The sequence below is a fragment of the Taurulus bubalis genome (genome assembly GCF_910589615.1).
Source record: "Taurulus bubalis genome assembly, chromosome: 15".
Taxonomy (NCBI): Eukaryota; Metazoa; Chordata; class Actinopteri; order Perciformes; family Cottidae; genus Taurulus; species Taurulus bubalis.
Genome location: NC_136603.1, coordinates 22,523,231 through 22,811,588, shown reverse-complemented (window position 1 = coordinate 22,811,588; position 288,358 = coordinate 22,523,231). Strand labels below are relative to the sequence as shown.

At 42.1% G+C, this 288,358-nt stretch overlaps 27 protein-coding genes across 27 annotated transcripts in view; 3 read left to right on the top strand and 24 right to left on the bottom strand.

The window, feature by feature from the left end:
- LOC306747468 (inactive dipeptidyl peptidase 10-like) overlaps window positions 1–15,525 on the bottom strand; it is a gene marked incomplete at both ends in the record, with an annotated part of 118,397 nt that extends 102,872 nt beyond the window's left edge. The window contains one exon of the mRNA XM_079230525.1: window positions 15,469–15,525. Within this exon, the coding sequence (XP_079086651.1) occupies window positions 15,469–15,525 (57 nt within the window). The remainder of the gene's footprint in view (window positions 1–15,468) is intronic.
- Window positions 15,526–51,609: 36,084 nt separating this feature from the next.
- On the top strand, window positions 51,610–60,339 carry cops8 (COP9 signalosome subunit 8). Its single transcript, XM_079230713.1, has 7 exons — window positions 51,610–51,718; window positions 52,359–52,429; window positions 53,478–53,526; window positions 53,748–53,880; window positions 58,460–58,567; window positions 58,661–58,723; window positions 59,807–60,339. The coding sequence occupies exons 1-7, from the start codon at window positions 51,626–51,628 to the stop codon at window positions 59,884–59,886; spliced, it is 597 nt and encodes a 198-aa protein (XP_079086839.1). The 5' UTR covers window positions 51,610–51,625; the 3' UTR covers window positions 59,887–60,339.
- On the top strand, window positions 55,108–56,694 carry trim63b (tripartite motif containing 63b). The gene has a single exon (XM_079230883.1). The coding sequence runs from the start codon at window positions 55,241–55,243 to the stop codon at window positions 56,282–56,284; it is 1,044 nt and encodes a 347-aa protein (XP_079087009.1). The 5' UTR covers window positions 55,108–55,240; the 3' UTR covers window positions 56,285–56,694.
- Window positions 60,340–80,545: 20,206 nt separating the features above from the next.
- LOC306747679 (collagen alpha-3(VI) chain-like) lies at window positions 80,546–223,641 on the bottom strand. The gene is given in 50 exon segments (XM_079230761.1): window positions 80,546–81,520; window positions 82,697–82,882; window positions 84,221–84,280; window positions 85,367–85,537; window positions 86,799–86,885; window positions 87,237–87,497; window positions 87,714–87,769; window positions 87,862–87,964; window positions 88,077–88,778; window positions 89,350–89,452; window positions 89,590–90,080; window positions 90,169–90,180; window positions 90,299–90,335; window positions 90,455–90,487; window positions 90,956–91,018; window positions 91,259–91,321; window positions 91,439–91,474; window positions 93,585–93,635; window positions 93,848–93,910; window positions 94,086–94,148; window positions 94,420–94,482; window positions 94,741–94,803; window positions 94,908–94,943; window positions 95,039–95,092; window positions 95,220–95,285; window positions 95,722–95,784; window positions 95,898–95,951; window positions 96,133–96,177; window positions 96,267–96,293; window positions 96,411–96,482; window positions 96,583–96,636; window positions 96,746–96,838; window positions 96,927–97,072; window positions 97,182–97,260; window positions 97,914–98,248; window positions 98,391–99,002; window positions 99,157–99,753; window positions 99,986–100,609; window positions 100,805–101,416; window positions 208,116–208,706; window positions 208,801–209,424; window positions 211,364–211,957; window positions 212,512–213,108; window positions 214,972–215,012; window positions 215,014–215,122; window positions 215,125–215,374; window positions 215,376–215,521; window positions 215,524–215,565; window positions 216,029–216,143; window positions 223,546–223,641. Coding segments are annotated over 49 exon segments (9,456 nt in total). The 5' UTR covers window positions 216,114–216,143; window positions 223,546–223,641; the 3' UTR covers window positions 80,546–81,479.
- LOC306747394 (collagen alpha-3(VI) chain-like) lies at window positions 101,528–105,583 on the bottom strand (the record flags this gene model as incomplete). Its single annotated transcript, XM_079230454.1, has 5 exons — window positions 101,528–101,535; window positions 102,537–102,927; window positions 103,757–103,962; window positions 104,211–104,400; window positions 105,527–105,583. The coding sequence occupies 5 exons, from the start codon at window positions 105,581–105,583 to the stop codon at window positions 101,528–101,530; spliced, it is 852 nt and encodes a 283-aa protein (XP_079086580.1).
- LOC306747392 (collagen alpha-3(VI) chain-like) lies at window positions 116,760–122,727 on the bottom strand (the record flags this gene model as incomplete). The annotated part of the gene is made up of 12 exons (XM_079230452.1): window positions 116,760–116,837; window positions 116,984–117,357; window positions 117,618–117,681; window positions 117,853–118,217; window positions 118,451–118,524; window positions 118,684–119,044; window positions 119,283–119,346; window positions 119,518–119,856; window positions 120,334–120,707; window positions 120,946–121,519; window positions 121,997–122,370; window positions 122,604–122,727. The coding sequence occupies 12 exons, from the start codon at window positions 122,725–122,727 to the stop codon at window positions 116,760–116,762; spliced, it is 3,165 nt and encodes a 1,054-aa protein (XP_079086578.1).
- Window positions 124,262–134,366, bottom strand: LOC306747391 (collagen alpha-3(VI) chain-like; the record flags this gene model as incomplete). Its single annotated transcript, XM_079230451.1, has 6 exons — window positions 124,262–124,843; window positions 125,940–126,506; window positions 127,603–128,195; window positions 128,427–128,500; window positions 133,416–133,489; window positions 134,247–134,366. The coding sequence occupies 6 exons, from the start codon at window positions 134,364–134,366 to the stop codon at window positions 124,262–124,264; spliced, it is 2,010 nt and encodes a 669-aa protein (XP_079086577.1).
- On the bottom strand, window positions 140,889–145,070 carry LOC306747390 (collagen alpha-3(VI) chain-like; the record flags this gene model as incomplete). The annotated part of the gene is made up of 4 exons (XM_079230450.1): window positions 140,889–141,496; window positions 142,559–143,132; window positions 144,228–144,820; window positions 145,052–145,070. The coding sequence occupies 4 exons, from the start codon at window positions 145,068–145,070 to the stop codon at window positions 140,889–140,891; spliced, it is 1,794 nt and encodes a 597-aa protein (XP_079086576.1).
- On the bottom strand, window positions 145,876–149,329 carry LOC306747389 (collagen alpha-3(VI) chain-like; the record flags this gene model as incomplete). Its single annotated transcript, XM_079230449.1, has 4 exons — window positions 145,876–146,483; window positions 146,715–146,788; window positions 148,378–148,451; window positions 149,210–149,329. 4 exons carry the CDS (start codon window positions 149,327–149,329, stop codon window positions 145,876–145,878), a joined length of 876 nt encoding a protein of 291 aa, XP_079086575.1.
- LOC306747388 (collagen alpha-3(VI) chain-like) lies at window positions 150,865–151,722 on the bottom strand (the record flags this gene model as incomplete). The annotated part of the gene is made up of 2 exons (XM_079230448.1): window positions 150,865–151,472; window positions 151,704–151,722. The coding sequence occupies 2 exons, from the start codon at window positions 151,720–151,722 to the stop codon at window positions 150,865–150,867; spliced, it is 627 nt and encodes a 208-aa protein (XP_079086574.1).
- LOC306747386 (collagen alpha-3(VI) chain-like) lies at window positions 155,854–156,711 on the bottom strand (the record flags this gene model as incomplete). Its single annotated transcript, XM_079230442.1, has 2 exons — window positions 155,854–156,461; window positions 156,693–156,711. 2 exons carry the CDS (start codon window positions 156,709–156,711, stop codon window positions 155,854–155,856), a joined length of 627 nt encoding a protein of 208 aa, XP_079086568.1.
- On the bottom strand, window positions 162,506–163,363 carry LOC306747384 (collagen alpha-3(VI) chain-like; the record flags this gene model as incomplete). Its single annotated transcript, XM_079230440.1, has 2 exons — window positions 162,506–163,113; window positions 163,345–163,363. The coding sequence occupies 2 exons, from the start codon at window positions 163,361–163,363 to the stop codon at window positions 162,506–162,508; spliced, it is 627 nt and encodes a 208-aa protein (XP_079086566.1).
- On the bottom strand, window positions 167,495–168,352 carry LOC306747383 (collagen alpha-3(VI) chain-like; the record flags this gene model as incomplete). Its single annotated transcript, XM_079230439.1, has 2 exons — window positions 167,495–168,102; window positions 168,334–168,352. The coding sequence occupies 2 exons, from the start codon at window positions 168,350–168,352 to the stop codon at window positions 167,495–167,497; spliced, it is 627 nt and encodes a 208-aa protein (XP_079086565.1).
- LOC306747382 (collagen alpha-3(VI) chain-like) lies at window positions 169,158–170,015 on the bottom strand (the record flags this gene model as incomplete). The annotated part of the gene is made up of 2 exons (XM_079230438.1): window positions 169,158–169,765; window positions 169,997–170,015. 2 exons carry the CDS (start codon window positions 170,013–170,015, stop codon window positions 169,158–169,160), a joined length of 627 nt encoding a protein of 208 aa, XP_079086564.1.
- LOC306747381 (collagen alpha-3(VI) chain-like) lies at window positions 170,045–177,388 on the bottom strand (the record flags this gene model as incomplete). The annotated part of the gene is made up of 7 exons (XM_079230437.1): window positions 170,045–170,070; window positions 173,317–173,910; window positions 174,172–174,771; window positions 175,004–175,597; window positions 175,861–176,460; window positions 176,694–177,287; window positions 177,382–177,388. 7 exons carry the CDS (start codon window positions 177,386–177,388, stop codon window positions 170,045–170,047), a joined length of 3,015 nt encoding a protein of 1,004 aa, XP_079086563.1.
- LOC306747380 (collagen alpha-3(VI) chain-like) lies at window positions 177,515–179,077 on the bottom strand (the record flags this gene model as incomplete). Its single annotated transcript, XM_079230436.1, has 3 exons — window positions 177,515–178,149; window positions 178,383–178,976; window positions 179,071–179,077. 3 exons carry the CDS (start codon window positions 179,075–179,077, stop codon window positions 177,515–177,517), a joined length of 1,236 nt encoding a protein of 411 aa, XP_079086562.1.
- Window positions 179,204–180,090, bottom strand: LOC306747379 (collagen alpha-3(VI) chain-like; the record flags this gene model as incomplete). The annotated part of the gene is made up of 2 exons (XM_079230435.1): window positions 179,204–179,838; window positions 180,072–180,090. The coding sequence occupies 2 exons, from the start codon at window positions 180,088–180,090 to the stop codon at window positions 179,204–179,206; spliced, it is 654 nt and encodes a 217-aa protein (XP_079086561.1).
- LOC306747378 (collagen alpha-3(VI) chain-like) lies at window positions 180,893–181,779 on the bottom strand (the record flags this gene model as incomplete). Its single annotated transcript, XM_079230434.1, has 2 exons — window positions 180,893–181,527; window positions 181,761–181,779. 2 exons carry the CDS (start codon window positions 181,777–181,779, stop codon window positions 180,893–180,895), a joined length of 654 nt encoding a protein of 217 aa, XP_079086560.1.
- Window positions 182,582–184,143, bottom strand: LOC306747377 (collagen alpha-3(VI) chain-like; the record flags this gene model as incomplete). Its single annotated transcript, XM_079230433.1, has 3 exons — window positions 182,582–183,216; window positions 183,449–184,042; window positions 184,137–184,143. 3 exons carry the CDS (start codon window positions 184,141–184,143, stop codon window positions 182,582–182,584), a joined length of 1,236 nt encoding a protein of 411 aa, XP_079086559.1.
- On the bottom strand, window positions 184,270–186,843 carry LOC306747376 (collagen alpha-3(VI) chain-like; the record flags this gene model as incomplete). The annotated part of the gene is made up of 3 exons (XM_079230432.1): window positions 184,270–184,904; window positions 185,137–185,730; window positions 186,825–186,843. The coding sequence occupies 3 exons, from the start codon at window positions 186,841–186,843 to the stop codon at window positions 184,270–184,272; spliced, it is 1,248 nt and encodes a 415-aa protein (XP_079086558.1).
- LOC306747375 (collagen alpha-3(VI) chain-like) lies at window positions 191,022–191,907 on the bottom strand (the record flags this gene model as incomplete). The annotated part of the gene is made up of 2 exons (XM_079230431.1): window positions 191,022–191,656; window positions 191,889–191,907. The coding sequence occupies 2 exons, from the start codon at window positions 191,905–191,907 to the stop codon at window positions 191,022–191,024; spliced, it is 654 nt and encodes a 217-aa protein (XP_079086557.1).
- Window positions 192,710–193,595, bottom strand: LOC306747373 (collagen alpha-3(VI) chain-like; the record flags this gene model as incomplete). The annotated part of the gene is made up of 2 exons (XM_079230429.1): window positions 192,710–193,344; window positions 193,577–193,595. The coding sequence occupies 2 exons, from the start codon at window positions 193,593–193,595 to the stop codon at window positions 192,710–192,712; spliced, it is 654 nt and encodes a 217-aa protein (XP_079086555.1).
- On the bottom strand, window positions 197,763–198,660 carry LOC306747371 (collagen alpha-3(VI) chain-like; the record flags this gene model as incomplete). Its single annotated transcript, XM_079230427.1, has 2 exons — window positions 197,763–198,409; window positions 198,642–198,660. The coding sequence occupies 2 exons, from the start codon at window positions 198,658–198,660 to the stop codon at window positions 197,763–197,765; spliced, it is 666 nt and encodes a 221-aa protein (XP_079086553.1).
- LOC306747370 (collagen alpha-3(VI) chain-like) lies at window positions 199,462–205,000 on the bottom strand (the record flags this gene model as incomplete). Its single annotated transcript, XM_079230426.1, has 2 exons — window positions 199,462–200,096; window positions 204,784–205,000. The coding sequence occupies 2 exons, from the start codon at window positions 204,998–205,000 to the stop codon at window positions 199,462–199,464; spliced, it is 852 nt and encodes a 283-aa protein (XP_079086552.1).
- LOC306747369 (collagen alpha-3(VI) chain-like) lies at window positions 205,089–206,852 on the bottom strand (the record flags this gene model as incomplete). Its single annotated transcript, XM_079230425.1, has 3 exons — window positions 205,089–205,098; window positions 205,276–205,783; window positions 206,795–206,852. 3 exons carry the CDS (start codon window positions 206,850–206,852, stop codon window positions 205,089–205,091), a joined length of 576 nt encoding a protein of 191 aa, XP_079086551.1.
- Window positions 223,642–249,706: 26,065 nt separating the features above from the next.
- mlphb (melanophilin b) lies at window positions 249,707–279,597 on the top strand (the record flags this gene model as incomplete). The annotated part of the gene is made up of 15 exons (XM_079230980.1): window positions 249,707–249,834; window positions 257,376–257,597; window positions 258,744–258,883; window positions 260,945–260,986; window positions 263,522–263,574; window positions 266,157–266,249; window positions 267,806–267,917; window positions 268,405–268,637; window positions 272,832–272,915; window positions 274,214–274,507; window positions 275,732–275,881; window positions 275,983–276,051; window positions 276,815–276,863; window positions 277,360–277,454; window positions 279,571–279,597. 15 exons carry the CDS (start codon window positions 249,707–249,709, stop codon window positions 279,595–279,597), a joined length of 1,791 nt encoding a protein of 596 aa, XP_079087106.1.
- A 6,140-nt stretch (window positions 279,598–285,737) lies between these two features.
- Window positions 285,738–288,108, bottom strand: LOC306747879 (ras-related protein Rab-17-like; the record flags this gene model as incomplete). The annotated part of the gene is made up of 5 exons (XM_079230979.1): window positions 285,738–285,868; window positions 286,120–286,213; window positions 286,353–286,478; window positions 286,567–286,718; window positions 287,937–288,108. 5 exons carry the CDS (start codon window positions 288,106–288,108, stop codon window positions 285,738–285,740), a joined length of 675 nt encoding a protein of 224 aa, XP_079087105.1.
- Window positions 288,109–288,358: the final 250 nt, after the last annotated feature.

Sequence of the window (288,358 nt, the reverse complement as noted above, 5' to 3'; positions counted from 1 at the left end):
CAGAGGTAACATAGGACAGAGGTAACAGAGGACAGAGGTAACATAGGACAGAGGTAACATATGACAGAGGTAACAGAGGACAGAGGTAGCATAGGATAGAGGTAACATATGACAGAGGTAGCATAGGACAGAGGTAACATATGACAGAGGTAACAGAGGACAGCAGTAAGATAGGACAGAGGTAACAGAGGACAGAGGTAACAGAGGACAGAGGTAACAGGACAGAGCTAACATATGACAGAGGTAGCATAGGATAGAGGTAACATAGGACAGAGGTAACAGAGGACAGCAGTAAGATAGGACAGAGGTAACAGAGGACAGAGGTAACAGAGGACAGAGGTAACAGAGGACAACAGTAAGATAGGACAGAGGTAACATATGACAGAGGTAACAGAGGACAGAGGTAACAGGACAGAGGTAACATATGACAGAGGTAACATATGACAGGTAACAGAGGTAACATAGGACAGAGGTAACATAGGACAGAGGTAACAGAGGACAGAGGTAACATAGGACAGGTAACAGAGGTAACATAGGACAGAGGTAACATAGGACAGAGGTAACAGAGGACAGAGGTAACATATGACAGGTAACAGAGGTAACATAGGACAGAGGTAACATAGGACAGAGGTAGCATAGGACAGAGGTAACAGAGGACAGAGGTAACATAGGACAGAGGTAGCATAGGACAGAGGTAACAGAGGACAGAGGTAACATAGGACAGAGGTAGCATAGGACAGAGGTAACATAGGACAGCGGTAACAGGACAACAGTAAGATAGGACAGAGGTAACAGAGGACAGAGGTAACAGAGGACAGAGGTAACATAGGACAGAGGTAACAGAGGACAGAGGTAACATAGGACAGAGGTAGCATAGGACAGATATAACAGAGGACAGAGGTAACATAGGACAGAGGTAGCATAGGACAGAGGTAACAGAGGACAGAGGTAACATAGGACAGAGGTAACAGAGGACAGAGGGAACATAGGACAGAGGTAACATAGGACAGAGGTAACATAGGACAGAGGTAACATAGGACAGAGGTAACAGAGGACAGAGGTAACATAGGACAGAGGTACCATAGGACAGAGGTAACAGAGGACAGAGGGAACATAGGACAGAGGTAACAGAGAACAGAGGTAACAGATGACAGAGGGAACATAGGACAGAGGGAACAGAGGACAGAGGTAACATAGGACAGAAGTAACAGAGGACAGAGGGAACATAGGACAGAGGTAACATATGACAGAGGTAGCATAGGACAGATGTAGCATAGGACAGAGGTCACAGAGGACAGAGGTAGCATAGGACAGAGGTAACAGAGGACAGAGGTAACAGAGGACAGAGGTAGCATATGACAGAGGTAGCATAGGACAGAGGTAACATATGACAGAGGTAACATAGGACAGAGGTAACATAGGACAGATGTAGCATAGGACAGAGGTAACATATGACAGAGGTAACATAGGACAGAGGTAACATAGGACAGAGGTAGCATAGGACAGAGGTAACATAGGACAGAGGTAACAGAGGTAGCATAGGACAGAGGTAACATAGGACAGAGGTAACAGAGGTAACAGAGGTAGCATAGGACAGAGGTAACAGAGGACAGAGGTAACAGAGGACAGAGGTAACATAGGACAGATGTAGCATAGGACAGAGGTAACATATGACAGAGGTAACATAGGACAGAGGTAACATAGGACAGCGGTAGCATAGGACAGAGGTAACATAGGACAGAGGTAACAGAGGTAGCATAGGACAGAGGTAACATAGGACAGAGGTAGCATAGGACAGAGGTAACACAGTACAGAGGTAACAGAGGTAACAGAGGTAGCATAGGACAGAGGTAACATAGGACAGAGGTAGCATAGGACAGAGCTAACAGAGGACAGAGGTAACATAGGACAGAGGTAACATAGGACAGAGGTAACAGAGGACAGAGGTAACAGAGGACAGAGGTAACATAGGACAGAGGTAGCATAGGACAGAGGTAACAGAGGACAGAGGTAACATAGGACAGAGGTAGCATAGGACAGAGGTAACAGAGGACAGAGGTAACATAGGACAGAGGTAGCATAGGACAGAGGTAACATAGGACAGCGGTAACAGGACAACAGTAAGATAGGACAGAGGTAACATAGGACAGAGGTAACAGAGGACAGAGGTAACATAGGACAGAGGTAACAGAGGACAGAGGGAACATAGGACAGAGGTAACATAGGACAGAGGTAACAGAGGACAGAGGTAACATAGGACAGAGGTACCATAGGACAGAGGTAACAGAGGACAGAGGTAACATACGACAGAGGTAACAGAGGACAGAGGTAACATAGGACAGAGGTAACAGAGGACAGAGGTAACATAGGACAGAGGTAGCATAGGACAGAGGTAACAGAGGACAGAGGTAACAGAGGACAGAGGTAACAGAGGACAGAGGTAACAGAGGACAGAGGTAACATAGGACAGAGGTAGCATAGGACAGAGGTAACAGAGGACAGAGGTAACAGAGGACAGAGGTAACACAGGACAGAGGTAACAGAGGACAGAGGTAGCATAGGACAGAGGTAACAGAGGACAGAGGTAACAGAGGACAGAGGTAACAGAGGACAGAGGTAACAGAGGACAGAGGTAACAGAGGACAGAGGTAACAGAGGACAGAGAACAGAGGAGACATATTATTGGTCTGCTTAGTAACAATGTGGTTCAATGGAAAGAAGGACCTAAAAGCATCGGTTCTTCTTGTTTGAAGCTAAAATTCCAGTTGAAAAGTTATTTAGATTTGCTTCCGATCCATCATTCAGACACCATGTGGTTCTTCTACATTACCTGCTGTGTTTATTCTCCTGGATGGTTTTGAGGCAACAGAGCTCATGTCACAGTATTTACAGTTTGCAAATAGTCTGCAACTCGTGGATATTCCACAACTGACAATTAAAGAATTACTGCTGTTTACACAAAACTTACTATACTGCTATACCTGTCATCACAATATAGAGTTGTGAAATACACAGATATCTACTACATTACATAATGAAATACAGTAAACACAAAAGTATTTATAATTCTCGTTTTATTATTTTTGGAGTCCAACTTTCACTTTCTAATGTAAAGTTCTGTCCTCAATAATTCAGACTACAAACTGTATTGTTTATTGTGAATTTCAAAACATATATTTACTGTTCCAAATTCATTTCTAGGAGACAGGGCTAAACATAATGTAACATTGTGTGTTAACATGACATGATAACACATAACACATTTCCAAAATGCTTGAACTTAATATGTTTTCTTCATGCTGGATGAAGAAACCAAAGCACGTGTTTTCTTTGGAATTCACAATGTTGAACACGTGTTTTTCCCGCCACTGTTCCCGGGCTTTCCAGTGTGCTAGGAAGTGACGGCAAGGAATCTGACAAAGCGTCAGAGAGCTGGATGAGATGGCGTTGGTATTTCCTGATCCAGATTAATGGAGGTGCAAGGTGTTTGTCAGCTCATTACACATCCGCACTCCTTCCCCAACAAATCATTCTGCTGCTGCCACCACTCTTCCAGACCCACATTCACACCCATTAATAGGTGATTTTTCTGGCAGCTAAGAACTCCACAGCTAACAGTCTGTCCTTTCAGAGCAAGGGAAGAGCCTCTACTCTAGGATTGAGATACATGGCTCTGGAGCTCAGCTCCCCAGATTCTGATCCCATCCCCCGGGTAAACTCTGGAGTCGGCCCACTCTCTGCCTCCGGGAGCCTCTGGAGCTCCGTTCCCTCCTCGCTAACGCTCCGAGTGTGGATGAAATTGACTGCTTGCAGAAGCAGCTTTGTTCTATTTTGATGCTTTCCATTTCTCCATTTAAAAAGTTCCCTTTTAATGTGTCTCTATTTTTTTCTCTCCTTTTCATCACCCTTTGCTCTAAAAGCTCAATACTTTTTTTCTCCTTTTTTAAATATGATCTTTGTCCTTCTGCTTCACAAGCTCGTTAGTAGCAACTATTTATGGAATGGGAGAAGTAAAAAAACTAAAAACGATAAATTCACCCTTGGCATTCCTCACACGTCACAAAACCTTTCAACTGTATTTTCTATGTAGAGTAACTGGCATTGATGCACCGTTATCCAGTACACACAAGGTGTAAATACAGTCAGAGCTGCCAGTGTGTTATTCAGGATTAGTCTCACTCACATAAACTCAATCAGGAGTTATACAGCATTTCTTTAGAAATGCAAATGTATTGTTGTATTGAGCCCACGACTTGTATAAATACCTGACATTATCATAATTGCGTTTTGAATCTGCAGAGCACAACATTTAATGACAGCAGAGAATAATTAATGTGTTGGGGAAACTGTTGGAGTGACCCAGTTTTAAAGTTGGCTGCTGGTTTCTCAAGAATGTTGTTTATGCGAACAGTGCACTCCTGAAGAATGTTTTCCGAGAGGCTTTCAATTAACGCATGTGCTTCCCAGAGTGCATCAGTTTTTACCAATTTGAACGGGAAGTGAGAAAGGTCAATTACTTGCTCATAAATATAAACCCAAGAGATCTCATCCTTTTCACTCCGGCAAATGTAAGAGTCTGTATTAGCAAGGATGTGCTCTTGTCCCTCATGCTGCTTGTGTTTTGAAGTTCCTCAACTTGGAAAAGCTTTGTGCTTAAGTCTTGAAAGAATGCTTCATACGTTTAAAAAGAAAAACATTATTGTACTGGTTATTGTAATGTCTACTTAATCTCAAGAGAAGGATGTTGGCCTTGACCATTTTCAAATAAAAGATTCTTTTGTGGAGAAGGTCTGCAATGAAGATAGAACGAACAGGGGAGTCATATTCTCAGGCTGGACCTGAGGCCCTTGAGAGTGGTCGCTTCTCCAGCAAATCAAAATCAAAATGATTAAAAAAGTGATTGCTTTAAAATGTTAATTTTGTTTGAAAACTGTGAGTGTAAAGAAATGCACGATTTAAAAAAAGGTTTAGTACAGTGTGATGTAAGAATATATCACATCATGCATTTTGAGTCAGGTAGCTGGTCAACGTATCTTTATACGTTTGTATAGTTTGTAGAGTATCTGACGAAAACTTAATTCCTCATCTTCCGTGCGTTCTCTTATGAGTCTCCAATGTTCGCTCTTTGCATACAACAAAACTGCTGTTACATGGTTTGGGTTAAAAAAACTATGGAAGTTATGTTACAAATACATGTAAGTAGACATCTGGTTCACATCAATATCCTTGTCTGGGGATGTTGGACCCCGATTTCCTCCCTACTTGGAGTTTGCCACTCATTATACATCCTGGGTCACCATTACGGGGATTACATACAAATTGTTTGTGTCTTGTTATAACTAGAAGGTGAATGGGAACAGCCTGAGCTAATATACATTCTACCTGACACTAACACTACTTTCTGATCTGAAAGTCAAATGGAAACTGAAACAGCAAATAAGCCTCTTTCATGCAGCTTGTAATTTTTGAATATCAGTGGATAGATTACTTGAGGTTTTTCATTTTGTGTCTTTGATTGTCATTGACATTATGAGAAACTGGTAGAGAGATCCTGTGGCAATGATGTGGTGTATCTTGTGATAACTGGGCTACCAGGACATTCCTATGGCATAGATTCTGAACCGTACTCAAGGGATGAACATCATTCTTCCTAAAGATATTCCCTTGATTGGTGTTTTAATGGTGGTCTGGCCCGTGGCTCCAGAATCTCCTGTTGGTGCGCCCACAAGAGACCTTCTAGATTGTTCTGTGCAGCTTAACTTATCCTAAACTGGTCCCTCCATACGCTTTTTAGGGCGCTTGCCCATGCAAAGATTTAGTCTGTTTAAATCTCTAGTGCTTTTTCTTTTTGGGAATGTAGAACACAGCAATCATACTCTGGTGTGGCCCAAAACCAGCAGTCCGAGATCCCGTCCTGCAAGCAGTCTAGGAGAACGTTATCTGACCCGACTGCAAGAAGTGACCCAAAACGCAGAGGATTATGGGCAGCATGCGTGGTCATTTGTTGAGATGGACACAGGTAGCTGAAAGGTTAACATGAGTGGGGACTGACTTGAACTTCTGCTGACAGAAAATGAAGTTGACGCTTTGTCACGTCAGTCGCTCGTCTCGTGACTCGTTTTTCAGCCGTTAGTCAGTCAGAAGCACAGCGATGTGTTCGTCAGTCAACTAAACGTCAACCACGCTCTTTTCCAAAATCTAACTGGTTTTGTTGCCTAAACATAACTTGTTGAGGCAAGTGTATTTGAAAAAGAAACTATGCAGGTATCCAGTCAACGTATCATCATACAACGGTTCTTATGATATCTTACAAAAAGTTACTTATTTTTTCATGCGTTTTCCTACGGAAACTAGCAAAACGTGGTCATTTCTGCTCGTCTCATACAGTCTTTTCAAAATTAGCGTCTGATTTCACAGGGAAACAACTTAGTTATGTTTAACAGGTTGAGGAAAGGATGATGATAACGTTCAAATTAGGAAACAAAACTACTTAATTAGGTTTAGGAAAAACATTGTCGTTGAGTTCAAATAATTAGTCCCGTTAGTGATGTACGGAAGTTACGTGGCAAGTGGACTTCTAGTTTCACATGAGGATGATTACACGGATGAGATACAAAATCATTTTGTCGGATATATCTACAAACTACAGCACACTATTTTTCGTCGATATAATGCTGGATGACACCATCCACCACCAGGCTTTGGGCCACTGACCAAGCGTCAGTGTGATGAGGTTGTGTTCCCTGTTCCTGTGCTTTGCAGTTACCCCAACGGACACCATGTGACTGAGCAACTGAGCATTATCTTAAAACTCATAAAACCATTCCATGAACCCCAGTGCCCTACGTATATGGAAACATATATTTGTAATGTTTCTCCAAATTTGCATTGGGTTGTTTTTGCTGCTGAATGGAAACTTGGAAATTGAAAAACATATATCCCAAGCTGCCACAGACAGATGTGAGAGGTTAAACAAGTCCATTTCAATTCAATATCCCAAGACCAGATCGCTCATTGCATCCTGTGATGCATGTATGTCACAGCCTGCCAGCAACCCCGACTAACATGAAAGTGTTCCTCGTCAGTGTGGGTTTACCACATTGTAACACCATCTCACACCTGCAGAAGGCCTGGGGGGGTGTGTCCCATGCCAGTGGATATGCCATGCTAAAGGCAGACATATAAATAATAACAAAAGCAGGTTTAGAGTCTTGATTAATATCCAAAATACGTTGGAAAAATAATCTGGTGTTGGTCATGAACTCTTTACATCTAAATCAGACTTAATTTCTATTTACATCTTCACCTACTCTTGTCCCCCAGAGTTCCCATTCCATTTGAACATAATCTCCTCCATCAGGGAATCTTCCTCCACTGCGTCTCCGTAGCATAAAGAGAAGCACACCCTGTGATTGACAGGAAGAGGTGCTGTCCTTTGTTGAATGCTTGCATGATTGCTGAGTTTGGCTCGCAGGATTTTCCGAGAGGGCAACTGCAATGCGCTCAATTATTTTTGCACGCCTCACTGGCTGCTTTAAAGGAGCAGAAGAAAATACTGATGGATATGATGGATTGGCAGCTTTAAGCTTTTCTTTATTTAATTAAATCACCTTTGAGAAGAAGAACACCCGAGTGGAACTGCACACATGTACACTGCTGCTGGAAGTAGAGATCTTTGTGTTAAACACAGTCGCCCCACCGACTCAGGAAGGTGATCTGTGTGAATGTGGAAGTCTTGAATAAGTTATGATCTGGTTTTGGGAAAACCTAACAGTATGTACCGCTTCTGTCTGAGCCTGGATGTCAAACTGCTGTGTGGAGTAACTCGGACATTTTATTTAGTAAGAGAATTGTTCGGTCAGGAAATATGGTGCGAAGCGAGCAATAGATATTGGGATGGATCAGCAAATAACTCGGCTTTCACTGATCCTTTGATGTCTTTTGTTGGAAATGCAGTCAAAACATGATGATTTAATCATAATGGAGATTTCATGAAGCAAGGGCTTGTGACTTTTACTTTTTTCCAAAGTCCAAATGGTATCGTTGGAGCAGCAATTTCATTAAAAGAAGATATTTCCCTCAGGGTTAGTGAGACCAAAAACAGAGCGAAAAAAGTAATTATTGGACTCAAATTCATCAGGCTCCTTAATTAAAGCTAGGGTTGGTCATCTTGAGAAACTAACAATAAACTAACAAGACTGTGATTGAAAAGTTAAAAAAAAAGTATACAACGTTAAAAACCCAGCCAAGATTCGCCAACTATCCAAAGAAAATATCTAGCAGCACAAGCTCCAAAAGTCAGCAACACTGACCACAAAAGTATTATGAACATAATGAAGAAACATGGATTTTGTTAGTTCTCACAACTATCGAGCTTCAGCTTGTGAGACTGGTGACTCACTGGTGACTCATGGCAGACTGCAATCAGGTAGACCGGCCAATCATTACAATCAGTCCCTGATGACATGATTGGCCGGGCGTATTACAGTCCTGAACGGATACCGGATGTTTTCTTTTCTTTTTTGTGTCAGAGCATTTTATTCACTGATTGCTGTTGCTGTCTAAAGAGAATTTCAACTTATAACCATATTCTTTATATGAGAAGTGGACGTAGTCGTCGTGATGTCACCCATTGGTTTGCGGACTGGCGTTCATAAAGCTTTGAATTCTACAATTCCGCCGTCACCATCTTGGATTACAGCTGTCGCCATGTTGTGTGTGTGTGTGTTTTTCTCCCAAACAATGAACAGAAGTTACCATAGTTGGAATGCGGAGGAGTGATGTAGAGACGTATTGTCCCAATCACAGAAAGCCCGTCCGAAAGCATCCTCCTCTTTATGGTCTGTTTGACTCTAAATGGAGCATACTTTACTAAATGAACATCATGCTGTATTGAAGAAGACTTGAAACTAGAGATTGAGACATAAACTCATGTTTACAATGTTTACTGAGGGAATAAATCAAGAGAGAAGTAGAATCATATTCTACTTCGACTTCGATACAACCAGACTTCTTTTTGCAACCAGAGATCACCGCCTGCTTCTAACGAAGACATTGATGAAGAACATTACCAGCCCTAGCTTTACCTGCTGGATTTGTAAACAGCCATGCATTTACATCCTGTGGACAACATGCAATGATGAGAATACTCCACACCTGCACTCTTGACAATAATAAAATCTATCAGCAATACATGTCTGCCTTTAACCTGCCTTCTTAGCGTTGCGCTCCATACGGAGCCAAGCAGGGGGAGGTGCTGGGAAACTGCCATCACAATCATCTCCTTTCAGATCCAGATTGGCTCTCCAGCTGCTTCACCCTCGTTTCTCTTTCATAGGGCACCGACACCAAAAGACCCGAGCAATAGTAAAACGAACGCTGTTATAATTTGCTCTGACACTTCCCTCAAAAGCGCTTCATGAACGTCATCAGAGTAGAAATCTTGAAAAGGTTTTTTTTTATAATTAGTCCCCCGTTTCTTTGGAGACGGCAAAGGCAAAACATTATGGAAATGTGAGTTATTCACTGTGTTCAGATTCATCTGACGACAAGCACTGTACTTGCAGTTGCTGGTTGTTTCGTCCAATTACAATGGCTCCATGAAATCTAAGAAGCTTATATACAACAAACCAATGGTACAGCTGGCAGGGGTTAAGTCAGAGTCGAACCAATTTAAAGGATTTTTCTCATGACTTCATCGTGTAGAGGAGAGCCAACGTCATGAAAAAAATTTCGACAGCTGGATTCGTCCTGCTGTCTGTAAGCAGTAGTCTTACAGTGGTAATTTCAATCCCACTGTGGACTTTCTGGCATCTGTCTAAAACCACACATATATATAGAATGAAGAAGCACCACCACTCGTCAAACACTGTAGAGCGCTTGCAAAATTATAGACCTTTCCTGTCTCTAAAGGTGAAAAGCACTTCTGTTTCACATTCTTTCTTTTCAGATATATGCAAAGAGCCATAAAGTTCCCAGTCAGCTTCGGATGTATTGCCACAGCCATAATCTAACTGTTCAACATGTTGCAGGAGCTATTTAACAAGATTAACTCATTTCCAGAACACCTTCCAGAATGATCTCTTGCTTGGTTCATGCTTGGTAGATACATCTGTGGGTTTCTGCAGGCTTGTCAAGCAACATTATTAATGAATAGAGTTTTCACAGTCAATTGAGTGTCTGAGAGACCCCTCGAGCACTTGATACGTTGTCAGAGATTTCTTTCCATGTTGGTTTTGGAGAAAGGTTCTTGTTTAGTTTCATTCCTCTGCAAGACTCTGCAGGGAGTTTGGCAACAAGAGGCCCGCCTGCTCTCCCATCTGTCCCATAGTGGGAGCTCCCGGTGGTGCCTGGGTCTCTCTGGTGAGCACTTATGTGCCGAGGGAATTTCCCTCTCTGTGTGCTCTGTCGCTCCTGATGTTCCATTTGTACAGCAAAAAAAAAGAAATGTTCCAGGATACGTTCTCCTGTCCCAGTGCCATTTGCATGATTTGGCATTACCTTGCAAAGAAACTTTGAATCTCCCAATCACACGGGACAACGTGAGAATTGCACGAAGTGGCAAGTCTCAATTGATGCGTTTCTTTTAGGCAAGCTGAGGTATGGACCAGTCAGCGTCCCGTAGGTGTGGCTTGGATTTAGAAGCTGCGATCAGTTCTATTAGAACTAGAGAGTGTTTTTTGTTTGAAAGAATAGCAAAGAACGGCTGAAGGCTTTTATTGATATAAAAATAACTTCCGCTCTTCTGCCGACAGATGCTTCGTCTAATCACCTGCCAAGGATTCTTTTGTATAAAGTGCCTCCCCTTCTCCAAACAGTTTCCAATGACAATTCCTGTGTCAATGTAACAAAGCATCTGGTGGGTCTGGTTAGTTTTGGCATGCAATCTCTGAATAAACACCTATATTGAGGTGGTTAGGCCATCTGTGTGTCTGCTGTTATCTTACCATGAGCACAGGCAAAGCCCAGTACCAAGGGTTGGCAACCTGCTACTCCAAAATTGGCTAACTTTAAGGATTCCAGGTTTGGGTAGAACAGGTCTGTGTTTTGGTGGATCTGTCTTAATTGACCAAACCACTCCATGCAAGCTGGTTTGCTGTGGATGTAAGACGCCTCATTGATATTCGGGTTGCAATACATGACCTTTGCTTTTCTTTCGCCCTTGAGTGGATGTTAAATCAGCACATGATGCTGTATTTGTGGCTGCTTGTTGCTTCAGGTCGCGGTGAGACATGGAATACAATCCAGGAAGTCCAGTTTGAGGTCCAGAAACTGAATTTATCAGTTTAGTTCAACAAATACCAGGTTTACTAGCTCGCTGACAAACATCCATAAGCTGATGGATGGATCTCCACTGGCCCCTCCCTCTCTTATGCAGAGCATTCACTGATTGAACTAATCAGAGGTCTGAAAAATGCTGCAAGACCTTGGTGCAGCTTCTGCATGATACGATGTGTTGAGTTCCTGGAGCCGTTTTGATGTCGCTTTAATCAGACAGGGAGAACAACGGCTGATTTCAGTCTAACTTTAGCTGCCATAAGTGGTTTAAACAATCAGATTTCAGATTTTCTTAAATGCTTTTTGGCATCGTGTAACTGTCTTTAGGTGTTTTAGAGAGGATGATCCTTCATTGTCTAACCTGGACAGTGCAGAGCAATTGGACAGGCAAAGAGGAGGCGACAAAACATCACAAAAGCACCAAGCCAACCTGCTGTGAGCACAAAGCAAACACCCACTGTGGTAAAACCACACGTGTCCTTTCATCTGAACTGCTCCCCACAAGATGCATTCCAGCCCCAAAGCACGTATATATATATATATATATATATATATATATATATATATATATATATATATATATATATATATATATATATATGTATATATCCTGGTGACATATTGCTTTTGATAACAACATTCCTGCTGGGGAAACTGAGCGAAGTGGGATAAAGGCAATCTAACCAATCAGTAAAAACAGTGTGACCATAAGGTGAGCAGAGACACATGTTTAAGATTCTCTTTCTTAGCGGTCTCGAGCACCTGGATAGTCCACTGGGAGGACAGCGCTCTCTAAACCAACGGCCCACTGAATTACACCAGTCTGTTCTTGAGTAACTAAATCATTTCAGTTTCAGCTTCTTTGTAGAGATAAACAATATCAAGACTGGTAAACAAAACTAATCAGTTTGGTTTGATACACAATTAAAAATTCACTTCTCCTTTGAATATTAGAAACACACTGAATGTATTCTAGTCGACTACAGCACTAATTGGAACTGAATGAAAGTACCAATTGAACTTTTTTTTTGTAATTAGTAAAAATGACATGTGTGACGTGTGTGTGTGTGTGTGTGTGTGTGTGTGTGTGTGTGTGTGTGTGTGTGTGTGCGTGTGTGTGTGTGTGTGTGTGTGTGTGTGTGTGCATGTGTGTGTGCATGTGTGTGTGCATGTGTGTGTGTGCAGCAATCTATCATGTCAGTTATTTCTAATAAGTTATCTAGAAACTATGACAATTGTAAAATAAAGGTTCACCAAAATATGTGTAGTTTGACTCTATTTAAGGGTAGAATGAAAGGAGTGGGTTGGGTCAATGTTAAAAGGAGTAATAAAGTTTGCCGTTTTGGTTTAGACTACGGAGCTCGCTGTGGTTTGTTTCATTTAAAAAACGGAAGGCACAACTCAACCCGTTCTGCTCAACCTGATTGGCTGATGCCTTCATTAGCGTTGCAAAAGCACAGGGAAAATGGCCTCCCCTCAAAAAAGTATGCTGCTTTTAAGCATTACAAACACAACAGTTTGTATTACAAATAATGCATTGACGTGCGAAATCTTAAATCTAATTATCTTAAAACATTGAGAGAACAAAAATCCAGTTTTAGGAAGATACCTCTTGCAGGGTAATCCTGTAACAAAAGGAGCGCTTCAGACAGATGGCAATGAGGAAGTGAGACACTCATAAACTATGTTTATAGTATTCAGATTGTTCAGAATGTGTCGTTAGAAAAACTGTTCTGTCTAAAAAGAAATATTGTACCGTTCACAATCTCAGTTTAATGGATAAACTGGAGGAGGCATGAAACTGAACAACTGTCGCCCCCAGCAGCATACACATGTATTTCTCTCTCAAAGCCCACGGGGGCAATGCCACAACTGTCCTCATTTTCTGCAGCTGGTTTTAATGGCTACACAAGGCTGGATGTGATGAGACACACGCATAAAGCCAAAATGACTGAAATAAATGATGTTCCTTCGAAAGATCGTGTCATTTGACACGATCTCTCTGAGGAACATCTAGAAACTAGAAAATAGAAATGTCAGTCGGTTGGTCCGATGTTGATCACTGACTCATCGTCTACTGACACAAACACACCGACTCCGCCTCTTGTTCAGCATCATGTGAGGAACCAGACTCCAGGAAGCCTCAGCTGTACTTTGACTTGAACGTTATGTAACATGTTGACATGTTGCAACAGTTGCATGAGCTAAACATGGTAATGCCAACATGCTAATTCACAGTAGTTGGTAATACCCATGCTAATTGTGTTTACTACTAGCCTACTATACTGTTATCCTCACATCAGCAATGTGTAGTGCAGACACTCTTTAAAGTAGTAAGTAAATACATGTTGCCAGTTTAAACCCTGTGTCCCTGTGTTAATGGTTCATTTATGTGTGGTCATTTACCAAATATTTGTCACAAAATCAGTACCAGACTGTGTTTTACATTGAATCCCTGTCATTTATTTCTGTTACAAATGTTTGATGACTCATCCTGCACTCAAAAAACTCATCCAATCAAATGAGACTTTGAGCGAGACACAAAGCTCTTCACTGTTTGTAGATTGTAGAAGCTAAAAGAGCAATATGGAGAAAGACACTGTATGGATATCAGTAAGGATAAAACATTGGCTGTGGTTTCATTGAAAGGGAACTTTGCAGATGGGTGTCACTGCGGCTCGGGTAGAACATGCAAAGTTTGGCAAAGTTGTACTCGTCCTGATCCAAACAGGGGATGGAGGTGTTTGTGTGGAGTCAGCAGTCCTTTGTTACCGTATGACTGCCCACTTTGGAGTGGTCCAATCAAATGCAAAAGATTTGATTTAAATCCCTCCTGTAACTGAACACCACTAAAGATGTTTCACTGGGACTTTAAAATATTTTATCCAGTTATACTTTCATACTACCAGGTATTCTTTATGCTCGTAGTTCAAGAAAGTTAAACATCAGTTGAATTAAGATTTTGGATTGAAAAGCTGTGACTGGATGGTCAAAGAGTCAAAACTCATTTAGCAGCATTTATGTTCAATGCACTATGTGTCATGTGTCCATGTGTCCATGTGTCCATGTGTCATGTGTCCATGTGTCATGTGTCCATATTTCCATGTGTCCATGTGTCATGTGTCATGTGTCCATGTGTCTATGTGTCATGTGTCCATATTTCCATGTATCCATGTCATGGATACATGATGTCATGTGTCCATGTGTCATGTGTCCATATTTCCATGCATCCATGTCATGGATACATGATGTCATGTGTCCATGTGTCATGTGTCCATGTGTCCATGTGTCATGTGTCCATATTTCCATGTGTCCCTGTGTCATGTGTCCATGTATCCATGTGTCCATCTGTCATGTGTCCAAGGATCATGTGTCCCTGTGTCATGTGTCCCTGTGTCCATGTGTCCAGTGTCCATGTGTCAGGAGCTACCATGCAAGATGCCTCCTGCCCATCAGAACATCTCATCATGCATTCAGCACTTTGGGGTTAAGTGTCTTTGCACAAGGACACGTCAGCATGGACTAGCAGAGCCGGGGATCGAACCGCTGATCCTCTGATTGAAGGGTGACCCTGCTCTCCCACTGAGCCTGAAAGTTAAGTCCGACTAAGAAATGCTGACTTTCAGAAGACTATTAAAACCTTGTGAACAAAGTAGCGCCACCCACAGGCCAAACGTCCATGATGTCCTTCTCTCTCATCCAACCAGTGAGTTCCTGGTGGTGAAGCACAACCTTTACTTTGAGCCTCACTCAAACACATTTAGCCAAGCAACAAAGTCACTGAAATAAATACATGTTATATTGATATTATATTAAATGTACATATTTGCCTATACATCATTACATAAAGAAGATGCGCTCCAGAGAGAGAGAGAGAGAGAGAGAGAGAGAGAGAGAGAGAGAGACCCTTCTTCCTTCCTGCCTGTTCATCATGACTCTAACATCGTGCCTTCTGCACCAACAGATCACATGTTCTCACTCATTCCACAACTTCCTCCGCGAGGTTTAGTTTCTCTTCCGTCGCAACTTCTCCGAGCTGCTGCCAACTTTATTCCCCCCTGAGAGTTTTGAGTCAGAAACAAAGACGAGACTCCTGGAAGTTAAAGTCACACGAAACATCTCCACTCACGCGCCTCGTTCTCTGTCAGCTCCGTGGTGACGGATGCATGCGGGTGACCGCGCCGCTCTTACCTTTTCCTCGCTGGAGTACCGGCGGCTGTGCTGCGCCGCTCCCGCGCTTTGGTTCATGTTTCAACACCGCGGACAGCTCCGGTCGGGAAGGAGAACAAGCTGCCGCGGAGAGCGGGGTCACCGGGAGCAGAGCGGCTCGATACGGAGCAGCTTACTGGTTCGTCCTGTTCTCGGTGACACGCACGCGGTTCTCAGCCAATGATGCCCGCGCGCGTAAAGGAGACTGGTGCTGCGCCAGCTGTGAGTTCATTCATCTGACGGTAACGCTCAAGCCAAGTCCTCCATCACAGAGGCAGCATCACAGGCTGTGGGCACTGCGGCAATGGAAAGAAAACTGAAAAGGTTTATGATCCATCCAAAGAATATGTCCAAAGATAAACCCTAAAATCATCAGTGGACACGTGGACAGCTGCTGGCGCAGGAATGAAGCTTGTTTTCCTTCGTACTGAAGAAAAAGTGATTGCATAACATGATACAAGCGAGAGAAACAGCTCGCTGCATGTTTACAGAGATACACTCTGCTGTCATCCCCTTGTTTCCATTTGTTTATCACCATTCACTTATTTCCCCCTCACTACAAAAGGAATGTGTGTGCTTGTATTAGACAAAAAGCAATTGTATTGTCTTCAAGGCACAGCAACGATATATATATATATATATATATATATATATATATATATATATATATATATATATATATATATATATATATATATATATATATATATATATATATATATATGTAGGTGTGTATATATTAAGTAAGTGAAGAATGTAGCATTGTTAAATGACCTCAGGAAAAGCAATGGCATGAAACTGAAAGCCTCTTCTGTATGTTTCGTTCGGACCCTGCACTGGGCAAGCTTTTATGGGTCAGTGGTTATGTTTTGAAATCAATAATTTGATGCATAGGGAGCCAGGAAAAAGGGCTTTGAGAACCGGGGTCATGTGGTCCACTTTCTTGGTTCCAGCGAGGACCGGGGCAGCAGCGTTCTGAAGAAACTGCAGTTGTCTGATTGACTTTTCTATGGAGACCTGTTACAACAATCAAGTCTACTAAAAAGGGATGAAGGTGTTTTTCTAAGTCCTGCAGAGAAACGAGTCTCATGCCTCTAGCAACATTACTGTTAAAGTGGAAGTCAGCTGATTGATGTAGATATTTTAGTCCAGAACTAAGTCAATATTGTTGACGTGGTCATTTTGGTTGACTTAACCTTCATTCTCCATTATGAACTTCTAAGAAATCCTAACAGAGGGACATTTAATTAATAGGACATGCAAACATATACAGCTGTTTTTCTTTCTTTCTTTTTTTTAATCTTTCCTTTTCATTTAAACTGTGAATCTATCAAGTAGCCATGTGTCCGGTGGTAGCCAGAAGACAGGTCTTGCTGATTAGACTCAATGTAAACTGTCTTCATTAAATATACGCCCACGGACATGGGAGACGGGATCCCTGTGGAGCCCGTTTCTGCTGGTGGAGGTAAGCCAGCAGAGGGGCGATGGAGTTTCTCAGGTCAACATCTCAAAACCTCATGTGGTGATGTCGTTTCAGTGGCTGAATTTGAGCAGAAAATAACCATTTGGCTCAGGAAATGTGGGCACAAAGATGATTATTGATTTATATGATGCTGGTCAGATATGATGACGTAAGATTTGGTGTTTCAAGGAAAATCAGAAGCAATAAAGAGGATAAGAGTAGGGGGGAAATATTGTCTTTCCAATAAAGGAGTAAGGAAGAAGAAAAATACACAAATACATGGACAAATACAGCTTGTTCTTCTTCTTCTTACTGAAGAAAACGTGATTGCAAAACATGATGCAAGTGATAGAAACAGCTCGCTGCATGTTTATTACAGAGACAAGACCAGTCGATTGGTATTAAAGGTACAGCACTAAGCTGGTTTAAGTCGTATTTATCAGATGGATCTCAGTTTGTATTTGTAAACGATGAGGCCTCGGTTACCACTGCCGTTCGCCATGGAGTTCCACAGGGTTCTGTGCTTGGACCAATTTTATTCACATTATTTATGCTTCATTTAGGCAATATTATCAGAAAACACTCCATAAACTTTCACTGTTATGGCGATGATACTCAACTATATCTGTCGATCAAGCCAGATGAAAACCACCAGGTCACTAAACTTCAAGCGTGTCTTAAAGACATCAAAACCTGGATGACCTGCAACTTCCTGCTGCTGAACTCGGACAAGACTGAAGTTATTTTACTCGGACCAGAACACCTCAGAAATCAAATATCTGATGATATGGTTTCTCTGGATGGCATCGCTCTGGCATCCACCACCACCGTAAGGAATCTCTGAGTTATGTTTGACCAGGACCTGTCCTTTGGCTCCCACGTGAAACAGATCTCAAGGACCGCCTTTTTTCACCTACGGAACATCTCAAAGATCCGGCAAAGATCCTGTCTCAAAGTCTTTTATTTGGGGAGTTTTTCCTGATCCGATGTGAGGTCCCGGGACAGGGATGTTATGTGTACAGATTGTAAAGCTTGTAATTTGTGATTTTGGGCTATATAAAATAGCCCAACATCACAGCTGTTGGGCCTTGTATTGCACTTAAATCTCCCATTTGTAGTTAATAATAATTTAATTGAATTAATCTATGAGTTCAACCCAAGGGGCAACCTCCGGGTCTGAAGAGTGAACCCCCTAAACGTGTATCTGTCTACTAGCCAGCAGGGGGCGACTCCTCTGCCATAAGAGGTCCGGCAGTAGTAGTCCCACTTCTCACTTGATTTATTGCCTCAGTAAAGTGCATTTATCAGTAAAGTACCGTGTGTTTGAAAGATCACTACTACGATGTTGCTACAGGACGCTGTTCAGAGTTCAGTTGTACTTTCTTTTGGTAAGTACTTTTTTGTTTTACTTTTTAAGCCCCAAGGGACCTATATAGGTTGAATTTTAGATATGATACTTAAACTGTGTAAAACATTACAATAATCATGAACAAATATATTAAATATATGTAAGAGAACCTGGGCTACAATAATTAGCCATTTCAACACAACTCAAACACCAACTAAAGTAATTATTAAAATATCATAATCATAATTTTGTCATGAGTCAACCCACTCGGCATGTTTCCGGAACTAGCAACCCGTAGTAACCAAATCCCTCTGCTACAAAGCATCACCGAGATATGAACCAAAGAACACAGCAAATGCTGCTTACCTTTGTTTATTAGAAGAAGAAAATGCATTTACCCAGTAAATCCACACTGATGTAAGTGTATTGAACACCATAAGTAATATACAAGTGAAATATAAGGTTTGGTACATGAACAAATTAAAATATCACAGATGCGCGCAAATATGCGCAAATGCAAATTTTGGAGACCTCTCCTGTATTCTCTCTGTACTTTAACTCTCTGACTTTGTTCTGCTTCACTTTTTCTTCACTTTGCAACTTTTAAATGTTCACATATTGTGCGATGATGGGAGAGCTTTAGACCTTAGTGAAGCATCATTTCCAAGAGATAATCATCCTGAAAGTGCTTTTTTTATAGGCGGACCTGAAACTTATATTTTGCTGTGTTTGAATTTTTTTTTACTCTTAACCAGTAACATATATACTAATAGTTACACATCTGAACAAAAGCTCACATGGGTTGCCTTTATTATAACACCAAAATCATTCAAATAGCCCGTGTGGTTGCAGAGATACACCCTTTTTAGTTTGGGTATGCTATTTCGCTTAAGCCTTGGGGCTTGAGCGGTTTTCTGTGAGCCAAAATTTGCATCCGAGCTAATGCCACACTTAACGTGAATTATGCATGTACTTGCTAACCAAGCTAGCTAGCTAGCACTAGCGTTAACTTGTAACTTAGCATTTGCTTTGCTGACAGTACCGGCTCCACCCTCTTGCCCAAATATGGTCACTTCTGGCTCAAAAAAGAAAATAGCAAGTGCCATCATGCCAAACTCAGGATGCAAGGCGAGACGGTAGTCAAACAAACCATAGTGTGACTTCCTGGATGTCTACACGTCAGTCTCTGGTTCCCATGTGAATGATGAACAACGCAGCTCCATCACTGTCTGACACATGAGTGATGCAAAAAGACCACAGGTTCACATTTCATGGTATCATTTCATGTTCTGGAAGTCATTTTGCTAGTTTTCTCTTTCTAAGATCCACAGTCGGTGTGTCGGTGTGCATTTATCCTCTGAACCTGTAGAGGTTAAGATCAAATCAAATAATCCTTTATTAGTCCCACACAGCGTGGAGATTTACAGGATTTACAGCAGCATAGTGGAAAGTACAAACAAGAGACATAGTAAAAAAAAATAAGATCAAAACAAGTATTATACATAAGCAAATAAGCAATAAAAAAACAGCAGTAATTAAAAACAGTAAATAATCCACGATAACTGAAATAATATATACAGACAGAATAACTCAGAATAACAGTGTTATTATTTTATAATCGAAAGAAAACGTCAGCCACATGTAATACCGTGCACATGTATAGCAATTGCAGTGTACAGTTTAATAAAAATAAAAAATGAACAAACACTGTATTCAGTGGACAGATGTGTCCCTTTCAGAAGGACTACTTCCCTGCAGCGCTCCAGCCAGGTCACAGGCAATGTCCTGGGTGTTTGTTCTGCTCGGATGAGAAGTCTCTGTTCTTGGCATTTATAGAAAAGGTCTTGGTACTGTACTCCCCTATTACTCAAGGCAGTCTGGTGGTGTTATTATATGAGAAAAGAAAACCTCCAAACGCTTTCTCATGACAGGTCGAGCTGTCAGTCATCAATGTGGGTGTTACATGCAGGAAGCCGGCTCCAACTGGATATCACCTCCAAGCTGCGTTGGACCGCAGGTACATTTTAGGACGATCAGCTTGGGACGAGCCTGTCAGATATCCTGCGCTGGTGTAGTTTTTAGGAGAAGTGTCATGCCAGCTGTACTTGTGTCTCGCTGTGAGGCAGTGATGGTGTCCGCTGTAAACAATCCAACAGCTTGCAGCCGGGGTGCGTCCACGCTGCCCCGCGAACCTCTACATCAATAAGTAAAAGCCTGCTGTCGGCTTACCACGCAGCACTTTGAAGGCCACCGCTCGCCTTCACTTGAAAGCGTGTGTCCAGTTTTAGAGAGCGGGAGACGCAACCTTTTGATGCATGAAAGGTGTTTGGCGAGTGTGTCACTGTCTGTTCAGCAACAACTGTGCATTTCTGACGCTGTGCGTTTAGCTACAGGATAACAACAGTGTACACACTTAAGCTGCTTAATTGTTTTATGGTGCACACCGAATGGGCAATGAAGAAGAAGACTGCAAGCTATAAGCAAAGATGCCAACAAGGCCGGTTTCAAACTGCAATCTATGTTTTGTGAAGAGGAAAAATGCCTTAAAGACATGGAAGACATGCACAATGTGTTTGAGTTAGTAACAGTGTATGTAGACATGACTTTTTTCTTATTTTTGTGTCTCCCATACCACTAAAGTGCATATTCAATTACCTTCAAACACGCACTTCACATTTTCTGTGGCTGCAGTTGTAAACTGAAGCGATCCTTCAGCCAGGGGGCCGCTGTTCCTTCCATATAAACGAGAAGTCAACGTCGATTTTTTTCCCACCGTGGCTTGCTTACTTCAGTAACGGCACTTCTGTAGTTCTTTCAACCAAAACAACAGAACTTTTCCTGAACTTAACTTAAGTTCTTTCCTTCTGGAGACAGACATTTATTTTGAAAAGACTGTAAGTAACGAACGTAAATTGACACGTGTTGCTATCGTAGGAGTACGTTTTGGGAAGCTGTCATGTGAACCGTTGAGGATTCGTTGCACACACACACACACACACACACACACACTACATGAGTGTCTGTGTGACGCGCTGACGCTCACCAACCTGCGTTGTTTGCCACGTTGAGAGTGGAAATGTGTTGGATGTCCGACCCGTCCTCCAAGCTGACCTCCTTCGTACGCAGACTTCTCACAGACTCATTTGAAACTCATGTGTGATACTGTACATCTAAACTAAACTAAACCTCGAAACCTAATTCATAATGCAGTTCTGTTGAATGGGGATGTCATGTTTAGGAGACTAGAGAGAGAGAAAGGACATTGAGGTGGAACATAGTATTGTTACTCGGTACACCACTGAGTGAGTGAGACAAGTGATCATATACTCGACATTGATTGATTTTTTTATTATGTAACATACTAATGTTATCCATACTGTTACAAAGTTAACTTAATCACACACTAAACTCAAGTTCTGTAACATACATACTTGTTTCAACCAAAACCATGATCTTCTTCCTCAACCTAACCAAGTGTTTTTTTGCTTAACCTCATGAAGTAAATTAGTAATGTGATTAGTTTACATCATGTATGTACAACGTTAGGTTAACTTTGTGTTGCACGTTGAAAAATAGCGCTATACGGTACCAAGTGTGTTAAAAAGTGACGCCAAGAGGCCACGGATCAAGTGTTCATATGTGACGAGGTGGGAGGAGAACTGACTGACTAACTAACTAACTGACTAACTGTAAACTAATGTAAGTTTGCATCCACACAATGAAAATGTTAGTTGTACAGTGCTTTGAAGAAACAACCTCAAACCTCAAACGAGTGAACTGATCCGTTACCGCCGTCAAGTTTGCTCTATTTGGTTCAGTAGTTCGATACGTTTAAGATTTCTTTGACTGGTCTTTGTCACATGAAACTCGTTTTTTAATTAGTTTTGCGAAAGTGTACCCAAGAAGATTTAAAAGTAAATGAACCTGAAGCAAAGACCAGCTCTCATAGAAGCAGAAGTTGGACGAGCAAACTCCCAACGTGTGTGTTGTGTTGGGACTCAGCAGACGTCCTCATAGAGGCACCATCAGGGCAGAGGGAAGCTGCTCACCTGACCAGCTCGCTGTATGTGAGCTCTTATTACACAGCTCCTCACTCAAGAAATCAATCATCTGACACAAAATAATGCTTTTCAAATCATTGTATAGATGTTGTGTATATAGAGCGGCCTGTTATAAAGGAATAACAGAACTAATTGAACAATCTGAATCATGTTCAACAAAGTGTAATCCAGTTATTTAACTACCAACCTCCTCATTGAACAGGTTTGGTTCCATGCATGTGTAAATGCTCATAGCTAGCGTGTAACAGCGCATCATAACCCGCACACTGCTCACGCTGTTCGCTCGGTTTCATGCAGATGTTGAATGTGAAGCTTCACTCCAGGCAGGCAGACTTATAGGAATCAGCCTTTCCTTGTGTCCACCCACATGCCGTGTTTTTCTTGAGTGTTCTTCCCTCTGAGGAACATTTGAACGTGCCTTCCTCGGCACACTATCACACTGAATATGTTAAAACAAAGCAGATAATAAGATGATTCTGTGTGTTCAGCCCTGTCACACTGCCCTAACCCAAATGAGTGCCAAGTGCAGATTATAATAGAGTCAGAGGGATTCTCTGATTCTTTTATAATCTGCGGGTAAAGCAGCTGATGTTACGTAACAATGATTTCTTATTTGTAGTCACTCTATTTTTGCTTCTTTTGACTAAAGTATATTAATACACCTGTTTTTTTATTAACTTGTATTTGATCATTTTTAGACATTGAGTAAAGTCTAAATTTGTATTGAAAAAGCAAAACATGAATGCAATAAATTACTGCCCTGATGATGCGCATGATGTTCCACTACACAGTGCTACTCAGAAATTCCTTTAAATCTGTCTCATCTCTTTCCCTGTGCTATTCTGCTCTTGTTCATACCCTGCGTGTGTATTTTTTATTCTATTTTTTTTGCGGGTTATGATGATGGATTCCTCTTTGATCCGCATGACTGAATCATTGATGCAGCCAGTAGGAGGAGGAGGAGGAGGGGGAGGGGGAGGGGCCTCGGTCGGAGATCAGTGCTGCGTCAGTAAAAACCTGACCTCCTGAAGTCACAATCTGTCCATCAGTGACCAGAGTGATGTGTTGTCTCTGCTTTGCTTCAACCAGGAAAAAGAAGGCGGGTGTGCATTTCTCCTTCAAGCCTTCCTCCCCTCAACAACTCATCTTTCCATTCCCAGAGAGCCTGGTTTATTTGTACGTAACAACTTTCACAGTTTCTTCTTTTCTCTCTCGGCAATTCAGTCCCCAGCTGAGGAAATACTGTTTACACAAACACACACACACACACACACACACACACACACCACACACGCGCGTCTGATGTGTTACACTTGAGCCCGCCAGCTTGACAGCTGTACATAATCATTAAATAAATCTCCACCTCCACTCCCCGCGATGCCAGATGGCGCTATGTTTGTGTCCGGCGCTTTCATTAGCGGCGAACACATCGGCTGATGTGTTTTCTTGTTAGCTGCTTTCCAGAGGAGCACTATTAGCGTGAGGCGGATGCAACTATTCCCTCAGACGGATGAGACCAACGCAGTGCTCGTCTCCTGGCTTTGATGGACTCCCACAATGGTCAGTGCTCCTGGAGCTTAGCTGGTGGAGGTGCTTGTATTTGTTGTAATAGAATATTATGTCATTCCCATGAACAGAAACGTCCTTTATTATTATTGATGTGGTTTTCTTCTTCAAACTTGAACCCCTTCACAATGTTTTCAGGTCATGATCGTCAATCGTGACCTTTTTGGTGGCCAGAAAACGTCTAATTGAGAGTTTGGTTGTACTTAGCTCCGCCCTCTAATGCCACTTCCTGTTGCAAAGATGGCGACGGACAAAACCAAGATGGCGACGGCTAAAATGGTCAAGCTCAAGGCTTCAATACAAATCCACAAACCAATGTCCACAAACCAATGGGTAACGTCACCGATACGTCTGCACTGAGCCTACAGTGTGGATTCATGGCGAGCAAACAGTTATTAATACACGGGTCTATTTCAGACTTCTTTTATAATTACGGAGAGCACAGAGGGAGAGAGCCTAAACCCACGAAGGGGATCGCCCTCGCAGTCAGACGTCTGTGATGAATTGAGAACTGAGCCTGAGACACATGTTCTTCAGAGAAATGTTCTAATATTTGACCGAGTCTGGGCTTTAAACCCAATCCAGTTACGTACAGCTTCCATCGTGTAAATCTGTCTGTAAGGTAATGAAACCTCTCAATATGAATTTGTCTCGCCGGGGCCGAATGTGTTTAATAGTTTATCCATATGCCTTTCCTCATACATCTTTGTTAAGTGTGTGGAGGTCCATGGAAATAAGCTGCAGGGTTGATGTCTTCTTCCTCTAAAGGAGCAGGACAGACAGAAAGATGATTAACTCACGTAGCTTACTCTAAGGTCTCAAATCAGCTTGGGATGGGTGATACTTATGTTGCCTAACTCTAACTTCCTGTGAAGACAGAAGTGTATTTTGAAAAGACACTATGCATTCAACAAGCATATATTAACACGCCATGTGCTTCTTTGAATTTGCTGAACAAAAGGGACAGAACAGTTGACTTTCCTGAGACACATCTGCAGAGAGATACAGTGTGACAGCTGTATGTATTGGAATACAAGGTGCTCTTTAGGTGAATCCAGCGTGTGGTTTATAACCGAGGGATGCAAGTGTCTCAACATAACCATAACAAGAGTTGAATAATTGCAGATATTATATTGCAAAAAGCAAATAGTGTAGCAAAATTAGTATGGTTTGTATTACTTACTTGTAATGTTTTGTATGACTTATTTTTAATGTGCTGTACTGTAGCTTTGTATTGTGTGTATTGGGTGTTCTTCTCCCCACACATAATGTTGTATTGTGTCTTTTACCCTGTAATGTTTGCTCTTGTTTTATGTGTGTTATGATCTGTCAAGGGACCACAGATGCATATTAGCTGTAGCTACAATCTGGTACAGTGCATCAAATGGTGACATTTATGTTTTAACTATACATGGTTCCTTTAAAATAAAGATTTAAAACAATACAATGTCAGTGAACATTTTACCGAACTGTTCTGTATCAAGGTAGTTAATCTTTTCCCTTTCAAACACATTTGCTGCCGTCGCACATTTCGTAGTTTACAAACAGTTTGGCCAGTGAGGAAAATCTGCAACCGTCTCTGCTCTTAGCCAACGTGACAAACAGACATGAGCCCAGGAAAGATATTCTAGAAACGAGGCCATCCCTCCGTCCTCTCTGCACTCAAACGGCATAATGCAGCGCCCACTTGTGAGCGTTTACTTTGACGCAAGAGGACGTGAGGGACCACTCGCTCTCTGTTCACAGTGAACTATGTGGGTCGACCTGACGGCCTCCGTTGCGATTACCTTTCCAGCTTCTCTTCAAGATCTATTCAGAACCGAGCCCATGCAGCACCACACTCTAATTCTCTTTTTATACCTTTTTCACATTACCATTCTGTTTCAACCAGCCTGTTTTAAGACTGCTCTCCAGGGGTGCTTCCCCTCACCTTTTTATACGTGGCCCATTAATTATGAATGAGACAGAGGTCTCTGAAGAGAGTCAGAGACAGAGTGATGCTGCAGGGCCAAGAGGATTCACTGGGGATTGTGCTCCTTCTTGAAGAGGAAACGGAGAGGAGGTGGAGCAGCGCTCCGTATCCAAGTGTCTTCCTCACGAGCCGGAGATGGTTCCACCCGGCTATGTGATAAACCATTAACTGAGGAAGTCTCCAAGAAGCTGGTGGTAACGCAGCTATATCTCATGGTGGAGCTTAAACTACTACTTCAGTGTTTCTCAACCTTTTTTGAGCCGCGGCACATTTTCTATAATATTTTTTTTGAAAAAGTTACAAAATGTCACATAGTAGCATAACACAGCATATATGCTAGGTCATTATTGCGCTACCTACTGGCATGGAAGAGTATTTCATTACTAGGCCAGCCACTATATTGCAGCTCAGACGCTCAACAATGGACAATTATTTGTGGCAACTAAATAAGATTTTTTGTGACCGATTAAGTGAAATTGGACATTTTCCCACGGCACACCTGACGATCTCTCACGGCACTCTGGTGTGCTGTGGCACAGTGGTTGAAAATCACTGTGCTACTTAACTGCATTAAGTAATACATGCAATCACTCACTTCATGGACAGTGTGTGAGAGAAGCTACAGACTCAACCTTCAACTGAGACTTTTTTTGAGTACATTTACACATTTACACATTCCTGTGGATCCTCCGCTGCACTCGGAGCTGTACAGCGTGTCACGGCGTGGCCAAAAGAACATTATTAATGTGCAGGTCTATTATTTAAGACTTTTCTTGTAATTATGGAGAGAACAGGGGGAGAGAGCCTAAACCCACAAAGGGAATCGCCCTCGCAGTGAGACGTCTGTGATGAGTTGAGAACTGAGCCTGAGACACATCTGCAGAGAGATGTTCTCATATTTGACCCAGTCTTTGAGAAAGATCTGTATTGTAAGAGCAGCTATGGATAACCATAGTGATTATATGAAAGTGAAAGAATACCCCAGTGGGAGTCATTTTCATTTCATATTGGTAATACGTTATTTAACCACAATGTGTCCCATTGTTATGATTATGAAACGACTTTCAGAACTGTCAAGTTGTAGGAACTTTGGTTAAGGGATTCATAAATGTATTATTTCAATAAGACCTCCACTAATACTCCCCTTCATAATGTTCTCTTTCTGATGTGATATTCTGTAAAAACTGTATTGGTAACTACATCTATCAAAATGTGTGTTTCTCAGTGTTTAAAGTAACGTAACTCAGCGATGGACACAAAGCCAAAATGACAAAACAACAAGAGGTTTGGACAAAAGAGAAAAGAAGCACGTCGGAGCTGTTATTGCTTTAATTCATACACATCTGGTGTATATCACATGATATGATGATTGTTTTTTCTGCCATAATCGTTCTGTGTGTGTGTTTTGTGTACACAGTTGTAACCACAACATGTTTAATAGTTAAAGTACTTATTGGTCTGACCGTGCCCATTTTAAGGTCATCTTATTTACTCTATTTATGTATTTTCATACACAGATCCCTGTGTCTGTCCGTCCTCTTTTTATGAGCATGAGTTGCTTTAAGGTGAGCTGTATAATAGACACCTTCCAATAATGCATCTTGTAAACTCTTTCATCTTAAGTGCTATGACATTTATTATCATCACCATCATAATGAATCGCAGAAAAATCCCACCTGTATGAATTCAAACCTGGATCCATAATGTAACCGCTGATGCAGAATCAGAGGCTCCTTTTGGGGACGTAAGCAGTAGTTAGAGGATGAAGAGTGTGCTAGGAAATGACAATCAAAAATAGCTTGCTGCTGATAAAATGTCAGGTACGAAATTGAACGGATGCAATTAACGATAGGCAGTGTGGGTACCACTGCAGAAAAACAAAGGCACAGTTAGAATGATGGTAAATATTTATAAGGCACAACTTGCTTTATCATTAAAAACTGAAACGGGCAAGAATTATTCGAAAAGGCATATTACACCTTAATATCTTCTTAATGGAGCAATCATTTTGCACACATAAAAACAATATTATTATTATTTGAACAGGGACCGTACACATCAATCAACACAGGGGTAAATGTGTCAGTCTTAGCTAAGGCTAAATTTCAACCGTAGCCCCTGTGGCCAGATATAACAAGCCATCACTAAAGGAAAGAAATGGTTATAACAAAACATCATAAAAAGCAATAATCATACAGGTTACGATCAAATATATAAATAGGCCTCATCATAAAATCATAAAAACATCATAAAGATCAATAAACATACACACATTTTGTACACACAATCATTGAGGAGGGAGTCACGATTCATGCTCACACACCTGATTGCTAATAAGCCAGTTCTTCAGGCCGTTTAAAAGAGGGATATGTTCTGCTAGTGCGGATATGCAGGGGCTAAAGGGGATGATGCAGTCACCTCTCTCCACAGATCTAGTTTGTCTACCACTCTGCGTGTTTTGTTTGATAAATTCACCAAGTGGAGGAGGAGCCATATCATGAAGAACTTTAAAAACAAGACACATATAGGAGAATTTAGTGATGTTATCCCAGCTCAGGAGACTGTGTTTACTTAGAATTGCACAGTGGTGAAAGCTCCTGGGCTTTTTATCAAGTATTTTAAGAGCCTGCTTATGAAGGATTCAAATTGATTTTAGACTTGTGCTGGTGGCTTGAGCCCAGCTGGTTAGGCAATAGGTCAAATATGGAATGACACAGAGAGAACTTGTTTTTTTTTTTTTAAATTACGACCTGAACTCAAAGTCATCAAACGCAGTTAAAAATGAGCGAACACCTACAGGGAGGAGAAGCTGCGACGTCCTGCCGCTCACAAGTCTAAGTAAGGCATATAGTGTAAGTATAGCAAATGTTCCAGTTAGTTTACATTTGAAACACAAACTGCAAAGCTTCTCCGGTGTCACGTGACTAACAAGACTCATGACCAATTTAACATGTACCTTTACTTTGGCAGGGACACCAACACCAGTCTCCTGTGTTTCTTTGACCCGTCCTCCATCCTCAACTGGACTCTTACACCATTCAGACTACATTACGTGTTCTTACTAGACTAATGCTGCGGGATGGTTTACATTGGAGCCCACGCCAACGACTCCTCTGGTTGTTAAAGACATTTTGAAAAATGTCTTTGGGTTGTACTTTGGTCCACCTTTTCATGTCATTTTTAGTTGCAAAAAAGACAACTGGCGAGTGCTAAAATATCAAGATGGCGACGCCCAAAATGCAGAACTCAATGCTTCACAACATCAGTCCACAAACCAACGCGTGAACGTCACGGAGACTACGTCCACGTCTTGCATACAGTCTGAGCTCCAAACACAAGAGACATGTCACTCTACATTTGACACTGACAACAGAAAAGACCACAGTAGTAAGAAGGCATGTGTTGCATTGCACATTGTTCTATTGTACTAAGATTTGGCATAAAGGTTCAGCAGCGTGATGAGGGCTGAAACAAACGAAAGCTTCACGCATTTGGTTTTGCACTTTAACACAAAGTCATCTTCCTGATGGCAGAGAAGAGAAGACAGGATGTTAAAAGTCAGCAATCATTTTGTTCTTTCTTCCCTATTACCTTCGCTGTTTTGTGCATGCTGGCAAGCCTTTCAGTTGGAAAGAGAAAACCCAAGTCTGCCTTTGACAGCAGCCTGAATGCTGAATGCTGAATACAAAATCAGAAAATATTGTCATGTATTGTTTCATAAGGTCTATAACTTGCTTTCTTCCATACTGTACCATATGTATATGTAGTCTGCAGTTGCACATGAACAATATGTGTAACCGTGCTGTAGAATGGAGCACAGCTGATAACTGTCTGCTGTAGAAATGTGACGTTTCCTCCTTCAGGGGAGCCAACAATAAGCCTCTTTGTCTGTATTGTTTGGCTTTGTCTGCACAGCTGCTGTTGCTGTATGATTCACTCTTCTTGTGCTTGATGCCCGAACAGTTAGTGAAACTGCCCTGTGTTGATTTTGTATTACGTGTTTCATGAAGCATTAATAAACGTGTTTGACTCTCATGGCGGCTCTACCAGTCTCTCAGACCCGGGCTGGGAAACCATTGTAAAGTTTGACTTGTCCCTATCAGCCAATGCTCCTTCCCTGGTGTGACCGCTTGCTTAGCGGCAATATCCAGCTCTGGGAAATGAAGCAAGGGTGGAAGTACCACAACTGCAGTTCCTCATAGGCAATTTTAAAAGTGAGTCAATCCTCGTAGACCTCCATGTTAAAATGCCCAACTAAATAAGAAGAAATAAAAGCGTACGACCTGGTACAAAGAAGCCCAACTCTACGATAGGAGCTAGAAGGGTGCATGACCACCGCTGTATTGTGGGATTGAATACATACAGCCAGTGCTTTGAAGCAGCAGACTTCACTCAAACTCAAAAATAAGTATAATTTACGTACAATTGTGCCAAAACAGAGTAAGCTCACCAGGATGTTTGGTTGAGGCACAGCAGTGTTTGTCCTGGTGTTCTGTTAGCGGTTAGCCAAACACATGAGCCACATCACTTTAAATTTATTACATTTGTCTTATTACATACTTTACATACGTACATGAAATTAGATCTCTGCAGTTAAACCACCCTCAGCAGAGCAGTGGGCTGCTCAAGGACACTTCGATATGCGAATTATGCTGATTTTAAACATTTAATTATACGGCACGGTCACATTAAACACTTATATAAAAGCTGCAACAGTGAGCAGTGTGAAATGCATAAACAGAACAGCACCCCAACAGTGCCGTGTCAGCAGAATGCAGACAGACTTCAAAATAATCAATTGCCCATGCAGTCAAACACAATTACTTTGAATAAAAGCAAAGCAAATGGAAGTGGAGCCTTGCTTTATGTTCATCCAACACATTGACAATGTATTGTTCTATTTCGCTGGGTGACGAGCACATATATCAACGTATTGGCCAACAGCTCCATTCCCCCTCAGTACTGTACACAGACCCACTTCTGCTAATTGCTCAGCACACTGCCTGGTTGGACTCACTTCATTACTCAGGCGTTGTCCTACAGAACAATACGCTGAGTAGGAGCCGTTCACCGTGCGACTCGTGAACATAAACATAAAAAATGCATTAGAGGTAACTGACTGAGGTGCCATGTGATGTGTGGCTCGGTTTATAAAAAGAAGGAACTGTTTGTGAACCCTGGGACTGGAGCTGCAGTCCATCTGGTGCACAGGCCATATGCTTCTCCACCCTGTGGGGTTCACTGAGTGCTTTATGGGTGTGAAGCACAGTTTGGTGTTTAGCCCCAAAACTGCTGTCTTTCTGCGTAATTGTTCACTCTGAGGATATTCATGGACAAAAGCATGCATCCATGGATGCAAAAGAAGAGATATTCTGGTTATTTTTTTCACACACACTTGTTTACAACCAGTTCTAGTTGTAATATATAGCATGTTCACTTCCTTGTCCCTTTGTTGACACATTTGAAATGAATCAGGCTCAGCTTTCACAGCCTGTTAGAGGATATCTGCATCCTTTCTTACGGATCAAATTAATTCTCCAGCTTCAAATTCCCAACGTTCTCAATCTGCCCCGCAGCCACCGTTGTTGTTCTCACTTCTTGTCGCTATTTCTGTTTTCCACATGTTCCGTTCACTTCCACATCCCACAGGCGCGCCGTGTTTATCAATTCGCAATATGCACCTGCAGTGAGAAAATGTTTTTTCAGTGACTGAGTTGCTATTTTGGGCGAGATCATCTTCACTGTTAGTCAGACACTTAGTCTCCTCCTTTGAAGATAAAGTCGGCACTGTAAAAATAGGAAGTGTTTGTGAGATGTGACACACTTCAGGTTCAAAGGAGTTTCTTTAAGAGAGCCCAGAAATAACAATGACTATTATCATATTAGTTTATGTGTGTCAGTTTGAACAGTTCATTTGGGGACAATTCCACTCAAGGTCCAGTTTGAGCAATTTAGTCAAATTGTCACCCGAGACAAAAATCCATTTTGGTCGATTCCGGACAGGCAGAGCTGAACAAAAGACTGTTTCCAAACATAGACTGTATGTATATGTATGAGTGGCCTCAAGTGTGGCGGTTTCGCCGCCGCCATCTTGGCTTTATTTGCAACCAATGAACAAAAGTTACCAAATTTGGAATGCGGAGGTGTGACGTGGAGACACCGTATACGGCTCCGGCCCTAAAGCATACTCCTCTTTATGGTCTATTATATTTTAAAAGGCACCAGACTTTACTAAATGAGCATCATGCTGTATGGAAGAAGACTTGAAACTAGAGATTGAGACCATAACGTTTTTAGACATTAGCTTCACCCGTAAGAACCAGAGGTCATTGTCTGTTTTCAAAGCAGGTCTCATTGCTTATTTGAAGGGAATTCTGCAACAAACGCCTCTGATTTCCACTGAGCAGCGTCCTTTCAAAAAGAACATGAAAACTCAGGATGAATGGCCTTCTTTCCTTCTCCATTGTTGATGAGTGAATGCAACATGGGGATTGGATAAAGTGCAGCGGAGCCTTGAGACGGTCGCCGCCCACGGCATTCTCCGACCAGCTCCAGCGTGGCTGCTCTTGATGGGTTTGGACCACAGGACAGAAGGCAGGACTGTGATGGGAGAGAGGAGGTGGACTCTGTATTTACATCAATGATGCTGGTGCTCAGTCAAAGCACATGTTCCCTTTTTATATTACGATGCCAATCATGGTATCTGTTCAGTGGATTGTTTAGTTGCTTCTGTTAACATTCCTCCTGGTGTAATACAAAACTAAACACGACACTTCTGTTTCTGTTTTTTTGTTTTCATGTTTTTCTTGTTTAGTAAATGGACTTCGACTGCATTCCGTTGTGTAACCCTGCGTTGCAGAATGACAATAAACCTGTTTTCCCTTGAATACTTGAAATCCAATTAAATTTCTATTTTCACGATCAGAGTTGGATCCATTCGGTCCAGTAGCATTTGAAAAGTCTAGGAAATCTGATTATGAAATCATTATGTCAAACACTCTGTAGAAATAGTGTAATAATAGCAAGTTAGCAGGATTACAATGTACGCATCATTCACTACTGTAGAATACTGTAAGAAAATGAACAGTAATATACTGTTGAATTAATTTACAGTAGTGAGCGGTTGTGCAAATCTTGTCATTAAATCCATAGAACAGCCTGTTGGAAGCTAAAGTAATGCAGAAGTCCTCAGATTAAGGATGAACGTATAAACAGGAATATTACGGCAATTCAAGGACTTCAATTAATTGAAGGAGGAGGAGTGAATTCTAAACTGTTATTGGCAACAGCCTTGGGAAACAAACCTGTCAACTTTTATATCTTGTGAAGAATTGTTTATTCTGTCTGTGCTGCCAATAATTAAATGTCTGTCTGTGCAGTTAGGTACCTTAGAGATAATGCTTGATGCCCAATAGGGCCCTCACATCACTCTGTTTATCTCCAGACAGATCCAGAAGAGTGCAGATAAGACTTTGCATTATTGATGCACTCTGGGAGATTGTTATCAATGGCCATGGCCATCATCTGGACTGAAAGGGCAATTTCCTGTAATGTGCACAATTGATGCACAGAGACTTTGATTTCAATTGACACACGCTGAGCTGCAGTGTCCAGTGGCAGGCGGCCAAAGAGCTTGTGTCTGGAAAATGAAACAGCTGGAGCAGAAACTGTTATGACTCCCTGTAATCCACAAAGACGGTTATGCACGTCTGCGGCGATGCCCTCGCAGCGTCAGCACATCTCTTTGTGCATTTACACTTACAGTTTGGCTCGTAGAGAAAGCTATTTTAGCAAAGAAAAAAGTATCGCGTCGTGAACTTTGTTCAATGTTTTGTTGTAATGAAACATCTGCATTACAGCCACTTAGCTTGAAGGTCATTCTTGTATCTGCAGACACAAAAATCCTCGTTAGTGGTAAAATATGTTGGCAATAGCACATTGTCAAGTCATATATTTCAACGGCGGCAATTAAACAAGCTGGAAAGAAACAAACACACTGCCCAAAAACAGCCTGAATGAAATACGCTGTCCTTTAAATTAGCACCAGAGTTATCATATATAATAGATTATACTGTACGTCCTCATTTATTTATCTGGTAGGAGCCAAGATAAACTTCAGCATTCCAGGACTCCAGCAGCACTCATGCAAACTGGAGCAAAGCTGCTATTTACATTTCCAGCATGAGATAAAATTGGGGTCAGTTGCAAATCCTTCCTAAGTTAAGGATGATCTGTCGGCTTGTTGAGGATGGTGTTGTCCTAAAATCCAGTCAGAGCATCCAGCTGCCGCAGCCAGTCCCTTGGTCCCTACAATGTGTCCGCATGCACAGCGACGCCTCACGCCACAGGCTGCCGGGTCTGTCACAACTAACAGCAGCGCAGAATGAAAGAGGACGCTTCTTCTTTCTTTTTGGGGTCGGATCAGTTTCAATATTAATAATGGCACACAGAGGGATTCACAAATGTTTTTTGTGATTTATTTATAAATGACTCTCTCGACAAAAGTATTTTTCAATGCACACAATAGTTATCATAATATATGAAAATAATCCAGTCATATTAAAATTAGATTAATAAATATATTAATTGTATGTATAATAATTTCTGAATAATACGTGTTTTAAAGAAATGTAATGCAAATCCACCAAAAACATGTAAAAGTAGCTATTTTTGTGTGCATCAGAAATATATTTGTGAATTTCTGGACATGTATAAGTAATGAATACTATTTTTGTGTGCATTGAAAGTTGGTAAAACACGTCAAAATTAAACATTCATATACATTTTGACTCATCACTGAATATTTCAGGTTTTTGACGATCCATTTCACAGGAAATGTACCTCCTTAAATCATCATTTCTAAAAGAAAAAAGGACTCACTTTCCACACAAACCACACAGCTACACAAACTGTTTTTATTGTTTTTAACTGTGCAACTGAAAACCTTTTGGCTTCTAGATTAATGAGGTATAAAATATGATTTGGTGTGCACATTATTTCCTTTTACCAAAAGAAGGCAGAGCTGCTGCAAGATGCTCCATCCACGAATCTGCTGTCTGTTGTGTCTGATACAAAGTCTCGCACTTGCAATCAGTCACCTGTATTCACTTCATGCTCATTCTCATCCTCAAGTCTGTTCACGAGTTACCATGGAGACTTCCAATAATCTTGTGACCAGACAGGAGGTGTCCGCCGGCGTGCTGGACGTCCACTTTCAGTGGAGGTCTTCCTGTTGCTCCGGGCAGGGTCCAGTCATATCCTCAGAGGGGAGGGCTGCTTTTACGGCTGATGGGTCTCCTGGTGGGTTCTCACTGTTCTTCTAGCATCTCTTTTTGTTCGAGGATCCTTTCCAATTTGGTTTGTGACCAAACTGGAAACCAGGGGCCTGACGTTGGCTAGGTTTAATTGGTGGATTTGTCTGTTCATCTCCTCTGGACCCTGAAGGTGGAGTTGATTGAAGAAGTGAAGGGTTTGAGCTGATTGAAAAGACACCTTGGCCTCCCTCCAGTGGCACTCGCCTACAAAGCACATCTGTCACTCTTAATGGACCCATTACACACGCTCTGCAGGGTTGGGCAAATCCCAAGCTTTTTGGCCTTATTCTGCACCCAGACTAGTTCTCATTTTATAATACTGGAAGTTTGCCCCAAGATCATAAGCTGTTCTCTGTAGTTCTGAAGCCCTGGCCTGGTTCCTCTATCACAGTACATGATGCATCGCTAAACCTAGAAACATAACTATTCATTGATGCAAATGACTTTGAGTTGCCTACATTTACCAGAATAACAACAGGCAAGACAAGTTCTTGCATAAACAACCCCCTATCTTTAGTGAAAAAGGTTTCTATTAGGAACGCTGCTGAAAGGCCAACATTACACGAGGCAAAGTGTCCCAGTTTAACTGGTTAATGTCCACAAGAAGGTGATATGTAGTCATCTGTGCCCGAGTTAACTCATCTCTTCTTCCTATGGGCACTATAGAAGGTCGAGGCCTCCTGCACTACACACACTTTTGGGTCTGTAATTCCCTGAGAAATGGCTTAAAAAGCGCAATGCACCATGAGGGGCTGGAGACAGGACATGGTCAGACTACATGAGGAGTAAACAGCTGCTGACAGATCCAGCTGTTTGGCATTGAATAAGCACGGAAATGCATTTATACTTCATTTTCTCTGTGTCAGCAATACTGGTAGTCAATATGAATAGTACCTATGTATGTTTGCAAGACTAAAAGCCTCTTTAATAGGTATATAGTATATACGTCATGCATACCCTGGGTCCTTTGCAGTCTCCAAATGGCAAAACGCCTAGACATACCATTAGAAGAACATGTGTAAAATATTCATTTTCTGTGGTATTGTTATCTGCTTTTTACTTGGACTAGATAAGGCTTCATGCTATGGTCCCATTGTGTTTTCCAGTTCATAAGTCCCATCTATGCTCATCTGCAGGCATCTATTTGCAAAAAAGATGTGCAGGCGGAAATAAAAAAACGTTATACTTTAAACTTCAAACTGATATAACTCAGTTTCAGCAGCACTTAAAGTGATTCTGGGAAGCTTCAGAGTGTTATCTTTCAAAAGAGATCCTGACCATGCATTTACTCCAAATGGTTCAGGTACAACTTGCAATTTGCTCTGGGTATGCCTTGGATCTGTGTTTTAGGCAGATTTTAGGGGAACGCTAAAAGAAAGTAAAGCTCTGCATTTGCCGTGCGTTACAAGTGATGCTTCCAACCCTGTCGGGCTCTAGTGCCTTTAAAAACATACACACTCCTTACTGCATAATATGTCACATGACTGAAATAGCCATCAGTCAATATACATTACACATTTACGATATGCTATATTATTTATGTCCCCAATATAAATAATACAGCATGGAATGAAGATCCAGTGTGTTGGTATCTCACTGCATCTAAACACTTTGTAGCCGCTCCCTTGGAGCCACGAAGCTGACAGTACATCATCTTTATGTACCTTTTATTCATGCAATACACAGGTTGTTATTGTGATGGGTGTCCTAAGTGAGGTCGACTTTGGGCATTCAATATAATGTTTATGACATCAGTTCATGCACCTGACAAAGGGACGCTGCAGTAACTTTATGATCTTTGCTGTCTCTTCTACTTTATGACCGCATCAGAGCAAAACGTTGACCCGATCAGGACTGACACCAAAACCAGACTTTATCTGATAATGTAATCTCAAAATACCGCCTTTTACTCACAGTGATGCACAGAGGGAATGAGTCCCTCCAACACAATGTTATGTTTTCAGTAAATTCTATGATTTTAATCCCCGACATGAAGATCTAAATATTGCTTGAAAGCCACGTCTACACTACCAGGAATACTGAATCTCTTCTTTTTCTATGTTTCTTGGTCTTCAGGTCGTAACATGTCGGTTTTAATGAGTCAGTAAACAGACAGCATTGTTCATCGTTCTCGTTCTTTAGACTTAGAGTCAGACAGAAAGGAGGAACTCAGGCTGTAAAGAGTCTCAGCCCTCTCATATTTTTCAGTTGATTCAATGGACACAGATATTTATGTAATTGCGTGCATCTTATAGCCTCCCTAGGCCGTTATGTGGAGATGGTTTACAGGCAGCAGGATGGCTGGGTGTGTGTGTGTTGTTTATTCACACGGTCGGTACTGTTATCAGAAGTCACTTACAAATGGGGGTCACCTAAGAACGCATTCGCTTCGTTGTTCTGCTGATTCTGTAATAATTAGAAAGCAAAAGGAAATGCAAGAACACTAAATAAAGAAAAACCGAAGCAGGGCAGTTTGCAGAGGTGACTCTGTTCGGTGTGGCTGCTGCTGGCTGATGATGGAGCTGGATCGCTGTAACAGGAAGCACAGCAGGGTGCCGAGCCACAGGCTGAAGGCTGAAGTGCAGGTGCATTACCTCTCCACAGAGAGGGCGGGACGCCTTCAGCCTCATCGCCTTATCGCTGCTGCTGTGTCGGCCACAGGGAGCATGCGGCTAGCTTGACCACGCATTTAACTTTTAAGACTTCAAAGCCAATGTTCTGAGACCCCACGGACGTGATACTACTAACAGAGTTTTAGCAAAATCAAGACAGAAGAACACTATATACAGGATATTAAAACACATATATATATAGACATAAAACTGCTCTCACTTAAAGGGACAGTACACCCCAAAATCAAAAATGCCCATCATATTGGAAGGAGACATCTCTATGGGCGACATTTCCACCCCTCAACTCACACAAAGCATCATCCCCAACGTGTGTGTGTTGAGCATTGAGATAATTTAGCTGCGTAAAGTGTAAAGTATTGACTTGTTTAGATGTTGTGCATGTGTTTGTGTTGGTGTGTTGGTCTAAGTGCATCCATTAAACAGCTGGAGCAAATCAAGGGGCAGTTACATACTCATCACACATGCCTCATTGTGTCAGCCTGGCACATGGGATTCATCTCACACACAGAAAATCATAAATATTGCATATATCCATCCCTTATGGGAATCTCAGAAAGATCTTGACATGCGCCCGCCTACCATCTGAATTTCACCCCCGTAGAAAGAGCTAGAGTATTATGAACTATGCCGTCTTCTTGGCGAGAGAACATGACAAACTGGTGGATCAAAGGGGTTTGGGATTGTGCCAAGATGAAATATGATATGTGGTTGTGCTGAAGTGAGTCGTGAGTCATGTTGGATATAATTCATGGCAGGCAGGGAAACTGCAGTTATTGAGCAGTAAAATAATGAGAGGAAAAGAAAAACTTTTCCCCAGCTTAAAGCTAACTTTCAGGTTGGGAAAGCGTTGCTGCTCTAAAATCAACTATGTTAGAGCTCCAGTAAAGGTCATATGTTGTGTTATTGATTGTTTTTTAACTCACAAATCTAGTTGCAAATTTAAATTCTGAACTTATCAGCAAAACGTTCAATGACAATATTGTTCATTTGTTTCCTTACAAAGTTAGAACCTTCCCCAAAAGGTGGTTTGTTTCACACATCGGAAACTGGTCGAGTTATAACTTCCATCCAGAAACGCCTCCAGTTTCATTCTTTGCTCTTCTTCCAATGAATAAATAATCTCCAGTTTGGATATGCTTGATGCTGTTGCACATCTAATCCCTCTAGGAGCCGCTCTCGTTGTTTGGAAACGTTGTCCCACTCACACTTAAGCCACGCCCACAGCTGCCAGCCGCTCCTCACAGGAAGCTGATTGGTCCGGATACACAAACATTACTAGAAGTTCAACAAGATGGATTTTCCAGAGAGTCCAGCTGCCATACAAGGTTAACAATGTTCCCTCGTAGCAACACATTGAGCCTCTAACACGTCCAGACGTAATGATGAGGTATTCTGTCTGTATCCAGGTCACAGGTGCACCAGCGAGCCTGTACATAAAGAGCTCCGGCTGTTCTACAAAGCAATGCGCTTCGTTAATACTGGACTGAAAACACAGTATTTCCCCCGACCTTTAACTCAAGGTGCTTTTGTTGCCTAAACCCAACCACACCTGGAGGGCAGGATGCACATGAGATCTGATCCAATGCAGCCTCCTCCTGACAACCTCTGTGTGGTTCAACATGTACCGTTCCCATGAAGGTGAAAGCACAGTACAGCCTGCAATGTTTCTGGGTAACCACAACCAAGACCTGGAGAAATGGTGGAACAAACTGTCAACATCCTAAGAAATTGTCCAGTTTCACTTTTTTAAGCCACCAGTATTTTCTCCAGGGTTATCACAGTTTTGTAACATTGTTACATTGTAAATTAAAAAAAGGCAACGTGGACTTCTTAGATCTGTATTTGTGATATTAAAAAAAAACAAATGTATTCCAGTAGAAAATGTGTTTTCCAAAAAAGTAATTGACAATGCAGTTGCGTTGTATGGTGATATTATTTACAGGAGACCAGGCTGCTGAGAAATATAAACTTTATTTGGTTTGCCAATCGGCTAAAGCAGGTGAAAGAGAGAGAACGAGGGATATTCTTTCTTTTTTATCATTTAAAATTCATAAAAGCTCCCTTGCTCCTGTTTGTGTTGAAACTATAACTCTTAAGATGTAAATGAGATATTATTTAACTCATCTTTGCCTCAAGACTTGATATCACTGATGTGGAGTTGTGGTAATGATGGCGGTATTAATGCATGAAAACACAGAAAGAACAAAACCTTTCACATTATAATGAATAACAAAATGTATTTAAAAAAATATTTCCCATGATGTGAATATCTGTACTTCTGTGTACCCTCCCTCTTCTCTATTGATTCTCTTCTGTCCTTTCATTCTGCAAACCCACCAGATAATCATCTTCTGACGCTGCAGAGGGGAACAGATGGAGTGGAAACCTTAAGCCATCCACAGGGAGCAGCTACAGTATCGGCTCACACAAGGAGACGAGCAGGCGGACTGTTTGAACTGATTTTAAACCAACAAATGTCTGGCTTTGTTATGAAGCATGGAGCGGGGTACTTCTCTGCTGGGACCTTCAGGCAGGGGAATGATTTATACAGCTGTGGCAATTTTACAGTTGAATGAGTTAAAGGGAGCTGAAGTAATCCCAACTCAATTGGATGAATCAATACTATCTGTTGATACACTTTTCAAACCTAAGCGAGAGTGAAAATTAGGTTGTCCATTACTGGTTAGAGTGATGATAGATGGATTACATGGAAAAGTGTCCTTGTTGTGTTCTCTCTCAATCTGTCTTAAAGTAATTGACTCGTCAAGAGACGTCAGGGAGGCAACAACACACGCTGCTGTTCTTTATGTAACGGGTGGTACATCTACTCAGATGTAATATTACATTTAGGTTGAATGGTAATGGATAAAAAACTCACGGATCGGATCACAGATCGAAGCAGCTGCCGATACTAATTACCAATCATTGATGATCCATAATAGCAGACACAGATTCATTTGTTGTTTTGTTGTACGAGTTGGTCCACACGGCTCCACACTATTTTTGCCACCGTCCCAAAAATCATTTAAAATGCTCTGAAGTCTGAACTTTAAAGTTAAACCATCAAAAATGATTTAGTACAAGCTGTGATGGAACCAGGTCATAATTCATCTCTTTTCATATTATTGTGAAAAACTTCTTCAAAACTACTGGATGTATTCAAGTTTCTCACCAACACTACATTTTACGAGAATCAATGTGAACACATAATGAAACGTTATAGTTTACTTTTAATAATTTTCCCTGAAGAGCGCCTGAACGCATCACATTTGTTTGCAAACTTTGGCCATGAGGTGGCAGCATTGAATAATATTGTGTAATACTCCAACGTACATTATGGATATTCTTCCTGTTTACGTGCAAACAACTTTTGCATTGTGGGCGGTGCTGTGACCCCGTCGTGTGAAGAAGTGGGTAAATACTCACGTATCTTGTGAAATACCGCTGTGCAAATACTCAAAGGAAGTTATCTTTCTCCACATTTTAACGGAACGGTCTGATTTAGGCAACACTGGAGTTTCTTTACGCCAAAGGATATGATGAAGTTCCCAGTGTCACTGAAGTAATCGCTCACTTTGACAGACTGCTTTAATGTTCCATCTAGAAATGATCTGACTGACAGAGACTGACTGATTGAGACTGACTGAGTGACGGAGATACTGACTGACAGAGACAGTGACTGACTGAGACTGACTGACAGAGTCAGTGACTGACTGACGGTACTGACAGAGACAGTGACTGACTGACGGTACTGACAGAGACAGTGACTGACAGAGTCAGTTACTGACTGACGGTACTGACAGAGACAGTGACTGACTGAGACTGACTGACAGAGTCAGTGACTGACTGACGGTACTGACAGAGACAGTGACTGACTGAGACTGACTGACAGAGTCAGTGACTGACTGACGGTACTGACTGAGACTGACTGACAGAAACAGTGACTTTGTTTTTGTGTGAGCAACACTTCATCCTACTCACATATTCACGTTTACATTAATGATGTTACTGAATGACACATTGACTCACTTCACAGTTGTGTCAGTCACCGTCTTTTCTTTACTTGATTATAATAAACACTTTTAATTCACTATCTTCCACTGTGTCCTTTCCCATATTTGGCATGGCCTCGGAGCCAGCTTGTTACACTAATGAATGAATGAATGATCTAAATACCAAACAGCAAGGAAGGGGCCTCTTTGCACATGAACATGAACCTCTCAGCCAGCTGGAGGGTAACATTCTACCCCACCTGCAAACCCTGAAAGAAGCCCCACCATCAGCTGATCACCTCCAGAGATACTCATCCATGTTAGGGGCCCTGCATGGGGACTTTTTAAGGCCATTTCAAGATTTCCAAACACTTGCACTTGATCCCTGCCAGATTGCCGACCCTGCCGGCCTCTTTGTGTCCTTGGATTCTCTGCCTTCCCCTTTTTGACGGTTTTGACCCTGCATGAACACAAAGTAAATTGAACTATCCTTGCAACGCTGTCTCTGTGTGCTTTTGGGTTCCAGTGCCCAAGTACTAGTGTAAGTTATTATATTGAGTTACTTAAACAGCTCTCTAGGAAGCAGTGTTGTGGGTGTGAGTCTGGGGCTTTTATTGTGAAGGATAAAACGGAAGGAGGAGAAGAGATAAAATGTTCTAGGAGTGTGTGAAAATAAATAAAGTGGTTTTGTCTTGTGCAGACTACGGAGCTTTGTGTTATAGTTGTATTACTATTATGAGGTATCGGTGCACCATAACCCTCAGCTACACGAGTGAAATTGTGTGATGTAAACTTAATTACGTAAGCACAGCTAGCTAGCTAGCCACAGCGAGTGGAGGTGGTGGGAGAGGCAGGGCGAGCGCCAGCTAGCTAACCCACATTTTACGGTACATTATTTATTATTTAGTGCCCTGATGTCTTTTCTCATGAAAATCAACAGGGGACACCTTCTCTTCAATTCAATTCAGTTTATTTTGTATAGCCCAAAATCACAAATTCAGGGCTCTCAAGTGTCACGCATTGAGCGTGACTGTCACGCATTTCGGTCTTAAGAACTTTAGGCTATTTAATGTGCCGCAGCGCACAAACATGACCTGGTCGCGCTGCCCTCACCATGGAGGAATCAAGCACGTCTCCAGGGCTCTCAAGTTTTTAAGACAGGTAAGAGTGACATATCCTCCTCCTCCTCCTCCCCCACCCGGCCGCGCCTCCGCCCATGCCGTATTGCCCCCCATATTATTATTAGCTTTATTTTCATTGGTTGCTGGATTTCATTTCACCCAGATACAACAGATATGTTTTTCTGATTGGCTATTCGTGTAGCCCATTTCTTTTTTTTGATTGGCTGATTAGTGGGGATTCGGGGAGACGTGCTTGATTCCTCCATGGTGAGGGCAGCGCGACCAGGTCATGTTTGCGCGCTGCGGCACATTAAATAGCCTAGAGTTTTTTTTCAGCGTGAGAAATACGATGTGTGGCGGGAGGGCGTGACTTAAGACCGAAATGCGTGACAGTCACGCTCAATGCGTGACACTTGAGAGCCCTGCGTCTCTGTGGCCATAGGCATGGGCGGAGGCGCGGCGGGGGGGCAGGGGGGGAGGAGGAGGATGATATGTCACTCTTACCTGTCTTAAAAACTTGAGAGCCCTGCAAATTACAAATTTGCCTCGCAGGGCTTTACAGTCTGTACACATATGACATTCCTGTCCCAGGACCTCACATCGGATCAGGAACAACTCAAGAGAGCAACAGAGGATGATCCTCTATCAGGATGGACAGAAGCAATATATGTCATGTGACCAGAATGAATAACATAACAGAGTTACAGCACATTACATGAATATGACAGAAATTACTCATATAATGAGTAGTAGGTGGATCATGGTCCATGATCCAGATAGCCACGATCCATGAAGCAGAAGGAGGGAGAGATGTTAGGTGCCGCTCTCTTTAGACTGCTCTGGTTGCTTGTGAATGAACTATCCCTTCTCCCTCTCTGAAACACACAGAGATGTACACTCCTAGTGGGGAGGAGCATTCTGTGTAAAGAACTGGGAACACCCAGAGTCATTACGCATCCCATTGATCCGCACGCTGTGAGGATTATTCACCGAGCTCAACACATCTACATTTACAGCAGAGACACTGAGTAAATATAAGCCCTATATAAGAAATGTTGTTTGTTATTACTATTTACAAATGACTCTATTATGTCTTCTCTATCTCTACCTTGAGAGCAGCACTTAAACCACACACCCTTGAAGAACATCCAAAGAGGCCTCCCTGGAAAGGCCGTTTGTGTAATTGTGATGAGCCCCTCTATTGTTAACATACTTTCAGAGGCTGGCTGCAAAGACTAGTTTGCCATTTTCAAAACCCACTCTGCAGAGAGGGAAGATGTTTTTCCTCGTGGTAATGTTTGATTCATTCATGCGTCTATCGGGATTCTGTTCCAGGGTTTTTAAATTGTTACACCACCACTTTGCATTCCTCTGATCTCTTCCATTAGCGCGTCTCACAACAGGGACGTCGAGATGCTTGAATTATTGAGGATGTGATAAGAGCATCAAGGTGGCGTCTTGGATAACAATTGTCAGGTTTGTTTGTCGTACATGGACGTATAAGATGAAGAAAGTAAAAAAAATGGAAATTTTATCAGACCATATTGTAAAATGCAAATTGTGTTTTTGCACTTTTCAACAACAAGGCGGCTCAAAATGAGACCAAAAAAAGTAATTATGACAAGATATAAAACAAACAACATTTAATGCAGAATAACTTTTTTGTCACATTTGTTCTAAGCGTCGTCAAACAGTGTTACATAAGACAGGCTGGTTCCTCTTAGTGCTCCTATTTGGCATTTGCAAGATTCCATCTCTCCAGAAGAAAAACAATAAAAGAATAAGGATTTTAGAATGATACAATTGGAGATTGAAATAGAAATAGATTTCGTCCCAAAACATGCACCTTGATTGCTGCATATTATAAATCTAAAGAGCATCAATCAGAACTGCAGTGCCTTGTGAAAACCCACAAAACTGAGCAATGCTGCTAGCAAGTGGTAATTTGAGTCATTGCAGAATGATGTACTACTCCGTTCCCTTTTCTTTTACAATGGAATCCATCCTTCACCAGTGAGGAGTTATGATCGTGTGTGCATAAGGTGCCAGGGTTTATTCTAACATCGCACCTAAAAGGATTTATCACGCTACCCTTTTTTTTCAGCAATTTGCTAAATCTGGCAGCTTTAGGCTCCTTAAATCTAGATATTGTTGCTTTGCCGCAACAAAGCTTAAGCTTGTCTTTTTGTCGTAGAAATAGCCAGGAAGTAGCTGGCAGTAATTTGGGTTGAGAGCACTTGTGCATGGAATTTTTGGGTCCTGGTGGCGTTTCCTAGCCGAAGTAGAGACTGAACTCTGGGCTGACCAGCTGACCAGCAGGCCGGAAGCCACATGGAGGAGTCATGCTGGAGCTCTGATTCTTATACACTACAAAACACTCCAGCTGTTTGTATGATGTTACTGAGCCACTCTGCCTGAAACCATATTTGGAATTTTTCTGCAGTATTTTGGCTCATGAAAATGATGACCCTATAGATGGCAAAAGACACAACACATGTGTATCACTGAGTGTATAATACAGAAGTACAACGGATCTACAGTCTTCTACATCGACATGGATAGGGACACAATGTTCTCTGGGTGATATTTATGAGACCGAAAAAAGAGTGACCCTAACGCCTTCAACCATGGAACACTAACGCCTTTAACCCGAGAACACTAATGTCTTTGGTGAAACCATGACATCTATTGCTTCTGTCCATCCGGGGAGAGGGATCCTCCTCTGTTGCTCTTCCTCAGGTTTCTTCCCCTTTTTTTCCCTGTGAAAGGGTTTTTACTATCTTTATTGGGGGAGTTTTTCCTGATCCGATGTGAGGTCCCGGGATAGGGATGTCATGTGTACAGATTGTAAAGCCCTCCGAGGCAAACTTGTATTTGTGATGTTGGGCTATATAAAATAAACTGAATTGAACCCTAGAACACTAACGCCTTTAACCCTAGAACACTAATGCCTTTAACCCTAGAACACTAATGCCTTTAACCCTAGAACACTAATGTCTTTAACCCTAGAACACAAACGCCTTTAACCCTAGAACACTAATGTCTTTAACCCTAGAACACTAACGTCTTTAACACTAGAACACTAATGTCTTTAACCCTAGAACAGTAATGTCTTTAACCCTAGAACACTAATGTCTTTAACCCTAGAACACAAACGCCTTTAACCCTAGAACACTAATGTTTTTAACCCTAGAACACTAACGTCTTTAACACTAGAACACTAATGTCTTTAACCCTAGAACAGTAATGTCTTTAACCCTAGAACACTAATGTCTTTAACCCTAGAACACTAATGTCTTTAACCCTAGAACACTAATGTCTTTAACCCTAGAACACTAACGTCTTTATCCTTAGAACACTAACGTTTTTTAACCTAGAACACTAATGTCTTTAACCCTAGAACACTAACGTCTTCAACCCTAGAGCACTAACATCTTTATCCTTAGAACACTAACGTTTTTAACCCTAGAACACTAATGTCTTTAACCCTAGAACACTAACGTCTTCAACCCTAGGGCACTAACATCTTTAACCTTAGAACACTAACGTTTTTAACCCTAGAATACTAACGTCTTTAACCCTAGAACACTAATGTTTTTAACCCTAGAACACTAACACCTTTAACCCTAGAACACTAATGTCTTTAACCCTAGAACACTAGCGTCTTTAACCCTAGAACACTAGCGCCTTTTACCCTAGAACACTAATGCCTTTAACCCTAGAACACTAACGCCTTTAACCCTAGAACACTAATGTCTTTAACCCTAGAACACTAGCGCCTTTGACTCTAGAACACTAACGTCTTTAACCCTAGAACACTAACGTCTTTAACCCTAGAACACTAACGTCTTTAACCCTAGAACACTAACGCCTTTAACCCTAGAACACTAACGTCTTTAACCCTAGAACACTAACGTCTTTAACCCTAGAACACTAACGCCTTTAACCCTAGAACACTAACATCTTTAACCTTAGAACACTAACGTTTTTAACCCTAGAATACTAGCGTCTTTAACCCTAGAACACTAATGTTTTTAACCCTAGAACACTAACACCTTTAACCCTAGAACACTAATGTCTTTAACCCTAGAACACTAGCGTCTTTAACCCTAGAACACTAGCGCCTTTTACCCTAGAACACTAATGCCTTTAACCCTAGAACACTAACGCCTTTAACCCTAGAACACTAATGTCTTTAACCCTAGAACACTAACGCCTTTGACCCTAGAACACTAATGTCTTTAACCCTAGAACACTAACGTCTTTAACCCTAGAACACTAACTTCTTTAACCCTAGAACACTAACGCCTTTGACCCTAGAACACTAATGCCTTTAACCCTAGAACACTAACGCCTTTAACCCTAGAACACTAATGTCTTTAACCCTAGAACACTAACGCCTTTGACTCTAGAACACTAACGTCTTTAACCCTAGAACACTAACGTCTTTAACCCTAGAACACTAACGTCTTTAACCCTAGAACACTAACGCCTTTAACCCCAGAACACATACGTATTTAACCCTAGAACACTAATGTCTTTAACCCCAGAACACTAACGTATTTAACCCTAGAACACTAATGTCTTTAACCCTAGAACACAAACGTCTTTAACCCTAGAACACTAACGCCTTTAACCCCAGAACACTAACGTATTTAACCCTAGAACACTAACGTCTTTAACCCTAGAACACTAATGTCTTTAACCCTAGAACACTAACATCTTTAACCTTAGAACACTAACGTTTTTAACCCTAGAATACTAACGTCTTTAACCCTAGAACACTAATGTTTTTAACCCTAGAACACTAACACCTTTAACCCTAGAACACTAATGTCTTTAACCCTAGAACACTAGCGTCTTTAACCCTAGAACACTAGCGCCTTTTACCCTAGAACACTAATGCCTTTAACCCTAGAACACTAACGCCTTTAACCCTAGAACACTAATGTCTTTAACCCTAGAACACTAGCGCCTTTTACCCTAGAACACTAATGCCTTTAACCCTAGAACACTAACGCCTTTAACCCTAGAACACTAATGTCTTTAACCCTAGAACACTAACGCCTTTGACCCTAGAACACTAATGTCTTTAACCCTAGAACACTAACGTCTTTAACCCTAGAACACTAACTTCTTTAACCCTAGAACACTAACGCCTTTGACCCTAGAACACTAATGCCTTTAACCCTAGAACACTAACGCCTTTAACCCTAGAACACTAATGTCTTTAACCCTAGAACACTAACGCCTTTGACTCTAGAACACTAACGTCTTTAACCCTAGAACACTAACGTCTTTAACCCTAGAACACTAACGTCTTTAACCCTAGAACACTAACGCCTTTAACCCCAGAACACTTACGTATTTAACCCTAGAACACTAATGTCTTTATCCCCAGAACACTAACGTATTTAACCCTAGAACACTAATGTCTTTAACCCTAGAACACAAACGTCTTTAACCCTAGAACACTAACGCCTTTAACCCCAGAACACTAACGTATTTAACCCTAGAACACTAATGTCTTTAACCCTAGAACACTAATGTCTTTAACCCCAGAACACTAACGTATTTAACCCTAGAACACTAATGTCTTTAACCCTAGAACACTAACGTCTTTAACCCTAGAACACTAACTTCTTTAACCCTAGAACACTAACGCCTTTAACCCTAGAACACTAACGCCTTTAACCCTAGAACACTAATGTCTTTAACCCTAGAACACTAACTTCTTTAACCCTAGAACACTAACGCCTTTAACCCTAGAACACTAATGTCTTTAACCCTAGAACACTAACGTATTTAACCCTAGAACACTAATGTATTTAACCCTAGAACACTAACGTATTTAACCCTAGAACACTAACGTATTTAACCCTAGAACACTAACGTCTTTAACCCTAGAACACTAACGCCTTTAACCCTAGAACACTAACGTCTTTGACCCTAGAACACTAATGTCGGGTGATTTTCACCTGAGCGAATGTGGTTACGTCATTTTCATTGTGTTGCTTTTGTCTGAGTTGCGTGTCCTTGTGTAGCTTCATGCTGCTCACAAGGTGAAGATAGGCGTGTCTTATTGAAGGTGGGCGTGTCTCTCTGCTCCAATCCATTTTTTCAACAGGCACATGTTCGACATTAGTGATAGAGGGTGAAAACATTTCAGATGGGTTTTACCATTGAAGGAGACTTTTCCTTCACAGGACAAAGCTCACATGTCCCAGGAACATGTGGACCAAAGAACGAGTTCATAGCTCCATTATTTATATTTTTAATCATGTTTTATTGACAAATTTTCCACCGATTTTGAGCCTTTTTTCAGGATCCCCCCATGATACCTGTTTTTCGTTTCATGAGAAGTTCTATAGGGTAAAATAAAAGAAGAGTACTTCAATGTGACTTGTATTGTTGTATTTTAATACGTTTTGATGAGAAGTATTTTTTATCAGGTACATTATATCGGGTGAAATATACCCAGGAACACTAAAATGATATTGTAAAATGACAAATCTATCATTCTATGACTATACTCTGCAACTGTATGGCTTTATGTTACTGAAGTGACGTTTTATCAATGCAGTTAAAAGAATTGACGATGGTGAGAAACCATTGAATTCTTCGACTGTATTATTTATTTTATCTTCATCCCAGGTATAATGCTAATAATGTATACATAAATCATTTAATAAGCGGTGCTTGTGAAAGGACTGATCCCAGAAAGAAAGTCAGACAGAACATTACTTTACTACGTGGCCATTTTGAAAGATTCAGTATTAAGTATTGGGTTTGTTATCCAATGTGATTTATTCATATTTCTGTACAATACAGAGCCATTTTATGCTATATGTATATTATATTATGTATACATTGTTATTCTACACATGAGCTGTTGAGACTGTATCTTGAAGGCAATTTGCAGTATGCTGCTGTCTGAGAGAGCGGACAGTTTTAGTCCTCACTTATCGACGTGTCTTCTCTCTTCTGAACATCAGCGCGTTAGCCGACGCTTTTCCTCACAGCATGCTGGAAAATTGACTGCAATTCTGAGTGAATGTGAACAACAATCGGCGTCCTTTTGAAATGTTCGTCATAGGTTGTTCCTATGGGACAAAAAGATGAGCTAATGGGGGTCACGTCAGTTTGAGCATCTCCAGCACCATGCAGGCTGTGAGGAGAGCCCACAAACCATTCTGCTGGTGACAGACTGTGCATTACGATAAAGTCATGCAACATGAATTTAAAGGCATTTTAACTGAGATATTGCAAATCATTTGTATGTATTGCTTGAATTGAATTGACTGAATAAATCTACTATTTAACTTATTTAAGCACGTTTTCTAGTTTAATTCCCAGTAGAGAATAATTGTAACATCTTTTTTATTGTTGCCTTAAGGGATTAAATAAATTGTGAATACAAAAATGACTGACACACATGGCACATCAAAGACAAAAACAAACACACATTTTAGTTGTGGCCTGGGGGGAAACGGTGTGGCACAAGTCTTTGAATGGAAGCGTCGTAAAAGGGATGTGAATATCAAAGACGTCTCAAACAGCAGGTGTAACATCCTTTCTCTGTCACTGTTGTTGTATTTCTGAAAGTGTGTTTAATGTGCTGCTGCTGTTGTCTTGGCCAGGAGACTCTTCTAAAGGAGGCATTTCTTGCTTGAACACTGTTAAAATACAAAGAAAATAGAAATTTGGAAGAGACGTTTTAAAGGGAGTTTTGTGAAAATAAATCCCACATTTTCTTTCATTAAAATGGAAGAAATGTATAGAAAACCGAGCTCCTAAAGCAGTCTATACCCAAAGCTTGAGAATAGCGGGAAAGATGAATGCATTCTCCAACAACAACAACGACGGCAGAATGGTGGAAGCGCATTATAGGTCTGCCTGTGATCCCAAGCCATATTTTCCGAAGTGGAGGAAAAGATGTATGCAGTCAACAGCATCAAAGAAAATGGAGAGATCAAAAAGGATGGGAAAACAGAAATCTCTGGCAAAGAGGATCATTAGTGATTTAAGGAGAAAGGCAATCTGCCTCAGCACTGTGGAGTTCACTGAGACCGGATTGAATTCATCAAAAATGTTAATTTATTTAAATAAAACCATTAGCGAAAGGAACTTTTCTATTAATCTCTGGATAGAAATGAGAATTAAAGAATACATCTAAATGTACAACTTTCTCTGAGAGGGACTGGACCACGTTTAGTATGGAAATGCTTTGAGGACGTCCAGACAGATGTGGAGTTTGTGTTTTCTGCTCTCCTGGAATGTATTATCTGTACTAACTGTAAAAAGGTTCAACTTTGAGGGTTTGACCAATATAAGCACAATAAAAGGGGGGGGGGGAAAAGAAGAAAAACGCTCGTAAGGAGGCATTGTGTCATAAATGGATTTGATGAATGCAGACTTTATTTGTGCATCTTTTTTAAATAAGAAAACAACATATATATCCTCTCATCTACAATGATTGTCTGCTTGAATTCATTTAACTTATTTTGCACGGGATCGTCATTGCAATTGTGTTGCGTTGCATTGTGGTATATTGAGTCCTGGCTTGATGTGAAACGCTGTGGGTGTAGTTCGTGTTTCCTCCAGATGGGGGCAGCAACACCGCCGAGCTGCTGCTAACCTACGGCAGGTCTACAGCAGAAGAAGGTCCCGATGCAACAGCTAGGCATCAACATGCCGACTGCTGTGATTATGGAGGAGAATTATGATAAACTTTTGGAGCAGTGTGAAGCTCAAGAGCTCGAGGTAAGCGCCGACTCGCCGCAATGCATGATGGAGTCCTCCAGGCTGCTGGTAGAGGTGGTGGAGCCCACAGTTAGCCTTAGCTTTGGCTAACGAGCTGCTAGCTTGTTTTACCACTAACGTTACTCTGAAGCTGATTTTACTGTCAGGCACTGATACCATTACAACTTAAGCTACGAGTTAGCTCATAATAATACTAATAATAACAATAATAAACCCCTCATGTAACAGGAACTGGTAGACATAGCGCCACTCTGCTGTTAGCAGGTGCCGTTAGCTCGCTAGCTAGCCTGACAGGAGGCATCTTGTGTTGGTAAACTCGAGCTAATGCTTCATGTCGGTCCTCACAACGGAAATGACACTGCTCGTTTCACTGTGCGGTGTCGGGTCACTTGGCACCGACCGAAACATGTGATGCATACAGCTGTAAACATTGTGGGATGAGAGCCCAACGCTGTAACGTCAGCGGGAACTAAAAGGCATAAACACCACGTGACCCGGACGGTACCGGTGAGAGTTGACCGTCTGGAGCTGATGTCCGCGAGGGAGCGACCTGTGCAACATGTGTCCCGTTTGTGTTGAGTGTTGTGTCCTGATGTGTGTCTCCAGTCTCTAACCCCATGCCTGCACGTCTCGTCCACAGGCTCCAGGGGGCATCGCGACGCCGCACGTGTACGCGCAGCTGCTGTCTCTCTATCTGCTACACAATGACATGTAGGTCCACTCTGCCTTGTTTTATGCCCACAAGATACCGTACTGGAAACGACTCTAGTGAAGGTCACCTATTGGAATACTACTTGAGTAAAAGTCTTAAAGTATCTGATATTTACTGTACTTGAGTATCAAAAGTAATGTTCTGATATTAAATGACTTGCGTATTAAAAGTAAAAGTAAATGCTGTTAATAAAAAAGTAAAGGGTCAGCATTTTGAGAATTATGAACATAAAACAAAGGTTTTTGGATCTAGCTGGACTAGGGGATGTACTAATGCATAATATTGTGGTTCTCCAAACCTGCTTGGTGGAGTCTGTGTTCCACCACAGTCCCCGATGTTGGTCTCATGATTCTTTTTTCTAAAGATAGATTCGATTTTGTAGCGAGTAACGATGGTTTCAGGGGAAATGTATTGAAGTCAAAGTACCAGTTTTCTTTGCAAAATGTAGTAAAGTGAAAGTCAACAGAAATATAAATAGTAAAGTAAAGTACAGATATCCCAAAAAACTACTTAAGTACAGTAACGAAGTATTTCTACTTCGTTACTATACACCACTGATTTTAATTCACGTGTTTGGCCTATTTGTTGTTGTTGTTGTTGTTGTTGTTGTTGTTGTTGTTGTTGTTGTTTCTTCATATAAATACAAAGCATCCTTAATAAAAAAAATAACGTTAGCAAACAGTTGTGCTCTGACTTTGTGTCGCTCATGTCACGGTGCAGTCGGTTCTCAACCTTTTGTCAGTGACATACCTCTGTGAAATAGTTGTTCACCTCCTAACCAGCACACATGTTTTGGGTTGAACAAAAATATGTAATACACAGCGCTATCATGAGGGTCTGATTTAATATAGAATATATACAATTCAGTTTATGAATTTACACTTTTATGTCATTGAATATTTATTAAATTCCAATTTTTAAAGGATTTTTGAATGGATGCTAATTTATTTATTTTTTGCATGGATGGCTTTGCGAATACAACAATAAGAATATGTGCGTTGCAAACACCTGCAGCTTCATTCTGTGTCTAACTTGTGGCTCCAACAGGAATAACGGCCGGTATCTCTGGAAACGGATTCCCCAAGCGATCAAATCGGTGAGCATGACGCAACGTATACGGAGACATTCGCTGATCACAACTCCTTGGGCCTCGTCTTGCATAAGCACCATACGATTTGGGGCTTTTTAAAATGGCCAGCTTTTTATATAATGTAGCTACTGATTCACGACAGAAGTATTTGGGTGTGACTGCACTTAGCTGTAGCGTGACTCCCACTGCCCTGTCAAGTGAAATGCCTTTCCATGTGTTGCATGCAGGCAAACCCAGAACTACCATCTATTTGGGCTGTTGGCCAACGTATTTGGCAGCGGGACTTTCCAGGGATCTACACCACCATCGCCGCCTTCCAGTGGTCAGAGAACATCCTCCCGGTGATGGAGGCTCTTCGAGGTAACATCTCATTTAGCTTTTAAGATGATTGAAACACTTCTAAATTATATTAATATGCTTTACGCATTTGGCTCTGGGTAAACTGTGGCAGAATTCCCTGTAGTGTAATTGAAGAGAATATGCATGATTTTAGAATTAAAGTCAGTTGGGGGCACCGGCTTTTTAGAAACCTCCCCATGTGAAATAATTCCCCCCAAATGCTCCCAATTGTTTGGGCATTTGTATCATGTGACGGCTCCCTTGTGCAAGAGTTTAAGAATAGCTTGGCCCTCATGTTTACGGTACTTCTTGTTGATCCATGAATGCTGACCTGCGGTATGTCATAAGACACTTGGGTAACCATTGATAATAATGGCTTGCTGAAGAGAGTTTGTACACTTTTAGAGAGTTTTTCATATCACAGCAAATCCTTCGATGAAGAATTTATTTATATGATAAAGCAACTTGTATTACCTGAGAACACTTTCTGTTTATGATGTTTTCATAAAAATAACATTTTGCAGTATATCAAGAAACTGGTCTCGAGCGTATTGGCCAAAACGTTAGGCTTTAAAAATCTTAAATATCATCATTTTAAATAACTAGAGCTCAAATTATATCTTTTGATTTCTCAATTCGTCTGATAGACAGTGGAAAACCCCAACATACATACAAAATATTAATATGAACCAGCTAATGTTTTTTTCTTAAAAAAAGAGAAACTTTATGTAATCTAATTCAATAAAGACACAATTAATCATCTAAGCTGTCAATATTATTTTTATTAACACCGTTGGTTTATTTAAATATATATTTATTTAAAATTAGTAATGTAAAAAGTACATGCAAATTTGATAACGACAAACAAAAGCCTTTACATAAACAGCATGCTATGTCAACACATCAAAGGATGTTGAATCGGTCAAAACAACACCGGTCACAGGTTGTTGACGTGGACTTGTTTACCTATTGGACTCCTCTGAGCCGGTCACATGGAACCCGCTGGTCTCCGCTCAGTCCGCCGCTCCTATCGCGGTTACGAGGGACACGATGCCCACTGGGACGAGTGACGCATGCGGCTCTGAGGAGGAGGGGGCCTTTTCTGTGAAAAGCTCCCGAGACAGCAAGCAGGCAGGAATGTCGCCCCGGGTTGGTGGGAAGGGATCAGGTGTCACCAGCTGTGAGGGGCCGGTATAAAGGCCAGAGCTGCTGCTCCCGGTCAGAATAGATATCAGCCTTTCACACGTTGCAGCACTCGCCAAGGATACGTGCACAGAGTCTGCTCTTTATTCTGGTCACCTTTGAAAGCAACAGTTTGGTGTTCTCTTGTTAAAATAGGCCAAACTTTCTGGTGTAGGTGTAGTCGGATACTCTTCCCGTCATGGACGTTCAGAGGACAGGGTCTGTGGTCCGGCCCCCGAGCCCCATGGATAGCCTGGAGAAGCAGCTGAGCTGCCCCATCTGCCTGGACATGTTCACCAAACCCGTGGTCATCCTGCCCTGCCAGCACAACCTGTGCCGCAGCTGTGCCAGCGACCTCTACGACTCCCGCAACCCGTACCGCTACTCCGGTGGCGTCTTCCGCTGTCCCACCTGCCGCTTCGAGGTCGTGCTCGACCGCCACGGCGTGCACGGGCTCCAGCGCAACCTGCTGGTCGAAAACATTATCGACCTCTACAAGCAGCAGCAGGAAGGCAGCGGCGGCGGCGGCACAGAAACCACCTTGAAGCCCAAAGAATCCAAAGAGCCGATGTGCCAAGAGCACGAGGACGAGAAGATCAACATCTACTGCTCGACGTGTCAGGTGCCCACCTGCTCCATGTGCAAAGTGTTCGGCCAGCACAAGGACTGCGAGGTGTCGCCGCTGGCGAGTGTTTACCAGGCGCAGAAGGGCGAACTGAGCAACGCCATCGACACCCTGGTGGCCGGCAACGGCCGCCTGCAGGCCCTGCTCAACCAGATGGAAGACGCCTGCCGCGCCGTCCAGGACAACGCTCAGAGCGCCAAGCAGGGGCTGGCCGAGCGCTTCGACCTGCTGTACGCCGTCCTGGAGGAGCGCAAGACCGTCCTGCTGGAGCAGGTCGGCAAAGAGCAAGACGAGAAGGTGGCGGCGTTGCGGGCGCTGGCCCAGCGCTACGGCGAGCGGCTGCAGAGCAGCTCGGAGCTCACGGACACGGCTGTGAGGGCCCTGGAGCAGGGCTGCGCCGCTCAGTTCCTGTTGGCCTCCAAGGCCCTCATCACGCAGACCAAGGACGCGGCCAAAGGCTCGCTGGGGGAAGAGAGGCCGGAGCCGGGCTTCGAGAAGATGGACCACTTCACTTTGTCGACGGAGCACGTTGAGGCCGTCCTGGCAAAAATGGACTTTGGAGCGTGTGATGAGGATGATTTTGAGGACGCAGAAGAGGAGGAGGAGGAGGAGGAATAAAGAAAATGGAAGTGGCTATGGACTTGTAGGAAACAATGTAATGTTTATGGCAGGGACTGCGTTTGATGTTGAAAGAAACACAAAGTTACGGTAGATGTGAGCTTTAATGGCTCACCCATACTTTCAGTGCAATATTTAATATAAATGTCGTATTCATACTTTTTCTTAACTTCTTTTTATACTTTTGTACTTCTAAGCCAGTTCCATGGAGCAAATGACTTAGATAGACGTAACACTAGATCGCCTGAAGATTGATTACACGTCATTTTCCTCCTTTGTAGCTCAAGGAAATAGCCATTTGTGTTTTTCTCACTTTGTCCGAGTTTGTGTTGAGTTGGTGATCAGCTGATCTGCCTGTAATCGCCAAACCTGTCTCTGGTGGATTGTGGAATAAAGCTGCATGAAGTTAAGCTCCCATTTGCTTTATTGATGATCTAAAACATGGACCGCTTCCATCCAAAATGTTTCCCAGACTGCTGCTGCGCTTACTTGGCAGTAGGCTGTATTTAAAAATAAAAGCCCTTGCCACGTCCTGCCTGCTTTGCCTTTGCTGGTGAAAAGTGGGGGGCTATTTTTAAAAGGTGAGAGGCGATAGCGGCCCTGGAATAGACTCGGGGACGGACCGGACAGGTCCTGTTTCTCCTCCATAAAGTGCCCATCCTCCCACTCATGGATGTCTTGCTCAGCAGCGCGCAGTCAGAAGGGCACGCTATAGAAAGGCCGGTCCAGTTGCCGCGCGAGTCATCGCCCAGCGGTCAAGAGGCCGCGGTAAAAATACACGTCTGTGACCGGGTAACAAAAAGCCCCCAGAGATGACCCGCTCGGCCGAGTCCTCGTTTCCTTTTCTAATACGCAGCCAGACGGGAGCAAGAAAGTTGTTCCAACACCAGAAGCAGTTTTATGGCCTTTGGTATGTGGCTCACTTTTAACAGATGGGAGTTTAATTCTGGGTCAGTTTCCTCTGTCGTCGATCATCATGACAAAACATTAGTATTTCATCCATGGACCCGCACCATTTATATCGTCAGTTTTAATCACCTTAGTGTCTAAATACTGCAGATATCACTCTTCAACCATAACTCTGATTACTAACTTGACAAAAATCCAAAAGAAGTGCCATCGAACAGTCGATACATAGACACTGCCCTATTTCCCTTTGCTCCTCTTCTTGGATGAGCACATTAAAAGAACAGGAAGTCCCTTGGACAGCAGAATAGGGAAAGTACTCCGGCCTTCGAGTCCCAGCTGTCTTTTCTCATCCCGCTTGTTATTGTTACTGCTGCTAGCTGCTGCAACACACTGTTGGTACACACACACACACACACACACACACACACACACAGAGCGTTGCTAGGCTATAAAACACCAAAGGCCGCAACCCTGAGGCATTTACGTGCTCGCTGCAGGAGAAGAGAATACATGGTGCTGTGCTGCGCTGAGGCCCCGCCACTCAAAAGTTATCTCCTCAAACTACAGCACCACGCCAGGTCGGGGTAGATAAACGTGTCTGCTTTGACATCTGGGAAAGTCGAGCCGGAGCCTATTGATAAAGGCTTCAGCAGCAGTCAGGATTCATCTCAGGCGGGCCTCGTCAAACCAGATCCATTTTGAAGTAGACCTGATTACGGTCTAATCCAGTTTTCCGATGACTTTTAGCTCCCATGTTCATCATTTTCAAATCCACGGTTACATAACTATAGTAACTATATAACTTGGTATACCAATTCACCATTTGGCCTCAAAACAAACCCAGATGCTAGAAGGGATTCACGGTAGAAAAGCCAGAGGTTTTCTTTTTTTTTCTTTCTTTGCTCAGTATAGCTTAATTTTATTTCCATCCTGAACCCACCGGCTCCTGATGGATGTTAAACCGTGTGCTTGTTCGGGGTGAGCGGTGAGAGGAAGCCGCTTCATGAACGCACAGAAATACCAGAAGCAAGAACACAAAGTAGAAAGCTGCAGATCTCTAGCATTGATTGAGATCAGAACAAACGCTAATGATCACCGGCGAGGACGACGGCTCCAAGCCCCTTCACTCTCGACTGTAGTTCATGGTGTACAACGCGGTTGTTCACGAGAAGCACGACTCCTGAATGCCATGTTAACCTTACATCCCCACATATGTATACGCGGTGCTGTAAATGTGGTGCTGACGCCCCCGTGGTTCCTTCACAGAGAGCACGCGGCAGCGAGCCTACAGCCTGGTGGCCCAGGCCTACACGTCCATCGCGGCAGAAGACTTCGCCGCCTTCGTAGGCTACTCTGTGGAAGAGGCCGTGAAGGGTAGGATTCAGTTTACACAAGCCCCTCCCGGGAAATGTTCTGTCATCATCATCATCAGTATTCATATCGCTCCTTTCCCATCTTTGTCTTTAGGTGTGGTGACCCAGGGCTGGCAGGCCGACCCCGCCACCAGGATGGTGATGCCCAAAAAGCCCGGTAGGTGGCAGCATTGCTCTGTTAATCAGCCCACTATTCTGTTACCCAAGCTTCTTTTTCTTCTTTCTTCTTCATCCATTCCGCGCCCGCCTTCTTGCTCCTCGTCTCCTGTGTTTGATCAGACACTCGTGAATGCTGAGCAGGAATTTAAGAGACATTTTAATCTCGATGAAATACGGAGGCGTGACGTCTCTTCCTTTTTTCTGAGAATCTCTCGACAGGTTTGATTTGTTAAGTCTCCCCTCTCTCATGTCCAAAGGGCATCCACTCCCTTTCTTCTCTTCGCCTAACTTATTTCGTCAAGATTTTAAGTTTATTTTCCTCACATCATCGCCTGTCCTCAAGCTCAGACGGTCGAGGAGGAGGCTGATGCGCGTCCCGCTCTCTGTTCAGGGCTCTTACGGTCATGGAAAACCTTTTAAAATGGTTATTTCCAGGCCTGGAAAATTCCTTGAAAAAAATAAAGTCATGTAAATGTGTTTATATTCGTGTGTTCATGAAGTTCATTTACACTTAATGAATATGCTTTTAAAGAAAGACTCAAAATATAAGCAGGCATACATACAGGCATCTATATAAATGTTTATTCTTTTAATATTTTAAGTGTCATTTAAGGTTTACTGTATGCTTTGTATTCTCATTGTTAGTTTAAATACTACATGTATTCACTTTTGATGGACATTTTGTTAAGTCATGGAAATCCACTGGTCAGAATGTGTATGAACCCGGCTGTGATCATCTGCCGTGCACATGTCACGGCCTCACTCATTAATCCTCATGGCGGCTTCCCCCACACACACACACACACACACACACACACACACACTCCCTCCTTAGTGCCACTGGAACTTAATAGCGCTTGGTAATGTTAGTTAGGAAGTAGTTCTGGTCGGGGGAAGTAAAGACCTCCAGGCTGGTGGTGTTAAACTGTGGTTAACTCGAGGCCTCAGACCTGCTGAGTCAGCCGGAGTGAGAGCGCGTGGTGCTGGGGAGTCAACGCATGGGGGATGTGAGAAGATGGATGGCACTTGGCTCAGCAAGGAATCCCCTCTGACTCAACCTCTCCTCTCTCTCTCTCAACAGATCCTCCCCCCGTCTCGCTGGTTCCAAACGAGCAGCAGTTGGCCAGACTCACCGACTACGTGGCTTTTCTGGAGAACTGATAACCCACCACTCACCGCCCTGTTTTTTCTCTTCTCTCGCTCGGCCCCGGTACTTTTTGATGGACTCTTCTTCTGGTCCCACTGCCTAATAGAGACGTACCAAAAACCACACCATCATCTCCCTTGAATGCTGCACGCTGTGCTCCAAGACCGTTCTCTGTCTGACTCGTACGGCTCCCTGTTGGTTCATGCGCTCACAAAGTTGTATAATATCCTTTTTCTCTCGCTCTTTGCGACCCACTTGATGTACAGATCTGGGTCTTGATTTCAAAGGAGAAATATGTTCCTCAGTTTTGTTTTATTGCTCACAGACCCTTCCCACAAGCTCGTATGTTTCCGCACTCCGGAGTTTGCAAACCATCTTTGTCAGGAAGTCTCGGCACCACCGTGTGGGTTTAGTCCTCCGATCTCATATTTTGACGTTTATGTTTCGACTGGTGAATAAATATTTTTTGTGAATATATGTTTCTAATGCTTGTCCTTTTATTCACAATGTTGTCTCAGGTTGGTCTTCACAGAGCAGACTGGGCTCAATCAAGGACGTGGGACGTTTCATTAGGGGCTTGCATTCCATCTCACATCCTGTGGCCTGGCATCAACGTTTCACATTCAGGGAGACATTACTGCTGTGGTCACCGCCACGTCACACCAGTTCACTTCACACGCACACAGTCTGAATCAAAGCTACTTTGGTTGGTCCATGTGTGTTCCACAAATGGTTTGAATCAGACAAAGCGTCCACTCTTACTGGGACATGTAAAGCAACTTTACTGTCAGTAAAGAGACATTTTAAATCCTCACTAGTGTAAGTTAACATGGAGTGATGGTCGGTTTACTTTGTTAAAGGATCTCTGGCTGTCGTCTGTTCACCATCTGCCCCCAATACTCATGGACTTCATCCTTCATTAATCTACACACATGAAGAGACATTTTACTAACAACCCAGGCTTTAACTTCCTATTTCTTTTATATTTTATCATTGAACATTGCTTATCGGCACTCGGTGGTGAAGTTGTTGATGCTTCTCACTGGTTGAAACTGACCTCGTCTATATAAATATTTATATAAATGTTTGTGTATTTGCTGAGGAAACACATGTTCACTTGAACCCTGGTCCAGCATGTGATGATCCAGCGTGCCAGATGCCAGCACACGTCTGAGCGTGAGACGTGTCCGACCCTCATCGTCGTTCTGCGTCCGTCACGACGCCACACGCGTGTTGGACCGGACGACATGCTGAGCGCAGCTGTGTCGAGATGGATGAGCTCCATGTGTTAAACACCTGTCAGTAATGACTACGTGTTTTATTACTATGTCCTAACCTGCCAACAATCATTGTTAACATTCATCATTATGATCGATTATGGAACAAAGGCGGTTTACATAGAGCCGACGTGGCCGGTTAACTCAGAGCGCTATTAGCACCACGCTAAGGTCGTGGGTTCGATCCCCGTACTGGCCATTGTTATCTTATCGTTAAGGAGGACTTCAGTATTTCATAGTTGATTATCCAAAATGCATCTGGCTAATTACGACAAATTCACATTATTGCAATGAAAATTAGAATTGGGACCAGTAACAATATAATAAGTCTCCATAAACTTATTGTGGGCATTTGTTTAGAATATATCAAAATATATGAATATGTCAAAATGGTTCACATCAGTTATGAATAGTAATCTGAAATGGGAGTTATTAGTTCTTAATAATCATTCATGCATACATCAAACATGTTGTTTTTTACCAGGGAGAACTAAACAGTTATTTGATATATATATATATATATATATATATATATATATATATATATATATATATATATATATATTATAAAAGATAAGTGCTATCAAAGTTGTAGACATCTTGAGAATACAGTGTGTGTGTGTGTGTGTATTAGTAGTACTGTACTTTGGATGAAAGCATTCCTCAGCTCTTCAAATACACTTTAAATGTTGTGAATTGAACGTGTTGTTCAAACCTTTATTGACTCTGACAGGTTTCTACTCATAAAGCCGAAGAACACGGGACATCTTCTCGTTAATTAGAAAAACCTGAGTCCACGTCCTGCATGTGGATACTAAATCAGTCTTTACAGTTCAGTTTAGGATGCTCTTTAAAAACCTTTCAGACCACAAATACTGAGCAACTTGATGCGTACGGATAGATAGTGATACGGGTTCACATGATGCATAAAGTATGTCAAGGCGACCCGGCTTTGAAGTGAGCACACGGTCAGACTGCACGCACAGACTGGGCTCTCGGCTCAGTAACGTCATACTCTGATGGTTGAAGGAAGAAGGTCAGCGAGGTTGTGGATGACCCCTTCTGTTTGTCTCATCGTGCTCGTCCCTGCATGTCAGTAACGGGACCCCCACAGGCAAACAGCAGTAACTTCTTGCTTTGGTGGCGCTTAAAGGTCGTGACCTCTAGAAGCATTACAGAGCTTCTAGAGTGTTCTGTAATGACCTCCAGCCGTTACATAGATAGTTGTTGCTCTTAAAAACAGCCTGAGTTTCTCACAGTTTCACACGAGAGGCACATTTGAGTCTGAGATCTGAGATCCCTGTTTTGTATTTGTTCAATCATCCAACTTGTATTTTCAGTGAGCCTCCAGCCAGAAAGCAGATTTTTTTTTAAACAATTGACAACAATTAGTTTTGGGATATTATTTTTTGAGTATGTTTGCGTGTTAAAATAAAAAGAACACTGGAGGGATCTGAACTGAATCAGAGGCCTAGCATTGCTTTTACACAAAGAGCCGGGGCTTTAGTGAGGTCATTTTTTTCCAGGGGTCAAAGGTGACTTCTGTCTTGAATCATACAACATGCCACTGGCATGATGTTATACTTGTAGCTGCAAGGGTGCTGTGCAAACATGACGGGGTCAGAGCTCGACAACTTTGCAGGAAGTAAACTGTTGACATTGAGCCAGTCAGTGAGCTGTAGACATCTTGAGCCTTGATTATTTATTCAAGCTTCTTTTTTTTTACACTTTGGCAAAAGCAGTTCCTGTTTGCCATGTACCCATGGATGTACAGACAACCATCACTTGATTACCGGGATACTCTAGAACACTTCTCAGACAGCTTAACGCTCGGGATGGTAATTTACAAAGAAGAAATCTTCTTATTGAAATTCTCTTTACATCCAGCCGACAAACAATAAATCCAATGTGCTGACGAAAAAAGAAAAGATGTCACCTGATAAGCACTGAAATGATCGGCTGGGCTTCTTGCCTGTCTACCTGTCTACCTACCTGGAGGCTGGACATTGGAAATGTCCTTACATATTTCGATGGCTCAGCAGTTCTAGCAGAACTGATCAGATGGAGATGATCTGCTGGAGAGTCTTGGATGGAGGAAGAGGTCGTGCACGTTAGGAGATGAACCAGCAGGGGGCAGTCTCCACTTCCAGTTGCTGTGATGTCATCTGACATGCCACACAGGGCTGCTGTTATCAGATACTAAAATGCATCATGGACACGTTCACAAAGCCTTCATCAGAAGAAGCAATATTTGGACGAGAGTGTTAAAAAAAGCTTATTCCTTTGTTCCACATTTCCTTTTCCTCCAACTTGGAAGGGGTGGGGGCGTTGTGTACATTTTCATTGGCAGCAGTAAAAGCTCCCTCTACATCCACGGAGAAAATGTTTCCATGTGGGACGATGAGTCATGAGAATGAGGCCAAGAGAAGAGTCCAAGAGGATGTGGGAGGCTGAGCAGTGGACGGTGAGGAGAAAAACGAGGAGGAGGAGGAGGAGGAAGGATATGGTGCAAGGGGCCTGTATATGTGCCAAAGCGAGAGAAGTGGTGTGAGGAAGAGTGAAGAGAAGGAGAGCGAGGGAAACTATTCACAAGTGCACAAAGGTCTGCTGCAACGAGACAAAGATAGAGACTGGGAATGGAATATAGCTGGAGCAAAAGTGAATTTTCCAGCTTTACATTGTTGAGGTTGTGGGGTTGTAACAGAACAGCGTGGCCACATTAACATGACGTTCCGCATCGTGTAAACAAACCGTAAATGCATGGATGTGCGGCAGTGTTTCAACGACACGCCACGTCCACATTCTGCAACCTCGTGGATTCATAAATCACTTGTGTTTACCCTGGTCTCGCATTAAAATTGACATGTTTCCTCAAGAAGAAATGTGCTTACATTTGTTATATATGCAGACGACAAAGGCCTGGAAGACTCTCTGAATCCCTGCAGTAGTCAGACCAACAGGTCCTGCAGCCTCATGAGGACCAGAGGAACATGAACATCCATTCTCACGGACTCATGCAGCTTCTCCATGCAGCTGTTTTCCAAGCAATGTGACTGCAACGAGAGTTTCCAGATAATGGCCACAGGTCCTCACATCTCTCGTCCAGAGAATGTCCTAATCCACTCGTAAAAGTCAAGATATCCAGGAACTGACTTGGCTTAAACTGTCCCGCTGCCAGCCCAAACTGAATGGGTCTTTTTGTGAGTCCACCATGTGCCTTTCATTCATGCCCTGCTCCTGGGGACGCCACTGTTGGACTTTGTGTAATTGCAGAGGAAATTAAGAGAGGAAAATGAATACAGATCACTGGCAAAGGACACACAACGCTATGTTTTCATTTTATTTAGCTTTAAAGTCTGCTCTTATTTGAAAAAGAATCCAAGTTCAATATAATTCCCTCTTGATGCCAGAAACATTCTTTGTTTTTCTTCTATAACAAGGCTGCTTTAGTGTTATATGATACCTTTGGAACGCATTGGGCTGAGAGAACGGTGGCTAGGAGGACACAACAGACATGGCTCTTGCAGGATATACATGGAAGCCAGCTGGAATATACACATCGCTCTCCTCCAGCAGCTTCAATCATTTTGTTTTAGTTTGCTTTCAGAAACAATAAGAACCTTTTATTCTCATACATAATGTGTTCACTTATACTGGGAGAAAGGTGGTGACGTTGCAAAAAGTAAAAGTCTGGCAATGTCTTATTGTCAATAATTCCCATTAAAACCCTAAATCCACCATGGCAGCCCAGTATCATGGAAGGTCTTTACACAGTCACAACATGCAATCCATAGCTTTAGTGTGCATTGACAGGAATTGCTCGTTTAGTTGTTTCCCGTTTTGCTCAAGACTCAAACAATATCAATGGAAAGTCAATAGGATCCTTTTTGATCTGTTGGACTAACAAATGAAACGCATCCACGAGATGATGTCACGGTCAGACCACTGACCTACTATAACATATCGGTAGATTGGTCCAGCAAAAAACAGGACTTTAAAGAGTTGTTGTGGTTTTGTTGTTGAAACCAAACGTGTGTCTTTTGTTGCTTAAAACTTTCGTTTTGCAACGTGATGTCGTCCTGGAAAAAGTAGTTCCGAGCAACACGCGACAGCGACCTGTCATATAGCCTAAAGCATCCCCTGTATTATGGTCTGTTTGACTCTAAATGACCATCATTTACTAAATGAACATCATGCTGTATTGAAGAGATTGAGACATAAACTCATGTTCACAATGTTTACTGATGGAATAAATCAAGAGAGAAGTAGAGTCATTTATATACTCGAGTCATTTATATATACGACTTCTATACAACCAGAGGAGTCGCCCCCTGGTGGTCAGGAGAGAGAATGCAGGTTTTAACATACTTCTGTTTTAGCTTCACTCATCAGAACCGGAGGTTGCCATCTGGATATTCACTACCAAAATAATTTGGTAGTCTTGAAATACAGGCATAGATGACATCATCAGGGTTGGTCTCTAAGACTTTAACATCCCAGAGTCCCAGGTGTTCTACGAACTACGAGGAGCAAACTGAACTCTGTGTGCTGCCTTTTCCGTTTTTACAGTTAAAGAACACTTTCTCTGAACTTGCCCAGAAGCCAAAAACATGCTCTGATTTGAAGGGGCACGCAGATTAGGGTAATTGCACTGGAGTCCATTTCCTGCAGGAGGAAGTTGGATTTGTTCACCTCATGTTGGATTCTGTTGTGCAGCAAAAGCAGACAGAAAGCTCTTTAACCCTTAAGGAACTGCTCAACCCCCAAGCGTTTATGTTTTCCAACAAAGAGGAGAAGGGAGATGACCTTTGGGGAGCAAATGTTCTTACATCAAAGATACGTTCCTGTGTGACAACAAGGAAAAGTGTTCATTTGGTCGGTGTGTTGGGACATATATGACCTTCAAATATCCAGAGGATTCAGAGAAAGTGAAGTATAATACCATGGGACGCCTTTGGGAAGACAAGCTGTGCTTGGGAGTGACTTATATAGTGTTTAGACATTCTGTGTTATATGTATTGATGAGCCTATTTAAAGGTTACTCCGTATGACAGTGCAGTCAGGTTGCTGTTATTCTACACTAATGTTGGTTCTGTTGTGTCATGCTCACAATACAACGTAGCATTTGCTAATCAGCATCAGAGTGTGTCAAATTGTCAACAGTCTGCATTATGAGCCGCTGAATGAAGATGGCAGGAATCATGTACGTCTTAGAATGATTTGCCTGAGTTCCCATGTGTGAGTCCAAGAGGCACAGCTGCACACGATCCATGCGTGTGTAATAATGTTGTGAAACGATTACAGAATGTACTTTGGTGACAGTTTGTTTGATTCACATCTGCAAACATTCTGCTGGAACAGATTTTAGGAATATGTGACGGGATGAAAAAGATAAAGATAACTGGGAAACTTAAAGGTCCCCTTTAAGTTTCCCTTCAACTCACTCAGTAAAGTCAGTTCCAGACAAAGGAGAAACTCTCACTTAATAGAGGGGAGCATGAACTAAATAAATAAATACTAAGCTTACAAAACAAAGGGGAGTCTTGTGTTTAATGTGCTTGAGGGAATTCAGTTTCAACAAAGATCTGCACTGCAGGCCGATGCTTTTAGGAAACAATTTACCAAAACCACTTCAAGAGGATGTGTGAACATCTGACTTAATATTGACAACACAGGCGGATCTGCTCAAAAAGAAAGCTGTTATTGTTCTGTGTTCTTTCTGTGCCAACCAAGATTGTTTCAATTTGTGAATAATACAACAGAGGCTGAGGGAAGCAACCTGTCAGTGCAGACGAATATGAATGTGAGAGACTTCACAATTATAATTTGGAACTTAGAAATGCAAGACAGGCCTTCTTCTCTGACATCATAACCAAAAACAAAAACAATACACAGGCCTTATTTGCTGCCGTGGACAGGCTAACAAACCCTCCGGAGTCGGTAACGGCTACGCTCCAATCCACCTGGGCATGCAATCAATTTGCCTCCTATTTTGCTGATAAAATTCAGAGAATTAGACAAGCAGTCGGTGGCTCCACACCAACCACAGCATATGTGTTGTCCCCATCTTTAAATAGCATCCATTCAAATATCATGACACAATTTCACTCAATTAACCAAAGAAGCCTTGAAGACATTATACAACATCTGAACACATCCTCCTGCTGCTTGGATATTCTACCAACACACTTTTTCAAAAATATTTCACACTGCATGACCGCTGATCTTTTACAAATTGTAAACACATCCCTTCTCTCAGGTGTCTTCCCACAAGCCCTAAAAACTGCAGTTATTAAACCACTTCTAAAGAAGGCTAGTTTAGACCCCGAAATAATGAAAAACTATAGACCAATATCAAACCTCCCATTCTTAAGTAAAATAATGGAAAACGCGTTTTTTCAACAGCTGAACAACTTCTTGGCCGAAAATAACTGTTTCGATGTCTTCCAGTCCGGCTTTCGTCAGCACCACAGTACTGAAACTGCTCTTGTTAAGGTTTTCAACGACATCCACTTAAACACAGTGCTGCATTCGACACGGTTGATCATGACATACTACTAGACAGACTGAAAGTCTGGGTAGGACTCTCTGGCGCAGCACTTAACTGGTTTGAATCCTACTTGAAGGGCCGACAATACTTTGTGTCGGTAGGTATTTACACATCAGAGCTGACTAGGATGACATGTGGTGTTCCCCAAGGTTCAATACTGGGGCCTCTTCTATTCAACATCTACATGCTTCCACTGGCTCAGATTATGAAAAACAACAAAGTGTGTTATCATAATTATGCAGATGACACACAACTCTACATAACTATATCACCAGGGGACTAGAGTCCCATACAAGGGCTGGCTAAATGCATTGAATAAATCAATAACTGGATGTGCCAGAATTTTCTTCAATTAAATCAAGATAAAACAGAAGTAATTGTTTTTGGTCCGCTCAGCTTCAATCACTAATGTTAAAAACCTCAAACCAAGCCCGAAATCTAGGTGTAGTTATGGATTCAGACCTCAACCTGAACAGCCATATCAAGACAATTACAAAATCAGCCTACTACCACCTGAAGAATATATCAAGGGTTAGAGGACTTATGTCTCAACAGGATTTGGAGAAACTTGTCCATGCATTTATCTTCAGTAGACTTGACTACTGTAACGGTGTGTTCACAGGTCATTTATCTTCAGGAGACTTGACTACTGTAACGGTGTGTTCACAGGCCTCTGTAAAAAGTCAATCAGAAAGCTGCAGCTGATTCAGAACGCTGCAGCTCGAGTCCTCACTAAGACCAGGAAAGTGGATCACATCACTCCAGTTCTGAGGTCTTTGCACTGGCTCCCTGTCAAACAAAGAATTGACTTTAAAATCCTGCTGCTGGTTTATAAAGCACTGAATGGTTTAGGGCCTAAGTATGTTTGCAATCTACTGCTACCTTATGAACCATCCCGGCCACTCAGGTCGTCTGGGACGGGTCTACTTTCTGTTCCAAGAGTCAGAACTAAACATGGAGAAGCAGCGTTCAGCTTTTCTGCTCCACACATCTGGAACAAGGTCCTGAAAGCTGCAGGTCTGCTGAGACCCTCAGCTCCTTTAAGTCCACATTGAAGACTTTTCTGTTTGCTGCTGCCTTTAATTGAACCAGATTCAATTACTGCATCTCACTACTGCATTTTATTTCTTAAACTGCACTGCAACTTTTATTCAACTTTTATTTTTTATGTTGCTTTTTCTACTTTTATTTTGCTTTTTGACTGTTTTAATGTTTTCTTAACTGTTTTTAAATCTGCATTATGTTTTGATGCTTTTAATGGTTTTATGTGAAGCACTTTGAATCGCCTTGTTGTTGAAATGTGCTATACAAATAAACTTGCCTTGCCTTGCCTTGAAGGCTGAGGCACAAGCATCATAGCTGCAGGTGTGTCCACAGGCTTTGTTTAACAGAGAGACTGCAAGGAAAAGTACTTAGTATTGTTGATTTTTTATATGATCGAATGATGATAGAAATTAGAGCAAATTAAATTCTCCACAATATTCATTATTACATTTTTAAAATGTAACTTATTGCAGGAGATGCATTGGTGTACCTTGTTTGTTTATTTTGTTGGTAAAATCTCATCTAGTGTTAAGAAACCATAATGATGGTAATAATGTTTCCCAAAACTCACACAAATGCGATCCAAGTAGTAATACATTTAAATTATCCTTACAAATAACAGGAATAAAAAGTGTGGAAACACTTCAGAAATGCAAATTAAAAAAAGCTTTGAAGTATGTCCACAGATGTATGAGGTCACCTTCACAACCCCAGCACTGGATCACTCACACACACACACACATACACGCGCACACACACACTCTCCCCTAATAAGCAATAAAAAACTAAACTGGCAAACACTGCTGAGTCTCATAAACAGCACAATGCAGGGTTTTGTAGCGCTTCTTCATAAGCTCACATACAGTATGAATGATGTCGGAGGACAAACATCTGTCGGTCTCAAGAGAATCTGAAGAATGCGGACAGAAAAGACTCCTCTTATCCAAATGTGTTTTTAATCTGACCCTCTCCCTTTGGAGCTCCAACTGAATTCCTCCTTACCTTCTCTGGAGGTCAAGGGCCTCACGGAGTCCCACAGTCACTGAATGAGCTGGACCCATCTGTGCTGAGTGCTTTCCAGACCTGCGTGTGGGTTCAAAGCGGTTTTGGAATCGTGAATTGACACATTTTTGCTGTTAACATGACCATATGTTCAGGCCAATTGTGTGTTTATGGTTGTACTATACATATATGTGCTTGCTTTAAACCCACTCACTGAGAACAGAGCTGGGTAGACAGAACAGTGTGTAATCAGTGAGCTCTGCTCTGTGTTTAATGTTAGAAACCTCAATGGAAACTTAACTACATGCAGATCATTTAACCAAACTAATATGGACATAGAACTCTTTTGTGGAAAGAGAACTGGTACTTCTTAAAAGACTGTAACAGAACAGTTTTTAATGGAGCACATCATAAACCAACATAATTAACTGCAACCAATAACCAGAAACACTTTCATAATAAAAGAGAACGAATGTGGTAAAATGTGATGTTATTTGTCAAATAGTTTTCTTAATATTGGCTCGTGAACATTAATTAAGTCCAATCATAGCGTAGCATCGGTTAGCTCCCACCAGGGTCCGACAGCCACCCGGCTCTGCTCCATAGCTCTCATGCGTCTGCATTTTCTGTCAGGTTTAGTGGATTAGCAGCTCGTCCTGGTTAAACGTTGAGTGACAGTGATACTCGTTACGCAGAGAGGTTGGAAGGAGATCTACGTTTCTTGTGTTAGCACATCATTAACTAGCGTTAGCTATGCTAACTACTGATTGTATACTGAATGTAAACACATGCTGCTTTTGCTTTTTAGTGATTGTAACAATGAATGAAGACCGACCTGACTCTCGTTGTGGTTCACTTTGGATCTTTAGCTTCTAACTTTATCTTATCTAAAATATTTTTACTGCTGAACCCGTTTAACATCCTGGATATATCCTTCAAATGCATATTGTAAACCCTTCTCTCTGAAATTGCTTCTTTCTTTTTCCAAAAGTTGATTACTTCTTTAAGGAAGTGCAGTTAGTGACATTGTGGACAGTGAATGCTCTGACAGCTATAGTTGGTGGCCACGTTTTTATCAAATAATGTGCGGCCTTTGTGCTTTGCAAATGGTTCATCTTAGTGTGCTCTTCACATTACATTACATATGTTAATCACATTATATGAGGTGATTAACATAATGCAACAAACCCACAACACGGCAGCTCCATGAAGCCTGAAACTACTGTCTTTACTTTGTTAGAGGATGACCTTTCTTGACCTTGAGAACAAATATCTCTGGTGACTCATTCTAAACTCTAAGTTCAGGTGCCTGCCGCTGAAGAATGCTGTGGTATTTGGTCAAAAGCTCTAGAAATAGCTTGTGAGTCAAACTTGAGTTTAGAATGTTTTACATCTGTTGTACAAATCTGTATGCATGCACAGGTATATGCCTCCCTTCCCATCACTGATGAAGACACAGAGTTGTGTAGGCCTTTTTCACAGCAGACATTTTGACTTAACAAAGTCTCCATTCCATTCATGTGTCCCAGGAAGTCATGACAGGGTCACGGAGAGCCAGCTGAAATTGATCCAGCTAAATGGTATTCAGCCATCATTCATTGCAACATTTACACCTTTACTAAAAAAATAAATATCCAATTGTGATTGGGCTACTTTTTTTTTCATTAAATGAAAAGAGAACAGTGTTTGAAAATATCATATCAAGTTTCAAGCAGAGAATCCGAGGCAGAACGCAATGAAAGTTGTTAAAGGGGAAAAAAGAAAGAAAAGAAAACAGAGGAGAGTCGATGCTGGTTTGGAAGCATACCTCTGGTGAAAGGAGGCCAGAGAGCTGGAGGAGGAGAGAGGACCACATCTAGGCCGACCTGAGCAGCTCCTGCATTGAGAGGCTGCCCTCACAGAAGCAGGCCTTTGTCTAAACTAATGTTATGATATTGAATTAAGAAGAAAACAGTCAGGCCTGCTTCCCTCAACTAGCAGCAGGTACATGTTTTACACGTTTTACACATTTTACATGTTTTTACACACAGCCAAATGTGTACAGCCCTACTAAGAGATGACATTTCTGATAAATAATTAAGATGTTTGAATGAACAAATAGTCAACGCGTTACAATTAACTCAGCAGCCCATGGTGTCATGGGGTGGGTAGTCATTATCTATTGCCAAAATCAATCAATTGATCATAACAATATAAAAAGAGATTGGACACAAATCACACATAAGCCATGTCTCCCACGCGTCCTGGAAAACCTGGTAAAACACATTATATCAACAGTCTCACATTTTCCTTTCGCTGAGAACGAACTGAGATGTTTATCAGCGCTTCCCAAAACGGATATCACTGCCATGTGTAAGTTCTGCTCAGCTGCCAGCCCGTCATTAACAAGCTAATGGGCCTATAGGGTGTTGTGTAACAGCTGATGAGCAGATCTCTTGTTGCAGCACTACCATGCATTCAGAGGTTTGAGTTACTTCTGCTGCAGCTTGAAGAATCCGTCACAACTACGAGTCGATGTATGGGTGACGGTCGACCGAACGAGTTCAGTGGAGCGCTCCGAGAGCGGACATTGGTGTCAAGCTTTTTGAACATGAAAAATCATGTTCATCATCAATTGGGAGTCCGTATTTTTGTTTCATTTTTCCATTACCTCCCTGGTGTGTAAAGACCATTTGTATGAGTATCACTTTGTACCATTTCTTTTCTTATTCTTTGAAAAGAAACCGGTTAATACAGGTATCTGTCCTTATTTTAAAGAATACTAGAGATCTCTTAAAACGGGTCGTGAAAAATACTGGATAGTATGAAGTTTGACAATATGTATTTCCATATATGTGTATATGTACACACATGTATGAACAACATGTTTCTGACCATCCCCAAGGACAACCCTCTGTCCAATTTGGACTTTAAGCCGTGCTTGATTTAATCTTCTGACATTCCTGACAGTCTATACTTACCGATACAGTTTTTGTTTGTCTGGTTCACAAGAGAATGTTTAATTCCAACCGGCAGATATACACTTTAATTTTTTCTGTGGTTTATGGTTGGCTTTGTGATCTATGAGAACCATGCAGAACTTGTTGTCCCTGCTTTCACCACAAAATTAGAAAATATTTGAGAAAAAAAAAGATTTCAGAAACTTTTTCTCCTTCTGTTCTCTCAGACCTCTTTGCCCTTTTTGTTACAGACCTCAACATCCACCGGTTGGAGGTAATTTGCAGACTGTGTGCTCAGCATTCACCCTGACCATGAATGGGCAAGTAGCTGACCAGCGTATGTGGCACGCCACAGCAAAAGGAGGCGAGGCAGACAATGGGAGAGGGAAGAGACGCTGGCGATGTCTGCTGTGACTCAGGAGCTGCAGATAGCGGGAGAGCCTTTTACAGCTCAATGTGAAAGTCATTACAGGCCCCGGACTTTTATGGCTGTTGTGGAAAGATGCCGAGCCAGCAGTGTGAGTCACCGACGGCTGCATGTGTGCTGCTCCAGCAGTAAAAACCTCTTCTTGTTCTTTTGGCCACATGGAGCATAAACCCACCAGGGATGGAGCAGAGCTCCCACGCTCGTCCCTCAACCTTGCCAAGTTCATAATTTGGAAAGTAGTCCACCAAACCGCGGTTACATGATCTTTCACCGGGAGGATCACTTCAGCTCCAAGGCCCCATTCAATGATCTTTTCCGTGGGTTTCCTATCATCAAAACATAGTTGAGTCCACAATTATTATTTCACTGGTCATGCATAAGAAACTAATTCAGTTTGGTTTTTCTCCAAATTGTTCAGAAAAACCACACGCTTTTCAACGATTTCTTTGAAAGGTTTAAATCTGTGGCACAACTTTCCTCCAACAACGTCTGCTCTGGCAGACTCCCATCATGCATCATTATTCTTGAGGAAATGCACACGCAACCAGAGGTTTGGTAAAGGCACCATGTGGTGAAACCAAAGGCGCCTCTTCAGCGAACTGGAAGCGACGAGAGCCCCCGTTTCATCTGTCGGGCTCCTGGTAATGAAAGGCTGTGACAGGGGGAAGGAGAGGAGGAGGAGGAGGTCGCACGTGAATACATGACGTTGACATTGTTCCTGTTCGTGAGTTAGAGACAGAAGAAATTAAATGGCTGTCCAGTTGGATTAAGTTCTACAATCACGAAATTCGTCGAAATTGTGGAAAATAGAAACAGATTGATTCTGGATATTGAATGTTGACCAAAATGTGTGCGTATCATCAGTCTTTGTATACAATCACGGTTTAAAAGATCCACTGAGAAATCTACTGTGGAAACTCTGAGCGGAGTTCACATGAAATGAACATAATCACTGGACTTATTATATGAAACCATGCATCTATGGTCAGAATGTCTTAAAGGTTGATAGAGAAAGGCTTGAAACAGGGAAACTCACCAAGAGAGAAACAAAAAGGAAAACAAAGCAGTGAGCGGGCAGCGTCAATGTGTTGGCATGAAAGAGAGGAGAGAAGGACTGCCCGTATTTCACATGTTCTTTATGACCCACTCATCACCTTACGGAAAGCAAAATGAGGCTTTAATCTGTCCGACGGTGTTGAGGTTATTTGTTTTGCCTTGGCATTAATTCATGTGCTGCCGGGTGGTTGCACGTTGGAAGAGAGAGAGGCTGGTTTGGCATGTGCTGAATGCCTCGTGCACCACTGAGCTGCCGTTAGTCACTTTCTGCTCATTGTGGAAATTCTGACACAGAACTGCTGTGGCCTCCGATTTTTGTTGAACGTGGAGGACTGGCAGTTTTTTTAAAATGCTTTTATCATGGCCATGCATGCATGTGAGTGCATGTGAGTGAATGTTAGTGCATGTGAGTGCATGTGAGTGAATATCAGTGCATGTGAGTGTGTGTGATTGAATGTTAGTGCATGTGAGTGAATGTTAGTGCATGTGAGTGCATGTGAGTGTGTGTGAGTGAATGTTAGTGCATGTGAGTGCATGTGAGTGTGTGTGAGTGAATGTTAGTGTATGTGAGTGCATGCGAGTGAATGTTAGTGCATGTGAGTGCGTGTGAGTGAATGTTAGTGCATGTGAGTGCATGTGAGTGTGTGAGTGAATGTTAGTGTATGTGAGTGCATGCGAGTGAATGTTAGTGCATGTGAGTGCATGTGAGTGCATGTGAGTGAATGTTAGTGCATGTGAGTGAATGTTAGTGCATGTGAGTGCGTGTGAGTGAATGTTAGTGCATGTGAGTGAATGTTAGTGCATGTGAGTGCGTGTGAGTGAATGTTAGTGCATGTGAGTGCATGTGAGTGTGTGAGTGAATGTTAGTGTATGTGAGTGCATGCGAGTGAATGTTAGTGCATGTGAGTGCATGTGAGTGAATGTTAGTGCATGTGAGTGCATGTGAGTGAATGTTAGTGCATGTGAGTGCGTGTGAGTGAATGTTAGTGCATGTGAGTGCATGTGAGTGTGTGTGAGAGTGAATGTTAGTGCATGTGAGTGAATGTTAGTGCATGCAAGTGAATGTTTGTGCATGTGAGTGTGTGTGAGAGTGAATGTTAGTGCATGTGAGTGAATGTTAGTGCATGTGTGTGTGTGTGTGTGTGTGAGGGAATGTTAGTGCATGTGAGTGCATGTGAGTGAATGTTAGTGCATGTGAGTGAATGTGAGTGCATGTGAGTGAATGTTTGTGCATGTGAGTGTGTGAGTGAATGTTAGTGCATGTGAGTGCGTGTGAGTGAATATTAGTGCATGTGAGTGAATGTGAGTGCATGTGAGTGAATGTGAGTGCATGTGAGTGAATGTTAGTGCATGTGAGTGTGTGAGTGAATGTTAGTGCATGTGAGTGAATGTTAGTGCATGGAAGTGCATGTGAGTGTGTGAGTGAATGTTTGTGCATGTGAGTGAATGTTAGTGCATGGGAGTGCATGTGAGTGTGTGTGAGTATGTGTGAGTGAATGTTAGTGCATGTGAGTGTGTGTGAGTGTGTGTGTGACCCCCAGGTTTACACTGTTAGCTACAAATATAATGAAAGTAAATTCATCTGTTTTTGTTTTATTTATTATGGAGCATTACACATATGCTGTGTTTAAAAATATATCAGATAGTCACAGTAAGAGTAAATAAATCCTGTATAGAAAGGTGGTGATGCGTCGAGATGAATGGATAACCCTTTAATATTGCAGCCCTCTGAATCGTGAGGTGCCTACAGATTCACCTACAGGTACTTTAGTCCAGTGGTTCCCAATCTAGGGGTTGGGTCCCTCCAAAGGGTCACAAGAAAAGTCTGAGGGGTCAAGACATGATTAGTGGGAGAAGAAAGAAGAAATAAAGAGCGCTCTGCTCCACAAATGTGTCGTTTTTGTCCCTCTTTGCTTTTTATAAAAATAATAGATCATATTACCACTTTGGGCCACCTGAGCCATTCGGAGGGAACATGTTTCTTTGGTGGAACTGCTAACAACATCTCACACTGCTATTTTGTAAAGGGCTTTGTATTGTATTTCCTCATCTTATAACCTTTTTTTTTTAAAATTTAAAATCTTTATTTGGAAAGAGTCACTTTATTTGTCAGATGAATGTAGTGGAGTAAAAAGTACACTATTTCCCTGTGAAATGCGGTGGAGTGGAACCATAAAGTAGCAAAATGTACATAAGTACTCAAGTAAAGTATAAGTACCTTCACATTGTACCTTTATATGTATGCTGTACCCCATACAGAGAACAAAATCCTAAAGACATCTGTCCAAATGTACAACTTCCCGCCCACAGTGTAAGAGACAGCACATGCAGTCTCACCACTAATTGTGAGCAGTTGCTTTCAGTTAGGGTTTTATACTTGAATAATTGTTCTCTAGTGTGATTTTTTCTTTCCGATGTGGTACATGGAAAAAGTCCCACATTAACTAAGACTCAACAGCTAATGATGCAAAGCCCAAATACCCAAAACCGAGAGTCAGATTCTTTGCAACCACAAGCACTAATGCATACTGATTGGACATCTGTGTGTGTTGGTCAATAACATGTTTCATCCACATGTCACATTTGATAAAAAATACATTACATGGCCATAAGTATGTGAACATCTCATCGTCAGACGGTGGACAATGATACGCCTCAATAACAGCCTCCAATCTTCTGGTTTGGAAGCGGGCCAGCAAGGTCAACACTGAGAAGGCCAGTGGTCCAGCTTCCAAGCTGAAACCTCTCAGCTGTGGCTCAGGAGGGAGAGACGTTGTAATATAATATACATTTAAGGCATTGTGTAAAGTGTATGTTACATTCAGCTTTTTGCCCAAAACACGTTGGCGGCAAGGGCGTAGGTTTGGTCTCAGCATTGGTAGGGACCCCCCTTTTTCCGCACAAAAAATGTGTCTGGAGCCACAAGAGCTATTTGATATCACAGCTTATAAAGTTGTATATATAGTCACATTATATATACAAAAACTATAGTTTGTTGTATTTATGAAATCATAGAACAAGAATAAAGACAATTATTGACATTGTATTGCTATTTTACCTGTTATAGCTATCAAACTCTTATAAAGAGGAGAAAAAAAATACTGTCATGTGTTGACTATGAGACTAGACAAAACTATGCAGAGCCAAAGTCCTATCAATATTTGTGGCTAATCTGGTCGAGTGCTCGTCTTTGGACTGCAAGGTAGCAGGTTTGATCTCCACGTGAGGTTTATATTTTAAACACATATTCTTTGCTACGTTTACACTGAGCGTCCTCACTACGTCGGACTTTTAGAGCACCGCAAACGGAGGAGGACGGATCCGTTTTTACTAGCGGACGCCTCAGTGTCTCAGAGCTGCCACAGAACCAGCAGCGTGTGGAGTTTACGGCTCCGGAGCCGCGGGTTGCCGACCACGCTTCCTCAACCTGCATGTCAAGAATCACGTGGTGTTCCTGACTCGCCACTTCAGCCAATTAAATGACAGCATCTTGTCTCGAGGCTCGAAGGCGCATTGGAAAACGTGGAAATGTGTTTTTCTCTCTTCTGGGCGACGAACATAGTATAGTTAATAATACAAATATGTTTTCAAATATATTGTGCAAGATATTTGTTTCGTATTGGTGGGGACAAGTGTGTCTGTCCCAAACTTTGGTCGTGACTAGTCCCTATGGACCCTATGCAAACCTACGCCCTTGGTTGGCGGAGATAAGGTTTTTAAATCATGAATAACACACATTACTAACTTTAATAAATGGCTTCCAATGCAAAAGCTGTGTACAGTTTAAAGCCACCCCAATAAGTTTAAAGCAAAAACAGTTTGAACTCCTCCTTCCAGATGTCAGACTGTTCCATGTTTTTAAAAGGTGGTGGGCCGTGGAGTGATGAAATACTGAGGTGAAGTGGTGAGAACGAGAGGAAATCATGGGACTTTATTTAAACAATGAGCTATTTGACATCTGGACGTTGTGCTTTGGTTCATGAGAGAACACATCCCCAGGCCTTTTATATTCACTGACCAAATATGTAATCATCTCCTCTCCAGACGATGACAAAGCCTGCACTTCTCACTTCTTTACTTTGTTTGCTTATAAATGATTTACATCTCTCAATGGACGTCTATATCCTTGTGCAAGCAGTCCAAATCTTGGAGTGTACATAGTATTACATGGTAATTTTTTTGTCGGGTCTGAATACAGTGTATTGTCTTCAGCCTGAAAAAAGGGTGAGCGTATATGTTTAGAAATGTTCAGCTTGTCAGAATCACAAAGACCTCAACACAGTATATTTGTATTTTATCACATTTTCTTCCAGAGCATACAACATTTATGTTTGTTCATTTCTCGCTCGATTTGAAATATTTCAATGTTTCTTTGCATTGATTTTGTATTTAATCACGGTGTGCAAAGAGTTTGCTTTGTGTTTGGTGTGAACAAGCCATAAGACAAGTTTGATTGGAAATGTATTTAAACTGTTAAGCCATGATAGTGTAATTGCTTTATTTATTCCTTGCAGTTCCACAATGCAAGGAACATGTTTCTGGTGGAGAAACACCAAATGATTTACCTGAAGGTATTTCCATTCCTTTCATTTTATTTGAATCCAACTTTAATTGAAAGCAACTGATGCAAAACCCCACTTGAATGGATAAATGGAATCACAGTCACAGCTTGTGAAGTATCTCTTTCTATCACATGGAACGATGTTAGATGGAACATCTTTTGACCAATTGGCTCATACCCCGTGAGTGAAGAGATTTCGGATACCTTATATTTAGGGAATATTTCCACACAAGGGACACACACGTTACTATAATTAGGTTATTGTGATTGAAAGTAGCTCAGGTTTCAAATGTTGGTGAAACTTCTTATAGTCGTTTTAATGATGCAGGACCTTCTTTTGGAGTCAAACCCCTATTCCTTACTTCCAAAACCCCTATTTTATTTTCCTAAATCAAATCACATTATTAACTCTACTATTCTGGGTCAGTTAACTTCAGTGGTGGCCGTCAGGGCCTGCTAAGCCTTCTCTGCTGGCCTAAACAGAATTACAAAGTTATAGCTATTTTATAATTTCCGCTCCATGAAACGCATGTTAATGCTCAGTAGTACACATATATGTATTTGCATTGTAATAAAATGTGATCATTTTAAATGGGCATATATGCAGCTGAAACAGGTAGCCTAGTGCATCCCACATTTTTCAACATAACATTTTAAAACAATATAGTCAAACATTACATTTTAAAACATTATAGCCTTTATAAAAATGATTGTTTTGGGGGAGGTGGGGTAGTGCACTATAGGCCCCTGAGACGCGGCTTAAGAGTTTGTCCTTAATGGAAAAAAAACATTCCCCTTACATTACTTTTACTTTTATACTTTTAAGTAGTTTTTAAACCAGTACTTTTACACTTTTACTGAAGTAAAAAGCTTGAGTTGATACTTCAACTTTTACAGAAGTATTTTTAAACCCTAGTATCTATACTTCTACTTGAGTAATGAATGTGAATACTTTTGACACCTCTGATGGGGACGTTGTCCTGATTGTCATAAACTTCAACCAATCAGATCTTTAGTTTGACATGCTGGGTGTGTTCTTTAACATGCCAGGGCCAGTGAGGTGGCCTGGAAGGACGTCAGTACTAACATGCGCTGTGATTGGTCAGTGGGCCAGCGTGACCATTAATATTGTCCCTTCTATTCGCAGTTTGGTTTGATTGTTTTGTTCTAACTAAATGTGACTGCTTCTTGTGAATTTGTTTTTGTTGATGTGGACAACATGCATTGTCCATTAATGACGCAGCATCCCGTCATGCGCGTATTTATGTAAATGATAACAGGCCAAAGGAGAAAATGCACGGCCCGCTACTGGTTAACTTTCAAAAGTACTGATTTGAGGTTGTCAGTTCAACTAAATGTGTCCTTTACAGTATGAACCTTTATTTTGTTTATTTTGCCGTCTCCTACGGACAAAAGTGGTAGTGTTTCTATGAGCACCAGAGCCTTGTGTTCGTAAAGATCTACAGCAGCCAGGCTCCCTTTAGAAAACCTCTCATTGTGCTCCAGCAAGGTGTGACCGTCTACTATACGCAGTCCTGGTCCTTCCTGTGCCTCCTTGCACTCCAGGGGGCCCCGCACCTTGACCTGTTCATCCTAAATCAACTAGAAGACTAAAGGCAGTGAAATAATCCTATAAAATAATGAATGAAATTATCCTTTATTAATCCACTTGAGGAAATTGGTCTCTGCATTTAACCCATCCTTAGTAAATAAGGAGCAGTGTGCTGCGTGAGGCAACTGGGAGTTCAGTGGTTTACTCAAGGACACTTCGACATGCGGATAATGAATGAGAAAATAAATGAGAGATGACCTTCATAGAATGTTATTAGCTTCTGGTTTTATTCAAGCTTCAGCTCCTCTTTGACCCCCACCTTTTAACAGATGTCAAATTGTTTGTACCTCTGTGACTGTTTCTTGTGTACAGGTCTTCATTCAAAACAAGAAAGAAAAGAATGAGTTGCTCATGTATATTAGAAAGACTAAATTGTGTTTATTTCCCCCTCTACCCAGATAAAACACACATTTTAGTAAAACCAAATGAAAAGCCTGACAATTCCATTCCATCTCTCAACAGCTGGAACGTTGTGTGTTTGAGGCAGTGGATCCAGAAGTGCACTTAACATTACAATATTGTTTGGTCATTGTCATTATAAAATAATAAACTACCATACAAGACGTGTGTAAACATTGCTGTTGATTCTGTGACTGTAAAATAGTGAAGAAACGATTCCACAGGGATCAAGTGTGCTTTAAAACAATATAAATCAATAAAAAGCAATGTTGCTATGTGAATGTGGAATGTAAAATAAACAATATAAAAGAAAGATGACTGCTTTGAATAATGTCAGTCCTGCTTGTACTGATGTCTTGCAAATCTCTGTTCAAGACATTCATATATGCTTCTTGCTTAATTATAAAACTGCTTTTTCTTTTCAAAATATGAAGACTCATATGATGCCGCAGTTCCAGAAAATGTGACGTTACAAAACGGAATGCACATAACAACTACATTGGTAAAACAAACATTCTATGTAGCACCAGAGGGTTCAAACTAATCATGCAGCAAAATGTGTTGCCTTCCTTCTTGTTGTAAAAAAAGCACTACTTCAAGAATGTCGGGGATAAAGTCCATTTTTTGTGGAATCCAGTGCAGCCACCATTGCTTTGGTATCACATTCTTACAGTAGGGCCATTTTGGATGATTCTCCTCTGAACCCCCTAAACAGAGGGGGAAGCCGGCCATGTTGTGTTTTATGTTCTTATTGCAGCGATGACTCCTTGGTTGAGGGGTGCTGGTGATGAAAGGGACAGAAAAACGTGGTCAGCCATTTCACAAAGAGACTTCTTTACATGTTCACATTATAGCTCAACTACGTTTTCACTTCTGAGTGACTCAAACTATTTCCTTGATAGATATCAAGTCATCAAATACTGTACGCACGCGTTTAATGAGATATTTATAATGTATTGTTTTTTATTAGGCACTTTCTGCCATCTGATCTAGAAAGGTGCCATATACAGGAGATATACAGTTACTCACATACTTAGTACTATTTATCTTTATCATTCTGTATCTTGTAATTATTAGACATGGATTTCATTATTATTGGATCTATCTACTGTCGTCAACGTAGCCAAAGGAGCAGATTTAGGTTATTTTACTGACAACCACAAATCTTCAGTTGAAAGACTGCCCTTGATTTCAGAGCAATATTTTCTATTTTTGTAAGTTTTAACATCAGAGTACTTTGATGTTCAGTAGCGTGACAAATAAATAACTGTTGAGGCACAGCTACAGTAGCTAGATGTCTAACGTTAGCGTAGCATAGCCGCCCTGTTAGCTTGAGTTAGAAGCTTATTCAATTAGCGCTAAAAGCTGGAACAAAGATACTTGATTTACATGTTTGATTTTAAAACGTTTGATGTTGAGGCTGAAGACCAAGGTTAACTAAATGCTCTTTGTTATTTAATGGAGCCTTTGAATGTTTGCATGTAACCTTCATGTTAGCAGGTTGTCTTTTTGATTTGGCTTGTCTGTTCTCTTTTGTCCACAAGGTGGCATCAGAACAACCGTTATCACCATCATATTGTAGTCAGGTCCTCTAACATGAAATAAGCTTATTTATAAATGAACTGTTATTTAGTTGTGTTATCAATCTGAAAAGTAACTAAAGCTGTCAAATAAATGTGGAGGAAAACGCACAACATTCCTCTCTGTCGTGTAATGAAGTATATCGGAACAGAAAACAGAAATACTCAAGTAAAGTAAAAATACCTCAACTTTGAGTAACTGTACTCATTTCTTTTCCACCACAGTGAACCCATAAACCGACTAACGGGAGACTGTGTCACAACTTGATCTTCCAGTGAACTGATGGAACGTGTAGAACTATGAAACCCGGCAATAACTGAGATATTAAGTCATGTGAGTGATACTGAGATGTTATTACTATGAACAAAACATGTACCTGGTTTTCCGCAAGCCTTAACACACTGCTGATGCGTGTCAAAGCGATTCTGGTTCCCGCCGCAGCCTCCATACCAGAAGCGTGTGCAGGCCTTGCTGGGGGCATCGAAGTGCCACTTGAGGACAAATTTGGCACAAGTACCTTCCTCTTTGGGAAGCTGGCAAATGTCCACGGCTGGAGCGTCCGCTGTGAGAGAAGCGACAATAACAATCAATGAAAGTATGAGAAAACATGCAACTAAAAAAAGCACGCATCAAAGGCAGCATGCTTTAACCAATCGTTTACAAAATTTGACTTTAAAGGAATACTAAATGATCATTTGTATGTATATCGTTACTTTTAATTCTTGAAGAAAACTGTTTTACTCAGGCATCCACAGTGAACGAAGAATCCGAGAACAGAGCAAATCCTTGATGAATTGAAGTCAGTGCAGTCCAGGTTTAACAACAGCTGAAATATATAAAATAAATGTGCCTACAAACTCTCACACAACTCGTGCAGCGTAATCCAAGTCTCATTTATCCAATTTACGTTATCACCAAAACCGTACTATTTAAAACACTTCCGCCACTGCGCCTCATGTTGCGTAGGCGCAGCACGAGTCCGTGCAGGACTTGCTGTTGTTAAACCTGGACCCCATTTACTTTAATTCCTCCAGGATTTACTCTGTTTTCAGATTTCTCTTGAAGGCTTGCCAGAAAAACAATGTTTTCTTTGTGAACTCCAGGTGACACTGGCTGAGTGATTGATGCTCAAATGGTCATGTTGTGGAAGATGTATTCCTTTAAATATAAATAGTGTGTGGTGCAATGAGCGGCAAATATAGCATCACCATTAGAAATAATAACTAGTAATGGCAGCATTTTTCAAGTGTTTGTGTTGTGGAATATAATGTTTGTAACTTTTCATTGTTCTTCCATAATCACAACCAACAGTGTATTTGGTTTGGAGTCGACTTTGTACTACTGTCATTATCTTGTGCCAATTAACTAAACACAGCTCTGAATGATGACTGCTGTCAAGAAAAGAAAACAGCGAAGAAGGCTTTCAATTTATTTTCTGTGGCTCGCTCCTGTGACAAAAGCATAACCTTCTCATTTTCCAAGGCTTGGCTCTGCACTTGTTCCGTCAGTCACTGGACCCTCTGACGGTCAGTGGAGGAGGTTGGGGGGTTTCCAGTTGCACACAAAGGATTTAATGTTTAGCGAATTGAGCCCAGTTTGTGGAAATGTAATTATGTAACAGCGATGTGAGGTGCATAACTGTGGACTTGATATGCCCAACATGAGAGGTGGTCTGAAACGGTTTAATTCAGATCGTGTTTTGGGTGTGTGGATTTGCTTGTTTAAAATCAGACCAGGAAGAAAGAGCTTTTCCTTTCCCATTGGCTCGCATTTCATAAAATGCCCGTTTACCCAGATGAAAGTCAGTTATGTCTTCAAAACTGGGAAGTAACAGTTACGTAATACTCCAGGCCTAAAGAAACCTCGTCATGCTATTCAGTGAGTGCACATCAGATCTCACCAGGAGTCGGGAGGATCTCCAACTGTTCAACCTGCTGAACGTTCTGCTGAGGCTCTGGCACTGTGGAAACATAGACACAAAAATGAGCTTCAAGCTTAATAAAACAGACTTTTAACCAGCTGAAAAACTGCCAGCAGCACTTTGAACACTGCGGCAACACTGCAATATGGATTTAAATGATCAAAGACATTTAGACATTTTCAGATGTAATCTTCATCAGTAATTTGCTCTTTTTCCTACTTTAGCTTCCCAGCACACTTCTGATCATACTTACATACAAACATGCTTGCAAACTACATTTTCCCAGTACTTGATGTGATCAGTTAAGGCTTTTACAAACATTTTACTATATTTTACTATAAGTACAATTTGTATGAATTGTGTGTATCTAATTGACTGTTTGCTAAGTCTTGCTCCCTTAATTATTTAACATTGAAATTATGCAGCAATTTTTTAAACAATGGGTTTTGGATTTCGCACAAAAGCAAACGTAGGACGTGCCCCAAGTCTAGCCAACACCCATGGGTTTCGTCACCAACTGGTGAGCCGTGTGGAAGGCACGGAGACAAAGGAACAGCTTTGTTTGTGTACTGCCGAGTACAGCTCGTGCATGAAAACATATTGAAAACTTAAATTATTATTATGTTATTTTCTTCTGACATAACCGTTGGATGGATATACTATGGAGTATAGATGGATGGAGTATAGAAAACCATGCCTGAACAAGCAAGGTAGTGCCATGCTTTAATGCTTCACTTTTACAAGAGAAAAAGCTTCAAAGATGCAGAACAACTGATGAGTTTGGCAAATGTTACAGTTAATTCTTTACACTATTCCTATTTAGTTTTTCTTTTGGAGTTGTGGGAGAAAAAAAAAAGCAACCACCCTCCAAAGCCTCCCCGATGACAGCCCCCTGCACACAATCTAGCCGTGTGCAGAAACCCAGAGCGTGATGGGCCTGCCGTGCCTGGTTACAGTTGCCGAGCTGTGATTGGACAATCGCTGTTTATGGAGCGAGGTTTAGCGAACAGTCTTTGTCGGTTTTGAATCTGGCCTTGAGTTTCATTACATGCTGCGTTGTGTCACGGCATCGCACCAGGCGGCGGCACATTCCCCTCAGAGGGCCTGGCGCTGACGACCACTTACCTGACCTCATGCAGTGTTTCAAGCAGAGGGCCTCAGTGTCGAACCTATTGTCATTGCCTCCACAACCTCCGTACCAGAACTGGGTACAGATTTCGTTCTTTCTGTCAAAGAACCAGCTAGCCTGATAGTCTTTGCACGGCATTCCAGGGTCATAGTCAAGTGAGCATGGGTCTGCAAATTCATCGACTAGAACATGCGAAAAGAAAAAGAACAACAGCAGTGATGGACGACAGACAGAGAGAGAGAGAGAGAGAGAGAAGATGAGTTTGTGTTAAGATTAAATGAACAACTATATGAGGCATACAGCTGCTACTGTGTGCTCTGGAAGAGGATGCTCTCGTGGACACATTCACATCTGAAGGGGTGGTTAAACCGGTCTAATGGAGTCAAACAAGTCTCAGAGCTGAAATGGTTCATTCTCATAATGCAAAGGGAACAGCATTCAAAATGGCTCGACATTCTTCTGAGGGATTAGGCTAGGGGCATTATTAGAAGTTTGGACATTCGAAAATTAGGCAGTCAGTAGAAAGAAAGAGGTGTTGTAAGGTTTTCATTGGTGAATTAGAAAGTTAGTTATAACTACTGTTTTGTTAGTTAATTTCAGTCATAAGATCTACACGGCTGTGTTGTCCATGCATGTGAGCAATCCCAGAAATCGACCCAGAAATACGTCATCACAGCTATTTATGATTTTTTTTTTATTCACCAGCTGCACTGTCGGTTAATTCCTTTCTGGGACAGTATTGTGTGAACTGCAGGGTGCTAATAAAAACATCTCACACTAGGTTATCAAAGTAAAGCACTACCAGACTATACTTAAAACAAATGAAGACAACATTGCCACCCTTATGATCATAAATAAAATGATACTAGGAAAGGGGAAGAAGCTGGCCTCCTCAAAGACTCCTCAACGACAGTTATGCCTCAAGTGTCTTCTCAGAAGCAGCAGCTGTAAGGCTTCACTCCTAAAACACAGATGCACTCTGTACATCTTCTTCATTACTTCTATTTGCGAGGCATTTTTCTTCTAAGTGTGTCAAAGTGTTGCAACCTCAAACCTTTTGTTTGTCACAAAACTTTACGAAAAAAAAATGTAATCAAAGCAAGACTGTGAGTTTGCGCAGTACATTTCATACGTTCTCCTGAATGCCTCACAGTATATCTTGGCATGAAGCAGGAAGTTGATTAATAGGCCACTTATGTGAGTTGAAATATTGCTGCATTACAACATCTCACTTTATGTTCTTTGAGTTTAAACATCCAGGATTATTTATATGACTAACACTGCTTAGGAAACGCTGCCAAAAACAAACATACCATTAACATTAACATTAAAGTTCAAACACTGCACATTGTTGCTTCTAAATAGCAGAGAATACTAAAACATCATGCACACTCTAACACGCACGCATATGCATGTGCGATCACTCACCAGTTTCTGGTTTGTCCAGCGGTGTGGTATTTACAGTCCGGGGGCCTTGCCTGACTCGCTTATGCTCTGGCTTGTGAACTGCTGCTTCTGTCAAAGGGAAACCATCAGTCATTGGACAGTCTCACCAATATTTAGTTTAGCTCTTGTTTACTTATTTGCATCTAATACCCCACCCTCCACCACCCCAAAAAAACTACATACATTGTAAAGGAGTAAAAAAAGAACCATGTTGTTTTCAAACAGAGATAAACAAAAAAAGGAAGTTTCAATCTGATTACTGACCCTTTGCTAAACCTAAGCAAAGGGTCAATTGATGAAGTTACTGGCAACACATATGTTTAGGAATAAACATTAGAATTGCTGCTTTAAATAATATGTTATCTTGTGGGAGAAAAAAAAGGTAAAGTATGTCACTCGTCCATGTGTTTGGAGACTTACTGGTAGTCATGATGCCTTTGCGGGTGGAGACAATTTGACCCTCTGCAGTGTGGGCGGTGACCACGGCGTGGTATGTTTGGGCACTCTCCAAGTTGTCCACGGAAAGCTCGGTGCCCGACACGTTGGTGTTCAGCACCATTGCATGGTCGTGCAACCGCATCACCACGACCTCAAAGTAGACAAAGAGCTTGGGGTCTGGGCTGGTCCAACGCAATTTCAAACTGCTGGAGGTGACGTTGAAGACGTGCAACTCATCTGCATCTGGGGGAGGAGGGGTAGATAAAGCGGTGTCAAGGTAGGATGATGAATGTTACAATAACTTGTTGACAGAAGCTGTTTTGGATAAGTGCCAGTGTGATTTATGGCCAGCTAGTGTTAGCATTTAGCTATGCATGACCCACTGTAAAGTAAAACAATATTAACTTGTCCAAATCAAACAGCACTTTAAACTGTAACTTTAGTACATCCGCAACTTACCTTTGTGCTTTCTTTGATGAACTGCTTGGTGGTTTTCATGATGTTTATGGTGTTTCCTATGAATGTACCAATAAATAGATAATTAAACCAACAATGTTTCCGAAAATTCACAGAAACTAGCGACTTGGCTTAAAATGTTTTAACTTACTCTTGTTGTTGTGATGATGTAAAGGGGTTTTTAAATGGTTGGTCACTCTGGAACCACTTGCAATTTTTGGAGACTTCAGGGGACATGAAGAAAGCGTTTTCAACTGAAAAGAAAAATAACATAGAACACAGTATGTCAGGTTTAGCTGATGAAATAACTGGTATCAAGCCTAAACTGCAAAACGACAACCGATTGATTGACAGGCTTGGACTTACTGCTGATATACTTTGGCAAAAGCTGTCCAAAGTTCTGGAAGTGTTTGTCGTAAAAGTTCGAGATGCTGTCCAGTCGCTTGAAGAAGACATCTGACGGCTCACTGGCCATGCGTGACAACACACGGGCGTCTCCAGCACTCAACTTCTCACCCACACCCATGATGACCAGGAAGTAGCCTCTGCACTTGACCTCAGTGGCAATACGCACCAGATGCTCCTCTTCTCCCTCCACACTCCCAGTCACGAAGAGCAAAAGCACTTTCCTGTCACGGTGGAGAGGCGCCTTCTCAAACACCTGCTCCACGGTCGATTCGATAGCCGCTGCAAGGGCCCGGCCTCCTTCTAACTGCGGGGTCTTCTCCAGCAGAAATTTGACAACTTCCTGAGCCGAGTGGTGCTCGGTCAAACCAATATCCACTTGGATGGGGGAGCCAGTTTTGTTGGTGGTGAACTCGTAAGGTGCTTGCTGGATCACGGACACCCTGGCGTGATTAACGGATGATGTGGGATTTGACGACACTTGTAGCTGCTCCACTATGTGCGCGATGTAGCGCTTGATCTCGGTAAAGACTGTTGGGTAGGTAGACTCAGAGCTGTCTATGACGAATGCCATGTCAATGTCCACGTCTGTGGTGGAAGACCTCCGATCTCGGCTCACCACTGGGGGAACGTAGTCACACATTTGGTCCGGAGAGCAGATGTCTGTAAAAGGAAAACACGTAATGCAATGTTACTCTCTTTTTACAAGAAGGTAGTGCATTTCTAATTATAAACACAAAAATATTGGAATTCTGCTTAAGCCAGTAAACAATGAGGATGTCACACAAGGTTAAATATACTATGATTGGAGATAACCTTTCTTATTTTTTTCCAGATATAAATATAGCATTGTTTATGTGTTTAATGTGTGTACATTGGATACAATAATGCAAAACAAAATGAAAAAAAACAACTATTTGATCTGTGAAACAACACATCTTTTTCAAATCTGATCAACAAATCTTTAAAAATTTGTACTTTTCTGTGAAAATTTGAAAATAAAGTATACAATATAAGAAGAAGAATAACAAGAATAACAAGAAGAATACGAATATTAAAGAACTATAAGACATAACTGTGGTGTAAAAAGGAAACATAAGTATTCTAATTCTGTGTGTTAGGAGGACCCAGCAAAATAATTGTATAGAATAATTGTCTGTTATCTGTGCATATGACAGTAAAAACATCTTGAATCTTGAATCTTGAATCTAGTGCACCAACATAGAACTCTTACCTAGGCAGACATGGCAGTTCATCACCTTCTGGAGGACTGACTTGTACTGTGCACTTCCAGCGTTGGGAAGGACAATCACTTGGGCCAGTGCTGTGTTGTTGACCTGGTACACAAAAAGAGGCAAACATATTGAAATACAATACACGCTGTAATGTTCTTCTCTGGAAACTGACGCAGTGCATATGCCTAACACACATATACTGCAAAGTTCCCCTGTGAGACATGGGTCTCTGGTTTTACCTGCAGTGCTTTGGTGAGAGCTCTGTCCTCACGAGGGACCAGGAACAGAGTGGCGATTCCAGCGTCGTGGAGGCGAAGAGCTGCGTTGGTGACTGTTTGTGCCTGACTGACTGTTCCGCCGACAAGAAAGACGGCCACCTTCCTCATGAGGAAGCCGCTGCGCACTCTCTTGAAGGTGTTCTGGGCAACAAAGCTCATGGCCGTCTCCAAGTTGCGCTGCTTGCGGGTTTGCGGGTTCTGCAGTCCCTCGATGCGCTGCACCAGGGCACGTTTCTTCATCGCATCGGCGAACCGAACCTCGGTGGTCACTTCGTTGTTGTACAGGGTTAAAGCGACGCGGGCTCCTCTTGGACAGTTACTCTCAGAGATGGTGATGTCTTTGACGAGGTTCAGGACTGTGTCACGCATATTGTTGAAGGCATTGCCAACCCCTTCAGAGGCATCCAGGGCAAAGGCCAGCTCAGTGGGGTAGAGCGGGCATTCCTGCTTACCTAGTGGTGAACACATGGAGCATTACAGGAGTGTGTACAGTACCAAATCATCTGTTATAATCTGAATAATACAAAATGTTGCACTTACCATAACAGCAAGCTGGTAGAATAAAAGGGCGAAAAATCACGGTGAGACAATATCGTTGTACTGTACACAACACGTGCTTATTTCTGTTGATGTGGAATACAATTATTGACGCTTGTTGAATTATACTTACGACAGTTTTCTCTGATTTTCTTAACCAGGTCACATTGCTGAGGACAAGCAGACAATTGGAGAAAAATGTTGAAAGATTTTGATCACAGGCACTAGCTATGACTTTCGCTCTGATCATTCAATACAATATTAAACAGTTTGATACACAAGCACATACCACAACGCCTGGTCCTCTCGGCCCTTTCTGACCCTGTGGGGACAAAAGCAGTTGTGTTATAACACTTGGCTGAGAATACAAATCTCTTTATTTTTTATATTTGCTTCCATAACAGCATTCATTTTGTGCAATAATGTTAAGAAGTGAACAATATGACATTGTGTAGTATAAGACTGTCTGGGGGCATTTTGTACTTGATTGTGTGAAGAGAGACAGGAAATGTGGGGTGGGAGAGTAGGGGAATGACATGTGACGTATGATCTGGCCAGCTGAGAATTGAACTGGGTTCTTGCTGCACAATGCTGCGGCATTTCAATCTATGTTGTATGCACCCGAACCACTCGGCCATCGGACACCCATGAGTAATGATGTGTGAGAATCCATGAGAAGACTCATTCCAAAGCAGACCAGTCAAGATAGTATATATTGCAAATCAGAACTACAAATATTCTGCCCTGGTGTCGTGAGGCGTGCAGAATGTTAGAATGTTATGTTGCTTACATATGGCCCAGAATATCCAAACTCTCCCTTCTGTCCGGGTGCACCAATGTTCCCAGAGACACCCTGAAAGAAAAAAAGAGAAAAATAAATAACTTTTAAAAGGTATTCAACTGTCAATAGTTCAAAAAGGAGTTTGCAGTTCATATCTGAGATAAAGCTTCCAACCCAGTCCTCCAGCATATTACACAAAGCATATGTGTCCGGTGAGGCTTGGTGTTGGAGGGTTTAGTTATACAATACAGTATGTCACATTTAGAATGTATGCTCATTTTGGCCAAATCTAAGCATGGTCTGACAACGTACCCTCTGTCCAGGATTCCCTTTGCGTCCAGGTCCTCCTTTGGTGCCAGGGTCACCACTTGCTGCCTGAAATGATGGAAGGACAGAGAAATGGTGAAATGAATGTACTATGATTGTACTATATGTACTATAATTTGAGGCCTCTGATGACATTGCACTTCTGGTGTCATAATTTTCTATTACCTTTAGTCCTGGGAATCCTGGGAAGCCTTCATCACCCTGAAGAGGAAAACCCATACATACTATTATAATACATGGCATTCAACATACAGTATTTGTTGTGTCATTATTGTCCCAATGAATGAGTGTATAACTGCATTTATCTTAAGATTTGTAATAGTGGTTCACTGATAATGCATCTCCTTCCTCTTGTGTTCGGGTCGGCATCGACCTGTTTTAGGTTTTTAATGCATAAAAGAACCACAGAAATGTGTTTATTGCATCAAGGCTTTTTGACTTTGTCAGGAACCTTTATTTCAACAAAATAATACAAAAACTTTTTTTCTTCACTAAATTATTAAATGCTCTGGTTGAAATGATGACCTTTGTGTTGTTAGTGTCGACCCAGTTATGCAAATAAGATTGTATTGGTTGTTGTTTTTTTTACCTATATAATCTATATGTTGTGTTATGACTTGTTCTGCTTTTCATTTTGTGTTTGTATTAAAGTTCTATTGCTGGGAAAAACTTTTTTAACTACTTTTTAGCCTTTTTCTTAAATTAAATATACATGGGTCGAAATTGACCCATAACGCCATAGATGTTACTATAGTTAATAATATTAAAATGAAAAAATAAAAAATAATAACAAAATAAAACAAATGTATTTAAGAGATGTGTTCTAATACCCATCAGTGATAGTCAGGTAACACAACAACCTTCTATTTATTTATAGGATTCTCTTGAGGTTCATTTTACCATTTATTCAATTGAAATGGAGGTATCCAGACAAAGAAAAGACTCAGAGGCCCACACCAAAACTATCAAAACATACAACAATATGTTCATGGATAAGGAAGCCTAACAAGGTCACCAAGAGATGAGAAACACATTGGATGATAGATAATTGTTTTTAGTGTATTTTACAGCTGATTTAAGACATGGGTCAAAACCGACCCGTTAACACAAGAGATGCTAACAGAAAGCTAACACAAGAGGAAGGTTAAATGGGTCAGAGCCATGAATTGTGTTGTGCTATTCATCCCCACAGCAGGGATGTACTGTATGTGTGTACGGGAAAGGACTTCAGAAGTATTAAACGACAATGGTAACTGGACTTACAGTCATATAACTCCTTATTGTCTTTCTCTTTATTTCTGTTTGTGATTTTAACATTCTCTTAATCCCCTTTCTAAAATACCGAGGGTTATTTAAGGCTACATTTATAGTGACACAGTTTTAATTTCTCTCTTAAATAGTTTCAGTGACCCTGGACTGCACCAGCAGAGAGTAAATAAGGTGGTTGAATGGAGTGATAACAACGCTCTCATCATAAACACAAAAAAGACAGAAGAGATTGTTTTTGGTACACCACTGGAGATATGCAAATCTCCTATTACTATTCATAGTGAACAGATCGATCAGGTATGTTCATACACATACCTAGGAGTAGCAATAGACCATCTTCTTTCATGGAAAGATCAGATCGAATCAGTGTGTAAGAAAACAAAGCAAAGAATCTATTTCCTTCGCCGTTTAAGATCTTTTGGTGCCAGTAGAAGGATTCTTCTTTTGTTTTTCACTTCTGTCATTATGAGTGTTCTTCAGTACTGCAGTACCACCTGGTATGGATGTCTGTCTGTAGCCCTAAAGTCACAAATGTTACAACAACTAAACATTTGTTCAAAGATTGTTGGACAACCACTTCAGGAGCTGTATGCTTCCACGTATGACAACAGCATGCTGAGGTTGGCAAAAAACATCACCTCAAACACTAATCATGTTTTGTATAGTGAATACAGGTTATTGCCCTCAGGAAGGAGATATGAGGTACCACTTTTCAAGAAGGTTAGACTAAAAAAGTCTTTTGTCCATCAATCGACTTTGATGCTAAACCGGAGATAGGCGGAGTGGTGGACAATGTGCTCTCGACTATCTGTACCCATGTATGTAAATTTGTTGTGTTTCAATGTGTCATGTCAATGTGTGTAATTCATGTTTTCTGTTTAAACATGCAACGGCTGCTGGGTCGCAAGACAAATTTCAGCACCAGCTGACGAATAAAGTTCATATCATATCATATATCATATCATTTTAAACTTCAGTCAAACTGAAAACACATCTTCTGATTACCATGGTACCACGCTACGAGAGGTCAGAATTCACTTGCCTTTCTTCCTTTAGGCCCTGCGACACCAAACCCATCTCTGCCATCTTCACCCTAGAAAGCGAACAAAAACAACCAATTGGTTCTCTTTGTAAAGTGCACTGAATTCAGCTGCATACATGCCTGGTAGTTCAAATGAACCCCCTAACAGAGCAGTGTTGTTCAAGACAGAACTCAAACAATACAATCTTGGGAAGTTCTTATTTTGCTCTTTCCCCCAGTTGTACAATATGGTACATGCAAAGTAAATGCGGTTTCACTCTTACAGACTCTCCACGAGGACCAAGAGGTCCAATTACACCCTTAGGTCCTGGATCTCCCGGTTCACCCTGCAACAGAAATAACCAGATGCAGAGAATGAGACAGAGACAGACAGACAAATACAAAAAGAGTGTCTCATTTGTTTGCTCAAATAGACTACACATGTGTGTCCAAGATTGTGAGAGAGTGAGGCTAGTGTGTTTATAAATAAAACAAGTCTGTTGTGATTTTCCCACTCAATACCTTGCGACCAAGAGTTCCTCTTCTACCCTTATCTCCAGCGGGACCTGCGCTACCTCCGGGACCCTAGAAAACAAAACATTAAGACATGAGAAGACATTTTTCTCAAAATGAAGCAAATTGCACAGGATTTTCAGTCAGTTCAGCCAGTGTGCCGTTGCAGTTGCAAAGTGTGGTAGACACAAGTTGCTGCTTGTTTGTGAAATTAGTTTTGAATATGTCTGCCCTGTGCTACCATTTAAAGCTGACTCTGGTTGTAAATGTGAGCCATACATATATATGACTTGACATAGCAAACTATTCTCTTTCATAAATTGACCTTAACAGGTACACTCACTCTGGGTCCAGGGTTTCCATCTTCTCCTCTGGGTCCTGGTGCACCGTTTGGTCCTGATGGGCCCTTAAAAGAAAAGACAAACCAGACATCGATGACGCAGCAGTTTCTTGCATTTCAGAGCTGGACTCAATAGTAAAGGATGAACAAACATCTTTAGAAATTGACATCAGTCACAGTCCAGTCAAAACAATTAGTCACCTTGCTGATGCTGCCAATAAAAAGTATCAACGGTAATGACAACATCCATTACAAAACATGCTTTAGCAAGTGCATTCGGAGATTGAATAATCTGCCAATTGCCATAAAGAACAACAAACTTACTCTTGATCCTCCAATACCAGATTCTCCCTGAACACCATTAGCTCCTGGCACTCCAGGAATACCCTTAAATAACATGCGAGCAGCAAAATGTTACTACCATTACAAGAGTTACTGCAAAATAATGTATTGTATTGAACAATGTATGTTATCATTAAAAAGGTATTTACAGCCTTTCCAGGTTGGCCTCTTCTGCCACCAGCTCCCTAATGAAGTGGAAACAGAAATCAGTCTTGATTAATAAAAACAGTGGCAAGTGAGAAAGTAGCAAAGATAATGAAGACGTGACACAATTGTTTACCGCTCTTCCGAATTCACCGGGTCCACCTTTCTGTCCATCCTCACCAGGCTCTCCCTGTCATTTCAGAGCAGATATAACGAGAAGATAAAACACATACAAACGCAACCAACCATGTCATGTTGAAAATGCATTGGCACAATTGTTTTTCTATAACAACACAATGCGGGAAGGGGGACATTACCGCTGGTCCAGCATCACCGGAGTCTCCTTTAGATCCTGGGCTGTTGTTATCTTTTCCACTTACACCCTAGTAGACAAATTTCACTTATTCAATTTTCAGCTACATTCAAAGATCCTGAAACACGGACCAAGAACATGTTCAAGTCTACAAACTGCTTAGGCCAACAACTACATTCTGAAGGATCAGACACCACAATGTTCTACCGCTGGCCACAGATGGGAGCCCAGCTCAACGGCTTAAAACAGTGTCCCTTAGGGAATGGATGAATATAACTTCATGACTCAATCCAAGCTGGTCTGGGAATTCGTATATTTGAAGTTATTAGTATTTTTTACTCTATATTCATGTATGCATGTAAACACATTTACAAAAATTGTAATGGACATATCATTCCTCAATAATCTGCCTAAATCAGTTCAATAATGTTGTTGGTTTGTTTTTGTTGTTCAACACAATACATACAAATGTAAATTAGACTATATCCAGTTTCCATAACACTCACAGGGTCTCCTCTGGTTCCAACTTCTCCTCTGTCTCCTCCTTGTCCTTTGGTACCTTTGGGACCCTAAAAGTAATAAATATGCTTAGCGAGCATTTATCAGAACTAACCATTTGAGATTTTTAATAGCAAATGGGTAGAACAAGATTTTTAAGCTATAATTGCATCCAGTCACTCACTCTCTGGCCAGGGTTTCCGCCTTCTCCTGGGGGTCCTGCCACTCCGCTTTTACCCTGAAAACATACAGCAGACGTCAATTTAATCCCACAATCAAGCATAAACCAAAGCGCATGCACATTAACTCATTGGTGGCAAACACCTTAAGACGAGGAGCAACCGTACATGATTCTGTATGATATATTACTTATTAAAGCAACGGACTGAATGACAAAATATAATATAACAAATACTTACGTCTTCTCCATTAATGCCATCAAGTCCAATTTCTCCAAATTCTCCCTGCAACAGAGTAGCCATTGGTTATTCAGTAGCCTTTTTTTAAATATCTAATAAGGGAGACTTTGAACAAATAAATACAAAATAATCACCTTTTCTCCTGAGTACCCACGAGAACCCTGAACAAAAAAAAAGAAAAAAACAGTGTCACACTACTGTGTAAAATATAAAAAAATAAAAATTGACTCACAATTGAGTTGAAGTTGCATGTTCACAGTTAATTTCAACGTCTTTACCTTGACACCTCTTTGTCCAGGACATCCCTGGAAACCCTGAGTTCCATTCACACCGGGAGGACCTCTCTCTCCCTGTGATTACAGGACAATAAAAAGGACAATGAAATACTGTGAGTGTTGCGCAAGAATATTGAAAAGCTGCTACATCTGTAAGAAAGACATTGAAACTTACAGGTCCACCCTCATCTCCAGGATGTCCTTGGCTTCCTGGTGATCCCGGACCACCCTGAAAGACAAAACAACAAAGTATTAGCCTCTGATAAACATCTATTTCTAGTTTAATTAAAGGCAATATCTTAAAAAACAATATTTCATTTAATTTTGACATTGGCTACCTTAGTCCCTGAAGCTCCAACTGCTCCTCGGTCTCCTCTCGTGCCAATGCATTTGCAGGGCACTGCACAGCACTCCCTCTCTGCAATATGGTCCTGTGCAGCAAAATAAAACAAATATTGAGTGATTCAACAGGAAAACAAAAGGTCATGCAAGTCCTCCGTCTAACTGACTAGTACTCACCAGTTCTTCCATTAGCTCATAGTCCAAGTCCATGATATTGAGTCGTAAAGGTCTGGTGTACCTGAATCCCCGACCAAATTCGAGCAACAAAGCTTCCTCAAATTTAGGAACCCGCTCCAGCCCGACCAGGATGAAACTGTGCACTCCTGTTTTGCACATATTCAGACAAATTAATTACTTCGGATTATAATATTGCTATAATTTAACAAAGGTTTAAGGATAGATGACGAAAGGCCGTTTGTATCATCTTTTTACCTGATGAACGAAGCTCCTCAACTGGCTTTTTCAATTCACCAAATGGGGCATCAATACCATCAGTAAGATGAACGACAACCTTCAGGGGGAAAACACATTTCAGTTACAGTTTTACAGCAGTAAAAGTACTTAAATATTCGGTATGTGCGGATACGAATATGTATCTATCTGACACTTGGAAATAATAGCTGTGGATTTCTGAAGTTGGATCAACATGTTTTAATGAGCACATTTATCCAAATACTGAAGGTACTGGTTCAAAACTATTAAATTGATCATCTTACATTATTGATATGGTATGAATGAAGAATAGCTGGGGTAATACGACTGTAACTGAGATGACACAATTCTCTAGACAGGAGAAATATTATTTGGTTGTTGGAGCCAAAGACACACTCAGTCTGCTCTGATTGTACAGTGTTGTTACACTAAACTATCTTAGTACAGAACTAGTACAGACACAGCCTTACAGAGAACACTTTCAGCAGAGAATGGGCGAGTTTCCCTTTTGCCACTCATCATGTTACTCCCATAATAAATGTTAATTAGCAGCTGATATGATCAGCAATCAACAATAGCAACAGGCAGTGCTGGTTAAACATTAGAATCTGCTAATTAGATGTTTTGTACACTGCACTTTGTGAATGAGAAATAGAGTTACGGTTGGATATTTGAGGATCCAAGTGGTGTTTATGCAATGTTATTTTGGCTTTGAAGATTTCTGTAACCAACCTTGACAACGTCATCCTGTCTGGTTTTGAACCTATTGGTGTAAGCTGAGATGGTCTTGCCATTGAGGACAAAGGGGCCACGATTCCGTAGGGCTTTGAAGGCCTCAAAGAGATCACCAGCCTTGTCTGTAAAGTCCAGCAGGACAGGCTCAGAGGCTGAGTCTAGGGCCAGCATGCCCACTTGCACAGAGGGAATCTGCCCAGATGAGCAACTGATAGCTGCCATTTTGGAAATCCTTTTCAGAATGGCCTCAACCTTCACCTGGAGGTTGGGCTGAGCACTGAAGATGTTCTGGGCAGAAACATCAAAGCCCACCAACACCTCAATGCTGCAGGCTGTAAAACAAAGCATGGATTTTTTAGGGTGTTTTTTGTGAACCACATAAAAGATCAGGAAACTGAAATGTTTATTTACAAGTTGCAAATGAAATGTGAACAAAGTCCATTGGCAAATAACCAACAATACCATGTCTCTTACTTTTAGTAGTTTCCTGCACACCAACACACAGACTCCCTTTCACTTCATCATCCAAAGTCTCCAGGATTTGCTCATTGAGCTCTGAGAGTTCCAGAAAGGTGCTTGCTCTGGCCACAGTGGAAGATTCACTTGCTAAGTCTTCTAACTCATTCTCAATGTCGCCCACTCCTACAGCAAAGACTCTCACACCTCTTTTCTTCAGACCAAGAGCTGCTGTTTTGCCATCATCAGCTGAGCGTCCTCCAGTGAGAACCATAAGGATCTGAGGAGTACCTTCATCCATCCTGCTGCCTTTATCTTTCGTAAAGTGAACATCTTGAGCGTGGCGAATGGCTGCACCAGTGTTGATTATACGTCCACCTTTGTATTCTGCTCGGTCAATGGCACTTAAAATGTCCTGCCGGTTCTGGTATGTGTTGAGATAGAAGACATCAGTCACATCTGCGGCGTAATGTGCCAGGCCGATCCGCAGGTTGTCTCGCTCAGTGTAAAACAGATCAATTAGGTTGGCGATAAACAACATCACTGTCTTGAAGTTTTCCCTGCCTAAGTTAATGGAGCCATCGACCAAAAACACTATATCAGCTTTTTTGGCTGGAGGCAGGGTGGATGCTATGAGAAGGAAGATAAGATATTGATGAGGAAAGGTGAAAACAAAAGAAGAACTTGAGAAAAATGTACTTCATTTTAGCATTATTAGGCCATATTTAGATAAAATGTGTTATCTAAGTATTTGTTATATATGTACATGTATTTTACAACTTACTAGGATTCTCATAGTATGTGGGGGGTTCTTCTGGAATTGTCCCACTTAACCTGTCAATAACCCCCTGGCGGATTGCTGACAGACCATGGAAGTCAGGGACCTGGAGAACATCAGCTGAGGTGGTGGCTATTTGGGTTAGCTGTCTTGTGTCAGCATTAGCAGCTCCAACACCAATGCAGTTGACACGGCTGCCCTTAAGCAGAGGTCCATAGATGGAAACATCTTGGGGGGAACGTCCACCTGTGAGAACCACAAGATGCTGGGAGGCCTCTTGACGAATCCCTGCAGCAGGTTTTAACTCATTCCGTATGACATACTCAATCGCATCAGCCAGATCTGAAGACCGGCCACCCATCTGACGAAGTCTTTTGATAGCAGAGACCACAGCTGGCTTGTTGTTGTGAGAGTTAAGTGAGAACTCTGTTTTAACATTGTTTGCATACTGAACAACCCCGACGCGCACTTGATCAGGTTGCACGTCAAGTTGTCGGACAATGTTAAGTATGAAGTCACGGATATGCGCAATGCCAGCAGCACCTGTATTGTCTGAGCCATCAATAAGGAAAATAATGTCCTTTCTCCCAAGATTTAAATTGTCTGCAAAATAAGCACAAAAAAGAGAAAGCAAGGTATAGTTTAATTTAAACTGTATTAGAAAAGGAATCATGCATTTAAAAAAAAAATCTACGACTATAACATAACTTATTTGTAATGATATGAGCAATGTAAAACCATGATAAAAAAAGGCAAATGATGCATATTTCAGTTACTGTTTTGAGCAAGTTAACTTTAACTGAATACATGCAAAAGTATTGGCCAATGTACTTACCTATGTCCACTGTGGGAGGAACATAACTGTTGATGATGTCAGTGGTGGATATTGTTCTGACTGAATCAATGAGCTGCGACTCCACTCTTGGAAGCTGCTGGAAACTGTCAACTGTATATACCAGTTCAGGCTTCAGGGAAATCTGTCTCAGTTCATCAGGGTCTGCATTCCTTGATCCAATGGCAAGAGGTGCAACCTGGCTTCTCTTAAGTTGTTCAGCTGCAGCGGATACGTCATCTGTAGACTTGCCACCTGTAACTAGAATCAGGAACTGGGGCACACCTTCCTCAATGCGGCTTCCCGCTGACCTCAGGTAGATGTTTCTATAGACCCACTCAAGAGCACGACCTGTGTTTAGACGGTCTCCACCTTTGCTTCGAAGTTTCGTCACAGCCTGGCGTACCTCATCTTTGGTGGAGAATTCTTTCAGATTAAATTCCAGCTTCGGAACATCACTGTACTGTACCACTGAAATTCGAACCTTATCCAATCCTACATCCAGCTTCTCCACAACTCTTCTTATCATTTCACGAATGGAAGGAAACTCACTACGCACCGCTGTGGTGCCATCTATCAGAAATACAACATCCCTCTTTTCTCCTCCCGTGGGTGCTGATGTGATGACTGCTATAGTAAAAAAAGCAACGGTAAGCAACGTTAAGCACAGCAAAACGGTAGGATTAATAACTTCAGAGTTTCTATTATATTTATAGGATATGCAGTAAGACTAAAAGAGTCAAATATCATAAAGAACAACATATGCTGTACTAAAGCGGGTGTGTGCAAATGAATTTTAACAACTTAATTGAATAAAATTACCATCAATGGTTGGGAATACTGGTCTCATCCTGGTAATCTCATCATCTGACAGCTCAGTAAGAGTGGAGATTAGGTTTTCTTGGACCGTGTACAGGCCAGGAAGGTCATCAATGGTGAAGGCAAAGTTTGGCACATATGACACCACCCGAAGCTCTGTCGGGTTAACATCCCTGGTTCCGATGCTGAAGGGAAGAACTCTAGATCGTTTGAGGGAAGATGCTGCACTACTGATGTCATCTGTTGAAGACCCGCTGGAGACGACAATTAGAAACTGCGGGACACCCTCTTGTTTTCTACTACCACGTGTCGCTGTCAGAACATCCTGACTGACAAACTGCAAGGCCTGGCCCAGGTTACGTTGTCTTCCTCCACGTTGCCTCATTCCCCTGACGGCTTGCATAACACCTTCTTTAGTTGTGTGTGCATTCAGAAACATGTCAGCTTGGGCAGAGTCACCATACTGGACGACACCAATCCGGATCTTATTCTCGCCCACATTGAGAGTCTCTACAACCCTTCGGATAAACTCCTGGATGATAGGAAAGTCTCGTCCAACACCATCAGATCCATCAACAAGGAAAACAACATCCTTCCGGGGGCCCTGCGCCTCAGCTGTAAGACAGAAAAGGTAATATTAGTATGACCTAATTGAGAAATTATCAAAAATTTGGAAGAAAACGTGAATAGAAGAAAAAGTAAGATTGTTCTTTTCTCGATAGAAAATTATTTTACTGTGAGAGATTTAACACAGACTGACACAGATTGTGGATTTAAAAAATTACTGAAGACATATTTTAAAAGTTATAATGGCTGAAATGAACATACAATTTAATACAGTTCAATTTGCATACAACCATGATCTTAAAATGTAAATTCAGTCACATTCTCACCAGCTACTGTTGGTGTCATGGGTGTGGCCCTCACTAGAGCTGTGCTTATTAAAGCAAAGAGCTGTTCTTGGACACTGGGGAAGTCAGTGAACTCAGACATGGATAGAGTGTAATTAGGGTACTGTGTTATTTTCTGCAGCTCTCCACTGTCAGAGCTCCTTTTTCCAATGCCAATGACAACGATGCCCTGCTGTTTGAGAACAGAGGCTGGAGTATCTACATTGTCAAAAGACCTTCCACCATTTAGCAGGATCAATATCTGTGGAACACCTTGCAGGTGCCTACTCCCGGCGGAGTTTGTAAATACATTTTCCATGACGTATTGAAGGGCAGAGCCGGTGTTGAGGGGACTGCCTACTCTGGGTCTTAGCCTTCTGATCGAATCCACAATATCCTCTCTTGTTGTGTATGTTTTCAGATAGAAATGGACCTCTACATCTCTGCTGTATTGTACTACAGACACACGATCTTTGTTTTCTCCCACATTGAGTTTCTCCACCACTTTCTCAACAAAATCAAGCATGGCGGGGAAGCCTTTCCTTGTGCTATTAGAACCATCTAGAAGGAATACAATATCCTTTTCGGCAGTTTCAACTAAGTAAAGACAAGAAGACAAAAAATAAAGGCCGTTGCAAAAAATAAGTTTGAAGAGGTGAGCTATTTTTTGGAAAGCCTCTAGCACTGTCTACTTCGATGTTAAACAGTGTGAAAGAACAGCACTACATCTATTATAATCCACTCATGGAGCTAAACAGGTATTGCACTTGATGTATTCCCTGAGCGTAGGTGAAACAAGTCAAGTAGCCTTTCAAGCCAGCAAGAGGATGTGCTAATCAACATACCGAGTACAGTTGGTAATTCTGGGGTGGCGTCAATATCCATAGCCTCCAACGAGAACTGAAGTTGATGTTGGATACTGGAAAGGTCATGGAATTCAGACACAGATATAGTAGAATTGGCATTGTGGAACATTTTCTCCAGTTCTCTGCTATCAGAGCTCCTGGTTCCAATTGCAAAGACCAAGACACCCAGCTGTTTGAGAGCAGATGCTGCTGCATCAACACTGTCAGAAGACCGTCCACCACTTAGCAATATCAGGACTTGTGGAACTCCTTCCAGGTGCCTGCTTCCGCCAGAGGGAGTGAAAATATGATCCATCAAGTACTGGAGAGCTGCTCCAGTGTTGAGGGGTCTTCCACCTATGTGCCTCAAACCTCTGACAGTGTCAAGGATCTCACTTTTTTCTGTGTACCTGTTCAGATAGAACTGGACAGCTGGATCTCTGCTGTACTGAACCACTGAGACACGGTCTGTGTTGTCATCCACACTGAGTCTCTCTACTACTCTTTGGACAAAGTTTTGCATAGCTGAAAATCCAGTTCTAGTACCATCTGATCCATCCAACAAGAACACAACATCCCTTCCTTTTGGCTGTATCTCAGCTGAGGAACAAATCATTTGAGACTTATTCAGTTAATGTATCAAACATTGTCTGTGAAAAAAGTCTTATGATGACAGTTCACCTCAATTTTACAAGATTAGATAAATAACTGCTGGCACAACTGTTTTGGCAAAAAGAGACTGACTGAACTTAACTTTCTGAAATACACTTCAATACAGTTCAAAGTGCACAACATCATGATTTTGGAATGTAAAAAAATGTCACTTTCTCACCAGTTACTGTCGGAATCAAGGGCGTGGCCCTCACAAGCGCTGTACTTATCAGAGTGGAGAGCTGTTCAAGGACACTCTGGAGGTCAGTGAACTCAGACACTAAGAGAGTGCAATTAGGATCATATGATATTTTCTGCAGCTCTCCACTGTCAGAGCTATTTGTTCCAATGCCAATAACAAAGATGCCCTGCTGTTTAAGATCAGAGGCTGGGGTATCTATGTTGTCAAAAGACACTCCACCCTTGAGCAAGATTAACATCTGTTGAACTCCTTGCAGTCGCCTACTCCCGGAAGAGTTTGTAAATACATCATCCCTGACGTATTGAAGTGCAGAGCCGGTGTTGAGGGGACTCCCTCCTCTGTGTCTTATTCCTCTGATCGAATCCACAATATCCTCTCTTGTTGTGTATGTTTTCAGATAGAAATGGACCTCTGCATCTCTGCTGTATTGTACTACAGAGACACGGTCTTTGCTTTCTCCCACATTGAGTTTCTCCACCACTTTCTCAACAAAATCAAGCATGGCAGGGAAGCCATTCCTTGTGCTATTAGAACCATCCAGAAGGAATACAATATCTTTTTCGGCAGTTTCAACTAAGTAAAGACAAGAAAACAAAAAATAAAGGCCGTTGCAAAAAGTAAGTTTGAAGAGGTGAGCTATTTTTTGGAAAGCCTCTAGCACTGTCTACTTCGATGTTAAACAGTGGGAAAGAACAGCACTGCATCTATTATAATCCACTCATGGAGCTAAACAGGTATTGCACTTGATGTATTCCCTGAGCGTAGGTGAAACAAGTCAAGTAGCCTTTCAAGCCAGCAAGAGGAAGTGCTAATCAACATACCGAGTACAGTTGGTAATTCTGGGGTGGCGTCAATATCCATAGCCTCCAAGGAGAACTGAAGTTGATATTGGATACTGGAAAGGTCATGGAATTCAGACACAGATATAGTAGAATTGGCATTGTGGAACATTTTCTCCAGTTCTCTGCTATCAGAGCTCCTGGTTCCAATTGCAAAGACCAAGACACCCAGCTGTTTGAGAGCAGATGCTGCTGCATCAACACTGTCAGAAGACCGTCCACCACTTAGCAATATCAGGACTTGTGGAACTCCTTCCAGGTGCCTGCTTCCGCCAGAGGGAGTGAAAATATGATCCATCAAGTACTGGAGAGCTGCTCCAGTGTTGAGGGGTCTTCCACCTATGTGCCTCAAACCTCTGACAGTGTCAAGGATCTCACTTTTTTCTGTGTACCTGTTCAGATAGAACTGGACAGCTGGATCTCTGCTGTACTGAACGACTGAGACACGGTCTGTGTTGTCATCCACACTGAGTCTCTCTACTACTCTTTGGACAAAGTTTTGCATCGCTGAGAATCCAGTTCTAGTACCATCTGATCCATCCAACAAGAACACAACATCCCTTCCTTTTGGCTTTATCTCAGCTGGGGAACATATCATTTGAGACTTATTCAGTTAATGTATCAAACATTGTCTGTGAAAAAAGTCTTATGATGACAGTTCACCTCAATTTTACAAGATTAGATAAATAACTGCTGGCACAACTGTTTTGGCAAAAAGAGACTGACTGAACTTAACTTTCTGAAATACACTTCAATACAGTTCAAAGTGCACAACATCATGATTTTGGAATGTAAAAATATGTCACTTTCTCACCAGTTACTGTCGGAATCAAGGGCGTGGCCCTCACAAGCGCTGTACTTATCAGAGTGGAGAGCTGTTCAAGGACACTCTGGAGGTCAGTGAACTCAGACACTAAGAGAGTGCAATTAGGATCATATGATATTTTCTGCAGCTCTCCACTGTCAGAGCTATTTGTTCCAATGCCAATAACAAAGATGCCCTGCTGTTTAAGATCAGAGGCTGGGGTATCTATGTTGTCAAAAGACATTCCACCCTTGAGCAAGATTAACATCTGTTGAACTCCTTGCAGGCGCCTACTCCCGGAGGAGTTTGTAAATACATTATCCCTGACGTATTGAAGGGCAGAGCCGGTGTTAAGGGGACTCCCTCCTCTGTGTCTTATTCCTCTGATCGAATCCACAATATCCTCTCTTGTTGTGTATGTTTTCAGATAGAAATGGACCTCTGCATCTCTGCTGTATTGTACTACAGAGACACGGTCTTTGCTTTCTCCCACATTGAGTTTCTCCACCACTTTCTCAACAAAATCAAGCATGGCGGGGAAGCCATTCATTGTGCTATTAGAACCATCCAGAAGGAATACAATATCCTTTTCGGCAGTTTCAACTAAGTAAAGACAAGAAGACAAAAAATAAAGGCCGTTGCAAAAAGTAAGTTTGAAGAGGTGAGCTATTTTTTGGAAAGCCTCTAGCACTGTCTACTTCAATGGTAAACAGTGGGAAAGAACAGCACTGCATCTATTATAATCCACTCATGGAGCTAAACAGGTATTGCACTTGATGTATTCCCTGAGCGTAGGTGAAACAAGTCAAGTAGCCTTTCAAGCCAGCAAGAGGATGTGCTAATCAACATACCGAGTACAGTTGGTAATTCTGGGGTGGCGTCAATATCCATAGCCTCCAACGAGAACTGAAGTTGATGTTGGATACTGGAAAGGTCATGGAATTCAGACACAGATATAGTAGAATTGGCATTGTGGAACATTTTCTCCAGTTCTCTGCTATCAGAGCTCCTGGTTCCAATTGCAAAGACCAAGACACCCAGCTGTTTGAGAGCAGATGCTGCTGCATCAACACTGTCAGAAGACCGTCCACCACTTAGCAATATCAGGACTTGTGGAACTCCTTCCAGGTGCCTGCTTCCGCCAGAGGGAGTGAAAATATGATCCATCAAGTACTGGAGAGCTGCTCCAGTGTTGAGGGGTCTTCCACCTATGTGCCTCAAACCTCTGACAGTGTCAAGGATCTCACTTTTTTCTGTGTACCTGTTCAGATAGAACTGGACAGCTGGATCTCTGCTGTACTGAACCACTGAGACACGGTCTGTGTTGTCATCCACACTGAGTCTCTCTACTACTCTTTGGACAAAGTTTTGCATAGCTGAAAATCCAGTTCTAGTACCATCTGATCCATCCAACAAGAACACAACATCCCTTCCTTTTGGCTGTATCTCAGCTGAGGAACAAATCATTTGAGACTTATTCAGTTAATGTATCAAACATTGTCTGTGAAAAAAGTCTTATGATGACAGTTCACCTCAATTTTACAAGATTAGATAAATAACTGCTGGCACAACTGTTTTGGCAAAAAGAGACTGACTGAACTTAACTTTCTGAAATACACTTCAATACAGTTCAAAGTGCACAACATCATGATTTTGGAATGTAAAAATATGTCACTTTCTCACCAGTTACTGTCGGAATCAAGGGCGTGGCCCTCACAAGCGCTGTACTTATCAGAGTGGAGAGCTGTTCAAGGACACTCTGGAGGTCAGTGAACTCAGACACTAAGAGAGTGCAATTAGGATCATATGATATTTTCTGCAGCTCTCCACTGTCAGAGCTATTTGTTCCAATGCCAATAACAAAGATGCCCTGCTGTTTAAGATCAGAGGCTGGGGTATCTATGTTGTCAAAAGACATTCCACCCTTGAGCAAGATTAACATCTGTTGAACTCCTTGCAGGCGCCTACTCCCGGAGGAGTTTGTAAATACATTATCCCTGACGTATTGAAGGGCAGAGCCGGTGTTGAGGGGACTCCCTCCTCTGTGTCTTATTCCTCTGATCGAATCCACAATATCCTCTCTTGTTGTGTATGTTTTCAGATAGAAATGGACCTCTGCATCTCTGCTGTATTGTACTACAGAGACACGGTCTTTGCTTTCTCCCACATTGAGTTTCTCCACCACTTTCTCAACAAAATCAAGCATGGCGGGGAAGCCATTCATTGTGCTATTAGAACCATCCAGAAGGAATACAATATCCTTTTCGGCAGTTTCAACTAAGTAAAGACAAGAAGACAAAAAATAAAGGCCGTTGCAAAAAGTAAGTTTGAAGAGGTGAGCTATTTTTTGGAAAGCCTCTAGCACTGTCTACTTCAATGGTAAACAGTGGGAAAGAACAGCACTGCATCTATTATAATCCACTCATGGAGCTAAACAGGTATTGCACTTGATGTATTCCCTGAGCGTAGGTGAAACAAGTCAAGTAGCCTTTCAAGCCAGCAAGAGGATGTGCTAATCAACATACCGAGTACAGTTGGTAATTCTGGGGTGGCGTCAATATCCATAGCCTCCAACGAGAACTGAAGTTGATGTTGGATACTGGAAAGGTCATGGAATTCAGACACAGATATAGTAGAATTGGCATTGTGGAACATTTTCTCCAGTTCTCTGCTATCAGAGCTCCTGGTTCCAATTGCAAAGACCAAGACACCCAGCTGTTTGAGAGCAGATGCTGCTGCATCAACACTGTCAGAAGACCGTCCACCACTTAGCAATATCAGGACTTGTGGAACTCCTTCCAGGTGCCTGCTTCCGCCAGAGGGAGTGAAAATATGATCCATCAAGTACTGGAGAGCTGCTCCAGTGTTGAGGGGTCTTCCACCTATGTGCCTCAAACCTCTGACAGTGTCAAGGATCTCACTTTTTTCTGTGTACCTGTTCAGATAGAACTGGACAGCTGGATCTCTGCTGTACTGAACCACTGAGACACGGTCTGTGTTGTCATCCACACTGAGTCTCTCTACTACTCTTTGGACAAAGTTTTGCATAGCTGAAAATCCAGTTCTAGTACCATCTGATCCATCCAACAAGAACACAACATCCCTTCCTTTTGGCTGTATCTCAGCTGAGGAACAAATCATTTGAGACTTATTCAGTTAATGTATCAAACATTGTCTGTGAAAAAAGTCTTATGATGACAGTTCACCTCAATTTTACAAGATTAGATAAATAACTGCTGGCACAACTGTTTTGGCAAAAAGAGACTGACTGAACTTAACTTTCTGAAATACACTTCAATACAGTTCAAAGTGCACAACATCATGATTTTGGAATGTAAAAATATGTCACTTTCTCACCAGTTACTGTCGGAATCAAGGGCGTGGCCCTCACTAGCGCTGTACTTATCAGAGTGGAGAGCTGTTCAAGGATACTCTGGAGGTCAGTGAACTCAGACACTAAGAGAGTGCAATTAGGATCATATGATATTTTCTGCAGCTCTCCACTGTCAGAGCTATTTGTTCCAATGCCAATAACAAAGATGCCCTGCTGTTTAAGATCAGAGGCTGGGGTATCTATGTTGTCAAAAGACATTCCACCCTTGAGCAAGATTAACATCTGTTGAACTCCTTGCAGGCGCCTACTCCCGGAGGAGTTTGTAAATACATTATCCCTGACGTATTGAAGGGCAGAGCCGGTGTTAAGGGGACTCCCTCCTCTGTGTCTTATTCCTCTGATCGAATCCACAATATCCTCTCTTGTTGTGTATGTTTTCAGATAGAAATGGACCTCTGCATCTCTGCTGTATTGTACTACAGAGACACGGTCTTTGCTTTCTCCCACATTGAGTTTCTCCACCACTTTCTCAACAAAATCAAGCATGGCGGGGAAGCCATTCATTGTGCTATTAGAACCATCCAGAAGGAATACAATATCCTTTTCGGCAGTTTCAACTAAGTAAAGACAAGAAGACAAAAAATAAAGGCCGTTGCAAAAAGTAAGTTTGAAGAGGTGAGCTATTTTTTGGAAAGCCTCTAGCACTGTCTACTTCAATGGTAAACAGTGGGAAAGAACAGCACTGCATCTATTATAATCCACTCATGGAGCTAAACAGGTATTGCACTTGATGTATTCCCTGAGCGTAGGTGAAACAAGTCAAGTAGCCTTTCAAGCCAGCAAGAGGATGTGCTAATCAACATACCGAGTACAGTTGTTAATTCTGGGGTGGCGTCAATATCCATAGCCTCCAACGAGAACTGAAGTTGATGTTGGATACTGGAAAGGTCATGGAATTCAGACACAGATATAGTAGAATTGGCATTGTGGAACATTTTCTCCAGTTCTCTGCTATCAGAGCTCCTAGTTCCAATTGCAAAGACCAAGACACCCAGCTGTTTGAGAGCAGATGCTGCTGCATCAACACTGTCAGAAGACCGTCCACCACTTAGCAATATCAGGACTTGTGGAACTCCTTCCAGGTGCCTGCTTCCGCCAGAGGGAGTGAAAATATGATCCATCAAGTACTGGAGAGCTGCTCCAGTGTTGAGGGGTCTTCCACCTATGTGCCTCAAACCTCTGACAGTGTCAAGGATCTCACTTTTTTCTGTGTACCTGTTCAGATAGAACTGGACAGCTGGATCTCTGCTGTACTGAACCACTGAGACACGGTCTGTGTTGTCATCCACACTGAGTCTCTCTACTACTCTTTGGACAAAGTTTTGCATAGCTGAGAATCCAGTTCTAGTACCATCTGATCCATCCAACAAGAACACAACATCCCTTCCTTTTGGCTTTATCTCAGCTGGGGAACAAATCATTTGAGACTTATTCAGTTAATGTATCAAACATTGTCTGTGAAAAAAGTCTTATGATGACAGTTCATCTCAATTTTACAAGATTAGATAAATAACTGCTGGCACAACTGTTTTGGCAAAAAGAGACTGACTGAACTTACATTTCTGAAATACACTTCAATACAGTTCAAATTGCGTCACACCATGATTTTGGAATGTAAAAATGTGTAACTTTCTCACCAGTTACTGTCGGAGTCAAGGGCGGGGCCCTCACTCGCGCTGTACTTATCAGAGTGAAGAGCTGTTCAAGGATACTCTGGAGGTCAGTGAACTCAGACACTAAGAGAGCGCAATTAGGATCATATGATATTTTCTGCAGCTCTCCACTGTCAGAGCTATTTGTTCCAATGCCAATCACAAAGATGCCCTGCTGTTTGAGAACAGAGGCTGGGGTATCTATGTTGTCAAAAGACATTCCACCATTGAGCAAAATTAACATCTGTTGAACTCCTTGCAGGCGCCTACTCCCTGAGGAGTTTGTAAATACATTATCCCTGACATATTGAAGGGCAGAGCCGGTGTTAAGGGGACTTCCTCCTCTGTGTCCTAGCCCTCTGATTGAATCCACAATATCCTCTCTTGTTGTGTATGTTTTCAGATAGAAATGGACCTCTGCATCTATGCTGTATTGTACTACAGAGACACGGTCTTTGCTTTCTCCCACATTGAGTTTCTCCACCACTTTCTCAACAAAATCAAGCATGGCGGGGAAGCCATTCCTTGTGCTATTAGAACCATCCAGAAGGAATACAATATCCTTTTCGGCAGTTTCAACTAAGAAAAGACAAGAAGACAAAAAACAAAGACCGTTGCAAAAAGTAAGTTTGAAGAGGTGAGCTATTTTTTGGAAAGCCTCTAGCACTGTCTACTTCGATGTTAAACAGTGGGAAAGAACAGCACTGCATCTATTATAATCCACTCATGGAGCTAAACAGGTATTGCACTTGATGTATTCCCTGAGCGTAGGTGAAACAAGTCAAGTAGCCTTTCAAGCCAGCAAGAGGATGTGCTAATCAACATACCGAGTACAGTTGGTAATTCTGGGGTGGCGTCAATATCCATAGCCTCCAACGAGAACTGAAGTTGATGTTGGATACTGGAAAGGTCATGGAATTCAGACACAGATATAGTAGAATTGGCATTGTGGAACATTTTCTCCAGTTCTCTGCTATCAGAGCTCTTGGTTCCAATTGCAAAGACCAAGACACCCAGCTGTTTGAGAGCAGATGCTGCTGCATCAACACTGTCAGAAGACCGTCCACCACTTAGCAATATCAGGACTTGTGGAACTCCTTCCAGGTGCCTGCTTCCGCCAGAGGGAGTGAAAATATGATCCATCAAGTACTGGAGAGCTGCTCCAGTGTTGAGGGGTCTTCCACCTATGTGCCTCAAACCTCTGACAGTGTCAATGATCTCACTCTTTGTTGTGTACCTGTTCAGATAGAACTGGACAGCTGGATCTCTACTGTACTGAACCACTGAGACACGGTCTGTGTTGTTATCCACACTGAGTCTCTCTACTACTCTTTGGACAAAGTCTTGCATAGCTGAGAATCCAGTTCTAGTAACATCAGATCCATCCAACAAGAACACAACATCCCTTCCTTTTGGCTGTATCTCAGCTGGGGAACATATCATTTGAGACTTATTCAGTTAATTTATCAAACATTGTCTGTGAAAAAAGTCTTATGATGACAATTCACCTCAATTTTACAAGATTAGATAAATAACTGCTGGCACAACTGTTTTGGCAAAAAGAGATTGACTGAACTTAACTTTCTGAAATACACTTCAATACAGTTCAAATTGCACAACATCATGATTTTGGAATGTAAAAATATGTCACTTTCTCACCAGTTACTGTCGGAATCAAGGGCGTGGCCCTCACTAGCGCTGTACTTATCAGAGTGGAGAGCTGTTCAAGGATACTCTGGAGGTCAGTGAACTCAGACACTAAGAGAGTGCAATTAGGATCATATGATATTTTCTGCAGCTCTCCACTGTCAGAGCTATTTGTTCCAATGCCAATAACAAAGATGCCCTGCTGTGTAAGATCAGAGGCTGGGGTATCTATGTTGTCAAAAGACATTCCATCCTTGAGCAAGATTAACATCTGTTGAACTCCTTGCAGTCGCCTACTCCCGGAGGAGTTTGTAAATACATTATCCCTGACGTATTGAAGGGCAGAGCCGGTGTTGAGGGGACTTCCTCCTCTGTGTCTTAGTCCTCTGATCGAATCCACAATATCCTCTCTTGTTGTGTATGTTTTCAGATAGAAATGGACCTCTGCATCTCTGCTGTACTGGACTACAGAGACACGGTCTTTGTTTTCTCCCACATTGAGTTTCTCCACCACTTTCTCAACAAAATCAAGCATGGCAGGGAAGCCATTCCTTGTGCTATTAGAACCATCCAGAAGGAATACAATATCCTTTTCGGCAGTTTCAACTAAGTAAAGACAAGAAGACAAAAAATAAAGACCGTTGCAAAAAGTAAGTTTGAAGAGGTGAGCTATTTTTTGGAAAGCCTCTAGCACTGTCTACTTCGATGTTAAACAGTGGGAAAGAACAGCACTGCATCTATTATAATCCACTCATGGAGCTAAACAGGTATTGCACTTGATGTATTCCCTGAGCGTAGGTGAAACAAGTCAAGTAGCCTTTCAAGCCAGCAAGAGGAAGTGCTAATAAACATACCGAGTACAGTTGGTAATTCTGGGGTGGCGTCAATAACCACAGCCTCCAAGGAGAACTGAAGTTGATGTTGGATACTGGAAAGGTCATGGAATTCAGACACAGATATAGTAGAATTGGCATTGTGGAACATTTTCTCCAGTTCTCTGCTATCAGAGCTCTTGGTTCCAATTGCAAAGACCAAGACACCCAGCTGTTTGAGAGCAGATGCTGCTGCATCAACACTGTCAGAAGACCGTCCACCACTTAGCAATATCAGGACTTGTGGAACTCCTTCCAGGTGCCTGCTTCCGCCAGAGGGAGTGAAAATATGATCCATCAAGTACTGGAGAGCTGCTCCAGTGTTGAGGGGTCTTCCACCTTTGTGCCTTAAACCTCTGACAGTGTCAAGGATCTCACTCTTTGTTGTGTACCTGTTCAGATAGAACTGGACAGCTGGATCTCTACTGTACTGAACCACTGAGACACGGTCTGTGTTGTTATCCACACTGAGTCTCTCTACTACTCGTTGGACAAAGTCCTGCATTGCTGAGAATCCAGTTCTAGTACCATCAGATCCATCCAACAAGAACACAACATCCCTTCCTTTTGGCTGTATCTCAGCTAGAGAACATATAATGTGAGACATATTCAGTTAATTTATCAAACATTGTCTGTGAAAAAAGTCATATGGTGATAGTTAACCTCAAGTTTTTTGAAGATTAGATATATAACTGCTGGCACAACTGTTTTGGCAAAAAGAGGCTGACTGAACTTACATTTCTGAAATACACTTCAATACAGTTCAAATTGCGTCACACCATGATTTTGGAATGTAAAAATGTGTAACTTTCTCACCAGTTACTGTCGGAGTCAAGGGCGGGGCCCTCACTCGCGCTGTACTTATCAGAGTGAAGAGCTGTTCAAGGATACTCTGGAGGTCAGTGAACTCAGACACTAAGAGAGTGCAATTAGGATCATATGATATTTTCTGCAGCTCTCCACTGTCAGAGCTATTTGTTCCAATGCCAATCACAAAGATGCCCTGCTGTTTGAGAACAGAGGCTGGGGTATCTATGTTGTCAAAAGACACTCCACCCTTGAGCAAGATTAACATCTGTTGAACTCCTTGCAGGCGCCTACTCCCTGAGGAGTTTGTAAATACATTATCCCTGACGTATTGAAGTGCAGAGCCGGTGTTGACGGGACTCCCTCCTCTGTGTCTTATTCCTCTGATCGAATCCACAATATCCTCTCTTGTTGTGTATGTTTTCAGATAGAAATGGACCTCTGCATCTCTGCTGTATTGTACAACAGAGACACGGTCTTTGCTTTCTCCCAAATTGAGTTTCTCTACCACTTTCTCAACGAAATCAAGCATGGCAGGGAAGCCATTCCTTGTGCTATTAGAATCATCCAGAAGGAATACAATATCCTTTTCGGCAGTTTCAACTAAGTAAAGACAAGAAAACAAAAAATAAAGACCGTTGCAAAAAGTAAGTTTGAAGAGGTGAGCTATTTTTTGGAAAGCCTCTAGCACTGTCTACTTCGATGTCAAACAGTGGGAAAGAACAGCACTGCATCTATTATAATCCACTCATGGAGCTAAACAGGTATTGCACTTGATGTATTCCCTGAGCGTAGGTGAAACAAGTCAAGTAGCCTTTCAAGCCAGCAAGAGGATGTGCTAATCAACATACCGAGTACAGTTGGCAATTCTGGGGTGGCGTCAATATCCATAGCCTCCAAGGAGAACTGAAGTTGATATTGGATACTGGAAAGGTCATGGAATTCAGACACAGATATAGTAGAATTGGCATTGTGGAACATTTTCTCCAGTTCTCTGCTATCAGAGCTCTTGGTTCCAATTGCAAAGACCAAGACACCCAGCTGTTTGAGAGCAGATGCTGCTGCATCAACACTGTCAGTAGACCGTCCACCACTTAGCAATATCAGGACTTGTGGAACTCCTTCCAGGTGCCTGCTTCCGCCAGAGGGAGTGAAAATATGATCCATCAAGTACTGGAGAGCTGCTCCAGTGTTGAGGGGTCTTCCACCTATGTGCCTCAAACCTCTGACAGTGTCAAGGATCTCACTTTTTGTTGTGTACCTGTTCAGATAGAACTGGACAGCTGGATCTCTACTGTACTGAACGACTGAGACACGGTCTGTGTTGTTATCCACACTGAGTCTCTCTACTACTCTTTGGACAAAGTCTTGCATAGCTGAGAATCCAGTTCTAGTAACATCAGATCCATCCAACAAGAACACAACATCCCTTCCTTTTGGCTGTATCTCAGCTGGGGAACATATCATTTGAGACTTATTCAGTTAATTTATCAAACATTGTCTGTGAAAAAAGTCTTATGATGACAATTCACCTCAATTTTACAAGATTAGATAAATAACTGCTGGCACAACTGTTTTGGCAAAAAGAGGTTGACTGAACTTAACTTTCTGAAATACACTTCAATACAGTTCAAATTGCACAACATCATGATTTTGGAATGTAAAAATATGTCACTTTCTCACCAGTTACTGTCGGAATCAAGGGCGTGGCCCTCACTAGCGCTGTACTTATCAGAGTGGAGAGCTGTTCAAGGATACTCTGGAGGTCAGTGAACTCAGACACTAAGAGAGTGCAATTAGGATCATATGATATTTTCTGCAGCTCTCCACTGTCAGAGCTATTTGTTCCAATGCCAATAACAAAGATGCCCTGCTGTGTAAGATCAGAGGCTGGGGTATCTATGTTGTCAAAAGACATTCCATCCTTGAGCAAGATTAACATCTGTTGAACTCCTTGCAGTCGCCTACTCCCGGAGGAGTTTGTAAATACATTATCCCTGACGTATTGAAGGGCAGAGCCGGTGTTGAGGGGACTTCCTCCTCTGTGTCTTAGTCCTCTGATCGAATCCACAATATCCTCTCTTGTTGTGTATGTTTTCAGATAGAAATGGACCTCTGCATCTCTGCTGTACTGGACTACAGAGACACGGTCTTTGTTTTCTCCCACATTGAGTTTCTCCACCACTTTCTCAACAAAATCAAGCATGGCAGGGAAGCCATTCCTTGTGCTATTAGAACCATCCAGAAGGAATACAATATCCTTTTCGGCAGTTTCAACTAAGTAAAGACAAGAAGACAAAAAATAAAGACCGTTGCAAAAAGTAAGTTTGAAGAGGTGAGCTATTTTTTGGAAAGCCTCTAGCACTGTCTACTTCGATGTTAAACAGTGGGAAAGAACAGCACTGCATCTATTATAATCCACTCATGGAGCTAAACAGGTATTGCACTTGATGTATTCCCTGAGCGTAGGTGAAACAAGTCAAGTAGCCTTTCAAGCCAGCAAGAGGAAGTGCTAATAAACATACCGAGTACAGTTGGTAATTCTGGGGTGGCGTTAATAACCACAGCCTCCAAGGAGAACTGAAGTTGATGTTGGATACTGGAAAGGTCATGGAATTCAGACACAGATATAGTAGAATTGGCATTGTGGAACATTTTTTCCAGTTCTCTGCTATCAGAGCTCCTGGTTCCAATTGCAAAGACCAAGACACCCAGCTGTTTGAGAGCAGATGCTGCTGCATCAACACTGTCAGAAGACCGTCCACCACTTAGCAATATCAGGACCTGTGGAACTCCTTCCAGGAGCCTGCTTCCACCAGAGGGAGTGAAAATATGATCCATCAAGTACTGGAGAGCTGCTCCAGTGTTGAGGGGTTTTCCACCTATGTGCCTCAAACCTCTGATAGTGTCAAGGATCTCACTCTTTGTTGTGTACCTGTTCAGATAGAACTGGACAGCTGGATCTCTGCTGTACTGAACCACTGAAACACGGTCTGTGTTGTTATCCACACTGAGTCTCTCTACTACTCTTTGGACAAAGTCTTGCATCGCTGAGAATTCAGTTCTAGTACCATCTGATCCATCCAACAAGAACACAACATCCCTTCCTTTTGGCTGTATCTCAGCTGGGGAACATATAATGTGAGACAGATTCAGTTAATGTATCAAACATTGTCTGTGAAAAAAGTCTTATGGTGACAGTTTACCTCAAGTTTGAAAAGATTAGATATATAAATGCTCGCAAAACTGTTTTGGAAAATAGAGACTGGCTGAAATTAAATTCCTGAAATACACTTCATTAGAGTTCAAATTTCCCCACACCATGATTTCCGAGTGTAAAAATGTGTCACTTTCTCACCAGTTACTGACGGAGTCAAGGGCGTGGCCCTCAATAACGCTGTGTTCATCAGAGTGGAGAGCTGTTCTTGGACACTATGGAGGTCAGTAAACTCAGACACTAAGAGAGTGCAATTAGGGTCATATGATATTTTCTGCAGCTCTCCACTGTCAGAGCTATTTATGCCAATGCCAATGACAACGATGCCCTGCTGTTTAAGAGCAGAGGCTGGGGTATCTACGGTGTCAAAAGACCTTCCACCATTGAGCAAGATTAACATCTGTTGAACTCCTTGCAGGCGCCTACTCCCGGAGGAAACTGTAAATACATTATCCCTGACGTATTGAAGGGCAGAGCCGGTGTTGAGGGGACTTCCTCCTCTGTGTCCTAGCTCTCTGATAGATTCCACAATATCCTCTTTTGTTGTGAATGTTTTTAGATAGAAATGGACCTCTGCATCTCTGCTGTACTGGACTACAGAGACACTGTCTTTGTTTTCTCCCACATTGAGTTTCTCCACCACTTTCTCAACAAAAGCAAGCATGGCGGGGAAGCCATTCCTTGTGCTATTAGAACCATCCAGAAGGAATACAATATCCTTTTTGGGTGTGTCAACTGAGAATGACAGAAAGTCAACAAATATAAACCATTGCAAAAGCCACGCTTGTGTACTACAAATACAGTGCTAAACTGTTTCCTGAAAAGCACAAACACTACCTTCTCAAACTTGTTTTAAGTACAGAAACACTCCACAAGGCAATGTTCGTGCAAAACAACATTGAGCTAAACAGGTATTTGACAGGATTCATTTCCCTCACTTGTTGGGGAAACTAGTCAGCCATCATTTCAGGCTGGCAAGAGGCTGGTTTACATACCAGGTACAGTTGGTGCTTCTGGGGTGACGTCAATAACCACAGCCTCCAAGGAGGACTGAAGTTGCTGTTGGATACGTTGAAGGTCAGTGAAATCAGACACAGCGAAAGCAGAATTGCCATCGTGGGATATCTTCTGCAGTTCTCTGCTATCAGAACCCTTTGTTCCAATTGCAAAGGTCAAGACACCCAGCTGTTTGAGAGCAGCGGCTGATTCATCAACACTGTCAGAAGACCGGCCACCACTTAGCAATATCAGGACCTGTGGAACTCCTTCCAGCCGCCTACTTCCAGCAGAGGCTGTGAAGACATTATCCCTCAAGTACTGGAGAGCTGCTCCAGTGTTGAGGGGTCTTCCGCCTTTGTGCCTCAAACCTCTGACAATGTCAAGGATCTCGACTTTGGTCGCGTATGTGTTCAAATAGAACTGGACAGCTGGCTCTCTGCTGTACTGAATGACTGAGACACGGTCTTTGCTGTCATCCACACTGAGTCTCTCTACTACTCTTTGGACAAAGTCTTGCATAGCTGAGAATCCAGTTCTAGTACTATCTGATCCATCCAACAAGAACACAACATCTTTTCCTTTTGGCTGTGTCACCACTGGGGAACATATAATTGAAGACATATTTAGGTTCATGTGTCAAACATTTACCATACGAAAGTCAGATGATAAAAATTAATCCCATTTTTTTTTCAATTTACTTGAATAATCCAGGCTCAACTTTTTGGGGTTAAATTGCACTGGCTAACCTACATTTAGAGAAATACACTTTGATACAGTTCAATTTGCATACTACCATGATCTTAAAATGCAAATTCAGTCACATTCTTACCCGTCTTTGTTGGTGTCATGGGTGTGGTGCTCACTAGTGCTGTGCTCATTAGCGAGGAGAGCTGTTCTTGGACACTGGGGAGGTCAGTGAACTCAGACACGGATAGAGTGTAATTAGGATCCTGGGTTATTTTCCGCAGCTCTCCACTGTCAGAGCTCCTTGTTCCAATGCCAATGACAACGATGCCCTGCTGTTTGAGAACAGAGGCTGGAGTATCTACATTGTCAAAAGACCTTCCACCATTTAGCAGGATCAATATCTGTGGAACACCTTGCAGGTGCCTACTCCCGGCGGAGTTTGTAAAGACGTTGTCTCTGACGTATTGGAGGGCGGCCCCGGTGTTGAGGGGTCTTCCTCCTCTGTGTCTCAGCCCTCTTACCGAATCCACAATATCTTCTTTTGTGGTGTATGTATTCAAATAGAAATTGACCTCTGAATCTCTGCTGTATTGTACTACAGAGACGCGATCATTGCTTTCTCCCACATTGAGTTTCTCCACCACTTTCTCAACAAAATCACGCATAGCAGGGAAGCCATTCCTTGTACTATCAGAACCATCCAGAAGGAAAACAACATCCTTTTTGGGAGTATCAACTGAGAAAGACAGGAAGACAACAAATATAAACCATTGCGAAAGGCACAATTGTGTATTACCAATAAAGTCATAAACTGTTTTCTGAAAAACACAAACATTGCCTTCTCTAATTTTTTACAGTAAATAAAAACGCCACAACATTGAGCTAAACAGGTTTTTGACTTGATCAATTTCCCTCAATTGTAGGGGAAACTAGTCAGCTAGCATTTCAGGTCGTCAAGAGGCTGGTTTACATACCAGGTACAGTTGGTGCTTCTGGGGTGACGTCAATAACCACAGCCTCCAAGGAGGACTGAAGTTGCTGTTGGATACGTTGAAGGTCAGTGAAATCAGACACAGCGAAAGCAGAATTGCCATCGTGGGATATCTTCTGCAGTTCTCTGCTATCAGAACCCTTTGTTCCAATTGCAAAGGTCAAGACACCCAGCTGTTTGAGAGCAGCGGCTGATTCATCAACACTGTCAGAAGACCGGCCACCACTTAGCAATATCAGGACCTGTGGAACTCCTTCCAGCCGCCTGCTTCCAGCAGAGGCTGTGAAGACATTATCCCTCAAGTACTGGAGAGCTGCTCCAGTGTTGAGGGGTCTTCCGCCTTTGTGCCTCAAACCTCTGACAATGTCAAGGATCTCGACTTTGGTCGCGTATGTGTTCAAATAGAACTGGACAGCTGGATCTCTGCTGTACTGAACGACTGAGACACGGTCTTTGTTGTCATCCACACTGAGTCTCTCTACTACTCTTTGGACAAAGTCCTGCATAGCTGAGAATCCAGTTCTAGTACCATCTGATCCATCCAACAAGAACACAACATCTCTTCCTTTTGGCTGTGTCACCACTGGGGAACATATAATTCAAGACATATTTAGGTTCATGTGTCAAACATTTACCATACGAAAGTCAGATGATAAAAATTAATCCCATTTTTTTTTATTTACTTGATTAATCCAGGCTCAACTTTTTGGGGTTAAATTGCACTGGCTAACCTAAATTTAGAGAAATACACTTTGATACAGTTCAATTTGCATACTACCATGATCTTAAAATGCAAATTCAGTCACATTCTTACCCGTCTTTGTTGGTGTCATGGGTGTGGTGCTCACTAGTGCTGTGCTCATTAGCGAGGAGAGCTGTTCTTGGACACTGGGGAGGTCAGTAAACTCAGACACGGATAGAGTGTAATTAGGATCCTGGGTTATTTTCCGCAGCTCTCCACTGTCAGAGCTCCTTGTTCCAATGCCAATGACAACGATGCCCTGCTGTTTGAGAACAGAGGCTGGAGTATCTACATTGTCAAAAGACCTTCCACCATTTAGCAGGATCAATATCTGTGGAACACCTTGCAGGTGCCTACTCCCGGCGGAGTTTGTAAAGACGTTGTCTCTGACGTATTGGAGGGCGGCCCCGGTGTTGAGGGGTCTTCCTCCTCTGTGTCTCAGCCCTCTTACCGAATCCACAATATCTTCTTTTGTGGTGTATGTATTCAAATAGAAATTGACCTCTGAATCTCTGCTGTATTGTACTACAGAGACGCGATCATTGCTTTCTCCCACATTGAGTTTCTCCACCACTTTCTCAACAAAATCACGCATAGCAGGGAAGCCATTCCTTGTACTATCAGAACCATCCAGAAGGAAAACAACATCCTTTTTGGGAGTATCAACTGAGAAAGACAGGAAGACAACAAATATAAACCATTGCGAAAGGCACGATTGTGTATTACCAATAAAGTCATAAACTGTTTTCTGAAAAACACAAACATTGCCTTCTCTAATTTTTTACAGTAAATAAAAACGCCACAACATTGAGCTAAACAGGTTTTTGACTTGATCAATTTCCCTCAATTGTAGGGGAAACTAGTCAGCTAGCATTTCAGGTCGTCAAGAGGCTGGTTTACATACCAGGTACAGTTGGTGCTTCTGGGGTGACGTCAATAACCACAGCCTCCAAGGAGGACTGAAGTTGCTGTTGGATACGTTGAAGGTCAGTGAAATCAGACACAGCGAAAGCAGAATTGCCATCGTGGGATATCTTCTGCAGTTCTCTGCTATCAGAACCCTTTGTTCCAATTGCAAAGGTCAAGACACCCAGCTGTTTGAGAGCAGCGGCTGATTCATCAACACTGTCAGAAGACCGGCCACCACTTAGCAATATCAGGACCTGTGGAACTCCTTCCAGCCGCCTGCTTCCAGCAGAGGCTGTGAAGACATTATCCCTCAAGTACTGGAGAGCTGCTCCAGTGTTGAGGGGTCTTCCGCCTTTGTGCCTCAAACCTCTGACAATGTCAAGGATCTCGACTTTGGTCGCGTATGTGTTCAAATAGAACTGGACAGCTGGATCTCTGCTGTACTGAACGACTGAGACACGGTCTTTGTTGTCATCCACACTGAGTCTCTCTACTACTCTTTGGACAAAGTCCTGCATAGCTGAGAATCCAGTTCTAGTACCATCTGATCCATCCAACAAGAACACAACATCTCTTCCTTTTGGCTGTGTCACCACTGGGGAACATATAATTCAAGACATATTTAGGTTCATGTGTCAAACATTTACCATACGAAAGTCAGATGATAAAAATTAATCCCATTTTTTTTAATTTACTTGATTAATCCAGGCTCAACTTTTTGGGGTTAAATTGCACTGGCTAACCTAAATTTAGAGAAATACACTTTGATACAGTTCAATTTGCATACTACCATGATCTTAAAATGCAAATTCAGTCACATTCTTACCCGTCTTTGTTGGTGCCATGGGTGTGGTGCTCACTAGTGCTGTGCTCATTAGCGAGGAGAGCTGTTCTTGGACACTGGGGAGGTCAGTGAACTCAGACACGGATAGAGTGTAATTAGGATCCTGGGTTATTTTCCGCAGCTCTCCACTGTCAGAGCTCCTTGTTCCAATGCCAATGACAACGATGCCCTGCTGTTTGAGAACAGAGGCTGGAGTATCTACATTGTCAAAAGACCTTCCACCATTTAGCAGGATCAATATCTGTGGAACACCTTGCAGGTGCCTACTCCCGGCGGAGTTTGTAAAGACGTTGTCTCTGACGTATTGGAGGGCGGCCCCGGTGTTGAGGGGTCTTCCTCCTCTGTGTCTCAGCCCTCTTACCGAATCCACAATATCTTCTTTTGTGGTGTATGTATTCAAATAGAAATTGACCTCTGAATCTCTGCTGTATTGTACTACAGAGACACGATCATTGCTTTCTCCCACATTGAGTTTCTCCACCACTTTCTCAACAAAATCACGCATAGCAGGGAAGCCATTCCTTGTACTATCAGAACCATCCAGAAGGAAAACAATATCCTTTTTGGGAGTATCAACTGAGAAAGACAGGAAGACAACGAATATAAACCATTGCGAAAGGCACGATTTTGTATTACCAATAAAGTCATAAACTGTTTTCTGAAAAACACAAACATTGCCTTCTCTAATTTTTTACAGTAAATAAAAACGCCACAACATTGAGCTAAACAGGTTTTTGACTTGATCAATTCCCTCAATTGTAGGGGAAACTAGTCAGCTAGCATTTCAGGCCGTCAAGAGGCTGGTTTACATACCAGGTACAGTTGGTGCTTCTGGGGTGACGTCAATAACCACAGCCTCCAAGGAGGACTGAAGTTGCTGTTGGATACGTTGAAGGTCAGTGAAATCAGACACAGCGAAAGCAGAATTGCCATCGTGGGATATCTTCTGCAGTTCTCTGCTATCAGAACCCTTTGTTCCAATTGCAAAGGTCAAGACACCCAGCTGTTTGAGAGCAGCGGCTGATTCATCAACACTGTCAGAAGACCGGCCACCACTTAGCAATACCAGGACCTGTGGAACTCCTTCCAGCCGCCTGCTTCCAGCAGAGGCTGTGAAGACATTATCCCTCAAGTACTGGAGAGCTGCTCCAGTGTTGAGGGGTCTTCCGCCTTTGTGCCTCAAACCTCTGACAATGTCAAGGATCTCGACTTTGGTCGCGTATGTGTTCAAATAGAACTGGACAGCTGGATCTCTGCTGTACTGAACGACTGAGACACGGTCTTTGTTGTCATCCACACTGAGTCTCTCTACTACTCTTTGGACAAAGTCCTGCATAGCTGAGAATCCAGTTCTAGTACCATCTGATCCATCCAACAAGAACACAACATCTCTTCCTTTTGGCTGTGTCACCACTGGGGAACATATAATTCAAGACATATTTAGGTTCATGTGTCAAACATTTACCATACGAAAGTCAGATGATAAAAATTAATCCCATTTTTTTTAATTTACTTGATTAATCCAGGCTCAACTTTTTGGGGTTAAATTGCACTGGCTAACCTAAATTTAGAGAAATACACTTTGATACAGTTCAATTTGCATACTACCATGATCTTAAAATGCAAATTCAGTCACATTCTTACCCGTCTTTGTTGGTGCCAATGGTGTGGTGCTCACTAGTGCTGTGCTCATTAGCGAGGAGAGCTGTTCTTGGACACTGGGGAGGTCAGTGAACTCAGACACGGATAGAGTGTAATTAGGATCCTGGGTTATTTTCCGCAGCTCTCCACTGTCAGAGCTCCTTGTTCCAATGCCAATGACAACGATGCCCTGCTGTTTGAGAACAGAGGCTGGAGTATCTACATTGTCAAAAGACCTTCCACCATTTAGCAGGATCAATATCTGTGGGACACCTTGCAGGTGCCTACTCCTGGCGGAGTTTGTAAAGACGTTGTCTCTGACGTATTGGAGGGCGGCCCCGGTGTTGAGGGGTCTTCCTCCTCTGTGTCTCAGCCCTCTTACCGAATCCACAATATCTTCTTTTGTGGTGTATGTATTCAAATAGAAATTGACCTCTGAATCTCTGCTGTATTGTACTACAGAGACACGATCATTGCTTTCTCCCACATTGAGTTTCTCCACCACTTTCTCAACAAAATCACGCATAGCAGGGAAGCCATTCCTTGTACTATCAGAACCATCCAGAAGGAAAACAATATCCTTTTTGGGAGTATCAACTGAGAAAGACAGGAAGACAACGAATATAAACCATTGCGAAAGGCACGATTTTGTATTACCAATAAAGTCATAAACTGTTTTCTGAAAAACACAAACATTGCCTTCTCTAATTTTTTACAGTAAATAAAAACGCCACAACATTGAGCTAAACAGGTTTTTGACTTGATCAATTCCCTCAATTGTAGGGGAAACTAGTCAGCTAGCATTTCAGGCCGTCAAGAGGCTGGTTTACATACCAGGTACAGTTGGTGCTTCTGGGGTGACGTCAATAACCACAGCCTCCAAGGAGGACTGAAGTTGCTGTTGGATACGTTGAAGGTCAGTGAAATCAGACACAGCGAAAGCAGAATTGCCATCGTGGGATATCTTCTGCAGTTCTCTGCTATCAGAACCCTTTGTTCCAATTGCAAAGGTCAAGACACCCAGCTGTTTGAGAGCAGCGGCTGATTCATCAACACTGTCAGAAGACCGGCCACCACTTAGCAATATCAGGACCTGTGGAACTCCTTCCAGCCGCCTGCTTCCAGCAGAGGCTGTGAAGACATTATCCCTCAAGTACTGGAGAGCTGCTCCAGTGTTGAGGGGTCTTCCGCCTTTGTGCCTCAAACCTCTGACAATGTCAAGGATCTCGACTTTGGTCGCGTATGTGTTCAAATAGAACTGGACAGCTGGATCTCTGCTGTACTGAACGACTGAGACACGGTCTTTGTTGTCATCCACACTGAGTCTCTCTACTACTCTTTGGACAAAGTCCTGCATAGCTGAGAATCCAGTTCTAGTACCATCTGATCCATCCAACAAGAACACAACATCTCTTCCTTTTGGCTGTGTCACCACTGGGGAACATATAATTCAAGACATATTTAGGTTCATGTGTCAAACATTTACCATACGAAAGTCAGATGATAAAAATTAATCCCATTTTTTTTTATTTACTTGATTAATCCAGGCTCAACTTTTTGGGGTTAAATTGCACTGGCTAACCTAAATTTAGAGAAATACACTTTGATACAGTTCAATTTGCATACTACCATGATCTTAAAATGCAAATTCAGTCACATTCTTACCCGTCTTTGTTGGTGTCATGGGTGTGGTGCTCACTAGTGCTGTGCTCATTAGCGAGGAGAGCTGTTCTTGGACACTGGGGAGGTCAGTGAACTCAGACACAGATAGAGTGTAATTAGGATCCTGGGTTATTTTCCGCAGCTCTCCACTGTCAGAGCTCCTTGTTCCAATGCCAATGACAACGATGCCCTGCTGTTTGAGAACAGAGGCTGGAGTATCTACATTGTCAAAAGACCTTCCACCATTTAGCAGGATCAATATCTGTGGAACACCTTGCAGGTGCCTACTCCCGGCGGAGTTTGTAAAGACGTTGTCTCTGACGTATTGGAGGGCGGCCCCGGTGTTGAGGGGTCTTCCTCCTCTGTGTCTCAGCCCTCTTACCGAATCCACAATATCTTCTTTTGTGGTGTATGTATTCAAATAGAAATTGACCTCTGAATCTCTGCTGTATTGTACTACAGAGACGCGATCATTGCTTTCTCCCACATTGAGTTTCTCCACCACTTTCTCAACAAAATCACGCATAGCAGGGAAGCCATTCCTTGTACTATCAGAACCATCCAGAAGGAAAACAATATCCTTTTTGGGAGTATCAACTGAGAAAGACAGGAAGACAACGAATATAAACCATTGCGAAAGGCACGATTTTGTATTACCAATAAAGTCATAAACTGTTTTCTGAAAAACACAAACATTGCCTTCTCTAATTTTTTACAGTAAATAAAAACGCCACAACATTGACCTAAACAGGTTTTTGACTTGATCAATTTCCCTCAATTGTAGGGGAAACTAGTCAGCTAGCATTTCAGGCCGTCAAGAGGCTGGTTTACATACCAGGTACAGTTGGTGCTTCTGGGGTGACGTCAATAACCACAGCCTCCAAGGAGGACTGAAGTTGCTGTTGGATACGTTGAAGGTCAGTGAAATCAGACACAGCGAAAGCAGAATTGCCATCGTGGGATATCTTCTGCAGTTCTCTGCTATCAGAACCCTTCGTTCCAATTGCAAAGGTCAAGACACCCAGCTGTTTGAGAGCAGCGGCTGATTCATCAACACTGTCAGAAGACCGGCCACCACTTAGCAATATCAGGACCTGTGGAACTCCTTCCAGCCGCCTGCTTCCAGCAGAGGCTGTGAAGACATTATCCCTCAAGTACTGGAGAGCTGCTCCAGTGTTGAGGGGTCTTCCGCCTTTGTGCCTCAAACCTCTGACAATGTCAAGGATCTCGACTTTGGTCGCGTATGTGTTCAAATAGAACTGGACAGCTGGATCTCTGCTGTACTGAACGACTGAGACACGGTCTTTGTTGTCATCCACACTGAGTCTCTCTACTACTCTTTGGACAAAGTCCTGCATAGCTGAGAATCCAGTTCTAGTACCATCTGATCCATCCAACAAGAACACAACATCTCTTCCTTTTGGCTGTGTCACCACTGGGGAACATATAATTCAAGACATATTTAGGTTCATGTGTCAAACATTTACCATACGAAAGTCAGATGATAAAAATTAATCCCATTTTTTTTTATTTACTTGATTAATCCAGGCTCAACTTTTTGGGGTTAAATTGCACTGGCTAACCTAAATTTAGAGAAATACACTTTGATACAGTTCAATTTGCATACTACCATGATCTTAAAATGCAAATTCAGTCACATTCTTACCCGTCTTTGTTGGTGTCATGGGTGTGGTGCTCACTAGTGCTGTGCTCATTAGCGAGGAGAGCTGTTCTTGGACACTGGGGAGGTCAGTGAACTCAGACACGGATAGAGTGTAATTAGGATCCTGGGTTATTTTCCGCAGCTCTCCACTGTCAGAGCTCCTTGTTCCAATGCCAAAGACAACGATGCCCTGCTGTTTGAGAACAGAGGCTGGAGTATCTACATTGTCAAAAGACCTTCCACCATTTAGCAGGATCAATATCTGTGGAACACCTTGCAGGTGCCTACTCCCGGCGGAGTTTGTAAAGACGTTGTCTCTGACGTATTGGAGGGCGGCCCCGGTGTTGAGGGGTCTTCCTCCTCTGTGTCTCAGCCCTCTAACCGAATCCACAATATCTCCTTTTGTGGTGTATGTATTCAAATAGAAATTGACCTCTGAATCTCTGCTGTATTGTACTACAGAGACGCGATCATTGCTTTCTCCCACATTGAGTTTCTCCACCACTTTCTCAACAAAATCACGCATAGCAGGGAAGCCATTCCTTGTACTATCAGAACCATCCAGAAGGAAAACAACATCCTTTTTGGGAGTATCAACTGAGAAAGACAGGAAGACAACAAATATAAACCATTGTGAAAGGCACGATTGTGTATTACCAATAAAGTCATAAACTGTTTTCTGAAAAACACAAACATTTCCTTCTCTAATTTTTTACAGTAAATAAAAACGCCACAACATTGAGCTAAACAGGTTTTTGACTTGATCAATTTCCCTCAATTGTAGGGGAAACTAGTCAGCTAGCATTTCAGGCCGTCAAGAGGCTGGTTTACATACCAGGTACAGTTGGTGCTTCTGGGGTGACGTCAATAACCACAGCCTCCAAGGAGGACTGAAGTTGCTGTTGGATACGTTGAAGGTCAGTGAAATCAGACACAGCGAAAGCAGAATTGCCATCGTGGGATATCTTCTGCAGTTCTCTGCTATCAGAACCCTTTGTTCCAATTGCAAAGGTCAAGACACCCAGCTGTTTGAGAGCAGCGGCTGATTCATCAACACTGTCAGAAGACCGGCCACCACTTAGCAATATCAGGACCTGTGGAACTCCTTCCAGCCGCCTGCTTCCAGCAGAGGCTGTGAAGACATTATCCCTCAAGTACTGGAGAGCTGCTCCAGTGTTGAGGGGTCTTCCGCCTTTGTGCCTCAAACCTCTGACAATGTCAAGGATCTCGACTTTGGTCGCGTATGTGTTCAAATAGAACTGGACAGCTGGATCTCTGCTGTACTGAACGACTGAGACACGGTCTTTGTTGTCATCCACACTGAGTCTCTCTACTACTCTTTGGACAAAGTCCTGCATAGCTGAGAATCCAGTTCTAGTACCATCTGATCCATCCAACAAGAACACAACATCTCTTCCTTTTGGCTGTGTCACCACTGGGGAACATATAATTCAAGACATATTTAGGTTCATGTGTCAAACATTTACCATACGAAAGTCAGATGATAAAAATTAATCCCATTTTTTTTTATTTACTTGATTAATCCAGGCTCAACTTTTTGGGGTTAAATTGCACTGGCTAACCTAAATTTAGAGAAATACACTTTGATACAGTTCAATTTGCATACTACCATGATCTTAAAATGCAAATTCAGTCACATTCTTACCCGTCTTTGTTGGTGTCATGGGTGTGGTGCTCACTAGTGCTGTGCTCATTAGCGAGGAGAGCTGTTCTTGGACACTGGGGAGGTCAGTGAACTCAGACACAGATAGAGTGTAATTAGGATCCTGGGTTATTTTCCGCAGCTCTCCACTGTCAGAGCTCCTTGTTCCAATGCCAATGACAACGATGCCCTGCTGTTTGAGAACAGAGGCTGGAGTATCTACATTGTCAAAAGACCTTCCACCATTTAGCAGGATCAATATCTGTGGAACACCTTGCAGGTGCCTACTCCCGGCGGAGTTTGTAAAGACGTTGTCTCTGACGTATTGGAGGGCGGCCCCGGTGTTGAGGGGTCTTCCTCCTCTGTGTCTCAGCCCTCTTACCGAATCCACAATATCTTCTTTTGTGGTGTATGTATTCAAATAGAAATTGACCTCTGAATCTCTGCTGTATTGTACTATAGAGACGCGATCATTGCTTTCTCCCACATTGAGTTTCTCCACCACTTTCTCAACAAAATCACGCATAGCAGGGAAGCCATTCCTTGTACTATCAGAACCATCCAGAAGGAAAACAATATCCTTTTTGGGAGTATCAACTGAGAAAGACAGGAAGACAACGAATATAAACCATTGCGAAAGGCACGATTTTGTATTACCAATAAAGTCATAAACTGTTTTCTGAAAAACACAAACATTGCCTTCTCTAATTTTTTACAGTAAATAAAAACGCCACAACATTGACCTAAACAGGTTTTTGACTTGATCAATTTCCCTCAATTGTAGGGGAAACTAGTCAGCTAGCATTTCAGGCCGTCAAGAGGCTGGTTTACATACCAGGTACAGTTGGTGCTTCTGGGGTGACGTCAATAACCACAGCCTCCAAGGAGGACTGAAGTTGCTGTTGGATACGTTGAAGGTCAGTGAAATCAGACACAGCGAAAGCAGAATTGCCATCGTGGGATATCTTCTGCAGTTCTCTGCTATCAGAACCCTTCGTTCCAATTGCAAAGGTCAAGACACCCAGCTGTTTGAGAGCAGCGGCTGATTCATCAACACTGTCAGAAGACCGGCCACCACTTAGCAATATCAGGACCTGTGGAACTCCTTCCAGCCGCCTGCTTCCAGCAGAGGCTGTGAAGACATTATCCCTCAAGTACTGGAGAGCTGCTCCAGTGTTGAGGGGTCTTCCGCCTTTGTGCCTCAAACCTCTGACAATGTCAAGGATCTCGACTTTGGTCGCGTATGTGTTCAAATAGAACTGGACAGCTGGATCTCTGCTGTACTGAACGACTGAGACACGGTCTTTGTTGTCATCCACACTGAGTCTCTCTACTACTCTTTGGACAAAGTCCTGCATAGCTGAGAATCCAGTTCTAGTACCATCTGATCCATCCAACAAGAACACAACATCTCTTCCTTTTGGCTGTGTCACCACTGGGGAACATATAATTCAAGACATATTTAGGTTCATGTGTCAAACATTTACCATACGAAAGTCAGATGATAAAAATTAATCCCATTTTTTTTTATTTACTTGATTAATCCAGGCTCAACTTTTTGGGGTTAAATTGCACTGGCTAACCTAAATTTAGAGAAATACACTTTGATACAGTTCAATTTGCATACTACCATGATCTTAAAATGCAAATTCAGTCACATTCTTACCCGTCTTTGTTGGTGTCATGGGTGTGGTGCTCACTAGTGCTGTGCTCATTAGCAAGGAGAGCTGTTCTTGGACACTGGGGAGGTCAGTGAACTCAGACACGGATAGAGTGTAATTAGGATCCTGGGTTATTTTCCGCAGCTCTCCACTGTCAGAGCTCCTTGTTCCAATGCCAAAGACAACGATGCCCTGCTGTTTGAGAACAGAGGCTGGAGTATCTACATTGTCAAAAGACCTTCCACCATTTAGCAGGATCAATATCTGTGGAACACCTTGCAGGTGCCTACTCCCGGCGGAGTTTGTAAAGACGTTGTCTCTGACGTATTGGAGGGCGGCCCCGGTGTTGAGGGGTCTTCCTCCTCTGTGTCTCAGCCCTCTAACCGAATCCACAATATCTCCTTTTGTGGTGTATGTATTCAAATAGAAATTGACCTCTGAATCTCTGCTGTATTGTACTACAGAGACGCGATCATTGCTTTCTCCCACATTGAGTTTCTCCACCACTTTCTCAACAAAATCACGCATAGCAGGGAAGCCATTCCTTGTACTATCAGAACCATCCAGAAGGAAAACAACATCCTTTTTGGGAGTATCAACTGAGAAAGACAGGAAGACAACAAATATAAACCATTGCGAAAGGCACGATTGTGTATTACCAATAAAGTCATAAACTGTTTTCTGAAAAACACAAACATTGCCTTCTCTAATTTTTTACAGTAAATAAAAACGCCACAACATTGAGCTAAACAGGTTTTTGACTTGATCAATTTCCCTCAATTGTAGGGGAAACTAGTCAGCTAGCATTTCAGGCCGTCAAGAGGCTGGTTTACATACCAGGTACAGTTGGTGCTTCTGGGGTGACGTCAATAACCACAGCCTCCAAGGAGGACTGAAGTTGCTGTTGGATACGTTGAAGGTCAGTGAAATCAGACACAGCGAAAGCAGAATTGCCATCGTGGGATATCTTCTGCAGTTCTCTGCTATCAGAACCCTTTGTTCCAATTGCAAAGGTCAAGACACCCAGCTGTTTGAGAGCAGCGGCTGATTCATCAACACTGTCAGAAGACCGGCCACCACTTAGCAATATCAGGACCTGTGGAACTCCTTCCAGCCGCCTGCTTCCAGCAGAGGCTGTGAAGACATTATCCCTCAAGTACTGGAGAGCTGCTCCAGTGTTGAGGGGTCTTCCGCCTTTGTGCCTCAAACCTCTGACAATGTCAAGGATCTCGACTTTGGTCGCGTATGTGTTCAAATAGAACTGGACAGCTGGATCTCTGCTGTACTGAACGACTGAGACACGGTCTTTGTTGTCATCCACACTGAGTCTCTCTACTACTCTTTGGACAAAGTCCTGCATAGCTGAGAATCCAGTTCTAGTACCATCTGATCCATCCAACAAGAACACAACATCTCTTCCTTTTGGCTGTGTCACCGCTGGGGAACATATAATTCAAGACATATTTAGGTTTATGTGTCAAACATTTACCATACGAAAGTCAGATGATAAAAATTAATCCCATTTTTTTTTATTTACTTGATTAATCCAGGCTCAACTTTTTGGGGTTAAATTGCACTGGCTAACCTAAATTTAGAGAAATACACTTTGATACAGTTCAATTTGCATACTACCATGATCTTAAAATGCAAATTCAGTCACATTCTTACCCGTCTTTGTTGGTGTCATGGGTGTGGTGCTCACTAGTGCTGTGCTCATTAGCGAGGAGAGCTGTTCTTGGACACTGGGGAGGTCAGTGAACTCAGACACGGATAGAGTGTAATTAGGATCCTGGGTTATTTTCCGCAGCTCTCCACTGTCAGAGCTCCTTGTTCCAATGCCAAAGACAACGATGCCCTGCTGTTTGAGAACAGAGGCTGGAGTATCTACATTGTCAAAAGACCTTCCACCATTTAGCAGGATCAATATCTGTGGAACACCTTGCAGGTGCCTACTCCCGGCGGAGTTTGTAAAGACGTTGTCTCTGACGTATTGGAGGGCGGCCCCGGTGTTGAGGGGTCTTCCTCCTCTGTGTCTCAGCCCTCTAACCGAATCCACAATATCTCCTTTTGTGGTGTATGTATTCAAATAGAAATTGACCTCTGAATCTCTGCTGTATTGTACTACAGAGACGCGATCATTGCTTTCTCCCACATTGAGTTTCTCCACCACTTTCTCAACAAAATCACGCATAGCAGGGAAGCCATTCCTTGTACTATCAGAACCATCCAGAAGGAAAACAACATCCTTTTTGGGAGTATCAACTGAGAAAGACAGGAAGACAACAAATATAAACCATTGCGAAAGGCACGATTGTGTATTACCAATAAAGTCATAAACTGTTTTCTGAAAAACACAAACATTGCCTTCTCTAATTTTTTACAGTAAATAAAAACGCCACAACATTGAGCTAAACAGGTTTTTGACTTGATCAATTTCCCTCAATTGTAGGGGAAACTAGTCAGCTAGCATTTCAGGCCGTCAAGAGGCTGGTTTACATACCAGGTACAGTTGGTGCTTCTGGGGTGACGTCAATAACCACAGCCTCCAAGGAGGACTGAAGTTGCTGTTGGATACGTTGAAGGTCAGTGAAATCAAACACAGCGAAAGCAGAATTGCCATCGTGGGATATCTTCTGCAGTTCTCTGCTATCAGAACCCTTTGTTCCAATTGCAAAGGTCAAGACACCCAGCTGTTTGAGAGCAGCGGCTGATTCATCAACACTGTCAGAAGACCGGCCACCACTTAGCAATATCAGGACCTGTGGAACTCCTTCCAGCCGCCTGCTTCCAGCAGAGGCTGTGAAGACATTATCCCTCAAGTACTGGAGAGCTGCTCCAGTGTTGAGGGGTCTTCCGCCTTTGTGCCTCAAACCTCTGACAATGTCAAGGATCTCGACTTTGGTCGCGTATGTGTTCAAATAGAACTGGACAGCTGGATCTCTGCTGTACTGAACGACTGAGACACGGTCTTTGTTGTCATCCACACTGAGTCTCTCTACTACTCTTTGGACAAAGTCCTGCATAGCTGAGAATCCAGTTCTAGTACCATCTGATTCATCCAACAAGAACACAACATCTCTTCCTTTTGGCTGTGTCACCACTGGGGAACATATAATTCAAGACATATTTAGGTTCATGTGTCAAACATTTACCATACGAAAGTCAGATGATAAAAATGAATCCCATTTTTTGTAATTTACTTGATTAATCCAGGCTCAACTTTTTGGGGTTAAATTGCACTGGCTAACCTAAATTTAGAGAAATACACTTTGATACAGTTCAATTTGCATACTACCATGATCTTAAAATGCAAATTCAGTCACATTCTTACCCGTCTTTGTTGGTGCCATGGGTGTGGTGCTCACTAGTGCTGTGCTCATTAGCGAGGAGAGCTGTTCTTGGACACTGGGGAGGTCAGTGAACTCAGACACGGATAGAGTGTGATTAGGATCCTGGGTTATTTTCCGCAGCTCTCCACTGTCAGAGCTCCTTGTTCCAATGCCAAAGACAACGATGCCCTGCTGTTTGAGAACAGAGGCTGGAGTATCTACATTGTCAAAAGACCTTCCACCATTTAGCAGGATCAATATCTGTGGAACACCTTGCAGGTGCCTACTCCCGGCGGAGTTTGTAAAGACGTTGTCTCTGACGTATTGGAGGGCGGCCCCGGTGTTGAGGGGTCTTCCTCCTCTGTGTCTCAGCCCTCTAACCGAATCCACAATATCTCCTTTTGTGGTGTATGTATTCAAATAGAAATTGACCTCTGAATCTCTGCTGTATTGTACTACAGAGACGCGATCATTGCTTTCTCCCACATTGAGTTTCTCCACCACTTTCTCAACAAAATCACGCATAGCAGGGAAGCCATTCCTTGTACTATCAGAACCATCCAGAAGGAAAACAACATCCTTTTTGGGAGTATTAACTGAGAAAGACAGGAAGACAACAAATATAAACCATTGCGAAAGGCACGATTGTGTATTACCAATGAAGTCATAAACTGTTTTCTGAAAAACACAAACATTGCCTTCTCTAATTTTTTACAGTAAATAAAAACGCCACAACATTGAGCTAAACAGGTTTTTGACTTGATCAATTCCCTCAATTGTAGGGGAAACTAGTCAGCTAGCATTTCAGGCCGTCAAGAGGCTGGTTTACATACCAGGTACAGTTGGTGCTTCTGGGGTGACGTCAATAACCACAGCCTCCAAGGAGGACTGAAGTTGCTGTTGGATACGTTGAAGGTCAGTGAAATCAGACACAGCGAAAGCAGAATTGCCATCGTGGGATATCTTCTGCAGTTCTCTGCTATCAGAACCCTTTGTTCCAATTGCAAAGGTCAAGACACCCAGCTGTTTGAGAGCAGCGGCTGATTCATCAACACTGTCAGAAGACCGGCCACCACTTAGCAATATCAGGACCTGTGGAACTCCTTCCAGCCGCCTGCTTCCAGCAGAGGCTGTGAAGACATTATCCCTCAAGTACTGGAGAGCTGCTCCAGTGTTGAGGGGTCTTCCGCCTTTGTGCCTCAAACCTCTGACAATGTCAAGGATCTCGACTTTGGTCGCGTATGTGTTCAAATAGAACTGGACAGCTGGATCTCTGCTGTACTGAACGACTGAGACACGGTCTTTGTTGTCATCCACACTGAGTCTCTCTACTACTCTTTGGACAAAGTCCTGCATAGCTGAGAATCCAGTTCTAGTACCATCTGATCCATCCAACAAGAACACAACATCTCTTCCTTTTGGCTGTGTCACCACTGGGGAACATATAATTCAAGACATATTTAGGTTCATGTGTCAAACATTTACCATACGAAAGTCAGATGATAAACATTAATCCCATTTTTTGTAATTTACTTGATTAATCCAGGCTCAACTTTTTGGGGTTAAATTGCACTGGCTAACCTAAATTTAGAGAAATACACTTTGATACAGTTCAATGTGCATACTACCATGATCTTAAAATGCAAATTCAGTCACATTCTTACCCGTCTTTGTTGGTGTCATGGGTGTGGTGCTCACTAGTGCTGTGCTCATTAGCGAGGAGAGCTGTTCTTGGACACTGGGGAGGTCAGTGAACTCAGACACGGATAGAGTGTAATTAGGATCCTGGGTTATTTTCCGCAGCTCTCCACTGTCAGAGCTCCTTGTTCCAATGCCAATGACAACGATGCCCTGCTGTTTGAGAACAGAGGCTGGAGTATCTACATTGTCAAAAGACCTTCCACCATTTAGCAGGATCAATATCTGTGGAACACCTTGCAGGTGCCTACTCCCGGCGGAGTTTGTAAAGACGTTGTCTCTGACGTATTGGAGGGCGGCCCCGGTGTTGAGGGGTCTTCCTCCTCTGTGTCTCAGCCCTCTTACCGAATCCACAATATCTTCTTTTGTGGTGTATGTATTCAAATAGAAATTGACCTCTGAATCTCTGCTGTATTGTACTACAGAGACGCGATCATTGCTTTCTCCCACATTGAGTTTCTCCACCACTTTCTCAACAAAATCACGCATAGCAGGGAAGCCATTCCTTGTACTATCAGAACCATCCAGAAGGAAAACAATATCCTTTTTGGGAGTATCAACTGAGAAAGACAGGAAGACAACGAATATAAACCATTGCGAAAGGCACGATTTTGTATTACCAATAAAGTCATAAACTGTTTTCTGAAAAACACAAACATTGCCTTCTCTAATTTTTTACAGTAAATAAAAACGCCACAACATTGAGCTAAACAGGTTTTTGACTTGATCAATTCCCTCAATTGTAGGGGAAACTAGTCAGCTAGCATTTCAGGCCGTCAAGAGGCTGGTTTACATACCAGGTACAGTTGGTGCTTCTGGGGTGACGTCAATAACCACAGCCTCCAAGGAGGACTGAAGTTGCTGTTGGATACGTTGAAGGTCAGTGAAATCAGACACAGCGAAAGCAGAATTGCCATCGTGGGATATCTTCTGCAGTTCTCTGCTATCAGAACCCTTTGTTCCAATTGCAAAGGTCAAGACACCCAGCTGTTTGAGAGCAGCGGCTGATTCATCAACACTGTCAGAAGACCGGCCACCACTTAGCAATATCAGGACCTGTGGAACTCCTTCCAGCCGCCTGCTTCCAGCAGAGGCTGTGAAGACATTATCCCTCAAGTACTGGAGAGCTGCTCCAGTGTTGAGGGGTCTTCCGCCTTTGTGCCTCAAACCTCTGACAATGTCAAGGATCTCGACTTTGGTCGCGTATGTGTTCAAATAGAACTGGACAGCTGGATCTCTGCTGTACTGAACGACTGAGACACGGTCTTTGTTGTCATCCACACTGAGTCTCTCTACTACTCTTTGGACAAAGTCCTGCATAGCTGAGAATCCAGTTCTAGTACCATCTGATCCATCCAACAAGAACACAACATCTCTTCCTTTTGGCTGTGTCACCACTGGGGAACATATAATTCAAGACATATTTAGGTTCATGTGTCAAACATTTACCATACGAAAGTCAGATGATAAAAATTAATCCCATTTTTTGTAATTTACTTGATTAATCCAGGCTCAACTTTTTGGGGTTAAATTGCACTGGCTAACCTAAATTTAGAGAAATACACTTTGATACAGTTCAATGTGCATACTACCATGATCTTAAAATGCAAATTCAGTCACATTCTTACCCGTCTTTGTTGGTGTCATGGGTGTGGTGCTCACTAGTGCTGTGCTCATTAGCGAGGAGAGCTGTTCTTGGACACTGGGGAGGTCAGTGAACTCAGACACGGATAGAGTGTAATTAGGATCCTGGGTTATTTTCCGCAGCTCTCCACTGTCAGAGCTCCTTGTTCCAATGCCAATGACAACGATGCCCTGCTGTTTGAGAACAGAGGCTGGAGTATCTACATTGTCAAAAGACCTTCCACCATTTAGCAGGATCAATATCTGTGGAACACCTTGCAGGTGCCTACTCCCGGCGGAGTTTGTAAAGACGTTGTCTCTGACGTATTGGAGGGCGGCCCCGGTGTTGAGGGGTCTTCCTCCTCTGTGTCTCAGCCCTCTTACCGAATCCACAATATCTTCTTTTGTGGTGTATGTATTCAAATAGAAATTGACCTCTGAATCTCTGCTGTATTGTACTACAGAGACGCGATCATTGCTTTCTCCCACATTGAGTTTCTCCACCACTTTCTCAACAAAATCACGCATAGCAGGGAAGCCATTCCTTGTACTATCAGAACCATCCAGAAGGAAAACAATATCCTTTTTGGGAGTATCAACTGAGAAAGACAGGAAGACAACGAATATAAACCATTGCGAAAGGCACGATTTTGTATTACCAATAAAGTCATAAACTGTTTTCTGAAAAACACAAACATTGCCTTCTCTAATTTTTTACAGTAAATAAAAACGCCACAACATTGAGCTAAACAGGTTTTTGACTTGATCAATTCCCTCAATTGTAGGGGAAACTAGTCAGCTAGCATTTCAGGCCGTCAAGAGGCTGGTTTACATACCAGGTACAGTTGGTGCTTCTGGGGTGACGTCAATAACCACAGCCTCCAAGGAGGACTGAAGTTGCTGTTGGATACGTTGAAGGTCAGTGAAATCAGACACAGCGAAAGCAGAATTGCCATCGTGGGATATCTTCTGCAGTTCTCTGCTATCAGAACCCTTTGTTCCAATTGCAAAGGTCAAGACACCCAGCTGTTTGAGAGCAGCGGCTGATTCATCAACACTGTCAGAAGACCGGCCACCACTTAGCAATATCAGGACCTGTGGAACTCCTTCCAGCCGCCTGCTTCCAGCAGAGGCTGTGAAGACATTATCCCTCAAGTACTGGAGAGCTGCTCCAGTGTTGAGGGGTCTTCCGCCTTTGTGCCTCAAACCTCTGACAATGTCAAGGATCTCGACTTTGGTCGCGTATGTGTTCAAATAGAACTGGACAGCTGGATCTCTGCTGTACTGAACGACTGAGACACGGTCTTTGTTGTCATCCACACTGAGTCTCTCTACTACTCTTTGGACAAAGTCCTGCATAGCTGAGAATCCAGTTCTAGTACCATCTGATCCATCCAACAAGAACACAACATCTCTTCCTTTTGGCTGTGTCACCACTGGGGAACATATAATTCAAGACATATTTAGGTTCATGTGTCAAACATTTACCATACGAAAGTCAGATGATAAAAATTAATCCCATTTTTTGTAATTTACTTGATTAATCCAGGCTCAACTTTTTGGGGTTAAATTGCACTGGCTAACCTAAATTTAGAGAAATACACTTTGATACAGTTCAATGTGCATACTACCATGATCTTAAAATGCAAATTCAGTCACATTCTTACCCGTCTTTGTTGGTGTCATGGGTGTGGTGCTCACTAGTGCTGTGCTCATTAGCGAGGAGAGCTGTTCTTGGACACTGGGGAGGTCAGTGAACTCAGACACGGATAGAGTGTAATTAGGATCCTGGGTTATTTTCCGCAGCTCTCCACTGTCAGAGCTCCTTGTTCCAATGCCAATGACAACGATGCCCTGCTGTTTGAGAACAGAGGCTGGAGTATCTACATTGTCAAAAGACCTTCCACCATTTAGCAGGATCAATATCTGTGGAACACCTTGCAGGTGCCTACTCCCGGCGGAGTTTGTAAAGACGTTGTCTCTGACGTATTGGAGGGCGGCCCCGGTGTTGAGGGGTCTTCCTCCTCTGTGTCTCAGCCCTCTTACCGAATCCACAATATCTTCTTTTGTGGTGTATGTATTCAAATAGAAATTGACCTCTGAATCTCTGCTGTATTGTACTACAGAGACGCGATCATTGCTTTCTCCCACATTGAGTTTCTCCACCACTTTCTCAACAAAATCACGCATAGCAGGGAAGCCATTCCTTGTACTATCAGAACCATCCAGAAGGAAAACAACATCCTTTTTGGGAGTATCAACTGAGGAAGACAGGAAGACAACAAATATAAACCATTGCGAAAGGCACGATTGTGTGTTACCAATAAAGTCATAAACTGTTTTCTGAAAAACACAAACATTGCCTTCTCTAATTTTTTACAGTAAATAAAAACGCCACAACATTGAGCTAAACAGGTTTTTGACTTGATCAATTTCCCTCAATTGTAGGGGAAACTAGTCAGCTAGCATTTCAGGCCGTCAAGAGGCTGGTTTACATACCAGGTACAGTTGGTGCTTCTGGGGTGACGTCAATAACCACAGCCTCCAAGGAGGACTGAAGTTGCTGTTGGATACGTTGAAGGTCAGTGAAATCAGACACAGCGAAAGCAGAATTGCCATCGTGGGATATCTTCTGCAGTTCTCTGCTATCAGAACCCTTTGTTCCAATTGCAAAGGTCAAGACACCCAGCTGTTTGAGAGCAGCGGCTGATTCATCAACACTGTCAGAAGACCGGCCACCACTTAGCAATATCAGGACCTGTGGAACTCCTTCCAGCCGCCTGCTTCCAGCAGAGGCTGTGAAGACATTATCCCTCAAGTACTGGAGAGCTGCTCCAGTGTTGAGGGGTCTTCCGCCTTTGTGCCTCAAACCTCTGACAATGTCAAGGATCTCGACTTTGGTCGCGTATGTGTTCAAATAGAACTGGACAGCTGGATCTCTGCTGTACTGAACGACTGAGACACGGTCTTTGTTGTCATCCACACTGAGTCTCTCTACTACTCTTTGGACAAAGTCCTGCATAGCTGAGAATCCAGTTCTAGTACCATCTGATCCATCCAACAAGAACACAACATCTCTTCCTTTTGGCTGTGTCACCACTGGGGAACATATAATTCAAGACATATTTAGGTTCATGTGTCAAACATTTACCATACGAAAGTCAGATGATAAAAATGAATCCCATTTTTTGTAATTTACTTGATTAATCCAGGCTCAACTTTTTGGGGTTAAATTGCACTGGCTAACCTAAATTTAGAGAAATACACTTTGATACAGTTCAATTTGCATACTACCATGATCTTAAAATGCAAATTCAGTCACATTCTTACCCGTCTTTGTTGGTGCCATGGGTGTGGTGCTCACTAGTGCTGTGCTCATTAGCGAGGAGAGCTGTTCTTGGACACTGGGGAGGTCAGTGAACTCAGACACGGATAGAGTGTGATTAGGATCCTGGGTTATTTTCCGCAGCTCTCCACTGTCAGAGCTCCTTGTTCCAATGCCAAAGACAACGATGCCCTGCTGTTTGAGAACAGAGGCTGGAGTATCTACATTGTCAAAAGACCTTCCACCATTTAGCAGGATCAATATCTGTGGAACACCTTGCAGGTGCCTACTCCCGGCGGAGTTTGTAAAGACGTTGTCTCTGACGTATTGGAGGGCGGCCCCGGTGTTGAGGGGTCTTCCTCCTCTGTGTCTCAGCCCTCTAACCGAATCCACAATATCTCCTTTTGTGGTGTATGTATTCAAATAGAAATTGACCTCTGAATCTCTGCTGTATTGTACTACAGAGACGCGATCATTGCTTTCTCCCACATTGAGTTTCTCCACCACTTTCTCAACAAAATCACGCATAGCAGGGAAGCCATTCCTTGTACTATCAGAACCATCCAGAAGGAAAACAACATCCTTTTTGGGAGTATTAACTGAGAAAGACAGGAAGACAACAAATATAAACCATTGCGAAAGGCACGATTGTGTATTACCAATGAAGTCATAAACTGTTTTCTGAAAAACACAAACATTGCCTTCTCTAATTTTTTACAGTAAATAAAAACGCCACAACATTGAGCTAAACAGGTTTTTGACTTGATCAATTTCCCTCAATTGTAGGGGAAACTAGTCAGCTAGCATTTCAGGCCGTCAAGAGGCTGGTTTACATACCAGGTACAGTTGGTGCTTCTGGGGTGACGTCAATAACCACAGCCTCCAAGGAGGACTGAAGTTGCTGTTGGATACGTTGAAGGTCAGTGAAATCAGACACAGCGAAAGCAGAATTGCCATCGTGGGATATCTTCTGCAGTTCTCTGCTATCAGAACCCTTTGTTCCAATTGCAAAGGTCAAGACACCCAGCTGTTTGAGAGCAGCGGCTGATTCATCAACACTGTCAGAAGACCGGCCACCACTTAGCAATATCAGGACCTGTGGAACTCCTTCCAGCCGCCTGCTTCCAGCAGAGGCTGTGAAGACATTATCCCTCAAGTACTGGAGAGCTGCTCCAGTGTTGAGGGGTCTTCCGCCTTTGTGCCTCAAACCTCTGACAATGTCAAGGATCTCGACTTTGGTCGCGTATGTGTTCAAATAGAACTGGACAGCTGGATCTCTGCTGTACTGAACGACTGAGACACGGTCTTTGTTGTCATCCACACTGAGTCTCTCTACTACTCTTTGGACAAAGTCCTGCATAGCTGAGAATCCAGTTCTAGTACCATCTGATCCATCCAACAAGAACACAACATCTCTTCCTTTTGGCTGTGTCACCACTGGGGAACATATAATTCAAGACATATTTAGGTTCATGTGTCAAACATTTACCATACGAAAGTCAGATGATAAAAATGAATCCCATTTTTTGTAATTTACTTGATTAATCCAGGCTCAACTTTTTGGGGTTAAATTGCACTGGCTAACCTAAATTTAGAGAAATACACTTTGATACAGTTCAATTTGCATACTACCATGATCTTAAAATGCAAATTCAGTCACATTCTTACCCGTCTTTGTTGGTGTCATGGGTGTGGTGCTCACTAGTGCTGTGCTCATTAGCGAGGAGAGCTGTTCTTGGACACTGGGGAGGTCAGTGAACTCAGACACGGATAGAGTGTAATTAGGATCCTGGGTTATTTTCCGCAGCTCTCCACTGTCAGAGCTCCTTGTTCCAATGCCAATGACAACGATGCCCTGCTGTTTGAGAACAGAGGCTGGAGTATCTACATTGTCAAAAGACCTTCCACCATTTAGCAGGATCAATATCTGTGGAACACCTTGCAGGTGCCTACTCCCGGCGGAGTTTGTAAAGACGTTGTCTCTGACGTATTGGAGGGCGGCCCCGGTGTTGAGGGGTCTTCCTCCTCTGTGTCTCAGCCCTCTTACCGAATCCACAATATCTTCTTTTGTGGTGTATGTATTCAAATAGAAATTGACCTCTGAATCTCTGCTGTATTGTACTACAGAGACGCGATCATTGCTTTCTCCCACATTGAGTTTCTCCACCACTTTCTCAACAAAATCACGCATAGCAGGGAAGCCATTCCTTGTACTATCAGAACCATCCAGAAGGAAAACAATATCCTTTTTGGGAGTATCAACTGAGAAAGACAGGAAGACAACGAATATAAACCATTGCGAAAGGCACGATTTTGTATTACCAATAAAGTCATAAACTGTTTTCTGAAAAACACAAACATTGCCTTCTCTAATTTTTTACAGTAAATAAAAACGCCACAACATTGAGCTAAACAGGTTTTTGACTTGATCAATTCCCTCAATTGTAGGGGAAACTAGTCAGCTAGCATTTCAGGCCGTCAAGAGGCTGGTTTACATACCAGGTACAGTTGGTGCTTCTGGGGTGACGTCAATAACCACAGCCTCCAAGGAGGACTGAAGTTGCTGTTGGATACGTTGAAGATCAGTGAAATCAGACACAGCGAAAGCAGAATTGCCATCGTGGGATATCTTCTGCAGTTCTCTGCTATCAGAACCCTTTGTTCCAATTGCAAAGGTCAAGACACCCAGCTGTTTGAGAGCAGCGGCTGATTCATCAACACTGTCAGAAGACCGGCCACCACTTAGCAATATCAGGACCTGTGGAACTCCTTCCAGCCGCCTGCTTCCAGCAGAGGCTGTGAAGACATTATCCCTCAAGTACTGGAGAGCTGCTCCAGTGTTGAGGGGTCTTCCGCCTTTGTGCCTCAAACCTCTGACAATGTCAAGGATCTCGACTTTGGTCGCGTATGTGTTCAAATAGAACTGGACAGCTGGATCTCTGCTGTACTGAACGACTGAGACACGGTCTTTGTTGTCATCCACACTGAGTCTCTCTACTACTCTTTGGACAAAGTCCTGCATAGCTGAGAATCCAGTTCTAGTACCATCTGATCCATCCAACAAGAACACAACATCTCTTCCTTTTGGCTGTGTCACCACTGGGGAACATATAATTCAAGACATATTTAGGTTCATGTGTCAAACATTTACCATACGAAAGTCAGATGATAAAAATGAATCCCATTTTTTTTAATTTACTTGATTAATCCAGGCTCAACTTTTTGGGGTTAAATTGCACTGGCTAACCTAAATTTAGAGAAATACACTTTGATACAGTTCAATTTGCATACTACCATGATCTTAAAATGCAAATTCAGTCACATTCTTACCCGTCTTTGTTGGTGTCATGGGTGTGGTGCTCACTAGTGCTGTGCTCATTAGCGAGGAGAGCTGTTCTTGGACACTGGGGAGGTCAGTGAACTCAGACACGGATAGAGTGTAATTAGGATCCTGGGTTATTTTCCGCAGCTCTCCACTGTCAGAGCTCCTTGTTCCAATGCCAATGACAACGATGCCCTGCTGTTTGAGAACAGAGGCTGGAGTATCTACATTGTCAAAAGACCTTCCACCATTTAGCAGGATCAATATCTGTGGAACACCTTGCAGGTGCCTACTCCCGGCGGAGTTTGTAAAGACGTTGTCTCTGACGTATTGGAGGGCGGCCCCGGTGTTGAGGGGTCTTCCTCCTCTGTGTCTCAGCCCTCTTACCGAATCCACAATATCTTCTTTTGTGGTGTATGTATTCAAATAGAAATTGACCTCTGAATCTCTGCTGTATTGTACTACAGAGACGCGATCATTGCTTTCTCCCACATTGAGTTTCTCCACCACTTTCTCAACAAAATCACGCATAGCAGGGAAGCCATTCCTTGTACTATCAGAACCATCCAGAAGGAAAACAATATCCTTTTTGGGAGTATCAACTGAGAAAGACAGGAAGACAACGAATATAAACCATTGCGAAAGGCACGATTTTGTATTACCAATAAAGTCATAAACTGTTTTCTGAAAAACACAAACATTGCCTTCTCTAATTTTTTACAGTAAATAAAAACGCCACAACATTGAGCTAAACAGGTTTTTGACTTGATCAATTCCCTCAATTGTAGGGGAAACTAGTCAGCTAGCATTTCAGGCCGTCAAGAGGCTGGTTTACATACCAGGTACAGTTGGTGCTTCTGGGGTGACGTCAATAACCACAGCCTCCAAGGAGGACTGAAGTTGCTGTTGGATACGTTGAAGGTCAGTGAAATCAGACACAGCGAAAGCAGAATTGCTATCGTGGGATATCTTCTGCAGTTCTCTGCTATCAGAACCCTTTGTTCCAATTGCAAAGGTCAAGACACCCAGCTGTTTGAGAGCAGCGGCTGATTCATCAACACTGTCAGAAGACCGGCCACCACTTAGCAATATCAGGACCTGTGGAACTCCTTCCAGCCGCCTGCTTCCAGCAGAGGCTGTGAAGACATTATCCCTCAAGTACTGGAGAGCTGCTCCAGTGTTGAGGGGTCTTCCGCCTTTGTGCCTCAAACCTCTGACAATGTCAAGGATCTCGACTTTGGTCGCGTATGTGTTCAAATAGAACTGGACAGCTGGATCTCTGCTGTACTGAACGACTGAGACACGGTCTTTGTTGTCATCCACACTGAGTCTCTCTACTACTCTTTGGACAAAGTCCTGCATAGCTGAGAATCCAGTTCTAGTACCATCTGATCCATCCAACAAGAACACAACATCTCTTCCTTTTGGCTGTGTCACCACTGGGGAACATATAATTCAAGACATATTTAGGTTCATGTGTCAAACATTTACCATACGAAAGTCAGATGATAAAAATTAATCCCATTTTTTGTAATTTACTTGATTAATCCAGGCTCAACTTTTTGGGGTTAAATTGCACTGGCTAACCTAAATTTAGAGAAATACACTTTGATACAGTTCAATGTGCATACTACCATGATCTTAAAATGCAAATTCAGTCACATTCTTACCCGTCTTTGTTGGTGTCATGGGTGTGGTGCTCACTAGTGCTGTGCTCATTAGCGAGGAGAGCTGTTCTTGGACACTGGGGAGGTCAGTGAACTCAGACACGGATAGAGTGTAATTAGGATCCTGGGTTATTTTCCGCAGCTCTCCACTGTCAGAGCTCCTTGTTCCAATGCCAATGACAACGATGCCCTGCTGTTTGAGAACAGAGGCTGGAGTATCTACATTGTCAAAAGACCTTCCACCATTTAGCAGGATCAATATCTGTGGAACACCTTGCAGGTGCCTACTCCCGGCGGAGTTTGTAAAGACGTTGTCTCTGACGTATTGGAGGGCGGCCCCGGTGTTGAGGGGTCTTCCTCCTCTGTGTCTCAGCCCTCTTACCGAATCCACAATATCTTCTTTTGTGGTGTATGTATTCAAATAGAAATTGACCTCTGAATCTCTGCTGTATTGTACTACAGAGACGCGATCATTGCTTTCTCCCACATTGAGTTTCTCCACCACTTTCTCAACAAAATCACGCATAGCAGGGAAGCCATTCCTTGTACTATCAGAACCATCCAGAAGGAAAACAACATCCTTTTTGGGAGTATCAACTGAGGAAGACAGGAAGACAACAAATATAAACCATTGCGAAAGGCACGATTGTGTATTACCAATAAAGTCATAAACTGTTTTCTGAAAAACACAAACATTGCCTTCTCTAATTTTTTACAGTAAATAAAAACGCCACAACATTGAGCTAAACAGGTTTTTGACTTGATCAATTTCCCTCAATTGTAGGGGAAACTAGTCAGCTAGCATTTCAGGCCGTCAAGAGGCTGGTTTACATACCAGGTACAGTTGGTGCTTCTGGGGTGACGTCAATAACCACAGCCTCCAAGGAGGACTGAAGTTGCTGTTGGATACGTTGAAGGTCAGTGAAATCAGACACAGCGAAAGCAGAATTGCCATCGTGGGATATCTTCTGCAGTTCTCTGCTATCAGAACCCTTTGTTCCAATTGCAAAGGTCAAGACACCCAGCTGTTTGAGAGCAGCGGCTGATTCATCAACACTGTCAGAAGACCGGCCACCACTTAGCAATATCAGGACCTGTGGAACTCCTTCCAGCCGCCTGCTTCCAGCAGAGGCTGTGAAGACATTATCCCTCAAGTACTGGAGAGCTGCTCCAGTGTTGAGGGGTCTTCCGCCTTTGTGCCTCAAACCTCTGACAATGTCAAGGATCTCGACTTTGGTCGCGTATGTGTTCAAATAGAACTGGACAGCTGGATCTCTGCTGTACTGAACGACTGAGACACGGTCTTTGTTGTCATCCACACTGAGTCTCTCTACTACTCTTTGGACAAAGTCCTGCATAGCTGAGAATCCAGTTCTAGTACCATCTGATCCATCCAACAAGAACACAACATCTCTTCCTTTTGGCTGTGTCACCACTGGGGAACATATAATTCAAGACATATTTAGGTTCATGTGTCAAACATTTACCATACGAAAGTCAGATGATAAAAATGAATCCCATTTTTTGTAATTTACTTGATTAATCCAGGCTCAACTTTTTGGGGTTAAATTGCACTGGCTAACCTAAATTTAGAGAAATACACTTTGATACAGTTCAATTTGCATACTACCATGATCTTAAAATGCAAATTCAGTCACATTCTTACCCGTCTTTGTTGGTGTCATGGGTGTGGTGCTCACTAGTGCTGTGCTCATTAGCGAGGAGAGCTGTTCTTGGACACTGGGGAGGTCAGTGAACTCAGACACGGATAGAGTGTAATTAGGATCCTGGGTTATTTTCCGCAGCTCTCCACTGTCAGAGCTCCTTGTTCCAATGCCAATGACAACGATGCCCTGCTGTTTGAGAACAGAGGCTGGAGTATCTACATTGTCAAAAGACCTTCCACCATTTAGCAGGATCAATATCTGTGGAACACCTTGCAGGTGCCTACTCCCGGCGGAGTTTGTAAAGACGTTGTCTCTGACGTATTGGAGGGCGGCCCCGGTGTTGAGGGGTCTTCCTCCTCTGTGTCTCAGCCCTCTTACCGAATCCACAATATCTTCTTTTGTGGTGTATGTATTCAAATAGAAATTGACCTCTGAATCTCTGCTGTATTGTACTACAGAGACGCGATCATTGCTTTCTCCCACATTGAGTTTCTCCACCACTTTCTCAACAAAATCACGCATAGCAGGGAAGCCATTCCTTGTACTATCAGAACCATCCAGAAGGAAAACAACATCCTTTTTGGGAGTATCAACTGAGGAAGACAGGAAGACAACAAATATAAACCATTGCGAAAGGCACGATTGTGTATTACCAATAAAGTCATAAACTGTTTTCTGAAAAACACAAACATTGCCTTCTCTAATTTTTTACAGTAAATAAAAACGCCACAACATTGAGCTAAACAGGTTTTTGACTTGATCAATTTCCCTCAATTGTAGGGGAAACTAGTCAGCTAGCATTTCAGGCCGTCAAGAGGCTGGTTTACATACCAGGTACAGTTGGTGCTTCTGGGGTGACGTCAATAACCACAGCCTCCAAGGAGGACTGAAGTTGCTGTTGGATACGTTGAAGGTCAGTGAAATCAGACACAGCGAAAGCAGAATTGCCATCGTGGGATATCTTCTGCAGTTCTCTGCTATCAGAACCCTTTGTTCCAATTGCAAAGGTCAAGACACCCAGCTGTTTGAGAGCAGCGGCTGATTCATCAACACTGTCAGAAGACCGGCCACCACTTAGCAATATCAGGACCTGTGGAACTCCTTCCAGCCGCCTGCTTCCAGCAGAGGCTGTGAAGACATTATCCCTCAAGTACTGGAGAGCTGCTCCAGTGTTGAGGGGTCTTCCGCCTTTGTGCCTCAAACCTCTGACAATGTCAAGGATCTCGACTTTGGTCGCGTATGTGTTCAAATAGAACTGGACAGCTGGATCTCTGCTGTACTGAACGACTGAGACACGGTCTTTGTTGTCATCCACACTGAGTCTCTCTACTACTCTTTGGACAAAGTCCTGCATAGCTGAGAATCCAGTTCTAGTACCATCTGATCCATCCAACAAGAACACAACATCTCTTCCTTTTGGCTGTGTCACCACTGGGGAACATATAATTCAAGACATATTTAGGTTCATGTGTCAAACATTTACCATACGAAAGTCAGATGATAAAAATGAATCCCATTTTTTGTAATTTACTTGATTAATCCAGGCTCAACTTTTTGGGGTTAAATTGCACTGGCTAACCTAAATTTAGAGAAATACACTTTGATACAGTTCAATTTGCATACTACCATGATCTTAAAATGCAAATTCAGTCACATTCTTACCCGTCTTTGTTGGTGTCATGGGTGTGGTGCTCACTAGTGCTGTGCTCATTAGCGAGGAGAGCTGTTCTTGGACACTGGGGAGGTCAGTGAACTCAGACACGGATAGAGTGTAATTAGGATCCTGGGTTATTTTCCGCAGCTCTCCACTGTCAGAGCTCCTTGTTCCAATGCCAATGACAACGATGCCCTGCTGTTTGAGAACAGAGGCTGGAGTATCTACATTGTCAAAAGACCTTCCACCATTTAGCAGGATCAATATCTGTGGAACACCTTGCAGGTGCCTACTCCCGGCGGAGTTTGTAAAGACGTTGTCTCTGACGTATTGGAGGGCGGCCCCGGTGTTGAGGGGTCTTCCTCCTCTGTGTCTCAGCCCTCTTACCGAATCCACAATATCTTCTTTTGTGGTGTATGTATTCAAATAGAAATTGACCTCTGAATCTCTGCTGTATTGTACTACAGAGACGCGATCATTGCTTTCTCCCACATTGAGTTTCTCCACCACTTTCTCAACAAAATCACGCATAGCAGGGAAGCCATTCCTTGTACTATCAGAACCATCCAGAAGGAAAACAACATCCTTTTTGGGAGTATCAACTGAGGAAGACAGGAAGACAACAAATATAAACCATTGCGAAAGGCACGATTGTGTATTACCAATAAAGTCATAAACTGTTTTCTGAAAAACACAAACATTGCCTTCTCTAATTTTTTACAGTAAATAAAAACGCCACAACATTGAGCTAAACAGGTTTTTGACTTGATCAATTTCCCTCAATTGTAGGGGAAACTAGTCAGCTAGCATTTCAGGCCGTCAAGAGGCTGGTTTACATACCAGGTACAGTTGGTGCTTCTGGGGTGACGTCAATAACCACAGCCTCCAAGGAGGACTGAAGTTGCTGTTGGATACGTTGAAGGTCAGTGAAATCAGACACAGCGAAAGCAGAATTGCCATCGTGGGATATCTTCTGCAGTTCTCTGCTATCAGAACCCTTTGTTCCAATTGCAAAGGTCAAGACACCCAGCTGTTTGAGAGCAGCGGCTGATTCATCAACACTGTCAGAAGACCGGCCACCACTTAGCAATATCAGGACCTGTGGAACTCCTTCCAGCCGCCTGCTTCCAGCAGAGGCTGTGAAGACATTATCCCTCAAGTACTGGAGAGCTGCTCCAGTGTTGAGGGGTCTTCCGCCTTTGTGCCTCAAACCTCTGACAATGTCAAGGATCTCGACTTTGGTCGCGTATGTGTTCAAATAGAACTGGACAGCTGGATCTCTGCTGTACTGAACGACTGAGACACGGTCTTTGTTGTCATCCACACTGAGTCTCTCTACTACTCTTTGGACAAAGTCCTGCATAGCTGAGAATCCAGTTCTAGTACCATCTGATCCATCCAACAAGAACACAACATCTCTTCCTTTTGGCTGTGTCACCACTGGGGAACATATAATTCAAGACATATTTAGGTTCATGTGTCAAACATTTACCATACGAAAGTCAGATGATAAAAATTAATCCCATTTTTTGTAATTTACTTGATTAATCCAGGCTCAACTTTTTGGGGTTAAATTGCACTGGCTAACCTAAATTTAGAGAAATACACTTTGATACAGTTCAATTTGCATACTACCATGATCTTAAAATGCAAATTCAGTCACATTCTTACCCGTCTTTGTTGGTGTCATGGGTGTGGTGCTCACTAGTGCTGTGCTCATTAGCGAGGAGAGCTGTTCTTGGACACTGGGGAGGTCAGTGAACTCAGACACGGATAGAGTGTAATTAGGATCCTGGGTTATTTTCCGCAGCTCTCCACTGTCAGAGCTCCTTGTTCCAATGCCAATGACAACGATGCCCTGCTGTTTGAGAACAGAGGCTGGAGTATCTACATTGTCAAAAGACCTTCCACCATTTAGCAGGATCAATATCTGTGGAACACCTTGCAGGTGCCTACTCCCGGCGGAGTTTGTAAAGACGTTGTCCCTGACGTATTGGAGGGCGGCCCCGGTGTTGAGGGGTCTTCCTCCTCTGTGTTTTAGCCCTCTTACCGAATCCACAATATCTTCTTTTGTGGTGTATGTATTCAAATAGAAATTGACCTCTGAATCTCTGCTGTATTGTACTACAGAGACGCGATCATTGCTTTCTCCCACATTGAGTTTCTCCACCACTTTCTCAACAAAATCACGCATAGCAGGGAAGCCATTCCTTGTACTATCAGAACCATCCAGAAGGAAAACAACATCCTTTTTGGGAGTATCAACTGAGAAAGACAGGAAGACAACAAATATAAACCATTGCGAAAGGCACGATTGTGTATTACCAATAAAGTCATAAACTGTTTTCTGAAAAACACAAACATTGCCTTCTCTAATTTTTTACAGTAAATAAAAACGCCACAACATTGAGCTAAACAGGTTTTTGACTTGATCAATTTCCCTCAATTGTAGGGGAAACTAGTCAGCTAACATTTCAGGCCGTCAAGAGGCTGGTTTACATACCAGGTACAGTTGGTGCTTCTGGGGTGACGTCAATAACCACAGCCTCCAAGGAGGACTGAAGTTGCTGTTGGATACGTTGAAGGTCAGTGAAATCAGACACAGCGAAAGCAGAATTGCTATCGTGGGATATCTTCTGCAGTTCTCTGCTATCAGAACCCTTTGTTCCAATTGCAAAGGTCAAGACACCCAGCTGTTTGAGAGCAGCGGCTGATTCATCAACACTGTCAGAAGACCGGCCACCACTTAGCAATATCAGGACCTGTGGAACTCCTTCCAGCCGCCTGCTTCCAGCAGAGGCTGTGAAGACATTATCCCTCAAGTACTGGAGAGCTGCTCCAGTGTTGAGGGGTCTTCCGCCTTTGTGCCTCAAACCTCTGACAATGTCAAGGATCTCGACTTTGGTCGCGTATGTGTTCAAATAGAACTGGACAGCTGGATCTCTGCTGTACTGAACGACTGAGACACGGTCTTTGTTGTCATCCACACTGAGTCTCTCTACTACTCTTTGGACAAAGTCCTGCATAGCTGAGAATCCAGTTCTAGTACCATCTGATCCATCCAACAAGAACACAACATCTCTTCCTTTTGGCTGTGTCACCACTGGGGAACATATAATTCAAGACATATTTAGGTTCATGTGTCAAACATTTACCATACGAAAGTCAGATGATAAAAATTAATCCCATTTTTTGTAATTTACTTGATTAATCCAGGCTCAACTTTTTGGGGTTAAATTGCACTGGCTAACCTAAATTTAGAGAAATACACTTTGATACAGTTCAATTTGCATACTACCATGATCTTAAAATGCAAATTCAGTCACATTCTTACCCGTCTTTGTTGGTGTCATGGGTGTGGTGCTCACTAGTGCTGTGCTCATTAGCGAGGAGAGCTGTTCTTGGACACTGGGGAGGTCAGTGAACTCAGACACGGATAGAGTGTAATTAGGATCCTGGGTTATTTTCCGCAGCTCTCCACTGTCAGAGCTCCTTGTTCCAATGCCAATGACAACGATGCCCTGCTGTTTGAGAACAGAGGCTGGAGTATCTACATTGTCAAAAGACCTTCCACCATTTAGCAGGATCAATATCTGTGGAACACCTTGCAGGTGCCTACTCCCGGCGGAGTTTGTAAAGACGTTGTCCCTGACGTATTGGAGGGCGGCCCCGGTGTTGAGGGGTCTTCCTCCTCTGTGTTTTAGCCCTCTTACCGAATCCACAATATCTTCTTTTGTGGTGTATGTATTCAAATAGAAATTGACCTCTGAATCTCTGCTGTATTGTACTACAGAGACGCGATCATTGCTTTCTCCCACATTGAGTTTCTCCACCACTTTCTCAACAAAATCACGCATAGCAGGGAAGCCATTCCTTGTACTATCAGAACCATCCAGAAGGAAAACAACATCCTTTTTGGGAGTATCAACTGAGAAAGACAGGAAGACAACAAATATAAACCATTGCGAAAGGCACGATTGTGTATTACCAATAAAGTCATAAACTGTTTTCTGAAAAACACAAACATTGCCTTCTCTAATTTTTTACAGTAAATAAAAACGCCACAACATTGAGCTAAACAGGTTTTTGACTTGATCAATTTCCCTCAATTGTAGGGGAAACTAGTCAGCTAACATTTCAGGCCGTCAAGAGGCTGGTTTACATACCAGGTACAGTTGGTGCTTCTGGGGTGACGTCAATAACCACAGCCTCCAAGGAGGACTGAAGTTGCTGTTGGATACGTTGAAGGTCAGTGAAATCAGACACAGCGAAAGCAGAATTGCTATCGTGGGATATCTTCTGCAGTTCTCTGCTATCAGAACCCTTTGTTCCAATTGCAAAGGTCAAGACACCCAGCTGTTTGAGAGCAGCGGCTGATTCATCAACACTGTCAGAAGACCGGCCACCACTTAGCAATATCAGGACCTGTGGAACTCCTTCCAGCCGCCTGCTTCCAGCAGAGGCTGTGAAGACATTATCCCTCAAGTACTGGAGAGCTGCTCCAGTGTTGAGGGGTCTTCCGCCTTTGTGCCTCAAACCTCTGACAATGTCAAGGATCTCGACTTTGGTCGCGTATGTGTTCAAATAGAACTGGACAGCTGGATCTCTGCTGTACTGAACGACTGAGACACGGTCTTTGTTGTCATCCACACTGAGTCTCTCTACTACTCTTTGGACAAAGTCCTGCATAGCTGAGAATCCAGTTCTAGTACCATCTGATCCATCCAACAAGAACACAACATCTCTTCCTTTTGGCTGTGTCACCACTGGGGAACATATAATTCAAGACATATTTAGGTTCATGTGTCAAACATTTACCATACGAAAGTCAGATGATAAAAATTAATCCCATTTTTTGTAATTTACTTGATTAATCCAGGCTCAACTTTTTGGGGTTAAATTGCACTGGCTAACCTAAATTTAGAGAAATACACTTTGATACAGTTCAATTTGCATACTTCCATGATCTTAAAATGCAAATTCAGTCACATTCTTACCCGTCTTTGTTGGTGTCATGGGTGTGGTGCTCACTAGTGCTGTGCTCATTAGCGAGGAGAGCTGTTCTTGGACACTGGGGAGGTCAGTGAACTCAGACACGGATAGAGTGTAATTAGGATCCTGGGTTATTTTCCGCAGCTCTCCACTGTCAGAGCTCCTTGTTCCAATGCCAATGACAACGATGCCCTGCTGTTTGAGAACAGAGGCTGGAGTATCTACATTGTCAAAAGACCTTCCACCATTTAGCAGGATCAATATCTGTGGAACACCTTGCAGGTGCCTACTCCCGGCGGAGTTTGTAAAGACGTTGTCCCTGACGTATTGGAGGGCGGCCCCGGTGTTGAGGGGTCTTCCTCCTCTGTGTTTTAGCCCTCTTACCGAATCCACAATATCTTCTTTTGTGGTGTATGTATTCAAATAGAAATTGACCTCTGAATCTCTGCTGTATTGTACTACAGAGACGCGATCATTGCTTTCTCCCACATTGAGTTTCTCCACCACTTTCTCAACAAAATCACGCATAGCAGGGAAGCCATTCCTTGTACTATCAGAACCATCCAGAAGGAAAACAACATCCTTTTTGGGAGTATCAACTGAGAAAGACAGGAAGACAACAAATATAAACCATTGCGAAAGGCACGATTGTGTATTACCAATAAAGTCATAAACTGTTTTCTGAAAAACACAAACATTGCCTTCTCTAATTTTTTACAGTAAATAAAAACGCCACAACATTGAGCTAAACAGGTTTTTGACTTGATCAATTTCCCTCAATTGTAGGGGAAACTAGTCAGGTAACATTTCAGGCCGTCAAGAGGCTGGTTTACATACCAGGTACAGTTGGTGCTTCTGGGGTGACGTCAATAACCACAGCCTCCAAGGAGGACTGAAGTTGCTGTTGGATACGTTGAAGGTCAGTGAAATCAGACACAGCGAAAGCAGAATTGCTATCGTGGGATATCTTCTGCAGTTCTCTGCTATCAGAACCCTTTGTTCCAATTGCAAAGGTCAAGACACCCAGCTGTTTGAGAGCAGCGGCTGATTCATCAACACTGTCAGAAGACCGGCCACCACTTAGCAATATCAGGACCTGTGGAACTCCTTCCAGCCGCCTGCTTCCAGCAGAGGCTGTGAAGACATTATCCCTCAAGTACTGGAGAGCTGCTCCAGTGTTGAGGGGTCTTCCGCCTTTGTGCCTCAAACCTCTGACAATGTCAAGGATCTCGACTTTGGTCGCGTATGTGTTCAAATAGAACTGGACAGCTGGATCTCTGCTGTACTGAACGACTGAGACACGGTCTTTGTTGTCATCCACACTGAGTCTCTCTACTACTCTTTGGACAAAGTCCTGCATAGCTGAGAATCCAGTTCTAGTACCATCTGATCCATCCAACAAGAACACAACATCTCTTCCTTTTGGCTGTGTCACCACTGGGGAACATATAATTCAAGACATATTTAGGTTCATGTGTCAAACATTTACCATACGAAAGTCAGATGATAAAAATTAATCCCATTTTTTGTAATTTACTTGATTAATCCAGGCTCAACTTTTTGGGGTTAAATTGCACTGGCTAACCTACATTTAGAGAAATACACTTTGATACAGTTCAATTTGCATACTACCATGATCTTAAAATGCAAATTCAATCACATTCTTACCCGTCTTTGTTGGTGTCATGGGTGTGGTGCTCACTAGTGCTGTGCTCATTAGCGAGGAGAGCTGTTCTTGGACACTGGGGAGGTCAGTGAACTCAGACACGGATAGAGTGTAATTAGGATCCTGGGTTATTTTCCGCAGCTCTCCACTGTCAGAGCTCCTTGTTCCAATGCCAATGACAACGATGCCCTGCTGTTTGAGAACAGAGGCTGGAGTATCTACATTGTCAAAAGACCTTCCACCATTTAGCAGGATCAATATCTGTGGAACACCTTGCAGGTGCCTACTCCCGGCGGAGTTTGTAAAGACGTTGTCCCTGACGTATTGGAGGGCGGCCCCGGTGTTGAGGGGTCTTCCTCCTCTGTGTCTCAGCCCTCTTACCGAATCCACAATATCTTCTTTTGTGGTGTATGTATTCAAATAGAAATTGACCTCTGAATCTCTGCTGTATTGTACTACAGAGACGCGATCATTGCTTTCTCCCACATTGAGTTTCTCCACCACTTTCTCAACAAAATCACGCATAGCAGGGAAGCCATTCCTTGTACTATCAGAACCATCCAGAAGGAAAACAACATCCTTTTTGGGAGTATCAACTGAGAAAGACAGGAAGACAACAAATATAAACCATTGCGAAAGGCACGATTGTGTATTACCAATAAAGTCATAAACTGTTTTCTGAAAAACACAAACATTGCCTTCTCTAATTTTTTACAGTAAATAAAAACGCCACAACATTGAGCTAAACAGGTTTTTGACTTGATCAATTTCCCTCAATTGTAGGGGAAACTAGTCAGCTAGCATTTCAGGCCGTCAAGAGGCTGGTTTACATACCAGGTACAGTTGGTGCTTCTGGGGTGACGTCAATAACCACAGCCTCCAAGGAGGACTGAAGTTGCTGTTGGATACGTTGAAGGTCAGTGAAATCAGACACAGCGAAAGCAGAATTGCCATCGTGGGATATCTTCTGCAGTTCTCTGCTATCAGAACCCTTTGTTCCAATTGCAAAGGTCAAGACACCCAGCTGTTTGAGAGCAGCGGCTGATTCATCAACACTGTCAGAAGACCGGCCACCACTTAGCAATATCAGGACCTGTGGAACTCCTTCCAGCCGCCTGCTTCCAGCAGAGGCTGTGAAGACATTATCCCTCAAGTACTGGAGAGCTGCTCCAGTGTTGAGGGGTCTTCCGCCTTTGTGCCTCAAACCTCTGACAATGTCAAGGATCTCGACTTTGGTCGCGTATGTGTTCAAATAGAACTGGACAGCTGGATCTCTGCTGTACTGAACGACTGAGACACGGTCTTTGTTGTCATCCACACTGAGTCTCTCTACTACTCTTTGGACAAAGTCCTGCATAGCTGAGAATCCAGTTCTAGTACCATCTGATCCATCCAACAAGAACACAACATCTCTTCCTTTTGGCTGTGTCACCACTGGGGAACATATAATTCAAGACATATTTAGGTTCATGTGTCAAACATTTACCATACGAAAGTCAGATGATAAAAATTAATCCCATTTTTTTGTATTTACTTGATTAATCCAGGCTCAACTTTTTGGGGTTAAATTGCACTGGCTAACCTACATTTAGAGAAATACACTTTGATACAGTTCAATTTGCATACTACCATGATCTTAAAATGCAAATTCAATCACATTCTTACCCGTCTTTGTTGGTGTCATGGGTGTGGTGCTCACTAGTGCTGTGCTCATTAGCGAGGAGAGCTGTTCTTGGACACTGGGGAGGTCAGTGAACTCAGACACGGATAGAGTGTAATTAGGATCCTGGGTTATTTTCCGCAGCTCTCCACTGTCAGAGCTCCTTGTTCCAATGCCAATGACAACGATGCCCTGCTGTTTGAGAACAGAGGCTGGAGTATCTACATTGTCAAAAGACCTTCCACCATTTAGCAGGATCAATATCTGTGGAACACCTTGCAGGTGCCTACTCCCGGCGGAGTTTGTAAAGACGTTGTCCCTGACGTATTGGAGGGCGGCCCCGGTGTTGAGGGGTCTTCCTCCTCTGTGTCTGAGCCCTCTTACCGAATCCACAATATCTTCTTTTGTGGTGTATGTATTCAAATAGAAATTGACCTCTGAATCTCTGCTGTATTGTACTACAGAGACGCGATCATTGCTTTCTCCCACATTGAGTTTCTCCACCACTTTCTCAACAAAATCACGCATAGCAGGGAAGCCATTCCTTGTACTATCAGAACCATCCAGAAGGAAAACAACATCCTTTTTGGGAGTATCAACTGAGAAAGACAGGAAGACAACAAATATAAACCATTGCGAAAGGCACGATTGTGTATTACCAATAAAGTCATAAACTGTTTTCTGAAAAACACAAACATTGCCTTCTCTAATTTTTTACAGTAAATAAAAACGCCACAACATTGAGCTAAACAGGTTTTTGACTTGATCAATTTCCCTCAATTGTAGGGGAAACTAGTCAGCTAGCATTTCAGGCCGTCAAGAGGCTGGTTTACATACCAGGTACAGTTGGTGCTTCTGGGGTGACGTCAATAACCACAGCCTCCAAGGAGGACTGAAGTTGCTGTTGGATACGTTGAAGGTCAGTGAAATCAGACACAGCGAAAGCAGAATTGCCATCGTGGGATATCTTCTGCAGTTCTCTGCTATCAGAACCCTTTGTTCCAATTGCAAAGGTCAAGACACCCAGCTGTTTGAGAGCAGCGGCTGATTCATCAACACTGTCAGAAGACCGGCCACCACTTAGCAATATCAGGACCTGTGGAACTCCTTCCAGCCGCCTGCTTCCAGCAGAGGCTGTGAAGACATTATCCCTCAAGTACTGGAGAGCTGCTCCAGTGTTGAGGGGTCTTCCGCCTTTGTGCCTCAAACCTCTGACAATGTCAAGGATCTCGACTTTGGTCGCGTATGTGTTCAAATAGAACTGGACAGCTGGATCTCTGCTGTACTGAACGACTGAGACACGGTCTTTGTTGTCATCCACACTGAGTCTCTCTACTACTCTTTGGACAAAGTCCTGCATAGCTGAGAATCCAGTTCTAGTACCATCTGATCCATCCAACAAGAACACAACATCTCTTCCTTTTGGCTGTGTCACCACTGGGGAACATATAATTCAAGACATATTTAGGTTCATGTGTCAAACATTTACCATACGAAAGTCAGATGATAAAAATTAATCCCATTTTTTGTAATTTACTTGATTAATCCAGGCTCAACTTTTTGGGGTTAAATTGCACTGGCTAACCTAAATTTAGAGAAATACACTTTGATACAGTTCAATTTGCATACTTCCATGATCTTAAAATGCAAATTCAGTCACATTCTTACCCGTCTTTGTTGGTGTCATGGGTGTGGTGCTCACTAGTGCTGTGCTCATTAGCGAGGAGAGCTGTTCTTGGACACTGGGGAGGTCAGTGAACTCAGACACGGATAGAGTGTAATTAGGATCCTGGGTTATTTTCCGCAGCTCTCCACTGTCAGAGCTCCTTGTTCCAATGCCAATGACAACGATGCCCTGCTGTTTGAGAACAGAGGCTGGAGTATCTACATTGTCAAAAGACCTTCCACCATTTAGCAGGATCAATATCTGTGGAACACCTTGCAGGTGCCTACTCCCGGCGGAGTTTGTAAAGACGTTGTCCCTGACGTTTTGGAGGGCGGCCCCGGTGTTGAGGGGTCTTCCTCCTCTGTGTTTTAGCCCTCTTACCGAATCCACAATATCTTCTTTTGTGGTGTATGTATTCAAATAGAAATTGACCTCTGAATCTCTGCTGTATTGTACTACAGAGACGCGATCATTGCTTTCTCCCACATTGAGTTTCTCCACCACTTTCTCAACAAAATCACGCATAGCAGGGAAGCCATTCCTTGTACTATCAGAACCATCCAGAAGGAAAACAACATCCTTTTTGGGAGTATCAACTGAGAAAGACAGGAAGACAACAAATATAAACCATTGCGAAAGGCACGATTGTGTATTACCAATAAAGTCATAAACTGTTTTCTGAAAAACACAAACATTGCCTTCTCTAATTTTTTACAGTAAATAAAAACGCCACAACATTGAGCTAAACAGGTTTTTGACTTGATCAATTTCCCTCAATTGTAGGGGAAACTAGTCAGCTAACATTTCAGGCCGTCAAGAGGCTGGTTTACATACCAGGTACAGTTGGTGCTTCTGGGGTGACGTCAATAACCACAGCCTCCAAGGAGGACTGAAGTTGCTGTTGGATACGTTGAAGGTCAGTGAAATCAGACACAGCGAAAGCAGAATTGCTATCGTGGGATATCTTCTGCAGTTCTCTGCTATCAGAACCCTTTGTTCCAATTGCAAAGGTCAAGACACCCAGCTGTTTGAGAGCAGCGGCTGATTCATCAACACTGTCAGAAGACCGGCCACCACTTAGCAATATCAGGACCTGTGGAACTCCTTCCAGCCGCCTGCTTCCAGCAGAGGCTGTGAAGACATTATCCCTCAAGTACTGGAGAGCTGCTCCAGTGTTGAGGGGTCTTCCGCCTTTGTGCCTCAAACCTCTGACAATGTCAAGGATCTCGACTTTGGTCGCGTATGTGTTCAAATAGAACTGGACAGCTGGATCTCTGCTGTACTGAACGACTGAGACACGGTCTTTGTTGTCATCCACACTGAGTCTCTCTACTACTCTTTGGACAAAGTCCTGCATAGCTGAGAATCCAGTTCTAGTACCATCTGATCCATCCAACAAGAACACAACATCTCTTCCTTTTGGCTGTGTCACCACTGGGGAACATATAATTCAAGACATATTTAGGTTCATGTGTCAAACATTTACCATACGAAAGTCAGATGATAAAAATTAATCCCATTTTTTTTAATTTACTTGATTAATCCAGGCTCAACTTTTTGGGGTTAAATTGCACTGGCTAACCTACATTTAGAGAAATACACTTTGATACAGTTCAATTTGCATACTACCATGATCTTAAAATGCAAATTCAGTCACATTCTTACCCGTCTTTGTTGGTGTCATGGGTGTGGTGCTCACTAGTGCTGTGCTCATTAGCGAGGAGAGCTGTTCTTGGACACTGGGGAGGTCAGTGAACTCAGACACGGATAGAGTGTAATTAGGATCCTGGGTTATTTTCCGCAGCTCTCCACTGTCAGAGCTCCTTGTTCCAATGCCAATGACAACGATGCCCTGCTGTTTGAGAACAGAGGCTGGAGTATCTACATTGTCAAAAGACCTTCCACCATTTAGCAGGATCAATATCTGTGGAACACCTTGCAGGTGCCTACTCCCGGCGGAGTTTGTAAAGACGTTGTCCCTGACGTATTGGAGGGCGGCCCCGGTGTTGAGGGGTCTTCCTCCTCTGTGTCTCAGCCCTCTTACCGAATCCACAATATCTTCTTTTGTGGTGTATGTATTCAAATAGAAATTGACCTCTGAATCTCTGCTGTATTGTACTACAGAGACGCGATCATTGCTTTCTCCCACATTGAGTTTCTCCACCACTTTCTCAACAAAATCACGCATAGCAGGGAAGCCATTCCTTGTACTATCAGAACCATCCAGAAGGAAAACAACATCCTTTTTGGGAGTATCAACTGAGAAAGACAGGAAGACAACAAATATAAACCATTGCGAAAGGCACGATTGTGTATTACCAATAAAGTCATAAACTGTTTTCTGAAAAACACAAACATTGCCTTCTCTAATTTTTTACAGTAAATAAAAACGCCACAACATTGAGCTAAACAGGTTTTTGACTTGATCAATTTCCCTCAATTGTAGGGGAAACTAGTCAGCTAGCATTTCAGGCCGTCAAGAGGCTGGTTTACATACCAGGTACAGTTGGTGCTTCTGGGGTGACGTCAATAACCACAGCCTCCAAGGAGGACTGAAGTTGCTGTTGGATACGTTGAAGGTCAGTGAAATCAGACACAGCGAAAGCAGAATTGCCATCGTGGGATATCTTCTGCAGTTCTCTGCTATCAGAACCCTTTGTTCCAATTGCAAAGGTCAAGACACCCAGCTGTTTGAGAGCAGCGGCTGATTCATCAACACTGTCAGAAGACCGGCCACCACTTAGCAATATCAGGACCTGTGGAACTCCTTCCAGCCGCCTGCTTCCAGCAGAGGCTGTGAAGACATTATCCCTCAAGTACTGGAGAGCTGCTCCAGTGTTGAGGGGTCTTCCGCCTTTGTGCCTCAAACCTCTGACAATGTCAAGGATCTCGACTTTGGTCGCGTATGTGTTCAAATAGAACTGGACAGCTGGATCTCTGCTGTACTGAACGACTGAGACACGGTCTTTGTTGTCATCCACACTGAGTCTCTCTACTACTCTTTGGACAAAGTCCTGCATAGCTGAGAATCCAGTTCTAGTACCATCTGATCCATCCAACAAGAACACAACATCTCTTCCTTTTGGCTGTGTCACCACTGGGGAACATATAATTCAAGACATATTTAGGTTCATGTGTCAAACATTTACCATACGAAAGTCAGATGATAAAAATTAATCCCATTTTTTGTAATTTACTTGATTAATCCAGGCTCAACTTTTTGGGGTTAAATTGCACTGGCTAACCTAAATTTAGAGAAATACACTTTGATACAGTTCAATTTGCATACTACCATGATCTTAAAATGCAAATTCAGTCACATTCTTACCCGTCTTTGTTGGTGTCATGGGTGTGGTGCTCACTAGTGCTGTGCTCATTAGCGAGGAGAGCTGTTCTTGGACACTGGGGAGGTCAGTGAACTCAGACACGGATAGAGTGTAATTAGGATCCTGGGTTATTTTCCGCAGCTCTCCACTGTCAGAGCTCCTTGTTCCAATGCCAATGACAACGATGCCCTGCTGTTTGAGAACAGAGGCTGGAGTATCTACATTGTCAAAAGACCTTCCACCATTTAGCAGGATCAATATCTGTGGAACACCTTGCAGGTGCCTACTCCCGGCGGAGTTTGTAAAGACGTTGTCCCTGACGTATTGGAGGGCGGCCCCGGTGTTGAGGGGTCTTCCTCCTCTGTGTCTCAGCCCTCTTACCGAATCCACAATATCTTCTTTTGTGGTGTATGTATTCAAATAGAAATTGACCTCTGAATCTCTGCTGTATTGTACTACAGAGACGCGATCATTGCTTTCTCCCACATTGAGTTTCTCCACCACTTTCTCAACAAAATCACGCATAGCAGGGAAGCCATTCCTTGTACTATCAGAACCATCCAGAAGGAAAACAACATCCTTTTTGGGAGTATCAACTGAGAAAGACAGGAAGACAAAAAATATAAACCATTGCGAAAGGCACGATTGTGTATTACCAATAAAGTCATAAACTGTTTTCTGAAAAACACAAACATTGCCTTCTCTAATTTTTTACAGTAAATAAAAACGCCACAACATTGAGCTAAACAGGTTTTTGACTTGATCAATTTCCCTCAATTGTAGGGGAAACTAGTCAGCTAGCATTTCAGGCCGTCAAGAGGCTGGTTTACATACCAGGTACAGTTGGTGCTTCTGGGGTGACGTCAATAACCACAGCCTCCAAGGAGGACTGAAGTTGCTGTTGGATACGTTGAAGGTCAGTGAAATCAGACACAGCGAAAGCAGAATTGCCATCGTGGGATATCTTCTGCAGTTCTCTGCTATCAGAACCCTTTGTTCCAATTGCAAAGGTCAAGACACCCAGCTGTTTGAGAGCAGAGGCTGATTCATTAACACTGTCAGAAGACCGGCCACCACTTAGCAATATCAGGACCTGTGGAACTCCTTCCAGCCGCCTGCTTCCAGCAGAGGCTGTGAAGACATTATCCCTCAAGTACTGGAGAGCTGCTCCAGTGTTGAGGGGTCTTCCGCCTTTGTGCCTCAAACCTCTGACAATGTCAAGGATCTCGACTTTGGTCGCGTATGTGTTCAAATAGAACTGGACAGCTGGATCTCTGCTGTACTGAACGACTGAGACACGGTCTTTGTTGTCATCCACACTGAGTCTCTCTACTACTCTTTGGACAAAGTCCTGCATAGCTGAGAATCCAGTTCTAGTACCATCTGATCCATCCAACAAGAACACAACATCTCTTCCTTTTGGCTGTGTCACCACTGGGGAACATATAATTCAAGACATATTTAGGTTCATGTGTCAAACATTTACCATACGAAAGTCAGATGATAAAAATTAATCCCATTTTTTGTAATTTACTTGATTAATCCAGGCTCAACTTTTTGGGGTTAAATTGCACTGGCTAACCTAAATTTAGAGAAATACACTTTGATACAGTTCAATTTGCATACTTCCATGATCTTAAAATGCAAATTCAGTCACATTCTTACCCGTCTTTGTTGGTGTCATGGGTGTGGTGCTCACTAGTGCTGTGCTCATTAGCGAGGAGAGCTGTTCTTGGACACTGGGGAGGTCAGTGAACTCAGACACGGATAGAGTGTAATTAGGATCCTGGGTTATTTTCCGCAGCTCTCCACTGTCAGAGCTCCTTGTTCCAATGCCAATGACAACGATGCCCTGCTGTTTGAGAACAGAGGCTGGAGTATCTACATTGTCAAAAGACCTTCCACCATTTAGCAGGATCAATATCTGTGGAACACCTTGCAGGTGCCTACTCCCGGCGGAGTTTGTAAAGACGTTGTCCCTGACGTATTGGAGGGCGGCCCCGGTGTTGAGGGGTCTTCCTCCTCTGTGTTTTAGCCCTCTTACCGAATCCACAATATCTTCTTTTGTGGTGTATGTATTCAAATAGAAATTGACCTCTGAATCTCTGCTGTATTGTACTACAGAGACGCGATCATTGCTTTCTCCCACATTGAGTTTCTCCACCACTTTCTCAACAAAATCACGCATAGCAGGGAAGCCATTCCTTGTACTATCAGAACCATCCAGAAGGAAAACAACATCCTTTTTGGGAGTATCAACTGAGAAAGACAGGAAGACAACAAATATAAACCATTGCGAAAGGCACGATTGTGTATTACCAATAAAGTCATAAACTGTTTTCTGAAAAACACAAACATTGCCTTCTCTAATTTTTTACAGTAAATAAAAACGCCACAACATTGAGCTAAACAGGTTTTTGACTTGATCAATTTCCCTCAATTGTAGGGGAAACTAGTCAGCTAACATTTCAGGCCGTCAAGAGGCTGGTTTACATACCAGGTACAGTTGGTGCTTCTGGGGTGACGTCAATAACCACAGCCTCCAAGGAGGACTGAAGTTGCTGTTGGATACGTTGAAGGTCAGTGAAATCAGACACAGCGAAAGCAGAATTGCTATCGTGGGATATCTTCTGCAGTTCTCTGCTATCAGAACCCTTTGTTCCAATTGCAAAGGTCAAGACACCCAGCTGTTTGAGAGCAGCGGCTGATTCATCAACACTGTCAGAAGACCGGCCACCACTTAGCAATATCAGGACCTGTGGAACTCCTTCCAGCCGCCTGCTTCCAGCAGAGGCTGTGAAGACATTATCCCTCAAGTACTGGAGAGCTGCTCCAGTGTTGAGGGGTCTTCCGCCTTTGTGCCTCAAACCTCTGACAATGTCAAGGATCTCGACTTTGGTCGCGTATGTGTTCAAATAGAACTGGACAGCTGGATCTCTGCTGTACTGAACGACTGAGACACGGTCTTTGTTGTCATCCACACTGAGTCTCTCTACTACTCTTTGGACAAAGTCCTGCATAGCTGAGAATCCAGTTCTAGTACCATCTGATCCATCCAACAAGAACACAACATCTCTTCCTTTTGGCTGTGTCACCACTGGGGAACATATAATTCAAGACATATTTAGGTTCATGTGTCAAACATTTACCATACGAAAGTCAGATGATAAAAATTAATCCCATTTTTTTTAATTTACTTGATTAATCCAGGCTCAACTTTTTGGGGTTAAATTGCACTGGCTAACCTACATTTAGAGAAATACACTTTGATACAGTTCAATTTGCATACTACCATGATCTTAAAATGCAAATTCAGTCACATTCTTACTCGTCTTTGTTGGTGTCATGGGTGTGGTGCTCACTAGTGCTGTGCTCATTAGCGAGGAGAGCTGTTCTTGGACACTGGGGAGGTCAGTGAACTCAGACACGGATAGAGTGTAATTAGGATCCTGGGTTATTTTCCGCAGCTCTCCACTGTCAGAGCTCCTTGTTCCAATGCCAATGACAACGATGCCCTGCTGTTTGAGAACAGAGGCTGGAGTATCTACATTGTCAAAAGACCTTCCACCATTTAGCAGGATCAATATCTGTGGAACACCTTGCAGGTGCCTACTCCCGGCGGAGTTTGTAAAGACGTTGTCCCTGACGTATTGGAGGGCGGCCCCGGTGTTGAGGGGTCTTCCTCCTCTGTGTCTCAGCCCTCTTACCGAATCCACAATATCTTCTTTTGTGGTGTATGTATTCAAATAGAAATTGACCTCTGAATCTCTGCTGTATTGTACTACAGAGACGCGATCATTGCTTTCTCCCACATTGAGTTTCTCCACCACTTTCTCAACAAAATCACGCATAGCAGGGAAGCCATTCCTTGTACTATCAGAACCATCCAGAAGGAAAACAACATCCTTTTTGGGAGTATCAACTGAGAAAGACAGGAAGACAACAAATATAAACCATTGCGAAAGGCACGATTGTGTATTACCAATAAAGTCATAAACTGTTTTCTGAAAAACACAAACATTGCCTTCTCTAATTTTTTACAGTAAATAAAAACGCCACAACATTGAGCTAAACAGGTTTTTGACTTGATCAATTTCCCTCAATTGTAGGGGAAACTAGTCAGCTAGCATTTCAGGCCGTCAAGAGGCTGGTTTACATACCAGGTACAGTTGGTGCTTCTGGGGTGACGTCAATAACCACAGCCTCCAAGGAGGACTGAAGTTGCTGTTGGATACGTTGAAGGTCAGTGAAATCAGACACAGCGAAAGCAGAATTGCCATCGTGGGATATCTTCTGCAGTTCTCTGCTATCAGAACCCTTTGTTCCAATTGCAAAGGTCAAGACACCCAGCTGTTTGAGAGCAGCGGCTGATTCATCAACACTGTCAGAAGACCGGCCACCACTTAGCAATATCAGGACCTGTGGAACTCCTTCCAGCCGCCTGCTTCCAGCAGAGGCTGTGAAGACATTATCCCTCAAGTACTGGAGAGCTGCTCCAGTGTTGAGGGGTCTTCCGCCTTTGTGCCTCAAACCTCTGACAATGTCAAGGATCTCGACTTTGGTCGCGTATGTGTTCAAATAGAACTGGACAGCTGGATCTCTGCTGTACTGAACGACTGAGACACGGTCTTTGTTGTCATCCACACTGAGTCTCTCTACTACTCTTTGGACAAAGTCCTGCATAGCTGAGAATCCAGTTCTAGTACCATCTGATCCATCCAACAAGAACACAACATCTCTTCCTTTTGGCTGTGTCACCACTGGGGAACATATAATTCAAGACATATTTAGGTTCATGTGTCAAACATTTACCATACGAAAGTCAGATGATAAAAATTAATCCCATTTTTTGTAATTTACTTGATTAATCCAGGCTCAACTTTTTGGGGTTAAATTGCACTGGCTAACCTACATTTAGAGAAATACACTTTGATACAGTTCAATTTGCATACTACCATGATCTTAAAATGCAAATTCAGTCACATTCTTACCCGTCTTTGTTGGTGTCATGGGTGTGGTGCTCACTAGTGCTGTGCTCATTAACGAGGAGAGCTGTTCTTGGACACTGGGGAGGTCAGTGAACTCAGACACGGATAGAGTGTAATTAGGATCCTGGGTTATTTTCCGCAGCTCTCCACTGTCAGAGCTCCTTGTTCCAATGCCAATGACAACGATGCCCTGCTGTTTGAGAACAGAGGCTGGAGTATCTACATTGTCAAAAGACCTTCCACCATTTAGCAGGATCAATATCTGTGGAACACCTTGCAGGTGCCTACTCCCGGCGTAGTTTGTAAAGACGTTGTCTCTGACGTATTGGAGGGCGGCCCCGGTGTTGAGGGGTCTTCCTCCTCTGTGTCTCAGCCCTCTAACCGAATCCACAATATCTCCTTTTGTGGTGTATGTATTCAAATAGAAATTGACCTCTGAATCTCTGCTGTATTGTACTACAGAGACGCGATCATTGCTTTCTCCCACATTGAGTTTCTCCACCACTTTCTCAACAAAATCACGCATAGCAGGGAAGCCATTCCTTGTACTATCAGAACCATCCAGAAGGAAAACAACATCCTTTTTGGGAGTATCAACTGAGAAAGACAGGAAGACAACAAATATAAACCATTGCGAAAGGCACGATTGTGTATTACCAATAAAGTCATAAACTGTTTTCTGAAAAACACAAACATTGCCTTCTCTAATTTTTTACAGTAAATAAAAACGCCACAACATTGAGCTAAACAGGTTTTTGACTTGATCAATTTCCCTCAATTGTAGGGGAAACTAGTCAGCTAACATTTCAGGCCGTCAAGAGGCTGGTTTACATACCAGGTACAGTTGGTGCTTCTGGGGTGACGTCAATAACCACAGCCTCCAAGGAGGACTGAAGTTGCTGTTGGATACGTTGAAGGTCAGTGAAATCAGACACAGCGAAAGCAGAATTGCTATCGTGGGATATCTTCTGCAGTTCTCTGCTATCAGAACCCTTTGTTCCAATTGCAAAGGTCAAGACACCCAGCTGTTTGAGAGCAGCGGCTGATTCATCAACACTGTCAGAAGACCGGCCACCACTTAGCAATATCAGGACCTGTGGAACTCCTTCCAGCCGCCTGCTTCCAGCAGAGGCTGTGAAGACATTATCCCTCAAGTACTGGAGAGCTGCTCCAGTGTTGAGGGGTCTTCCGCCTTTGTGCCTCAAACCTCTGACAATGTCAAGGATCTCGACTTTGGTCGCGTATGTGTTCAAATAGAACTGGACAGCTGAATCTCTGCTGTACTGAACGACTGAGACACGGTCTTTGTTGTCATCCACACTGAGTCTCTCTACTACTCTTTGGACAAAGTCCTGCATAGCTGAGAATCCAGTTCTAGTACCATCTGATCCATCCAACAAGAACACAACATCTCTTCCTTTTGGCTGTGTCACCACTGGGGAACATATAATTCAAGACATATTTAGGTTCATGTGTCAAACATTTACCATACGAAAGTCAGATGATAAAAATTAATCCCATTTTTTTTTATTTACTTGATTAATCCAGGCTCAACTTTTTGGGGTTAAATTGCACTGGCTAACCTACATTTAGAGAAATACACTTTGATACAGTTCAATTTGCATACTACCATGATCTTAAAATGCAAATTCAGTCACATTCTTACCCGTCTTTGTTGGTGTCATGGGTGTGGTGCTCACTAGTGCTGTGCTCATTAGCGAGGAGAGCTGTTCTTGGACACTGGGGAGGTCAGTGAACTCAGACACGGATAGAGTGTAATTAGGATCCTGGGTTATTTTCCGCAGCTCTCCACTGTCAGAGCTCCTTGTTCCAATGCCAATGATAACGATGCCCTGCTGTTTGAGAACAGAGGCTGGAGTATCTACATTGTCAAAAGACCTTCCACCATTTAGCAGGATCAATATCTGTGGAACACCTTGCAGGTGCCTACTCCCGGCGGAGTTTGTAAAGACGTTGTCTCTGACGTATTGGAGGGCGGCCCCGGTGTTGAGGGGTCTTCCTCCTCTGTGTCTCAGCCCTCTAACCGAATCCACAATATCTCCTTTTGTGGTGTATGTATTCAAATAGAAATTGACCTCTGAATCTCTGCTGTATTGTACTACAGAGACGCGATCATTGCTTTCTCCCACATTGAGTTTCTCCACCACTTTCTCAACAAAATCACGCATAGCAGGGAAGCCATTCCTTGTACTATCAGAACCATCCAGAAGGAAAACAACATCCTTTTTGGGAGTATCAACTGAGAAAGACAGGAAGACAACAAATATAAACCATTGCGAAAGGCACGATTGTGTATTACCAATAAAGTCATAAACTGTTTTCTGAAAAACACAAACATTGCCTTCTCTAATTTTTTACAGTAAATAAAAACGCCACAACATTGAGCTAAACAGGTTTTTGACTTGATCAATTTCCCTCAATTGTAGGGGAAACTAGTCAGCTAGCATTTCAGGCCGTCAAGAGGCTGGTTTACATACCAGGTACAGTTGGTGCTTCTGGGGTGACGTCAATAACCACAGCCTCCAAGGAGGACTGAAGTTGCTGTTGGATACGTTGAAGGTCAGTGAAATCAGACACAGCGAAAGCAGAATTGCCATCGTGGGATATCTTCTGCAGTTCTCTGCTATCAGAACCCTTTGTTCCAATTGCAAAGGTCAAGACACCCAGCTGTTTGAGAGCAGCGGCTGATTCATCAACACTGTCAGAAGACCGGCCACCACTTAGCAATATCAGGACCTGTGGAACTCCTTCCAGCCGCCTGCTTCCAGCAGAGGCTGTGAAGACATTATCCCTCAAGTACTGGAGAGCTGCTCCAGTGTTGAGGGGTCTTCCGCCTTTGTGCCTCAAACCTCTGACAATGTCAAGGATCTCGACTTTGGTCGCGTATGTGTTCAAATAGAACTGGACAGCTGGATCTCTGCTGTACTGAACGACTGAGACACGGTCTTTGTTGTCATCCACACTGAGTCTCTCTACTACTCTTTGGACAAAGTCCTGCATAGCTGAGAATCCAGTTCTAGTACCATCTGATCCATCCAACAAGAACACAACATCTCTTCCTTTTGGCTGTGTCACCACTGGGGAACATATAATTCAAGACATATTTAGGTTCATGTGTCAAACATTTACCATACGAAAGTCAGATGATAAAAATTAATCCCATTTTTTTGTATTTACTTGATTAATCCAGGCTCAACTTTTTGGGGTTAAATTGCACTGGCTAACCTACATTTAGAGAAATACACTTTGATACAGTTCAATTTGCATACTACCATGATCTTAAAATGCAAATTCAGTCACATTCTTACCCGTCTTTGTTGGTGTCATGGGTGTGGTGCTCACTAGTGCTGTGCTCATTAACGATGAGAGCTGTTCTTGGACACTGGGGAGGTCAGTGAACTCAGACACGGATAGAGTGTAATTAGGATCCTGGGTTATTTTCCGCAGCTCTCCACTGTCAGAGCTCCTTGTTCCAATGCCAATGACAACGATGCCCTGCTGTTTGAGAACAGAGGCTGGAGTATCTACATTGTCAAAAGACCTTCCACCATTTAGCAGGATCAATATCTGTGGAACACCTTGCAGGTGCCTACTCCCGGCGGAGTTTGTAAAGACGTTGTCCCTGACGTATTGGAGGGCGGCCCCGGTGTTGAGGGGTCTTCCTCCTCTGTGTCTCAGCCCTCTTACCGAATCCACAATATCTTCTTTTGTGGTGTATGTATTCAAATAGAAATTGACCTCTGAATCTCTGCTGTATTGTACTACAGAGACGCGATCATTGCTTTCTCCCACATTGAGTTTCTCCACCACTTTCTCAACAAAATCACGCATAGCAGGGAAGCCATTCCTTGTACTATCAGAACCATCCAGAAGGAAAACAATATCCTTTCTGGGAGTGTCAACTGAGAAAGACAGGAAGACAAAAAATGTAAACCATTGCCAAAGGCTTGATCATGTTTTACCAATAAAGTGATGAACTGTTTTCTGAAAACACAAACATTGCCTTCTCTACTTTGTTTACAGTAAGGAAGCATACCACAACCTCTTTTCACTCGACATCATTGAGCTAAACTGGATTAATTTCTTTCAATAGTAGGTGGAACTATCCAGTAAGCATTTCAGACCGGCCAGAGACCGTGCTTGTCAACATACCAAGTACAGTTGATGGTTCAGGACTGATTTCAATAACCACAGTCTTTAAGGAAGACTGAAGTTGCTGTTGGATGTGTTGAAGGTCAGTGAAATCAGACGCAGAGAGAACAGAATTGGCATCGTGGGATATCTCCTGAAGTTCTCTGCTATCAGACCTCTTGGATCCAATTGCAAAGGTCAAGACACCCAGTTGTTTGAGAGCAGAAGCTGCAGCATCAACACTGTCATGAGACTGTCCGCCACTTAGCAATATAAGGACCTGAGGAACTCCTTCCAGGCGCCTGCTTCCAGCAGAGGCTGTGAAGACATTATCTCTCAAGTACTGGAGGGCTAAACCAGTGTTGAGGGGTCTTCCGCCTTTGTGCCTGAAACCTCTGATTATGTCAAGGATCTCAACTTTAGTCCCATATGTGTTTAAATAGAACTGGACAGCTGGATCTCTACTGTATTGAACCACTGAGACACGGTCTTTGTTGTCATCCACACTGAGTCTTTCAACTACTTTTTGGACAAAGTCTTGCATAGCTGGGAATCCAGTTCTAGTACCATCAGATCCATCCAACAAGAACACAACATCTCTTCCTGTTGGCTGTGTCTCTACTGGAGTAGATATAATTTGAGACATATTTAGATGTGTGTGTCAAATGTTTTTTGTGCAAAAGTGTTATGTTGAATGCTGGCACAACAGTTTCGTCAGATTGCCACTAGCTGACCTAAACTTACAGTAATTCACTTGATTACAGTTCAATTTGCGTCCTACCAGTATTGTGAAATGTTAAAATCAGTGACCTCCTTACCAGTAACTGTTGGTGACATTGGCTTGAACCTCACTTGCCTTGTGCTCATGAGAAGGGAAAGCTTTTTTTGGACACTGGGGAGGTCAGTGAACTCAGACACTAATAAAGTGTAATTAGGGTCATATGATATTTTCTGAAGCTCTCCACTGTCAGAGCCCCTTGTTCCTATTCCAATGACGATGATGCCCTGCTGTCTGAGAACAGAGGCTGGAGCATTCACATTGTCAACAGACCTTCCACCATTTAGCAGGATCAATATTTGTGGTACACCTTGCTGGCGCCTACTTCCAGCAGGGTTTGTAAAGACGTTGTCGATGAGAAATTGGAGGGCGGCCCCAGTGTTCAGAGGTCTGCCTCCTCTGTGTCTCAACCCTCTGACCAAATCAACAATATCCTCTTTCATGCTGTATGTATTCAGATAAAAATGGACCTCTGCATCTCTGCTGTACTGGACGACAGACACACGGTCTTTTTTCTCTCCCACATTTAGATTCTCAACTACTTTCTCGACAAAATCCTGTATATCAGGGAAGTAATTAAAGGTGCTATCCGAACCATCCAGAAGGAATACAACATCCTTTTTGGCAGTGTAAACTGAGAAATGACAGGAAGACAACAAATAAAACACGATTGTAAAAAGCAAGCATCAACACTAATCTAAAAATAGTGGATTATTTTTTTTAAAGGCCAAGCACTGACAACTTTCTCAAAAGTATGAACGCACACAACCACCTTATTTCAATCACAAAAATTTAGCAAAACAAGACTTTCACTTATTTTATTTCCCTTAGTGGAGGTGAAACAAGTAAGGTAGCCTTTCAGAACAACAAGAGGCTGGTTTACATACCAAGTACAGTTGGTGCTTCTGGGATGATGTCAATAACCAGAGCCTCCAAGGAGGACTGAAGTTGTTTTTGGATACGTTGAAGGTCAGTGAAATAGGACACAGAGAGAACCGAATTGGCATCGTGTGATATCTTTTCGAGTTCTTTTCTATGAGACCTCTTGTTTCCAATTGCAAAGGTCAAGACACCCAGCTGTTTGAGAGCAGAAGCTGCTGCATCAACACTATCAGAAGACCGGCCACCACTTAGCAATATCAGGACCTGAGGAACTCCTTTCAGACGCCTGCTTCCAGCAGAGGCTGTGAAGACATTATCCTTCACGTACTGGAGAGCTGCTCCAGTGTTTAGGGGTCTTCCACCTTTGTGCTTCAAACCACTGACAATGTCAAGGATCTCAACTTTTGTCGCGTATGTGTTCAAATAGAACTGGACAGTTGGATCTCTGCTGTACTGAACCACTGAGACACGGTCTTTGTTGTCATCCACACTGAGTCTCTCTAATACTCTTCGCATAAAGTCACGTATTATTGGGAATCCAGCTCTAGTTCCATCTGATCCATCCAACAAGAACACAACATCTCTTCCTTTTGGCTGTCTCTCAACTAGAGTAGATACAATTTGAGACATATTTAGGTTTGTGTCTGAAGTATTTCTCATGCAAAAGTCAGATGTTGAAAGATAGCTTCAAGTTTGAACAATTTCCTCTTTGATTACTGGGATAAACGGGTTGTCACATTGCGACTAGCTGACCTATACTTCTAGTAATTCACTTGATTACAGTACAATTTGCATTGGACAATGATTTTGAAATGTAAAAATCAATCACTTTCTTACCAGTTACTGTTGGTGTCATGGGTGTGACCCTCACTAGCCTTGTGCTCATTAGAGAGGCCAGCTTTTCCTGGATACTGGGGAGGTCAGTGAACTCAGACGCTGATAGAGTGTAACTAGGGTCATATGATATTTTCTGCAACTCTCCAATGTCAGAGCTCCTTGTTCCAATTCCAATGACAATGATGCCTTGCTGTCTAAGAACAGAGGCTGGAGTATCTACATTGTCAACAGACCTTCCACCATTTAGCAGGATCAATATTTGTGGTACACCTTGCTGGCGCCTACTCCCAGCAGGGTTTGTAAATACAGTGTCACTGACAAATTGGAGGGCGGCCCCAGTGTTGAGGGGTCTGCCTCCTCTGTGTCTCAGCCCTCTGACCAGATCAACAATATCCATTGTTTTGATGTGTGTATTCAGGTAGAAATGGACTTCTGCATCTGTGCTGTACTGGACGACAGACACACGGTCTTTGTTCTCTCCCACATTGAGTTTCTCAACCACTTTCTCAATAAAATCTCGCATAGCAGGGAAGCCATTCCTTGTGCTATCAGAACCATCCAGAAGGAATACAACATCCTTTTTGGCAGTGTAAACTGAGAAATGACAGGAAGACAAAAATAAAACACTTTTGCAAAACGTACCGTCGTATACTAATCATAACGTAATGGATTATTTCTATACAGCAGCTAGCATTAAATATTCCAATTCTAATGAGTATTGAAGCATACCACCACCTCTTTTCAAATACAAAAATAGAGCTTATCAGGTATTTCACTTAATACATTTCCTTGAGTGAAGGCAAAACAAGCCAGGTAACCTTTAAGGCCAGCCAAAGGCCGTGCTTGTCAACATACCAAGTACAGTTGGGGATTCTGTGGTGATGTCAATAACCAAAGCCTCCAAGGAGGACTGAAGTTGCTGTTGAATACGTTGAAGGTCGGTGAAATCAGACACAGAGAGAGCAGAATTGGCATTGTGAGATATCTTCTGCATTTCTTTACTATCAGACCTCTTGGTACCAATTGCAAAGGTCAAGACACCCAGCTGTTTGAGAGCAGAAGCTGGTGCATCAACACTGTCAGAAGACCGGCCACCACTTAGCAATATCAGGACCTGAGGAACTCCTTCCAGGCGTCTGCTTCCAGCAGAGACTGTGAAGACATTATCCTTCACGTAATGGAGAGCTGCTCCAGTGTTAAGGGGTCTTCCACCTTTGTGCTTCAAACCTCTGACAATGTCAAGGATCTCGACTTTTGTCGCATATGTGTTCAAATAGAACTGGACAGCTGGATCTCTACTGTACTGAACCACTGAGACACGGTCTTTGTTGTCATCCACACTGAGTCTCTCTACTACTCTTTGCAAAAAGTCTCGTATTGCTGGGAATCCAGTTCTAGTACCATCTGATCCATCCAACAAGAACACAACATCTCTTCCTTTTGGCTGTCTCTCAACTAGAGGAGATACAAGTTGAGAAATATTTAGGTTTGTGTCTGAAGTATTTCTCATGCAAAAGTCAGATGTTGAAAGATAGCTTCAAGTTTGAACAATTTCCTCTTTGATTACTGGGATAAACGGGTTGTCACATTGCGACTAGCTGACCTAAACTTCTAGTAATTTACTTGATTACAGTACAATTTGCATTGGACAATGATTTTGAAATGTAAAAATCAATCACTTTCTTACCAGTTACTGTTGGTGTCATGGGTGTGACCCTCACTAGCCCTGTGCTCATTAGAGAGGCCAGCTTTTCCTGGATACTGGGGAGGTCAGTGAACTCAGACGCTGATAGAGTGTAACTAGGGTCATATGATATTTTCTGCAACTCTCCACTGTCAGAGCTCCTTGTTCCAATTCCAATGACAATGATGCCCTGCTGTCTGAGAACAGAGGCTGGAGTATCTACATTGTCAACAGACCTTCCACCATTTAGCAGGATCAATATTTGTGGTACACCTTGCTGGCGCCTACTCCCAGCAGGGTTTGTAAATACAGTGTCACTGACAAATTGGAGGGCGGCCCCAGTGTTGAGGGGTCTGCCTCCTCTGTGTCTCAGCCCTCTGACCAGATCAACAATATCCTTTGTTTTGGTGTATGTATTCAGGTAGAAATGGACTTCTGCATCTCTGCTGTACTGGACGACAGACACACGGTCTTTGTTCTCTCCCACATTGAGTTTCTCAACCACCTTCTCAATAAAATCTTGCATAGCAGGGAAGCCATTCCTTGTGCTATCAGAACCATCCAGAAGGAATACAACATCCTTTTTGGCAGTGTAAACTGAGAAATGATAGGAAGACAAAAAATAAAACACTTTGGCAAAAAGTACCGTCGTATACTAATCATAACGTAATGGATTATTTCTAAACAGCACCTAGCATGGCCTTTTCCAATTCTAATAAGTATGGAAGCATACCATCACTTCATTTCAAATACAAAAATAGAGCTTATCAGGTATTTCACTTAATACATTTCATTGAGTGAAGGCAAAACAAGTCAGGTAGCCTTTAAGGCCAGCCAAAAGGCCGTGCTTGTCAACATACCAAGTACAGTTGGGGATTCTGGGAGGATGTCAATAACCACAGCCTCCAAGGAGGACTGAAGTTGCTGTTGAATACGTTGAAGGTCGGTGAAATCAGACACAGAGAGAGCAGAATTGGCATCGTGAGATATCTTCTGCAGTTCTTTACTATCAGACCTCTTGGTACCAATTGCAAAGGTCAAGACACCCAGCTGTTTGAGGGCAGAAGCTGGTGCATCAACACTGTCAGAAGACCGGCCACCACTTAGCAATATCAGGACCTGAGGAACTCCTTCCAGGCGTCTGCTTCCAGCAGAGACTGTGAAGACATTATCCTTCACATAATGGAGAGCTGCTCCAGTGTTAAGGGGTCTTCCACCTTTGTGCTTCAAACCTCTGACAACGTCAAGGATCTCGACTTTTGTCGCATATGTGTTCAAATAGAACTGGACAGCTGGATCTCTACTGTACTGAACCACTGAGACACGGTCTTTGTTGTCATCCACACTGAGTCTCTCTAATACTCTTTGCAAAAAGTTTCGTATTGCTGGGAATCCAGTTCTAGTACCATCTGATCCATCCAACAAGAACACAACATCTCTTCCTTTTGGCTGTCTCTCAACTAGAGTAGATCAAATTTGAGACATATTTAGGTTTGTGTCTCAAGTATTTCTCATGCAAAAGTCAGATGTTGAAAGGTAGCTTCAAGATTTAACAATTTCTTCTAAAATTTCTGGGATGAACGGGTTGTCACATTGCGACTAGCTGACCTAAACTTATAGTAATTTACTTGATTACAGTACAATTTGCATTGTACAATGATTTTGAAATGTAAAAAATCAATCACTTTCTTACCAGTTACTGTTGGTGTCATGGGTGTGACCCTCACTAGCCCTGTGCTCATGAGAGAGGACAGCTTTTCCTGGATACTGGGGAGGTCAGTGAACTCAGACGCTGATAGAGTGTAACTAGGGTCATATGATATTTTCTGCAACTCTCCACTGTCAGAGCTCCTTGTTCCAATTCCAATGACAATGATGCCCTGCTGTCTGAGAACAGAGGCTGGAGTATCTACATTGTCAACAGACCTTCCACCATTTAGCAGGATCAATATTTGTGGTACACCTTGCTGGCGCCTACTCCCAGCAGGGTTTGTAAATGCAGTGTCACTGACAAATTGGAGGGCGGCCCCAGTGTTGAGGGGTCTGCCTCCTCTGTGTCTCAGCCCTCTGACCAGATTAACAATATCCTTTGTTTTGGTGTATGTATTCAGGTAGAAATGGACTTCTGCATCTCTGCTGTACTGGACGACAGACACACGGTCTTTGTTCTCTCCCACATTGAGTTTCTCAACCACCTTCTCAATAAAATCTTGCATAGCAGGGAAGCCATTCCTTGTGCTATCAGAACCATCCAGAAGGAATACAACATCCTTTTTGGCAGTGTAAACTGAGAAATGATAGGAAGACAAAAAATAAAACACTTTGGCAAAAAGTACCGTCGTATACTAATCATAACGTAATGGATTATTTCTAAACAGCACCTAGCATGGCCTTTTCCAATTCTAATAAGTATGGAAGCATACCATCACTTCATTTCAAAAACAAAAATAGAGCTTATCAGGTATTTCACTTAATACATTTCATTGAGTGAAGGCAAAACAAGCCAGGTAGCCTTTAAGGCCAGCCAAAGGCCGTGCTTGTCAACATACCAAGTACAGTTGGGGATTCTGGGAGGATGTCAATAACCACAGCCTCCAAGGAGGACTGAAGTTGCTGTTGAATACGTTGAAGGTCGGTGAAATCAGACACAGAGAGAGCAGAATTGGCATCGTGAGATATCTTCTGCAGTTCTTTACTATCAGACCTCTTGGTACCAATTGCAAAGGTCAAGACACCCAGCTGTTTGAGGGCAGAAGCTGGTGCATCAACACTGTCAGAAGACCGGCCACCACTTAGCAATATCAGGACCTGAGGAACTCCTTCCAGGCGTCTGCTTCCAGCAGAGACTGTGAAGACATTATCCTTCACGTAATGGAGAGCTGCTCCAGTGTTAAGGGGTCTTCCACCTTTGTGCTTCAAACCTCTGACAACGTCAAGGATCTCGACTTTTGTCGCATATGTGTTCAAATAGAACTGGACAGCTGGATCTCTACTGTACTGAACCACTGAGACACGGTCTTTGTTGTCATCCACACTGAGTCTCTCTAATACTCTTTGCAAAAAGTTTCGTATTGCTGGGAATCCAGTTCTAGTACCATCTGATCCATCCAACAAGAACACAACATCTCTTCCTTTTGGCTGTCTCTCAACTAGAGTAGATCAAATTTGAGACATATTTAGGTTTGTGTCTCAAGTATTTCTCATGCAAAAGTCAGATGTTGAAAGGTAGCTTCAAGATTGAACAGGTTCTTCTAAAATTTCTGGGATAAACGGGTTGTCACATTGCGACTAGCTGACCTAAACTTATAGTAATCTACTTGATTACAGTACAATTTGCATTGGACAATGATTTTGAAATGTAAAAAATCAATCACTTTCTTACCAGTTACTGTTGGTGTCATGGGTGTGACCCTCACTAGCCCTGTGCTCATGAGAGAGGACAGCTTTTCCTGGATACTGGGGAGGTCAGTGAACTCAGACGCTGATAGAGTGTAACTAGGGTCATATGATATTTTCTGCAACTCTCCACTGTCAGAGCTCCTTGTTCCAATTCCAATGACAATGATGCCCTGCTGTCTGAGAACAGAGGCTGGAGTATCTACATTGTCAACAGACCTTCCACCATTTAGCAGGATCAATATTTGTGGTACACCTTGCTGGCGCCTACTCCCAGCAGGGTTTGTAAATACAGTGTCACTGACAAATTGGAGGGCGGCCCCAGTGTTGAGGGGTCTGCCTCCTCTGTGTCTCAGCCCTCTGACCAGATTAACAATATCCTTTGTTTTGGTGTATGTATTCAGGTAGAAATGGACTTCTGCATCTCTGCTGTACTGGACGACAGACACACGGTCTTTGTTCTCTCCCACATTGAGTTTCTCAACCACCTTCTCAATAAAATCTTGCATAGCAGGGAAGCCATTCCTTGTGCTATCAGAACCATCCAGAAGGAATACAACATCCTTTTTGGCAGTGTAAACTGAGAAATGATAGGAAGACAAAAAATAAAACACTTTGGCAAAAAGTACCGTCGTATACTAATCATAACGTAATGGATTATTTCTAAACAGCACCTAGCATGGCCTTTTCCAATTCTAATAAGTATGGAAGCATACCATCACTTCATTTCAAAAACAAAAATAGAGCTTATCAGGTATTTCACTTAATACATTTCATTGAGTGAAGGCAAAACAAGCCAGGTAGCCTTTAAGGCCAGCCAAAGGCCGTGCTTGTCAACATACCAAGTACAGTTGGGGATTCTGGGAGGATGTCAATAACCACAGCCTCCAAGGAGGACTGAAGTTGCTGTTGAATACGTTGAAGGTCGGTGAAATCAGACACAGAGAGAGCAGAATTGGCATCGTGAGATATCTTCTGCAGTTCTTTACTATCAGACCTCTTGGTACCAATTGCAAAGGTCAAGACACCCAGCTGTTTGAGGGCAGAAGCTGGTGCATCAACACTGTCAGAAGACCGGCCACCACTTAGCAATATCAGGACCTGAGGAACTCCTTCCAGGCGTCTGCTTCCAGCAGAGACTGTGAAGACATTATCCTTCACGTAATGGAGAGCTGCTCCAGTGTTAAGGGGTCTTCCACCTTTGTGCTTCAAACCTCTGACAACGTCAAGGATCTCGACTTTTGTCGCATATGTGTTCAAATAGAACTGGACAGCTGGATCTCTACTGTACTGAACCACTGAGACACGGTCTTTGTTGTCATCCACACTGAGTCTCTCTAATACTCTTTGCAAAAAGTCTCGTATTGCTGGGAATCCAGTTCTAGTACCATCTGATCCATCCAACAAGAACACAACATCTCTTCCTTTTGGCTGTCTCTCAACTAGAGTAGATCAAATTTGAGACATATTTAGGTTTGTGTCTCAAGTATTTCTCATGCAAAAGTCAAATGTTGAAAGGTAGCTTCAAGATTGAACAGGTTCTTCTAAAATTTCTGGGATAAACGGGTTGTCACATTGCGACTAGCTGACCTAAACTTATAGTAATCTACTTGATTACAGTACAATTTGCATTGGACAATGATTTTGAAATGTAAAAAATCAATCACTTTCTTACCAGTTACTGTTGGTGTCATGGGTGTGATCCTCACTAGCCCTGTGCTCATGAGAGAGGACAGCTTTTCCTGGATACTGGGGAGGTCAGTGAACTCAGACGCTGATAGAGTGTAACTAGGGTCATATGATATTTTCTGCAACTCTCCACTGTCAGAGCTCCTTGTTCCAATTCCAATGACAATGATGCCCTGCTGTCTGAGAACAGAGGCTGGAGTATCTACATTGTCAACAGACCTTCCACCATTTAGCAGGATCAATATTTGTGGTACACCTTGCTGGCGCCTACTCCCAGCAGGGTTTGTAAATACAGTGTCACTGACAAATTGGAGGGCGGCCCCAGTGTTGAGGGGTCTTCCTCCTCTGTGTCTCAGCCCTCTGACCAGATTAACAATATCCTTTGTTTTGGTGTATGTATTCAGGTAGAAATGGACTTCTGCATCTCTGCTGTACTGGACGACAGACACACGGTCTTTGTTCTCTCCCACATTGAGTTTCTCAACCACCTTCTCAATAAAATCTTGCATAGCAGGGAAGCCATTCCTTGTGCTATCAGAACCATCCAGAAGGAATACAACATCCTTTTTGGCAGTGTAAACTGAGAAATGATAGGAAGACAAAAAATAAAACACTTTGGCAAAAAGTACCGTCGTATACTAATCATAACGTAATGGATTATTTCTAAACAGCACCTAGCATGGCCTTTTCCAATTCTAATAAGTATGGAAGCATACCATCACTTCATTTCAAAAACAAAAATAGAGCTTATCAGGTATTTCACTTAATACATTTCATTGAGTGAAGGCAAAACAAGCCAGGTAGCCTTTAAGGCCAGCCAAAGGCCGTGCTTGTCAACATACCAAGTACAGTTGGGGATTCTGGGAGGATGTCAATAACCACAGCCTCCAAGGAGGACTGAAGTTGCTGTTGAATACGTTGAAGGTCGGTGAAATCAGACACAGAGAGAGCAGAATTGGCATCGTGAGATATCTTCTGCAGTTCTTTACTATCAGACCTCTTGGTACCAATTGCAAAGGTCAAGACACCCAGCTGTTTGAGGGCAGAAGCTGGTGCATCAACACTGTCAGAAGACCGGCCACCACTTAGCAATATCAGGACCTGAGGAACTCCTTCCAGGCGTCTGCTTCCAGCAGAGACTGTGAAGACATTATCCTTCACGTAATGGAGAGCTGCTCCAGTGTTAAGGGGTCTTCCACCTTTGTGCTTCAAACCTCTGACAACGTCAAGGATCTCGACTTTTGTCGCATATGTGTTCAAATAGAACTGGACAGCTGGATCTCTACTGTACTGAACCACTGAGACACGGTCTTTGTTGTCATCCACACTGAGTCTCTCTAATACTCTTTGCAAAAAGTCTCGTATTGCTGGGAATCCAGTTCTAGTACCATCTGATCCATCCAACAAGAACACAACATCTCTTCCTTTTGGCTGTCTCTCAACTAGAGTAGATCAAATTTGAGACATATTTAGGTTTGTGTCTCAAGTATTTCTCATGCAAAAGTCAAATGTTGAAAGGTAGCTTCAAGATTGAACAGGTTCTTCTAAAATTTCTGGGATAAACGGGTTGTCACATTGCGACTAGCTGACCTAAACTTATAGTAATCTACTTGATTACAGTACAATTTGCATTGGACAATGATTTTGAAATGTAAAAAATCAATCACTTTCTTACCAGTTACTGTTGGTGTCATGGGTGTGATCCTCACTAGCCCTGTGCTCATGAGAGAGGACAGCTTTTCCTGGATACTGGGGAGGTCAGTGAACTCAGACGCTGATAGAGTGTAACTAGGGTCATATGATATTTTCTGCAACTCTCCACTGTCAGAGCTCCTTGTTCCAATTCCAATGACAATGATGCCCTGCTGTCTGAGAACAGAGGCTGGAGTATGTACATTGTCAACAGACCTTCCACCATTTAGCAGGATCAATATTTGTGGTACACCTTGCTGGCGCCTACTCCCAGCAGGGTTTGTAAATACAGTGTCACTGACAAATTGGAGGGCGGCCCCAGTGTTGAGGGGTCTGCCTCCTCTGTGTCTCAGCCCTCTGACCAGATTAACAATATCCTTTGTTTTGGTGTATGTATTCAGGTAGAAATGGACTTCTGCATCTCTGCTGTACTGGACGACAGACACACGGTCTTTGTTCTCTCCCACATTGAGTTTCTCAACCACCTTCTCAATAAAATCTTGCATAGCAGGGAAGCCATTCCTTGTGCTATCAGAACCATCCAGAAGGAATACAACATCCTTTTTGGCAGTGTAAACTGAGAAATGATAGGAAGACAAAAAATAAAACACTTTGGCAAAAAGTACCGTCGTATACTAATCATAACGTAATGGATTATTTCTAAACAGCACCTAGCATGGCCTTTTCCAATTCTAATAAGTATGGAAGCATACCATCACTTCATTTCAAAAACAAAAATAGAGCTTATCAGGTATTTCACTTAATACATTTCATTGAGTGAAGGCAAAACAAGCCAGGTAGCCTTTAAGGCCAGCCAAAGGCCGTGCTTGTCAACATACCAAGTACAGTTGGGGATTCTGGGAGGATGTCAATAACCACAGCCTCCAAGGAGGACTGAAGTTGCTGTTGAATACGTTGAAGGTCGGTGAAATCAGACACAGAGAGAGCAGAATTGGCATCGTGAGATATCTTCTGCAGTTCTTTACTATCAGACCTCTTGGTACCAATTGCAAAGGTCAAGACACCCAGCTGTTTGAGGGCAGAAGCTGGTGCATCAACACTGTCAGAAGACCGGCCACCACTTAGCAATATCAGGACCTGAGGAACTCCTTCCAGGCGTCTGCTTCCAGCAGAGACTGTGAAGACATTATCCTTCACGTAATGGAGAGCTGCTCCAGTGTTAAGGGGTCTTCCACCTTTGTGCTTCAAACCTCTGACAACGTCAAGGATCTCGACTTTTGTCGCATATGTGTTCAAATAGAACTGGACAGCTGGATCTCTACTGTACTGAACCACTGAGACACGGTCTTTGTTGTCATCCACACTGAGTCTCTCTAATACTCTTTGCAAAAAGTCTCGTATTGCTGGGAATCCAGTTCTAGTACCATCTGATCCATCCAACAAGAACACAACATCTCTTCCTTTTGGCTGTCTCTCAACTAGAGTAGATCAAATTTGAGACATATTTAGGTTTGTGTCTCAAGTATTTCTCATGCAAAAGTCAGATGTTGAAAGGTAGCTTCAAGATTGAACAGGTTCTTCTAAAATTTCTGGGATAAACGCGTTGTCACATTGCGACTAGCTGACCTAAACGTATAGTAATTTACTTGATTACAGTACAATTTGCATTGGACAATGATTTTGAAATGTAAAAATCAATCACTTTCTTACCAGTTACTGTTGGTGTCATGGGTGTGACCCTCACTAGCCCTGTGCTCATGAGAGAGGACAGCTTTTCCTGGATACTGGGGAGGTCAGTGAACTCAGACGCTGATAGAGTGTAACTAGGGTCATATGATATTTTCTGCAACTCTCCACTGTCAGAGCTCCTTGTTCCAATTCCAATGACAATGATGCCCTGCTGTCTGAGAACAGAGGCTGGAGTATCTACAATGTCAACAGACCTTCCACCATTTAGCAGGATCAATATTTGTGGTACACCTTGCTGGCGCCTACTCCCAGCAGGGTTTGTAAATACAGTGTCACTGACAAATTGGAGGGCGGCCCCAGTGTTGAGGGGTCTGCCTCCTCTGTGTCTCAGCCCTCTGACCAGATTAACAATATCCTTTGTTTTGGTGTATGTATTCAGGTAGAAATGGACTTCTGCATCTCTGCTGTACTGGACGACAGACACACGGTCTTTGTTCTCTCCCACATTGAGTTTCTCAACCACCTTCTCAATAAAATCTTGCATAGCAGGGAAGCCATTCCTTGTGCTATCAGAACCATCCAGAAGGAATACAACATCCTTTTTGGCAGTGTAAACTGAGAAATGATAGGAAGACAAAAAATAAAACACTTTGGCAAAAAGTACCGTCGTATACTAATCATAACGTAATGGATTATTTCTAAACAGCACCTAGCATGGCCTTTTCCAATTCTAATAAGTATGGAAGCATACCATCACTTCATTTCAAAAACAAAAATAGAGCTTATCAGGTATTTCACTTAATACATTTCATTGAGTGAAGGCAAAACAAGCCAGGTAGCCTTTAAGGCCAGCCAAAGGCCGTGCTTGTCAACATACCAAGTACAGTTGGGGATTCTGGGAGGATGTCAATAACCACAGCCTCCAAGGAGGACTGAAGTTGCTGTTGAATACGTTGAAGGTCGGTGAAATCAGACACAGAGAGAGCAGAATTGGCATCGTGAGATATCTTCTGCAGTTCTTTACTATCAGACCTCTTGGTACCAATTGCAAAGGTCAAGACACCCAGCTGTTTGAGGGCAGAAGCTGGTGCATCAACACTGTCAGAAGACCGGCCACCACTTAGCAATATCAGGACCTGAGGAACTCCTTCCAGGCGTCTGCTTCCAGCAGAGACTGTGAAGACATTATCCTTCACGTAATGGAGAGCTGCTCCAGTGTTAAGGGGTCTTCCACCTTTGTGCTTCAAACCTCTGACAACGTCAAGGATCTCGACTTTTGTCGCATATGTGTTCAAATAGAACTGGACAGCTGGAGCTCTACTGTACTGAACCACTGAGACACGGTCTTTGTTGTCATCCACACTGAGTCTCTCTAATACTCTTTGCAAAAAGTCTCGTATTGCTGGGAATCCAGTTCTAGTACCATCTGATCCATCCAACAAGAACACAACATCTCTTCCTTTTGGCTGTCTCTCAACTAGAGTAGATCAAATTTGAGACATATTTAGGTTTGTGTCTCAAGTATTTCTCATGCAAAAGTCAGATGTTGAAAGGTAGCTTCAAGATTGAACAGGTTCTTCTAAAATTTCTGGGATAAACGGGTTGTCACATTGCGACTAGCTGACCTAAACTTATAGTAATTTACTTGATTACAGTACAATTTGCATTGGACAATGATTTTGAAATGTAAAAATCAATCACTTTCTTACCAGTTACTGTTGGTGTCATGGGTGTGACCCTCACTAGCCCTGTGCTCATGAGAGAGGACAGCTTTTCCTGGATACTGGGGAGGTCAGTGAACTCAGACGCTGATAGAGTGTAACTAGGGTCATATGATATTTTCTGCAACTCTCCACTGTCAGAGCTCCTTGTTCCAATTCCAATGACAATGATGCCCTGCTGTCTGAGAACAGAGGCTGGAGTATCTACATTGTCAACAGACCTTCCACCATTTAGCAGGATCAATATTTGTGGTACACCTTGCTGGCGCCTACTCCCAGCAGGGTTTGTAAATACAGTGTCACTGACAAATTGGAGGGCGGCCCCAGTGTTGAGGGGTCTGCCTCCTCTGTGTCTCAGCCCTCTGACCAGATTAACAATATCCTTTGTTTTGGTGTATGTATTCAGGTAGAAATGGACTTCTGCATCTCTGCTGTACTGGACGACAGACACACGGTCTTTGTTCTCTCCCACATTGAGTTTCTCAACCACCTTCTCAATAAAATCTTGCATAGCAGGGAAGCCATTCCTTGTGCTATCAGAACCATCCAGAAGGAATACAACATCCTTTTTGGCAGTGTAAACTGAGAAATGATAGGAAGACAAAAAATAAAACACTTTGGCAAAAAGTACCGTCGTATACTAATCATAACGTAATGGATTATTTCTAAACAGCACCTAGCATGGCCTTTTCCAATTCTAATAAGTATGGAAGCATACCATCACTTCATTTCAAAAACAAAAATAGAGCTTATCAGGTATTTCACTTAATACATTTCATTGAGTGAAGGCAAAACAAGCCAGGTAGCCTTTAAGGCCAGCCAAAGGCCGTGCTTGTCAACATACCAAGTACAGTTGGGGATTCTGGGAGGATGTCAATAACCACAGCCTCCAAGGAGGACTGAAGTTGCTGTTGAATACGTTGAAGGTCGGTGAAATCAGACACAGAGAGAGCAGAATTGGCATCGTGAGATATCTTCTGCAGTTCTTTACTATCAGACCTCTTGGTACCAATTGCAAAGGTCAAGACACCCAGCTGTTTGAGGGCAGAAGCTGGTGCATCAACACTGTCAGAAGACCGGCCACCACTTAGCAATATCAGGACCTGAGGAACTCCTTCCAGGCGTCTGCTTCCAGCAGAGACTGTGAAGACATTATCCTTCACGTAATGGAGAGCTGCTCCAGTGTTAAGGGGTCTTCCACCTTTGTGCTTCAAACCTCTGACAATGTCAAGGATCTCGACTTTTGTCGCATATGTGTTCAAATAGAACTGGACAGCTGGATCTCTACTGTACTGAACCACTGAGACACGGTCTTTGTTGTCATCCACACTGAGTCTCTCTAATACTCTTTGCAAAAAGTCTCGTATTGCTGGGAATCCAGTTCTAGTACCATCTGATCCATCCAACAAGAACACAACATCTCTTCCTTTTGGCTGTCTCTCAACTAGAGTAGATCAAATTTGAGACATATTTAGGTTTGTGTCTCAAGTATTTCTCATGCAAAAGTCAGATGTTGAAAGGTAGCTTCAAGATTGAACAGGTTCTTCTAAAATTTCTGGGATAAACGGGTTGTCACATTGCGACTAGCTGACCTAAACTTATAGTAATTTACTTGATTACAGTACAATTTGCATTGGACAATGATTTTGAAATGTAAAAATCAATCACTTTCTTACCAGTTACTGTTGGTGTCATGGGTGTGACCCTCACTAGCCCTGTGCTCATAAGAGAGGACAGCTTTTCCTGGATACTGGGGAGGTCAGTGAACTCAGACGCTGATAGAGTGTAACTAGGGTCATATGATATTTTCTGCAACTCTCCACTGTCAGAGCTCCTTGTTCCAATTCCAATGACAATGATGCCCTGCTGTCTGAGAACAGAGGCTGGAGTATCTACATTGTCAACAGACCTTCCACCATTTAGCAGGATCAATATTTGTGGTACACCTTGCTGGCGCCTACTCCCAGCAGGGCTTGTAAATACAGTGTCACTGACAAATTGGAGGGCGGCCCCAGTGTTGAGGGGTCTGCCTCCTCTGTGTCTCAGCCCTCTGACCAGATTAACAATATCCTTTGTTTTGGTGTATGTATTCAGGTAGAAATGGACTTCTGCATCTCTGCTGTACTGGACGACAGACACACGGTCTTTGTTCTCTCCCACATTGAGTTTCTCAACCACCTTCTCAATAAAATCTTGCATAGCAGGGAAGCCATTCCTTGTGCTATCAGAACCATCCAGAAGGAATACAACATCCTTTTTGGCAGTGTAAACTGAGAAATGATAGGAAGACAAAAAATAAAACACTTTGGCAAAAAGTACCGTCGTATACTAATCATAACGTAATGGATTATTTCTAAACAGCACCTAGCATGGCCTTTTCCAATTCTAATAAGTATGGAAGCATACCATCACTTCATTTCAAAAACAAAAATAGAGCTTATCAGGTATTTCACTTAATACATTTCATTGAGTGAAGGCAAAACAAGCCAGGTAGCCTTTAAGGCCAGCCAAAGGCCGTGCTTGTCAACATACCAAGTACAGTTGGAGATTCTGGGAGGATGTCAATAACCACAGCCTCCAAGGAGGACTGAAGTTGCTGTTGAATACGTTGAAGGTCGGTGAAATCAGACACAGAGAGAGCAGAATTGGCATCGTGAGATATCTTCTGCAGTTCTTTACTATCAGACCTCTTGGTACCAATTGCAAAGGTCAAGACACCCAGCTGTTTGAGGGCAGAAGCTGGTGCATCAACACTGTCAGAAGACCGGCCACCACTTAGCAATATCAGGACCTGAGGAACTCCTTCCAGGCGTCTGCTTCCAGCAGAGACTGTGAAGACATTATCCTTCACGTAATGGAGAGCTGCTCCAGTGTTAAGGGGTCTTCCACCTTTGTGCTTCAAACCTCTGACAATGTCAAGGATCTCGACTTTTGTCGCATATGTGTTCAAATAGAACTGGACAGCTGGATCTCTACTGTACTGAACCACTGAGACACGGTCTTTGTTGTCATCCACACTGAGTCTCTCTAATACTCTTTGCAAAAAGTCTCGTATTGCTGGGAATCCAGTTCTAGTACCATCTGATCCATCCAACAAGAACACAACATCTCTTCCTTTTGGCTGTCTCTCAACTAGAGTAGATCAAATTTGAGACATATTTAGGTTTGTGTCTCAAGTATTTCTCATGCAAAAGTCAGATGTTGAAAGGTAGCTTCAAGATTGAACAGGTTCTTCTAAAATTTCTGGGATAAACGGGTTGTCACATTGCGACTAGCTGACCTAAACTTATAGTAATTTACTTGATTACAGTACAATTTGCATTGGACAATGATTTTGAAATGTAAAAATCAATCACTTTCTTACCAGTTACTGTTGGTGTCATGGGTGTGACCCTCACTAGCCCTGTGCTCATGAGAGAGGACAGCTTTTCCTGGATACTGGGGAGGTCAGTGAACTCAGACGCTGATAGAGTGTAACTAGGGTCATATGATATTTTCTGCAACTCTCCACTGTCAGAGCTCCTTGTTCCAATTCCAATGACAATGATGCCCTGCTGTCTGAGAACAGAGGCTGGAGTATCTACATTGTCAACAGACCTTCCACCATTTAGCAGGATCAATATTTGTGGTACACCTTGCTGGCGCCTACTCCCAGCAGGGTTTGTAAATACAGTGTCACTGACAAATTGGAGGGCGGCCCCAGTGTTGAGGGGTCTGCCTCCTCTGTGTCTCAGCCCTCTGACCAGATTAACAATATCCTTTGTTTTGGTGTATGTATTCAGGTAGAAATGGACTTCTGCATCTCTGCTGTACTGGACGACAGACACACGGTCTTTGTTCTCTCCCACATTGAGTTTCTCAACCACCTTCTCAATAAAATCTTGCATAGCAGGGAAGCCATTCCTTGTGCTATCAGAACCATCCAGAAGGAATACAACATCCTTTTTGGCAGTGTAAACTGAGAAATGATAGGAAGACAAAAAATAAAACACTTTGGCAAAAAGTACCGTCGTATACTAATCATAACGTAATGGATTATTTCTAAACAGCACCTAGCATGGCCTTTTCCAATTCTAATAAGTATGGAAGCATACCATCACTTCATTTCAAAAACAAAAATAGAGCTTATCAGGTATTTCACTTAATACATTTCATTGAGTGAAGGCAAAACAAGCCAGGTAGCCTTTAAGGCCAGCCAAAGGCCGTGCTTGTCAACATACCAAGTACAGTTGGGGATTCTGGGAGGATGTCAATAACCACAGCCTCCAAGGAGGACTGAAGTTGCTGTTGAATACGTTGAAGGTCGGTGAAATCAGACACAGAGAGAGCAGAATTGGCATCGTGAGATATCTTCTGCAGTTCTTTACTATCAGACCTCTTGGTACCAATTGCAAAGGTCAAGACACCCAGCTGTTTGAGGGCAGAAGCTGGTGCATCAACACTGTCAGAAGACCGGCCACCACTTAGCAATATCAGGACCTGAGGAACTCCTTCCAGGCGTCTGCTTCCAGCAGAGACTGTGAAGACATTATCCTTCACGTAATGGAGAGCTGCTCCAGTGTTAAGGGGTCTTCCACCTTTGTGCTTCAAACCTCTGACAACGTCAAGGATCTCGACTTTTGTCGCATATGTGTTCAAATAGAACTGGACAGCTGGAGCTCTACTGTACTGAACCACTGAGACACGGTCTTTGTTGTCATCCACACTGAGTCTCTCTAATACTCTTTGCAAAAAGTCTCGTATTGCTGGGAATCCAGTTCTAGTACCATCTGATCCATCCAACAAGAACACAACATCTCTTCCTTTTGGCTGTCTCTCAACTAGAGTAGATCAAATTTGAGACATATTTAGGTTTGTGTCTCAAGTATTTCTCATGCAAAAGTCAGATGTTGAAAGGTAGCTTCAAGATTGAACAGGTTCTTCTAAAATTTCTGGGATAAACGGGTTGTCACATTGCGACTAGCTGACCTAAACTTATAGTAATTTACTTGATTACAGTACAATTTGCATTGGACAATGATTTTGAAATGTAAAAATCAATCACTTTCTTACCAGTTACTGTTGGTGTCATGGGTGTGACCCTCACTAGCCCTGTGCTCATGAGAGAGGACAGCTTTTCCTGGATACTGGGGAGGTCAGTGAACTCAGACGCTGATAGAGTGTAACTAGGGTCATATGATATTTTCTGCAACTCTCCACTGTCAGAGCTCCTTGTTCCAATTCCAATGACAATGATGCCCTGCTGTCTGAGAACAGAGGCTGGAGTATGTACATTGTCAACAGACCTTCCACCATTTAGCAGGATCAATATTTGTGGTACACCTTGCTGGCGCCTACTCCCAGCAGGGTTTGTAAATACAGTGTCACTGACAAATTGGAGGGCGGCCCCAGTGTTGAGGGGTCTGCCTCCTCTGTGTCTCAGCCCTCTGACCAGATTAACAATATCCTTTGTTTTGGTGTATGTATTCAGGTAGAAATGGACTTCTGCATCTCTGCTGTACTGGACGACAGACACACGGTCTTTGTTCTCTCCCACATTGAGTTTCTCAACCACCTTCTCAATAAAATCTTGCATAGCAGGGAAGCCATTCCTTGTGCTATCAGAACCATCCAGAAGGAATACAACATCCTTTTTGGCAGTGTAAACTGAGAAATGATAGGAAGACAAAAAATAAAACACTTTGGCAAAAAGTACCGTCGTATACTAATCATAACGTAATGGATTATTTCTAAACAGCACCTAGCATGGCCTTTTCCAATTCTAATAAGTATGGAAGCATACCATCACTTCATTTCAAAAACAAAAATAGAGCTTATCAGGTATTTCACTTAATACATTTCATTGAGTGAAGGCAAAACAAGCCAGGTAGCCTTTAAGGCCAGCCAAAGGCCGTGCTTGTCAACATACCAAGTACAGTTGGGGATTCTGGGAGGATGTCAATAACCACAGCCTCCAAGGAGGACTGAAGTTGCTGTTGAATACGTTGAAGGTCGGTGAAATCAGACACAGAGAGAGCAGAATTGGCATCGTGAGATATCTTCTGCAGTTCTTTACTATCAGACCTCTTGGTACCAATTGCAAAGGTCAAGACACCCAGCTGTTTGAGGGCAGAAGCTGGTGCATCAACACTGTCAGAAGACCGGCCACCACTTAGCAATATCAGGACCTGAGGAACTCCTTCCAGGCGTCTGCTTCCAGCAGAGACTGTGAAGACATTATCCTTCACGTAATGGAGAGCTGCTCCAGTGTTAAGGGGTCTTCCACCTTTGTGCTTCAAACCTCTGACAACGTCAAGGATCTCGACTTTTGTCGCATATGTGTTCAAATAGAACTGGACAGCTGGATCTCTACTGTACTGAACCACTGAGACACGGTCTTTGTTGTCATCCACACTGAGTCTCTCTAATACTCTTTGCAAAAAGTCTCGTATTGCTGGGAATCCAGTTCTAGTACCATCTGATCCATCCAACAAGAACACAACATCTCTTCCTTTTGGCTGTCTCTCAACTAGAGTAGATCAAATTTGAGACATATTTAGGTTTTTGTCTCAAGTATTTCTCATGCAAAAGTCAGATGTTGAAAGGTAGCTTCAAGATTGAACAGGTTCTTCTAAAATTTCTGGGATAAACGGGTTGTCACATTGCGACTAGCTGACCTAAACTTATAGTAATTTACTTGATTACAGTACAATTTGCATTGGACAATGATTTTGAAATGTAAAAATCAATCACTTTCTTACCAGTTACTGTTGGTGTCATGGGTGTGACCCTCACTAGCCCTGTGCTCATGAGAGAGGACAGCTTTTCCTGGATACTGGGGAGGTCAGTGAACTCAGACGCTGATAGAGTGTAACTAGGGTCATATGATATTTTCTGCAACTCTCCACTGTCAGAGCTCCTTGTTCCAATTCCAATGACAATGATGCCCTGCTGTCTGAGAACAGAGGCTGGAGTATCTACAATGTCAACAGACCTTCCACCATTTAGCAGGATCAATATTTGTGGTACACCTTGCTGGCGCCTACTCCCAGCAGGGTTTGTAAATACAGTGTCACTGACAAATTGGAGGGCGGCCCCAGTGTTGAGGGGTCTGCCTCCTCTGTGTCTCAGCCCTCTGACCAGATTAACAATATCCTTTGTTTTGGTGTATGTATTCAGGTAGAAATGGACTTCTGCATCTCTGCTGTACTGGACGACAGACACACGGTCTTTGTTCTCTCCCACATTGAGTTTCTCAACCACCTTCTCAATAAAATCTTGCATAGCAGGGAAGCCATTCCTTGTGCTATCAGAACCATCCAGAAGGAATACAACATCCTTTTTGGCAGTGTAAACTGAGAAATGATAGGAAGACAAAAAATAAAACACTTTGGCAAAAAGTACCGTCGTATACTAATCATAACGTAATGGATTATTTCTAAACAGCACCTAGCATGGCCTTTTCCAATTCTAATAAGTATGGAAGCATACCATCACTTCATTTCAAAAACAAAAATAGAGCTTATCAGGTATTTCACTTAATACATTTCATTGAGTGAAGGCAAAACAAGCCAGGTAGCCTTTAAGGCCAGCCAAAGGCCGTGCTTGTCAACATACCAAGTACAGTTGGGGATTCTGGGAGGATGTCAATAACCACAGCCTCCAAGGAGGACTGAAGTTGCTGTTGAATACGTTGAAGGTCGGTGAAATCAGACACAGATAGAGCAGAATTGGCATCGTGAGATATCTTCTGCAGTTCTTTACTATCAGACCTCTTGGTACCAATTGCAAAGGTCAAGACACCCAGCTGTTTGAGGGCAGAAGCTGGTGCATCAACACTGTCAGAAGACCGGCCACCACTTAGCAATATCAGGACCTGAGGAACTCCTTCCAGGCGTCTGCTTCCAGCAGAGACTGTGAAGACATTATCCTTCACGTAATGGAGAGCTGCTCCAGTGTTAAGGGGTCTTCCACCTTTGTGCTTCAAACCTCTGACAACGTCAAGGATCTCGACTTTTGTCGCATATGTGTTCAAATAGAACTGGACAGCTGGATCTCTACTGTACTGAACCACTGAGACACGGTCTTTGTTGTCATCCACACTGAGTCTCTCTAATACTCTTTGCAAAAAGTCTCGTATTGCTGGGAATCCAGTTCTAGTACCATCTGATCCATCCAACAAGAACACAACATCTCTTCCTTTTGGCTGTCTCTCAACTAGAGTAGATCAAATTTGAGACATATTTAGGTTTGTGTCTCAAGTATTTCTCATGCAAAAGTCAGATGTTGAAAGGTAGCTTCAAGATTGAACAGGTTCTTCTAAAATTTCTGGGATAAACGGGTTGTCACATTGCGACTAGCTGACCTAAACTTATAGTAATTTACTTGATTACAGTACAATTTGCATTGGACAATGATTTTGAAATGTAAAAATCAATCACTTTCTTACCAGTTACTGTTGGTGTCATGGGTGTGACCCTCACTAGCCCTGTGCTCATGAGAGAGGACAGCTTTTCCTGGATACTGGGGAGGTCAGTGAACTCAGACGCTGATAGAGTGTAACTAGGGTCATATGATATTTTCTGCAACTCTCCACTGTCAGAGCTCCTTGTTCCAATTCCAATGACAATGATGCCCTGCTGTCTGAGAACAGAGGCTGGAGTATGTACATTGTCAACAGACCTTCCACCATTTAGCAGGATCAATATTTGTGGTACACCTTGCTGGCGCCTACTCCCAGCAGGGTTTGTAAATACAGTGTCACTGACAAATTGGAGGGCGGCCCCAGTGTTGAGGGGTCTGCCTCCTCTGTGTCTCAGCCCTCTGACCAGATTAACAATATCCTTTGTTTTGGTGTATGTATTCAGGTAGAAATGGACTTCTGCATCTCTGCTGTACTGGACGACAGACACACGGTCTTTGTTCTCTCCCACATTGAGTTTCTCAACCACCTTCTCAATAAAATCTTGCATAGCAGGGAAGCCATTCCTTGTGCTATCAGAACCATCCAGAAGGAATACAACATCCTTTTTGGCAGTGTAAACTGAGAAATGATAGGAAGACAAAAAATAAAACACTTTGGCAAAAAGTACCGTCGTATACTAATCATAACGTAATGGATTATTTCTAAACAGCACCTAGCATGGCCTTTTCCAATTCTAATAAGTATGGAAGCATACCATCACTTCATTTCAAAAACAAAAATAGAGCTTATCAGGTATTTCACTTAATACATTTCATTGAGTGAAGGCAAAACAAGCCAGGTAGCCTTTAAGGCCAGCCAAAGGCCGTGCTTGTCAACATACCAAGTACAGTTGGGGATTCTGGGAGGATGTCAATAACCACAGCCTCCAAGGAGGACTGAAGTTGCTGTTGAATACGTTGAAGGTCGGTGAAATCAGACACAGATAGAGCAGAATTGGCATCGTGAGATATCTTCTGCAGTTCTTTACTATCAGACCTCTTGGTACCAATTGCAAAGGTCAAGACACCCAGCTGTTTGAGGGCAGAAGCTGGTGCATCAACACTGTCAGAAGACCGGCCACCACTTAGCAATATCAGGACCTGAGGAACTCCTTCCAGGCGTCTGCTTCCAGCAGAGACTGTGAAGACATTATCCTTCACGTAATGGAGAGCTGCTCCAGTGTTAAGGGGTCTTCCACCTTTGTGCTTCAAACCTCTGACAACGTCAAGGATCTCGACTTTTGTCGCATATGTGTTCAAATAGAACTGGACAGCTGGATCTCTACTGTACTGAACCACTGAGACACGGTCTTTGTTGTCATCCACACTGAGTCTCTCTAATACTCTTTGCAAAAAGTCTCGTATTGCTGGGAATCCAGTTCTAGTACCATCTGATCCATCCAACAAGAACACAACATCTCTTCCTTTTGGCTGTCTCTCAACTAGAGTAGATCAAATTTGAGACATATTTAGGTTTGTGTCTCAAGTATTTCTCATGCAAAAGTCAGATGTTGAAAGGTAGCTTCAAGATTGAACAGGTTCTTCTAAAATTTCTGGGATAAACGGGTTGTCACATTGCGACTAGCTGACCTAAACTTATAGTAATTTACTTGATTACAGTACAATTTGCATTGGACAATGATTTTGAAATGTAAAAATCAATCACTTTCTTACCAGTTACTGTTGGTGTCATGGGTGTGACCCTCACTAGCCCTGTGCTCATGAGAGAGGACAGCTTTTCCTGGATACTGGGGAGGTCAGTGAACTCAGACGCTGATAGAGTGTAACTAGGGTCATATGATATTTTCTGCAACTCTCCACTGTCAGAGCTCCTTGTTCCAATTCCAATGACAATGATGCCCTGCTGTCTGAGAACAGAGGCTGGAGTATGTACATTGTCAACAGACCTTCCACCATTTAGCAGGATCAATATTTGTGGTACACCTTGCTGGCGCCTACTCCCAGCAGGGTTTGTAAATACAGTGTCACTGACAAATTGGAGGGCGGCCCCAGTGTTGAGGGGTCTGCCTCCTCTGTGTCTCAGCCCTCTGACCAGATTAACAATATCCTTTGTTTTGGTGTATGTATTCAGGTAGAAATGGACTTCTGCATCTCTGCTGTACTGGACGACAGACACACGGTCTTTGTTCTCTCCCACATTGAGTTTCTCAACCACCTTCTCAATAAAATCTTGCATAGCAGGGAAGCCATTCCTTGTGCTATCAGAACCATCCAGAAGGAATACAACATCCTTTTTGGCAGTGTAAACTGAGAAATGATAGGAAGACAAAAAATAAAACACTTTGGCAAAAAGTACCGTCGTATACTAATCATAACGTGATGGATTATTTCTAAACAGCACCTAGCATGGCCTTTTCCAATTCTAATAAGCATGGAAGCATACCATCACTTCATTTCAAAAACAAAAATAGAGCTTATCAGGTATTTCACTTAATACATTTCATTGAGTGAAGGCAAAACAAGCCAGGTAGCCTTTAAGGCCAGCCAAAGGCCGTGCTTGTCAACATACCAAGTACAGTTGGAGATTCTGGGAGGATGTCAATAACCACAGCCTCCAAGGAGGACTGAAGTTGCTGTTGAATACGTTGAAGGTCGGTGAAATCAGACACAGAGAGAGCAGAATTGGCATCGTGAGATATCTTCTGCAGTTCTTTACTATCAGACCTCTTGGTACCAATTGCAAAGGTCAAGACACCCAGCTGTTTGAGGGCAGAAGCTGGTGCATCAACACTGTCAGAAGACCGGCCACCACTTAGCAATATCAGGACCTGAGGAACTCCTTCCAGGCGTCTGCTTCCAGCAGAGACTGTGAAGACATTATCCTTCACGTAATGGAGAGCTGCTCCAGTGTTAAGGGGTCTTCCACCTTTGTGCTTCAAACCTCTGACAATGTCAAGGATCTCGACTTTTGTCGCATATGTGTTCAAATAGAACTGGACAGCTGGATCTCTACTGTACTGAACCACTGAGACACGGTCTTTGTTGTCATCCACACTGAGTCTCTCTAATACTCTTTGCAAAAAGTCTCGTATTGCTGGGAATCCAGTTCTAGTACCATCTGATCCATCCAACAAGAACACAACATCTCTTCCTTTTGGCTGTCTCTCAACTAGAGTAGATCAAATTTGAGACATATTTAGGTTTGTGTCTCAAGTATTTCTCATGCAAAAGTCAGATGTTGAAAGGTAGCTTCAAGATTGAACAGGTTCTTCTAAAATTTCTGGGATAAACGGGTTGTCACATTGCGACTAGCTGACCTAAACTTATAGTAATTTACTTGATTACAGTACAATTTGCATTGGACAATGATTTTGAAATGTAAAAATCAATCACTTTCTTACCAGTTACTGTTGGTGTCATGGGTGTGACCCTCACTAGCCCTGTGCTCATGAGAGAGGACAGCTTTTCCTGGATACTGGGGAGGTCAGTGAACTCAGACGCTGATAGAGTGTAACTAGGGTCATATGATATTTTCTGCAACTCTCCACTGTCAGAGCTCCTTGTTCCAATTCCAATGACAATGATGCCCTGCTGTCTCAGAACAGAGGCTGGAGTATCTACATTGTCAACAGACCTTCCACCATTTAGCAGAATCAATATTTGTGGTACACCTTGCTGGCGCCTACTCCCAGCAGGATTTGTAAATACAGTGTCACTGACAAATTGGAGGGCGGCCCCAGTGTTGAGGGGTCTGCCTCCTCTGTGTCTCAGCCTTCTGACCAGATCAACAATATCCTTTGTTTTGGTGTATGTATTCAGGTAGAAATGGGCTTCTGCATCTCTGCTGTACTGGACGACAGACACACGGTCTTTGTTCTCTCCCACATTGAGTTTCTCAACCACCTTCTCAATAAAATCTTGTATAGCAGGGAAGTCATTACTTGTGCTATCAGAACCATCCAGAAGGAATACAACATCCTTTTTGGCAGTGTAAACTGAGAAATGATAGGAAGACAAAAAATAAAACACTTTGGCAAAAAGTACCGTCGTATACTAATCATAACGTAATGGATTATTTCTAAACAGCACCTAGCATGGCCTTTTCCAATTCTAATGAGTATGGAAGCATACCATCACTTCATTTCAAATACAAAAATAGAGCTTATCAGGTATTTCACTTAATACATTTCATTGAGTGAAGGCAAAACAAGTCAGGTAGCCTTTAAGGCCAGCCAAAAGGCCGTGCTTGTCAACATACCAAGTACAGTTGGGGATTCTGGGAGGATGTCAATAACCACAGCCTCCAAGGAGGACTGAAGTTGCTGTTGAATACGTTGAAGGTCGATGAAATCAGACACAGAGAGAGCAGAATTGGCATCGTGAGATATCTTCTGCAGTTCTTTACAATCAGACCTCTTGGTACCAATTGCAAAGGTCAAGACACCCAGCTGTTTGAGGGCAGAAGCTGGTGCATCAACACTGTCAGAAGACCGGCCACCACTTAGCAATATCAGGACCTGAGGAACTCCTTCCAGGCGTCTGCTTCCAGCAGAGACTGTGAAGACATTATCCTTCACGTAATGGAGCGCTGCTCCAGTGTTAAGGGGTCTTCCACCTTTGTGCTTCAAACCTCTGACAACGTCAAGGATCTCGACTTTTGTCGCATATGTGTTCAAATAGAACTGGACAGCTGGATCTCTACTGTACTGAACCACTGAGACACGGTCTTTGTTGTCATCCACACTGAGTCTCTCTAATACTCTTTGCAAAAAGTCTCGTATTGCTGGGAATCCAGTTCTAGTACCATCTGATCCATCCAACAAGAACACAACATCTCTTCCTTTTGGCTGTCTCTCAACTAGAGTAGATCAAATTTGAGACATATTTAGGTTTGTGTCTCAAGTATTTCTCATGCAAAAGTCAGATGTTGAAAGGTAGCTTCAAGATTTAACAATTTCTTCTAAAATTTCTGGGATAAACGGGTTGTCACATTGCGACTAGCTGACCTAAACTTATCGTAATTTACTTGATTACAGTACAATTTGCATTGGACAATGATTTTGAAATGTAAAAATCAATCACTTTCTTACCAGTTACTGTTGGTGTCATGGGTGTGACCCTCACTAGCCCTGTGCTCATGAGAGAGGACAGCTTTTCCTGGATACTGGGGAGGTCAGTGAACTCAGACGCTGATAGAGTGTAACTAGGGTCATATGATATTTTCTGCAACTCTCCACTGTCAGAGCTCCTTGTTCCAATTCCAATGACAATGATGCCCTGCTGTCTGAGAACAGAGGCTGGAGTATCTACATTGTCAACAGACCTTCCACCATTTAGCAGGATCAATATTTGTGGTACACCTTGCTGGCGCCTACTCCCAGCAGGGTTTGTAAATACAGTGTCACTGACAAATTGGAGGGCGGCCCCAGTGTTGAGGGGTCTGCCTCCTCTGTGTCTCAGCCCTCTGACCAGATCAACAATATTCTTTGTTTTGGTGTATGTATTCAGGTAGAAATGGACTTCTGCATCTCTGCTGTACTGGACGACAGACACACGGTCTTTGTTCTCTCCCACATTGAGTTTCTCAACCACCTTCTCAATAAAATCTTGCATAGCAGGGAACCTCTTCCTTGTGCTATCAGAACCATCCAGAAGGAAAACAATATCCTTTTTGGCTGTGTAAACTGAGAAATGACAGGAAGACAAAAAATGAAACACTTTGGCAAAAAGTACCGTCGTATACTAATCATAACGTGATGGATTATTTCTAAACAGCACCTAGCAAGGCCTTTTCCAATTCTAATGAGTATTGAAGCATACCATCACCTCATTTCAAATAAAAAATAGAGCACAACAGGTATTTCACTTAATACATTTCCTTGAGTGAAGGCAAAACAAGCCAGGTAGCCTTTAAGGCCAGCCAAAGGCCGTGCTTGTCAACATACCAAATATAGTTGGTGATTCTGGGAGGATGTCAATAACCACAGCCTCCAAGGAGGACTGAAGTTGCTGTTGAATATGTTGAAGGTCGGTGAAATCAGACACAGAGAGAGCAGAATTGGCATCGTGAGATATCTTCTGCAGTTCTTTACTATCAGACCTCTTGGTACCAATTGCAAAGGTCAAGACACCCAGCTGTTTGAGGGCAGAAGCTGGTGCATCAACACTGTCAGAAGACCGGCCACCACTTAGCAATATCAGGACCTGTGGAACTCCTTCCAGCCGCCTGCTTCCAGCAGAGACTGTGAAGACATTATCCTTCACGTAATGGAGAGCTGCTCCAGTGTTAAGGGGTCTTCCACCTTTGTGCTTCAAACCTCTGACAATGTCAAGGATCTCGACTTTTGTTGCATATGTGTTCAAATAGAACTGGACAGCTGGATCTCTACTGTACTGAACCACTGAGACACGGTCTTTGTTGTCATCCACACTGAGTCTCTCTACTACTCTTTTGACAAAGTCTTGCATAGCTGAGAATCCAGTTCTAGTACCATCTGATCCATCCAACAAGAACACAACATCCCTTCCCTTTGGCTTCCTTTTCACTAGGGAGACATATTTAGATGTGTTATATGTGTCAAATGCTTCCCATGTCTTCATTGCAGATGAATACAGCACTCTCTAGTTGCAGCTGCACTTGGCTTTTTACTAGATTAAATTGCAACCCTTTGGCATCCCTATTAGATACTCATAGCAACTGACAAATTATTAAGCAAATGAAGCTTGATCCTACGCCATTGAGTTACAGTTGCATCTGTATCTCATATTATTTTTCAACCAAATTCATTTTGCTCTTTACCATACTATTTTTTACATGAGTAGAGACAACGTTGAAATAAAATTAGAAATTATGAATTTGACCCATCAAAAGTAACATATTTATCGGTAAAGGCGGACCAAATTGGATCTGACTCCAGCATCTCTTCCATCCAGCATCTCTAGCTTCAGTTCTGTCTATCACCAGTGTTGCTGCAGTAGCAAGGCTGTCTGCAGTACAGTCCAAAGCAGCCTAAGCCTCTTTAATTTTCTTCGCAGCTTGAACTCTGACAATGTAAAAAATAATGTTCTGTTATGGCAACTAACATTTGCTTAAGTAGCGTTGCTGTTTAAATAGAGCAGTGGCAGATTTAATTCAGGAATATTTGCTTCATCTGTTATTTTTAGACTTTTGTGTCATGTAATGGCACATGGAGTACTGCCTATGCACATTTGTCAGGTAAGGAGAACTATTTTTCTCTGAGATATAGATACAGATATTAGGGTCAAGAAAAAGTGACTCTTTGTCGCTAAAAAATAGAGCATACAAAGAAGCGTGTAGAGCATACAGATGTGATCATCTAATTAGTTCAGATAATTCACACATTTCAATTAAAACAGTTTGTTTACTTTTCAAAAAAGCTTTGTGTAGGTCTGACAAATGATAGTCGAACAAAATGCTTAATTTTCTGAAAATCGTTTGGCAGCATTGGTCTCTGTATGGATATAGTGAATGTTTGTGGAGATCATGGTAATAATGGCAAATTGAACAAGTAGTAGAAAAAACTGTGCACTTCTGCACATACTGAATCGTGCATCAAGAAAATACACATAATGTCTATGATGTTAATTACAATCATTAAATGCCAACACCTAAATGTGTCTTGTTAAATACTCATTCAAATAATCTAAATTCTTACCAGATTTAATTTCCTCCTCAACCACCATTTAAGAAAGATCCCTAATCAAACTTTTTTGAATATGAGCAAGATTTACAAAGTCAGGGACTGAGTAAGCATAATTTGGGTCAGAGGACATTACTTGATCCAATAGCAAATGTGTCAACCCCTGCGGCCTTGAGCAAATCTTTAGATCTTCCACCAGCCAATATAACAAGTATCTGCCTGACACCTTCATGATGTCGACCTCCAGCATTTGAAATAAAGACAGTACCCCTCACAAATTGCAGTGCTGCTCCAATATACTGAGTTGTTCCACCTTTTGGTTTTAAACTTGTGATGGGCTTAAGAACATCAACTTTTGTGTTGTAAGTGTCTAGATTGAAATTAAGTTCAGCATTGTTGCTGTATTGTACAACAGTGATTTTCTCTTGGTTCAGGTCAAAGCAGTCAACAATTTAAGCAACAAATGTACGTATAGCAGGGAATCTGCTCTGGACATGATCAGATCTATCAATTAGAAAGACAATATCTCTATCCATACTGGAGCTTGAACCTAGAAATGTTTACAATCATGCACATTTGTGTTGGTAACAATTCAAATATAATCTTATTACTGTTGATGTAACTGATAAGTAAGTACAATTTTCACTCACCTACACCAGTGCTGACAGTGCCTTTGTGAGATGCAATGTCTGTGAGCAGTCGTTCGCTTACAAGAAGAAAGTCAGATGTCTCCTTGATAAAATACTCTGCTTTAGGACTGTGGGCTAATTGTTTCATCTCCAGCCTTTCTGCATCATTCACTCCAACACTGAAAAGGACAATTCCAACATTTCTCAGTCTGTCCACAGGACCTAAAACATCATCTTCTGACTTTTTTCCACTCAAGAGAATGAGTATCTGTGGGACTCCCTGCTGAGCTCTGCTTCCAGAAGAAGCAGTGAACACATTGTTCTTCACATAATCAAGGGCAACACCTGTGTTCACGGTGAGCCCTCCTTTCAGTTTTACATTGCTCAAATGACTCAAGACATCGTCTTTCAATGAGTGTGTTTTCAGGAGAAAATCCGTAGTGGGCTCTGTGCTGTACTGAATCAAAGCAACTTGTACTTTGCTTGGCCCAATTTCCATTTGCTTGACAAGCCCTCTGACAAAATCCAAAATGTGTCTTTCACTTGCTTGCATATCATCAGATCCATCAATTAGAAAAACAACATCAGCACTCTGGAGTATTATTTTTGCAATAGTGTCTGAAATTAATAGAAAAAAAAACATTTTACAAAACCAACATCTTTGCTGTAGACGGAAACATCTGATTTAAACACCTGGTATACAATAATTATTTGTTATTGTCTTACCAATACCAGTTGGAAATTCAGTTGTGTCTTCAGTACCCCTCAATGTGGCCGCCACAGATGGATGTATGCTTCGCAGATTGTTAAAGTTTGTGACGTGAAAATAATGGGCAGGCGTGAAAGAAATGGTTTGCATTTCCAACGTATCAGCATTCTGTGTTCCAATAGTAAAGGTCTTTATTCCATTTTCTTTGAGAGATTGTGCTGGTCCTCTGACATCATCTCCTGATCTCCCACCACTAAATACATACAGGTATTGAGGGATTGATTCTGCATTTCTACCTCCAACTGAAGCAGCAAAGACATTGTCTCTGACAAACTTAAGTGCTTTGCCAATGTTGAGGGGTCTCCCTGACTTGTGCTTTATTGTTCCAATGGAATTGAGCACATCGTTCTTGGATGAGTAGGAATTCAGGTAGAAATTGACTGTGGAATCACGGCTGTATTGAACGACAGCCACTTGGTCTCTGCTCTCATCTATGTTTAAACTTTCAACCATTTTTTTAACAAAGCCTCGTATCTCTTCAAAGCCGTTTCGTGAGTCATATGAGCCATCAATAAGAAACACTACATCATGTTTCTCAGTATCTGCAATAAAGACAAAGATGTAGAAACAAAGTGCATGTGATTGTTTTGCAGTTAACATGGAAGCAACTAGAGTGACAGTCCCCCATGATAGAGTCATGGAATTTATCTCATTCTATTTCAGCCCATTTGGGTCTTCTCTTAACTGAAAAAAATGCTTATGCTAAAAAGTTAAAACATTACATCTTACCAAAACCCTTTGAGGGAGCAGTTTGCTCTACATGATGGGAAGCATCTCTTAACAATGACAAGACATCCTTCTTAGCAGTAGGAAGCTTCTTGTAATCAGTCACAGAGACCACATAATTGGGTTCATGAGCTATTGTCTGCAGCTCGAGAGTGTCAGCATCAGGTGTTCCAATGGCAATTGAAATGACACCAGTCTCTTTCAGCATTCTGACAGGGGTTCTTATGTCATCTCCAGATCTTCCACTACTCAGTAGTATGAGTATCTGTGGAACTCCTTCAAGGAGTCTGCTTCCTGAGTCAGAAGTAAATACATGGTCCTTCACATACTGGAGCGCTGCACCAATGTTGTGAGGATACCCCCCTTTGTGCCTGAGGCTTCTTAATGCATTGAGAACATCATCCTTTGTTGTGTAACGTCCCAAGTTAAAATCAATCTCTGTTGTGTTGCTGTATTGGACCACAGCCACACGATCTTTGTTTGCATCAATGTTAAGGTCCACCACTATCCTCTGCACAAAGTCTTTAATATCTGTGAATCTTCGCTTAGAATCATTAGAACCATCAAGCACAAAAACAATGTCTCTTCTGTTAGGATCTGCAATCAAACAGACATTTCAGCAAATTGTTTTATTATGACATTTGTGATTAAAAGTGTATTATTCCTGCAAATGTTTAGTAACCCCGCGTGCACAACTAGCTCTGCTATTTTAGAGGACTTCTTTGTCAAAGCAATCCTCGGCACTAGACAGGGTTTAGCGATATGGCCCAATATTTCTAAAACAAAAGAGGTAATTTCACATTATTAATTAAGAACTTTATTGAAAAACAGTTTAAGTGAGTGATCAGATTAAGACAATAGTTCGATTTAAGTTTAGTTTTGAGTTTGATTAGATTTTTGGAGAAATTTGAGTTAATATGTTAAAGACAATACATTATTATCTGGAATTATCGCCCAGCCCTAACAGAGCAGCAGAGCTCTTTGCCTAACAGAATCGGACGGAACTGTGAAAACAGCAGAAAGGAAAGCCGACAACAGTTATTGTGAGCAAAAGGACACTAGTCTGTTACCGTGCATCATTCTTCCTCAGTTGGAATGAATGCCTTGAGGTCTACGTTGTGCACACGGTGTATACCATAATATTATCATTACAATAAATCAATCTTACCGTATAACACTGGTTTGATAGAAGGTGTTTCACCCTTCTTGATGACAGAAAATACATATTGTTCAATGTCTGACAGATCACTGGAGTCTGCTGCAAAGAAAGCATGACTTGCTTCCTGTGAAATAGACTGAATCTCAAGGGCATCTGCACTCTGTGTTCCCACCACATATAACGTCACACCAATTCCTCTCAAGTTTTCCACGGCATTTTTGACATCATCACTTGACCGTCCGCCAGTTAAGAGAACCAAAATCTGACGAACACCCTGGTGCTGCCTACTTCCAGAAGAGGCAGTGAAAACATTATCTTTGATGTACTGTAGGGCTGCACCAGTATTGAGAGGTCTGCCTCCTTTATGCCTCATAATTCGCACATTGTCAGCAACCTTCTGCTGTGTTTTGTACGTGTTCAGAAAAAATTCAACAGAGGGCTGTCTGCTGTACTGCACCACTGAAATGCGGTCTTTGTTTTCATCCACACTGAATTTGTCCACCATTCTCTCAACAAAGCCAAGGATTGCCTTAAAATAATTTTGCATTTCGTCCGAGGAATCCAGTAAAAATACAATATCGTGTTGAATGGATTCAGTTTGATCTGTCAGATACAAGGACAATGCTCTGTTAGTTACACATAAAGTTATCCTATAATGAAAACAAGATTACATAGATAGTCTTACCGAATACATTCTGTGGTTTTAGTCTTGGCTGCTGTCGAGGCACCCTTTTTACAAATGACACAAGTTGTTGATGGATGCTCTCAATATCATCAAACCGAGGCACAGAGAAAGCATAGGAAGGATTATGTGCAATCATTTGAAGCTCAAGTATGTCTGCATTTCTTGTTCCTACACAAAATGGAACAACTTTGTCCTGTTTTAGAGCCGCAGTGGCACTTGCAACATCATCCTGAGATCGTCCCCCATTCAGCAGAATCAATATCTGAGGGACACCGTCCTGATGCCGACTTCCAGAGGATTCAGCGAAAACATTTTTCCTCACATAGTCAAGAGCTGCCCCAGTGTTGAGGGGTCTGCCACCTTTATGGTTCAACTGCTGGACAGCAGCAAGAACATTTGGTTTTTCTTTGTAGGTGTTCAAACTGAAATGTGTCTGTGGATCTCTGCTATACTGGACCACAGACACACGGTCTTTGTTCTCACCAACACCGAGGCTTTCTACCACTCTTTGGACAAAGCGTTTCATTGCTTGGAAGTCCGTCCGTGTGGCATCTGACCCATCCAATAGAAACACTATGTCTCTTTGAGGGGACTCTAATTCAACTAGAAAATAATAAGAAAACCTTTTTTAAGAATCACAAATATAGTACATGAGTTAGGTTCAAACATTCCACAATAGATGGATGGTAGAAAGACTTGTAGCTGGTAATCGAAATTGAAACAAATGACTGTGATAAACAAGATGTTAGATGCAAGAACATTTAAGAAAACTGATAGCTGCAGTCATTCCTGAAAAACTTAGAAATAACTGCAAGATAAGAAGCATAGTCTTCTTTCACAAATGAAAGATAGAGATTGATGAAAAGAATATTTCAATATTCTTCAACTCTGTATAATTGGTCAATGATGTGATTATCATTGGCTCAAGGAAGAGCTTAAGGACAGAAGGAAAGAGCATTTGCTGATGCGAGGCTGTCAAAACAAGACTCTCCAGGGTACAAGAAGAAAAAGGAAACATGAGCCAATGAGCCAGTTTGAGAAACATGAAACTGTTAGACTGATATTGTTCAGAAGATGATACAGTTTCATTGCAATTCAAACTATGAAAGACCAGATTCATTAAACTACAAGCGGGGAGTCAGTTTGATTCTCAAGTACTATTTAATCTGTACTTCTTACCTACAACAGTGGGAGGCTCAATTTGTATTTTAGCCTGGACAAATGTAGCTATCTCTGTCTGAATAGACAAAAGTTCTCCAAAGACAGGTAAGTTGAAAAGAAATCTTGAGGAGAAGGCAATTTTTTCAAGCTCCTCCTGTGTAGCATTTTTCATTCCAATGGCGAAAGACAGAATACCGATTTGTTTTAGGTCTAATGCCGGTCCTGAAACGTCATCATTGGATTTGCCACCAGTCAGTAAAAACAGAATCTGAGGGACTCCCTCCAAGCGTCGACTCCCAGATGAAGCCGTGAAAACACGGTCTCGTACAAACTGGAGTGCAGCTCCAGTGTTCCGAGGTCTTCCTCCTTTATGGCGCAGATTTCTTACAGCATAGATGATCGCCTTTTTGGATCTGTGAGTTTTTAGGCTGAAGTATACTGTGGTGTCATTACTATACTGTACTACGGCCACTCGGACCTTATCTTCGCCAATGTCGAGCTCTTCTGCCATTCTTCTCATGAACTCACGCATAGCTGGTAGGCCATTTCTGGAGTCATCCGAACCATCAAGCAGAAATACTATGTCCCTTTTTTTCCTCGCTGTGACAACAAGGTGATACATAAATAGACAGCAAAAGTGTTCAAGACTTTTCTACACCCATACGTATTATCAGCATGAGCAAGTTAGAAGCGCAGAAATTAACTGGGTATGGAAAGAAAGATAAGCCAGTTCTCTGACAGGGCTATTTCAAGCAGAACTGCTAAAGAACCATACTTTTATCAGAAAGTAACATTGATGTGGACGATTTGAAAGAGGTAAAAAAGAGGGATACCTTCTTAAAAGCATAAGAGGTACAGAACACTTGCTTTTTAAAATATAACACATCAGAGCAAGGGTCATCATAATTGTATGTGGAACAGGAAATGACTAAACAGCTTGTGTTAAATATTCTTGAGTGAAAGACTTTTCGAGAGACATGAAAGAATTGTATTCAAAAGACAAATAACCAATACTGTACTCCAATTTGAAGCATATACATGTGGAATTCTTACCTACTAAATCAGAGATTCCAGTCATGGTTTCCCCTGTTTCTTTGTTTATGTTCAGTGTAGCAACAAGTTGTGATTGGATTGAGGGCAACTTGGAGAAATCAGTGACCTTGCATGTGAAACCAGGTTTGTAGGCAATCATTTCCAACTGCTTTTTATTGGCTTCTCCCACTCCAATCCCAAGTGACACAATTCCATGCCCTTTCAGAGCAAAGGCTGGGGCTCTCACATTATCAGTGGATGGTTTACTACTTATAAGAATTAAAATCTGAGGCACTCCTTCCAGTCTTCTACTGCCCGTTGAGGAAGTGAAGACACTGTGCCTCACAAACTGGAGAGCTCTGCCGATATTCAGGTTCCGCCCACCCTTGTGCTGCAAATTTTCTATGGCATTCATAGTGTCATTCTTTGCCTTGTGAGAATTCAGATAAAAGTTGATCTCGGGATTATCAGCAAACTGAACTACAGACACTCTGTCTTGGTTCATACTGACAGAGAGGCTCTCCACTATGCTCTGTACAAATAGTTTTAACTCTGGGAATCCATTGCTTGTGTTATCAGAGCCATCCAGTAGGAACACAATATCTCTTTTTGAAGCCTTGGTTTGTGCTAAGACACAACAAATAAGATTCAGTTATTCTGATAAAGAACCGAAAACATACCCAGACCAAGGGTAAACATACACCAAGTTTAACACACCAATAAGAAAAGAGATTTAGCTTACCTTCTCGTAGAACTTGGATCAGCTCTTCCCTTGGGAGTCGAACATAGTTATTGAGCTTTTGTGGTATGCTACTAAGCTCACTGAATTCCCTCAAATTGAAGGCAAAGGAAGGGCTGTGTGAAATGGCCGCAATCTGCTTTGGATCTGCATCCTTTACACCGACACCAAATGGTACAACTCCCTTCGTCTTCAGCGCACTAGCAGAATCCTTCACGTTATCCCTGGACTTGCCTCCAGCCAAAACGATTAGAAACTGAGGGACATGTCGCGCAGCCCGGCTACCATGCCTTTCAGACAAGATGGTGTCCTTCATGAATTTTAGAGCAGATCCTGTGTTTAGGCTACGTCCTCCAGCCAGTGTCAATCCGTTGACAGCTCTTATCACCTCATCTTTGGTTTGATAGGTGTTAAGGTAGAAATTTGGAGTTGGCCTCTCGCTGTGTTGAACCACTGAAACTCGCACCCTGTCAGTCCCAATGTCAAGTGGTTCAATGACTTTAATGATAAAATCCCGGATGTAGGCAAAATCTGCTCGAACATTTTCTGTGCCATCAATGAGAAAGGCAACATCCCTTTCACCTCCAACATCAACTGAGGGAAAACAACAACAAAAGTTAGTTATATGGATCACATTATTTACATCACATTTATTTTATTGATACAAACAGGGAGATGCAAAACTCACCAGGTTCCTCAGGGAATATTGTCACAGCTGTATCGCCAACTACTGTTATCAACTTTGGCATGATTATTTCTGCCATAGCTGGTAAATTAGAGAAGCTTGCTTCATGGTAAGCCAAATCTGGAACAAAGGCAACTGTTCTCATTAGGGCTGCATCTGCTTGCCCAGAAGTGACGGTGAAAGTCAAAACACCAGACAGAGCCAAGTTATCGGCTACCGATTTAACTTGGTCCTGGGCTGGACCACCTGTAATCAGAACCAACACCTGCTGGACTCCCTGCTTCCAGCGTGAGCCAGTTGACGGCTTGAACATGTTGACCATCGTATAGTTCAATGCAGCTCCTGTATTCAAAACTGAGCCTCCAGTCAGCCTGAGTTGAGAGATTTTATTCACAACATCTTGCCTGCTGCTGTAGCTGTTCAGGTAAAATTCAATTTTTGGAGTGTCAGCAAACTGCAGGAGACCAATCTGAACCCTGTCAGGACGTACATCCAGCTGGTTGACCACGTTGATAATGAAGTCTCTCACATAGGGCAAGTTAGTGCTGCCAATGTAGTTTGAGCCATCCACGAGGAAGACAATGTCTCGGACCACTTTTTGAGTCTGGACTGTGGTTATCTCCACCACTAGGAAAAAGCACAAAAAGAAAACAAATTTTAGAAATGATACTGTGTCATACCACGTACATATGCTTCCAGGCTCTGAAAGATTCACTTTGTTAGAGACACATTAAAAGCTCAAATGATGTCCATGCAAACGGTTATCTGTATAGGCTGTGAAGTACTCATCATTACATATCTAGCAGCTTCCACCACCCAAAAAGTTTATTTGTTGTCTCTCAGCAATGAAAAAACTGAAATGATTTCTGAGATACTGAAGGTTGTGCAGAAAATGCACAACTTATTATGTTTCCAGGTGATGTACAGTATGTTGCTAGTTAGCACTTAATTAGATTTACATGTTTTATCCACATGATTTTTACTGTATCCGCAACTTACATATAAGAGAATAGACACAAACAAGCAAGTTTTTAAACTAGGGTTATTTAACTACAACAGAGACATGTAATACAGTCAAACTGCCACAGCTTTTTCTATTGCTATGTGGAGTCATGAATAGAAAGTAAAGCAGTTTGCAAAAAAAATCATCCTAAACTGCAGACTACCCTTCCATGAAAAACAATAGCATTAGTTGTTTCAGCAAACACTTGAAAACTGTATGTTAAAGTTAAAGTGTACGTTGCAATTGTGTCTCAGCTGATGACGCAGCTAAGCTAGCACTAGTGACATTAGACATTGCCACCAAACACAAAAAATGTACTGCCTTTAGATCAGATTGCCTTAGGTTTTTGTTTGGTGAGCGACTTCCAGCTTGCAGTGTGGAGCTTATCCTTGCAGATGGGTGACAAATAAGCCATCAGAATAGTGTCAACATGCTTTGGCACATGTCTTTGATATAGTGTGAGTGTATGTGTGTTGCAAGGGAAACAACCGACCCCACATTGCAATGAACATATGCTCAAGGCACCCACAAAAGGTGGGCCTGCAATTGATACAGAACGTTGCCGCTCTTAACTCTTAACCTAACTAACGGAGAGAGGTGTCCACATCACACCAATCCTTACTGGATCCTTGCCCTTCACTGGTTAGCGGTGAGTTTTACAATTGATTGAGTGGTTTGTTTAAGCTTGAATGGCCTGGCTCTGCTATATCTGCGATCTGCTGACTCCCTATGAGCCTGAGATCATCCGGCAGAGCACTACTAACAGTTCCAAAGTCACAACTGGTCACTAAAGGAGACTGGGCCTCAGCTCTGGAATTCCCTGCCTGGAGATCAAAGGCAGGCAAATTCAGTATCCTTTATCTTTTAAATCTCTTCTATCACTTTCAATGTATGGCTTATTCCTACTAATTTTATGTACAATTGTCTTGTTTTACCTCTCGGGTTCTGGATCTTATTAGCTTATATTATATTGATTCTGTTGTAAAGCACTATGTATGTTTAATGATACCAACCGCACTGACAGACTGGAATATTGAATCCCAAATACGGACTAAATGTATCTCCGTCATGTTTAAATTCCCTGCCTGAAGTTTTGATAAATGTCTTTTCACCTTGTCAGTCAGCACCTAGCTGTAGTTTGTGGTCTGAAAATGTGAAACAGAATTTGAGTATAAGTGTTTTTTCTTGCCATTTGATACTAATTGACTAGAAACAGGACTAGAAACAGGACTAGATTGTGTCCTGTTTTACAGGACACAATCATTCCAGAAGACCCTATTTGGTTGGTAGTTTGCTGATAGTGGTAGAAAGAGCTGTCCAACATATCGGTCCAAACTTTCTCATGGGTTCAGGTGGGTTTGTCACACAACAAAGCGCATGTAGTATTTCATGATTTAATTTGATCATGAAGCACACTTGTTCGAAAGACTCTCCATTTGTTGTTTTTCCATTTATTTATTCAATGTTTTCCTCTAATACGTCACTTCAGTTATTTCATTAATTACATTATTACTCAAATTCTTATTACAATAAATGTGATGTACATAGAAGACGAAGCATTACCTGGCTCAGTGGGTACCTCAGTCACCACCACCCCAGCGAGAGTGGAGAGAGCATCAACAATTGCCTTTGGGTTGCGAAGCAGAGAGCGGAAGTCCTTCATATAGAACGCAACGCTTTCCGCAAAGGCAATCTTCCGCAGCTCTTGCTCCTCAGCAGTTTTGGAGCCTGCAGCTAGAGTCAATACACCCAGTCGCTGCAGGGCCAGAGCAGGTGCCTCCACACTGTCACTGGACTTTTTGCTGGTCATCAACAGTAACACCTGGGGTACCCCCTGTTGAATACGACTTCCCTTGTCAGGCCGCAGCATTTTCGTCCGCACAAAGTCCAACGCCGCCCCGATGTTGATTGTCTGGCCAGGTCTTGGTTTGATGGAGCCCAGAGCAGCAATTAATTCCTCCCTGGATCCATGGGAGTTGAGATCCATCTCAAGTCGAGGGATATTGCTGAATTGGGCCACACCCACTTGAACTTGGTCTGGCCCAATTGGCATAATGTCGACAAACCGCTTGATGAATTCGCGTACAGAGTTAATGATCGTTGCACCCATTGTGCTGTCAATGAGGAAGATGATGTCTCGGTTTCCAACAGCCAAGACTGGAAAGAAAAGAACATGCATTAATATGCTAATACAAGCTGGTTTTATGTGATGTTATGATGATTCTATAATTAGATATAGATTTGAACTAACATTAAAATGGTTTTGACAGCTGCATATGGACACGATGTATTGTGCCATAGAATGTATAGAATAAACTGAGAATATTCAAAGTAAAGTGCATTTTAAATTATTTACATGAAATTTTAACTACAAAGCACTGTAAGCTCTATCAAGGGCATGTGTGATATGATGAATGGCAAACCCCATTCTAAAATTGTATGCCACTTTTCAGATCATTGACTTGGGTCTCTTTGCAAGGGATTAATGGTACTTTGTCGATCCATATATTTGCAGCAGAACAATTACACTTATTTTTCACTTTTAATGTATCATTACCACCTTAAAGTATCTTAATATGACTGAGAATACAGCAATTTCAAGTTTAGCATATCTTACCTTGCACAATACATTTAATATGAGCTCTTTGGAGTTTTTTCTTTTTTTTAAGCCTTCACAATGCTGTGCCAACCTGTACAGAGACGGTACATACCTTCTGTGAACTCAGTCTGAACTATAATGGTGCGCTGGACCACCCCGTTAATGTATGGGAGCAGCTGGTCACCCATGCTTGCCACTTCTCTGAAATTAGGGGCCGACAGGACAAAACTTCTGTCTGTAGCAACTGCTTCCAGATCAGCGGTGGCAGTGTCACCAATCGTCACGCCGAATGTGATAACACCGGCCCTCTTAAGGGCCCGGTCACCGACACCAGTATCATCAGTGGATGGACCAGCACTGACAACCACCAACATCTGGGGCACACCCTCGTCTGCCCTGCCCCCAGATGTTTGGCTCAACAGGCTCTCGGCCACTTCCTCCAAGGCGAGCCCCAGATTAGACTCGTCACCCCCTGAGTAGGTAAGGCCCTTCACCGCTTCCAGGACTGATGACTTGCTGGTAAAGCTATTTAGATAGAACTTTATCTGTGGACTGCCGGTGTACATGGCCAAGGCCACCCGAACAGTGTCTCTGCCCACATCAAGGGGCTCAATGATTCTCAAAGCCAAATCACGCACAAAGGGGAAGTTTGCTGCTCCAATGTTCTGTGATCCATCAATTAAGAGTACTAGGTCAGCTGATTCTTGTGCTTTAAGGAGAGAGAGAGAGAGAGAGAGAAAACAAAACAAAATGGAACTTGTGAAAGTGTTAACATGGTGAGATAGAAACAAAGAATCCAATCAAAGAACTTGTGCTTGCATATCATTGCATGTGTCAAGTTACATTGAAAGTGAACAAATAAATCAAACATTACAAAACACATCATGCTGCATGTAGGCTGAACCAAGGAGATTTTATAAAAGTCATGTGATTTGTTGATTTATTTTGCCCTAAATGTAGTTTAGCCATCTTTAGTCAAGATTGTTGTAATCTGTAGAGTGATTTCTCTCCTAGTAACAAAACATAAGGAAACATAAGAGTTACTGATGGTGATGTTGGCAATAAGGATGATAATAGTCATTATGAATACTAACCATTGATAGAATATTAATGTAGTTGATTCTCCATATCTTGTATGGTCAATAACAGCAGCTCAATTAGGCCAAACATTAAAAAGATTCCATCAAAACTAATGTTCTCAGACATTGGGGGCAGTTTAGAAAAAACTATATAAGAGGGATAAAGTTAGAAAAAAATAGTGTAAAAAAATATTGTTTAATTGGTATAATTGATATAATGATGTATGATTACGACTACACGGTTTTATGCAATCAAATCAATGTCCAGAGGAAAAATTCCAAGAACAACCACGAGTGATCAGGTAATATTAAGAATTGTCAGAATACAATTAATTTAAAACCAAGGGTACTCCATCATGAGACCAAACTATGATAACAATTGCAAGTCAAATAATAAACATTGTTAAATTGATGTTGTGTGTCCCTTTATAAGCTCCATTGAGTTCAGCCATCCCATGCAGACTCTTGTTACGGACTTCAGATAACGTGACCAGTCATGACCCTGTGGCAGATCCTTGGGGCCTGTAAGCTTACAGTACTTGAGAATATAGTACATGTGTATTTACATGTAAAATTTGTAGAAATGTATATATTGCATATATAAATATGTTTTTACTTCATTTCAATCTTGTATGCTGGCAAAGTTAATGTTGTCTTTAGACATTTTACATTTTATGTGTGTAGTTTCATAGGTATGCATTATCTCTTTCCAGTAACTTATTTTAAGTTATTATATATAATTTCAACATAAAACAATATTCTCAAAGTACAGTGCAGGTCAAGGATGAGTCCGAGCAGGTTCATCTCTGTTTTAAATACAGAATATTGCACATAATTAACACAAATAGACATTGTGACTGATAAAACAAACATAAAAATGCGAGACACATAAGCAGTGGTGCATGGTTAGCTATTGGTTAGCACATTGATTTTGAGATGTGATGTTTTCAAGGTTACGGCATCCTTGAGTCCTTTTTCTTCTCCGAGGGTTTTCTGAACAAATGTCAGGCTGAAGTGTCAATATTTGGATTTTACAATGTTATGCTGTTGCTGTCTGTATTGTGTCATCTCATTTACAGATGTGTCTAAACAGAACAAATGGTGTCTTAAATGATGACTGAGGTTATTGATGTTTGCGAACACAGAACTCAAATCCCTGGGACAGAATGTTTTAATCATATAAATCGCTCTTTCTAAATCCGCACTCATTGTTTTTGTTCTGGCTTTGCACTCTGATCTAAAATGCTGTGGGGATGTCTATCACATGCAGATCATATTGTGATTCTGAAAGCATTAAGGGAGTATTAAGTGTGGTAAGACAAAAACAAAGTGAGGTTAATTTTGTAGGTGGATAGTGAAAAGTTATTGTGGTTAAAAAACAAATACTTGATTGTGTTAATAATCCAATCCAGACACGGCCACAAAGGGAGCAGCTTCGTCCTGCACATGTAGACACATTAGTAATGGTAGAGTCACTGGTCCCATTTCATTACCTGTCCCTCCTCCAGCCACGGGGGCCTCGTGGACGGCCCCCTGACCGGGTAACTGTGTCGCAAATCCCCACTACTAAATCTTGGATTATATCCCTCAAAGTCAGAAAAGAGTCTACACTGAACACATGAATGTCTTGGGGTTTGCTAGCCAGAGCTCCGAGTCAATCGCCTCCTGAACTCCGACCGCAAACACCTCCCCGCCTGCCGGCCACAGCACCTGAGCCGGCTCGGCCACGTCGTCCTGGGACCGCCCATCTGTTAGCACCACCACCGCCTGGGCCACACCTTCAACAGCGCGGCGGCCCGAAGCAGCGCTCACGTGTGTACAGATCAGGAAATCCAGGCCGGTCCGGGTTCCCCCGCCACGGTACGGTACGGCATGGCCTTGATGTGTTGCAGGGCTTCCTGTGTTGTTGGGTCTCAGTTTGAGGCTCATTACTGTACTGCACCATGGCACATGTAAACCTGTCCCCTCCAGCCTGGTGAAGGGATTTAATCAAGCTGAACAGAAATTGTCTGACATGTCCAAAGTTCTCCTCGCCCATACTCAAGATGAATCCACTAGAAAGTATAAATCAGCTTCCAACCCTTGTGCTCAATCTCGAAAGAGAGTGTTTGGAGGACAAAAGTGAAGACCAGATGCTCGGTGTTTAGTACCAACATATTGTATTGGTGCTTAACACTAAAGCGCGATGTCATTCAAATGTGTCGGTAATTCTAAGTTTGACAGCATCATTCTGCTTCATTCAAAAGCATCTGACTGGACTCCTGAGGCCTCAATTCCATTGTTCTTGTCCAAAGTTGTGGACATTTTGAATTCAGATTTAAAGAAATAATAACAATGATTCATAATTGAAAAGTAGTCAGTTTGCCAACAATGCAAAGTTAAATATTGCCACATGAATGTGTTTAGTTTTTCACCGGAATTCTTCTTCTTCTTTGCAATATATGAACAGCTGCAGCTGTAGATCATGTCCGCTGGAATATTGCTGAAAACTGGAAAAGATGATGATCTGCATAATTAGCACACCCTGCTGACGAAATAATTTTGACTTACCTTCCTGAGCCTCAAGGTTTGGGACGAGCCCTGCGATCAGGACGCCCAGGAGGGCACAGAGCGGTAACAACCGATGCCTCCCCATCTTCTCTCACCAAAACAGCCGAGGGGACACCTGTGAAACCACAAGCAAATATGACATGAATATGAGCCATAAACATGCTAAAGTACAAACTACAGGTTTACGGGCTTTGAATGTCCTATTTCACATACAGCTTGTATTTGTTAAGTGATTTGGGAGAGGGATATCATATTTAAAACATGTTTGCACACAAACAACATAGCATAAGCTTTCTTTTCCAAGAGTCAAACATCCAATCATCGACACATCGTCTTCTTCTGACATTAAATGCTGCTGCGTTTGAATACAACAAAAATGATTGAATCAGCAGCAAAGACATGTCTAACCTTTTGGTTTGTCAGTGATCAATGCTTTACTATTGAGCTCTGCCTGAATATTGAATATTTATACAAAATAAAGAAGGGTGTTGAACTGTTTCACAGCAGGGGCAAGTGTTTTCTATTTAATCACAGATACATTTAATACAGATGTTTGTACAAATTATCAATCATTGTGTGCTATTATGATTTTACTTGACAAGTGCAAAGCTTATCTTGACAATCTCAAGGCAGACAAATCCTGGCACACACACCATGTGACCTTTGGCGCCCCCCTGAGGGGACCCGGACCCCAGTTTGGGAACCAGTGGCTTCAGTTAACCGTCACAGTTACACAGCAAACCCCAGCCTTTTCTCTAGCTGTAGAGAAACCGTAACCACTAAACAGCACGTTGAGAATTAAGGATTTCCCTTCTCACTCTCTAGATCTAAATCTCACAATGGTCCTCTCAAAGACGGGCGACCGAGAGCACACAAACACATGTAAGCTATTCAATTTCAGACCACCCTGGGGTGATAATACGGGTCCAGGTCCAAGAGCACCAAGAGCAGCCAGAGCAATTACATTTTAATCACACTGAAGCGAGGACGTTTACACAGGAATATAAAGATTAAAACATAACAAAAAGGTCCTTGAAAATGAAACGGGCTTAGGCACAGAGCCGAGGACCAATGAAGTCTTCAGTGGAGCTTCGTGCCTGCTGGCGGTCACACAATAACGGCGCAGCACTAATTGCAGCTCTGCTCAGTGCACTGTGGTATTTAGGTAATTAGAGATCCACTGTATGCTTACTTTATTGGAAATAAATGAGTGCATTTATGCTGATGGAGGAAGGTGTCATGGATACTGAGGCACAGCTGTGGCAACACTGAAAACTACTGGTGCCCTCTAGTGGAGAAATGTAGGTATAACACAGTGTAAGAGACAATTTCCTAGAATAAAGTGGCACGTAAAACTTTCCATCTGTCTTTTATCATGAGCTTATATAATATAATATGACTAAGTCATGAGGCTTATATACTGAGGAAAAGATGCCAATGTCTTTGTGCCCAAGAAAACTTGGAAGAAGATAAAATGAAAACCTTACATTATGATTTTTCTCAGGATATTCAACAAAATAAATGCAAAATTGGGCTTTTTATTGCATTTTTTTGTACAATGCATTGAGTCTGATTCTACATCTTGGCCAACAGCACATATTAATATTATTACCTCTCAGTTGTAGAACATGTTCCTGTCCACAGTGGATTCTGCAGCCCTCTGATCGTACTAAATGTGCACGTCAATCCTATTTGAATTCAATTATTATTTATTTAGCTGTGTAATAAAAGAGACTCTTTCACGAGGATAGGAAAACCTGGGTCAGCAAAGCTTGAGTCAAAGCAGCAATAATGAATGATAAACACATGGCTGTCATTGAATGCAACACTGCAGGCGTTGAGCTGGTAGTTTATGCTGACCTCACTTTAAAGGTGACGATGAAACTCGGAACTGGTCGGGGGGAAAAGAAGTAGCAGTAATATTTGTACTGGCTCTTCAGAAAGGCCCGTCGAAAACGCTCAGACCTAAAACAACTTTGGGAATGTCGGCCTATTAGATTGAATACAGTCCAGTAACGAGAAAGTCACTGCTGCAGAAATGTGTATCAGCGTTTGCCTGAGTTCATGTGCTGTAAAGAGGGTGTTGGTCACGTGACCACGACCCTCTTTACAGCAACAAGTTCACACGACGCGCTGCCACTACTGAGACAATTTCACGTTATGTTTAGGCCACAAAACCACTTTAGGTTTAAGAAAAAACATCATGGTCGGGCTTAAAATAAGTCACGAAAGTAACTTCACTTGCTGGTTGAGAGTCCTGTGATATTTGACCCCCCACCTCCTCTTTCTCACTGTTTAAGCTCCATCACTCTGAGCGCTGCATGTTCACGTGGATGAGTGAACTAGTTGGCTTTCGACACGTCTTTTTGGCACATTATGCGGCACCCCTACATAATGCGCTGTCAGGAGGTCGGGGTAGTTTCACTTTTTTTTGCTATATTGCTCAACAAGTTTAGAATGATTGCACATGAACATGTTCTGTGCTAGTCTTTGCATTATGAAACAAACTTGTAAAGCACTTGGACAATATATTTCAACTAAATAGAAAGAGTTTTTAAATTTGTTATTATCCTTTGAACTGACTTTATACTTTTCAGCGAGTATCTGCAGTCCCCCAACACCGTCACTATCCAGATGAAGGACAAATCAAGTTCCTTAATTATATATATATATATATATATATATATATATATATATATATATATATATATATATATATATATATATATATGCTCTCTTGGACACTGCAATAGATTTCCCCTTTTTCCCTGTGAAAGGGTTTTTTCTATCTTTATTTAGGGGAGTTTTTCCTGATCCGATGTGAGGTCCCGGGACAGGGATGTAATGTGTACAGATTGTAAAGTCCTCCAAGCCAAACGTGTATTTGTGATGTTGGGCTGTATAAAATGAACTGAATTGAATTGAACTGAATTGAAATGAATGTCTGTGCTCATGTGATTTCAGGTGACTCAAAGCCACTGCAGCCTGCCAGGCCAGGCGATGTGTCACCAGGACGCTTCCCCTCGCCGCCACAGAGGAAAACCCAGCAGCACAGGGGAGTTCTGTTTCTTCTGATACGAGCAGCCAAAACAATGGCAGCATGTGGAATTACATTAGTGAGAAAATGAAGAAAGAAAGTAAAAAAATAAATAAAAAAGGTTGGCTTTGAATGACTTCACTAACTTACAGTTAGTTCATCTTTTTGTTTTACTGCCACCCGAGGAAAGAACTCTAAAGGTGTAATGGCAAACGTATCCGCAAACATTTTCTTGGCGACACATTCAACAGACACAGATAAACACTTTCCTTCATTTTAGTTCTCAGAGTATTTGTTTATGGCGACCTTGTGGTCTCCACCACCTCCGCGAGGGAAACATCTGGCTCTTCAGCGGCCAAATGCTCTACAATGTTCCCCAGCTAGTGGTTATCTGTCTGTCAGCCGTTTGGCTGCTGGGGAGGATGTGTGCACTGAGTTTATCAGAGGTTTTAACATTTGCAAGGTAACTTCATTTCCCATTATTTATACTCTCTGTTATAAATCTCTATCATGATCATTAGGTCTCAGCCCAAATCGGTTGCACCTAACATGTTTCTGGCATCACAGGGAACTCAATAACTCCATTGTGAAGCTCTTCTTCTGGCGGAAAAAACATGAGTCACTTTTACCCTCACTCACTTACTCACTCCCACACTGCATGCGCCGCATACTGTATAAACTCACAGTTTAAAAACTGCCATCACTGCCAAATTAAACTTCCTGTGTACTATTGAGCATCTTTAACCCGCAAAGTCTGACATCTTACACACAAACTAAAGATGTATGGTAGCCAGCATCTCACGGTGCATGCCTGGGCCTGTAAGCAGAGCAGACACGGCCATATATGGGTAACATTGTGATGCCTAAATATACGAAGATGGGGAGTTATGATCTGTTAGTAACTTTGTTACAAAATTGACGTTTATGTTCTGCACGCTGCCCCGTACGCTGGGTAGAGTAGAACACCGGCATTATTTATCGTGAACACCGGCAGTCTGCATTTGCAGAGCGAGATAGACGCCGCAATGCGCCTATGGGCACTCTGGAGCGCGGTTGCAGCTGGACCTCACACACTCATTTACAGCCAAGACCACACACACACACACACACACACACACACACACACACACACACACACACAAACATGCACATGCATAAACACACTCACAAAGCTCAGAATGCAGCGCGGCACAAAATGCCATTAGCACCGGGGACAGATATCAGAGTAAATAACTGCACGTTACACCAAGCGGACCTCCTAGGAGGGGACATGGTCACCTCACAAAAAGAAAGTGTGCTAAAAAAAAAAAGGTCCTTGTGCACCCAGAGGGTTGCTGCAATTTTCACCACACTGGTTTTATCACTTTAACGACAGACTTATAATAGGCGCTCCTTCAAAGACACTGAGCAAAAGGTAAGAACATAGAAATGCTCGGCTTCAAATGAACAGTTCAAGATGCACTTTGAACTCAACAGGTTTGACCAAAATAGCGCCAAAAACTGAACTGTGATCAGAGTGACAAAGTTAGCAGCTGCCTTATGAACATAGTGAAGCATTTAGCAGCTACAGAGACAGATCGTGCTCTCAGGAGCTAGTGGAGATCAAACCATCACACATTAGATCTGAATGTGTAAAATTGCAACTGTTCACCAACCTATCAGCAGGGTCACTCTCTTATTTTATCTATTTTGTTTTACACAATATGCTAATTAACTATAACATTCCTAAAATAATAATATGTTTTTTTCTTTCTCAGATGACATCAAATGTGTGACAAATAATGTTTTGAGAATAAATAAGTTGGCCTTTTTTCAATGGTGGATGTTTCTTACGGTGGGTTGTTCTTTGGGTCCACAGGGACCCCAGTGGTATAGTCCCTATGTTTTTTATTATGTTGGTAGAATGAGGATGAAAGGCATCACTCACTGCTAATACTGGAGCTATAGTGTGACGTGTCTATAGTGCATTCAATGTTTTGCCAATACAGATTGTTACTTTTCCCCAAATAAATATTTTCTAACACCAAAAAAGTTGCATGTGACACGAGTGGAGATCCGGCCACAGTGACAAAGCTGCGTTTCTTTCAGCAACCAACAAGTGTAGCAGACACTCCCTCATTAAAGATGTCAAATATGATTTATCCCATTTGTAGATGCTGCATATTATCCATAATGTGTCATCAATGATAAGATGATGATATGCATCTCATTAGAAACTGTAATGCGCGCTGAGCTTAAATGGTCATGTAGTCAAACTGGCTCAACTTTAGCAGCTCCTTTAACACTTGATTACAGACGCAAACCTTGTACATAGTATATGGACCGGTTTTCTTGTCTATGCACGACATCTCTTTGACAAACTTGAAGCTACAGGATCAGTAAAATAAGTCACAGGGCCGTGAGTCATGTCTTCACAGCAATGCAGCTGCTGAGCTTGAGGCTTACTCCACACTGCCGCTCACTGGCATGATGGGAGAAAATATCACTCGCACATACAGAGTGTGTGTCTCCGTGGACCAACACTCCTCAACTGGAAGGATGTGACGGGACATGTGTGGCACAGATGAGAGGAGGATCAATGATAGTTAAAACAGGGGGGCAGGAAGGGCGGGCAGCTCACACACAGCTGGTGTGTGTTAGTCCGTCAGATGTGTGTTCAAGCATCGCGGCCAAACTCCTGCAAGCTGAGTTCAAGTACTAAACGTGACACTCGTGCACTTTTTAGGGTTCATTGTTAACAGCTGAGGTAGATCAGTTAGTCGGGCAAGTTCATTGTCACTTGGTTCACCTTTTAGCTCATTGGGGGGGAGGGGATCTAAATCCATCAACACTTCAAAATGACCACAGAAAAAGGTCAACGCTGACAAAAAACTGGCGCTCTCTCTGTAAGCAATGCAAAGCACTGTGAATTTATTCACATTTACATCCCTTGCGATTACAAATGGATGTTTGAATTTGAGACCTTCCTGGAAATGTTCCAACCTTCCAGACATCTGTGCTGCATCATGATAAAAAAAAAGACCAAAAGCTGGATGGAGTGCAGTAGTCATAAACCAAACTAATGTTGATTTATACAGTATATCCTAAAATCCGTTGTTGAGAATCCTCCTGATGCAGCTCTGCCAGCCAGCTTCCAGTGGGATCTGTTCATTGTCGTAAGGGCTGGCAGTAAATTACGTGAAAATATGTCAAACATATAAAGTGAGATCTGGAGCTCCCGCCAAAACTTTCATATCGCTTTTGAACGGCGACCAAGTTCTCCGTCTCTGTGTCATAGCAATGGGCTTAACTGCAAACATAAATCTATGTGAAAGTAGTAGCTCATGAGAATTACTTCCAATCTAAATAGATTATGTTGTGACTTGAAAAGGTAAAATAACTTAATTTGCACATCAAATCCCACACGCACAAAATGAAACATCGCAACGGAGACATTCCTCAGTCCGTACTTGGACAGTCTTGAGGGAGATGATGGACGTCTCACACCTGGTTCGCTGAGCTGCAGCCCAGCATCCCCCCCCCCCCCCCCTTCTCTTTTGTCCAATGGAAGCAAAAAGCCTTCCTGGCTCTCCTGGTCCTTCTGGCCAGTAGAGTGGAAAATGCTCTCTTCACACTTTTCCACTCCAGCACTTGTTTCAGAGCGGGTGTGGTTTGGGGCTGCTGCTGCAGTGGAAACATCTACCCGTCCAACTGCAGTTGGTGCATTTGGGTGCGAAACATTCGGATGTGAATTACTAACAGATTCCCTATTTAGATTTCACTGAATGACTAACAAGATCAATCTGGGGGGAAATGATAACGAGAGATGCCCGATTCTAATCTCTGGACTTCCCATACAGCATGTGTATCAGGGGGACTCCAATAATCTGTTGCATTACGTGATGCATTAATTACACAAAATGTGCATTCTACCTCAGAAGGCAACTTGATCAATGCAGCTCCGTACAGGTTCACAAGTCCAACACTGATCTGGGATCACAGCCTTGGACTTGCCGGGGGGAAGAAAAAAAAGCATCTCTCTCTCACCACAATTATTCGACACCTGTGCAGTAAATCAAACTTTGCACAATAGAGGGATGTCAAACGGCATTCACACTCCCACAAGCATCGGACGCGACATCGCTGAGGTCTCCTCTTGACCCTCACTGTGGCTCACCTCTTGCCCTCGCAGCACTCTCACCCCTTAAATACGGGTTTCAGCCATGCTGCTAAATGCATGCTCTCTGATATTTATGACCTGAAAGACCAAAAACTCTGTGCAACCCAATCATTATGACACCATTATAAACTTACAAGTTGTGACTAGAAGCTGTGCTTTGGTCAATGCACTATTTATAATCAACATACAGTGCAATCAAGGTCAATCGTGAAAGAACTCAAACATTGAGGAAAGAGAGCAAGCATGCATGTGTAAAAAACAAGCAGAAACCTCTTTCTGCAACATCAATCGCCATGAGAACAACACGGATTTACAACTTACCCTGAGCTGAAGTAGCCGTACTCCACTGTATTTGTTTTTGAAGAAAAAAATTGCTATATTATCAGTTATGTGAAATAACTTTTGGGCATTATCCTCCTGACAAATTCCCCCTGCTGGCTTTTCCAGCACCTCCCAGAGAAGGGCGGCTGAGCAAAGCTACGATAAGGTCACTGATAGGAGACGTGCAGAAACAGGGTCCTGAGTGAAGGGAGGAAATGGTTGAGACTGAAAGAGACAGAAACCCTCTCGGTCTCGAACCAGAAGAGATGTGGTGCAGAGTTCAAGGCTGGGATGAGACAAACTTCTAAACTTCTGGAGTTCTGCCACCTCTTTCTTCCTCCTCCCACTTTCTTTAAAGAGAGGGAAAAAATGAGAAGAGGAGGGAGGGGGGGTGAAGTAAATGAAAACCAGACACATAGCCCTGTTTGGTCTGGATGTGAGCAGTGGGAAGGATGATGTCACCAATCTGAAGAGGGATTTTCTCCTTACCTTTTCCTACATTTTGCCATTTCTCCTTCCACCTCTGTGGGGCCCTTTTTTCTTACGTTTCAGCTATTTAGAAATGTGTTGTTACATTAAAATGACGCTTGAGAAAAATCATATTGGGATTTGAGCAACTATCACACATTGATGACAAGGACGAGGCCACACATATTTCTTTTTCAAGAGGGATAATGCATGGGGGATTCCATCATGTGTCAATTAAATCTCATTGTCCCGAAAGCTGACAAACAATCATGCCCACAGATTATTCAGTGAATGATGTATTGAATAATATGTGGGCATGATTGTTTGTCATTTTTCAAGACAATGGGAATCTGTGGGCCATCTTGGCAAGAAGTCTCACCAAATATAACAAACTCACAAATCTCCCACAAAGGAATGTGCAACGCTGTATTCTGGCAAGAAGGTGAACAAGTGAACGCTGTCCCACAACAATACAATTTGCAATCAGTCAACACAGCCTAACAACATATCTTATGAGTTGATTTGTATTTCTAACATCCTCCCACAGCCACACATTGCAACGTGCATGGGCCTTGTGAGATGTAGCAAATGGAAAAAAGCATATTACTAGTTCATGAGAAAGTGTGTCCTAACTACATACTTTACACTAAGCTTGTTATTTAAATATTCATTGTAATGCATTGATTCAGCGTCCCACATGTATGTAGGTAGGCTCATTACAATGATATAAAAATGTCACTGGCCAAAAGCCTACAGGTCATGCTCCCCTGTAAAAAAAATTTAAATATTCCATATTTTAAAGCATCAATCTGATGCATTTTGAGATGCATTTTTTGCCAACCTGGCAAAACTTAACTTCAGCCATGAGTCAAAAATTATTATGGCTTCCTTACTAAGTATTATGCAAGCCATTTCATGCCAGCCTGTCACTGGGTCTAACATTTACAGTCAGACCTGCAAACTCATGAGGGGTGAAAAAGGTGACACCAGCGGGGGGGGGGGGCAGTATTTTGTAGACTTAATACTTACAATATGCAATACTGCTATACTATACTGAATATTGTTTTGCTACTACTACATTTCACTTCATAATATTACACTTATATGCCATAATATGTATAATGTACCAGCCTTTTTATGTGACCATATTATGCCATACTGTTACACCACTTTACTTTGAGGAGACGTCACTGTTGGTCTAGAACACTGAATAATGTTTCCACCAGTAAACCTGAACATGCACCTCTCTCTGTGTGACAGTGATTATAACCGCATAACTATATAGATTATAATTAACTGGAGGATACACTTTGTTCTACACGTAGATCTTAAACCCTTAAATATAAACAGTAGCCCGGCCACCCTACGGAGGAAACTCATTTCGTTTTTTTTATTAAAATAAAAGTTGGATAAAATCTTCATTGTCCTCTCCTTATATGTAGTCAGGTGTCGGTAGGTAGAACTGCAGTGCCACTGACTCACCGCTCTCCTGTCTGACGTCACACGCTGCCACGGACTCGCCGCTGCCAGTAATCTCACTCGCTGTCTCTCCAACAACATTAGCTAACGTGTTAGCAAGCCGACTAGCTTGCCATTAAAAAACTGGTGGGAGGGAAATGAAGCCGCTGTAGACATCTTACCGCTGATTGGGCAAGACTCGACACGTCAAAGATCTTCTATTGCTAAGATGATCACGACTTCAGTTGTTTTCCGTGTCCCACTCCAATCTCAGAAACGGCGGACAGTTGACCCCCGCCCCCTCTCCCAAAAATAAAAACTCTTCGGATCTACATGCTTCACGTGGATGACATATTTTGATTTCAAAACGCCGAATTTCGCCCAAAGGTGAGGGATTTTCATGTCTGATGGAGAAGAGGATTCCAGTTCAATACAGCAACAATAAAGTCAGTCATGGACATTTTATTGTTTGAAATTGCACTTATTCCAGTTGAAATTGTTTTTATACATTTCCCCCTTAATCTGAATATTTCATTGCTTCCAGTGTTTGGATTTGACTGATTACTGTCAAATTACTTTAATTAAAACATGTTTAAATTGTCAAAACTTGAAGAAAGAGGAACATTTAAAATGTTGTATGTTCAAGAATGTCATGAAAAAGTGTTGTTGCTTACAAAACCTTTATTTTTACAAACTAAAAACAAAATGTAAAATGTGTATTTAAAATGTTGAAATATTAAAATAAATGAATTCTTCATTTGACAGTATGTAATTATTTTACAGTATTCATTTACAGTATTAAAATGAATACAGTGATGCATGTTACAGTAAACCGGGATTTGCTGTAAACTGTACATGGTTACTGTGATGTACAGTATTTTGATAACTACTGTAATAACAATGATGGTACTGGGATTATTACTGTAGAAATGACTACAGTATTCCATGGGTACTGTGATTCATTTTACAGTAAGCATACTGTAAAATATACTACAGCTACTTACTTGCTAATTGCTGTCAACTAGTTACTGTAAATTCTACAGTTATCTTGCTACAGTGTGCATTTTACAAAGAAAACTGACACTTTGACTCCGATACATTTCCCCTGAAACCTTTGTTACTCGAATCATGAGACCAACATCGGGGACTGTGGTGAAACACAGACACAGAGCCCAGTGAGGCCCAGGATGTTAGCTAGCGAGCGACTACATGACTCTACGATGACTGATTTCATGATGGAAGCATAAATGAAAGCACCTGCTACTCCACAAGAAACGACATTGGTGACGAAGACTAACACCCGTGGCCATATTTACGAAAAATGTTTTCATATATTGGCGTGAAAGATTCTTCGTACTGGATGAAGTGCCTCTTATGCTTACCTAAAGCTACTGAAATATTGCCATTCAAAAACTCCCCATCCAACCTCAGGAAACACATTGAGGTAAATTAAGATTAATCCCATGAGCCGCAACATTAATGTTTAGTTATCATAATTATAATAAACCTGTTAAGATATCTAGCAGTGTTTCCCACAGGATTGGAGTATATCTTTGGCAGGGGAGGAGACAGGTGTCTGATCTTCTAATTTAGCTAAACATGGTGTATGTTAGGCTAACGTTCGCTAGCTATCGTAAATAAAATGAGACAGATCGCCAGTGAGTTAGTGAGCTGAGGACATGTTGACAGTTGTGAGATTTTGTTGATTTGAGTCATCTTAGCTATAATCATTGCAGCACTAGTTGGCTAATGTTAGCTAACTTAACGTTAGCTAGCCACCACACTATAGGATTGACAGGAGCCGCGAGAGCGCAGCATTACGATTTGAACCGCGTCGGAGATGCATGCAAGTGTGTGTAGCAAGTGAGGCTAGCTAAAGTTGTTATGCTTATAAAATGTCTTTCTCTCACTGTTTCAGAGAAAGCTCCTGGGTGGATCACAGCCAACACAACTCCTTGTCCTTGCTCATGGTGGCCACAACTTAAAATAATTCTCAAAATTCTGACCCTTTGCTTTTTTATTAACAGCTTGCACTTATACTTTCAATACTTCAATACATTTAATATCAGAAAATTACTTTTGATACTTAAGTACAGTAAATATCAGATACTTTAAGACTTTTACTCAAATAATAACCTAATGGGTGACTTTCACTTTCACAGGAGTCCTTTTCCAGTAAGGTATCTTTACTTTTACTCAAGTATGGCTTTTGGGTACTTTATACACCACTGGTTTCCAGACACCAAACGGCAGACAGACAAAGTTATAACTACTAAGCTGGTGAACCCTGAGGAGCATTTGGCATCTAAAGAAACATACATTTCAGTCCATTGTGGGTGGGTGTAGCTAAAAGACAAATTCCTATTTTAAGTTTTTCCGGTGTACTGTAACACAACCCAAAATGAACGCTAATGTTGCGCTGTGTTTGCTAACTTCATAAGCTGATAAAGATGTTGTTTTAGGAGCATGTTCTGCTGTATGGTAAAAAAAACACTCTTGAACACTCAGCTCATTAATTTGTAAATTCTTCCTTTTGAAACTGGCGTGTTCCAGTATCACAACTTGACTGTGCATGTGCATATCTTGTATCATATACCATACCATATACCAATACCATATAATATATTCGTAATATCCACGTACAGTACATTAATGTATATTTTACAGCATTTTAACAGAATGTACGAATAGTATGGATTGCTTCTTAATACAAACAGTGGGCTACACAATACACTACATGTCAGCAGAAATGAACCCTGAGCAGCACTTAGCTGTTGGAGTCCAGGCCAAAGAAAGGGAGGACTACTGCAGCAGTGAGCTCAAAGACTTTGTTCCCAGAGGTCAACGTGCTGCGAAATTAATTCCATCACATCTGTGTGAATAAAAGTTTAGCTCTAACAGCAGTTCATTATCAGGCAATGTAATGTTCAGCCACAGAATCATATCTGCATGAATACTGTACTTATTAAATGCTTAAAAGAAGCTACAAAAAGCACCATATGGAAGTGTTTATAGCACTGGCCCTCTGCATGCATGTTCTGTTGTCTGTAGGTCATTACTCTCACCACCAATATTTCCTGAAAAGGACTGCGCTGTTGTGGCGGTGCTATGGCAACCACTGCTGTAATATTCATTGAGTAACAGCTGCTATATGTTCTGCAATAAGCAGCTCGATCTGACCTTATATCGAATGATTGGCTCTTTAACAATAATTGGTGGCACAATGTGACCCTTTGTATCAACACTGAGAATCTGTGTTTATGAGTAGAGATGAAAGCAAGAAGCGGGTTGATCAACCGGATCTAAATACATCATTGAGGAAACATGTCTTGCGTGTATTGCTAGGGGAGTGAGCACTAAACCCATCTAACACAGAGCCTTCTAAACCTGAAACAGTCACAGTGCGACAAGGACAAAGAACGACATCGTTGCGCGATGTGAATGTCACGCTCACAGCTTTTAACAACTGCCTGAGATGTCAAGTCCCGGTGGACTTCTGTGGTCAAGGGTTTCTTTGATGGATGCCACTGAGGTGACTTCATGTGTGTGGATGAAAGAGCAGATTGTTTCCTGCGGTGCTTTTTTAAGCTGCCCTTACTCTTGTTTCAATCATTAATAACTGCCAGCTTCCATAACACAGATATGCATCATAGGAGACGGGAGAATCACTCAACTTGGTTTCACTTCAGGGTTCAAAAACTCGAGCAAATGGACATTTTTCTTTCAGCATCCAGATGATGATTTGGGTGGGCTGTAATGTTAACGGGTTCCTATGGAAATTATGAAAAACAAAGAGAATGTGTCCTGAAGCCCTTTGAAACCGTGAAAACACACTTGTGTTTATTCTATTCTCAAATAAAAGCATGAGACTCCCCTCCACATAACTGGAGTATTCAATCCGCTCTCTGGAAGTTGTTTTTTTCTTGCCTGCGAAGACGTTACCATTAGGAACAAACTGTTCACTGGCCAGTTTGAGGGAAGTGCATGTGTTGATTCCACCAACACACTTATTTCCATCGCAGCATAAGCAAATAAAGGGGTGGAGATGGATTGGCTTTGCGTCACTCTGACTGTGTCTGATGAGGAAAGTATTAATACACACAGTAACGGTGGCTGCTCAACAGAAGGCGGTCCAAACACGGGAGGAAAACACTGAGCAGTTTTACCTTTTAATGCTGCCTCCCTTTAGCCAGAACCCAACACAGCATGTGTGTCCCGATAGAAAGGTACAGCGCATATAAAGGTCATCTGCGTAGGATCGTTACATCAGCAACTGTATTTTGTACCTGGCTCCTCTGCTTTCAGGGCATTGATTTTGTTTTTTACACGTAATTAGTTCCAGTTCTAGCTCTTCTAGATTAGTTCAGGATAGCAGATGGCTTTATTTGTCTTTTAAATTGATGCTAAAATAGCATATCTACTGGGCGCCGAGGTATCTCATCTGGTCCAGCGGGTTAGTTAAATCTGTACTGAGGCAGAGCGGCTTCGAATCCGACCCACGGCCCATTGCAGCACGTTGTCCACTCTCTCTCTCCCCTTCGTCACGAAATCCAGTTTGTCCGGTTTGCTGTCACACTAGCCCGAAAGAAAATAAACGGGAAAATGCACCAAAGTTAGACTGAACCGAACCAAACAGGTTAGGTATGAAACACAAAATAATACAAAGGAAATAGACTATTCTTCTAAACACCTTGTTAAATATAGAACCTTTTTTTTAAACACAATCGAGCGAAACCAGAATTCCTTATTTAAGGTAGCCAAGGAAGATGATAGAAATAATAAGCAAAGTCACTAAGTTATGACACTCTCAACAAGCAGTTTATGGAAAACAACTGTAAATTGTGAAGGCATTATTAGTCTAGTTGTGTTAAGTACAGCAGGTACAAATCACAATATACCAATGATACCACTGTAATACTTGACACACTGAATGGCAAAGGCCTCACATTCACTGCCTATCAATTCAGTTCAGAAGGAAAAGTAAGATTCCTCTCATTCCCCTTAAAGTCAGCATGTGATGCGAACCTAAGTGATGTGTGCGTACTGACCTAAAGCAGGGATAAGTTAACGGAGGAGGTCAGGTTCAAGAGTACACCAGAGGTCTGCAGAGACTTTAAATCAAAGCCATGCGTTGTTGGGTGATCGGCCTTTTCTTTAGAGCAGAATCACTTTAGCATTTCTGTTCAGTCCCTCATGACAATGGCAAGCACAGCCCCAAGTCAGCACCAATTCAACAGATAGTCTATATCTCTTCTAATAACAGTAATCATATACTGCTGTCACGCACCAGTAACATAGATGGCTAAAACGCAAAGTCATGGTCAAATCTTCTCTGAGGTTTTCATATTTGCGCAGATGCAGTTAATTGGCACATGTGCTGTACTTTCCACTTTCTGAATGACTTTGACTCAGAACCGCGAAATGACTCCTGAAGTTATGAAACAAGCATTGTTTTGCTGGTTTTATTCAAGGATTTATGGACTCTTCCACACTAAACTGGAGAAGTGGTACTAGCACATACTACCTACATATGGTACTGATCAAATAAGTCTCATTTGAGTTCCAGTGTTTTAGAGGTGACTTAATAGAAGAATTTGCAATATAAGCAACCAAAGAGAATTGGACTTTGAGTTCTCGTTTGTTCTTCCAGCAGGTGGCCATATCCAAAACCCAAGCTACTGTTCATTTCCTGCAGCGGGATGCAGCGATCACATCTGGACAGGCAAGCCGAGGCATCAGTCTGAATATGGAACTTATCTAAAGACAATTCTGTTGAGCGCTGATTTGAATAAGTGGATAGATTACAGGCTCCACTTGTCCAGAGAAAAATGCTGAGTAATTGCTTGGCGGGGTAATGGAGGCCAAGCTGATGCGTCGGAAGCTTTTTGTTGTTTCAGGGGCAATTTGATCGTGGCGTTGAAGCAGTAATTTCCCCTCACAGGCTTAATGTATGTTATTTCTATAAATATCAGCGCATATACACTGAAAAGTTATACACTGAAAATTCTTTCGCAAGGGTAGAATTAAGACTACCAGGGCGAGCCTGCAATGGTGCCAAGTGAAACCAGAATAACATTTAGTTTAAGTACAAAACAGTTTCTGTTGATTCATACATAATATGTTTGTTTGCTGTTTAGCACATTGGAAGTGGAGTGATTGCATTGTGTCTAAAACTGGGCTTCTGAAGCCGATGTGCGTTGTCCTATCTGAATTCTTGTCGCGAGCTGTGGAATGAGACATTTGTATGGGAAAAAAATGCATCACATAAGCTGCAGAAAGGTCAATATCACAGCCAACAGGCCTCGATAGGCCACAGGGCAATGCTGCAATGAATAGTGTCGCAATGGTGAGAAAGTTCAAGGAGGGACTCTGATTCTTTCCCATCGATTACTCAGATCCTTGTTTTTTTTTGCAATGCATTTTGGATCCCACTGATTAATTTCCATTCATACCCTCAAATATATCAATACATGAAGATGGTGAAACCTGTGATGATCATCTCCATCCTGGTTCAAGCTAGCTATCAAGTCTCTCAGCCATGGGCCAGTCAAGGGTCAGTCCCTTTTTAAATGTTTTTACTCAACTTCTATCATGCCATCTCCAGCTCCGGCCCTGCACACACTTTAGCTCTCTCTTGCTCTCTTCCTCTTTAATTCAGAATGGCAAACAAGTGTCTCACATGTGTCTGGTTTTAATATTGCATCATCACATGTCCGATCTCAGTGGCAATGTGATTACAGTGATTGTCACGGTCTTGGGTTTTGTTGAGTTGGTTTCCTTTTTTATTCTGAATGTCCTGTGTTCACTTCACTTCCTGCCTTCGTATGTTTTCCCGCCTGTGTGATTGTCTGCCCCGCCCCTGATTGAATCCTTTGGACTCCCCTGTTGTGTTAGTTTTGTTATATTAAAATTCACAGTGCATCGTCCCTCTGTTTCCCCGTGTCTGGGTCTATCCACTACTAGGCTGGAGGTGGAGGAGGGTTGCATCGGTTCATACAAACAACTGACAGCAGAAGAGAGGAGAGCAGCTTTAAAATTCCTGTGTGAATGGCTGAGGGAAACTATGGGCAGAATCTGAATGGTTCATGTAAAAGTGATCGCCCACCATAAGCAGATAGAGTTGAAGCCGCAGAGACAGAAGATGGAGAGATTTGAGAATAAAGGAGTGGAAAGAGAGTCTTCCTGACAGAACCTTGGCTAAGCTTCATTTCTGCAATAAAGGGATCAAAAAGAAAACACAAGAACACTTAAATAACAGAACAAAAAAATGTAATGCACATTATTCCCACTGGTGGTTGAACGAGACTGATGCAACAGGTCATTGATGTTTCCTTCAACTAATCTTTCTGTCTTTTATTCATATTCCAATAAGCAGTTTTAGCTGCGATACGCGTCCGCCCAACAACTCATAACTCATGTTGCATACTTGTGATGGACAGCACACAAGGAAACATACGTATTTCACTGAGCTGCCACAGCTGACAACAAATAAAACGTGCTCTGTGGAATTATGTATGCATCCATAGTGACATCTGTGTTTTCTATTAACAAACTCTCGCAAAAATGAATGCATGCCGATTGCAACAGCAGTCAGTTTTATCGTTATTGTGAACGCAGCTCCTCACTCAAAGCTAAAAAGAAAAAGAGCAAAGAGTTGTGTGACTGTTGCTACTGTCTCGGCATTAAAAAAGATTGTCAGCATATTTCTCTTATCAAGACGTTCCACAGAGTTGTCGAGTGCTCTTCCTAAGTTTACTAGTGAGGCTACTTGGTGCTGCTAACTCCATTAGGCAGAAGGTAGAGAATAGGATGTAGCTCATAATTGTGACAGATGTACCAGCTGTGTGTGTGTCCGTGTGTGTGCGTGTGTGTGTGGGATCAGGTGTAGTAAAGTAAGTAAACTGCTAACAGATGACATTGGTATAGGGCAGAGTGGGGATTGAGGGTGGGAGGCAGCAGAGTGGGAACACACTGGTTTTCCTTGAGTGAGGAAACAGAAACTTATCCTGCCAAACAATCCCAACTGCCCCTTTCTCGTTGTGTGCTAGTGTGTGTGTGTGTGTGTGTGTGTGTGTGTGTGTGTGTGTGTGTGTGTGTGTGTGTGTGTGTGTGTGTGTGTGTACTGTATGTGTGTGTATAAGAGTATGAGTGTTTTGCTAATCTTGTGCAAACCAATTTAGACCCATAAGATAACAACATTTTTGTCGAGTGAGGTCATTTTGGCCAGACATCAGGTCTTGGCTTTTTGTTGACGATAGAATTATGATAAGACTCATTAAGGGTCAGTAGCATTTTTGTTCCAGTAAACTCTGACTTTAGATTGATACCGATACTTCTTGTTTAAAATGCTCTTTTTATTAAAACATTTTGTTTTACAGTAAATATCTTTAGAAGTTCAGCGAGAAATAGAGGTTTGGGCAGTGAGTGGCCCTTGACGTTGTGATACTGATGCACAAAGCGCGCTTCACTGTCTGGATGAATGTAAACACATCTGCAGCATTATTAGGCGCTCAGAGCATCTGCCGTCGTATTTAGGTCTGCCTCCGAGGGAGGGAGAGGTTGGTGAATGGGTCAAACCAACACAGGTCTTTTTCTAAGGAGGCCAGCATTGGTGAACCCAAAAGTTTAAATTATTTTACTGAGGCTCAATCACTGAGTCACATGACGTTACGCACATAGCATAAGTGGCGTTACAAGTTACTTATTTTTCTAAACTTAGCCAAGTAGCTTTTGTTGTCGAAAGCTAAATGCTACCGTTTCACAAAGTTGCCCAGGGTTCATGTGAGGCGGTCTGAATTTGACATCCCTATTGGAATGTGGACGATGTGCAGTCAACTTTTGTGTGAAACATTGGGAAACAATGACGTATTGGGTCTTGAAATAATTTCCACTCACAATTCACATCCATGTGCAGATGTAGTGGATTTCATTGAATTGAGTTACCTTTGGATAGAGAGAAGCTGTTTCCCCATCCAGTCTTGTGCTGAGCTAAGCTAACTAGCTGCTTGTGGCAGATCCATAAATGCAATTCAATTCAGTTTATTTAGTATAGCCCATCATCACGAATTACAAATTTCCTTCGGAGGGCTTTACAATCTGTACACATACGACATCCCTGTCCCGGGACCTCACATCGGATCAGGAAAAACTCCAAAAATTGAAAAAAAAACTTTCACAGGGAAAAAAAGAATAACCCTTCAGGAGAGCAACAGAGGAGGATCCCTCTCCCCGGATGGACAGAAGCAATCGATGTCATGTGACCAGAATGAACAACATAACAGAGTAACAGCACATTACATGAATATGACAGTAATTATTCATATAATGAGTAGTAGGCATGGACCATGGAGGCAAAATGTCTATTATTCAAGGTCAGTCACGATCCTCACAAGTATAGCAGGAGAACCATATGTGTGAAAGTGTCTGTGTTGGCGCATGTTTATAGTGTGTTTTGTGTATGTGTTTGTCAGTGTGCGTTCTGTGTCTGCGAGGTGTTGCTAAGGGACGGAAACACGGCTCAAAACTATTTATACAAACCATTTCCTCTACAGGGATGAACCCAGCCCCTTAAATCTGCCAAAAGACTCGACAGTCTGTGTTGATGTACTCGTCAAATTGTGCATCTGTTTAATCTCACATCCTGCTGTGCTTGGTCTCCATTATTTCTATAACTCCAGATCAGCAGTGACATGAGAGTCAGAGAGGCTTGTGGCTTGTCCTTTTTTTTGCTTCGTCATCCCAAGCTCCAAAGCTCAGCATTTCAACATCTGAGGAAGTTACTGTATAGATAAACATGCAATCATTTCTAAGGTAGGCGAAAGGCAGACAAGAGTCTTTTATTTAGCTACTTCTGCACAGTGGGAGGCTCCCACCTACCTTTGTTTTGGCCGCTTTAATCTATTTTATCCAGGCATGTTTTGTTGTTTGTGATATAAACAATGGCAACCATGATTGGAAAAACGTGGCTCTTTTTTGGTGGATGTTAACAATCTCTTACCTGCACAAAGCATTTACGAACTGAATAAACCGCAGATGCAGTTTCAGTCATAAAAAGAACATGTTCGAGGGAAAACATAGAGCTCACCACTGAGAACTAAAATATTCAAAGACATCTACTTCAGCCTAGCTTAATGAGATTGGAAATTGTGGAATTTTGAAAGACAACAGCTAAATAGGAAGCAGACAGACCCAACAGCTGGCCAAGAGGGGAAAAAGCAAAGAAAAATGTGTTAGGCCCACAAGGAGTTATAAAATGTGTTGCACACATGAGGAGCCCAGCTGTGTACCATCCTTTGTCATCCAATTTCCTTTGATTCTCCTTTAGGGAATAAACAATCATATTTTGGAATGACATCAAGCAATCCCGATGATCCTCACCGGTGGACATTACACTGAAGTTGCCTTTCAGCTTCATACCTGGGTCATCTGGCCTGCCGCATTCATGCAGACAGATGCAGCCGGAAAAAGACAGTGAAGCATTTCCATCGAGTTGCTTAAGTGTCCTGCTTGACCTTTTGTTATGCATTCAAGTTGTTAAGTGATAACCTAGATGTGCTTTTTTGTTATGTGGTGATACGTTACAACAAAATACACAGTAAATGAACAATGATATAGAGTGTTGTGAAGAATGTGTCCTAAAACCTGGAAATGAGTCAGCATTTAAAGTTTCTCTCTAAAAAGTCGATGGGTTCTTTGGATGGGTTTATTGTTATATGCCTGAAATAAGGTCTTTGGTAAACACAAGCTTAAGAGATTTTAATAACCCCTTCTCACTCCCAAACTCATCAACCTTAAAAAACATTATTATATAGATACATCTTGCTGAATCAAATGTGTATACCATGCCAATATATGCATCTTGCGTGCCTAGTGTCTTTTCAAAATATTTTTCCCCATTGAAAAGAGGTATAAAAGACGACTATGGTCACTGGTGAAAAGACGTTCAAAATTCGTTCAATAGTGAAATTTCTTTTACTGACTATTTGAAGACATTGATTGAACGTTCACATTTTCGATCATATTTCACTGGGATATGCAATCCTGGTCTACAGTCATGCTAGCAGTTCTGGCAGTGCTTAGAGGTAGTTGCTAACGTCAGCATGCTAATAGTCCCACAATGACGTTACAAAAGTAGGTCCCAGTAGGATTAGTAGGTATGTTCACCATGTTGACCATCCTAGTTACTGTTAGCATGCTAACGCTTGCTAATCTGACAGGACTGTTTTAAGTTTTGCAGATAAACACGGTCAGTGTAGCTCTTACTTTCAACTGAGTTATCTGTCCATATGCACAGTATGTAACAGAATATTGTGTTTTACGGACAGTTTAGTGTGGTTGATATTAGAAAGACACCATTTAAACATTTGCACTTTTAGTGTTTATGCATATACGCTGAACAGAACATAGCCATGAAGCCATTATCTAACTAAACTAGAAGACTAACCTTCTATGTGTCTCTCTCTTGTCTGGGCTTTTCTGTGGATGAGAGGAACACTAATGCTGTAGAAAATGCAAGCCGCTAAATGTGAAGGAAACAAGTCAACTCAGTCCAAGTGTCATTACTCAGTTATTTCTCTTTGAAATGCGTTAAAATGGCTCCACTGATTATTATTATTTTACAAACCGCCTTGAGCATCACTGACATGGCTACTCACGTGATGCACACATATTTCCATCCTCATTTTGGGTTTGGAAAGCCTTTCTGGAATATTCCTCTCTGTGTTTACCCATGGCCAACCTCAGGCCTGTGTTACACTTCTTCTTACATGAAAACCATGGAGGAACTGACCACACCTTCTTCCCACACCACCCACTCAATCGCACTGGGAGGTAAACTCAAAAATACTACCAGATACTGTAAATTTGTCATCAAGAAAGAATCCCTTAAATTTACTTGTGAACTACTGAGGAGTTACCGTTATCAATCGTTTTCATTTCGGGATAAAATGACTCATGGTTCTAATAACCACGTTTTTATATGAGCTTTCTGAAAATGCTCTGTGCAAAGAAAGTAGCTGCAGTTTCTTTGGCTCCCGCGCATCCCCACAAAGAGGCCGTGACTCCATGTCTTTCCAACACTTAACTGGAGCTGTAACTTGCTTCTGGTGTATCACATCTCCCTCTGGGGCTGCCAAGTGCAGCCGCACAGCCCCCTCCCCGCCCACGGAGCTTCTCTGACTCACCAATCCGGCTGAACAATGCACACCATTGAACTCTCAATGGGTGTCTTTAATTGACAGCTGGACTCTATTAATGCCGTAGCCAGTAGCCATGGCTACTCCACAATAAATTACATACGTACATATTCATGGAGGAGAATGCACTTTCAGCCAGAGTTGGAATGGAAACATGGTAGAACTCTGTCTCACAGTCCTCAGTTGTTCTGAAAAGGCCCTTCAGAGTTGCAGATGTTTAAGGGCTGACTCACTCTACCGTCGCCTTTTCCGACACTGGTTCATATGTGGTATTTACCTTGAAAAGTTATAATTTCCATGATTTGGATAAATGGGCATGCTGGACATCTGAGAATATGTTTTGCTCATCAGGCTTACAATTTGGCTCTCTGGTGTCTATATGTCAAGTGCAGTGCTGACAGTGGTTCATACTATGGGAAACCTCTCTTGTGTGTACAACTGATAGTTATGCTGATCTGAAACATAACACACGTTTAACCTCCATGAGGTTCTGTTAATGCATAAAATATGCTTGCTTTAAATCACACCAAAGTTGAGGAAACAGTTGAGGCTGTTGAACCAGCTGCTTGCATCTGGACGCAGCTTGCAGCCAACATGACTCATGGTAAAAGAGCATCAACCCACTGGCATGACACCATCTTATCTTACAATCTGTACCATGAGTAATCAGGAAAACTTAACTATGTAGTCCGGATGTGTTATTATTTGCTGTGGTTGTTTATTTTATTTTATTCTCCTTTTCTTTTGTATTGTATCCTTCTGTCCTGTAAAGTTGTCAAATAATTTATTTTTTTTTAAATAAATATATATATATATATATATATATATATATTTTTTTTAAGAACAGGCTTTGCTGCAGATCAAAAGGTCACTTTCCAAATTTGATTATTGGAGTTCAGTAATTGAACCTTGGCTACGCCGCATCAAGCAGTATAATTTATTTACTTTAATTGTGTCTCTGCTGTCAATCTTGGAGCGCATTTTGTTTATCTTCTAATTATGCTTCCTCTTCCCCTCCTATCTCTGGCTGGAGGATCACGCGATGGTGTGTGTGTGGGAGTTCCATGACTGTGTGCAGCTCTGTGTTTGTCAACTGCTAATTCTGTATTCTTCTGCAGAAAACGGCAGTATTTTTTGGGTGCCCAGTCCTCTGTTGGTAAAAAGCCATCAGATTGTATAGAAGTCTCTGAGAAAATGACTCTACTTCTCTTGATTTATTCCCTCAGTAAACATTGTAAACATGAGGTTATGTCTCAATCTCTAGTTCCAAGTCTTCAATACAGCATGATGTTCATTTACTAAATGATGGTCCATTTAGAGTCAAATAGACCATAAAGCAGAGTATGCTTTAGGGCGGGGCTACAAGGTGATTGACAGGTCGCTGGCACGATGTTGTTCATGTTTTCATCTGAGAAATTGAACCCTTACACTTTTAGTAGATTTTAGTTCATGGAATTTAATTGTAATGTTTTGGTCGACTAAAAATGTTTTATTATGCGTTCGACAATGTAATTATGCTTTAAGTCGGAGGCCCAAAACATTGGTGTGAGTGAAAGATGAGGAGTTATTTTTTACGCTGACATAGGGGTTTGTTCTTGCTTGCATTTTCTCCAAGCTTGATTCCCTCTATTCATGACTCAGATAGTGAAGCATCTTCAGTCTGCAGTCACTGCAGAACTCTACTGCCAGTCTGTTCACTCTCTCTAAGAGATGAGACCCTATTACTCCAATCCATGCTCCTCTTCACTGGCTGCTTGCCAACTTTGGAATTGAATCAACATACACAGCCTGATCACTGCAAGAGGTCTCATGGCCGGCCCTTTTCGCCAGACAACTTGGAAAGAACGTGGTGATGCACACAGCTGTTGCCACCATTAACCCGATGTTTCCGAAGAAAGCGTCGGTGGGAACAGCAGACCCTGAGGACGCGAGTGTAGAGGAAACTTTGCATTTTCTTAAGAATCAAAATGCATTCCCAGAATCTCCTCAGCCTACATCCCATCCTTCTTAACACAAAGATGGTACAATACCGTGTTATGTTTGACTATTTCGAAAGCTAAAAGTTAATTAATTCTCATAAAGGTGCTACTTACCAAAATGTCAAACTATTCCTTTAAGTGTTTAATTACGTTAGTATTGGTATGCAAGTGCTGAGCATTTCCAGTTTATCTTGAGTTTGAACTTGCTTAAGCTATTGCATAATTGCTAGGTGAATATGGCTGCTTTGAAATCAGAACTAAATTGCCAAAAACAACTTCCTACTACCTTTCCTCATTATGTGACTCCAAACATGCTGGGACCTTCCTATCATCACTGCTCCATGAGCATAAACATAGAGCACTGAGTGTCCAAGTTATTCTAATGGTTCATAATTATATGATTGATGCAGTGTATTAAAGTGTCATTTATCAGGTTTCACATTGTTTTAGTCATTGCTCTTAGCAGGATCCTAACAAGATAAAACTCAAACTGTATTGTGCTGAAGAATGAGTTACTCTTCTGGCCAGCAGGAGGCTGAAGTCAGATTGTATGCAAGTCTACGAGAAAATGAGACTACTTCTCTCTTGATTTATTAACATGAGTTTATGGTCTCAATCGCTGGTTTCAAATCTTTTTCAATACATCAATATGTTCATTCATTAAATTATGGTCCCATTTAGAGTATATAGACCATAAGCAGGGTATGTTTTAGGGTGGGCTTACTTTGATTGACAGCAGAGATGCCGACAGCCGAAATCCCAAATGGCGAGTGCCAAATAGCTGATTTCAAAGTTTCACAACGGCATCCCAGAAACCAATGGGTGACGTCACGATGACTACGTCCACTTCTTCTGTGGCCAAGATTCAACACCAGCAGCGGACAACGGACAGCCTACAAGTACACAGACCGTCGTTCAGAGATGCCCTGACAATTATTTCACTGCTAATTATTGTATTGCCGTCAGAAAGCCCTTTCTGAAGGTAAACTAAACTGAGAGTGAAACGTATCTATGCTCTCTTCAAAGCAATCAGGCTGCATCGACAAAACAGGTTCAGTTCCGTTCCCCTTTAGAAAATGTTCTAAATAAGCTGTGCAGCGCCCTTATATTGATTTTTTAGGTGGGCCTCTCTTTTACGAGACTTAGTTACATTTTCTGCCGCTCTGTAGTAGTTCAAGTAGATCATTGCTTTGCTCCCGTGCTGGTGCTGCTGTCTGTCCCCAAACTGTGAGCGTGCTGACTGCCGTCTAGTACTGTCGGCCATATGTTGTCTATGGAGGAGTACCTCATACAACCCCACTTCAAAACACCCAAACTATCTCTTTAAGATTTGGTTTGTGTTCGGAAACAATTGCGGTCATGGTTTAAAGAAACCAACATTGACTGTTGGTAGGAAACAGGAACCACACAGTGATCTCCCATCTCACTACAGACAGAGCTAGAGGGCTTAATCATTTGAACATAAACATATGCGCTTTCATTTGCCATTTGCTAGAAAGTTTCATGCTGTCGTTTGACTGATGCCGCCGAGCAATTTGACTGAGGCTGAATGGAGTACCCACTCCTCTACCGTCTACGTATTTCTCTGTCACACTCACAATAGTTAACACAAGTCCTGTCCAGCAAGAAAGAGAAAAATAGTTTTAGTTTGTGGAGGGAATATGTGACACTTGGTGTAAAAGAGCAGAAGCACTCTTTACAATAAGTCTTTGTCATTTGGTTCAAACAGCTTTTGCATAAGAAAAAAAAGCATTGATGGCCAGCAGCGTCCAGCTGGATGTGTGAAAGGAAACTTAGCCAGCATAAAGATTCCAACGTTTTAGAATGGGGGATTCCCCTTAATTGTTGGCTCTATAATCCCCATCAGAGAACACACAAAGAACCTTTGAATAGAAGGTTTATTTCTCTGTTCCTTTCCACAGACGTATTTCACTTATACATACATACAAAAAAGTTAGTTACCACAACATTACCACCAAAAAATGTTGTAAGTAGTCTCCTCCCACCACTTATTAATGCAAGATCTTAGTTTTATGACAAAACCAAAAACTTTTCAGGCGCTCAATATAAAAAAAGTACACTGGGATGTTGTTTAACTGTGTACAGAAAAACCTTTCACAATGGTTTAGTTTATTGAGCTGCTTTTTGGAGTCAGGGGGTGAAGGGAGGGGTGGCATTTCCTGCTGTTATGGCCTCATCCCAGCACTGAAATGAGGCCTTCCTACTGCTTTCCTATAAATACTGGGGAGGAGGGACACACCTCTAACAGTAAAATAGGAAGAGATAATCAGCAGTCCATGTGAACGTTAATGCTTGTACTGAAAGGGCCTCAACAACAAGGAAAATATCAGGGAAAATAAGGAGACTCCAAAACCACATCTCTACAATCTCCACTTCACTGATCATTACATGTCTGATAAATAAATACATACAAACTGATAAACTCTCTTGAATAAGAGTAAGATTTTTTAAACTAAAGGGATTGCAGCCAGTGCCTTCTGTGTCTTCCGTAAAACCAGATGGTCAGAGTTTCCTGTACAAATAGTCACAAAGGGAACTTTCTTTCTGAACCACTTTTTCAATCATGGAATAACTTTTTGCATTCCCTCACAATGTGTTATGAATTGACATGGTTAGCAGGCAGAGCATTGTGTTGAAGCCACTGTATTTCCAAACTCCTGGGGTGTATTATCATAACTGTTGATTATCATAACAGGTTTAAATCCTATGTGACTTAATCATGCTAACGCGGCCAATATGTAGAATTAGCATTAACCAAATCCACAGCTGCACCTTGCCTGCGTATCCCCATACACTGGTTTGTGTGATATCCAGTCTTTTAAAAAACAACTCAGATCGGTTTAGGCAACAACATTACTAAGTTAGGTTTTGGAAAAAATCATTGAAATAACTAAAAATAACTATGGAACCGCCGTACTATTCCTGCTCTCCTTCCAGTAGCAAATGTTAGCAAGCTAACGTAAGTAACTAAGATGGTGAAAATGACCCGCAAAACATCAACAGATTAGCATGTCTGTCAGTGTGAAGCAAACATGTGATGACAAACATGCGTATAAGTAAAAAAAAAATTCTCAACCTCAATTCTGACAATTGTTTTATCCAAAATGAAATATCCATCATTGAGAAATGTCACTTGCAGCCTTACAAAAATAGCTACCACATACACAAAAATCTGATACTGTATGGAATTTTAATGTATTCCCTATAAAATTGGGATGCTCGTATGTTAGCACTGTGAAATATCCCCTCAGTCTAAAGTTACCTTAAATAGCTCTGGTAGGGATTCTGCAGGCCAAGACTGAGAGAGTAAAAATCTAATCTGTTGATCGCGTGCTGGCTATGATTTTTATACACACTCGCTTGTTTGCACTGGGTGCTGTCCAAAATGAAATGGTAGGAATTTATTAATGCTAACACACAGTGGACGATAACTGCAGGAACTGATTGTGCTGAAGCCCAAACTTTATTGTGTTTTTTTCCTCATGGAATTCAAAGTCTGTTTGAAGTTCTTTCTGTTTAGTTGGATTTCTACTCATCTGGCAACACACATCAAGGCCAGCAATGTTGAAATGTCATATTGAAGTCTTCAAAAACTCAGTTAAATCATAAAACCTGCTTGGCTTTCTAATTTTGACTGATTGTTGAGATACACATTGTTGTGACTTGAGTGTAGCCATCAGCCTAAATGAGAGACACAGGCTGTGGCATACTTAAGTGGTTACTGAGGTATTACATATTATTAATCCATGTTTGATATTTTGTGTTTAGAAATGTTAATGACATTGTATATAGTGACAGATTTCTTATAATGTAATTGGTGTTTCAACAACTCTTCTAAACTTAATACTTCAATAAACTTAAAGGGTATTAATAAGAATTGTTATGGTACATTTAATGTATACATACATGTAAACTTTTAAATTGCATGACTTACAGACCAAATTTACCCTCCAAAAACTTAAATTATATTATCGTTTAAATAGGTTTCAAGGTTCAAAACTCTTCAATGACCAACCTATGGTACCGAGAAATGAAGCCAACACGAAATGCAGTTCTTCCAGTGGGAACTTTAGACTCAAAGCGAACCTCCATAGACCTCCATGTTAAAAGGCCAAACTTTACAGCCTAGCACAAAATAATAATCATACTAAAACTATGACCACTGCACTGAGGGGTGACTAGTTATTTTATATTACATTACATTACATTTCACTTAGCTGACGCTTTTATCCAAAGCGACTTACAATAAGTGCAATTCCACCATGAGTACAAACTCAGAACAACAAGAATCAAGAAAGTACAATTTCTTCAATAAAGTTAAACTACAAAGTGCTATCAGTAAGAGCCAGTAAGTGCTACTAAAGTGCTACTACGGTGCTACCTTCCTTATTCAAGGTATAGTCGAAAAAGATGTGTTTTTAGTTTGCAACGGAAAATGTAGAAACTTTATAATCATACCTCTTTGCCCATTCTTACAGTTAGGCTGTGACATAAATGCAAAGATGGCGACAGCCAGAGACACACACACTTTGAGCTTCATAACGGCTCTTCAGAAACCAATGGGTGATGTCACAAGGACTACATCCATATTGTTTTACAGTCTATGTCCGTAACACACTAAACGGTTGAGATCTCTTATCCACCAAGTTAAAATGTATAATTGAGATCCACTAAACATGTTGAAGGCATTTTTATCCTCATGAAACATTTTTCACAATTTGTTTTAACACTTTAAATGGTTTATCAATGTTTATTTGCACGCAGTTCATTTTCCCTGTGTGGGCCCACCCACACGGTGAAAGTCAGTGAAAAAGGCCTGGCCCATCCAAGACCAATCATAGGCTACTTAATGGGTTCTGAAACACCAACAAAAAAGGCCATTAAAACTATACTTACCTGAATACACCACAGTTTAATCATACAGGCCTTCTACATGATCATCAGAGGTAATGTTACAGACACAAACAGGACAAACATTTAGAGAATGACATATTCTGGCACATATTCACACACACACAGCTTGGATGAAAGCACCAACATGCTTAGTAACGTTAAAAACGATGACACGGCAGACACATAAACCACGTGCACGGACCCAACAAGACTACATGGAATAAACAATAGGATTGAAATATGTCACCAAGTCACAAATCAATTCACTATAGTCTTTTTCAGAAGAGAGTAGGAAGTCAGTTAAATGTCATTCCCCCCCTTTCTATGCAGATAACAGTTGAAAAGAGTCTTTCAGCGCTACAACCTCTTACGGTAGGATGACGAGGAGCCACATGCCAACACAGTCTCACGTTATTTCGGGAAATAGTCACAAAATGCAATCTATTGTTTTCATGTACAGGGACACACATTTTCCATTTATTTTGTGTCGTCCGGCATGATTTATTTTTCTTTTGGGACAACAATATGCTACAAAACAGAAGTTTCATCAAGGCAACTTAGGTTTAGGAAAATCTTGGGCTTAAAATAATTACATAAAGTTACGTTCAGGCAACAACGAAAATGGTCACGAACACCGGTTTAGTGGTTGGAAGTCATGCAGGGCCGTCGCTAGGCCTATTTTAGGAAGCTGAAGCTGAAGCCACCCGAAAATGTTCTTCAGCCCCCCAAGTAATTTGGCATTATTGGCTTTAAAAAATATATATATATTTAAAAAAAAATTTTGGTGATGTCATTGCATTCAACTATTGTTTCTCACATGGACAAGTTATTTTTTCGCTTTCTGTACTTGGAATGTGTTTTTTTATTTTTGTTATTCATGGATTTGTTCTCCATTGAATATATTTGACACTGAACTAGTTCATCTTTATATCAGTGATAGTGTCCAAATGAGCATAAAATATCACTGGCATGTAAAACCTACACAGACGACAACATAGATGTAAATGTTGATCAAAATCTTATTCCCTTCTGCTCAAAATAAAACAAGTAAACAACTCAAAGGTGGACACTGACAGGTCCATTCTGCATCCATTGTGTGCGGTCCCTTTAAGAATTAGGATTTGGGAGTGACGTGGATATGAAAGCTAGTTTATCCATCTTTCCTTTACAAGCAGGAAAAGTATTTCTCTCTCTTTATTTGACAAAACTTCATAATTGTGTTGTCAAATCTCACTATGACTCTGACATTCTGTCTCTTGTGTTATCATACGGAATGCAAGCAAAACTACAGAGCTAAATCACACTCTTTCTGATTGAACCAATCTGTGAACTGTCTGAAGCAATGGATAAGTCATGCCATGATCCTGGGCTGCACATACATGTTGTTGTTACTTGGAACTTGGAACAAAAAACAAGAAACAAGAATTGTTTTATTTTCATTGGTTGTACTGCATGATCCAGCAACAAGGAAGCCTTCTGGACCCACCCTGTGAAGCACTGCCTCGTTTACTGCTAGATAGCACTACTAGTAGTCAAAACCTCTCCAGGGTAATAATAATAATTCAAACTTTTACAGCGCTTTTCTAAGTACACAAAGACGCTTTACATTGGGGACAAGAGACAGAGGCAAACGGAACAAAACCAAAATGGAAAGACAAAGCAAACAAAAACAAACAAACAGAACATTTTTGGTGACAAGAAAAAGCAAAGTGGAGAAGCTGTGTGGGTCATAGTGGAGGAGAGGTGCAGGGGGTTAGCAGGTGAGCTAACTCAAGTGAGATGTGTGTATCTGACTGTGGAGATTGTTCTCACACTACTCAGACAGCTGACATTTGCCTGAGCTGAGAAGTCAACAATTAAATTTGGTCTGCAAGCTTTTTTTAAATGGCAAAACTTTCTTTACACCCTGAATACCAACTCAGCGTCTATGTTGTGGCTAAATAAAAAAGAACTGCTTTACAGATTCACCTCACAAGAATGTAATTAACATGCTGTGACGAATCCCTTCCAAAGACTTTGTTCGCGTGTGTTTCGGCGGCTCCACAAGACGACAGGGCTGGAGGTTGAGCTAACCAGACAGTTAGACCGCTGGACCGGTCACATGGCTCAAATCAAAGGAGGAAACGGGAACAAATCCCTTTGTTTATGGGGAGGAGAATGAGATCATTAAAACAGGTCTTCTCATTCATCCACATTAATTTGGGTTCTTTCAAATTCTGAGTGTTTCCTTTGTGATGACCATCCGTACTCCCTCCCATGTGTAAATGTTTGAACCTGATTCCCTCTCAGAGAGAGAAGGTTGACCCACCCACTGTGCAAATGCCAGTCCCACCACTTAGTGCCCTTAAACCAACAATCGCATGGATTATTATTAACAGACATTAAACTACATTCCCATGCTGCTGCTGTATCATTGCACATTATATGACCTCCCAATCATTTCCCTACAAGACACACATGTTGGTATCAATAAAGAGGTGTCACTTCCGGTGAATTGCTCTGTTGTCTGACTCTCTTATGTCATACTGTAGGATGCATGAGACCCCATGTGACGGGGGACTTGAGCCCAACTGGCCTAAACTAAATCTCATGATCACTGCGCACTTGAATACTGTCCAAGCAGATAAATGGCACACATGATTGCTTCCAAACCGGTTGATTTACCGTTCATCAGTCATTTCACCAACATTACTATTGATCAAAAAACAGTCACGATGTATTTGATGCTGCCGTCAATGAGGCCGGGAGGGGGGGGGGCAGACCTTTTGAAGTAAAGTCAAGGAGGCGGAGAGGAGGCTTGTCTCCCTCCTGGTTAACTGGACATGTGATTAGCATTGCTGTCTGCTACTTAGTTTGCCCTGCAGTCAGCCGGGTCTGCCTCCAGAGGAAATACTGCCTGCGGGGCTGCTCTGTCAACACCAAGGTAAGGCATATTAATTCATGATGTTTGGAGAAGAAAAGTCATGATGTTAATGCCTACATGTATTTGTATTATTGATATGAATCCTGCTGTTGGTTATTTTTTTTTTTAATATATGCTACTTGTGCTGTCAGTGTGGAACAGTGGGCTCTTTACATGTTGGACCAAATTCATGTCCAAAAAGGTTCCAACGTGTTATTAGAAGTGCAATTTACTGTATGTAAACTAGTAGCTTTTAAAGCAAACGCCGGCCACCTTTTGTCAACTTTCTTAAATCTACTAAACAGGGAGCCACGATAGCGACATTTAAAAGTCCATAAGAGAATGTAAAGTGGTTTAGAATGGAATAAAGAAAGAAATGTAAGCTTTTTGTTCTTTTGCTGGTCGAACTCTTGCAGGTTTGTGTCTCCGCACCTGTTATCAAGCCAACCCTTCCTTTGGCAAACACAAGGAGTCCTTCAGCCGGGCACCTGCTTGAGTTGTGTGACAGCAACAGGGGATTTAATGCAAGGAAAACTATTTGTAGACAGCACGCTTTACAGTTATGAAAATTACTGTGAGAAACACGAAAAGCAAATAACACAATTCTAAAGTGCTTATTTTCATTATGGTCTCTTTATACAACAAGTAGGATACGGAGCTGCTCACACCCGCTAAGCAAATACCTGCTGTGTACTGCCTGTCTGTTCAAGTGTAACACTTTGACTGTGGGAAAATGTAAGCACTATTTCATATAGCTGGACGAGGACAGTCTGCTCAGGGTCGACCATTTAGACGTGACTTGTTCCTGCGTTACACTTGCTTGTTTTTACCATTCATGCCCATGTTGCATGAGCAGAAATTAGATTAGGCTCCCCAGTCATTTTTTATATGGTTTATAGTAAACAAGACAATTATGTGATGATCCTGAGCATTCCTTTTCTGGTTATGTATAAGTGTGTTTCAGTGCAACTCGGCGGTACAGACTATTGCGTGTGCGCGTGTGTGTGTGTGTGATAAGATGTGTGTGTTCATGTGTGCGTCTCACTTGTCAGCTGGAGTTGAGTCACCTCATGCGCTGAAACCAAGACATTGTGAACCTGGACCATGTGAAATGATGTGTGCAGGCTCCATTTAACAGAGACTTGATTCAAATCCCTCAGCAATGTGATGGTTGACCTGTGCCAGACCTTCTGCCGATCACAGGACCGAAGCTTGTGGCGGATTGGGTTTAAGCTCCGGGTCTAGACCTGCGCTCCAGATCACTGACCCTTGATCAGTTCTATTATTCTGGTCTGTTTTGTTTGGAGAAAACAGCAGCCTTTTCTCTCGAAAAGTCAGACATGAGCATTGGCACATGACTGAAGGACAGGCAAACACAAGAAAGCTATTTCACACAGACGTTAGTCAAAAGTATCAGAAGAAGGGGGAATCCAATAAACACAGAAGGGGGAATCCAATAAACACAGAAGGGGGAATCCAATAAACACACTATCAAAATGCACACAGACTGGATGTATTGTTGACAAGCCATTGGAGCAACTCCACTATTTTGTCCTCTCATGTTGGACTAAGACAGACTGGACCTTCTGAGGTATGAGTGGTATTACAGGACGGGCCTCGGCTAGCTGGCTAGCATGCTCATATCAGTTGATATCTCTGCAGTACCATGCATAGGCACCTCTGTATAGTGTTACAAAATGTTACTTCATTATGCTAATAATGAGTTATTTTTTTGTAAATCACCTTTAATTTTACAGTGTTCATTTTGTAACAAAATTAAATCGAGAGGAATAAGCAATGTATGTAAACAGGCCTTTTTTGTCTTTCTGCAAAGTTGAAGAGTTCAAAGGTCAGTGAGACATTACAGCTCAGAAAGCTGTGTGTCAAATGCATTCCCTAATCTCATCGATGAGTGCAATGTATTCCCAACCATTCTTCACACATATTTGTAGCATGAACGTGACACATCAAACCTGACCAATTGATTAACACTCATGTCAAGTTGTCTTCAACACCCATCTCGCATAACATTGGTTGGCAGTGCAACACTGGTTGATTCTTTGGAAAAGAAAATGCAAGTGACCTATTTTTACATTTGGTCATATTTTCACTGTAGTTCATCTTAAATATTTGCATTAAAATCCTCCTCATGTAGCTGACAACTTATTGTATTTTAATTTTTTTCTTTCCCAAATGTAGTCACGCACAAGACAGCCTGCCAGCTCACAGGCATCAGCTTCTCAGCTATGCTCGCCACCAGCACAACGGGCAGGAAGCTGGATCTCTCCAAGCTCACGGATGAGGAGGCCAAGCATGTTTGGGAAGTCGTCCAGAGAGATTTCGACCTAAGGAAGAAGGAGGACGACAGACTTGGGTATGTTAAAAAAGATCACGTGTATTTGTTTTATTTCTTTTTGATGCACATCTGTTTCTCCTCCTTTTGATGCTCATGGCTTCAGGATGGGTTCTCTTTTCTTTTTTAGCTTAATGCCATGCTGAATACATGTATAATCTTTGGGGGATGGAATTAATGAAACAAAAATAGTACTGAGTCATACATTACTTGAAATTGTCTGCAGCCTAAAAATACATTTTTAATTTAAATTCTGACCCTATTATCCAATCAAGACATATTTGTACTACATTCAATTACACTTCATGTTATTCTGTAAAATCATCGGCCTTTTACATCATGTATTTCAGTTGGGACTCATGTGCAGTGCAGTTTTCCTCCTGTAAAAACTTTTAATATTTTATAGCCATTAGGGCTTTTGTTAGTTTAGGTGGATATGTCTCCACTCAACCCTGTCTCCTAAAAATTACGTTCCCCCAGAACTAATACACATTCCCAATTACGTTTGATCAGAAACGTATCTCCTCCCTGATTATGTTTGTGTTTGACGTATTACACATACGTTGATTATACACGTATAGGTTGATTAAACACGTATGTTGATTATACACGTATTTTTGTTTTATTGTTTTTATGTTTGTGTTTGACGTATTACACATGCGTTGATTATACACGTATAGGTTGATTATACACGTATTTTTGTTTTATTGTTTTTATGTTTGTGTTTGACGTATTACAAATACGTTCATAATCGTGTGTTATTGTTTTCTTGCTTTATTTAAGCATATCTTAATTTTTAAACTCTGCGGAGAAAAAAGAAAAGAGGGGCGGGGTGAGGCCAGTGACAGCCGGCCAGTGAGAGCCGGCCGGCCCGGGAGCCCGAGAGTCGGCCGCACCGGGAGGCGAAGACCGCTTTCTGACCGGGAGCCCGACTCTCGGTGCGAGCTGGAAATGTCTTGTTTTTTAATACACCCTCGGCGCATGGTCCAATTACTGGAAATACTCCAGAGCTTTTACCCACAAAGCGTGCAGCTTATCACATCTACATCACAGACTGGAGAAGGCCTGCAAGACCGGGCCGGCCGGCTGTCACTGGCCGGCTGTCACTGGCCGGCTGTCACTGGCCGGCTGTCACTGGCCGGCTGTCACTGGCCTCACCCCGCCCCTCTTTTCTTTTTTCTCCGCAGAGTTTAAAAATTAAAACGTATGTGTAATACGTCAAACACAAACATAATCAGGGAGGAGATAGGTTTCTGATCAAACGTAATTGGGAATGCGTATTAGTTCTGGGGGAACGTAATTTTTAGGAGACAGGGTTGCTCCACTGACGTGCAAATTATGATCCTATATTCTCACCTTTAATCCCTCTGTGAATTTGGGATTATAAACCAAAGACCAGAATGAAATTAGATTTTTTTTTTTATGTATTCAGGGGTGTTTTTATTTATTCATGATGTTAGCATGCTAACATGCTAAACTGTGATGGGGACCCTATTAAACATTGTACCTGCTGCACAGCATGTACACATTGCAATTGAACACATACTAGCATGCTGGTGTTAGCATTTAGCTATATGTAGGCACAGCGTCACAGAGCTGCTAGCATGGCTGTGGACTATTACTACTGACTTGTTTATGTATCTAACATCTTTTTATTAATAGTTTTGTGTTTTTTCAGATGGAAAGACCACTCAACCTTTATCTAAAAGCAAGGACGAAGGTTATCAAATTAAGCAAATGTTCATGAATAATGAGAACGCTAGATCAAGAGTCAACATGCAAACAAACTTGCTTTGCTTGGAAATAACTGAAGTGCTGAAGTGGCTGTGGACAGGAGCATTCACTTTAAGTGTACGCTATATTTAAAATATTTGGACAGGCCTTTCCAACAGGTAATTTAGGATGTAGTATTGGTCTATTAAAAGCCACAAGACTCCATTGTAAAAAATAGTGATTTTTGGTGGGGTTACAGGCACAACAAAGCACACGTCAGCTTGAAACGTTCAGTCAGAGAGGACCGTGTGCTTTACAGCCTCATGTTAGGATACTTTTCACTGAGAAAACTGTCACTGTGATCATGAATCGATATTACCTGTGGCTACCACTAGCCTGCTCAGGCAGATCAAGATCAAGGCTGTAGCAAAATATATAAACAGACTGTATGAATTAAAGCAATGTCATAAAGTACATTTTTCATTTATAAACAAAATAATTTATGATTTTATAGGTGAGTGCGTTTGTCCAAAGTCCCCTTGATTGGAAACACCATCCCGCATTTGTTTCACATGATGACTCATTGCTCTTTATCCCATTATAATCATGTCAGTTTCATAATAGACAGAGCACTCACATTTCACGGTGAGTCAGTGATAATCACATGAACACATAATTGGTTAGCAGCTGGGTTTTTTTATCAAGAGAAGACGGTTGTTTGATTTAAATGTAGTACAACTGAAATGATAATCTGCACTCTCATACTGAAGGCTGGACCACTTCGTTGAGCTGTACATCTCCAACAGATGATTCAGTCATGTGCTGCTGACTCACCAACACACTGCTCCCATGTATCCTTGGCAGCACTGACGGATGGATGGTTTAGATATCAGGCTGTGGGAGAAAGAAGTTTAGAGGGAATTTCTTCCGACGCTTGGATGTGGGTTCACCGCTGGCCAGCAGCTGCAGTAATCCTCTAGGGTAGGAACAAAAGGAAGAAAACTTTCAGTGGCCCATTGTTTTTGCAAGATTTTCCCATGCATAGAGGACCACACCTGCAAAACTGGTGATGTATGTAAGCTAACGCTAACTTTATACGTTAGTCTGTAGATAAGAAGCGCACATTGTCATCAAGATATCGCCCATTGGTTTGTGGACTGTCGTTTTTGCCGTCGCCATCTTGGATTATGAACGTTGCCATGTTTTTTTTTCTTCGCTGCTTATGAGGTTACAATTTAAAATATTGCAAGTCTTCAGTGTGAAAAATAATTCTGAGCACACAGCTTGGTGACATCACCCAATTCCCATATAGCTCCACCCAACTTCTACCTGACTGGAAGTCTAATCAACCAGAGATTGAAACCCCCTGTTGGTATGAAGGGCCTTCAATGAAACATCTTTTATCGTGGCTCAAACATAGATGATTATATTTCAAATCATAAAACATATTTCTCCTAAGCTCGCTATCTCAGATCTAAGCAGGAGCAATCTCCTGCCTATTCATACAGTAGTGTGATCTTATCTCCAATGAACAACACGCTTGGGGTTATACTTCTCAGTGTTGTTTGTGGGCCGCATATCTCATCCACTTTAAACTGATCCAGACTTTAAGCCATTTATTTAATTAATTCAGAAGATGTCGAGTAGATTTGTATTGTTCCCATACCCTCCTTACACTCTGTTAAACATTGTGCCTTTGTGTGTCTGCATGTGCATCATAAAAGGGCCCTTCAAAGAAACTTCTTGTCATCAGCCTTCATTTCGTAAAGAAGAAACGGATGTTGAGTCAGACTTTGGTGAGGAAAGCCAGCATTTTGGTCAGTGTTCATACAGGCCGAGGAGTTGGCCCTTCCTATATGGTGCTGTGAGGGTTTCTCTACGTTTGTGAGCTTCCTTCACAAATACAGGACAACAATTTCAACCACACAGTAGGTTGCGGACTCTGCCAAGGTTCTTCTGCAGCTATTTGTTTTCCATCCAAATGAGCCGGCGTTTTCTCTAGGGCCTCTGTGATCTATAAATAGGGACAGATCCTCAAGTGCATATAAAACTGTCACGCCTGAATCTTGTAAAAAACACACATGTTGGATTGGATTGAAGAATGAAGATTTTTAATTGGTTCTTCTGTACAAAAGACATGCAGCAATTGATGACATTGACCGGAATGTGAGTGTGAATGTCTCAGAGCTGACACCATTATGACATCACGTCAAACCCAGGTAATGCATTTTATTTAATGACATTATCATTGTACTTTAAAAGACTATCTGAAAATGTACATTTCCATGTAAACATATCTGTGCATGTGGACGGACATGGTGAGCAGATCACCATGTATGGGAGCACTCAGCTATTTTGGTCTCATAACGTCTGGCCGGCTAGCACTCACACAAACTCTCCAGTAGCTGCTTTTAATCAAATACTGAGGATCCTGAGGACATACTTAGGGGCGTCAAAGAGAATAATCTTGTTTCAGTGTGACAAACTGTAACATGGCAGTTATTAAGTGTTGTGCTGTTTCTGTTCATAACTTTCATTTGTAAATAAATGTAAGGCCTCACCTTAAAGTTGACCTTAAAAATGAACAGCAAAGCTATGTTTACATTAAACATATGTCCTCATGTACAGTACTTAGAACCACTCGTAAAAATCTGGTCAAAAGTACTATACTACTTTCTCTATTATAAGTGAAAAGCTCCACAGGACACCTAATACAGTGGCTCATAAAAGCATTTGAATATTGCCAAGAATAAAATCTGCTGCAGATGAGGGCCCTTACATCTACAGATGTACCAAAAGCAGCATGTTTGGACTGAATGAAGGAGGTGAAGAGATATGAGGGGCAGAAGTTGCTGGTCTACGTAACAGCGTGGCGTTAAATAACACACGGGAAGCGACGCCTATTGGGGGAGTTTTTCCTGATCCGATGTGAGGTCCCAGGACAGGGATGTCATGTGTACAGATTGTAAAGCCCTCTGAGGCAAACTTGTATTTGTGATTTTGGGCTATATAAAATAAACTGAATTGAATTAATGATGGCCTAACATTCGTAATAATAACACATGGAAATGTCGGAAATGTCTTGTTTTTTAATACACCCTCGGCGCATGGTCCAATTACTGGAAATACTCCAGAGCTTTTACCCACAAAGCGTGCAGCTTATCACATCTACATCACAGACTGGAGAAGGCCTGCAAGATCCTACAGCACACTTCTTATTGAGTCACAGTAGGCCATCTTGTATAGCAGATCTGTGGGATTTGATGTTCCGGGGTATTACTTTGAAATCATATTGCGAATGCCCATCAGCTGTGTCTGCGAACGGTTATGGGATTCTTACAAAGTCTCCAATTCATCCCGATGATCTGGGCTATGATTTAAAAAGCATGGCCTGAAAAAAAACGTGATAAGCATCCTCTCATCCTTGACGGGTGTTTTCCCAGACTCCACCCAGGCTGTGTAACATTTGGGATTTGTTATCTGAATGTTCTCCACTACCATCAGCAGCGCTGAGTGAGGCTGTTTCTTCTCCAGCAATCAGCACAACAATGCCTCAAACTATGCTGAGGAGAAAAGTCTGACTCGAAGCAGGCATTTAAAACATGTAATGTCAGCGAGCAGAGGAAGCATGAGTGATCGATCGTCCCTTTAAGTTTTTGAGAAGAATTTGAATGAAGTTAGTGCAGAATGTTTTGCATAACACGTATAATCAGTACCTGAAGACAGATTGTTTTCTCAAATGTAATAATTGGAGCTCATATTCACTCTTTCCTAAAACATACCGGGATTGCCAAAATAATGAAGTGAGAACACTTCAAGGAAGAAAGTGCATTTTCTGCAACTGCTCAGTGTACAAGAAGCAGTGGAAGAAAAGAAATGAAAGGCTGAGATGGATTTTTCTTTCTAATTGCAATATAATTACTCAAAATGAATATGTTTCTGGAATAAGTAAAATGTGACTGTAAAAAGTGTAGTACTAAACAACTTACAGCCCATCATCAGGGAGGACTTAACCACGAAACAACCACGGCTCTTTTTTCTTTTTTACACTGATGGAAACAGGGCGATCTGTTTAGTTTATTCTTATAATATGAGGCTTCAACAAAACCAGTACTCACTGAAGGTTGAGTGATGACCTTCAACCTGAGACACTGGAGCAAACAAGAACTACAGTTCGTCCGTCAACCGACAATGTGAAACTAAATGACAGAAATAGGTCGACAGGTATAAACACACACACACACATGCTACATTCATTCACACCAGTGACTTGAGAGGGTGGAGCTCAGTACGACCAAACACATAATGAGACATTTTTAGTCGACCAAAATATTACAATTAACTTCAATGAACTGACATTTTCAGGTTTTGAGTCAAATTAAAATTATACCATATTTCCCCTGTATTTAACAACAAAACTTCTATCATCATTCTAAGATGAAAAAACTAACAACTCCCAGACCGGACAACGTCGTGGCAGCGACCTGTCAATCACCTTGTAGCCCCGCCCTAAAGCATTCTCTGCTTTATGGTCTATTTGACTCTAAATTGACCATAATTGACTAAATGAACATCATGTTGTATTGAAGAAGACTTGAAACTAGAGATTGAGACATAAACTCATATTTACAATGTTTACTGAGGAAATAAATTAAGAGAAGTAGAGTAATTTATACATTTAGACTTCTATACAACCAGAGGAGTCGCTCCCTGGTAACAATTAGAAAGAATGCAAAGCACTTAATCATTGGACTCACTTTTCAGAACCGGAAGTTTCTGCCTGGTAGAGCATTATATTAGTATTATTACTGTAGGTAATAAAAACAAACGCACTTTAAAACACACATGTCACTCTAAGGGACACTAAACATTATTTGCATGAGATTTTCATACATTTTACTTATTTACATTGTACAGTATTATGAATGTATAAGCGATTAAGATTTAAATCAAGTGCACGGTGAAGCTATTTCTCATCTTCCTTGTTGATATTTGTATTATTATTTGTAAACGTAGCGCTAAATGTTTCCTGTGGAGAGAAACACTGCAGCTTTTTCTGCTTTTAACAAGGCTGACATAATGTTGACACAGAGTTGCCAAAGGGAAGCCATCCGTGTGCTGACGAGCATCTCCTCACTCATTATTGTTGGCCAACATTCTGACTCGTAAAATCTCCGTGTAATGAAATGGTATAAGGTTTGTTTTATTAGCTGTAAAACACATGAAGTGAATAATGCGTTGACAATTTACCTCCAAATATATCCAGAAGTTATTAGCTCAGTGGGGAAATGTGCTTATTGGCTTTATTTCTGAGTGAGATGAGTAATTTAGGATATGGTTAGCTTAGCTTAGCATAAATACTGGAGTCAGGTGGAAACCGCAAGCGAAAAATCCACCTACCAGAAACTCTGAAGCTTTCTGGGTGGCCTCTTCAGTCACAGCTCTGGATGCCATGCAGTGAGCAAAAGGTTTGCTTTTGGTTTTCGTTCAGGCTTGATGGGACCAGATATCGTTTGAAGCTCGTCTCAAGTTTGAACACAATTTGGCAAAACAATTTTACGTGGCAAGATGTACATAACAAATGTATCTAGTGTTTATTTCTGCAGTGGAAATGGATCCGTATTATTGCGTGTCATTTTATGCCATTCAGTTTGCAGAGTAAAGTGTTGTTAGTGATATTTGTGACGTGTTTTCTGTACTTACGTTACTTGTTTACCTTTTACTTAGTTTAACTAGTAGTTTACTACAATTCATCAACCTGTGACTCAAGAAGACATTGAAAGTCATTTCTCTGCAAGAAGACAATCATCGCACTCGTAAGTGAACGCTTGGGTTCTTGTCTTTTTTAGGGATTTAAAGACCAAGATTGAAAAAGAAGACACCAAGCGGGAGCTGCTGGGCAACCAGACCAGCCTGGCCGAGTCCCACTGCATCCGGTGTCTGCAGCCCTTCAAGTTCCTGGTCAACAGCAAGCGTCAGTGTCTGGACTGCCAGCTCTTCGTCTGCAAGTCCTGCAGTCTGTACAACAAGAAGGAGCTCGGCTGGGTGTGCGATCCCTGCCGCATGGCCAGGTAGGAAGTGACCAATCAAAACCTTCCTGGATGAATGCTAGATTGATTGACAAGTTAAGAAATTAAATTGTCACTAGTTATGAATTGGTTTACATATATGTATTGAACTATATTCATTCATTGATATGTTCATATTTGTACCGTATGTATATATATATATATATATATATATATATATATATATATATATATATATATATATATATATATATTGTATCATATTAGGATTATATTGTTTCATTTTGTATGTATTTCATAGCCATATCTATTTATATATTTATTGATTGATTGATTGAATGATTGCATGATTTAAATAGCATTCCAGAGAAAACATGCATGAATTCAAGTTTGGATCCGTGTCTCTGTGGTTAAAGAGCAGTGAGGCCTCCTTGTCTCTGTCGTTAGAGCTTCACTGTTATCTCTGCTGACCTGCTGAAGGAATGCAACAAAAAGTAGTGTCTCTTTTCCGGGTTTTGAGGAAAATTAAAATAATACCATACTTCCCTTGTATTTAACAACAAAACGTCTATAACTGTAATGAAAAACTTGTTTCATAAGGAACATATGTAACAATGCTGGTATACGCATCCATTACACCCTGGGGGTCTGACACAAAGCTACTGATGATTATAAAGCAGGTCGGCTATGAAAGAAAGCGATGGCAAAGACCAGTCCAGATGTAGAAGTCACTGAAGCTCTACTTTAAAGTTCCACTGTAGAGGTGTGAGCAATAAAGCACTTAATCAATACACACGTAAGCTTTTCAGCAGCTCCTGGACAAATACGTTTGATTGGTTTAGCAGCTCGACTGAGATCTGAAAATGTGTTGGAATGTAGTAAATATAACATATGAGTAATGTGGGTTTTTTGGAGCTCGGTCCAGCTCCATATGTTACCACCATACTATATTGTTTACTCAGATGTGGCCGAGCACTGAACTCAGCCGATGTCTGGAAAAGATCATGCTATACATCCCGTGCTTCAACCTGCACTCAGCGTCAGTAATGCCTTGTTCTTGCTTTGTGTGGCAGAGGAGGAATACTCACTCCCTGTTGTCTGGATGTATTCTGACAACATGTTCATGTGATTGATCTGTGTTTGTAATCTTTCGCATCTATTTTGTCTCCTCCTGTTTTCTTCCAACAGGGTCCTCAAGATTGGCACTCTGGAGTGGTACCACGAAAACGTCCGCGCCCGCTTCAAGCGCTTCGGCAGTGCTAAGGTGATGCGATCGCTCTTCAGGAGGCTGAGCGGGGAGCACAGTTGCTCTCAGAATGACCTTAGAGGTGAGCCGTTAATGTCACGATGTCACCCTGTGGCTGGTTTCACCGCACAGAAAATGTCCCAAACGTGTGAATTTGTTAATAAATTGTTTTTTGAAAAAGTTTCAGGAGTGTAATGTTTTACTTAACAATGACGCTGTGGTCTCTGTGGAGATGAACCCCACTGGCTGAAGTGGTCCACAGTCAAAAGCGGTGGTTATTCTGGGCTGCTGCCAACTGGGAATGTCTGCTGGAATGTGAAGCAGTGTGAATCCAATGTTGCAGATGTGGTCGAATGTCAGGTCCCAGGTCGAGGTGACTTTGAAGGGGCGACCCGAACAAATGTCTATCCGTTCCACTCATTTCTTTGGAAGCCCTTTGGTGGAGCGGCAGGTCAGAAGTGGAAGTAAACTTGAACTCACCGCAAGAAATCCCCAATAAATGAAAGGCTTTCAGGAGATCCAACAGCTGCATGCTGTACTGTGTCTGCATGGAGAATGTGTACTCGCCCGTTGAATCTTGAATCTTGAATTGAATCTCTTGAAATTATTACAAGTAGACATTTTGGACTGAACACCATTGCCTTTGTTATCACAAAAATCAACCGAATACATAGAAGATTAGACAGTTATTTAAAAAAAAAGGGTCCCAGCACCTTCTCAAGACACCACTTTTACTATTAAGACCCGTCCTGCTTGTGACACTGAATCACAAGAATGAACTTCCTTTCTCTTTTTCACAAAGTAAGCCATGATCAACAGGCTGCCAAATCTGTCACAGGGTTTTAATCTCTTCCATTTTTCCATTTCCCCCCAACTCTGGCTCTGTACAGCTGTGCCGAGCGATCTCACAGCCTGGTGTCTCAGGCCCGGTACAGATCGGGCCCGGCCCCTTTTCAATGTCAGGTTTTGTTCTTAAACTGACCGGAAGCTCGGCCTTGTGGGACATTTACATTGCTTGCTGTACTGTACCTCTGGAAAAGTTATTCCCATGGGGCGGAAAGGTTTATGTTCCTGCAGCTGGGTGTTTACAGTCTGGTGTGGTGACAGGAGCAGGCAGCGGCGCCAATATCCACTGGTCAAGGCCCAGAGCATAAGATGGAGTGGAAAGCAACACACACACACACAACTTGGTTTGTCCACATTTGTGTTGCTGAATATCGGATAGAGCAGAAAAGTGCAATCCCGGCACACATTTAGTTGTAAGCCCAGAACATATAAAACACGTGTCCTTGAAGCACAGCTTTAGCATTATCACACACCGCACGTCTCCAAGTGAGATCACAGCATCAGGAGATCAATGACTCATGAGGAGACAGCAGGGACTCCTGGTGCTGCTTACGCTGAGTCACCGTGGAGGATTTGGGGACGGTGCACAGACCGAGTTGGTTTGCTGGCTGAGCCCAGCGGGCCTGCTGATCATCCGGTCACATGTCTCCCATTCTGTGTCTGGAATGGAAGTGCTCCGCCGACCAGCAGAGCGTGGGACAGAGAACGAGGAGAGGGAGAGGAAAACGTTGCTTTGTCCTGTCTTCGTACGTGGAATCCAGCTGTGTGTGTTGCAGTTATAAAACACAGCCATAAATATGCATGTTAACAGATGCAGTGTGTTCAAACTGACCGGCCACTCGTCACATGCAGACATTCACGTGACCACCTGGATTAAATTCAGCGTGCACGACTGTACTCTCAGACACACACAGACATTCCTTGGCTGTCTTTTGACTGTATGTGCTGCTGTGGTCCGTTGGGCTCACAAAGCTCGGAGGGTGTCATCCTGCGAGTACAGTATCTCCGTGCACAACACTGGAGCTCACAGCAGAGTCTTTGTTCACATTTGTAAAAAAAAAGAGTGTAACTCAATTAGTCGGATGACCTCAGCTCTGCTACTGCTGCTTCTGCTTGTGATTACCATTTTATGTGGAAAGTAGGCTAAGGACAACCTGAATTATCCCAATTTGCTGAGCTATTTACTCCAGTTACTGAATTGCAAAATTGCAAACCTCACCTCATTCATTTTCATTTCAAGTGGTAACTAAACACAACTAAATAATTCATGTCTTCTTTTGTATTTTTTGTTTTCCAGAGCCGAATGGATATGATACACAGAGCATACCGGAGGTCCACAGTAAGTAGACTCAATCTACATCATAAGAAAAGGTCAGATATTGTTGACAGACATGTCTTTTGATTTCAAAATGCTTTGGTATTCTCTCCCTTGTATTGTATTCAACAGTTTGGTGCTTTTTATCAGATCTTACAGCAAGTAGCCTATGACTAGACTATGACCTATAACAAGACTAGGAGCTTACTAGAATGCTAGCTTCTCTGTGAGGCTGTTCTCTAGCACAGGGGTGCTTTGACCTAATGCTAATGCCACAATGCTAACATGCGCTCAATGACCATGCTAACGTGCTGATGCTTCGCACTGCAGGTTCAATATTAACCACGTTCACCATCTTACTTTAGCATGTTAGCATGCTAACAGGCTACAAAGTAGAGCTGAAGCTGATTGGAATGTCTTTCAATAGTTTTGCCGGTGTTAGAGTTCAGGAATTTAGGAAAGCACAATGCCATGTGGTTAAGGCTGAGAAAGGTTTGCTTAGGTTTAGGCAAAATAAATACTTGGTCAAGGTTAGAAAAAAGATCACAGATTGGGGTAAAATAATAACATAATAACAAAAAGTACCACAACAACGTAACGCAAAAAATGTACCGCACCAACGTTATATGAAACATAACAACGGAACGCAACAACTGAACGGAGCAACGGAACGGAGCAACGGAACGGAGCAACGGAACGCAACAACTGAACGGAGCAACGGAACGGAGCAACGAAACGCAACAACAGAAACGGATCATAGGGAATAGCATTAATAAATAACAAACACCATAGTGGACTTTGTTATTTAATGTCACAACATTACATAGTAACGTTGCAAAACAACATTACTTCGCATTACATAACGCTACGCAACAACTTAAACATAACAACATAACATAATCTAACTAACGGCAATAAATAACAAACAACTTTAGCTGACTTTCTTCTTTCGTTACGTAACAAAATAAATGTGGCTTCACTTAGGACACTAACACAGTCTCCTGGGTGAAAGTCCTATGTTTGTTTTTGTATGCTACATCACTTGCTCTGTCTGAATAAAAAAATGTATATTCATCAAACATATTCGTGGTTTACAGAAACATGCAATGCCAAGAATCTTTCCTGGCTGTCCATCCAATGGTTGGAGATATGCATGAGGGGACTTGGACTCATGACCTCATTATGTGTCAAATAGACATTTTAATTATGTACAGTCCTGCTGTAATTGCACTTTCACTGAGTCTGTGTGGTCAAGGATGATTCTCAACCAGGCAGTGTTCCTATGTACTGTACGTCATGTGATAGTTGGTCTGTTGTAATGTGGTTAGTTGCAAGTTTGTTTTGGAATATGCATTCAAAACTTTAAGGTGGCTCCTTCATGAATACCTGTTTTGTTGGCCCTTTGTAATACCTAAATAAATATGTGACCTCAAAAATTGGGGCTTAACCCAGCTCTATGTGTGGTCTTCCTTAGATCCACTCTGGAGTCACATGACTGTTTGATAACTGGTATGCTGCCTAGATTACTGAATACATATCTCATAAAGAATCTGAATATACATAATGGTGATTCATGAACAGAATGATTCTGTAAATCAGGGTTATTTGAAGTAAGTATTGACTTTTTTCATTGGACTGTTAAAATGATCCATGCAACCTCGGAGGTTTCATGCAGTGGGTACAGTGGTTTGGGAACAGACCAACAGGTTCTGGTTATGCTAGTATATTCAGTGCCGCCTGGCTTTTATTCACATTGGCATATCAAGTGTAGAGGAGCAGAGCCAGGGAAGTTTTAGTCAGGCAGAGGCAACAAGGTTTAAAAGAAACTGTTAGTGGAAAGTATTACTATTATTTATCATTATCATGACAGGCAGTGGTATTAGCAGTTGTATAATGCTACTGTTAGTCTTTCATGTCCTTCTGCACATTCTGTGATGGAGCAAAAGTCATTCAAATGGATTTCTCTTGAAAATCATAAGTATCAGTGTGTCAACCTAATCTTCAATGTTGTTGTTCTGCCTGAGCTTTCAACTTTATCTGCTGATCTGGGAAACTCATTCTTTAACATTTGCTTCTCTCTGCAGCTTTTGATGTTCCAAGTCTCTCTCTCTCTCTCTCTCTTTCTCTCTCTCTCTTTCTCCCTCCCTCCCCCCCCCCCCCCCCCCTTGTATCCAAGCGAACTGTTCCGTAGAAATGCTCATAAACACTCTGGTAAAAAGGGGCTGAAACACAACGTTCCCTCCTTTTGGCTCCTTTTGCTCTGTAAAATGGAAATGTAAAAAGGATTTGATTTGCACAGTTTGCATTTTGCTGTAAAGACAAAGGTCATTGGGTTAAGATTTAGATGAGCTGGTTTGAAAGATGTAAATATTTACTCAGGATGCTGAACTTGGTCTATATAATATGACTCATCTTTGCTCATAAATACATGCGCATAAAAAAATGCCAGATTAGTGCACTGCATACCTTTTCACAAATCCATTTCTGTATTGCTTATTTTATGACGTTCAGTGATTCTAAAAAGCTTAACACTAACATGTCCGCCTTCTGTATCAGCAGATGGGTACGAGGAGCACAGTCTGAACACGGCAGACCCTCAACACTACCAGGGGGTACGGCAACTCTTTTTATATATTTGGTTCACTTTGTGGTTCTTTTCCGTCGGCTTCCACACGCAACTATTTTGTCTTAAGTTTGAGTGAGTCTGCGGCCAGTAGAAAGCGTTCCAGTAATATCCATCATAAACAAGAAGGAGATATTAATCTCAGTCCAGCAGAACGTTGGTAGTTCTGGTGCTTCTCTCTGCTAATTTACCTTGAAACCTCGAGACATAGAGAGCCACAAACATTACAATACCGCGTTCACTTCAGTTCTGTTGATTTGATGATTTTATAGAGGGAGACATCCATCTAAACACAAGCAAATGTGCGTCAAGAAAGGTGATAAAAGCAGTGGCAATATAACATGAAACTGAACTCCCGCCTCTTTGAGAAACACGCTTCTGAGGCTGGAGATTAGCTTAGCATAAAGACTGCGCAGCAGCTGGCCTGGCTCTGTCGAAAAGGTAGCAAAACAGACCTGCCAGCACCTCTCAAACGTACAATTCAACTCATTCTATCTTGCTTGTTTAATCTCAGCACCACATCTGGAGAACTGTTTCCCCCATTTCCACTCTTTATACTTGAGTTGTATATTGTTTTACTATTTATTTTTATTGACGCAAATACAAAACAGTAGTGACTTTACAAGTAACAATAGAAACAGAGGAAGGAACCTCTATAAAATGTGTATATATATATATATATATATATAAAGTATACACACAATGGTGACGATCAAAAGAATTCTAATATTGACATCTTGCAGTTACTGTGACCTAAATGAATGTCTTAAGATAAATCTGTTATGCCACACTTGTTTGTGTGTGATTCTGTGTGTAAGGCAAGAGAAAATGAAACAAATGTATATAATAATACAAAAATAAGAAATAAACAGGTCATAATAAGGGTGGAGGGGAAAACATTTAAATAAGTCGTTCGACAAGTAAAGATGTCAGCTATTGTAGTGGGCAGGGCTTGAGAGCCGTCTATACATCATCATCATCATTTCTTAACTAATAGATATTTCAGAGAGGGGAGCTAAGCTTATCTCCAAATCAGACATTCAAATCAAGTTCAAACCAGCATGTTGTGTGCACATGTGTTTGGGTTTGAGGGTCCGCTGCGGTCAGCCTGATCTTTGTCCCGCCGACGGCTCCTTCCTGTGTGGACAAGCAGGGTGTTTCCTACACGGCTTATCGACGTGATCTCGGCCAGCCCCCATGAACAGCTGCGCCGCCTTGACACCTTGTGACAACCAGGGTTAGGCACGGTCCAACCGGCACTGGCAGCGTTGCATTGTGGGTAAATACCAGGGTGTCATACATAATCGCGCACATAAAAGAGCCGGAGCAGAGTTGAAGGAGCCTCTGGTTCAAGTCCAGAGGTTGTAAAAAATAAAAAGAGGCACTGAATCCTCTGGAATTCGTCATAAAACCAAGACTACTATTGTTTATACCACAGTCTCTGTGTAATGAGGGAGCTAAGCCTTGTTTATGTCCAATCTCTGCAGCCGCTGCTGAGAAGAAGAAAGTTGAAATGTTGAGTACAACAAGTTCATATGTGCTTTCTGCATGCTGTTTGCATTTCACTCAGACAGAGGGCCCTCTGCTGTTCCACATAGAGTACTACTGCCTGTTGAATCCAGCATTGACCTCTGACAGGAAACATTTTCACCCAGTGTAGCTTCTACATGGTGGGATCTTTGGAGCCTGGATTCAGTCTCTTGATCCAGGTTGGAGTGGGTCCTCTGTCCACAACACAGTCTTTCCAGGCCACACACATAAATAGCATAGAAGACGTTCTCCTGGCCCCAATGTGTGCCTCTCATGTAAGAACATTACATTTAAGTAACAGTGCTTCGCATTTGTTTATCCCCAGCAATCAGGTTGTTTAACAATACCTACCGCTGTCCTGAAAGACTCATTTAACCATTTGGATTCAATATTCAAAGCCACCAAACAAACAGAAAGTGTAGCCTGCGATGATGAATGTGCTTAATTTGTCATGAACTTTGTAGACAAACGGGTTAGAGTTCTTTTTTTGTGCAACAGACTTAATATTTATTTTATTCAGATGATTAGAGGAGTCTTTAAGGACTCAATCGCGTTGTTTATCTTCTTTCTGGATTTTCTTTTTTATCGCCACAAGTGTTTTTGATAGGAACAAAAATAAATATATAAGTAAGTGGTTACATCGGGGTCCATGGAGTCGGGGTAGTTGGAGAGAGGGTCGTCCCTCCATGATGTGTAAAGCTGTGAACTTATATCAACTCAAACGAGTGCCATTTGCTACATATGCCCTCATAAATGCAAAACCAAGTGTGTGTGTGTGTGTGTGTGTGTGTGTGTGTGTGTGTGTGTGTGTGTGTGTGTGTGCGAGTGTATGTGCTTCATAGCTAGCATGCACTAGGGCCATTATTGTAGCGTGCATTGTTGTACTACCTTATACTTCTGCTACTGTTTACTTTTTGGTCGTCTTAATGTGAGGATTTCCGATCCTTCCTCTCCTCTGGGCTACACTTCCTCATTTGAATAATGGTTCTCCCCTCTCTCCCCTCTGTTGGTGACGGTGTTTCCCTTTTCTGCTCTCCGAAGATGAAAAAGACCAAAAGGCGGTTAACCGTCGATCCCTTTGATTTTGACCTTGGCGGCGACTACTTCATCGAATCGAGCCGACAGCCCAATCAGGTAGAAGCTGGACGTCCCAGAACCAGAACCAGAACCAGCTTTCCCCCCAAACCAAACTAATCTGCATGCCTTTATTCAAGAGTCCCTTCGTCCGTTTTCTTCTTTAGCTTGTTTCTGTTTTTATTTCTTCTCATTCACAGAATACTCTGACAAAAAGCATTTTGCCAAATGTAGACTCGCTGTAGATCACTTGGGAAGTAGACTCTTCAGTGCAGTTTTTATTTTAAAATAAACCCCATGAACTGTGAAATATTCATGGGGTTTAATACTTATGTAGGCTGGTGAAATTTGGAATAACACCATACACAGAGTTATATTTGGGGTTCTTTATTTCTCGACGGCTCTTGGAAGAATAGAGCAGTATTAAATTAATTTGGTATGTTCAATTGGTATTAGAGTTCCTGATACGTGGCAACTTCCACTAACTCAAAGTGCATACATCACGTGTATAAAATAAAGTGCATGAATAACATACAAAAATAACTGCAGTGGCAACTCCTCTGTAAACCAAATAAAATACAAAAACAATGCCACACAGTTAACTCAAACACAATGAAACAGTTGGTCCATTAACAAACAGAAATGATGCAGTACATGACAATATACTCACTGAATACTATCTCGGCCTAGCTCACGTGCACAGTGGCGCTATAGGCATTCATCATGTAGATCAAATCTGGAAACATCGGACCAATTTCAGTCCATCGGCGCATTTAGCGACACTAAAATACATTTCCAGACATCCATACCATCATATTGTGAACATTTTGTACAGAAATATAATCTTAAACATATTCACCGACCTGGAAAGCCACGAGCGCTACACCGGAAGTAAATGATTTCACTTCCTGTTTGTTCCTGACGTCTCGCTGGCTCCCTGAGAAGCACAGTGCCCTCTAGTGGCCCCAGCGATGACAACACCCTTACCACTGGGTTACACTTATATAGTATTTGCATTATTGGCTTTGACCAACATACCAAACATCCACTCACCAAACCAATGCCAGTAGAACACCAAATTAAGAGCTCGGTCACCTCAGTTGTAATTGTATAAATATAGATAGATTGTTACTATACTATCTTTGTGAAACTACATTATTTATTGCATTAATCAATACAAGAAAATGTATGTAAATCTAATAGGAACGTTAATGTTGTGTTGATTTTGGCGCTCCCTGTGGACAAAAGCGGAAGTGTCCCCTGAGAAAACCTCTCATTTGCCCCCAGGACAGTCCATAGTAACTTTAATTTACCTGCAGAGTATGAACAAGAGTATGTGCCACTATCAATGATTTTACTAGCTGGTAACCAAATATACCGAATGCAATTACCAATGTGGGGGATTCTCTTATAAGCATGTAGAATAGCAATCCCACTTATTGTTATTATTTCTTGCCCTCGGTTTATCAAACCGGTGACAACCCCAATGCCTTCACCCACCTTCTTCCTCTGATGCCGAGTTTCCAGCTCAGCCTGAAACACCATCATTAGCTCCTTTGTGCCGATTTGACAGTTTGTCTAAATGGGCTCCGACCCTTCTCCATCCTGATTCCCAGGCGGCCGTCCCCCGAGACATCGTGGACATGGACGTAGGTGAGAGGGAGTCCATGCTCGCTGAGGCTGATGTGGCCTCGGTTTTCCACCAGATGCTCAAGGATCAACGCAAAGGCGTGGACCTGGGAACGTCTTCACAGCAAGGTCAAGACAACACAACCCATCACGGGTCACCAGATCCCATGCTGTAGTGTCAGGAACAACGTTAACTCACCTGCCAAGTTTAAGGGGAATTAAAGAGAGCGGGAAAAAAAAACAGCTTGCTTCTCTAAACATGATATTTTGCCATGTTTCCCTTTTTCTATGTAATTTATGTGTGTATTTTAATGTCGCTATACATTTCTCCCATTTTTTCCGTAAGCAACCTGCTTTAAAATAATTTCACTTGGCTAGTGACATCAGATCTGTGAGTTTAGATGAAAAGTAATGGACTGACCTGAACTGGCATCATCAGCACAGCCTGGGACCAGTTGGTCATGTTACTGCTATAACAGTCATAGTGACCAATCAGAATGCACTGCTGTTGTTTTAGCTGAAGAAAAAAACTGTGGAACGGTATAATGCTCATTTGATTCCCTGATTTACCTCGTACTTCTTCCAGATTACCTTGCGTACCCAGACAGCCAAACTGTTCCGTCCCGCTCCGTGTCCCGGCTCAGCTACTCCTCCTGCGGCAGTGGGAGCGCCTGGGGCCCCCAGGGCAGCAGCTATCTGCCCGGCCCGGAGGACTCCGAGGAGGACGAGCACTGCCAGCTCCATCTCTACCGGTCCCATCTGGGCTCCCGCAGCCACACCTCCCAGGAGAGCCTGACCTCTGCGAACCCACCACCACAGGTCTTTACTACCAGTCATATCGGTATCTTTCACTGTTTCTCCAAGTAGCCTATTAATGATGCATTCAGCTCGTGAAACATTTCTCTCCCTCCTCATAAAAGTACATTAGCTGTTTTTAACAATACAAACAATAGCAGGGATTCTGGCCATGTTATTACTTGTTTACCTATTGTGTGCCCACCTCTATTCTGCACGTATTGACACACACATTCGTGTGAAGAACATGTGTGGGACAGGGCTGGGACCAGAGTAGTGTTGGTGAGACAGAGTTTTTATTGCACAGGGGATGAATATGAGGAGGCTGATGGATGAGGATGAAGATAAACTGCAGGTAGATGAGCTGATGGGAGGCAGGTGTGTGAGTTGACCCCGGCAGGAGGGAAGACCTCCCCAATACAGGGACACAAACGACGCAAGGAGAGGAGGCGAGGAAAGGAATCAGATTACAAACTGATGAATGAGCCAGAGGAGAGACAGACAGGAGTACTAGAGACACAGAGAAGAGTTAAACACAAGGGAAAGTGACACATGAGGAAATGTGACAATCATCGTTCACAATGTTCGACCTCCTCACACAATCTATTCCCGTCACTGCACAGATATCCATAAACTGTACTGATGTCTATACAACCCATGTGGCTTTTATTCATTCAACATAAAAGTGTAACAGTTTTTTTTCCTTTGACACAGTTTAAAAGTAATTTTAGACCAAAGGCACTTTATATTCGACATGCTGGGAGGACAAACTGAACATTTTTTAAATATTACCACCCCAGCATGGGAGTCAAACTAAAAAAGGGAGAAGCTTAGCTATCTACTTTTCTTTTTCCCATGTTTGCTTTACCACACAGCATGTTCAGGTGGTGTGAGGACAATGTGAACAAATAAACAGCTACATTTGACCACATGGTATAGCTCTGAGCTCACTGCACACGCTGAGGCAGAAGGCATCTTCCATTGCTAAAATGAGCAATAAAGGGAAAGATGAAGCCATGAACCAAACTAGTAAAAGTATAGTCTGATCTTGCCCAGTTTGGGTTGTGAGAAAGATTTGGCACAAAACGTACACGATCTGTAGAATAATGATGATGATGATGATGATGATGATGATGATGATGATGATGATGATGATGATGAATAATTGTGGTTTGGAGTCACATTTCTGAAAAGCCAGAACTAGCAGGGCTGCGTTTCCGTCTGCTGAGTCTTTCTCGCAGCACACTGTGAGCCTCGAACGCAGGGCCGAAAGCTGCTAGATCAGAGGGAGATTAAATACAGACATCAGTGTCTATTTATGTGATATACAACTCCATACAACTGTTGCTGTTCTGAGTCGATAAAAAACAGATTTTGTTCAACATTAGTTTGGCTGGCTTTCATACTGCTGTCAGAAAGCTATGCGTCTACATGTGTCCTCGTCTGCCCGACAGCTGCGTCTTTGATTTGATTCAGACCGGCTGTGCAACCTAAAGGGGACATTTGAATCATTTTATGTGGGCGTCCAATCAGTGCTGATGGTAAATGTAGTCCACTGAAGATATGAGTTCCCCAGTGAAAGCTGGAGCCGGCGGAAAAAGCTGTTCCTACGTTTACCAGGATGCATTGCGAGAAAAATAAACTCAAAAAATATTCTCTCAACTAAACAGAAATCTACAACAATCCTAGTTTTAGTCTTTCCACTGTTGGTCTCAATGAAGCCTTAATTCACTTAGAGGAAAGTAAGTAAATACGTCAGCAACCTGGCAGCTCTTCTCCATAGCCTCACTCTCAAGTGGCCTGCTGGTCTCAATTGTCTTTTCCAAGATAAAGAAGAAGATCAGCGGACTTTGCAGCTGCGTCAGAGAGACACAAGAACATTTTCCCACGACATCCCAAACTCAGATAGACAGAGGAAATGTTGCCTTTTTTAATGTTTAATTATTGAGGTTTGACTCGATCCGAATCGATATTCTTTGTCGTTCTGAATGAGGACTGGAGTTGCCGCTCCCAGCTGGCCCGGTGTCATGGCAAATTTGTCTCACAGCTGAGCAACACACTGACTGGGAGACACAAACAGGATACTGCTGCAAACAAAAAGCCCAAACATGTGCCTGTCAGACATCAAAAGCAGCCGAGGTATTTCACATTGGCATCGGACCAAGCGCCCTCAGACGCCTGCGACTCGTCCTGCATATGAATGTCTCTTCCCACAGTGAAGCCGCCGAGCTGAAAGCCAAGTGACACACGTCCAATTCATTATGACGACAAGACAGATTAGTCAAGCAGCGTTTCATGTTAAAGTTAAATTAAACACAAACAAAATGATAATAACCTTCATTAATATATGGACAATTGATAGTTAATTCAACTGTAATTAATAGTAATTTTACTTTTAACAAACTACTTAGTCATGTTTACTCATTCCTAGTAATAATATAATTTATTTCACCGTTTTTGAACTGTTGTTCTAATAGATTTTAAGAATGTGTTCATGATAACCAAATGATGTTTAAAGGAATTGTTTGTAAAATATCTTTTTCACTTTATTCGGATGGCTTTCATTAAGTTGCAGCTGATGATTGTAATGCTTTGTTAAAGGATTAATAACACATACAAACATATTTAGATATTTAGATCGACAGTTAAAGAGGTGTCATCGGTTATTCATTTGTTTCTGGTCCATTTATCAATGCAATGTTTATAGATGCTTTACAAAGTAGTCATTGACCTTTTAACCAAGTATTATAATCATCTGCTGCAACTTCATAAAAGCCATCCAAATAATGTTATCGATGCTTTACAAACGATTTGTTAAGGTTTACAAATCATTTGCTAATCATTAAGAAATACTTGATATAATGTGTACAGCAATAAGCTATTAACAAGTAGATTACTCACACAATTAGAATCTATTTATCGTTAGATAGAATACATCATTTCTAATCTAATTATGCAGAAACTAATCATTAATTAATTAAAATATCTTGCATTCCTAATAATTCTAAAATAAGAAATTTGCATTTCATTGTTAATTAACATAAAAATAACTATTAACATATTTTTAAAAGACTATTGATTGATCATTTGTTAACTGTTATCATGAAGTGTCTCTAAAAGTTGAATAAATGAGTGAATAAACAAAGCTTCCATACGAGCATCCAGATCTCAGCCCATCTGAAGACCTACAGGAGAGTTTGGATTTAAGTGCTATGCTAGATGTTAGGAAAGTACTCGGGCCACGTGGAAAATGTATTTGAGTTTGGGCCACATGTCAACATTTGATTTGAAGTTCCAATTAAGTCAGAATTAGAAGCATGAATTCAGAAGGCTTAGATTAAAGTCAGAATTCTTAGAATACATTAAGAATTCTCAGATTACAGGCACAATTCTGAGAATTCTTGAAGAATTTTGAGAATTTTTGAAGAATTTTGAAAGTTCTTTAATGAAAGTCAGCATTCTGACTCTACTCAAATAAACTCTTCTCACGGGGCCATAATGCTTTCCCGTACCGTGTCAACACAGGAGGCCTTCCAACGCTCTCCGGATGGAACACGTCCTTCTACAAAACAGATGTCTCCACAGCACGGCCTTCTAAATGTATCATTATGGTTCGATCACAGGTGGTTAAGTTGGGGTATAAAGTCATGGTTTGAGTTTGGGAATTCTCGGAATGAGGGGATTAGAGAGGGCAAAGAAGCCCCTCTCACATCAAAGACGTCTCATGACTGTCTGCTTGATGTTCTGATTTGAATATGACTGTTTGTGAACCCATGGAATAAAAAAAAATTATTACAGCATAACCATTACCATTCAATCAAGATCTACTCTCTCTGCAGCTTGGCGGCTTCATCCAGGTCATTTTAGAGCGGACTCTCTCAATTACAGTGAAATCAGATTTGGGGATGAGGGGATTTGGATCAGAGCTCAGACTCTGGTGATGTTTGATTTGTTCAGTCTGAGGGAAATTGATATCATACGGCACGCTGTTACACAGAGCGTGATTTCAACAGCATCCTGTGAACTATAATCTTGTTTCGAAGAGACTATTTATACATGTGTGGTGACTTTTCTTCCGTTCTCCAATTTGTTTTCTCTTACGCAGTCAATCCTCTAGGCCCCTGAACTCCTACGACCTGCTAACGCTTCCTTCTTCGTCACACCTAGTCTTCATCGTCTGACTGTACACCCTGACTCTCCCTCTCTCTCTTTCTCCAGATCACTGACCTGAACAGACGCATGTTAGCCATTGAGACCCTCTTGAACCACTTGGAGCAGAAGGTCACCTCAACAGACCACGAGGTAAATCCATTCAAAAATCACATCACAGTTGCCAAATAATCACCATAAATCATCATCAAACCTCAGCCCAGCTGTTGCAGAAGGAGGCTTTTGGGAAAGATCAAGAACATGTTTGTGTGTCCATAACCATAGCAACGGGACTGTGATTAGTCATTACATCGGCACAAAGTAGAAAGTAACCGACCAACAATTGAGTGAGCAGAAAATGTTCCGTTTTATGAAACTACACGTGAAATATGAACCTTGCACATGTTCTAGGGCCACATGTCAAAGTCCTGTCTATAATAATGAGGTACTTTATTTGCAGCTCAAGGTTCTTTCTGGTGGTGAAGAGGGACACACAGTTACTCATATTAATCCTCATCTCAACAACATGGATGTCTCATGTGGGTTCGGTGTCTGTGTTTAATTGGGCCGTGGGCTCTGAAGTCCACACCAATATAATTAGGGAATGATCCAACCCACAAAAATAGCAAACCGTAAACAAAGCTCGGCTGGTAATTAGTGCCTCATCTGCTTTAAATGAGAGCAATATTTGAGAGATTCAGAGCAATTAGCATATAGCACATGTGTGGCTGGTTTCAACATGTCTCTGTTAATGTCCAGCTGATTAGTTAAAGAACAGGAGAGATCTCATGCTCTCATGCATCCATGTACTGCATGACCCATCCACTCTGTCAGTGGCTTGGAGCGGGGTCTTGGTCAATATGCATTGAGCAGAAAGCAAGTCAACAGTTTAAAGTCAGAAATCTGAAAATAAAGTCGGAATTCTGAGAATAAAGTCTGAGTTCTTAGATTTAAATCTGAATTCTTAGATTAAAGTCATATTTCTAAATGATCCATTTATTCAGTGCCAGTTTCAGTGTCATGGAGGACCCTTGGACAATATGTATTGAGCAGAAAGCAGGGCAACAAGTCAACAGTTTATCACACATGCGGTTTACAGTGATAGTGACCGTGGTAGAATTACCAATTTGAAAATTACAGCAATCGTTGGAACAACGGGCCTTCGATTTCATTGGCTGAAACAATAACTGCTGCTAGCTACATACATGATGTCATGCTAAAAGACTGAGGTAAAAACAAAACTACATTTCCCAGGCAAAAAGTTTGCATCCTCTGCAGCTGATAATCTACTTATATTGCAAGGCATCTCTTTATAAATGACTTGTGGCGCAAATATAGGAGCTGCATTATTCTTGTATTACATGGTGGAGCTAGTTAGCCAAAGCATTATAGTACAGCACTGCTTTCACTCAAGCAATTCATCCACTTATTCTCTGCTCTGTTCCTGCCAGGCTCCTCCTACTCCAAACAGCACCTCTCCTCTTCCTCAGTGCGAAGAAGTGGACTTAGAGGAGCAGCGACTGAGACAGAAGCTGCACGAGATGACGGACAACATCAGCGACCACGGGCTAACCTCTGACGAGGACGAGCCCGGCAGGCCGCTCTCCTCGCAGGAGATCCCAGCATGGAGGAGCCCCGAGGGGGACGCCAAGCCCAGCAGGATACCGGCCAGACCCACATCCAGGACCAGCATCATCCGCTGCAGACTGGAGGAGGAGCAGCCTCAGCTGACCGAGTCTCAGAAGGTACAGACAGCTGCGGCAGGTTTAATGAGCAAAACATTCGCAGAGGAAAATAAGTATTCACAACACAAGCACCTGATGCCAGAAAGTTCATCAAGAACATACTGCACATCTGGATTGTTGCACATACTGGTCCAAACGTGGAGGGAAAGAGCCTGGCTCGTGAAATTCTATACCACCTCTGCAGGAATCCATTTGGAGCACACAAGTCATAAATCAAGTCACTCGGCCGTAGCATTTATTTTTCCTTTGCTACCAGCTTCTCCGAAACAGAGAATGAAATAGAATAATAACTCCTTCTTATTCACTGTGCTAAGCTGCCTGCACGGCTCTTATCTGGCATGTCTTTCCCTTAAAAGCTCACAGTGCTCTGGTGATTAATGATATTGTGTTTTTGAACATCTCTGTACTATAGGCCTGTTTAGACTGCATACCCTCTCCTTAAAGTATCACCTAACACCAGCGAGCACAAGCAGGGGAACACTCAGGTATGACCTGATGAACTGGTGATGGTTTTGCAGCGCGGCTGTCTTGCTTCCAGTTTGACTGAAGAGAGCAAAGGTCAACCGTTGTGGACCTGTGATCTCGCAGCAGCCCTTCTGTTCTGCTTATCATCAAACCAAAGCGTTGTGTGCTTCCTCCATGAGAAGATTGAGATTGACCAACATTATTATTCTTTACAAAATCATTAAAAAAATGAAGAAAAAAAGTACTAAGATATGTCCTGAGCATATCTTTTATGTTTGATTGCTACACTTACATAGTGTGAAGCTATGTAATGAAGACATTAAGTGACTTTAAACACATATTTGTGTTTTTTAAGGTGATGTTTTTTATTACTCATTGACTGATATATAATACCAGTATATCTGTGATAATCTAAAACTGGTTGATGTATTGGCCTTTATGCATTTTAATGAGGACTATGCAGAATCTTGAGTGTTTTTTTAAAAAACTGTTTATCATGTCAGTGAATTTTCCGAAATGTTCACTTTAAAAACTTTGTAGGTCTCAATAAATGGCTTAAATTCAATAGTTTTATGATTGTATGTTCAAAAAGAGTTTGGTCAGGGTTCACTGGTATAAGCGCTGACCCTCAGCCGGGACCCTTTGTTGCATGTCATTCTGTCGTCTCTCTACTGTTGATTATTTAATAAATGCATCAAATGCCCCCCAAAAAGTGCATGATGAAGTTTTGATGTGAATTTCCTCCCATTCGTCTCGTAGACAAACCGCTCAACAGGCAGCCTGGAGAGGAAGTGGCACCCCCTAGAGGAGGGGTCAAAGACCGGCTTCAAAGGCTCAACGGCCTTACTGGTCGAGCTGGAGGACAAGGTAGCTCAAGCAGCTGCCAGCGTCCAGAACACCCAGAGTGAGGTAGGCGAAACCCAGGAGCTGAGTTCAGCTCAGTTGGCACATTATATCTGTTTCAAAGACACAGAGAAGTGAGCAGAGTCTGTCTCTCTCTTGGTCCCGAGGTCTCCTACATAGAGAACAGGATCGCTGCCCTGAACGCTGCCGGCATGCCAGTGGACAAGAGAAGAAAGGTAAAGACCTTCTTTCATTTGAATTTGCAAGGCAGAGTTTTAGAGTCAGAGCTGGTAATGTCATGACATGAACATGTCTGATGGCGTAAAATACTTCTGATATTAGCTTTAATCCAACTGGTGGACTTTATCGGCTCCTTAGAGATGAGCCAGAAGCCAAATGCGTCATGAGAAGCGACTTTGGGAATTGAATCTCAGTGCTGATGAACTCAAATTGGCTCCACAAGATATTTACTTCCTCAACATCATTTATCGTTATTATTCCTCAATGTTCAAATGAACTTATGAACTATATATCGATGGCCGAAGAGCAAAACCTCCTATCTGAAAAAAAAATCTTGCAAAATGCTATTTGTTAAGGATACCAGGTACATAATACGAAAAAAATAAAAAAAATACACAATGTGCAGATAGGAGGTTCCCCCCTCTTCTTGCACTTATTTTATACTATACATTCATTACATGTATTCATACATATCATCGATTATTCATAAAGTAAACACTGATAGTAATATCTAGTGTTTTCATACTCTGTTTATTCTGGATTTTATTCTGTAGTTTCTGTTTTCAAATGAACAGACACTCGAGTCACGTGTTCTGTAAAGTGAAATTCTCAGTTAGGAAACGCATCATACTTGTAAATGTACAATCAAATTAAAAATCAACCAATGAGATAATTTCTATCTCCTCAGCCAAAATGGCTAATAGGCCATATTTTTTTTCTTTTTTTTTACTTTTTGATTTCCTCTTTGTTGTCTTCCAGTCTGCGATCCCGATCCAAGCCAGAAGACTCTCCTACAACTTTCCCACAAGTAAGAACCGACACTGCTGCCCTTGAGCGTGATCCCCAGAGCCTCCCGCCTGACTCAGAACATCTTAACTTTGTTAAACTCAGAACACATGATGATCTATTTTGTGAGCTGGTGAACACTGTGTCCCATGGCACTACAGCTTTCATTTTCCCAGCTGTATGTCAGAGACACAAATTCTTTACAGGCAGGATTCCCACAGGAGTATTGTGCTATAAATGGAGAAATGTTTTGAGAAATAGTTATAGTTAGTGGTTATGCAATACGTTTGTGAACCTCACTGAGGTGTTTGCCACTGTGAACGTCTACTGGGGCAATTTGAACTCAATAATTGTTCTTTATTGAAGACTGAATGCTTCTAATTCCCTTTCACAATAACGTATCTAGTCTCCATCTGTAATTTCACAGACCACAATCTGACTTCATAACTGTACTAAGTTTAAAAAGAGAGAGAGCTAAGAGACCATGCAAGTGCAATGTAGCTGCTGTATGTTTGCAGGCGAGGTGGACAGGTTTGTGAGAAACTCCTTCTACAGGGGCTCGCTGACCCAGAGGAACCCAGTGGCTAAGCCCAAGACCAAGGCCTCCTGTGCGGTATGACCCCGCTGTACGGTGCTGGTGCATTGAAGAGTTCAGTTCCAACATCACACAGCTACCATTTAAGAAAAATAAATAAAAATATTTATGGCAACAGCAACAACAAAAAACAGAATAATCTGGATTTTCTCTCTGTAAAGCAGCCAACGTAAAGAAGTTAGACATTTTGAGGAATACACTTTAATGCTGCGACTGAGATGAGAAGATTGATAGCACTCTCATATCTGCACCTTAAGTGGAGAGCTAGAGTCAGGAAGCCAATGTCCCATTGGACCGAAAAGCCCATTTGTCTGACAACCCGTTATCTTAAAAGAACAAAGGGTCATTTCTCCAAAGATCCATTGCTCAGAAAATACTTAGTCTCCAGGCAACAAACAGAAAACACATGGATAAATATGGTGCAGAATGACTCATCTGACCTTCCAGGGTGCAATGTTTTTTGCCCACTATGGTGAAGGCATGACCCGCCCTACTCTGTCTCTGATTGGCCTACGGTGCTATTCTTACCTGAACCCTAACTAATGTCACTCCTCAATGTTAAACCTGAACCTGAAGCTCTAATGATGTCATTCTGCATAATAATTAGACTAATACTTCTAATTGTTGCAGGCAGAGTGTATATTTATAGAGATTTATATATAGAGATGGGCCTTCCGAGCAATGGCTATTTGTTTTCCAGGCGTTTGGTCCAATGGGACATTGTTTTGACTATTGGGCTTGGTAATACTGCACAGTCCCCCTGGAAACAGTGGAAAGCAGCTAGCATGGCTATTTGGTAACAAAAGAAAATCTCCCTACCAACACATCTAAAGCTCACTAGTTAACACATTTGGTCATCCAGGAAGTCGCTGCTTCCAGTCAAGAAACAGTAACCCTCCTTTACACCACAGCGTGTTGTTTTTATACTTCAGTTAGAGAGCTTTAGGGTTGCTGGTACTGGTGGAGTTTGTTTCCTTTGGACCTAGCCAGGCTAGCTGTGCTAAGCTATGCTAAAGTAACTGGAAGCTAGCTGTAGCCTTACATTGTGAAAAAAGAGTGTTGTGCTCGGAGAGAAAAGTCACACCATTTCCTCATAGATATATTTTTTCTGCAAATGGATCTAATTGTTGGAAAGGAACTCTTCACTGGCTTTGACGTCTTCTACTGGTGGATCATCTGGTGGGGGATTTCCAATCAGGATCTGTGATGATTTCAAATAATTGTATTGTAATTTTTGCTTTTTCTCTTTCAATCAGATTTACAAATTCTGTGCAAGTCTTGCATTATTGAGAATGTATGATGAATGCCCCCACTAACTTTATTCAGTTATTCAATTAAAAACATTTGTTTCTTAATTCTTCATACTCTATAAAGACCATATCTTTTTTTCTGATATTAAATCATGGATTCTGCCAAAAGTGTTGAGAACCATCAAAAGGTTCCATTAGATTAGGGAAAGAAGCACTGGTTATGAAAAGTATTTGGCCGTTTGCTGTGATCTGTTGTGAGAATGTAAAACACCGGTGGCAATGCTTTGACTGCCAAGATTTCTGAAACGCTCTTAAAGTTAATGATCAAGATTTGAAAGACAGCCATGCAAAATACTTCTCAGGTGTATCCTGTTAAAAAAAAAGAATAATCTTCTTTAACTGTTAATGAGACTTCTTTTCCTCAATACTTCATCTTTTATTAGCCATATGCAAACAAATCCAAGCTCTGGTCCAGTCTCCAGCAGTCCAGGACGAAGCCACAACTATAAATCACCGCTAAACAAGAGCTTTCATCTCCCTCTGATTACCGTCATTTGCGTAGCCCTCTCTCCACACTTGTGAGGAAACAATGCCTGCTCAGTGATGTCTTTAATGTGCTTTAAATAGTAGTTAGTTTCTTTTCTTAAGCCTGCAGTGATCATTCACAACAACATGATTTATAAGTCATCAACAGGTTTGTTCGCGTCCAGCACGAACGTTACAGACCCCGTGGTTTCCAATTGTATTTATGTTTGTGTCTCAGTTGCTATGAATGATTCATGGGTAACAATCAATGTAATCCAATCAAAGCATGCAATGATTGATTATCTAGTTGCTAATTACAGCCAGTCATCGTCTCTTTCTTTCCCTCTCTCTGATTGCAGAAACCAGTGATGGCGCAGGACTCATGAGGAGGAGGCTGAGCATCATGTGACCACGTTTGTTGTTATAGCAGTTCGTCATGGACTGAGATTAAACTGAGATTCCTATTTACCGGGATGGAAGTGCTTACATTTATATTTAAAGTTGTTGTGCTATAGATACCACACTATATTTAATGGAAATACACAAGGTATGCACTAGTGTTGCCAGTAGGGGTACTTAGGGATGATTTGCATACATTAACATGCAAGTTACTCACCTTACTCTACAAAAGCTTTCACATTTCCTGTTTTAATCTGAAATCTATAGTTATTTGTTCCAATGTTCACACTGTAGACTAGAAAATAAATGTTTCCAGATTAAAGCAACATTTTAAATTGTGCTAAAACCGGTGCAATAACAAACAACAACATTTAAAAAAATATTTTTTTTGATGTTTTCTTAGTATATATTGTCATCATTACAAGAAAGTTAGACATTTTATTGCCTGTCTCATATGGTTAGTGAAATAGTGATGTATATGAATAAATATAAATATAGACATTGATGCACTGTCCTTGTGTGTATTATGGCACAATATCTAAATGCCCTTTATAGTAAACGTGTGAATTTTATAATCTTTTCTTTCTCTGCATATTTATGCCAATGAGAGCTTTAAATACGTTTTACTACTTCTACATATACAGTAACTTCATATTTAGGTATTGTTTGCATGTGTAGAAGTGGGGTTGTCTGAAGTGCTTCTCCATAGTCAGAGGATACCTCCAGCAGCTGGAGTTTGAAGAAGCAGACAGGAGAACCAGCACAGGGGCAAAGCAGTGTGCTGCTGTAGGGCAGTAGATGGAGCGCTTTTAACTCACAGAACGCAGGAACTCTGGTCAACCGCTGCCCCGATCGGTTAGTTAGTTTGTGTTATTGTGGGACTTTAGTGAATCCAAACCAACGCTTTAGAACACCAAAGTGCCACAATAACAAGACTAACCAATCGAGGCACCAGCAGACCAGAAACTCCTGTGATGTAAAATTAGAGTTTTTGTCAATGTATATATATTGTATATATCTGTATATATATATATATATATATTTCACTGCCTTACCTTCCCGTCAGACAGCCCATTCCAATCGGGCACTGAAGCTCTTCAATGTCAAAAGACTCATTGATAAAAACAATAGATTGTGTAGATTGTCTGATTTGCAATTACATAAAGCCAGCAGAAACATGAACAATGCATTTTCTCAGTCATCGACATTATACATGTGTAATTGGATCATGTTAAATGTTGTCATTGCAGATGATAAAAGGAAATTCCTTGAACTGTTTGCACACAGACAGAAAGCTATGGGAACATCCTAAATGAGAAAATGTAGTAGTTCAAATATCACATCATATTAATACATGTGTAGCTCTAATTATGCAGTAACATTGTTTTTTCTTCTTCTCATTTGTCTTATTAAATTATTCACAAACTAAACTGTCATCTTATGGTGTTTCTTGGTTTCCGCAAATCAAACAGCACTTTCTCCAGCAGTTCTGTGCTACATCTGTTTTGTCTTCCTGCAGCAGAACTGCATGATCGTTCTCCACTCAGCCTCTTCTTGTTGATGGAATGTTGGCAGCTGCCGACCGCTTTTATACTTGCTGGGTCCATTGGTATTGAGATAAGATTAGTTATACTTTATTGGGGGACATTTTGCTTGCGCAATAGTTCTGCACACAGCTGTAGTCCGCAGAAACCATACAAAGCCAACAGACTATGATACACCAGAGAGACAAAAAGAAATGCCTGAGGGATTACACATCTATATATAGATAAGCATTTTACTTTAGTAAGTGGGGATCATGCCTTGGCGTAACAGCCCTGATGGTTGTCTCTCCACAGGAGAGTTGGATCAGTGCGCTGGCCTGATGCTTTCAAGGTCCTTGATCTTTTAGGAAATGAGCATTACAGAGAGGCCATTTTACAATGCAAAGTAGAAATATTATTATTTTAAACATTCATACCCACAACATGACTATATGTACTTTGGTTTATCTGCTCTAAAAGCCTGTTGTACTGTTTGAAATCCTCGGGTAGACAGGAAGTAAAGTGTTAGGAAAATTTGTAGCAACAGCTGGTTGTTAAAAACTGAGTGATTAGCATAATGTAATAATAATTGTTAATTGTTGTCAATGTGAACTGCATTGACAGAAGATTCCCCGTCTGAAGTTGGAAGTGAAGTACAGAAGGTGTTTTGATTTTTTGACAATCTCACAAACACTTTAAAATGTGTCACAGCACCCAACAGCACACCCAAATCCAAAATACTCCCAGTTCAATGGGAACTTTGGAATTGGGTGTTATTGGTGCAACACAGTGGATCTTATATTGATCTTGAGAGGTGGGTTACATCATATAGGTGTCGTGTGCAATGGGCTCTCCCTTCACAATAGAGGGAGGAAGGATGTGGTGCAGTCACCATCCGTGCACCTGTTCAGCTCCTGAGGGTTTAACTGGGGAGATAGTGGAGCAGCCGGTGGAGTTTGGATTGGCAGCCTATCCGACGAGAAATCCTCTGGACGGCAATTCTTCATAATTCTTCAATATTCCTGTGAGTTGCGAAATCAGGCCAAATATTGCTCAGGTCAGAAGTGATGCCAGCAATAGCAAAGTGGAGCCAGGGGTCAATTCAAACAGCCTGCTGAGAAGAAGGAGAACATTGTTGAAATATTAATCCAGTGCAGACGACAAGCGTGTGCTTGTGTGTGTGTGTGTGTGTGTGTGTGTGTGTGTGTGTGTGTGTGTGTGTGTGTGTGTGTGTGTGTGTGTCTGTGCGTGTGTGTGTGTGTGTGTGTGGCGGGAGGGTAATTGTATTTCCTGTATGTGTCTACTCTGATGTTCCCCCCTGTCCACTGTGCATGAATAAGACTAAATAATACTAAATATGAAATTGTAACATAATTAACATTTTAGAACTCATCTCATTATAGTGCGCTGATTTTTTTTTAAATGTTTTTTTACATTTACATTTACATTACTAGTTTCAAATTCCACAGTATATATTTCAGAATGTACATTTGCCAAAGTCCGTTTTTTTAATGTTTTAATTCATAATGCTTCTTGTCATCACAGTCTCCGATTGGCCAATCATCTTTTGCCTGTTTTACAATTACAGATTCATTTATGGAGTAAAACATACACCAAATGTTGCATTGTAAGTGATATAAATGCTTGAATTACATAAAAATAGCAGAAATTATGAACTATTATGAAATAAAATAAAATAGATATGACTCCATAACAATGAGCCGGCTTTCTTTGAGAATTTAATTTATAAAATGTTGTGTGGACCAGCAGGAGTTACGGGAGCTCGCTTTCAATCAATACAAAATAATAAATAAAGCCTTGTTTCAGTGACGATTATCCCTTAACCCTTTTGGGGCGGGGCCCGCTTCGAAGCGGGGGCAGACGTTTACGTTTTTAATAAAATTATATCTTAGCAATAATACGTCACAGAGATATGGTTTCAAATCTGGCAGATATGGTTTCCACTTCCGCGTCTGAGCATCTGTACATGGACGTGAGTCAGAAGATGCCAAGCAAAGAGTCCTGAGCAAAGCTATATTGGAGGGGACAGACGGCGCAGCTGCAGTGCCTGAAGGATTCACTAACAAGGAGCTAGCCGGAGCTAACGGGCCAGATAGCTGGCTACAGCGTTTCTGTGAGACTGAACGGTGAGTAGTCAATTGTTGTCCCTATCACCATTAACTTTCTTACAGTGAACTTAGTACGACTAGTCGTGTTGGACCTCCATTATGTGTTTGTAAGACCGTAACTAACGTGTTATTGTTGACGATAGCTTCGTAGCGTTAGCACGTCATTAGATAGCGCCGTGTTGGATGTTTCCTTCCGTGTCTACGACTGAACGGTGCATACTCAACTGTTGTCCCTGTCACCATTAACTTTCTTACAGTAAACTTAGTAAGCCTAGTCGCATTGGATCTCTGTTAATCGTTACTACAGTAATGTTACAGTAACATTAACACAGTAATGTTATAGTCACGTTAGGTGCTGCTAACATGGCGCGAGCTAACGGAGATAGCTGACTATAATAATAATAATAATGCATTTCATTTTTATCGCACTCTTCCTTCAAAAGAATCTCAGAGTGCTACACATATAGTAAAAACAAATAAAACCGATTAAAACATAGTTAAAGCAACCCATAAAAATAAAAATAAGAATGTAATAGCTGACAATAAATTAACTCAAGGTAATAAATGCCTTCCTGAATAAAAAGGTTTTTAGGCCAGTCTTAAAAGAGTTCAGTGTCTGAGTTGCCCTGAGGTGGTCAGGGAGACCGTTCCACAAGCGTGGCGCTGCCGAGCAAAAGGCCCGGTCGCCCATGGTGCCGAGCTTGGCGTTGGGGACCCGAAGGAGCGAGCGGCCTGTAGATCTGAAGGTGCGGGTGGAGGTTAGGGGAGTGATAAGTTCTTGTAGGTAGGGGGTGCATGTCCATTGATGCATTTATAGGTGAGTACTAGGACTTTGTAGTCGATCCGGAATGAAACAGGGAGCCAGTGCAGTGATTGGAGAATGGGTGATATGTGGTCATATTTCCGGACTCCCCTCAGGACCCTGGCAGCGCTGTTTTAGATATATTGTAGTTTCTGGATGTTCTTGTCAGTGATCCCAGTGCAGAGTGAGTTGCAGTAGTCCAGTCTTGAGGAGATAAAGGCGTGGACGAGCTTCTCTGCATCCGACAGGGTTAAAGTGGGGCGGAGTTTGGAGATGTTTTTTAGATGATAAAAGGAGGTTTTGCACAGGAATTTGATTTGGTCAGTAAAGGTCAGGTGAGGGTCAAACCGAACTCCCAGATTGGTGACTGTGGAGGAGAGGGGTGTGACCTGACTGTCAAAGGTGAGATGAGTTATGGATGATGTCTGAACCTGGTGTGGAGTGCCAACAAGGAGGGCTTCAGTTCTGCTGCTGTTTAACTGGAGAAAGTTGTTGCTCATCCACACCTTTATCTCTCCAAGACAGACTATAGCTATTTTCACAACAAATATGAAAAATTTTGAAAATCAAGATTACATTTTTCAGCTTTAGTCATATTTTCTCTTTACACTTGTGCCTCGGGACAATGGTGCCTCATTATATAGATAGCTGAGATTGTTCTGTAATGTTTGATATACAACATATGCAAGTGACTTTAAAAAGGGAAATTTAAATATCATGTAAAATCGAGAAAATGACCCCAGACCCCAGACTGTTAAGATCTCTGCCATGTTTAAATCACTCAGCAGTAAAAAAAAAAAGCCCACATTTAGAGCCATCATACAGAGAAAGAAAGCGCCGTGTGTCCGGAGAAAACATAAGAGGATGTTGTTCAAAGAGCAAGTGACTCAGGATGGAAGCCTCAGTGGGACAAATGCAAACAAGTAAAATGAGAGGTTTTCCACGGGAGTCTGCTGCTCAGAAACACTACCACATTCATTCACAGATTTCAATCAACTCAGATTGAAAGTTCCTTGTAGTAGCTTTAAACACGAGTTGAACTTAAGAGCCTACACAAAGACAAAGGGGGACATCTATTAAAAATATTGAATATTTTAGGCATTTTGGAGTTCTTTATTTACTATGAAAGTATGCATCACAAATGTATGTATCACTCACAGTACTTATGCGACTCCCCCACTCGGGGACAAAGGAAATACTTCCCAAATCCAGACCAGCAGAATGCAGCACATGGTCGCACAGTGGAAATGTTTCAGAATTTGTACTGTTCAAATAGTTTTTTATTATTATCTTTATTGAACTTGACTCTATTGAGTATAAAAGGGAAACGTGAACTGCGCTTGGTTTGATCACAGGCAGGAGACCCTGAATGAGGAACCAGTCCAACATCTGGCATGGACAGAGACTGAGCGGGTTGGTCCTAAAGCCATTGAGGAAAAGCAGTCCGACACGTGGAACACAAGGACATATCCTGCATGAATACTGGTGAGCAGCTTTTAAACAATGAATAGGTGTTGCTCTCCACCACGAGGCGTACTGCAGGACAAAATGCTGTATTGCGCGTCCAATCAATCAAACAGGAAGAGAATCAAAGATTCAGAATCTACAAGCATTTTATTTATTCATTAACAGAAACAGAGACGAGCAGAAGGACAGCTGATAGTCACAGAGGTTTAGGGTCCAACTTTGCAACAGGATACCAAAGGAGTGATTGTTTCTGTGCGATGCAGATCCACATGTGGCGTCTCCTTCCACTCCGACACACCTCCCTGCTGCGCTCCGATACACTCGTGCACTCTGTGGGCTGAAATGCAAGCTTTGTTTGCAAAGACAGCACGCTTGTCAAGAGCATGCTGACGTTTCAGAGGCCAGGAGTTGCAGCTTCAAAGGAAAACTGGCACCTCAGACCTGGACTTGTATGACAATATTTTACCGTTTTTACATCACGGCAATAATTGTGTAGAGATTAGAGATGAAGTAGCCCACATTTGCTTGTCACGTTTGCATCTACTGCACTCTAGTGGTAGTTGCAGTTCCTTTCATACGTTCACTTACCTACGGCGAGCAGCAGCTCACTGACCTGATCCCCTGACAGGGCCGACGTCTCTGTGAACAATAAGCCCCTGTCATTGGCCAGACTCCGTCCTTCCTGGATGACGACATGAACAAAAAAACAAACTGAAATTACATGTCGCAGATTCAAATGTACAGTAGATAAACACGGATACGGATTGACTGAGCTTAAGGAGGATTTTATATATATAAATAATGCATATACATGTGTGTACCTGCACTGAGACTTGTCGACCCTGCGCCCGATCCACCTTGTTGCCTACCAGCCATATGACGGTGGATCCTGGGATGTATTGTTTCTCAAGCTCTTTGAGCCACACTTGAGCTCTGATGAAAGTTTCCTATGGTGACACAGACGCAACGATACAATACGGCACAAGCAGCAGCCAAGACGAGATGAGTCGTGTTCAGGTGTGGGCTCCTGTTTACCTTCTGGCTGACGTCATAGACCAGGAGTGCAGCGTGGGCCCCCCTGTAGTACAGAGAGGATACGCTGTGGTACTTCTCCGCCCCTGCAGTGTCCCATATCTCAAAGAGAAGAGTGACATCGCTCAGATGCACCGCCCGAGTCATGTAGGCGCCTGGGGAGGTCAGACAGCACAAGGACGCCATCAGGGGATTCATGTGTTCACTGCTGAGTCTTTGGAGATGTTCCTCGACTTTTTTTATTTGCAATTTAGCTAGTGACATATCTTTTTTTGGAGTCAGCAGATATGAACATGTGTATGAAATCGCCACCGTCAAACTAAAATATTATACAGCTATACGACTTAAGTTTGACCGGACCGTACCGGTACCTTTGGGCTGCACAGAAAAGCTTGAATGAAAAAAATGTTGAATGATTATCAAGGTCGGAAAGGTGTTTTATTTTGAAAAATGACCGGATGCATCCGTCTGTGCGTCTGTGCCTCTCCTCACACAGGTCAAGAGGTCTAGTGATTCGTTACCCCAAAAATGTCTGACGGTGGGTTTAAAAGTACGTTTCAACTCTGCTGTTCTGGATTAAAATCAAAGAAAGAATATCCTGAGATCGCCAAAAAGCACTGAAAACCTGCTTCCATTTCCAACATCCTGTTTCTGTGAAGCGGAGCTTTCTGCAGCAACAACGACCAAAACTAAGTTACGGACTAGACGGGACACGTCGGTTGTCAATGTCTCCCATCACCCCGAGATGGGACCGGCTCATTGTATTAGTGGGAGCTCAGGGCCCCCATTAAATCGGCTCAATGGTGAGTTGTATTTTTATGCACTATATATTTGTTTTTATGCCAGTCGTATAATTGTATTACCTCATATTTATTGCCCACACCATGAAGGCCGGTCCGTGAAAATATTGTCTGACACGAAACCGGTCCGTGGCGCAAAAAAGGTTGGGGACCGCTGATTTAGTCCTATGTAGCAATGACCGGGAGACTATAGCCTAGCTTAGCATAAAGACTAGAAACAAGGGCAACAGCTAACCTGGTTCTTTCCAAATAAAAAAAAATACATGTGCTATCAAGCTCCAATTAAGTGGCAGTTTGTACACATTGAACATATGTTTAGTTAATTACAAAACAGACCAATTGTTTTCTTTTCTTCGAATAGAGCAACACTGTTTCCACCACTTCCAGTCTTTATGCTAAGCTAGGCTAAGTGACTGTAGTTTCATATTTACCTCATTGAAGTGGTCTAATCTAAATCCAAGCACGGCAGCGAAAACATTTGAAAACATTTCAAACTATTTTGTTTTCTACTTCAGTATTAATCTGTCACGTATCTTCTATTTCTATGCAAAGCTCTGAGTGCCATATACTCACAGCCTACAGTAGGCGATGTACTCCTGAATTCATCCTTGGCAAACCGCAGTGCCAGGCTGGACTTTCCCACACCAGAGCTTCCCAGAAGCACCATCTTCACCCTGAGGGTCTGCACTGGTCTACTGGAAGTGTCACTGCGGAGCCGGGCTCCTCCTGGGAGCTTTTCTCGCATCAAAAGTTCCCTTCACTCCAAAAGAGTGAGAGAATACAGACTGACAAGAGAGAGAAAGCCCGAGAAGTCTGTTTCCTGTTCAGCAGCAACAGCTACTCCAAACGGCAGAGAGGAGTTCATGTGTCTTCTTTGTTGAGACAGTCTGAGGCTGTGCTTCACCGTGTGTTACAACAAATAAAAGTAAAACCAAAGTCCAGTCCTGACTTGTAAAAAGGCCAGCAACGTTTCACTTCCTCATTCACACCCACAA

Bases quoted from the DNA above. Each gene is read 5' to 3' on its own strand.
- trim63b (XM_079230883.1), top strand. From the start codon at position 55,241: ATGGACGTTCAGAGGACAGGGTCTGTGGTCCGGCCCCCGAGCCCCATG.
- cops8 (XM_079230713.1), top strand. From the start codon at position 51,626: ATGCAACAGCTAGGCATCAACATGCCGACTGCTGTGATTATGGAGGAG. The intron at 52,430-53,477 runs GTAGGTCCACTC...TGGCTCCAACAG, and splicing joins TATCTGCTACACAATGACAT to GAATAACGGCCGGTATCTCT. The intron at 53,881-58,459 runs GTAACATCTCAT...GTTCCTTCACAG, and splicing joins GGTGATGGAGGCTCTTCGAG to AGAGCACGCGGCAGCGAGCC.